A 247,480-nucleotide genomic window follows, 5' to 3' on the forward strand; every position below is an offset into this window, starting at 1 on the left:
TTTACATGAATTGAAGTGTTCATTTGGCTAAACCCTGAGAGAGTGCAAAATGGAGGAATGCTTTTGCACAACACAGCCAGTCTCTGAGTACACAAAAGAATTGAAGTTCAATGCTCCATTAGCTTATATTTTTTCAGTTAGCTTCTTTTAGATTGTTTGTTTGTTTTAGAACTGACAATAAAAGAAAAGAAAATACATAAGTGCCTCTGTAAGCAAAAATCGCAATCGTCGGAGGAGACTTGTTAAGGCATACAGAGCTAAAACATACATGAGACTGTCAGAGACGAGGGAAAGTTGTTAAATTAAAAATGATAGTGTCTTGACAGGCTGTAAGTGATGTTGTGGACGAATTTCAGGCCTCCTCTTTATAAAATCTTGATGATGGCGAATTCTGCAAATGTCACCTTGACTTTAAAAAAAAGCACAATGCTCATAGTTACATTACACTTCTGCACCTCTAAACCTTGCTAACTAATAAACAGGGTTGGGTAGGGTTACTTTAACTCGATTACTATCAATTACTTTTGGATTACTCCAATACCAAATATGCTAATAAAAGACAAAAGAAACTAAGTATGAATACAATTATGACTCACAACACGTGGTAAGCTTGCTCTCCTGGCTTTGATCTCTTTGATATCCGGCAAAACTAACATAAAATGCGACAGAAACAAAATGAAAATAAATCCAAACAGATTGCCAACATCATTTTTGCCGGTCCATGTATTCTGTTACTCCCCAAGCCTGCACAAAATTTAGTCATTTTATTCATATTTAGTTTCTTTTGTCTTTTATTAGCATATTTGGTATTGGAGTAATCCAAAAGTAATTGAAAGTAATCAAGTTAAAGTAACCCTACCCAACCCTGCTATAAAGTACAATGACCCCTTGCTAATATACGGTTCCCTTACTGCAGATTTGCCCTAATACGTTTGTGTATTTTTGTCTATAACCCATTAATTATATCCTATTTTACACAATATGGGTACGCTCAAATCCAGTATACAGTATACAATAATAAGACACAAGAAATAACAAATGCTGGCTCTATCCATCAATCTTGTATTCTGGTTTTGAGCTGTCAGGCTATAAACTACTGCTAGAGGTTCTTTGACTCTACACTTGGAAGTGTGTGCCTTTACACAATGGGTGGGGCGCTTTGGGTTTAAAACCTTTTGCAGGCCAGATCAGTTAAATAATGTCAACTCAAAATGTTTAGCTTTATTCCTGTCAAGATTGCCTAAGAAAAGTCACCTGGGGCAATCGTTTGGCGCGCTGGAGCGCACTTCCTGATTGGCTGACGTTCTCCACTTAAGCGGTCTGCGTCCAGAGATGGACGTCCGGGTATACTCTTTGTATCCCTGAGTGTTTCTCCAGACTACAAGGTACCCACGACTCCTCTTGCCTGATTCATGCCTGCCTTCCGGTTTTGACCTGTTTCCGTTCCACGTTTTGCGACCTACTCTCCCGTCCCGGGCATCGACTTACCCGCTCAGCTGTACTTTCTGTCCACCCGTCACGGAGCTGCCATTCCGCCCGAAGAGGCTGACGACCGACAAGCGTCGACGTCCCAAGCCAGCTCCAACAACTCTTTCAAATAAAAGCACTTTTGAAACTAACGCTATTGGATCCGAGATTCCATTCTGGTTCATGACAATTCCTGAGTATTATGCTTTATCATTTAGCTTACAACAGTGACATACCCTGCATATTATTATAATGGATGATCTTTTCTAAACAATGGGGAAAAGGATATTCATGTTATGCATTGAATTTGTTAACTGGTTTATTTTAACAGTTGAGTGAATGCAACTTTACTCCTTAACGAAGTGACCACGCTATACAAACTCAACACTGCCCTCTACTGCAGGGGTGTCCAAACTTTTCGGTGAATAGGCCAGATTTCTTAAGCCGACTATTCAGCCTGGCATTCTTTGAATAGTCTTAAATAAATTCACCCTCTGTGAAAGATTTGCATTGCTTGGCGATCAGCGCTGCGACTTCGCTATTCACCTTTGTAGAATTTTCATGTGACTTGCAGGGTCTCTTCAAAAAGCGCTGCTGTAGAGTTACAACAGCTTCCAGTTGCTTAACCTTTTCACAGCTTTCTATTCCAGTCAGCTCTGTTTAGTCAACATGTTTTGTCTGGCAGTGCCTCTTGATATTCTATATTTTGAAAAGAGCCAGAGTATCTTGGCAAATTAGGCAGGCGCGGCTGTTTCGGATTTCAGGGAAAAATACTTCAATTTCCACTTATCCTGGAAGTTGCCGCCCTTGCAGTCAACTTTCCTTTTTTTATTTAGTCACCTTGTTAAAAATGGGGTGGGCTAAAACTCAGACAAAGCCAATGGCAATGTGATCAAAAGACTACTGCCATTATCTGGTGAAATGGTGATTTATTTATTTTTTTCTTTGCTATAAATTTATTTCATACTGCGATTAACATTAGTGGCAGGACACATATTATCAATTTTATGACAGATGCGTGGGCCGGTCAAAATTGTGTTACCATTGTGGATTTAAAATCGAGAAATGAAAAGGTAAGTGTTGTCCCACTCTCGCCTCTCTTGAACATCTGCAACTGCCGCCTCACCTGCAAAGCCATCAGGATTGCAGATGAAATCCATCATACCCACTCATCTCACAGTCAGGGAAAAGTTTCAGAGCCAAAATCAGCAGGCTCAAGGACAGTTTTTACATCCATTTTAGCAAGATTCTTTTAACAAAATATCGTATAGTGTTTTTTTTTCAATTCAACATATTTTTCTTTAAACTGAATTTTAATCAACATCGTCCTTTTTTACATATGAGAAAATAGAAATAATAACAAAAACGAGTATAAAGAACGGGTACAATTTACCTGCAAATTAATGAGTCACTTTGATCTCTATAAGGGGAATTAGCATTTTAGCACAACATGCAACCTCCGGCAAAACTAACATAAAAGGCGACAGAAACAAAACGAAAATAAATCCAAACAGCTTGACAACATCAATCACATTACTGTGCATGTTGAGAGATTTGTCAGCTGCAGAGCACTAAAAGATCGTGTCTTACCGTTGACAGCACGCTGTTAGACTGCCAACAAACCCTGCCTTCCGGTCACAAGTCAAAAGCCAAAACCAAACCTTACCACATACCAGCAGGTGGCACTGTTCGACTCATCATTCCAGGACACTTACACAAAAACTATACAACATAATTCAGCAGGAATTTCAATAAAACAAAAGTTATTATTACATCTGTTACATATGCATACATTTTTTACCTCGATATTTGTTTTGTGTCTTCATTATTGCATTTTATTTCATTAATTGCAATACATCCGTCCTCAAATACAACCAAGGCTTGGCAGCAAACTGTTTGTATGATCCTCTTTATCAAATCAGATACGTTGAAGCAGGGAAACACAAGGGTCCCAGAACCTGCTCTATCATTATAAAAACGATTGACTGAGTGCATTCTAGTTCTCCATTGCTCCTTCTTACACACAAGTGCCCTCACATAAAAATGAGGGTAGGGAGCAGTTTTTTCCCACATGGTATGCTACTGTGTTTTCTTAGTTAAACACCGTGGGATTTTTGAACTCATCTGACTTTTTGTGGGCGTTTCTCAAACTGCTGAATTAGCTCATAAGAAGACTTTGATGTGGAGTGTTGGATAGAAAGATTAAAGCTGACTTTCACTTGATTTGCTCTCATCGTGTTAGCATTGGCTAAAACTTTAAATTACCTCAAACTTCAGGAGCATCCGGACCTAGACTATGCAGCAGCTTCCAACTTAATTTTAAGCACTTGAATTGTTATTGTATGTATTGAAAATACATTTAGAAACCTGTAACCATAACTTTTTATTACAGTTTCTAGAAATTCTTCCTATTAAACAAGTACTGATAGCACAAGCACTTTTTTGGATATTTGATAAATGAGACATATATATATATATATATATATATATATATATATATATATATATATATATATATATATATATATATATATATATATATATATATATATATATATATATATATATATATATTATACCACAGCCATATCTCCCTAGTGGGAGGTGGCTAGAGTCATTTCTGACTCTTTTTGGGAGATTGATTCAGAGGAGGGGATTCCCAACCCCCTCGCTCAAATAAATGAGACATAAATATCGCAAAGTGGCAGTTCCCTTAAAAAACACTTTTTCTTTTTACAAATTTCTATCGTTCTAATTCAAATACCTTAAAATAAAGATATGAATTGGACTGGTACTCATATATGTAAATTTACATCGATAGTAAAATCCAACTATTATAGCGTATAGTTTGGGATCCTTTCAGGAAACCCAACAAAATAATTTACCTCTCACTAAATTATTTATACAACCACAGTACCCCGATCCGATTACAAGAATGACATAGAGCAAGGAGCGATATGAAGATTACCTAGCAAAATTATTCGTGTTAATATCGATATGCTGAGTGTTTAAAGTAAATAGTAAAAAAGACAAGGATTTAAATGTCTGCACACTTAACCCCAGCAGGTTTGTGCAGGGAGGTTGAAGACCCAAAAGTAGAGCCCCCAAAATTTGTATGACAGGGAATCTAAAATTAGATGTGGCCGTAGCGATGTAATGCTAATAATTTTCATTTTATCATTGCCAAATATAACTAAACATTATACTATAACTTCAATAAAAACAGCAAATCGGTTCAATTGTGATTCTAATTCTTTTCAATGATCTTTAGTTTTTTAATGTCATGATTGCCGATTCAGTGCACCTGTGACTGCTCAATTGGCGCCAACAGCCCGGAGAGCTGATTGGCTAACGCACTCTTTTTAAACCCCTGGCTTTCAAGAGATCCCTGTCAGAGTGTTGCGTACCAATGCTCCCAGCTCAGCAAGCTCTCGCGTTCAGACACTTTTCCTGCCCTGTTTTTCTCTGACTGATACCCGTTGCCAACTTGTTTCCGGACCTGACTCTGCCCTGTTCTGTCTTCCCGATATCCGACCTGTTTTGCCCCGCTACCTGCCTGACACCTGTTGCCGACCTTGTTTCCGAACTTGATACCGCCCCTGCTCTCCCGTCCCGGCTAACGACTAGTATTCCTGCCAATCTACGACCATCCTCGCTCGACACAGAAGTGCCACTTCTGCGTTTACGACGATCCTCGGAGCTAGCCCTTCTCTCCCTCTTATCAATAAAACTGAGCAAACGGACGCTACGGGGTCCTGTCTCTGTTTCTGGCTAGTGACAAATAACAGTTATGCTCATTAGAAATATGTCAGTGTTCAGAAAGCTGTGGCAAAACCTACTCAATACATTGACTGGCTGATTGAGACAGGAAGCTTCATCGTAGCTTTCTCAGACATTTTGTACAGTTTCAGTCCTTATTTACATTTATTGATTATGTTGAGTATGTTTTGTCTATTGGTGAGCATGCAAAATCAATTGCAGCCTGGTGTTCCTGGAATAGGGATTACCTCATGTGAGACCCCTTGTCAAGATTTCTTAATTTTCCTCATGCTGGGGTCTTTTAGGTTTTTTTCACTCAATTTAGTTCCAGATAAGCGAGTGTTGTATTGTTGGCCTGTGCAGCAGTTTAAGAATCCCTCTGATAAAGGACTTTATACAAAAAAGAAGCTCACAATTTTGTTGTATGAAGTGGAGAAGTCTCGAGCTATGAATGTACAAAAAATGTGACTCAACTTAACTCAATAAGAAAGCCATGGCTTAAAAACGTAATGATCTTACTGGATCCCTGAAGTACTGTAAGTGAGTTCTGAATAATGGCAATACATCATGGCATTACACCTGTTTAGCCAACAAGACTCTTTTTTTTAATTGAGTAAAAAGTGACCCACACAAGGTGGAAATTACTTCAAATAGAAAACCAGATGGAATCACAACCAAGGTCGTACAAGAGGCTTTTGAACAGCTATACAATAACAAAACCAGTGACGGACCTGATAATTGCAGAACATCTCAAACATGCTGGCCTGAAGGTTTGGGGACCTGTTGGCCCTGTTTTAAGGCTTCATGTACCATGGGATAATACCTTAACAAGGTAGGGAAGACCATGTCTTCTAAAGAACTTAATTGCTGTGTACTAAGTCCTGTAGAAAATTGTTTTAAATTAAATATTGTTTTATTTAGATGTCACAGGCAACCAATTTACTTTTGAGGTTGGTCCCAATACTGATTTATGTATTAATGTTTTAAAGTCGGGGCACCACGGCGGCGCAGTGGTTAGCGTGTGTGCAGCACAGTTCTGAGGCCATGGGTTCAAATCCAGCTACCGGACTTCCTGTGCGGAGTTTGTATGTTCTCCCTGTGCCTGCGTGGGTGTCTTCCGGAACTCCGGTTTCCTCCCACATTCCAAAAACATGCATTTCAGGTGAATTGGCCAGTCCAAATTGTCCCTAGGGTGTGAATCAGCGAGCGAGTTGTCTGTCCCGATGTGCCCTCCGATTGGCTGGCAACCAGTTCAGGGTGTCCCCTGCCCACTGCCCGAAGATAGCTGGGATGGGCTCCAGCACCCCCGCGACTCAAGTATGCTGATGACCGGGCCTTTTTTCACCAAATAGCTGTTAAATATATGCGTCCAGTACGGTGTTCAAATTGAAATATGATGCAATGCAAAGAAAAGCAGATTTATCATTTGTAGAGAAACAGGCATCAGAAAATGTTTTCCCCACATTTCTTTTCTGCCGGGCAAAGAATTTCTGTCACCTCTAAAACTAAATATTGGTCTATTGACTGATGGTGATGGCATATGTTGTACTGACAATGTCATGATTACTCATTACACTCTCCTGTGCCCGCTCGTTTGGCGCCAGCTGCTGCTGGTTACCAGATTGGTTCCCCGTCCTACTTAAGCTAAGTCCTTTCACTTACCTGTTGTCAGTCTGTCAGCGAACCTCTGTTTTCACAAGGCAAGCATTTTTTACTCTGACTCCTTTCAGTCCCGTTTTGTCACCCGGTCTCCTCTCGTCCGTTCCTGATTTCCCCGTTTGTCTCCGGCTACGACCCGTTTTTTGACCGTGACCAAGTTTTGATCTCGCGCCCCGGCTAACGACCCGTGTTTCGACCACGACCACGTTCTGATCACCGTCTCGGCTAACGACCTGTTTTTACATCCGCTCCTGAATATCCACTTCCGCATTCGGATCACGTTCCGATCCCGCGAGGGACTTGCTTCCCGCGTCAAGTGAGCACCGGATCCCTGCCGCTGCTTTTGCTCTATATTTCAATAAACTTGTGAGGAACGTTACGCATCTGGGTCCTAGTTCTGTTCTGGTCGTGACAGACAATGTCGTATCAAATTTTTGCAACCCAACATGTTGGCCCCACAAATGGTATTGGTGCTCTGAAAATGTGGTGGTCAGGCTTTTTATGGCTTGTTCCCAATAGCGGCCTTGCAGCCATGTAAGGCGCTAACCTGCTTATTGGGGGTATTAGGGGTTCAGTGTCTTACCCAGGGACACTTCGACATGTAACACGGACGAGCCGGGATTCAAACTGGGATCCCTTGATCCCAAGACGAGCGCTCTATCTCCTGAGCTACTGCTGCCCCAGGATAGTTAAATATAAAATTATCAGTACCCAAAAGTTTAATGTTGCATATAATAAGTATTTGAGTATTTCACTCAGTAGGCCAAGGTGTTGCAGTGCAGATCAACTGTTTTGTGGAGTCTTTTAAATTTTATGCCCTCTTATGGAGTCCTATGTAACATTTCATATACTGTTTGGATGCCTGTCAGAACTGATTAGTTCAGTTATTGTCAAAGTTTTAGCGGTGGGAAATACCGCTCCTTGCAGTGGTATGATAACCTTTTTTTAGATTGAGTTCCAGTGAGCCGTGTGAGTTTCTTAACCTTTGGTGTTCCGTGAAGCTGAACTGAACTCATTTTTCGAATTAATCCTCTGCTTTTCATGTACAATTTATGGATTGTTTAAGTGCAAACTCTCTCAATAAAGTATTTTCCTAAAGCTCGTTCCAAGATCAATTCTTGTGTTCTGTTATTAAACCTTGGAATAAATTCACTGGCAAAAAGTGGAAAATATCCTCTGTTACTCATGTTATAGCCTAGTGTTTCCCTCAGCAACTAGTGCCTTTTGTCGTTTCATCAGTTTGATTGTATCTATGCTGCATTAAAGGAATGTGGCAGTCTGGAATTTTCCATCGCTGATTGACCCACTTCTGAAACCGAAACTCTCTAACTGTCACGAGGCGTGGTGGAAAAGAAAGGGGTGACCGGACCAGAACGGATGCAGGAGGCAGGAAGGGAGAACTCAATTGCGTAACGATCCAAAACCTTTTGTTCACAAAAAATAAAAGTTGTCCAAAACTCTGGGACGTGACAAAACAAACAGTTGATTCTTCCAACTCAACTAAACAGGACAAGGCATAACAGAAAGGACAAAGTTTTAAACTAAAACAGGACAAGGCATAACAGACCGGGAATGTGTAATGAGCCAGCGCCCCCCAAACCCAAAATCCAGCCTTAAATAGCAGACCAGCAATCAGCTGATCTGCTTCAGCTTGAGTTCGGGGGCGTGGCATACTGGTCGTCATGGCGACCGTGACACTAACGAATGTTGACAGAAAATACGGCCATTTCCAACAAAAATACAATAGTACTTTTTTTTAACTACAGTGGAACCTCGGTTCTCGACCATAATCCGTTCCAGAACCCTGTTTGAAAACCGATTTGTTCGATCACGGAAATCATTTTTCCTATTAAAAATAATGTAAATTGTTTTAATCCGTTCCAACACCCTGAATGTTTACCATGAATGTTTCACTTAAACATAAAGCTAACCCAGCCTAATCGTACGTTCGCGTTATCGTAATCTTCCGTACGAAAGATTACGCTAACATGAACGTGTACAAATAAAAAAATCAGGTCGTTTACAAGTCATTTAGCACCCGGGTCTCCACAACAAGTGGTGAGCGGTTCATTGGAAAGGGGGCTCCGTTCCAACACCCTGAAAGTTGGGCTCCGTTTCAACACCCACATAAAGCAACCCAGGCTAATCGTACGTTCGCGTTATCTTAATATTATGAATAGGAATTCTTACCTTTGTGGTGGTCAGCAGAAGGCGCTCGCACACCACCTTCATATTTGGCTATTATTTCCTTCTTAAATGCAATAGTTGTACGCACTACTTTTCTTTTTTCACCTGTAGCAACTTTGCTGCTTGCACTGACTTTCTTCGGAGGCATAATAAGGGGCTAAAACACCCGTACGCCGCTCAGCATCGCACCCTAGCGTGCGCACTCACGCATTACCGGCGTTCGAACTCCGTTTTTTTTGCCCGAACAGCGAAGCAAGAATTTCTCGAAATTTTTGGTCGGATTCCGATTTGTTCGAACTGAGAGGCGTTCGAAAACCGAGGTTCCACTGTATTCTTATTGCTTCAATCAAGTCGCTTTCATCAGACAGTTTTACTTTTAACACATATTTAATAAACCTTGATTATAATCGTATCATACGTTGATACACTTCTCGAGAGTTCTTCAGCAATCAGCTGACTTTCAGCAGCATTCTTAAGCTTTCAACATTCACATGCAATTTCTCTGGAATGCACCTAGTTTAGCTTGCAGTGCGGGTTACGGATATGATTGCAAATTGTGTTGTATTTCTTAAACTTATTTGAAATTACATACACTAAAGATCAAAATGAGAGAACAACTAACAAAAAATTGAATTATTTCCTAATATTCTTGGGCTGCACGGCGGCTGAGTGACTACCAGCCTTCCTCTGCAGAGTTTGCATGTTCTCCCTGTGCCTGCATGGGCTTCCCCCAGACACCTGGTTTCCCTCCACCTTCTAAAAACATGCGCAGCAAGTAGTTTTGGTCAATATTCTTTCAGCCTCCTCCACAGTTCAGTGATTGTGGTGGGTTTCTTCACCAGAACTGTCAAGAACCAGAATGGAGTCTCGGACCCAATTGCGTTCGTTTTAAAGGAATCTTAATTGGATCGAATTGACAGAGCTTGCTTAGGAAGCCGATGATTGTCGGTCGCTGGCCATCTTCTCCGTGCACAATAGCGTGCCGACTCCTCCCATGGGCGCGCCAACCAAGCCCCCTGGGCTCCACCATCTCGGAGAAGAGCGCCGCGATGTCTGGAACACTCAAAACAACACCGAGTGTTTCTACGTCATCAGGGCCTTGTTCTCAAAACAACGCCTGCCGTCCTCCGTCAGAGTCCTGTTATCAGATTTCTCTAGTCAAAATATTCTGCATTTGGAACAGTGTGACCTGTCATTGAACTAAAGCTCAGTCAGTGAATATCTTGCATCAAACTGAATAAATGTAACTTGTATTGAGTCCTATAAAATCCTTTATAGTCAAATGTATAAAATCCTTCACGCCTCATTATGACACGTTCTGTCTTAAACTCTTGCAATGTCAGTTCACAGAATTTTTTTCTGTCTATTTCCATTATCCACCAGTCATTGTTCTTCTTTGTCTACCTGCCTCTTTCTCTCTCTCTCTCTCTCTCTCTCTCTCTCTCTCTCTCTCTCTCTCTCTCTCTCTCTCTCTCTCTCTCTCTCTCTCTCTCTCTCTCTCTATCTCTCTCTCTCTTTTGAAGTAATGCACTAGATAAGTAAGTTCTGCTGCTGCGGTTTGTGGGCCAATTTTCAACCAATCAAAATGAGGGATGGCCTCAAAATGTTCTCATCAAACCCTTAACAAAATCTGTCTGTCACGAGACCGGACCAGATCGGAGGCAGGAGGCAGGAAGGGTGAACTCATTCGCGTTAACGATCAGTTAATTTTATTAAGGAAATAAAAGTCGTCCAACACTCAAAAAACAAAAACAGACTTACAGGCAAACAGGAACTCAGACTAGGAATATTCACAAAACAGGCTTTTACTCAGAACGGGCAAGTACAGGTTTCCTCAAGTCAAACAGAACAGAATAATGCAAAGTAATGCAATAAACCTGCCACCGGCAATCCCCAAAACCCGCCCTTAAGAAGCACACACGCATATTAGAAAATCTGCTACAGCCGGTGCCAAGGGGGCAGGGCCAGCCGGTCGCCACGGCGACCATGCTGGACATTACACTGTCAATGATGAAAAATTGTCGGTAACCACTGCAGACAGAAGATGTAAATATGTATACAGTCTTTTTTTAACTTTGATTTTGTTAAAAAACACAGGCTTTTGTTTGTTACCATGAATCACCTCTCCTCCACCCGATTTCTCATAAATAAGATATTGGTCTGAAAAATCAAGTTAGGTGGTTTGGGCTTGGGCTAGGTTGGGCTTCAATAAACGCACGCTGAATTTCTTTAGGCCCCCATCTCTGCTTGTGATTTATTTCCATTCATGCAAATTCTGCACTGACTGCTCCGTTTGCTTTCTTTTTCACGATCAAGCCAATTCTATATTTACTGTGTGCTTGAAGATGGCACATCTTTGTCAGCATCGGACCAACCTTCATAAATTTATCATGGAGGTATTATGTTCTTGATTTGATTGACATCTGGGGTGTCTTTCAGCATGAAGTCAATTTTATCATAGAATATTGTTTCAGATTTACAAGCCAAGACATGTTAAAAGATGTTTCTTTCTATAGCCCTTTATCACAAAGAGTCTCAAAGGGCTTCATAGACCACAGATTATTACAAACTACAGACTATTATTACACCATCCACTGATCTTAAACCAACTTTAGGGCAAAGAAAAACTCAAAAACCTCAACGTTAGGAAAATGAAGAAACCTTGAGAAGGGACTGCACATTTTCTCTCTCTTTATTTCTCTATTTATTTGTTTCCATTTCTATTTATTTCTCTGGATTTTCTCTCTGTTTTTTTCTCTTTTTCCCTGCATTCTTTCTTATTTTTTTTCTCTCTCTTCCTTTCTCATTCTCCTTTCTCTTTATTTCTTTATTTTGTCTTTCTCATGTTTGCTTCTCTTTTGCTCTTTCATGCTTTCTTCTCTCTTTTTCTCTCCCCCTTTGTAATAGTGTGCCCTCTTCCAATGGGCTTTACGATACTGTAATCCCTTGTTTATAGTGGGAGTTAGGTTCCAAAATGAAATATTTATTCTATTTTACAATTATTAAACAATGAAGTACTTTACACAGAAACAAAAAAATCTGTTAGGTCGCGAAACCGTAATATGAAATTATATTTTGTCATTTCATTTTGCTTTTAATGAAGGCCCCTCGCTAATGGGAAAAGAAGAACAACCATGGAGAACCTTTTAGCTATTTTGTTCAAAAACATGCAACTAGCAATGTTAAGTGGAGTCTTGTCATTTATCCTCCAGAGGCTTTAGACAGGTTTTGCCCATTTTTTGTGACACGGGGAGACTGTCATAGCCAAACATGCAAGCTGTGCATATTAAAGCCAAACGTACTTAACAATTAGTTGGTTGAGTGGTTGGTTGGATCCCTTAACCATTAGGGTCGTGGGGGCACCATTCCCTGTGGTGTGTCTTGGGCAAGTACAGTCTTTGAGTTATTTTGCCAACTCACTGCAATGATCGGTCGAAAATGGAATTTTAGTTTCAGTTTCGCTTCTCGTGTATTTAGCTCCGCCTCTTTCTTTCGTGCACGATGGCGTCACAACGTTAAGCGTCCGCCTCCGATATAATCAGTTTAAGAGACTGCAAGTGTAACTTGAAAAACTATTTGAATAAAACAAAGTCCTGAAAGCGTCCTGTCAATCGTCAAGAACAGATGGACGTGCCCTCCCGCCTCGTTTCGTGCAGGTAAGATCCGTGAAGTGCGTCATTGGGAAATGGCAGATGCAGTGAACAAATTAAGCGATACACGACGAATCATCTGCATTCTCAGATTTTATTTTCAACACTATACTTAAATCAAGAGCTTGTTCACAGAGATGCGACATTCGTACCCTTGGGCGTCAGCCTCGGTCACGCATTGTACTTGCCCCCTAAAATACAGCGCAAAAAATGAAAATAACTGACAATAATATCTATGGTAACACCCAGGAAAATGATTATTCTTGACTATGTTCGTTTAAATTCTCCGATCTAAAACCGGAGGCATGCCTCGCTCCAGTTGCAGTGGGCCAAGCGAAGCGCTGAAAGCTGAGGATCAGTGATAGCACCACGGAGAGCTCCAAGCCCCGCCCTCAACACTGACGTCAAAGATATATATACAAGTAATCCTCGGTTCTCGCGGTTAATGGGGACCAAAACCACCCGCAAAAAGGCAAAATCCGCGAATAGCGACGCCCTCTCAAAAATGTTTATAAAAAAAAATCAAAGTTGCTATCTATATATATATATATATATATATATATATATATATATATATATATATATATATATATATATATATATATATATATATATATATATATATATATATATATATATATATATATATGTAACCGCGCTGAACTTGTCCCACCAAAGATCCACATTCACGCTGGACTGGATGATAAGGTTTTTATTACAGTTACTGCAAATGAATGAGTCACAACATTAGCTTTTCTGCTGGCTTTGATGTCTTTGATCTCAGTAGCAGTTCCCTCTGAAAACTGCCAACAAACCCCGCTTCCCGGTCACATGTCAGAAGCCAAAACCAAACCCCACCACATACCAGCAGGTGGCACTGTTGGACTCATCCTTGCAGGACACTTACCAAAAACTATACATATATTTAAGCAGGAATTTCAATAAAACAAAAGTTATTATTACACCCGTTACATATATATATATATATATATATATATATATATATATATATATATATATATATATATATATATATTTTTTTTTTTTTTTTTTTTTTTTTAAATTATTATTTCTTAGACCCGCGAAGCTCTGAACCCGTGAACGTGGAACCGCGAAGTAGCGAGGTCCCACTGTGTATATAGATAGATAGATAGATAGATAGATAGATAGATAGATAGATAGATAGATAGAGATATATGTGGTCACCATGGCTCAGGTTATCCAATTTACTTTATTTTGATTCCTAATTTTCTATCATTTTGGATTTTGCTATTTTTTTCACTTTTAATTCAAGTTTGAAAATGTTTATATTGTTTTTCCCGAAAATAATAAAATGAATACCCGGTACTTAAAATGAACATCTTATCCGCCAGTGGGACAAAGTATTTTCTTTTTTTTTTACTACAATTCACTTTTTTAAAGGGACATTGTGTATTATTTATCGCCTCCTATAGTTGTAAAATAATTGTAAAAAAAAACAAAAAAAGCACCCGCCCTGAGACTGGGAGGTCGCTGGTTCAAGCCTCGGCATACCTAAGACTAAGACAACATTGGTACTCATTGCCTCCCTGCTTGGCGCTCTACATTAGGGGTTGGAATTGGGGGGTTTGGTCACCTAATGACTCCCAACACATCAGTTGGGTTGAGCGAGGGGGCTGGGAATCCTCTCCTCTGTATCGATTCCGCAGAAAGAGTCAGAAAAAGACTAGCCACCTCCCACAATGGGGACATGGCTCTGGTATATATATATATATATATATATAATAGTTGTATAATAGTTGTAAAATAACGTAATTATTAAAAAAATAATAATAATAATGATTTGAATATTAAGCCAAAATATATAAGTTATCATACAGTCTTGATTTTTTTTTAAAACACATGTGACATCTTTATTATTATTTTTATGATGTTAATTTTGCGAAACATAAGAGTCACCTAGAAGAAGCTGACATGATTGTCTACCCTCTCTCTGCTAAGGGTAAAAAACGTGAAAGACTGGGCAAAACCAAATAGGAGAATTGGGTGCATTTTGGCCACTTCGAATCTCCATAGTTTGTATTCTTCCTTGTGATTTGTAGCACTCGTTTTCAGGTGCATCAAAATTAAGTCCATGATTATTGTCAGATCTGGCACACCATTGCCCCCTTAGAGTGCGCAACCCTGGGGGAAATGGCTGAATAGGGCCCACCTATTCAAGGGTACTAAAAGGTTTACAAACAGTTTTTACCCGAGTGCTGTCTGAATTTTTAATAAATGTGAATTGTAATTTCTGTTTTTCGTTTTATATTCGGAATGTTGAATGTTGTTAAATTTTAAAATTCTCACTGAGCCGAGACAACGAGACAATTTCCGATGATTTTTATGTGAAGATTATTGGTTGAATAAACAAACAAACAAACAAACAAACAAACAAACACAAACATCTGCGCCTATTTGGTCTCCACTTCTTCATTATATTAGCTTTTCAAATTTGTTGGCTGGACTTTTTTACTTTATTTGATTTATTTTACTATGTCTTCCACTGCTATTTAAACAGCTCCATCAAACAAAATAATGTATTGTTATATTTCCCTGAACAACCTCATGAGCAGATTAAAAAATGGCCAATGATAAGAGAGCTAAAGAAATAAAATAGCAATCTACTGCCACCTACTTATATGTATGAATAGTGCAGTTACTCTCCTCGGCTGATCACTGCAAGAAAAGCAAACATACCGAAAAATGGTATGCTTTATTTGAAGATAAAATTGAGCAAATTACTGCAGAGTCCTGCGTAGACACTGAAATCTCTATTACCTTCCCACACATATTTTCACTGAGCTGTAGATAAACAAATGAAAGTGAGGTTGGCGATCAATTTGCTTCATTTTGTAACTCACGGGCTCAAGATTGATATATTTTTAGCAAACTCTTGAAGGGACAGTGTGGTTTAAAGGGGCAGTGTGGTATATTTAGTGCCTCCAAGTGGTACAAAAAACTTTCAGTTAAAAAAAAGCAACTTTGATTTGAATTTTAGGCAAAACTATATGAAGTGTTATACAATCGTTCGTAAGTTGAATTTGTTCGTAAGTTGCTTAAGTTCTATATTTCGTATGTTTAGGGTTTATTTAAGTATGTTTAAGGCGTGTATACGTAACACGTGTAGTTTTGCACAAAACATAAACACTTCATATGCGCTATAAAAATAAATAAAGTTAAGTTTAACTTACTTTTGGAAGATGAGCTTCAACATTTAGGCGACCTCTTCGGGGCGGCAGTAGCTCAGGAGGTAGAGCGATCGTTTTAGGATTAAGGGATCCCAGTTCGAATCCCGGCTTGTCCGTGTTACATGCCGAAGTGTCCTTGGGTAAGACACTGAAACCCCAATACCCCCAATAAGCAGGTTAGCGCCTTACATGGCTGCACAGATCACGGCCGCTATTGGGAAATGTGAAGCACAATGTAAAGCGCTTTGGGAAGTCATTGACTTGAAAAGCGCTATATAAATGCAGATCATTTCATTTCATTTCATTTCATTCCTCTGTGGTAAAAATTGACCGGAAAAAAAGAGATCCAACCATTTTTCTCAACCGCATCAAGCTTTCTTAGTCCACTTTCATTTCATTTCATTTTCATTTTTGTAACAGCAAAGTTCACATTATCCGGTAAACATTTTTAGGAGTTTGATAAATTATAGTGGAAATGAATTAAATTGTTGTTTTGCTTTAATCTGTGACGCATTTACAATTGATAAACACTTGAAATCTTAGCAGAGAAACAATATATTGAGGGGAAAAAAACCTCAATAATCATTTTATAATGAAATATGACATCCATGAATCATAATTCAATTGTGAGCTATCAAAAATGTCCCCAACCTACCAGCTAAGGCACACTTTGTATGCCAATAATTTAATATTCCAGTCACCGAATGTATTTTCTACTATGTGGCCCGCGAGCCAAAATGGGTTTAATACCCCTGTTATAATGTATGCATAGAGTATGTTCAGTCCAATCAAGTCAAGTCATGATTTAATCACAAGGAGTCTCAAAGGGCTTCACAGACCACAGATTATTTCAAACTACAGACTATTATTACACCATCCCCTGATCTAAAACCTACACAAGGGCAAGGAAAAACTCAAAAACCTCAACATGAGGAAAATGAAGAAACCTTGAGAAGGTTGTACTCCTTGGAATGGATTTCCTGAACATCCATTTGTTATTCTTGCTTTCTTATGTTGATTTATCTTTATTTTAACTATGTATATCTGGTTAAATACTTTTAAGAGCACTAGTAAACAATCTCATATGAACATTTTCACATTTGTTTTTATTCTATTAAAGTCCTGAACGTATAGATCAGGGGTGTCCAACGTGGTGCCTGCGAGCACAAGGGTGCTCCCTGAGGACAGCTTAAGTGCCCGAGGACTTGTTCTGAAAATCACTCACTAGTGCTGGGTCATAGTGATTGTCTATACAAAATATTTTTTTGTGGTTAATTGATTCTATTTAGCTCTACTTTTAACCATTAACCTGGTAAAAAGATAATAATAACATAGTAACAACATAGTAATAACATGGTAAAATTCTTATTTTAGAAATGCACTGGTTCTCTTTTGCTTTGGTCAGGGTTAAAAAGTAGCTCCCGAGGTCCAAGGTGTAGGTTGTGTAATTTAACTATTAACTGAAAAAATTGTACCAACATCAACCCCCCACACTCCTCTTGCAGTTTGTCAGACTGATGAGTGTAGCTGCTTACATCGGTTTACTGAGTTTATGAATCAGCGATAAAAGAAAATGTTGGCATCCAAAGTGAAAGCGGCTGCAGTCGTTCATTACAACAGTTTGATGATTCAGCGTACAATAAGTACAATGGTGCCATTAAAACCTCAGTTAAATTTGAAAGTGAACTCTATAAATGACAGGAAGTTTTATCAGCCTTGTATGTCTTGGAATAGAGTGTCAGTATTAGGAGGGGATACCTAAAGAAATCCGGAGATGAAAATATATAACAAATAAATTGCATATGAAAGGTTACAAACAAACAGAGAGAGGCAGAGGGAGAGGGAGAGAGAGAGAGGGAGAGAGAGAGAGAGAGAGAGAGCAAGAGAGAGACAGAGAAAAAGACAGAGACAGAGACAGAGAGTAAGACAAACAAAGACATAGACAGAAACAGAGAGACAGAGAGCAAGACAGAGAGAGAGAGACATATATATATATATATATATATATATATATATATATATATATATATATATATATAGAGAGAGAGAGAGAGAGAGAGAGAGAGAGAGAGAGAGAGAGTGAGAGAGAGAAAGAGACAGAGACAAAGACAAAGAGAGACAGAGACACAAATAAAGACAGAGAGTGAAAGAGAGAGAGAGAGAAATAGAGAGAGAGAGACAGACAGACAGACAGACAGACAGACAGAGACGGACAACGGTAGAGAGATAGAGACAGGGAGAGACAGCCAAAGACACAGAGAGAGGGAGAGACAGAGAGAGAGTCCGACAGAGACAGACAGACGGAGGCACACAGACAGACAGGGAGACAGACAGGCGGGCAGGTGGACGGACGGACGGACGGACGGAAGGACAGACAGACAGACAGACAGACAGACAGACAGACAGACAGACAGACAGACAGACAGACAGAGAGCGAGTGAGAGAAATGACCAAGGAAGAGAAACATGAGAAAATCCCTTTCCCGATTGGCAGATCATTTTGCTTTTTCATTTTCGTTTGGGATACTGTTTGAATATTTTTTTCTTGATTAACAGAAAAAAAATAGTTGAAATATAGTATAATTTAAAAATTAAAAGGTAAAATAAACTAAATTGGCTGAGAAGTGGGGCAGATTCTGAAGGGCTACCATACCTGCCAACACGACTCGTTGACGCATTAGACTAAAACTTTTCGCCCCTTAAAAAACGCCTATCGTTTTTTTTAAAGAAAATCTACTGCTTTTTTAAATTTAGACAACAACAAAAATCTTGCCTCGAGCTTGGTATTTTAGTCTAAGGTTGATGTATTTTGAAGCAAGATTAATTATTTGTGCATGAATAAACCGCTCCAACAATTGCAATGGATTTCTTTCTCGGTGCCACTTTCGGTTTGAACGAGCGCATATTAGATTTTTTTAATTAAGATTTTGGGAATGAACTGTTTTCGGGGCGTAAAAATAGAGTGATAGATCAAATCTCCCGCTTTATCATTTCAAATGTTTGTCATGTATGCAGATGTAGGTCATCAATAATTGCTTTTGAATAAAGTGTCATTTTAAAATTGAATCTCCCCATACTTTTTTCAAGTACCAGCACGTGTACGCATATAACCATTTGAAAATGACTGTAATAAACCATTGTAACATGCAAACTAATAAGATGATAATGAATACCGTAAAATCCGGACTATAGAGCGTACCTGTATATGAGCCGCATGTGCCCACATTAAAATATGTAGCAAAGTCAAATGCTTATCCCAAATTTGACCAAGTGCCGCAATTGTAACTATAAGTATAGTGTAAAATCTAGACACCACAAGCGGCAACACGAGCGGAAAATTAGAATTTAATGCAGACCTTTAAAGTCCAGGTCCCATTGAAAGTAATCCAATGAAAAAAATGTATATTTCCAAAGTTAAAATATATACCGGTATCCACTATTGTCCGCTGCAACAACAAAGAGATTTAACTCAGCTTCACCCCACTTCCCGTCAGCCCGCGTTTGCTCCGCCCCTTCTTTTTGATCCGCTCGTAGAAAACATATCACAATAAGTCTCTAAAATGATTACATTACAAAAATATACAGTTGCAAATACATAATATACATGGTTACACATATTTACAAAGAAAGACGGTACACCGAGAGAGTTTTCAAAGCTTTAATAATAATAATATAATTTTCATCCCAAACCGTGCCTGTGAAAGGTACCAACGCGCTACTAATAACACGCTCGCAATGCATCACGCGTATCTGTTAACAAAAGCCATACTAGATATGAATGGACGGAACGCTTCTCGGCTCATTGGCCAAAATTGCTCTGTGTAGTAGCCATGATCTTTGATTTTTGGAATCCGGAGATGGAGCTTGCTCTGTCCACTCCACGCATCGGCCCGGTATTGCAGTACCTCCGGGAACGGTGCATTCGCAATGATCGCAGCAAGGCTTTAGGGCTAGGACCTTGACTTGGCCTTTTGGCTGAGAGTATGTGTCCCGGCTCCTAGGCTTTGTAGCGTATTATAAACTGACCGATAACGGATAATGGATAATGAATAACGAAGATAGAACAATAACCCTTAAAAAACCCTCACGGTTAGCTGACCTCATTTTTCACCTTTATAACTGCCGCCATCAAGGGCGACTCCCTCATTGTCGGAAAGAACCTTTGTCAGACCGACAATTTGTACGCAAACAAAGATGATTCCCCTACCCCAGTGCACTTATTCCAGCGGTCTAAATCTTACCTTTTGTACTCGAGTGCCGCTGGTGGCAGTTAGAAAAATTACTTAATTTGGCCACTTCACTAAATAAGCCGCATGGCTGAACATTTGGGAAAAAGTAGCGGCTTATAGTCCGGAATCTACGGTACATGTGTCCTTCCTTTGAAAAGAACCATTTTTCTTCTGACATGAATTTTCAGTTATGAAAACTGCAAAGAGACGGCCAATTGGCTGCTGACCAGAACCAAGCAGAGGCCTTCGGTGGCTATCATTTGTGGTTCAGGCCTTGGCAATTTGGCTGACCTATTGGAGGACAAAACAGTTTTCCCTTATAAGGACATTCCAGGTTTCCCAACCAGCACTGGTATGTACTATTTATCTGTTGTTGTTTTTCCGGAATATTACTTTTCAAAAGCTACCGTGCACTCTTTAGTTGCAGGTCATGCCGGTCAACTCGTTTTCGGGAAATTGCATGGCCGCGAATGTGTCTGCATGCAGGGTCGATTCCACTTCTATGAAGGCTACAGCCTACAGATTGTAAGAATGACTGCTCTGTTTACTTTCTGTTCCACGATCAAGCCACTTCTAATTTAACTATGTGCTGAAGATGGCGTGTCTTGTCAGCATTTGACCGACCTTTGTAATGTATTATGTTTTTTTATTTTATTGCCAGCTGTGATGTCTCTCAGCATAAAGTCAATGATATCATAAAAGATGGTTTCGGATCTGCAGTAAGTGGTCTTTAAACAAGTCATGTTAGCTCTAGTAGGGCAGGGGTGGCCAACGTAGTGCCTGTGGGCATGAGGGTATCCCCCTGAAATCAGCTGAGTAGCCTGCGGACTGGTTTTGACAATGTATCAGGGTTCAGAGTGATTTTCTATTTAATTTGATTTCTAATTGGTATATTATTAATATATTTCAACCTCTAAGTCAAGTCAAGTCATTTTTATTTGTATAGCCCTTAATCACAAAGAGTCTCAAAGGGCTTCACAGGTTATTACACAGACTATTTTTTCAGACTATTATTACACCATCCCCCGATCTGGAACCAACATGAGGGCAAGGAAAAACCCGAAAACCTCAACATGAGGCAAATGATGAAACCTTGAGAAGGGACCTCACCTGGTAATGACTTAGTAATTACGTAGTAACAACATAGAAATAACATGTTATTTTATACCGAAATGCATATCAAACAGGTAGCCCTTTGTGCTAATCGGTGACAAAGGTATCTCTCAGCTTTAAAAATGTTGGTGACACTCGTAGTAGAGACTTTACACAGGTTTTGACTTTTGCCCAATTTTTGTGACATCTGGGTGCCACCGAGATAGCCAAACACACATATCTCTAATTCAATTCAATTGAATTGCCCTTATTGTCATGGATGACAATGTAGTGAAACATTGTATGCAATGAGAGTAGACATGACACTCCAGGGTACACGCTTAATAAAGACTGTCATGATAAAAAGACAAACATATCTATAACATAGTGTTTAGAGACTGTTGGATGTTTTAATTATAGTATAATAAGAAAATGGTGTATTATATCAATAGTGCAATGAAAAGTAGTTGCACTAACATTTAGCAGCAACAAGAATTCCAAAAGAAGTCGCATTTTACCTTCTTTTTCACAGTTTTACGCATTTCTTCAGGGTGGTAATGGCCCTCAGAAGAAACTAAGCCAAGCTTACTAAATAAACTGATGGTTAATTTTCTCCCACAAAACTCAGTGTATCTAATCCAAGATTACTTATTATAGCATGATTGCTCTTTTGTTTTGTAAATGCGTGTGTATTCGTGAGTGTTTGTGCTCTTCAGTTTAAATCTTCAAAATACTTCGGCCATTCAAGTGTAACCGCGGTGTACGTGTCCCACCAAAGATCCACATTCACGCTAGACTGGATGATGAGGTTTTTATTATTACAGTTTCTGCAAATGGATGAGTCACCTCATTAGCTTTTCTGCTGGCTTTGATCTCTTTGATCTCATTGCAGTTCTCTCTGGTAAGACTGCCAACAAAGCATATCAAAGGGGGTTTTGGGGTTTTTAAGGGTTATTGATCTATCTTCGTTATTCATTATCCATTATCCGTTATCGGTCAGTTCATAATACGCTACAAAGCCTAGGAGCCGGGACACTTACTCTCAGCCAAAAGGCCAAGCTAAGGTCCTAGCCCTAAAGCCTTGCTGCGATCATTGCGAATGCACCGTTCCCGGAGGTACTGCAATACCGGGCCGATGCGTGGAGTGGACAGAGCAAGCTCATATTCCATCTCCAAAATGCAAAAATCAAAGAGGCCAAGCTAAGGACCTAGCATCAAAAGGCCAAGCAAGGCCAAGAAGGCCAAGCTAAGGACCTAGCATCAAGGCCAAGCTAAGGACTTGGCATCACTTTACAGAAAATACATGTTAGAATATCACTATACATTTTTACATCTTTACATTTTAACAAGATACTTTTAACAAGAGATCGTATAGTGGATTTTTAACGTTTACAATGGATTCAACATATTTTTCTTTCGTCTGAATTTTAACCAACATCATCCTTTTTTAATGTATATGAGAAAATAGAAATAAAAACAATAATGAGTATAAAAACGGGTACAAGTTACCTGCAAATGGATGAGTCACAACATTAGCTTTTCTGCTGGCTTTGATCTCTTTGATCTCTACAAGGGGAATTCATAATTTAGTAAAACAGAAACAAAACGAAAATAAACCTAAACAGCTTGACAATATCAATCACATTACTGTGCATGTTGAGAGATTTGTCAGCTGGGGTTATAATGTTTGAAATTAACTTCTTTTGTGGAGCACCAAAAGATGTGTCTTACCATTGCAGTTCTCTCTGGTAAGACTGCCAACAAACCCCGCCTCCCGGTCACATGTCAGAAGCCAAAACCAAACCCCACCCCATACCAGCAGATGGCACTGTTGGACTCATAATTGCAAGACATTTACCAAAAACTATACACATAGTAGGTGGTGGAAGAACCAAGCATGCAAGAAAGTCTTTGGTGTTTCTGATAATGGATCGGACTTATGGGTTTTTAGGTGTGCCTTGGGCTCATTTATATGGCTCATTTATGCAAATCCGGCACTGTTTGCTTTATGTTTCAGTATGAAGCCACTTCTAATTCAAATGTGTGCTTACTAGAATTGAATAGAATAGAATACAATATGAGGGCAGCACGGCAGCGCAGTGGTTAGCGCGTGTGCGGCACAGTTCTAAGGTCTTGGGAACCTCCTGTGTGGGTTCAAATCTAGCTAGCGGACTTCCTGTGCGGAGTTTGTATGTTCTCCCCGTGCTTCCTCCGGTCACTCCGGTTTCCTCCGACATTCCAAAAACATGCATTTCAGGTGGATTGGCCGGTCCAAATTGTCCCTAGGTGTGAATGAGCGAGCGAGTTGTCTGTCCCTGTGTGCCCTGCGATTGGCTGGCAACCAGTTCAGGGTGTCCCCTGCCCACTGCCCGATGATTGCCGGGATGGGCTCCAGCACCCCCGCGACCCTACTGAGGATAAGCGGTGCAGCTGATGAGATGAGATGAGATGAGAATAGAATATGCCTTTATTGTCATTGGTACAACATGGGATATATTATAACAACAAAATTGGACGACTCCAGTTCCACAGTGAGGATAACGAAACAAAGAGATAAAGGAACAAAGATGTTTTATGTTTATGTTTTATGTGTTTTATGTTATGACACATCTGTGTCAGCATTGGACAGACCTTTGAAATGTTTTCATGGTTGTATAATTTTTTTAAATGTTATTGCCATCTGGGATTGTCACGAAGGGGAGCGGGGAACAGGAAATAAGAACTTATTTGCGTGGACTTACTCACACAATTTATTGGGGAAGGATGAGGAGGGTGCGCTCACTCGATCCGGGGATCGATGGTCGCGGAGTGGATTAGAAATCCAAACAAAAGAAAAGTTGTCCAAAACACAAACGGACCAGACCAAAAACAAAGCAGGGTCAAATGCATGAAAATTACAAACTAGGCACTTCTCAGAATAAAACAGAACTTGCAGGAATCTCACGAAAGTTTAACAGGTATAAAGGTTTAACAAACGATCTGGCAAAGCACATTTCAAAAGAGCGTGTTTAAGTACCCACAGAAGTAATCAGTCAATGCGAGTCAGCCGGTGTCAATGGGCCAGCTGGGAGCCATGGCAACCGTGCAAGACATGACAGGGATGTCATCCGACATAGTCAATTATATCTTAACAGATAGTTTCAGATTCACGCTAAGTTTCTTGCCTTTTGTAAAATAGATTTGGTGAGTTTTGAAACACTCAGATCTATTATCTGCACTGCTTATCCTTAGTAGGGTCGCGGGGGGCTGGAGCCCATCCCAGTCATCTTGGGGCAGTGGGCAGGGGATGCGAGGACAGCATTGATCCAGAGACAATGTGTCATGGTCGCCTTGGCGACCAGTCTGCCCCGCCCCCTGAGCACCAGCTGAAGCAGATCAGCTAATTGCGTGTCTGCTTTTTAAGGCTGGGTTGTGGGTTTTGCGGGTGCTGGCTCATTACACATTGTCCGTTCTGTTATGCCTTGTCCTGTTTAGTTGAGTTGGAAGAAACCTGTGTTTGCAGGTTTTTGTTAAAGCCTGTTTGTTCTGTCTTGTCCCTGAGTTTTGGACAACTTTTATTTTGGTAAATAAAAGTTTTGATCGTCACGCAATTGAGTTCTCCCTTCCTGCCTCCTGCCTCCGTTCTGGTCCGGTCTCACCTCGTGACACAATGGTATCGATCTGATCCAACTACTTGCTATATATTGATATCATTGACATTTGGATTGATCCACCCACCCTTAGTTTGCAAGATAGTTTGCCAGGATATGCAGAAAACTTATTCTGGCCCTGCCATCTTTTCACATAAGTATGTGTAAACCAGTTTAAAAAGTTAAACCTGGTTATGGCCATACCACCCGAAAACACCCGTTCTTGGGAAGCTGGGCAGGGTCGGTTCTGGATAATACAAGAGACCGTCTGGGAATACCTGGTGCTAGAAATAGGTCATTTGGCGCACGCTCTGCCTGGAAATCACTTACTGGCTCCTTATAACCTTCACCTTTTTCATAAATAATGGTTTCAAAAGAAGGTGCAAGCAGTTATTTTGTAGAAACGTCACAAAATTCTGCAAAGGAAGATCAAGATGTATACACTTTTGGCACAGGGCGATAGACAGGAGGGAATGCTTGTGCTCTTTGATTGGCTCCACCCATCCTTACTGCTCACCCGATCAAATAGCTTTTCTAAGGTTTTGGCGTATTTACAGTTGTCATGTGGACTTTCATTATAAAGGGTCTCAACAGTGAACACGGACTATTAAATGAGCGTCCATATAAAGGATTCCTTAGCGAATTACAGCCACAACAAGGTCTGTCAGGGTGACACCTTGACTGTAAACTGGACTTAAAAAGGTGCCCATCCTATACTGGACAGTACCTTCTCATGCTTCAACTTTGGTTTGGCTTTGTGTGCATTTCAATTGGCTGTTTTCATTCAAAACGAGACCAACATTTGTAAAATCTGCATAAAACATTGCTGAGAGACGGGCACTGGAAAAGCTGCGGTCAATCATGGACAATTCATTACATCCACTACACAGCATTATCTCCAGACAGAAGAGCAGCTTTAGCGACAGACTGCTGTTACAGTCTTGTACCACGGACAGACTGAGGAGATTTTTTCTTCCTCATGCCATGAGGCTCTTTAACTCCACACGGCGGAGTAAAGGCCCACATTAAACCACACCCCCCACATTGCATATTACCGTATTTTTATTGCAGCGTGTATTCTATGCAGCACCATCTAGATACTCTATATAACACGCCACATTGGGTATTAACGCGTCACATTGGGTATTTATGTATTGTATTCTTTTTGCTTTATTATTGTTTGGTTCTCCAGCGCAGGGATGCTGCTGGAAGTGTGAATTTCCCTGCAGGGATGAATAAAGTATCTATCTATCTATCTATCTATCTATCTATCTATCTATCTATCTATCTATCAATCTAGACTCAATTTTTACTCCGAGCCATAATTACTCCTCAAAAGCGCCATATATGGCTCACGAGCCATAGGTTACCACAAAACATTTCACCTACAATACATTGATTTGTAGCTTTTCCCGCGCCTCATTATAATTTTTTTCCTGCATTAATAAAATGATTGGAAATAATGAAATACTTCATACGAATGTTCATTTTTGTTGCCTCCTATTTGTGGCTGTAGGTGACATATCCTGTTCGAGTCTTCTTCCTGCTGGGTGTGAAAACCCTTATCGTGACAAATGCCGCGGGAGGACTTAATGGGAACTACAACGTGGGCGATATTATGGTCATCAAGGATCATATCAACCTGCCTGGCTTGAGTGGACAGAGCCCACTGATTGGCCAAAATGATGAACGGTACCACACAAATCTGATACAAGATAAACTTTCTAAAAATGTGCAGGCGATATGTAACATGTTGCACTTTGACATTCATATTTAACGTTGTTTAAAATCTGTACCGTATTTTCCGCACTATAAGGTGCACCGGGTTATAGGGCGCACCCCCCAAAAATAGTTTTTGGTCCTATATTTTCCATACATAAGGCGCACCGGATTATAAGGCGCTACAATGGGAACATCGACAAAACAGTCAGATAGTTCAGTCAAACTTATTACCCCCTTAACATTCCTAAAGCTTGCAAAGAAGCAAATACGTGTCTCAGACATGTACAGAAACAGTGTCTGTACGATGTCACCAATCACTCAAATGCGAATATCATTCGGAAGGTTAAAGTCTTGGGATTCAAGAACTGCCAAACATTTCTTAGTTTCCATTTTATTTTTTGCTGGCAACTGTGTGAACAGCAAAGTAAGAATTTTATTGTGCAGGGAAACGGGGTTCTTTACTGTGCATATGACAATAAACACTTTGAATTGAATTTAGTTTAAAAATAGACTCATCACAGAAACATCAAGGTCGTTCTAAAACAAGATACCGGGAAAAATATACAGCCGCATTGCTCACCTAAGTTCTCTTGCAGCCATCACGTTCAATAATGATACGTAACCATGGTCTTCTTACAACCGTGAGTGTAGTAAATCCAGGAGAATAAAATATTTACAAATACAGAATAGTAAAAAAATGTTTTCTCTATGCCGTAGTGCAACCCAACGTGTGATTCACATTCATCTTTTTCGGCCAATCGCAGGCTTTGTTTCGCCCCTTTAGCCTATGCGAGCCTGTAAATGATAAAAAGGATCCGTCCCCTTTACCTCCGAACAACTTCAGCCAATAGTGACTGATTCAAATGATGATTGACACATTGGTTAGAAAATGAAACGCCGGTATATAAATCCCAGCATACACCGGGGACAACTTCGCCTTCGGGGGACAATCTAGTCGGCGGCTGCTTGCCTTAGTTGCAACACTTTGCGACTTAATATTGATCCATATATAAGGCACACTGTGTTATAAGGCGCACTGTATTATAAGGCGCATGGTCAGCTTTTGAAAAAAATAAAGGCTTTTAGGTGCGCCTTATGGTGCGGAAAATACGGTAATCTAGATTTTTTAAAAAACTACTTTTACGAGTCTTTGTAGGCAAACATATTGATACAATTTTAGACATCTATTTTTTTTTGCCTCAAAGTGTTTCCCCCAAAAGTGGCCCGAGTCAACAACTACAATCTGCATGTGATTTACCTTTTATTGGAAGTTTGATCATGTTAATTAGGGTGCCATTGACATAATACAACTACAATATCGTTATCTTTGGGACAAACTCATGCTTATCTCATTTAATCTTATTTCTCATTCTTTTAATCTTGCTTGTTCTTATCTATATGCTCTGTTTTTTAGGTTTGGAGTGCGTTTCCCGTGCACATCAGACGCTTATGACCGTGCCCTGAGAGATTTAGCCATTCAGACAGCACATGAGCAGAATTGCGCCAGCTTTCTGCAGGACGGGGTATATTGTATGGTAGCTGGACCAACATATGAGAGCATCGCAGAATGCAAAGCCCTGCAGGCTTTAGGGGCAGATGCAGTCGGTAAGTAAGATAATAAAACTACCATAGGTGGATTGAAAGGTGGAAATATGGCCCGGAACTCACAGTCGAGGGACCCAGAAATTGGTCCCCACCAATGTTCCCTCTAAGCTGCGTGTGTGCACAATTACGCACTACCCAGAGCTTTTCCGCGAACAAGAAAATCTAGCCAGCTCACAAAAATCAGGGCTCGAAATTGCTAATTAAGTCAAAGTTACAGTGCATGAAGGTAAAAATACAAGGGTTCCCTTGACGTTGTGTTCTAAATGTGGTATTTGGAAGTCAAGGTCGAAGTAGAACGAGGTTGTGGAAAGTCAGTAGAGTTTTTCGAGAACCGGCTTCTTCGGCTCGGCTCACTAAAAGGAACCGGCTCTTTCGGGTCCTAAACGGCTCTTCAAGTTGTTTTTGCTTCTTTAATCCCAACATGACCAAATATTATGTAAAATTATGCACAAAATGACTTAAAGGAAGGGGGGATAGAACAAAAAAGAAAAAAATACCAAAATGAAAATGTAGTGAAAAGCTGAGAAAACAGAAACAAAAGGAAGAGAAAAAAGAAGGAACAATTCAGAAAAAGGCCAGAAAAAAGGCAAGAAAGAAACAATGGAAAAAAAGGAAGTAGAGAACACAAAGAAAAAAGTAACAGCTAGTAAAAAATAAACACAATGAGATTTTTTTTAAAAGGAATTTAAAAAAATAGAAAAAAACAGAGAAAAAGAAGAAAAGGTTTGTGTTGCATTCAAATAATTTCCAATTATACCAAGTCAATCTTGTTGCCAACATTGTACTTCCACAAAAAAATGTGATTCAATACAGTTGTGTATCGTGCAACCGACTAAATAAGCCCCCAAAAATATAAGTTTAAGTATTATGCGACAAAAGTTACCAGGAAAAAAAAGAAATGGAAATCTTGTGAAAGAATTTTAGAAACAAATGACCTTTGTAGGCCGTACAACCTTTGCAATAGTACGCAAACTCAGCAAAATGTAACGTGATGTCAAGTTTTGGACATGTTTGATAATGATTTAGTTGCCACACTTGGGATTGCTGTTGCTCACTCTTGTTTCAAGTGTTGCTCACCAACTTTGTGTGAACGCTCAGACCCGTGGAAAATTAGAGGGAACATTGGTCCCCACCATACTTAAATCAAATTTAAAAGATGCAGAAAGCATTTCCATTCATAAAATTGCAGAAATTCCTACAGTGTCCAGCGGCCCCTAGAGGGTGCTTTAGAACTGGTGTGGACTAGGAAAATCCGATTGTTTATTTAAGGCAATAATGTCATTTCTGCCGAGTGCTCTGAATGTCAAAGTGAAGAAATTCAATGAACGGTAAGTGTACCTATGACTCCCTTCGGCAGCCAAACATCTCGTCATCTAATTCGTGATGCGCGGGAATGGATGAACACCATTCTCACTGTCCCTATGGAGACAGATTGCAATCTTGGAAGAATCAAAGGGAAAGTGTCTAATACAGAAAAGTAATACATTGTGCCACGTTTAAGACACTTGTTTGCAGACTCTGTCCGCAGCTGTTATTCTCAATCATCGAGCGCAGCAGTCCATATTCATTACATTTGTGATACCATATACCGTAAATTCCGGACTATAAGCCGCTGCTTTTTTCCCAAACGTTCAACCCTGCGTCTTATTCAGTGATGCAGCCAATTTATGTAATTTTTCTAACGGCCGCCAGCAGCGCTCGAGTACAAAAGGTAAGATATAGACCGCTGGAATATATGCGCCGAGGAAGACCGCAACTTCTTAGTTTGTGCACAAATTAAATCAGCGTAAACCCTCATCATGCAAATTGCAAAAAGAAATACACATGACGCAGCTACATACCTAATTGGTATAATGGCGGCGCCCTCTGGCTGCGGCTGCATCGACTCGCTACAACGGGTCAGGTGTATCGAGATTTCGTTCTGTGTACATTGTTACAAAGAATGACAATACAAAGGAAATTATTATTATTATTATTATTATTATTTCAAGCTAAAATCGAACCATCCGATAAAGAAGGAATCAAAGCTATTGCACGTAATCTTTACTATGCGAGCGTGTTACTAGCGTGTGTTGGAATAAGGGAGTGTGGGATGACGGCTATATGACAAGGTTTCTTTCCAAGTTTCTTTCCGATATTGAGGGAGACGAATTTGATGGCGTCAGTTATTAGGAGGAAGATGAGAGTGGTTTACCGTGATGTTTACAAGTACGGTATATTTTTTTTATATTTAGATATGTGTAACCATGAATAACATGTATTTGCAACTGTATATTTTTGTAATGTATTTATTTTAGAGACTTATTCTGAATTGTTTTCCACGGGCGAATAAAAAAGAAGGGGCGGAGCAAACGGGTGACGGGAAGTGGGGTAAAGGTGAGACCTGATTGTGGACGCGGCAGAAAATAGTGGATATATATTTTTCCTTACCTTTGGAAATATACACTTTTTTCCTTGGGTTACTTTCAACGGGACCTGGACTCTGCAGGTCTGCATCAAACGTTAAGTACCGGTACCGGTTGTAGTTTTTGGACTGTGTTCTATATATTCAGTCAGAATCGCGGGACTTAAAGTCTGGTTTGGGTTACTTTTGTGATGGTGTTACATGTTTTAATGTGGGAACATGCGGCTTATATACAGGTGCGGCTTGTGTAAGTACAAAAACGGTTATCCTCTTAAAATGTGGTGGGTGCGGCTTATAATCAGGTGCGCTCTATAGTCCGGAATTTACGGTACTCAAAAGTGCGACAGAAACATTCTTAAAACAAAATGCAATGCATTGTACCAACAAAGATTTAGAAGGCCGTAAAATCACAACTGGCTGTACACTTTCTGTGTCATGTGACTGGTCTTAAACTATCCCATCTCTTGTGCACATGGCAACGTTATAAAGAGGAGACTAATTACCGAGGCATCAGCTGAAGATTCCTTAACCCTCTTGGTTAGTCAAGCACCACTTCTGGCTGCACTACAAAAAACAGCAACCAAAATCTAGTCGTCAAATAATGTGTGTTACTTTGAAATATTTGATTCGTAAGATATATACCAGAGGTTCCCGACATCTTCTGTACCTTGAGCCGGTTTATAGTCTGACAATACTTTCACAGCCCGAACCAAGCTTGTAGTAATAACTATTACATGAATCACAAAAGGGCAGCACGGCGGCGCAGTGGTTAGCACGTGTGCGGCACAGTTCTGAGGTCATGAGATCGAATTTCCTCTGTGGAGTTTGCATGTTCTCCCCTTGCTTGCGTGGGTTTCCTCCGGGCGCTCCTGTTTCCTCCCACATTTCAAAAACATGCATGTTAGGTTAATTGGCCGGTCCAAATTGTCCCTAGCTGTGAATCAGCAAGTAAGTTGTATGTCTCCATGGGCCCTGCGACTGGCTGGCAACCAGTTCAGGGTGTCCCCTGCCCACTGCCCGAAGATAGCTGGGATGGGCTCCAGCACCCCTGCGACCCTACTGAGGATAAGCGGTCCAGATAATGCATGGATGGATGAATAACAAAAATAATGACATTAATGACGTCTAATGAGATGGGCAACTGCGAGCCAAGTCACTGCATCTCACTCTGTCACTCCGGTAACATCTAACGCAAAATGTCGTCGAGCCGATTGCCCGGTACTCATACATATGACCTCACTAAATAAGCCAACCCATGTTGCTTATAGATCAGGGGATGGTGTAATTGTAACCTTTGCATTCCTTTGAGACAATTTGTAATTAAGGGCTATACTTTCATGATTTGTCAACTGCCCTCAACTGCGCTCACCCTTTCAGCCCCAGCTGCCACTCGTTCCCTAATTAGTTCTCCTCTTATTTAAACACATCATTCTCGTTCACTTGTGATAAGTCCGTAGTGTCACGACCGGTACAATATACGAATACAATTATATTGACCCTTAAAATGACATCCCATAAAACAATGAAAAGAAAACCACACGTTGACAACATTGTGTTTCAAGCAACATCTTCTGTTTTGTAGGTATGAGCACAGTCCCAGAGGTGGTGGTGGCACGTCACTGTGGCATGCGGGTTTTGGGATTTTCGCTGATCACCAACAAGGCGGTGACAGATTACGAGAGTGATGAAAAAGCAAACCATGAGGAGGTGCTCGCGTCCTCAAAGCTTCGTGCACAAGAACTCCAGAAGCTTGTCAGCCATCTTGTCGCCAAGTTCTAAAAGCTCGGGTACTAATCCGAAGCAAATAAGAGGGAATCGTAGCTTGAGTTGTAGTAGCATAGCAGTTGTTCAGGTGAAAAGGAATTGTCCAATTTCCAAGTCATTTCCTGATCATGTTAATGAGTATAGTGGATTTGTGATTTTCAGTTATCAAGATGACGCAGTTCCAGTTTCCTCTTACGTAATGAAATATTTTTGAAATAGTGATGCTTACTTTTTGTGTCTACATCAATATATATGATCGATAGAAGAATTGTTCAAAGTTATCTTGGGGACGGGTCTCTTCTAAGCCTTTGGCTTCAATCTGATTATTTTTAATTTGTGGTGTGATTTTTGTTGCTACATGATTGAAAAGAAAGCGAAACGAGACATTACAAATTATATCTTGAGAGGATTAATCACACTCAAATCCATTCGTTTTTAATTTTGGTGCTCCTCTTTGCTATTTTTCTGGAAATGTTATGTTAAATTACGATAAAACAAACCTCTTGTTTTACTTTGTTTGACCAAAATCATAAAAAACTGCACCTTGCTCACAATTTCGTGTTTGCAGGTAATTGCCCAAAACTTCCTATATTCCCTATGGAACAAAAAGGTTATGCTTGAGCATGTTTACCATTTAAATGTAATTGCTGAACAAACCGTGGGGTTGTAGAACATCTCAGCTCTTGATTTGTTTTTTCCCACAATTCAATTTCCTCCAAATTACTAAATTTTTTGCTGCAAACGTCAGCGTCATTTTTTTTAATCAAAATAGAAAAAATGGAAAATAGCTTAGCCTCTCCATCAGTGTTCCATCTAAGCTGCGCGCGTGCGCAATTGCACACTGCTCGCACATTCTCAGCGCACAAGAAAATCTAGCCAGCGCACAAAAATGAGGGCTCAAAATTACTAATTAAGAAGCAAATAAGTCAAAGTTACAGTGCATGAAGGTAAAAATACACGGGTTCCCCTGACGTTGTGTCCTAAATGCGTATTTTGAAGTCAATGTCGAACGAAGTTGAAAAGTAAAGTCAGTAGAGTTTGTCGAGAACCGGTTTCTTCGGCTCGGCTCATTAAAAAGAACCGGCTCTTTCGGGTCCTAAACGGCTCTTCAGGTTGTTTCTGCTTCTTCAATCCCAACATGACCAAATATTATGTAAAATTATGCACAAAATGACTTAAAGGAATGGGGGAATAGAACAAAAAAGAAAAAAAACACCAACATGAAAAAGTAGTGAAAAGCTGTGAAAAAAAGAAACAAAAGGAAGAGAAAAAAAAGAAGGAAAAATTTAGAAAAAAGCCAGAAAAAAAAGAAAAGAAAGAAATGTAGGAAAAAAAGTAAATGAAAAAGGAACAGCTCGGAAAAAATAAACACAATGAGATATTTTTAAAGGAATTTTAAAAAAAGTAGAAAAAAAACACGGAAAAAAGATGAAAAAGTTTGCGTTGCATTCAAATAATTTCCAATTATATCAAGTGAATCTTGTTGCCAATATTGTACTTCCACTAAAAAATGTGATTAAGTACAGTTCTGTATCTTACAACCGACTCAATAAGCCCCCCAAAATGTTAATATTATGCGACAAAATATATCAGGAAATAAAAAGAAATGGATATCTTGTGAAAGAATTGTAAGAACAAACGACGTTTGTAGGCCGTACATATTTTGCAATAGTACATGAGTCAATTTGTTCAAAAGAGAAAAATAATTTTGCATTGCCGGAAACTCAGCAAAATATAACTTGATGTCAAGTTTTGGACATGTTTGATAATTATCTTGCCACACTTGGGATTATGGTTGCTCACTGTTGTTTCAAGCGCTGCTCACCGACTTTGTGTGAACGCTCAGACCCGCGGAAAATTACAGGGAACATTGGTTGTCACGTGATTGTAATGTGGGGAAACATTATTTTTTGATATCTGATTGCAAAAATAAATTCTTTGACATTATTTCTGTCTATTTCAAACTGTTTTTGTGGTGTGATGATCAAGTGTTGGGCACGTTAATTAAAAAAAAAAAAAAATTGTTACTCAGTACTTCTTTCAAACAGTAACAGAGTTACTAACTGAATTACTCCATAGTAAAAGTATCTAATTACCAAGGAAATTCACTATTTCCGTTAATTTGAACAATAGTTAAAGAATTTAAATTGTTCTGAGCAAATACGAAACACAGGGTTTACTTGTAGAGATAGGAATTTCAACTATTTTAAGAGCACCGGCTCTTTCGGCTCAACTTACTAGAAAGAGCCGACTCTCTCAGGTCCCGAGTTGTTTTTGTTGTTGTAATCCCTTTTTAGTACGTAACATTATGCGCAGGATGACTTAAATAAAGAAAACTGATACAAAAAAAAAAAAAAAAAGGAAAAATCCAATAACAAAAGGAAAAAGAGATAAAAGAGGAAAAAACAAAAGGAAAAAGAGATAAAAGAGGAAAAAACAATCAACTTTACATTTGATATAAACACATTAACACTGAAAATCACAGGATATATGATTTAAATATCTATAAATCTACAAAAATTGATCAATCGTAAGACAAAAAAATGTGTCTTGGAGGTAACCAGCTGTTCACTTACAAGAGTTCACGGGGGACGCAAATCGGATACTGTCAAAACTCAGCCGTCATTCGCATTTTCTTTCGGCGGGTTAAGAAATACTATATATCGCTATCTAACTTTATGGTAGTCGCTATGAATGGTGACATGGTTTGCGGTGACACGCCTCCGTTAGCTTTATGTAGCCAAAGTAACGCATCGCTTTTGATTGTCAGTAATGATAACGCCTTTGTTTTGTTAGAATCCCTGCTGAAATATGTTTGTATAGTCTGTGTATAAGTATCCTGCAATGACGAGTCCAACAGCGCTATCTACTGGAGGCTGCTAACAATATCCCTTCTCGTCATAAAATCAGAGACCTTACTTAACCTTATCCCATACCAGCAGATGGCACTGTTGGACTCATCATTACAGGACACTTATATACAGACTATACTAACATATTTCATCAGGAATTTCAACAAAACAAAAGTTATTATTACACCCGTTACAGTTAGATTACCACGTTACTGAAAAATAGCGCGGCGTTATTTGTAACGGCATCATTACCAACTCATATTCTCTACCTCGTGTGGTCCCTTCTGTTGGGAATTAATTATCAAAATGTGCTGTTTACCTAATTGTTCGATTTGTTATCTGACTCCATTAATCAAACACAACCTACATTCACTCAACAATTCATCCGCGCTCATTTCTTGAGACAAAAATGATCAGGAAAGCCAACATTTTCACGCGGGGCGGATTTATTTTCCTAACAATTTAACTAAGTGTACTCCATCGAAGACGGCCGAAGTGAGGTTGAAGTCTGTGTGAAGCCTTTTTCTGAAGTCCTTTAGCTTTTTCTCATTGGCCTTATTCTTCCTGGATAATGGTGTGCCGGCTCCTCCCATGGGCTTGCCATGGAAGCCCAACGTGGGGCTTCAAAATCTCATGCTTCCCCAAAACAACGCGGCCTCCCCGAATCCTGTTATCAAAATTCCCTAGACAAAATATTATGCATTTCGAACAGCCTGCCCTGACCTTGTACATTGAACTGAAGCCCACTCAGTGAAAATCCTCATTGCATTATGAGTAAATCATATAAAATCCTTTATAGTAAAAATGTACAAAATGCATTTTCCTCACCCCAAGGTTTGAGTCTTTCCTTGCCCTCATGTAGGTTTTAGATCAGGGGATGGTGTTATAATAGTCCGTAGTTTGCAGTAGTCTGTATTCTGTGCAGCCTACTGAGACTTCTTGTAATTAAGGGCTATTCAAATAAACATAACTTAACTTGACTTGACTTAACTCTGGTGATGATTGGCTGCCGCTGAGGTTGTGCGAAGACATACCAGGTTGATCTTCTATTTACAAACGTGCCAACCTTTTGCCATTAAAAACACATTAAAGCTCGCAATATTAAAAATCAAAACTAAACATGAGGTTGTCTAAAACTTCAGTGTCAAACTTTTAGCCCCAAGAAAATGTCATGATCGAAGAGGGTAATTCACACACACTTAAATACAATACAACTGATTGAAAATGTTTGGACTCATAAATATAAATAGACTTACCTTTGGTATATCATATTACTCGTGAGGAAATAGAGGGGACACCTTTGCTGAGGGTGCAGGCCTCATCGTTCATAACCTTGTTGCACTCTCATCACATTCACATGCACAGTCAAGTGCCTGAGGCGATCCCGAGCTACGGTTACCCCGATTTAGGTGAAAGTCACTTTTGCAAGTGTAACCGTAAGTGACTCTCTATATCGGTTGGTGCACCCAGGCACTGTTTGCAGTCAGGAGCTGTAAAATTATTATTTTGCCTTCATGCAAGGAATCTTGTTCAGATCTTGTTCGGATCTTCCTGATTCGAGTGGCGACATCAATAGCTATTGCTGGGAATTAAATCTCAAAATGTACCATTTACATAATTGTTCGAATTAGTTATCTGACTCCATTAACCAAACACAACTTACATCCACCCAACAGTTTATGCGCACTCGTTTCTTGAGGGAACAGGAAAGCCGACATTCTCACACGAGGGCAGATTTCTTTTCCCTAAAAATTTAACTTAGTGTACTCCATCGAAAACATCCGAATTAGCGATGTTGGAGTCTCTGGGAAGCCTTTTTCTCAAGTCCTTTAGCTTTCTCCTATTGGCCATCTTCTCCCTGCATAATGGCGTGCAGACTCCTCCCATGGACGTGCCAAAGGAAGACCCCCCCTAGGCTTCACCATCTCGTAGAAGAGCGTCCCGATGTCTGGGGTACTCAAAACAACAGCAAGCGTTTCTACGTCATCAGGGCTTTTCTGCGTCAACAGCGTCTGGATATGCTGATTATCTTATCAGCCGTACGTCCCCGGACATACGGCTAATTATAGGGGTATGAATTGTCTCTCTCTTCATTATACAAAAGTACAACAAAATTGGAGGGCTTCTCTTTTTAGTGCAAGAAAGCGATTTAGAGAGCTACTGGCTAGCTGTGCGCTAGCAGCGGGTGTCCTTGGTTGAGCCATGTTGCTGGGACTATTAAAATACAACCATCCTAAATGTAGCGGATCCCTCGAGGTGTAACGCCAGGTCATCCGTTTCGTGGGTAATGAATGGGTCTAGTATTTGTGAGAAGCAGGCTCTGCAGAGGTGGCGTTACTTAGCCTAGCAGTACGCCACACTCACAGCTTTCTCAGTCTTTGCTCATTCTCTTCCCAAATCATTAATAATCCACGGAGCACCCGCTGGTGGTCACCATTTTTTTGCAGTTTTCTGACTTTCCTTAGACTCTGATTTACTTGATTTTCTTTTCAATGTAACGAGCTGCTGAAATACTAGCTGTGGCTGTAGCACAATTTCTTTTGGCTGGGGGTGGAGACATTGACTTGGGCGACTGCCCTGCTGTTTAACTGACATCATAGATTGCCCTATCACTGTCGAGCACACAGACAATCACGCCAACTCCAGACACAAAGCACTCCCTAACCTGCCTCTGTGATAGCACCTGCTGTGTGCTGACTGCTCACACAGCGCACAATACGTTGATATCAATGACAATAAAGACAATTCAATTTAATTAAAAATCCACGAAGCAGTGAACCAGCAATATCAGGAACGATAAGTAGCGAGAGGTCTCTATTCGTACAAAGTAATACAAGTATTTTTTCTTTCTACGCGGCACGGGGGTTACCGAAAACTGGTATGGTGGAACCTCGGTTCTCGACCATAATCCGATCCAGAACCCTGTTTTGAAAACCGATTTGTTCGATCACCGAAATCATTTTTCCCATTAAAAATAATGTAAATCGTTTTAATCCGTTCCAAAAGCCTGAATGTTTGCCTTGAATGTTTAACGTAAACATAAAGCTAACCCAGGCTAATCGTACGTCCGCGTCATTGTAATCTTCCGTACGAAAGATTACGCTAACATGAACGTGTAAAAATAAAAAAATCAGGTCGTTTACAAGTCATTTAGCACCCGGGTCTCCACAACAAGTGGTGAGCGGTTCGTTGGAAAGGGGGCTGCGTTCCAACACCCTGAATGTTGGGCTCTGTTCCAACACCCTGAATGTTTACCTTGAATGTTTAACGTAAACATGAAGCTAACCCAGGCTAATCGTACGTTTGCGTTATCATAATCTTCCGTATAAAAGATTACGCTAACATGAACGTGTGAAAATAAAAAATAAAGAAAATAATCATGCATAGGATTTCTTACCTTTGTGGTGGTCAGCAGAAGGCGCAGGTGGACAGTGGGGTATTCCCTAGCAAGATCAAACACTCGCACACCTCCTTCATATTTTGCTATTATTTCTTTCTTAAATGCAATAGTTGTACGCACTACTTTTCTTTTTTCACCTGTAGCAACTTTGCTGCATGCACTGACTTTCTTCGGAGGCAAAATAAGGGGCTAAAACACCCGTACGCCGCTCAACATCGCACCCTAGCGTACGCACTCACGCATTACCGGCGTTCGAACTCGGATTTCTTGACCCAACAGCGAAGCAAGAATTTCTCAAAATTTTTGGTCGGACTCCGATTTGTTCGAACTGAGAGGCGTTCGAAAACCGAGGTTCCACTGTAAAAAGTGGTTGTTTCGGTGGGTATCGCATTGTCAGGTTCACAAAGATAATTGGTCATGTATGAGCTTTGCATGCTTAATTAATTATCCGGTGGCTTTGTACAGCACACTCAATGGAAAAGTCTTTTTTCTTCTTTCCTCGAATTTACATTTATTATGTAGGCTAATCACCGCTTGCTGGAGGCAATGTGGGAAATGTGATTAGTGTGTGATCTCTAATTAATGTCTGTGAAGTGTCACGCGCATCGGCAAAGCCCTCGCAGGCACTTAAATGTACTTAGGCGCGCGTGCGCACGCGTGTACAGAGATGCACGCACACGCAGATTCTGAGAAGCAAAAAAGATAAAAAAAATCGCCCCTCAAAGAAGAAGTGATGTGACGTTTGAGAAAGAAACGGCTTTATTAGCCAGCTCTTGAAAGCGAAGATGAGCTGGCTCCCTAGAGTTTGTTGAGAATTAAATATTCAAATGTACCGTTTATCAAATGGTTCGAATTAGTTATCTGACTCCATTAACTAAACACAACCTACATTCACCCAACAACGCGCGCTCATTTCTTGATGGAAAAGATGAACAAAAAAAGCTGACATTTTCACACAGGGGCAGATTTAATTTCATTAGCAATTGAACTAAGTGAACTCCATCGAATACGGCCGAATTAGTGTCGTCGGAGTCTCTGGCAAGCCCTCTTCTCAAGCCCTCTAGCTTGTGAATTGTGAATTTCCCTGCGGGGATGAATAAAGTATCTATCCATCTATCTATCTATCTATCTATCTATCTATCTATCTATCTATCTATCTATCTATCTATCTATCTATCTATCTATCTATCTATCTATCTATCTATCTATCTATCTATCTATCTATCTCTCTATCTATCTATCTATCTATCTATCTATCTATCTAAATTTTAGTTTTCGTCACAGTGCCATGTTGGACAACGTTGTCTTCTCCTCTCGGCCCACGTCTTTCTGCAAGATGGTGTGCCGGTTCCTCCCATGGGCGTGTCAATGAAGCCCAACGTGAGCTTCACAATCTCAGAGACGAGCGTCCCGATGTCAGTGGTTTCTCAAAATAACGGAGAGCGTTTCTCAAAACAATGCCTGCTGTCCTTTGTCATCAGGGCCTTTCTGCGTCTGGATGTGCTGATTATCTTATCAGCCTTACGTCCCGTTCCCGCCATTCCTGTAAACAATATTTCCTACCAGGGTGCCCTGAACTTTTACTGCTCATTGAATAAAGGCACAGTCAGAAATAACTGCAGCATTAAACTGAATAAATGTAACTTGCATTCAATCGTATAAAATCCTTTATAGTCAAATGTTTAAAATCCTTCAATATCAAGCGCCAGTTCCCTTCGAGATGTTTTTGTTTCTTTTGCAATTGGTCAATATACATTATTACTTTATGGATTTCTTCTGTGTTGTTGACTTTGAATTGTTGAGTATCAAAAAGGTGAATGTTTTAAATTTGATCTTGTAAATATCTTAATTTAGTTTCATGTGTTTATTGAATAGCTTTTTAAAATGTAAAGATTACTCTTCTATTTCATATTTTATTAGTTAAAATGTCACTATTGTTTTAACTTACATTTTGTTGTTTTTCAGGAATTCTGTGTTGCTCGACTTTAAGGTTATACAGTATAAAAAAAGTTGAAAGGGGCTAAAAGTCAACTGTAAAATGAAATATAAATTCTTTTATAGCTTAGTCGAATAACAAATTACACTACTGTAATATATAATTCATATTGTGCACAGGCTACATTATTATTGGTAAAGGGACTCAGTAGCCTATCTATTTTTCCCATTTTCTTTTTTTCCCGTAACTTTTTTCTTCCTTTTTTTGCTATTTTTCCTCCTTTTTCCTGTTTTTGTCAAGAACCAGAACATAAGGAGGACCCAGATGCGTGACGTTTCTCACACCAGCTTTATTTTACGGGAAATGGGGCATTCATCCACGTCAACCCAAATGCCAGTGATTCGGCGATCGTTGGGCGGAAGACGTAAGGCAGCAGTCTGGCGTGGAACGACAGGAAGCCAGAGGCCGATGAAATCGATACCAATTGGACGAGCAGATATCGGACAGATGGGGTCAGTATTGGACAGGACGGGACGGACGGGGTAGATATCAGGCACTGGAGACTGGATTGCAATAACAAGCAGGACGAGATGGAAGGGAACGATACCAGATACTGGAGATCGAAATTAAACAGGAAAAGCTAGACGGGAACGCTACCAGAAACTGGAGAACCATATTAAACAGACGGGAACGATACCGGACAGGAAACACAAGCAGGAAACCGGACAGAGTCAAAACCCACGTCTTGTGGGTGCCGAGGTTCGTTGACGCACTGACAAAGGGTGAGTGAGAGCAACGGGCTTGAATAGAAGGGAAGCCAATCCGTCAACAAACCGCAGCTGGTATCACACGGGCAGGGCCAACTGGGCGTCATGGGCAACGTGACAGTGTTATTTTTTTTTTCTCTTCTTAATTTATTTCCCGCCCAGGTTTTTACTTCTATTTTCTTGCTTTATTTTTTTCTCATTTTTACTTTTATTTTTACAGTTTGTTTTCCTTGTTTTTTCTTTCTTTTTTTCTTTCCTGGCTTTCTCTTCTTTACTTTTATTCTTTTCTTTTTTTGTTTCTTTTCATCCTAGATTCTTAATTTTTGTTTTATTTTCCCCCTACCTTGTTTTCCGTGTCCCTTTTCCCTTTTTTCTTTATTTGTATCCTGTTTAAAGTCTCTTCTTACATAATGTTCAATAATGACTGGCAATATATGGGCAGAGGAGTCAGTTGGAAGCCAAAAAAGCCGGTTCTCAAAAATGAACCGGAATTTCCATCACTCTGAACAATGCGCAAAATGAGATACGGCAACAATCGAGTTCAAAATGGTGATGTGAGTTCCAGCTATTTATAGAGGACCGAATCTTTGGGCTCGGCTAACCAAAAATAGCTGTTATTTTCGGCTCCCAAACGATGTTAATAAAATGTTACTAATGATAATTAAACATTATCCACCGAATAATTTAATGTTGAAAATGTATTAAGCTACTAAGTTGTTTTAGGGTTTAAAAGCAGATGGTGGGGGAAAAATATAGAGGCACTTTGAACTCAGTTGGGGACATTTTTTACAAATACTTGATAGAGAAAAATGTGCTTTCAATTTTTTTAAGGACACCTCAAACGATGCACCCCACCTTTAATCTTTCAAATTGTTTATACTAAGCAAACAAAACAGGAATGATGCCACTTATATTAACCAGTTATGAGCGCCTTAAAGAGAGAGAGCTAGAGAGAGAGCGAGAGAGAGAGAGAGAGAGAGAGAGAGTCTGAATATTAAAGTCTCATGGAGAAAGAGAGAGGTTTACAGATAGCGTTTCAAAGGTGGCCAACTTGTTTCTCGTTTCGAAAAAGAGAGAAGAGAAAGGGAAAGAATGACAGGGTGGGAGAGAGGGTTAGGGAGTATAAGGTTGAGAGAGGAAGTGAAAAAGTGAGAGAGAGGGCGAGGAGAAAGTGGGAGAGAGATAAAGCTAGAGAGAAAAAGAGAAAGACGCAGAGATAGAACGAGGAAGGGAGTGAAAAATAAAGAAGGTTGGGAGAGAGAAGAGAGAGGATAAGAAAGAGAAGAAGTGAAAAGGTGAGATAGATGGAGAGGGGAGAAAGAAAGAGAGAGAGAGAGAGAGAGAGAGAGAGAGAGAGAGAGAAAGAGGGAGAGACAGAGAGAGAGAGAGAAAGAGACAGAGAGAGAGAGAGAGAGAGAGAGAGAGAGAGAGAGAAATACCAAAATAATTAGAGAACGACTCAGAGAGCTAGAACGACTCAGAGAGCTATAAAAAGAAAGGGAAAGATAATTAAAGATGGTAACTACAGAGACAGAGAGAAGAAAACAGAGAGAGAGAGAGAGAGAGAGAGAGAGAGAGAGAGAGAGAGAGAGAGAGAGAGAGAGAGAGAGAGAGAGAGAGAGAATAAAAAGAGCTGGGGAAAACGAGAGGGGGACAGAGATATAGCGTTTAGAAGAAAGCCGACTCCTAGACGTTCAGTCGGCTCATTGTGCCTTTTCGTCAGCGAACGACCCATCACTAGTTCAAAAGCAGCGAGCGAGAGAGAAGCGCGTCACTGCGAGTCTGACGCTCGAGTTTGACAAGAAGACGAACCCAAAAGTTTGAAGCGGACCTGAAACGAGTAGCATCTCCTTGCAGCATCTCCTTGCAGCATCTTCTCGAAGCACCATGGCCAACAAATCACAAGCTCCTCACCTGCACTTGGCTGAAGTCACCGCGTCGCAGTTCCTCGACATTTGGAAACATTTTGATGCCGATGGTGAGATGCTTCATTTCCAATTGAGTTGTGTCACCTTTTGCATTTGGCGCCTCGGTGTAGAACATATCAACAGTGTGAGGAGAAGGATCATTTTTGATCCACTTAAGGCAGGGGTGTCAAACTCATTCTAGTTTGGGGGGCCACACGGTAGAAATAAAACATTCTTACAGGGGCCAGACAAGTAAATCAATGGTATACAAAGTGTGGAGGGCTGGAGGTCTTTTTGGAAGCTCAAAACAACATCCATCTATCCATTAGCTGCGCCGCTTATCCTCAGTAGGGTCGCGGGGATGCTGGAGCCCATCCCAGCAATCATCGGGCAGGGGACACCCTGAACTGGTTGCAAGCCAGTCGCAGGGCACACAGGGACGGACAATTCGCTCGCTCATTCACACCTAGGGACAATTTGGACCGGCCAATTAACCTGACATGCATGATTTTGGAATGTGGGAGGAAACAGGAGTGTCTGGAGGAAACCCACGCAAGCACAGGGAGAACATGCAAACTCCGCACAGGAAGGCTGGTAGCTGGATTTGAACCCATGACCTCAGATCTGTGTCACGCTCCTCAAAACAACAATTGAATTATTTTCCACTGCAGTTTATGTAACTCATCAAACTCAGGCAGAATGCAAAGTGAAGAAATAGCATACAAACAATCATTTGAATGATAGATTTATTTATTTGAATTAATTTATTGATTGATTTATTGATGATCACTATGTTTTATGTACTGTTACTCAATGCTAAATCTACTCCACCATGGTCATCCTGAAGGGGTATCACCACGTGCTAGGCCTCTTCACAAGGTTACTTGTTTTCTTCATGCTGAGATATTGAGTTTTTCCTTGCCGGCATGTTGGTTTAAGATCAGGGGATGGTGTCATGGTAGCCTGTGCAGTCCTTTAAACATTTTTTGATAAATGTGATTCGACTTGATTTATTGATTTAAAAGCCTTTTGCTTTTTTTTATTTTGTATTTTTTATTAAACTGTATATGGGAACTTTGCTGTTCGATTCTATACTATAATGCAGGGGTGTAAATCTCATTTTAACTCGGGGGCCACATGATAGAACAAACATTCTATCGGGGGCTGGACTAGTAGATTAAAGAGAAAGAAAAAGAGATAAAGAAATAAGAAAAAGAGGGAGGGAAAAGGAGAGAGGGCGAGACAAAGAAAGAAAAAGAGAGGGAGGGGGTGTGAGAAACAAAAGATAAAAAGTCGTGAGGGAGGGGGAAAAGAAAGGGTGAGGAAGAAAGAAATCCAAAGGTTAAATAGAAAGACAGAAGGAGAGAAAAGAGAAATGAAAGTGTGAAGGGTATGAAGAGAGAGAGAGAAAAAAAGAAAAGGAAAAAAAGAAGTTAGAGCAAAAGAGGTTAAAAGACACAGAGGGAGAAAGAGACAAAGAGCAACAAAGGAAGAGAAAAAGAGAGACACAGGGAGTGAAAGAGACAGAGACAGAGTGGGAGAAAAGGGGTGGAAAAGAAAGAGAGAGAGAGAGAAATAAATACAAGTACAGTGTCTTTGTGAGAGACACCTGGCTTTGGCAACATCAAGTTGACATATTTCAACCTGCAGCTTGTTTTTTCTCTTGCGCTTCTCTGAGTGTTGTCTCTCGGGCCGGATTCAATCCCTTAGCGGGCCTGATCTGGCCCACGGGTCTTCTGTTTGACACCTGTGCTATAATGGATAAGAGGGAGCAAAACCTTCTTCAAACGTCTGCAGACTATTTTTTGATTCTGGCATTGTCGTATTGTCATAAACTACGCGTTCCTGACTTTTGCCTTCAGTAAAATCACATTTGGATCGGTTTCCTCAATGTTCTCTGGTTGATTAACGGCAGTCTGCAAACACTGTTGCAGTGGGTGATTTGCAATTGACGCCTGTGTTTGGAGACATCCAATAGACATATTGAAAACTGCAGGCCGTTGTGTGATGCAATGCAGCTCCTATTTCTCTTGTACTTCTCTTATAATTTTTGAGTTGGATACTTAAAATGATTCCATGCGTTTGGCACGCATGACTTAAAGGATGCGCATCACTATTATTTGTCTATACTGACGTTGCCCCTCTTAGATGGGTTCCGGATGATCGTTTGTGAGTTGAATTTGTTCGTAAGTTGCTTCAGTGCTATATTTTGTATGGAATGTATGCTTAAGGTTGATATAAGTATGTTTAAGGCTTGTATAAGTAACCTGTACTGTTTTGAAACTGAAAAATGTAAACGTTTAATAAAATAGTATGCTCTATAGCGTTGCAAAGCATGCTGAATGATAAAGCATATACTGAAAAAGTAAGTTTAACTTACTTCCGGAAGATGCGCTTTAAGAGTATCGCGACCCAGAATGGAATCTCGGACCCAATTGCGTTTGTTTTAAAGGAATCTTTATTGGATTGAGCAGACAGAGCTTGCTTTGGAAGGCGATGGTTGTCGGTCGCTAGCAGCGTTGGACGGAATGGCAGTTCCGTGACAGGAAGGCACACGCAAGACAGTATAAGTGCTAGAGGTATCTGTGGGGATAATCATGTCCTAGTGATGGCGGCATTAGCTCAGGAGGTAGAGCATTAGCTCAGGAGGTAGAACGCTCGTCTTGGAATCAGGAGATCACAGGTTCGAATCCCGGGTCGAAATATCCTTGGGCAAGACACTGAATCGGGGGGGGGGGATTGAATTTGAAAGATATGCATTCCTTTAATACTTCCTTTTTTTCTTAACTTCTTTATACAACATAATAATTCGTAATATAATGCATCAAAGCAAGTGAGCCGTTTGAGAGCCGGCTCTCATTAATGAGTTGAGCCAAAAAAGCCGGTTCTCTAAAATGAGACGGACTTCCTGTCACTACATAACTACCACAGAATAATGCATGATGGGAAATCCCTAGGCGGCAGACACATGCGCACAGTAGCATTAAACCACTCGCTTCGTTTGCAACGAAAAAAAACGATACCGAGATAGAGGCTGCCGCGGCGAACTCGTTTGACTTGATTGATTTGCCGTTTCGTGATAGTCGGTGAATACCGGATGGTACCCATAATTGCCAATTTTCCGTAGTCTGTTCCGTTCTATTCTAAGGCAAATTGGTACATCAGTGTTCTCGTTTGCCCGCGTCCCCGCGTCCTAGACGCATCATTTTTGCTGGGGACGCAAAGTCTCAAATCAACGTGCGTCCCAACCTTTTTGCCACAAAATTATCATTATTACCCGATTACTTTATTTTAAGATTTACTGCCTTCCAAACTTTTCTTCAGGCAGATCCGCCATTGTTGTTTTGGTCTCGCGGTTCGAGTTTTCGTCTACACGCCGATCTCGGCCAACGAGATCTCATTGTGTAGTGAAAGAAAGTCCGTCTTTTTTTAGAGAACCGTCTTTTTTGGCTCAACTCAATAAAAAGAGGCGGCTCTCAAACGGCTCACTTGCTTTGATGATTGATATCATGAATTATGTTGTATAAAGACGTTAAGAAAATAAGGAAGTATAAAAGGAGAAAATAAAAAAAAGACAGGTGTGTGGTTATCCCTTTAATCGGAATATTACCAACAATAATTTGATGCAGAAAACGAATTAATTTGATGATTAAAACTGAATGTATGTATAGATTTATATTATATATTTGTCGCCGATTTACGATTTCAACCTGGATAACACTGAATCTTGGGGACCCATAGATTTTTGAGCATGCGACTTCCCGGGACCCATCACTTTTCAGAGGTAAAATGAACACTGGTATATGGTTATGGATGTTTTTCGACGAGTCCGATACTTTATTTTTTAGCCCTGTCATCCATTTTGCCGGCTTAACACCCCCTTGGGTATTGATCTTTAAGTCTGTTTTTGACGACGCCTGCTCACGGGCTTAAAATTATTCCACGGAGAACAAAAGCAGGGACAAGGAACGTGAAGTTGATGGAAAAAGGTGTACTATACTGTGTTAGTTTTGGAATCTTTCTTTCTATAAGCTACTTTGCTAATCAAATAGCGCCAGCGCGTCAACACATTTGGCTGTGTGAGTTCTTCTCTCATTACTGGGAGTGTCTACTTGCTGAGCAGAAAGAAAGGAGAGCTAATTTGTTTGCCGGGATTGAGCAAACATCACAGAGTTTTGCTGCTAAAAATATATGTGAGACGAAGCATCCAGAGATGATGAAACTGCTTCTGTTCCCCTGTTGGCGCAGGATCAAATATCTTCTGGATTGAGCCTGCGTCTTGCAGCTTCTCTGTGCTGTGTCCTTCTCATCTTTCTCTGCTGTCCCGGTCAGATCTTTTTAATTCATTCTGCTCGAAGCTTAAAAAGAAAGCTACGAAGAAAAAAAAAACACCTTCTCTGGCTACTGCTAATTATAGAGCTTTAGCTGTCAACACTTGGCGTTATGAAATCTTGGATATTAAATCGAAATCCGACACACCCGGTTCAAACATTTGAAATAGCGGGTCCTTTGAACGCCATTTTGCAAACCTTTCCACTTTTCTTTGCTTAAACAGATGTATTATTTTGCACTGGAAGCACTTCATGCAACTAGAAACCATTTTGGTTAAAAACAGACCAGCCAATAGGCCCCTGAAAGGAATTCATAGAATACAACACTGGAATTAAGCTCAATTGTTTAATTTGTCATTTTGACCCCAGTGTAGCATGTTAGCCCACACGCCTCCCAGCATTAACTTGTGAACATGTTTGCCTGTCATGTCCTGCACGGTCGTCATGGCACCCAGCTGGTCCCGCCCCTTGACACCGGCTGAGACACATTGACTTGATTGCGTGTGGGATACTTAAGCGCTCCTTTTGGGACTGCCCGTGGCCAGACCATTGCTTCACCATGAGGAAAACCTGTTCATGCCTGTTTGTTCTGAGTAAATGCCTTGTTTGTAATTTTGATTGCCTTTAAGCCTGTTTTGTTATGTCTTTGGTCCGTTTGTGTTGGACAACGCTTCTTTCCTAAATTAAAGTGACAGATCGTCTACGCATTTGAGTTCACACTTCCTGCTTCCTGGCCCGTTCCCTGACATTGCATATTTATTCTGACATTTGTAAGCCATGCTTCTCTTTTAGTTCTATATTACGTGTTTATCTTGCCGACCAGCTCGGTGGCCTTGGGGGTATGGCGCCCGCCCCGAGACTGGGAGGTTGAGGTTCAAGCCTCGGCCGAGTCATACCTAAGACTTAAACATTGGTACCCGTTGCCTTCCTGCTTGGCGTTCAGCATTAGGGGTTGGAATTGGAGGGTTTGGTCACCTAATGACTCCCAACACCTCAGTTGGGTTGAGCGAGGGGGCTGGGAATCCCCTCCTCTGAATCAATCTCCCAAAAGGAGTCAGAAATGACTCTAGCCACCTCCCACTTGGGGGATATGGCTGTGGTATATATATAATATCTTGCTAAACAGGTACTGCCCTGTTTAATCTGGTTAAAAACAATGTTCACTACGTTGTTATCAATGAGAATAAAGACTATTCTATTCTGTTCTATTTTATTCTATTCTATTCTATTAAACCTCCCAAAATAGTACGTACACTTATTAAACTTGAGGATGTTTTTTGAAATGCAGTACTTCAATGGAGGTAGTTCCTCTCATCTCATCTCATTAGCTGCACCGCTTATCCTCAGTAGGGTCGCGGGGGTGCTGGAGCCCATCCCAGCAATCATCGGGCAGTGGGCAGGGGACACCCTGAACTGGTTGCCAGCCAATCACAGGGCACACAGGGACAGACAACTTGCTCGCTCATTCACACTTAGGGACAATTTGAACCGGCCAATCTACCTTTGGAATGTGGGAGGAAACTGGAGTTACCGGAGGAAACCCACGCAAGCACGGGGAGAACATACAAACTCCGCACAGTAAGTCCGGTAGCTGGATTTGAACCCACACAGGAGGTTCCCAAGACCTTAGAACTGTGCCGCACACACGCTAACCACTGTGCCGCCGTGCTGCCTGTAGGTAGTTCAATTTTAGTAAAAATAAAATAAAAATGTGCATTGCAACTTACAATCCCATCAGAGTTGGGAAATTAAAACAGATGTAAAAAGAATAAAAATAAATGAATCAAAATGAATTTTCTTTAAACCATCTGAAAAATATAGGTTTTTCCATAAGTAGTTTCCTTACACCTGACATTACATGCAGTAAAAGGCACAGTCGGTATTAATTGACCACTAGATGTCGCTGCATTGTGTCGTGAATCCGCAAAGGAGCTCTAAAAAGTTCCGTGTATAAAAAAATTGAACAAAGTTGAAATGTGCTCTTAAAGGGACGGTGTGTATTTCTTGGAGCTTCCTCGTGTTTTCGAAAAAACTTTATTGAGGAAAACAATATTGATTTGAATGATTGTCAAAAATACATGAACTATAAACGTGCATTTTCTTAAATACTCGTAGTTCAATCAATTTTCATTTATTTTACATAACCTGAAGCTCATCTAAATGAAGCTGACATGATTGTCCACCATTTTGTTCAGGGTACCCTCAAAGACCAAAGACCTTGTGAAATTTTGGTCTCAATGAGTCTTTGTAGTTTGTATTCTTCACTTGTTTTTGGTTGCATTACACAATACAGCGAAACATGCAAGTGAAATATTACACAGCGTCCCTTTAACATCATCCTGTATGATACTATTTGCTTCTGCCATTTTCAGGTTATTTGGATTAGTTTATAGTTTAGTAGACACTCAGGGGTCGGGAACCCTTTTGACCTGAACAGCCATTCATCCATCCATTATCTCCATTGCTTATCCTCAGTAGGGTTGCGGGGGTACTGGAGCCCATCCCAGCTATCTTCGGGCAGTGGGCAGTGGACACCCTGAACTGGTTGCCAGCCAGTGTCAGAGCACACAGAGACAGACCACTCACTGGTTCATTCACACCTAGGGACAATTTGGACCGGCTAATTAACCAGACATGTTTTGGGGAATGTGGGACTAGGCCCACGCAGGAACGGGGAGAACATGCAAACTCCACGTGGGTGATGCTGTGATAGCCTGACTTGAACCCTGAATCTCTGCACCTTGGAGCTAACCAGCCAGCCGCCGTGCCTCCCCCGAAAAGCCATAATAGCAATTTTTTTTTTAAAGAGTCATAGTACATATTTTAAGACAAATTTCAGCTCCACCGTCCTTGTCTCGTCCTCCAGACAAAATCACTATTTTCTGCGCACTATATTTTAATAATATTTATGACATAAGAATAACGCCGGAACCTGTGTCCGATATCAACAAGTATACCACCTTTAACCTGTCTCCCTCTTGCAATTACTAAGAATCGTTGCTGCTCATTGACTTTCATTTTTTTCTATGAACAATGGTTTAAAATCAAGGTGCAAGCAGAGTTCTTATATAAAACTGTCACAAAATTCTGCAAATGAGGATACTGACCTACTGTATTTACCTTTGGTGCATAGTGCGCTGGGCAGACGGATGTGCAAAACGTGCAAAGCCCCGCCCACTCTTACTATTCATCGAATCAAATTGCTCTATGCGCTGGGCTGGCAATACAGTTTTTCTGCGGGTTTTCATTCTTAAGAGTCTTAACAGTGAAACTAAATTTATTAATAAGCTTCCATGTAAAGCACTGGTCCAAAACACACGGCTTGGGGGCCAATTGCGGCCCCCAGGTTGATAGTTTGAGACGCTCACCTTGATATAAAAGTTAAAGGGACACTGTGTAATAATTTCCCACCTTTGCTGTATAGTGTCTTGCCACGGAGAACAAGTGCTAATAGCACAACAGTAGAAGAAACACAATGGAGACCCAAAGTGACTAAAACGCACCTTATTACTTTTGAAAAGAAGAGATAAATGAAAAGAATAGAAAAAAAGAACCAAAAAGAAGAAAAAAAAGGTAAAAAAATAAAAAAAATGGAATAAGACAGAAATTAAAATTAAATCAAAAACAAAGAGCGAAAAAATAAAAAAAAACATGGGAGAAATTGCATTTTCTTTTTGTTTTGCATTTTTTCTCTTTAAATTCAGTATCTTTTTTTCTTTCCTTTCTTTCCTTTCTTTCCTTTCTTGCCTTTCTTGCCTTTCTTGCCTTTCTTTCCTTTCTTTCCTTTCTTTCCTTTCTTTCCTTTCTTTCCTTTCTTTCCTTTCTTTCCCTTTCATGTTTTTGGGTTTTCTTTTCCCCTACTTTCTTTTTATTTGGGTTTTTTTTTTCGCCTACTTTTATATTCCTTTAAAAACAATTCCCTTCTTTTTGTCTTTCTTTGGAAAAGGCTGGGTAAAAATGGAACTGTTCTTAATACTAGTGCTTTGTTAGCTATGCAGACCATAGACTCAACTCTGTGCGTGTCATATTTGGAACGCTATAGATGAGATTTGCATGGGTACAATTCCATCTCCGAACCATATGTACTCATGAAAAGAGTCATATATGGCTCGTGAGCCATATGTTCCCGACCCCTTTCCTATGCTATCTACTTTGCTGGCATCCAATATCAAAAATAGAGTAAACTTTACCTTCTTTAAAATGTACTTACTCAAACACTGAGCATCCCTAATTTCCGGTTGCACCACACAATACGGAAAAATCTTGTGGTCAAATATTACAGTGTCTCTTTGTACATTGAAAATCCCTGGAACTATAAATATTGCTTCGGGTTCGATTTTTAAGACAGTATTTCGAAATACAGAAATACTGTTGCCTAGTACTGAAAAGAGAGCATTAAATTAAGCAATGTTCTCGTTTGCCTGCGTCCCCGCGTCCTAGAGGCATCATTTTTGCTGGGGACGCATAGTCTCAAATCAACGTGCATCCCAGGGACGCAACCTTTTTGCCACAAAATTGTCATTATTACCCGATTACTTTTTTTTAACAAAGATTTACTGCACTCCAAACTTTTCTTCAGGCAGATCCGCCATTGTTGTTTTGGTCTCGCGGTTCGAGTTTTTGTCTGCACGCCGATCTCGCCCAACGAGATCTCGAATCGAGAATCGTTGTGTAGTGAAAGGATGTCCGTCTTTTTTTAGAGAACCGGCTTTTTGGCTCGACTCATTAAAAAGAGCCGGCTCTCAAACGGCTCACTTGCTTTGATGATTGATATTACGAATTATGTTGTATAAAGAAGTGAAGAAAAAAAGGACGTATAAAAGGAGAAAATGAAAAAAGTAAGGTTTGTGGTTATCCCTTTAATCGGTATGTTACCAACAATTATCGTCGACGGCGACTTTAATCGGGCATGTTTATGGACTGTACTCCCAAATCCATTCAATATGTGGACTGAGCAATTCGGGAAAAACACTGGACTATGTGTAATGTAAGATCAAACATTCCGGTTGTATCCACCAACTCTGTTTGTCCCTCATCACCCCCCCCCCCCCCCCTTCTGAAGGAAAACAAAGCCTACTTACAACAAAGACAGTTAGTTTTTTGTTCATTTATCTCTTTGTTTCCTTATCCTCACTGTAAATGTGGAACTGGAGTCGTCCAATTTCGTTGTCACAGCATATCCCATGTTGTAACAATGACAATAAAGGCGTATTCTATTCTATTCCATTCTATTCTAAATAATTATATGCAGAAAATGAATTAATAATTTGATGATTAACACTGAATGAATATATAGATTTATATTATATATTTGTCCCCGATTTACGATTTCAACCTCGATAACACTAAATTTTGGGGACCCATAGATCTCTGTTGAGACCCATAGATTTTTAAGCATGTGAGTCTCCTGGACCCATCACTTTTCAGAGGTAAAATGAACACTGATTAAGCGATGTGAAAAAAAAGATTTGATATGAACGATCACTGCTTATTTTTCTAACCTTTTTCTAGATTATAGAGCTCAACTAAATTGAAAGTGAAGGTCGTGAAACTCAGCATAGTGTGCACAGTTTAATTAACACGCTGCATATTACACAGTGCAGTTCTTAAATGAACCAGAAACTCTTTAAAGGAAGTTTTGCTGAAAAGAACTACCTGCAAAATGCAGACTTCAACAAAAAAAAAACTATTTACCGTGATATACGGCTTTATCTTTCTTTCAATTAAACCCATGACAGCTCACTGGGGAAGCGAATGCATAAATTAATTTTTTATTGACATCTCATGCCTCTTGCCTTGTTTTAATCACAATGTACCGGCGCTAATTGTCTCAGGGGTCATTTCTCCCCTGAGAGCTAAATGTCAGTAAGACCTACAGGAGAGAAGCTTCATGGCAGGGAGGCTGTCCTACTTATGGAAGCAGCGGGAGCGTGCATTTATGAGTTGTGATAACATCACGAAGGTGCACATACAGGACACGTCCCCATAGACACGCACACATAATGTTGGTGTGCAGGACAAAAGCGCTAAATGTCAATGAACTGGAGGAGATGACAGCATGAGATTCTGGGTTTGGGCAAGATGAGCGGCTGTAGATGCCATTATATGGTTTGTAAATGTTAAATGAGGCAATGCCAGTGGTGCCTCCCGGGTTTACTGATATGTTTATTCCGTTTGTTTCCGTAGAGGAGGCTGCTAGTTTGTTATTTTGACAAATATCTCTCACTCTTACTTATTATATTAGAGTAGAATAGAATAGAATAGAATATACCTTTATTGTCATTGTTACAAAATGGGTTAACATATTGTGACAACGAAATTGGGCATGACATTCCAGTTTCACACATTCACAGTGAGGTAAAAAACCAAGAAGATAAAGGAACAGAGAACATAAGGTTATAAAACAAGGAGGATAAGGTTATAGTTATTGACTATTATGCACTGTTTACAACCTTGATTCTTAACTGGCCTTTCTTAAGGGCCCACCGTCCCAACATATTTACATGCTGCGACTCAAATCAAGAAAAAAAACTTTCCAAATGTATTGAATGAAAGGCAAATTAAACCAGAGATAGTAGAATATGCTCACATTTTTCTCAATACAAAATAATAATAATAATAATAATAATTTACTTTGTATTGTCATTCTTTGTAACAATGTACACAGAACGAAATGTCGATACACCTGACCCGTTGTAGCGAGTCGATGCAGCCGCAGCCAACAGAGGGCGCCGCCATTATACCAATTAGGTATGACTCGGCCGAGGCGCGAACCAGCGACCTCCCAGTCTCAAAGCGGGCACACTACCATCTAGGCCACTGAGCTGGTGGAAATGACCAGCAATACTAAAATGACTTCAGGAAATAATACTTCTTTCAATGCTCATTTAGCTGCATTAAAAAAAAAATCTGAAACATTCTAAATTAAATCAAAAATGTAAACATTTTTGTTGGGCCTGGTGGCTGTTCTGCTGTCCACCAAGAAGTGAACTGCACTGGAACGGCTGCGATCCATTATATTGAATGCATAATGGTGAGAAAGCAAATTTGCATCATGTGGGGCAGCTCTTTTTTTCTATTCGTTCTGCCTAAAATGAACAGCATCCACACAACCGCAATCCATTATCACCGGTCGACTATTGTTGCAAGAACGGACATGCAGAGTGCATGTTAAACAATCTTTTTCTGTTGTGTAACATAGTGGGTGTCGATTTGCATTTGCGGGGCATTCTCACCATCTACTGTTGAAGAGTGTAATTAGCCTTCATTTAATTTTATTTACTTGGCAATTTTTGACAAGGCATGTCATAACCCACCCAACTAAAAACACACCTGCAACCCACTTTTGGGTACCAATCAATGTTCCCTCTAAACCACGTGCGTGTGCAATTGCCCACTGCCCAGACCCCATCAGCGCACAAGAAAATCCATCCAGCGTGTTAAAACCAGAGCTAAAAATTGCATATTTGATTCCCTAGACTATTCTGCCAGAATTACAGTTGCTTGAGGGCAAAACAACGCAGGTTCTCTGTGCCTGTTTGAAAAGCAAAAATTTGAACTCAATATCAACACGAGATTGAGTAAAATAAAGTAAGTGCGCACATGAGCTGGAGCAGAAGAGAGGAGGGCGGGGTAATGGGACTCGACTCGGCGGGAGTAATGTAGGAATTCGTCCTCACTGTTGAAATGGTGGATGCGCCTTGTACCTTTGTACCTCGTAACTTTCAATATGTTTCTTTCTGCTTGACCATGGTTATCAAATTACTTGACATATTTTACCTCTGTTGTGTTGTCAAACGTCACAGGCGTCTGAGTGTTCACATTTACATGACAAATATTCTCTTTTTCTTCGGTTATAGGTTGCTGAAAAAATCTGTTATTACATTCAAATCATTTTGAAATAAATTTAGTCAATATTTTTATCAACACTACTACCACTAAACAAGTGTGATTATATATGGTTCTGTATTGTTCAACCAACTAAATAAATCCACAAAATGTTAGTATTATACTATTTTAAAAATGGAAAACTAGTGTGAAAGGTTTTGTAAATACAACATGCTTGTGGCTCATACGCCGGAATGGCAAAAAGTCAAGGCAAGAGTAATTGGGGTGCGACACGGAAGGCAGCCAACTAGCACAGAGCCAAGGAGACAGAGAGTTTAGAAAGTGACAAAGAATGGTCGTGCTAGGAGGGAAAACAGGACAAGTATCCGCCGCTGTGAAGAGGAAATTGAACCTGTAAGTGAGAGGAGAAAGAGAGAGAAAGGGATAGACAGATATCCTACAGACACGCAGGAACCTATGTGCAGGAACCAGTCAATGGGTTCTGATTCTAAAAAGACTTCTCTCCATTTTTCTTCTTTATCATTAGCGGAAATGGAATGTTTACAATGAAAAAAGTCAAAATAAAATTTCCCAAAAATAGAGATACCTCTTTTTTTAATAGCAGCAACAATGTGAGAACAATTGTATAAGCCTACATTATCTTGTCCTCCTGATCTGGCAGATCATTTAATCCAATGTGGCCTGTGACTCAAAAGGTATGCCAACCCCGGCCCTAGCCCCACAGGTTTTAAACAGATCACTTCCTCCCTCTCCAATGCCTTCCACTCGCTGATGACTTTGTCAATATCTCTGGAAAATGAGAAGTCACCATTGGGCTCTCATGTTAAAAATCCCATGAGCCGTTTTACGCAAATAGCTTTTCAGTATGTGAAGTCATCACTTTGCATTATGGGAAATTTAATAGCTTTATCTATTAAGCCAGAAGGGAAAAGAGTGTGTCTGCTAAAAGGCTCACGTGAAAATCGATAAGATTCACACATGAGATGAAATGGCAGATATGGTTTTATCCGCAGAGAAGGCATGAATGGAAAGTTATTGTTATGAAAAACAAACAGTTTGGTCAAAACAGCAACGGGCTTGCTCCTAAAAAACACAGATTTTGTGTGTCTTACTCTTTAATACACGAGTGTCATGATTGCCGATTCAGAGCACCTGCGACTGCTTAATTGGCGCCAACAGCCCGGGCAGCTGATTGGCTGATGTACTCCTTTCAAGACTCCGACTTCCAAGAAATCCCTGTCAGATCGTTACGCGAACTGTTGCTCCCTGCTCAGTAAGCTTTTACGTCAGACTCTGTTCCTGCCCTGTTTTTCTCTGCCTGATCCTTGTTGCTAACCTAAACAAGAAACGAGGCAAAGAGCCACAGTATATAGAAAATATGATAAGGCAAAGAGCCGCATTCATATTGGCCAAGAGCCGCGTTTTCGCCACCCCTGGACTATGACAATGAGACAAAAGGCTCTGTTGACGAGTTAACATGCCGGTATTTGTCCATACCTCGCTTCACTGCGCCTACTCGCCATATGGAGACGCCTACACACACTCATTTGCCGGCTATAGGATGTGAGCCAAGTAGCTTCCTAGATGTGTGGACAAACATCTGATCAAAACTACTCCTGCCTTCTTGTGATTTTTCATACTGAAACCATTCTCGGAGGCCTAATACTTAACAATGAACAGCACCCAACCCTTCATAACAGTTTTTCAAAATAAAACAATAAAAACGTATTTTTACATTTTGGCACTAAGGGACAATGCTTTTGCAAATGTATACAGGGATATATCATCAGTCCTGAGCGTCTGCCTTCTCTTGAAACAGTGTACTTTAAACTTTTTTTGGAATGACTGTCAAAATGTCTACTCTAGTCAATGGCTCAAAGTGAAGATTTGCCCCGTTAAACATCTTGCAGAATATTTATGTTAGAATAGAACAAAAACAAAACACTTATTTTGATTACTTTTCCCTCCACAGTCGATAAGGAATGAATGGGATGTTGATTTGCATAGAATTATGGAAAATATATATTTTTTGGAGGGTAAAACTTTCATTTTAATAGTCGCTGTTTTTTTCCAGAAGTGAGACAGGTAAATTACCCCTATGCTCTTGTTCAGTGTTTTTCAACCAGTGTGCCGGGGCACACTAGTGTGCCGTGAGACCTTGTATAGTGTGCCACAGGAAATTGCCCAATTGTATTATTTTATTAGTATTTTATTAGTATTCAAATAAAACATAGTTTTCTGCCATTGATCACCCTGCTGTAACATTCATCCATACCGGTAGGTGGCAGCATTTACTTTCTCTCTTTTTTAAAGTAATTCTGTGATCATGTCACAAGCCAGAAACGGAGACAGGACCCAATAGCGTTCGTTTAACTCTGTTTTATTAAAAAAGAGAGCAGTGCGTGCTTCCACGATCCGACGATCGTCGGACACGGGTAGCTGATGGCAGGAACGCGGAAGTGGCACTTTCGTGTCGAGCGGGGATAGTCGTGGGTGGCAGGAAAGCTGGTCGGTAGCCGGGACAGGGGAGCAAGGGCGGTAACGAGTCCAGAAAAAAGGTCGGCAACATGTATCAGGCAGGAAACAGGGCAAAACAGGTCGATGGCCGGGACGGTAGACCAGGGCAGAAACGGGTCCAGAAACAGGTCGGCAACAGGTAATCAGGCAGGAAAAAACAGAGCAGGAGATTGTCGGAGGGTACGGTGCTTGCCTAGCAAAAGCGTAGGTTCGCAGGACGGTCTGACAGCTTCCTCTTGGAAGCCGGGGGTTTCCAAGAGTCCATGAACCAATCAGCGCTCAGGGCTGTTGGCGCCAACGGGGCATTTGTAGGTGCCCCGAATGAGCAATCATGACAGAACATGAGACAGAACCGGTACACATATCTATTAACCGAAGGAAAATAATGAAATAAATGTAATAGAGTAAAAATCATAATTTAAATATCTTGATAATCCCCCAAAAAAGATTTAAAAAAAGGGTTAGAATGTATTAAATGGGGCAGCACGGCAGCGCAGTGGTTGGCGCTTGTGCGGCACAGTTCATGTCATGGGAACCTGTCGTGGGTTCAAATCCAGCTCCAGACTTCCTGTGCGGAGTTTGTATGTTCTCCCCGTGCTTGCGTGGGTTTCCTCCGGTCACTCCGGTTTCCTCCCACGTTCCAAAAACATGCATTTCAGGTGGATTGGCCGGTCCAAATTGTCCCTAATTGTGAATGAGCGAATGAGTTGTCTGTCCCTGTGTGCCCTGCGATTGGCTGGCGACCAGTTCAGGGTGTCCACTGCCCACTGCCCGGAGATGGCTGGGATGGGCTCCAGCCCCCCCGCGACCCTAATGAGGATGAGATGAGATGTATTAAATTATGTTTTGTATTCCTAGAAAATCATTTTTACTCATTTTTAGTTTGTTTTTAAAAAAGTCAAGTCCAGTCATGTTTATTTGTGACGCCCTTAATCACAAAGAGTCTCAAAGGGCTGCACAGACCACCGATTATTCCAAACCACAGACTATTATGACATCATCCCCTGATCTAAAACCTACATGAGGGCAAGGAACAAACTCAAAAACCTCAACATGAGGAAAACCGCATAAAATATAGCTAAACTTGAAAACAAATAAAACATATAATACAATGCCAAATCACAGCAAAATTATTAACCAGAATGAATAATTTGGTTTACTTCCTTACCCACGGTGACCACAAATGATGATAAAAATGTTAATGTTAACTGTACAGTACTTTATTTACACAGTCCTGTGACTCTACCAAAGTGCTTATACCTATACTTTAAACCGTCATTTTGGCAACATGATAATTTAAGAAAATAAAACAAAAAGATGAAACTGGTACTGGCAATTCATTTTCAAATATTTTCTACGGACGGTGTGCCTCAAATTTTGTCAAAAAAGGTTGAAAAACACTGCTCTGGTTCATTACTCAGTAGCCTAGATGGTAAGGCGCCCGTTTTGAGACTGGGAGGTCGCTGGTTCGCGCCTCGGCCGAGTCATACCTAAGACTTATAACATTGGTAAAAATGGCGGCGCCCTCTGTTGGCTGCGGCTGCATCGGCTCGCTACAACGGGTCAGGTGTATCGACATTTCGTTCTGTGTACATTGTTACAAAGAATGACAATACAAAGGAAATTATTATTAATTATTATTAAAGTTGTTCTCCAGCAACAGTGCTACTAGTGACAGTATCATAGAGTATCTGTGATTCCTAAATGGTTAATGGCAGATTTTCCATTCAAATTGTAAATCTTTACCCAAAGTAACATTACTCTTGTGTCTTTCATTCCCGTGTCCCTACAAGGCAACGGATATATAGAAGGGAAGGAGCTGGAGGGTTTCTTTCGGGAGCTTGAATCCGCCCGGAGAGGAGCAGGCGTGGTGAGTTACAGGAATACTGTATTACAAATTCTGTGCCTTTATTCATGTTTGGATTCCATTTTGCACTTACAGTATGGATGTTGATTTTGCAGGACCCTTCAAACCCAACATTCCGAGAAAAGATGAAGGATTTCATGCAGAAGTTTGACAAGAACAAAGATGGAAGAATTGAAATGTCCGAGGTATTGTATATCTCTGGGCAGGGTTGGGTAGGGTTACTTTAACTGGATTACTTTCAATTACTTTTGGATTACTCCAATACCAAATATGCTAATAAAAGACAAAAGAAACTAAATTTGAATAAAATGATGATTCACAACACGTGGTAAGCTATCTCTCCTGGCTTTGATCTCTTTGATCTCCGGCAAAACTAACATAAAATGCGACAGAAACGAAATGAAAATAAATCCAAACAGCTTGCCAACATCATTTTTGCCGTTCCATGTATTCCGTTACTCCCCAAGCCTGCACAAAATTTAGTAATTCTATTCATATTTAGTTTCTTTTGTCTTTTTTTAGCATATTTGGTATGGGAGTAATCCAAAAGTAATTGAAAGTAATCCAGTTAAAGTAACCTCTGGGTGACTCCTTAGCCCCTTTTGATGTTTTATTTTCTCATCAAACCCATTAACGGCCTTCACTCGATCAGAAAAGGCGTTTTGTGTGCTTGAATTGACAAAAAGAAAATCATGTACTGTTGTTCAACGTGCATTTCACAGTAAATTCTGAAAGGAGCCACCAGAAAGGAAGTCCATAGTTAGATGGCATGGTTAATTGGTAACGGATGGGTGCTTAGACCTAGCCAGAAGAACGGGACGCTTCTATACTTCAGAAGATGTGATTGAAAAAAATCGGAACAGCTTTCCAGCATAGGCCACGTAAATTGATCAAAAGGGCCAGTAGAGGACTTGGTTGTCCTACAACAACTGTTTTAAAAAGACGACTGCACATGACATCCTGGAAGCTACAGTTAGTCCAACAGTTGAAGGACCCTGGTAAACCAGCTGGTCCTGACTTTTGCATTGCAATGCAAAAGAAGATGGAAGGTGACGGATTTGACGAACGGCTTTTTTTATGCGATGAGGCGACTTTCCATATAAATGGTTAACAAGCAAAACACTTGCATATGGAGTACAGAGAACCCACATAAACTTCTTGAGCATCAGCTGTCTACAGACCATTCTTGTTTAAAAGTGCAATAGTCAATGGTGATACGTACCTTCACAAGCTGGAAAACTGGTTAATGGATAAATTGAGTGAGGAAAAAGTGGTGACCGAATTTGGATGGGGCGCCACCGCACTAGAGCCTCAGGGTTTTACAGTTTCTTAACACTCCCAGGCAAAAGCATTGGACGGTCTGTGCAAAATGATCACAATCTCTTGTACTGCCCACCCAGATCTCCAGGTCTCAGACCATGCGATTTCTATTTGTGTCATTTGTAAAAAGATTAGTGCATGTGCACCCTACTCTAAGAGATGTGGATGAGCTGAAGGTATGAATAACAGAAGCTGTTGCTATCTATCTATCTATCTATCTATCTATCTATCTATCTATCTATCTATCTATCTATCTATCTATCTATCTATCTATCTATCTATCTATCTATCTATCTATCTATCTATCTATCTATCTATCTATCTATCTATCTATCTATCTATCTATCTATCTATCTATCTATCTATCTATCTATCTATCTATCTATCTATCAAAGAAAATAAAAAAGGTAAAAAAGTAGTAACCCTCCAGATGAAACGGGACACAGGAAAGCGGCCATGTCACTCGGGTCAGGGTGACACAACACACTCTTCTGTTCAACAGCAGGGCCCGACAGCTTTCACTGGTTTACCCCTGCCGCATCAAACGGGTGCCCTGCCCATCCCTTAGAAACATCCCACTATCCTTTTACAACACCTCTCAGAGACAGAAGCTGTTGCAAACATTGAAAATGCAATGTTGGGACACGTTTGGCAAGAATTTGACTATATTCTTGATGTGTGTCATATGACCAATAGTGCTCACATTGAACACATTTGAAGATTCCATGTAAAATTTGAAATTACAAGCTTTCTCAATTTACTAAATGTGTTTTTATCTTTAAAAGTTTCTGAGATTTTCTGTGTCAAAATGTATGCCAAAACCTTTAGAACAGGGGTGTCAAACTCATTTTAACCCGGGGGCCACACGATATAACAAACATTCTGTTGGGGGCCGGACTAGTAGATTAAAGAGAAAGAAAAAGGTAGATAAATAATTAAGAGAAAGACGGAGGGTAAAGGAGAGAGGGCGGGACAAAGAAAGAAAGAGAGGGAGAGAGCGTGAGAAACAAGAGATAAAAAGTCGTGAGAGAGGGGGAAAAGAAAGGGAGAGGAAGAAAGAAATCCAAAGAGAAATAGAAAGAAAGAAGGAGAGAAAAGAGAAAAGAAAGCGCAAAGGGTAGAAAGAAAGAGAAAAGAGAGAAAAGGAAAAAAGGAAGTTAGAGCAAAAGAAGTTAAAAAGACACAGAGAGAGAAAGAGACAAAGAGCAACAATGGAAGAGAAAGAGAGAGACACAAAGAGTGAAAGAGACAGAGACAGAGAGTGGGAGAAAAGGGGTGGAAAAGAGGGAGAGAGAAAGAGAGAGAGAGAGAGAGAGAAAGAAAGAAATCCAAAGAGAAATAGAAAGACAGGAGGAGAGAAAAGAGAAAATAAAGTGAAAAAGGGTAGGAAGAGAGAAAAAGAAAAGAGAAAAGGAAAAAAGGAAGTTAGGACAAAAGAAGTTAAAAAAGACACAGAGAGAGAGAGAAAGAGACAAAGAGCAACAAAGGAAGAAAAAAAGAGAGACACAGAGAGTGAAAGAGACAGAGTGGGAGAAAAGGGGTAGAAAAGAGAGAGAGTAAAAATGGTGGAAAAGAGAGAGAGAGAGAGAGAGAGAGAGAAATACAAGCAGTGTCTCTGTGAGAGGCACCTGGCTTGGCAACATCAAGTTGACATATTTCAACCTGCAGCTTGTTTTTCTCTTGCGCTTCTCTGAGTGTTGTCTCGCGGGCCGGATTCAATCCCTTAGCGGGCCTGATCTGGCCCGCGGGCCGCCTCTTTGACACCTGTGCTTTAGAACCTCTTGTATATACTTATATTCATGAATACAGCTTATAAGGTAACGTAAGGTGATATAACTCATATGCAGTCATTTTGTATTCCAACAGTAATGCGGTTTTGGGTTATGGTAGATAATTCATGAAGGACTCATGCATTACCTATTTCACAGCCCAAAACTTTTACAGCTGCTGTCACTTTAGAGTATCGGCTATGCTATCTTTTGTTCTCATCTCTGCCATCTTTTCTTCATTCTATCTCTGTAGCTGGCCCAGATTCTCCCCACTGAAGAGAATTTTCTGCTCTGCTTCAGACAATTTGTCAGCTCCAGCACTGAGTTCATGGCGGTGAGGATGTTTGTCTTTTGATTGTTGTTATTTATGATCATCTTTTTATGATGGCACTGATAAGACACGGCCGGAAGGTCTACGTTAACTGTCGAAGCACAATGGAGCAATAAACATGCTACTGGCTCAGGTACTTTTTTTTGTGGGTTATTCGAGTTTACCATAGTAACTTGCTTAATGAAATACTTGTAGCATGAAGAAAAAAAATCTATAGAATAAGGAAAATTAGCAGTAGCCAATGTTCCCTGTAATTTTCCACGGGTCTGAGCGTTCACACAAAGTCGATGAGCAACGCTTAAAACAACAGTGAGCAACCATAATCCCAAGTGCGGCAAGATAATTGATTATCAAACATGTCCAAAACTTGACATCACGTTACATTTTGATGAGTTTCCGACAATGCAAAATTATTTTTCTCTTTTGAATGAATTGACTCTTGTACTATTGCAAAGGTTGTACGGCCTACAAACGTCGTTTGTTCTTACAATTCTTTCACAAGATATCCATTTCTTTTTATTTCCTGATATATTTTGTCGCATAATATTAACATTTTTTGGGGCTTATTTAGTCGGTTGTAAGATACAGAACTGTACTTAATCACATTTTTAGTGGAAGTACAATGTTGGCAACAAAATTCACTTGATATAATCGGAAATTATTTGAATGCAAACTTTTTCTTCTTTTTTCCGTGTTTTTTTCTACTTTTTTTTAAATTCCTTTAAAAAAATCTCATTGTGTTTATTTTTTTCGAGCTGTTACTTTTTTTCTTTTTGTTCTCTTTACTTTTTTCCTACATTTCTTTTTTTTCTTGCTTTTTTTTTCTAAATTTTTCCTTCTTTTTTTCTCTTCCTTTTGTTTCTGTTTTTCTCAGCTTTTCACTACTTTTTCATTTTGGTATTTTTTTCTTTTGTGTTCTATTCCCCCCTTCCTTTAAGTCATTTTGTGAATAATTTTACATAATATTTGGTCATGTTGGAATTACAGAAGCAAAAACAACCTGAAGAGTTGTTTAAGACACCAAAGAGCCGGTTCCTTTTAGTGAGCCGAGCCGAAGAAGCCGGTTCTCGACAAACTCTACTAACTTTACTCAACTTTGTTTTACTTCGACTCGACTTCAAAATACCGCATTTAGGACACAATGTCAGGGGAACCCGTGTATTTTTACCTTCATGCACTGTAACTTTGACTTAAGTCGCTTCTTAATTAGTATTTTTGAGCCCTCATTTTTGTGCGCTGGCTAGATTTTCTTGTGCGCTGAGAATGTGCTAGCAGTGCGCAATTGCGCACACGCGCAGCTTAGAGGGAACACTGGTAATACCATGTATCTCAATGAAAGTTACTCCTTGTGATTTTGCCCAGAATGAGACACCATGCCCATACACAGCCCACAGCCCTCAACCGTACAATAGTTTCAGTAAACTGTGTTCTGACCTTTCCGGAAGACAGGATATCTGGCTAATTAGCTTTGCATATTTATGTAAGCAAGAAAAATAATCGGTTTCTAAGCTGGCATATTGCAGCTCAGCAAAATGAATAATAAAACCTTGTTAATGTGGTGAACCCACTTCCTGGGACGTTTCAGTTTCAAATATGTAAAAGAGCAAATGCAAATGTCAAATGGACCATATTCTTCACTCGATACATGCAAAACAGTTTTGCATTGTTTTAATTGTTCAAATAACAATAATATTCTTTTGCCGGTGTTTGTGTTATATATATATATATATATATATATATATATATATATATATATATATATATATATATATATATATATATATATATATATATATATATATATATATATATATATATATATAAAAAATTATTGTGTATTATGTATTTTTCCCTAGTACTCTAATCAGTGCTTTTTTTCATTGGAAGCTTTTTTTTTTGTACCACTAAGAGGCACTTAATATTACACTTTCCCTTAAAGGTTTTAGCGCAGCTCATCAGTAAGTTTGAAGCCTCTGACAATGATTTCAGTATGAAAAATCGCCACTAGATGGAAGGACTGGCTTTGATCAGATCTTTGTCCACACATCAAGGAAGCCCCACTTATTCGTGAAGCTCCCTTTAAAATGATTGAGACTGTTTACGCAGCCCACATAGCGATTAGTCATAGAAAAGCAAAGATAACCTTATCTACAGTTAGAGTTGTCTTTGTTCGCCCTCATAAACTGAGTCAAAGATTGGGGTTTTTGACTAGAATGTGAGAAACTGTCGGGAGCAGATCCAGCCGCCGCCATAGAGGGCGCCGCCAAGCTCCAGGCCCGGACAACATTCCGGGGCGGGTACTTAGGGAGTGCGCCGATCAGCTGGCTTGTGTACTAACAGACATTTTCAACACCTCGCTAGACCAAGCCAAAGTACCATCATGCTTCAAATTTGCCAACATCATCCCAGTGCCAAAGAAACCCCAGATCTTATCATTCAACGATTACCGGCCCGTTGCACTGACTCCTATCATAATGAAGTGCTTTGAGAGACTGGTTAAAGAGCACATCACCTCCAGTCTCCCCTCCTCATTCGACCCCTTTCAGTTTGCCTACAGGACAAACCGCTCCACCAGGGATGCCATCTCCTCTGCGCTTCACCTGAGCCTGACACATTTAGAGGAGAAGAACACCCATGTGCGGATGCTGTTCCTGGACTTCAGTTCAGCATTCAACACCATCATCCCACAACATCTGGTAGACAAAATGAGACTCCTGGGTTTCAACACCCCCCTGCGGAACTGGCTGCTGGACTTCCTCTGTGACAGACCCCAATCAGTGCGGATAGGTCAGAACAGTTCAGATGTCATCTACCTCAGCACGGGCTCTCCCCAAGGCTGCGTCCTAAGCCCCTTGCTGTTCACCTTGATGACACACGGCTGCGTCCCTAGGTCCGCCACAAACCACATCGTGAAGTATGCTGACGACACAACAGTGGTGGGCCTCATCAGGGATGACAACGACCTAGCCTACAGAGAGGAGGTGGAGCAGTTGGTGGGCTGGTGCAGGGACAACAGCCTGGTCCTGAATGTTGACAAAACTAAAGAGATCATTGTCGACTTTAGGAAAAACCAGCCCAACCATGCCCCACTTTGCATCAACAACAAGGCTGTGGAGGTTGTCAGCAGTATCAAGTTCCTAGGGGTGCACATTACAAACAAACTCACCTGGTCCGTGAACACTGCATCACTGATTAAGAGGGCACAGCAGCGCCTGTACTTCCTGCGGAGGATGAGGAGAGCCCACCTGCCCCCACCCTCCCTCATCACATTCTACAGGGGCACCATAGAGAGTATCCTGACCAGCTGTATCTCTGTGTGGTGTGGAGGCTGCAGCGCTACCGACTGGGGTAGTGTGAGGAGGGTAACGAGGACAGCAGAGAAAATAATCGGGACTACACTTCCCTCCATTCAGGACATTGGCCAGAAGCGCTGCCTATCCCATGCTAAGAACATTACCGGGGACCCCTCTCACCCCCATCATGGACTGTTCACTCTGCTAGCCTCTGGGAAGAGGTTCTGCAGTGTGCGGTGCAGGACCACCAGGCTCCGCAATAGTCTAGTCCCCCTGGCCATTAGACTGTTAAATGGTCAATCTAACATATAGTTAACTTAAATCTAAACGGCTGCTAAATCTGACTTTTTGCACTACTGGCAGTTTTTTATAGCTTGCCACTCATTGCACATTGCTCTCTGCACTATGGTAATTACAGCGTTATTGTTACAGTGTTAATGTTACTGTGTACCTGACTTGTTAACCTGACTGCCCATTTTGCACATCTGGTTAGCTACTCTTCTTGCACTATCGGCACTATGGTAAAATACTATACGTAGCCAATTACAATACAACTTTATTTATATCTGTACATTCAAGGAAACTGTGGGGGTCAGATGCATCGACATTTCGTTCTGTATACACGTGTACTAGAATGACAATAAAGTAGATCTGAATCTGAATCTGAATCTGAGATTTTTTTCTTCCAAAAATAAGAAGACAATTTTCACTCGTCATCGTCGGGGCAGAGAGGGACAATGCTTTGTGCACGTTTACAGGAACACGATCGCAATGGTGACCATCATCGTGTAATCACATCACCGGAACATTGGGCACTAAAAGGTTCTTTTATAAGTTCAGTGTTCTTGCAATAAAATGTTTTGCAAGTAAAGTGCCCATGTGTTTATGGAATGCATTGTTTGGATATTTTATGTATCACAAATGCAAAAAAAAAGGAAAAAAATGGAAAGTTCTGCTTAAAATGCATACTTTCACTAAAAGATGTTTTCTCAGAGGTTTTCTTGGAAACGAGTGATTTCAAGATACTTAGCAATGTTTAACTGTTTTCAAGTCAAGTCAAATTTATTTACATAGCCCTTAATCACAAAAATGTCTCAAAGGACTGCACAGGATTACAATGACACAATTACCTGATTTTAAACCAACATGTGGGCAAGGAACAACTCAAAACCTCAGCGTGAGGAAAAAGAGAAACCCCGAGAAGGGACCTCACAAGTGGTATCCCCCTTTCAGGATGACCAGGGTGAATTACATTTAGCATTACAGTACACAAACATAGTAAACACTAGGTAACATGTTGAAAATTTGTCCGGAAAGTGCATGACAGCAGCGACGCCCCCAGCCTATAAACTAGTCCAGAAAGTCTATGACGGCCACGACGCAGCTTCCCATCTCTGCCAGCTGGTCCATGCAGGCGTTTACATGCTTCAGGTCAAACGCTGGTCCGCTGACTCATCTCCAATCGACCTTCTCCTTCGTATCACCACTAGGCAGGCAGTCGTAAAAAGACAGGACAATACAGAATATGAGGTGGGCATCAATCATAAGCTTTGGAATAGAAGTGTGTCTTAAGCCTTGATTTAAAAACTTTCATTGAGGTTGCAGATCTTATCTCCGGAGGCAGGGCATTCCATAGCACCGGGGCCCGGATGGAGAACGCTCTCAAGCCTGCAGACTTCTTAGCTCTCAGGGTCACCAGTAGACCGGCATTTTCCGAGCGCAGACTCCGTGCAGGAACATAGAGGGAACATTTTCTACTTGGTTGGTTGGTTGGTTGGTTGGATCGCTAAACCACTAGGGCAGGGGCACCATATCCTAGGGTGTGTCCTGGGCAAGCACAGCCTGGTGGTGCTCATTCCTTTCCAGGCCAAAAGCTAGAAACATACTTTTTTTCTGATGAAAGACGGGTCTCTCTTATGATACGTCCTATGGCTCCATAATTACAGAACTAAATTTTCTTTTGGCCTTCAAAAATGAGTACAAATGGCCGACACCGGCTCTCCCAATTTAAGAAAAACGTCTGGATTAGAATGAGTTAAAGAACATAAAACAATAAAGGAGGAGTAGAGTTCTTTGGCAAAGGGTCTATAGTGAAAGGAGTGAGCAGATAGATTTGAAAGGGATAGAATAAGAAAGCAGGACCTTCTATTTTCAGGGTCATGTATAATGGATAGCACCACTGCCAGCTCCTCTCTGCAGAGTCAAGCGAACGAGTTAGGGGGCTGGATAGAAAAGGGCAAGAAAGACTATCCATCTATGACAAGGAGTTCGTGTTTGGATAGAGACAGCTGTGAAATTAAAACATTCATTTAAATGTCTGTCTTCGACTTCTGGCTGGCAACCAGTTCAGGGTGTCCCCTGCCCACTCCCCAAAGATGGCTGGGATGGGCTCCAGCACCCCCGCGACCCTACTGAGATAGGCTGTGCAGATAATGGATAGATGGATGGATGCCTTGCTTGTATTTTTCTGTGAATTGCTTACTAAATAAAAGGCGAATGGAAATTTTATGTAACAGTGACGCTCAGGTTTCAACTAGGGCTGCAAATTACAATAATTTCAATAATTGATGAATCGGTCGACTATTTTTTCGATTAATCCATAAAGCGTGTTTTTGAAATACACATTTTTATTTTCCCCCTCTTAATTCAAAGTTTCAGATATATAGAAAACAGTGCTTGTGCCTTAACCGCCAGGGTTGTCGGGGCACCAATTACTTTGGTGTGGCTTGAGCAGGTACAGCGTGACGGCGCCCATCTCCAAGCCATTTTTTGGGTAGGGGTTTTCTCCCCCACATGAAACAAATAGTACTGGTTTACAAAGTTACAAGTAGCAGGGGAAGCCTCATGATCTGACTCAGATACAGCACCTTCATCTTCTGTTCACCATTGTTTTTTGTTGTAGAGAGTGATCCCACTCTTCATAGATGAGCTGGACCTCGGCAGAGACGGGCAAAAACAAAATTAAAATTGATTAATTCGTTATTCCTTACATCTTACTCAGGTAAATGAAATGAAATGATCTGCATTTATATAGCGCATTTCAAGTCAATGACTTCCCAAAGCGCTTTACAATGTGCTCCACATTTCCCAATAGCGGCCTTGCAGCCATGTAAGGCGCTAACCTGCATATTGGGGGTATTAGGGGTTCAGTGTCTTACCCAAGGACACTTCGACATCTAACAGGGAGGAGCCGGGATTCGAACTGGGATCCCTTGATCGCTCTACCTCCTGAGCCACTGCCGCCCTGCAACAGTTTACAACACTCAGCAATTATTCTGCAAATAATTCATAAGAAATGTTTCAATATTGGCAGATTCTTTGCTCATTTTTTATTATCGCTTTATTATTCTGTTACATTTGTTTTTTTCTCGTAAATATGATAAATAAAATCATTATCAATATGTTTCTTATTTACTAAATTCTTGTACTTCTCCTTTTCCTGAATTCTGTATTGTTTCTGTTTGATATGATAACACGATTCATGAGCTGTAACCTGAGTGAGTGATAAATAACAAAAAACACAGTAATCAGGAAGGTGGGAAATACATTTTCACAGCACTGTAGCTTATTAAAGGGTGACAAGGCAGCTGAAGGGTTAGCGCATCCGCGGCACAGTTCTGAGGTCACGGGATCAAATCCAGCTACCAGCTATGTGTGGAGTTTGCATGTTCTCCCAGTGCTTGCGTGGGTTTCCTCCGGGCACATTCCAAAATAATGCATGATAGGTTAATTAGCCGGTCTAAATTGTCCCTAGGAGTGAATGAGCGAGTAAATGGTTGTCTGTCTCTGTGTTCCCTGCGGCTGCTGGCAACCAGTTCAGGGTGTCCCCTGCCCACTACCCAGAGATAGCTGGGCTCCAGCACCCCGCGACCCTACTGAGGATAAGCGATGCAGATAATAGATGGATGGATCTGTTTTATTGATGTGGATTTTTAGAACCTCTGTAGACACAAGTTTGTATATCCATGAGGCCTACTAAGGGGCCGGTCACACAGCCGTTTGCGGCTGAATCACGGCTAAAATTTTGCGTTTTTTTTTTTGCCCGTGGTTGCCCGCGATGGAAAATGTGCAAAATTGGCCAACCCGCTGTTCATCGGTGGTATGCCAAAACAGACGCCGGCGACTGTTCCGCTTCCTCATCGCGTCATTTCCGCGTCATTTTCTCGTGTGGACCACGGGTATAAAAGCTCCCGAGCCGGTGTTGAGCCCAAATCCGACTCCTACGCAACACCCCTCATCCCCCCACCCCCTCGCGTGAACGCGCATTCTGCTGCGATCGCTTTTGTTGGAAGCGTGCATCGACGTTGGTGACTTTTTCATCCGCGTTAACAAACGCATTTTGTAGAATACGATCGCACTTTATTGTTTAAATAAACGCGTTATATAGACTAGGATCTCCCAATTGTTATAATTAGCTCACTTTATTGTTTTAATAAGCGTTTTATATAGAATACGACCGCTTTTGTTGGAAGCGCAGCAGAATGCGCGTTCACGCGAGGGGGGGAGGATTTTATATACGGTGTGCATTACCGTTCGATTACGTTCACAACAAAAACAAAGACGGAATGGTTTAAGTTGTATTACATTCCCAACAAATGCAAGACGAAGTGGTTTTGGTTATATGTTCGCCATTACATTCCCTAGAAGTGATATAAAAGTGAGATAAAACGAGGTAAAAGTGGTTGTAGTAGCGAGGGGATGCAAATCTCGGCAGGGATGCATTTCTCGGCATATCACCGGGCTGTAGAAATCATAACCGCTCAAGACACAGTCCCGTGAAGATCAAGATTTCAAGCTATGGCACCGAAGAAGCCAGTATGTTATTATTGTAATAGATTTTCGTTTTTATTTTATTATCTTGTTATTAAAAGAAAAGAAATGTCAAGAAGTAAAAATGGATTAAGACAAGGTCACTACGGTGACGGGGATCCATGTTCACCCCCTTGACGTCTCGAGCACAACTGACGTGTGCTCGGCAAATCGCGCTGTATATAAGCGGAGAAAGGCGTTTGACCGTCACATGCGTAACACGCTAATTTCACGTAATAACACCGCGATACAGGCGCAGAACATGCTATTACCATGCTCCACCCACGATGACCCGCTGAAATTTCCCGTCCTACACATGTGTAACCACGCCCTGGATGCGGCCAGAGCACGTCGTTCCGCGTCATTTCCGCGTCATTACCTCGTGTGCCCCCCGCGGTTAACACGTGCTCAAAGTTTTGAGCAGCTCAAAACTTTTTCGCGCGGCCAACCGCGTGTGAATTTCCGACCGCGAGTAAAGCACTGCTGTATCTCGTCTATATGGCGGTGTCAAAGCGTCCACCAGCGCCCAACAGCGTCTGCTTCACGGCCAGAAATTCCTGGCCGTGGTTCAGCCTCGATACGCCCGTGTAAGGCTGCGTACCCGCGCTCGAAAGAATTGAGCAGCGCTAAGCTTTTTCGCGCTGCCACCTGCGCGCGAATTTCCGATCGCGTGTATCTCGTCTCTATGGCGATCTCAAAGCGTCCAATAGTGTCCGCCTCACAGGCAGAAATTTCTGGCCGTGATTCAGCCGCAAACGGCTGTGTGACCGGCCCCTAAGGAAGACATTTGATATAACACAAAACAATAAAAAAATCCAAGTGTTCGTCAAATACACACAAATGTATGCTATAAACCTGCAAATATATAAGATACTTTTTTAATAAAAACCTTTTTGGATCAAAGTGGCACTACAAGCTTGTCCCCTCATCGTCACAACGAAATTCATTTAAATTTTTATTGCGTTAACGCCAATACTGCATCAATCACCTGACAACGAATCATTGACAGATTTTATTCGATTTTAAACAGTTCTTTGTTGCAGCCCAAGTTTCAACAAAGATGGTTAAACTTGTAAGAAAAAGTTTCGTCAAAATGATTCGTGTTATGTTTGTGTTTTTTCAGGCTTGGCGTCGATACGATACAGACCGCAGTGGCTACATTGAAGCCAACGAATTAAAGGTTTGAATTTGATTTCAATTGAATTACTGGTTTGGGCAGCACGGCAGCGCAGTGGTTAGCGCGTGTGCGGCACAGATCTAAGGTTGTGAGTTCGAACCTTTATGTGTGGAGTTTACATGTTCTCCCTGTGCTTGCATGGGTTTACTCCTGGCACTCCGGTTTCCTCCCACATTCCAAAATAATACATGGTAGGTTAATTAGCCGGTCCAAATTTTCCCTAGGTGTGAATGAGCGAGCGAGTTGTCTTTCCCTGTGTCCCCTGCGATTGGCTGGCAACCAGTTCGGGGTGTCCCCTGCCCACTGCCCGAAGATAACTTGGATGGACTCCAGCACCCCCACGACCCTACTGAGGATAAGCGGTGCAGTTGATGAATGAAAGAATGAATGAATTACCGGTGTTGGGCATCTTACAGGAAAATGTAAGTTACGGTTATGAGTTACTTAATTCAAAAAGTAATACAGTTACCCCTGGAATACTGACACCAAAAGTAGGGCAACATTTTGAAAGAAACTGTCTAGTTACAAACTACTGCCTTTATGATAAAGCAAACCCCTTAAAACTGCTTAAAACTGACATATACAATAAATAGAAGAAAATATGTACACCAACCTGTGGAAGAAGTAAGGCCTTTATATTTCTTGTCAAGAGAAATCTTGAAAGCTCGCAAACAAACACTTAGCCGAGACACTCTGTATCCATTTTGTCTCTGGGCTACAGACAGCTTAAATATCTCCTCCATTTCTAGGACCTGTCTTAGAGGTTTTCTCTTTTCCTCTAGACTTAGTGTGTTGCAAAAATGATTTTACTAATAAAAAGGATGAAAATTCAGCACATTTTTATAAAAAATTCTGTGTTCAAGTTTGCCTCATTGACTTCCCGTGGTTGGTTAATCCTGCTTAAACCACGCCCCTTTCCATTCAGGTACTCCATTATTTGAATACTTTCTTTTTAAGGTGTAAATTTGGCTTAGATGCAGGTGTATACAGTATGGAGGATAAGATAGGGAGGATATCTACATAAAAATAAATCCAGCTCAACAATTGTGTGTGATAAATGTTTCCCGACTTCCAATGCCAGTTAATTTTGCTCTAGTGAAATGAAATGAAAATGAAATGATCTGCATTTATATAGCGCTTTTCAAGTCAATGACTTCCCAAAGCGCTTTACAATGTGCTCCACATTTCCCAATAGCGTTCTTGCAGCCATGTAAGGCGCTAACCTGCTTATTGGGGGTATTAGGGGTTCAGTGTCTTACCCAAGGACACTTCGACATGTAACACGGACGAGCCGGGATTCGAACTGGGATCCCTTGATCCCTAGACGAGCGCTCTACCTCCTGAGCTACTGCCGCCCCAAGTAGTTTGCTTTTTTTAATATATATATATTGAAATTTTTCTTTCCAATAAAAAATACAATTTATTTCTAAAATATACAGTTATCTTATATAGCAGAAAAATATTGTGTGATACAGTATTTTGTATTATTTTATTTAAAATGGTAGTTGTTTAAAAGTTCTTTTACACAGTTGATTGCAGATAATGTTGCTCTTATTTTTACAACAATGAGGAGAAAACATATAAAAATAAAGCCTTTTTTGGTGTGCTTATTTCCGTATTTTTTACGCTATCGAAACCGATTAAATGGACTGGAGGAGAAGAAAACTGTAACCGAGTGAAGGGGAAATATCCAATTTTCGAACTGATCTCAAACGCAGCAAAAATGACAACATGAGGATTTCTTGTATTAGTTAAAAGCATTTCCTAGACTGAAACAAATTATATGACATATCAGACAATTTTGCTCCTTTTGGGGAATTGGGATTTCGAGAATTAGTTTTAAGAATAACCCTGAATGGACATTGTGTTTTTTAATTCATCTCCTTCCCGTGCTAAAGGGAATTCGTTCATTTTGAAAAATAGTGAGGGTGGGTAACTTTGAGTGTCAATAGTTTGTATTCTTCCTTATGCTTTATAGCTCTTGTGACATCTAGTGGTTAAATATTACAAAGTGTCCCTTTATAATGAGCAAAATGAGTAGTGAAAGGGTACAACTTTTATGTATCGTAATTTCAGGGGTAATCAGGCGTTAAAATTGGGTTCGGATTCATATTAAAATTTTCAAGTTGATGGTTTTTGGATGTAGCTTTATTTAGAATTAGTGGCCATACAACAGTAACTGAGAAACAATACAGTATATTTAAGCGTGGCTGATATTTTTCGGCTGACATTTCAGTAAAAAAGGGTTTCAGAAACCATTTCGTTAGATTTGTTATGCAACCTGTCCGACTGTTGAACTAAACAGGGTGACCTCACGGTTTCATGAGATGTTGTTATGAAATCATATTATCGAGGTGCAAATGTAGTTTCTTTTTCAATCCCTATAGAAAGAAAAAAATGTAAATAAGCTCAGAGGCAAGTAGCTATCACACAACATTTGAATTCTATTTTCATTGCAATTGGCTATTTTTCTTAGATAGATAGATAGATAGATAGATAGATAGATAGATAGATAGATAGATAGATAGATAGATAGATAGATACTTTATTCATCCCCGAAGGGAAATTCACATTTCACATTTCCAGCAGCATCCCTGAGCTGAGAACAGTACAATAATAAAGCCAAAAGAATACAATATACAAATACCCAGTGTGACGTGCAAATGCCCACTGTAGCGTGTTATATAGAGTAACTAAATAGTGCTACACAAAATACATATTGCAGTAAGATTCGGTAATATCAAATGTAGGTGGTGTGGTTTAATGTGGGCCTTGACTCTGCCGGGTGGAGTTAAAGAGCCTCATGGCATGAGGAAGAAAAGATCTCTTCAGTCTGTCCGTAGTACAAGACAGTGACAGCAGTCTGTCGCTGAAACTGCTCTTCTGTCTGGAGATAATGCTGTGTAGTGGATGCGATGGATTGTCCATGATTGACCTCAGCTTTTTCAGTGCTCGTCTCTCAGCTACTGTTGTTAGGCTGTCCAGCTCTTTGCCCACAACAGAGCTCGCTTTCCTAGCCAGTTTATTGCGACGAGAGACATCCTTCTTCTTGACGCTGCCTCCCCAACACGCTGCCGCATAGAAGAGGGCGCTTGCCACTACTGTCTCATAGAATATTTTCAGGAGCTTTTTGCAGATGTTGAAGGAGGCCAGCCTTCTGAGGAAGTAAAGTCGGCTTTGCCCTTTCCTACATAGAGCTTCTGTGTTGGCAGTCCAGTCCAGTTCTTCAATCTATATGCAAATTTCAACTGTGTTGCTCACTTATTTATTTCATGTTTTTATTTTACATTTTCAGACGTCATCATCATCGCTGATATCAAAACAAATACACATTAAAAATACGTGTGTCATTTTATCCACTGTCTGATACATAGTCACTCTTGGTTAACACATCCTGTTGTTTAAATCCTTGGGTCTCAACTGGTGAGACTTTAGGACCCAGCCTAATGACGACCCAAATTGAGAAAAAAGTCCACTTCTCAAATGTATCCAATGAAAGGATAGTGCAACTCAAGGCAGATATAGTAGAATACATTCACCTTTTTCTAAAGACCAGCAAAACTAAAATGACTTCAAGTACTGTGTACACGCACGTATAAGCCTGCATCACATACAGGCGACCTTCTAAAACTGCTTTGAAAGAAATACATACAAGAAAAAATGTAAAATATTCATTAAGTATGTACCTAAACATCGATGATTGTATAATTTTGTACTTAATAAAGATGATTGTACTGGGAAAAGTCTTAAAATATAACACATTTAAACCGTTCAATGTACCTTCTATTAGCGCTTCAACGGCAGACACTCACTTGAACAGCATTTTCGTATTTTGCAAATGTTTCCTACCTGGACTTGATCGTTGTATTCCACTTTTCCTTCCCCTTATCCCTCATATCTTAAATAAAACAAAACAAAAAAATCACAATAAAATACAAAATGTGTGTGTGATAACATCTACCACTTTTTAATGTCAAAAGTTTGGCTTGTATGCATCAGGGTTTGTACAGGTGCTCGAAACCCTTGAAAATGCTTGAATTTAAATGTTAGCTTTTCAAGGGTTGAAATGTTCTTGATTTTTGGGTGAAATGCTTGTACATGCAAGAAAGTGTTGCCATATTTGTCAACAAGTCTACTTAAAAACGACACCAACACTGCTCTCTGGTGGCTTCGCTTTGCCATTGCATTTATTTTCCCCTCCTGATTAACTGCAGCTGGCAATAGTTTGTATGGCATTGTCCTATGAAGCATCGTCGCCCCCTAGGGGTACCGCCCAAGAGGACGGGTCCATGCTACGCCTAAACAGGGTACCTTGAAATGTGTATTAGTTCAAGGATTACGTATCAGTTATGGACATTTATTATGGGCCATGCAAAAAATTAAGGTAGCGCATCCCAGTAGTAAATGGTAATGGGAAAAACTTCCTGCAACTGAAAATACAAGCAGGGTTGGGTAGGGTTACTTTAACTGGATTATTTTCAATTACTTTTGGATTACTCCAATACCAAACATGCTAATAAAAGACAAAAGAAACTAGATATGAATACAATTATGACTCACAACACGTGGTAAGCTTTCTTTCCTGGCTTTGATCTCTCTAATCTCCGGCAAAACTAACATAAAATGCGACAGAAACAAAATGAAAATAAATCCAAACAGCTTGCCAACATGGGGCAGCACGTCGGCGCAGTGGTTAGCGCATGTGCGGCACAGTTCTGAGGTCGTGGGAACCTCCTGCGTGGGTTCAAATCCAGCTACCGGCCTTACTGTGCGGAGTTTGTATGTTCTCCCCGTGCTTGCGTGGGTTTCCTCCGGGCACTCCGGTTTCCTCCCACATTCCAAAGACATGCATTTCAGGTCCCTAGGTGTGACTGAGCGAGTGAGTTGTCTGTCCCTGTGTTTCCTGCGATTGGCTGGCAACCAGTTCAGGGTGTCCCCTGCCCACTGCCCGATGATTGCTGGGATGGGCTCCAGCACCCCCGTGACCCTACTGAGGATAAGCGGTGCAGCTAATGAGATGAGATGAGATGAGCTTGCCAACATCATTTTTTGCCGTTCCATGTATTCTGTTACTCACCAAGCCTGCACAAAATTTAGTAATTGTATTCATATTTAGTTTCTTTTGTCTTTTATTAGAATATTTTGTATTGGAGTAATCCAAAAGTATTGAAAGTAATCCAGTTAAAGTAACCCTACCCAACCCTGAATACAAGCTACATATTACTGTAATTTTTACAGAACACCAATATGTGAAGAGATTCATGTATATTTGTGGCTCTGCAAAATACAGAAATAAACACTGTATTTCTTCTTTTAATCGTACTGGATACATTGGAAAATCGGCTTTGAACGTCTTTAAAAGTGCTTAAATTTGGCCATGGAAAAAGGTGTACAAACCCTGATGCATATTCAGCATCATGAAATATGTTTTGTGTGTGTGTTCAGGGCTTCCTGTCTGACCTCTTGAAGAAAGCCAACAGACACTATGATGAGCAGAAGCTTAACGAGTACACACAGACCATCGTAAGGAGATTCTTACATTTACCAAAAAAAAAAAAAACGAGAAAAGAAAGTAATGAAAAGTGTTTTCTCTGCATTTTACTTTGGAGGCGGCTCCATGTTTCACCCGATTGGTCCGGGCAGCTCATGTCCTGCAGGTTGTGTGTTTACAACCCAGATGTGCTAACATCTGCTATTTCTTGAAGGCCCAGAGGTGGCCTGACCTGATTTGGTGAAGCAGGTTGCTGATCACACATGGCTTAACATCAGTATAACACTTAAAGTGTTTTTTTTTTCCTTCGGGGAGTGCTGCATTTGAAAAGAGGTCGGAGAAGATATTACAGTAATCGCTTGTTTTTCGCTGGGATTGCGTTTCTAAAAGGACCCGCAATAGTCAACTTTGATTTATTTATTGAAGACTCTGTTATACCTTGAAAGAACAAACCTAATCCACTGGTTCGTGCGTTTGTTTAACAAACAAAAGTACAGTAATCCCTCGGTTATCGTACATATTAGAGTGGAAAACCTGCAAAAAGTGAAAAACCGCAAAAATGACTTGACTTGACTAGCGTCGCACCTTTGTTAAATTATTTAAGGATCAAACTTACCTTGAGGTTACGTCCATATTGACTGAGAGTATACGACTGTAACAAAATAACAACTTTTGTCATGGAACGGACCAGGAGGCAGGAAGTGTGAACTCATTTTGCATGTACGATCTGTCACTTTAATTTAGAAAATAAAAGTTGTCCAACACGCAGGGACCAAAGACAAAACAAAACAGGCTTATAGGCAATCAAAAATTAAAACTAGGTAATACTCACAAAACAGGCTTAAAGGCAATCAAAATCATAAACCAGGCATTTAAAACAAACGGGCAAGAACAGGTTTTTCCTCAAGTTAAGCAATGGTCTGCAACGGGCAGTCCCAAAAGGAGCGCTTAAGTATCCCACACGTAATCAAGCCAATGTGTCTCAGCCTGTGTCAAGTGGCGGGACCAGCTGGGTGCCATGGCGACCGTGCAGGACATGACAACTTTAATCTACAAATAAAAACACAACACTGAATTGCAATTGAATGAATGGTCTTTATTGTCATCATACAAAAGAATACGATATTGGAGGGCTTCTCCTTTCAGTCCAAGAAAGCGATTTAGAGAGCGGCTGACTAGCTGCATGCTAGCATCCGGTATTTAAGTTTAGCCAGGCCTCTGCGTTGAATAAATACAGCTGTTTCCAACAAGTTGTAGCTCCAAGACATCCGTTCCATGGGTAATGGCACTGGCGTTGGTGTGATACCGGCTCGGCAGGGGTGGCTTAAGTAAGTTGTTAGCTTAGTTGTAGCATTAGGGTGGACTTGCTTTTGCCTTTTCTACTGACACCGCCTAAGTTGCTTCCCGGATCCGATACAATTCCACGAAGCATCCGCTGACGATCACCATTTCTTTGCACTTTTCTGACTTTCTTCAGAGTCTGATCTAATCGATGAATTTCTGTAACGAGCATAGCGGGCACCATGCTTCCCAGTTTGTTTTAGGTGGAGACATTGACTAATGCGCATTGACGTTCTGTCAATCTGCTATATTTCTGATATTTTTTCTCCATATTGTGGACAGCAAAAATGCGGCATGAAAAGAAAATTCCAAACAAAAAATAAGTACTGTCCTTCTTATCCTCTGTGAGGTAATTTGCTACTATCTTGCATTATTGATTGGCTATATTAAGTACGATTATTTGACCAACATTCAGAAAATGTAGCTTACTATGTGATCCTGAATTTAGTGAAAACATTACCGTAAATTCTGGACCATAGAGCGCACCTGATTATAAGCCGCACCCACCACATTTCGGGAGGAAAAACGATTTTGTACATACACAAGCCGCACCTTTATATTAGCCGCATGCGCCCACATTGAAGAAACGCAACACAAACATGACATTTTTTTGGGGGGGTTTGAACATACCCGATACAGCTCAAAAAATCCAGCCGGCGAAATGACCGGAAAATGATACTGGTACTTAATATTTAATGCAGACCTGCAGAGTCCGGGTGCCCGTTGAAAGTAATCCAAGGATAAAAGTGTATATTTCCAAAGGTAAGGGTGGAAAAAATATCCACTATTGTCGGCCGCGTCCACAAACACGTCTCACCTTTAATCCACTTCCCGTCAGCCCGCATTTGCCCCGCCCCTTCTTTCTCATTTGCTCGTACAAAATATATCAGAATAAGTTTCTTCCTCTTAAAATTGATGTCACCAAAGTCGTCTTCCTTCAGTATGGGAAAGAGACTTTGTCATATGAACGTCGTCCCACGCTTCCTTGTTCAAAAACACGCTAGCATCACGCTCGCAAAGTAAAGTTTACGTGCGGTAGCTCTGTTTCCTTCTATATCTGACTGCTCGATTGCTGTCGCGTCATGTGCCTTTCTTTTTGCAATTTTCATGATGAGGATATGTCTACGCTAATTTAATTTGTGCACAAGCTAAGAAGTCGCAGTCTAAATCTTACCTTTTGTACTCGAGCGCCGCTGGCGGCCGTTAGAAAAATTAAATAAATTGGCCGCATCACTGAATAAGCCGCAGGGTTGAAAGTTTGGAGAAAAAGTAGCGGCTTATAGTCCGGAATTTACGGTATTTTGGGCCAAAAATTTTGCACTGAAGGGTTCGCCTGAAATCTTATGCCCGGTTCTTTTTCTTAAATGCTTGCCATGCTAGAAATAAGAAATAAGAGACTGCAAATTATCGCTTATTTTTTTACTGGTTGCCAGAAATATTGAATATAACTGTGGAGCCTTTTACAGCATAAGACAGTGCCTAGGACGTATACAGTCTTGGCCGCAGGGGGGGCAACACGACCCCTTTAATGTGCCTACGTGAGACTCAATGGTCTTAAGTGGTTCAAACTGGATAATGTGTGCAAGAGTGTTTTTTTCCAAGCAAGGTCGGTCAAAGCAACCCAGCAGATACTCCCGAGTCTTCTATCTAAAATTCGAGAGGCCCAATATAACAATTCCCCTTGTTTGAGTGGCTTACGGATCAATCAACTAAACTTGAGCTTTTAATTTAATGTTCGTAACTCCCCTGTTGATTTGGCCTATAAGGTCATTAGTGTGATGATCTAATATCATTACCGTAAATTCCGGACTATAGAGCGCACCTGATTATAAGCCGCACCCATTTTAAGGGGAAAACCGACTTAGTCCATACACAAGCCGCACCTGTATATAAGCCGCATGCACCCACATCAAACAAACACAAAATTAATCCAAGCCAAACTTCGAGTCCCGCGATTAAGGCTAAATGTCCTTTATTGAAGCACACAGTCCAAAAATCACAGCCGCCAAAATAAACGCAAAATGATATAGGTACTTAAAATTTGTTGCAGACCTGCAGATTCTGGGTGCCCGTTGATAGTAATCCAAGGAAAAAAGGTGTATATTTCCAAAGGTAAGGGTGGGAAAAATACATATCCATTATTGTCCGCCGTGTCCACAAAAACTCACCTTTACCGGTCCCCACTTTCCCATCGGCGTTGGCGTTTGCTCCGCCCCTCTTTTTTAATTTGCTTTTGCAGAATAAGTGTCTCAAATAAATACAAATAAATACATTACAAAAATATACAGTTGCAAATACATATTACACATATTTACAAAGAAAGACGGTACATCGAGAGAGTTTCCAAAGCTTTAATAATAATAATATAACTTTCATCCTAAACCGTGCCTTTGGGAGGTAGCCTCACGCTACTAACAAGACGCTCGCATACCAGCAAATTAGTCTGTTAAGGGAATAAATACCGTAATCGAATCACGGCAGACCATCCGCTTCTTCCTCCTTGGTAAAGAAATATAAGGCGTTTTTCTCAATATCGGAAAGAAATTTGATCATCATGACGTCGTTCCTCGCTCGCTTACTTCAGCACACCCCAACAATGTGCCGTTTGCATTTAATATGGTGGCTGCGTCATGAGACTTGTTTCATGCAATTTGTACGATGAGGATATGTTTACGGTCATAAATTGTAATCTTCCTCGACACATATATTCCACCGGTCTCAATCTTACCTCTCATACTCGAGCGCCACTGGCGGCTCGTTAAAAAAAATTACATAAATTGGCCGCATCTCTGAATAAGCCGCAGGGTTGAAAATTTGGGAAAAAAGTAGCCGCTTATAGTCCGGAATTTACAGTATATTGTATTTTCATTTTGGGCAGGCCCTATTAAAGATTAATTCTAAATGTTTCAAAAGTATCCACTTTGCTTCACATGGTATATTGTTGCCATCATGTGGATGTCATTGGGAAAACAAAAATGTGGTATATAAAATGCATTACTTTCCGTTAGGGTGTCGAGAGATCCAATTTCCTCTGAATTTTGTTGCTTTTTTGGGTCCATAGCGTTTTGTTGACATGATGGCTTTTAGAGAATCCCGACATTGAAAAATATTTGCACATAGGTTGTTCAAGCTGTTTTATGTACGTGTACAATTAAGACAGCAATGTTATTGACGCACAGGCAGACACAGGCAGGAAAGGGGCAGGGGTGCAATCGTTCAGCCAATTATAATGCAGAACGAAATGCACAATAAAAATGTACCGTAAATTCCGGACTATAGAGCGCACCTGATTATGAGCCGCACCCACCACATTTTAAAAGGAAAACCGAATTTGTACATACACAAGCCGCACCTGTATATAAGCCACATGCGCCTACATTTAAACATGTAACACAAACACAAAATTAACCCAAACACGACTTCAAGTCCCACGATTGAAACTAAATGTCCTTCATTAAAGTCCACAGTCTAAAAATCACAGCCGGCAAGTTGAACGGAAAATGATACCTGTACTTAAGGTTTGATGCAGATCTGCAGAGTCCGTGTCCCGTTGAAAGTGATCCAAGGAAAAAAGTGTATATTTCCAAAGATAAGGTAAAGGTAAAAATATATCAGATGAACACATTTACTCACGCAACTCCTTTTTCTTTAACCAACTTTTTACCCCCTCTTATTTCCTTGTCCGTCCCTCACCTTTAGCGGCCCCCTCTTAAACTCGGCACCCCGCGTTTGTTCCGCCCCTCCTTTTTTATTTAGCCGTGCAAAACATATCAGAATAAGTGTCTAAAATAAATACAAATAAATACATTACAAAAATCTACAGTTGCAAATACATATTATACATGGGTTACACATATTTACAAAGAAAGACAGTACACCGAGAGAGTTTTCAAAGCTTTAATAATAATAATATAGCTTTCGTCCCAAACGGTGCCTGTGACAGGGCAGTTAATGGTAGCAACACTCGAGCGCCGCGGGCGGCTGTTAGAAAAATTACATAAATTGGCTCGACACTGAATAATAAGCCGCAGGGTTAAATATAATATAGTCCGGAATTTACGGTACTAACTATCAAAACTGCGAAAAGTAAACCACAATACAGGTAGGGATTACTGTGTTCAGCTTTATTGTTGTACCATCCACCATACTTAAATTTGGGCCCCAATTCTCTCTGGTCTTCACTCCACTAACTTCAAAGGAACCGATTTATTGACCTTTTGTGCCCAGTTCTAGCTGCAAATTGAAAAAAGTTCAACTTACCTGCTATCTATTGTCCGACACCTCTACTTGAAAATCATAGCGAGTGCATTAGCCTATGAGTAAGGTGCCACCGCTTCTTTTTGTAGCTCGGGATGTTTGATTCCAACGGAGATGGAAAACTGGGCCTGTCTGAGATGGCAAGGTAATGTACAAATTCATCTTCCTTGTTCTCTTCGTTGGAAACTCATTGTCTATATTTTGATACAAACGGTAACTCATTTGATTTAATTTATCATTCCACCAGGCTTTTACCTGTCCAGGAGAATTTCTTGCTCAGATTCCAGGTGAGACATAAAAAAACATGTTGATTAGTTTAATTATTTTCATCTTGTTTTTATATTTTTAAGGGTGTCAAGCTGACCAGTGAGCAGTTCAATGCAATCTTTACATACTACGATAAGGTACTGTGGACATTTAGATTGATTTTATTTTTAGCTCGGGATATTAAAAGAGTTTAGATTTGATTGGTTTACAAGTTGACATGTGTAGCCTTGCAATTAAATTGAATGTTTTAAATATGCATTAAAAGAAAAATACAGTATCTGAAATAACCTCTGCCCGGATGCCGGGGGCGTGCATCTTTTACGTCGGGCGTTAACTTACAAAACATCTCAGCCTGGGAAAAAAAAAATACATCTTTTTTGTTTTTTTTGTTGTTTTTATCCCAAATCAAACGTAAGCTTTATTTTGATTTCAAAATCTTAGTTCGGTTTGGAAATTTCAGTTCGTTTGTCAATTTGCATACCCTGCAGCCATTCAGAAGCTTGCATTGAATAACTTTGTGCTTTCAGACTCTCCCGAGCGTAATAGGGTCGTGCATTTGCATATCTTTTTCCAAAGTAGACGCATAGAGAACACAAGAAAAAAGGAGAAGTGGTTAGGAATCAAAGCAAAACCTCTTCTCCAGATGAAGTATTCAAAAGAAGCTAACGAATTTAATGACGCTACAAAACGTAAACATACATTAAAAGCTTCGTGGAAAGAGGAGTTCACGTGGCTGGTAGCAGACGCCGCAACGCAAACATTGCATGGATGAAGATGAGTAAATACAGGTACATACTGATGGCAGACGGAAAACAGCGATGTCATATACATGCAATGAATGTTATAAGTAGATTTATAATAAACTTAATTTTAAAGTGTTGTTCTGTTGTATAGTCTGATTATCAATCCTTAATACTTTGCAACAATGTTTTTGTTATTTTTTTGCGATTAGTTGTCTTATTGTGTTTCAAGTTGGGAAAAATGAGGCATGCAACTTTATGGCTGGGCAGGCAACTTTTCAGAGTTGTCTGCCCTGCTGTCCGGCAACTTTTTGTCATGAGTTTCAGACACTGCTAATCACAATATGACCAAAATAAACCATAAAGACAAAAAAGAGCTGAAGTCATAAATATTTCAAGAAAAAGGAATATGCAGTATATAAATAAATATATACGTATTTCTAACTTCTACGCGTGTTTTCTTTTTTTTTTTTGGTAGAATTTTATTGAATGTACTTGTTCAACTTTACATAGGAAAAACTAGCTGTACCTGGGAATGAGATTGAAAAACGCAGAGTAAAACTACGTACTTAAATCCTGAAACAAGGGTACGAACAGCCCAAATACAGTATTTACGCGTCTACATATATTTTGTTGGAAAAAGATCCACCTCAAATGCAAAGAATCCAAAGAGAAAACAAAAGAAAACTAGAGCCTGGGAGTCGAAAAACAGTTGTTCTGGCTTTTGAGAGTAGAATGTTTTCTGGGAAAAATGCTAGGTCAACAAAACCAGAATTGCTAAGTCAGCTTTTTGGGGGCATTTTTCACATTTAGGGTAACCTATCTGACTGCCTGTGATAGATGGTAGTCATATCTAAACTATTTGCTGCACTATCTTAACAAGTCTCGCAGCAGGATGGCTGAATAATAGAATTAGAATAGAATAGAATTTACTTTTATTGTCATTTTTTGTAACCATGCACGCAGAACGAAATGTCGATACACCTGGCCCGTACAGTTGAACTGTAGCGAGCCGATGCAGCCGCAGCCAAACAGGGTGCCGCCATTTTAGACCCAACTGTGTTGGGAGTCATTAGGTGATCAAACCCCCCAATTCCAACCCGTAATGCCGAGCGCCAAGCAGGGAGGCAGTGAGTACCAATGTTGTAAGTCTTAGGTATGACCCGGCTGAGGCTTGAACCAACGACCTCCCAGTCTCAGAGCGGGCGCCCTACCATCTAGGCTACAGAGCTGGCTAATGTATTGAGTGGCATGTAACAATGGCCGAGTGCTCACAATGTGGCCTGAATTCTCATGACTCTATGTTATTTGAGCACAATTTGTTTTTTGAAAATATAGGTTAAGATGTCTTTGTGGTGCCTTGTTCCAGGATGAGAATGGCTACATTGACGAGCAGGAGTTGGATGCTCTTCTTCGAGACCTTTGCCTGACAAACAAGACGGTAAGACGTGATGTTTGTTGAAGACCATCACAGCAGAAAGTCCAATAGCAGGTGCCTTAATGTTGGGCCACAGTGAATAAAAACATACTCGTCTTTATTTTAGAAAGAGATATGTGCCCGTGTAACATCAGTTGAGTAGGTTATCTGGTTAGAAGAAGATTAAGATTTTCAAAAAGTAAATTCATGTGGCAGCTCAGGGAGTCCAACACAATTTTTCGGGATTTAATGACGGATTTCACAGATTTTCATCCATGGAATACAAAAGTTTGACCATCTTTATAATTCATAGTAAAAATAGATTTTTAACTTTAACTTTTAACTATCATATCAATATTATTTCCATATGATCCATATCTGGTTTTGCCATGTCTGGCTTCTAATAAGTGAGGAGTGAAGCGTTAAAATGGATTGAATTAGCTGATCTGATTTTTAAAGGGTGTGTTTGTGCGCATGAGTGTGGGTGCATATATCATTATATATCTTCATAGAACTTTGTCCCGTGCTGCATATTTTCGAATCCGAGCAGACTCATGTAGTCAGGAAACCACAAGAGTGACAGATGTCGTTGTGGATAAATTAGCATGGGTCATCTTAAACGTGGGCGTCGGCGTCGGGCTGCCGGCGGAGCTCGCTGGGTGTTTGAGATAAGCAACGTCATCGAGAAAAACACTGCGGCTTGAGGGAAAACATCTGGGGTTGCGAAATGGACAGAAAGTTGGCTGGGTCAAGACGACTTCTCCAACTATCTTCGGGGAAATGGCGTAATTTTGGAGAATCGAAAGAGGACGCACCACTCTGGGAAAAAAAACACACGTGATAATTCTGACGTGAAGTGGAGGGGATAAAAGCTGATGCCTCCAAGAGACGAATGAGAAAACGCTGTGTCAACTCTTCAGATTCAGATTCAGATTCAGATATACTTTATTGTCGTTCTAGCACACGTGTATACAGAACGAAATGTCGATACATCTGACCCGCACAGTTTCCTTGAATGTACAGATATAAATAAAATGTTGTATTGAGTTGGAGTATTAAAGTACTAATTATAGTATTATACAATAGTGCAAAGAGTGCACGAGTAGCAGCTAACCAGATAAATAAATGTTTTTCTCCCTATCTGCCATGTTCGTCTGCGTATGTTTTGGGGCGAGGCCCAAAGACGTTCTTCTCCGAAGCAGTGTAGCAGAGAAATACACCTTGACTCTATCCCCATCAACTCCGCGTTCTGAAAAGGACACAAAAGATTGGGGGCTGAGGTGGTGGTTCCAGCATGCATGAGGTCTTTCCCCTGTTTGCAAGTTCTTGTTCCTTCACCTGTGGCTTTTTTTTTTACCTAGATCAGTACTTATCTTCAAAAACTAAAAGAAGAATGAGAATTAAATTAACTGAGGCAGGGTACAGACACCAGCAACTACAACAGAATCAGGGGCGTAAAAGTCAAACGGATGGAAGGGCCAAGTAAAAATTAAGCTAGAGCACTCCCACGTTATGGAAGGTGCTGATGTTGTCGAAGAACCGATCGTGCAAGAAACCCCTAATAAAGGATGAGAAAAGCTGTTGCCAAGGACCAGAAAGGGGGCAACTCTACCAACCAACAACCCAACGCAGGGGACCTCAGACTTTCAAAAGCACCGCCCACATGGCTGACCCCCTAAAAAACCCACCGTCCGCAACTTCTTTCCTCCTACCCCGTGCCAGCCCCACCCAGGCGTGCCCTCAGCACCCAACCCGCTTGTGTTCCCTCTAAGGGCTGTGTGTAGTTCCTATGTAAATAAAAAGCATGTGAAGAAGATGAGTGATCAGCGGGGTCTCTCTTTGCTGGGCATAGGGAGGGCAACCTCCACCCCTGCCAGTCAGGCAGTTCCCCCTGTAGCTGCGCCCCCTCAGTGAACCGAGGAGAGCACCCGGCACAGCACCCTGAAGTGCGGAGGTGGTGAGGAGCCCCCGACGAGGCACCATAGGGGACAACTGGGAGATAGACCTATCATGCATTGAACCGTGCCAATGATATTTAAGGCAGAAGTTGGATTCCCAGACTGAAAAAGAACCTTATTTATACATTGCCAAAACACATGAGCAGTAATATTGAGTAAGGGCTCGTGAGCAGTCAGATTCCTGGTCCTCTATTCAATCATAATCCGAAACATGTATCCATACTAAGGTCGCCGGAAGATTCAAGTTGTCAAATTTAAATTAAGTGCTTTGATTTACATCCATCGATCAATTGTCTGCACAGATTATCTTCACTACGGTGGCGTGGGTGCCGGAGCCCATTCCAGCTATCTTCTGGCAGTGAGCAGGGGACACCCTTAACTGGTTGCCAGCCAATCGCAGGGCACACAGAGAGACAGCTCACTCGCTCATTCATACATAGGGACATTTTGAACCGGCTAATTAACCTGACATGCATGTTTTTGGAATGTGGGAGGAAACCGGAGTGCCCGGAGAAAACACACACACAAGCACGGGGAGAACATGCAAACTTCGCACCGGATAGCTGGAAGCTGGATTTGATCCCATGACCTCAGAACTATGCCGCAGACGCGCTAACCACTCAGCTGCCGTGCCGCTGTACTTTGATATACATGTACCATATTATTCTAAAATTGGCTAATTCGTTACTTATTAAGGCTGATATTTTTTCCATTGATATGTAATTTATAAAAAAATGTTATCATTTACTTATGTTCAAGGTCTATTTACTGACAAGGATTGTTTTGTTGACAGAAGCAAAGGGCTACTAAAGTTGTTTGAGTTTGTTCATGTGTTAGAAGTCAATCACCGAGTATACAAAGTAAGTTCAGAAATCCTTGAGTAGTATTCACAACTATAAAGTGTGATAATACATGAAACCGGATTTGTAAACACTGGAGATGGGCGTGAATTAGAAATCCCCTTTTCTTCACCACATTATAAGTAAAATGTATTCTATTTAGTATTTTACACCGATAAGTGGTTGTTATTGGTTTGATATTTTGAACGCATTTCCCCAAATTTGGGTCATTTTGTTCTGGGAATATGGTTAAGTCATTTCCCCATCTTGGAATTGGTAAATTGATTGACAGCTAAAGAAATTGAAAGACCTATAAGAATGCACTCTGCAAATACCAAAAGTAAAAATAATGTGATGATAGATTAAGCTCTAATGCCATTTCATTTGTCGTCCGTATCCCTGGTAGTCTAATGGTACTGTATCAGTGCTCTCACTGCTAATACATGGGTCTCATTAGTAGTTTCAATTTCATTCGCCTCATAATCTGGTGAGGAAAATACGGTATGTTTTTCTTGAAATAGGATACTTCTTCCACTTTGATGAATTGGTTTATACATGAGCTCTCATAGGTCCTGTTGTCCTGCAGGAGGCAGACTTGAAGAACCTTACTGGCTACAAGCAGAGCATCATGAGCCTTTCTGACGGAGGGAAGCTCTACCGCGGGGAGCTGGAGATTGTCCTGTGCAGGGAACCTCTTCAATGATCGCTGCTCTGTTCTTCTTGTACGTCATAGTGTCTGCTACCCTGTGCGGAGGAACAAAACTGCTAAGATAAAAACATTAATGAATTAAGAATAATAATAATTAAATATGGATATGAAAATGTACATTTTAAAATCAAAACTCATTCAGTGCCATAAGATAAACATACGTTTTCAGAAGCATTGTTCCTGGGTGCCAAAACACAAAAACGCTTTTTCTTCTTTTTTTGATCCATCCATCCATTATCTGAACCGCTTATCCTCAGTAGGGTCACGGGGGTGCTGGAGCCCATCCCAGCTTTCTTCGGGCAGTGGGAAGGGGACACCCTGATCCGGTTGCCAGACAGTCGCCGGACACAAAGAGAGAGACGATTCGCTCGCTCATTCACAATTTGGACTGGCCAATTAACCTAACATGCATGCTTTTGGAATAGGGGAAGAAACCGGAGAACTTCGGTGGAAACCCACGCAAGCACGGGGAGAACATGCAAACTCAACACAGGCGGTTCAATCTCATGACCTCAGTACCGTGCCGCACACGCGCTAAACACTGCGCCGCCGCGCTGCCCCTCCTTTTTTTTGTATTATTTAAAATAATGTTATGAAGGCTTTGGTGTTGCTAATCAGTAAGTCTCAAGCTTCTGGGAAGGATTTCAGTATGAAAAATAACTACTTCATGGCAGGAATGGGATTGATCAGATCTTCTTCAAAACACTCAGTGCCTGTATGCACCATATGGCTCACATGCCGAGTACACGCAGTCTGATGAGAAGAGTGAAAATATAAGTACAGATAGTTTACGCTTCAAAGCTTTATTCTTTTTAAAGGAGATGATTAAGTCCATTTCCTGCACGTTCGCGTTGCTATGGTAACCTAAAGCATGTGATAGCTTCACCGGAAACATGGGGAGCTGAAAAGTTCTTTCGTCTTTCATGCATTGTTCATGCATAAGTTCAGTGTTTTTGCAATAAAATGTTATTTTGCAAGCAAATAGCCATTGTGTTTATGGAAAACATTGTTTGGAAAGAGGAGGTATCTCAAATCTATAAAAATGCACCAAAGCGAAATTTCTGCTTGAAATACAACCTTTCACAAATGTCCGTTTTTATCAGAAGTTTTCATGGAAACAAATATTTTCATGAAACTTAGTAATGCTTAATCGTTGTTTACTACACAATGGTAAAGGCTAGAAGCATACTTCATTCAAATGAAAGATGAGTCTTCAAGCCTTGCTATGTCCTATGCTTATATATATAGCTATAGAGCTCAATCTCCTTCAAAAATGAATCAAAATAGCAAAATTTGGCTGGTACTGGTACTTCCCATTTGACAGAAACTTCTGGCACTGAATGAGTTAAATAAAAATAATTGAAAGAATATACAAAATTATATATAAAAAAAACTAGATAAATGAATAAATATTCGAAAGAATGCAGAAAAAAGTAGCGGCATTGAAAACATGATTAAAAAAATCAATGTGGATATAAGTACAAAAGTAACTAGATGAAGGCAATTGAATATCAATCAGTAAAATTAAACAAATACATTTATAGTTTCTCATGCTGCAGACGCGTTGAGAACAGGAAATGTTATTCGAATGAGGAGGCAGTCTTTACTCGGATTAACTATCCGCTTGTTGCTTGATTGACCTCTAAGTCCATGATTCCACCAAGTATGACTGTGTTTTTGTTCCATACTACCATGTTGTGCTCATGCTAATTAACAAGATTTAAATGGACATTAATGTATTTTTAGCGCCTCAGAGTAGTAAAAAAAACAGTACAAGCAGTGAACTCAAAAGCGTAACGTAAACATAATGCTTTATTGAGGGATCGGGGAAGTCAGGGCGAGAGGAAAAAGACAGAGATTTGGTGCTCGCTGGGCAGGAGGAGCGGAAAGCACTCGCGAACGAAGCGTGTTCGGAGATCCGAACAAGTCGGGTAGGCGGGACTGGAGAACGGAGCGTGGTCGGAGATCGGAACAAGTCAGGCAGCCGGGACGGGAGAACGGAGCGTAGTCGGAGATCGGAACAAGTCGGGTAGCCTGGACGGGAGGCGGAGCGTGGTCGGAGATCGGAACAAGTCGGGAGACGGAGTGTGGTCAGAGATCGGAACAAGTAGGGTAGCCTGGACATGAGGCGGAGCGTGGTCAGAGATCGGAACAAGTCGGGAGACGGAGTGTGGTCAGAGATCGGAACAAGTCGGGTAGCCGGACGGGGAGAACGAAGCGTGGTCGACGATTAGAACGAGTCGGGCAGGCAGGACGGGAGACAGAACGAGGTCGGAGAGGGAACCAGTCAGGTAATCGGACACGATCGGGAGGCCAGGGACAGGGGATCGATACAGGAAATAAGGGACAAAATTGAACAGGATACAGGAACAGGTCGGGAACAGAACAGGAGCCAGAGTCAAAAATGCTCGCCTTGCATGTGCGGAGGTTCGCTGACGGACTGACAAGAAGTGAACGAGAATTGCGTGCCCAAATAATAGGATGACCAATTGGGGAACGAGTGGCATCTAGGGCTGAAACAGTGAGCGCAGGTGAGGGCAGTTGACAATGAACACTAAAATAAACATGCATTTTATAAAAAGGCCTGTTGAGATATTGTATATATTTGACATGAAATGAGCCTCACCTAAATGGAGCTGACATAATTGTCGGCCATCTTGCTCCCACCGTAACCCACAAAAATCTTGTGAAGGGATGGGCAAAAAAAAATTGTAAAGAAAAATGGTGTGGTTTGGTCACTTTGAATCTCAGTAGTTTAAACTCTTCCGTTTACTACATAATAGTATCGGTAGTTTGTGGTTGCACTACACAACACAGTGACATCTAGTGGTCAAATATTACACAGTGTCCTTTTTGGTGGTGTTACGGGATGCTGCAACAAATCACTTATTCGGAAATATCCCACAAAATCAATTACTTTGAAAAGAGCTGTTTCTGGACATGATGCACACTGGAATGCTAAAATAAACTAAGAAATTATTGTATTTTGGTGGTTATTTAGCATGGAAGAAAATGAACGTTGATTACATTGAGGGCTTCTTCATTATAGAGGTCTCAACTGATTTATTTTATTATAAACGTTGGCATATTATCATATTATTATTTTGTGTATGAAAATAAAATGTAAAAAATATATTTGATAATACGTAGTGGAACTTTTTCATCAAAGTACAACGTAGCGCAATCTCACATCGAACCTACATCCATTAGTCCTCAATAAATGGAGACCACCGCTTTAGAGTGTGATTGGCATTTAGTGCAATAACGAACAAACTATAGTATTTCAAGCTTAAAGGTGTCTAACATCATTTTAGAAATTTGAAGGTTCTGGGGAACGTTTTAGCATCACATAACCTGAGTGGAACCACTGAATCTCGCACGACCGTTATCAAGCAATTGTAATTCGGCATACCTGCAAACACTACCGCTTTACGTGTCAGACTACCGCTTTTTGCCCCTTAAAACTGGAAGTGAGACTCCATGAAAAAAAAACGCTCCAACGATCGTATTAGATGTCCGTCTTGGTAAAAGTTTGGTACTTTGAGGTTCAAACAAGATCATTTATCCATGTTTTTGTGTCAAAAAGTTGGCATATTGATCCAGTATAGCCCTATACGCAATATCTACTTGAAAACTAAGATCCTTGAGAATACTTTACGTATAACTTTATTGTTTTGAGACGATTTACTGCCGCTGTGGTGGTGGACAGGGATATCAGGTAGATCTTGCACTTAAATGTGGATCAACCAATAGGCTAGTAGTTTAACTCAATTCACAGTCCCTTATTCGATTAGCAATTCCTGCTAACAGCGTCTGCATGGTGAGAACAGTTATTGTGGTAGTGGACCCTTATATTTTCTGATTGATATGTAATTGCACCAAAGTCTTTACTTTTTTTTTGTTTCTTTCAGTTATTTTTAAACTCATTATTATTTTAATTTCTGTATTTCTTTTTACGCAAAATCATTTACTTGATTGAATGCCGCATGCTCAAATTGAAGAACCAAACTCAATTTTGTCCTCGAACAAGTTGCACCGGATTTTAAGCCGCAGGCTTAATCACACATTCAAACGAGCTAATTCACGTCCATTTTGTACATTTTAAGCCTCTGGACCCCACGTGAAGGATTTGGAGTTGCCCCACACACCTGACGCTGTTTTCAGCTGTGCAGTTTTCAGTTTTGCTCCACATTTTTACAGATTCTGTGACCATTTAAAATTGCAATTACAAAGACGAGCACATATTTATCCCTGCAAAAAAAGAAAACTGTATGGCAAAAATGCGAGCCCAGTATAAACTGTGGAGAATAGTGCCAGATTGCAACACAGGCATGTTTCTTCTGTGTTGTTGTCATTGATAGTTGCCACTGGAACGGACCAAATTTCATTCGCTTGTCATTGTTCCTCGAGGGTTAAAGGGAACTTCAACAACCTGACATTGACGCTAATGATATGGAAAGAGAAGTGTAGCATTTTTAATACATAACTTCCATTGCTGTTTAATTCAGATGTATAAATTGAGGAGTTGAAATATCGTAAATATTAATGATAGTGAATATCTTGGAAACTATTAAGGATATAAAACATTCAGAAAGTTTGTTATCTCAATTTTCACATGGAATGGTAAAACATGTTCAATGCACCATTGGTTACATGAACCACACCAAACTGTGTCATTATTATATAAATAATGCTTAAAAAACATGGACTAATTTCTCTCGATGGGCATCACTAATGCGTCCAGATTTCAGCCTATTGTTTTGTACTTAGCATTGTGGAAAAGAGCAGCTCGCCGTGTTTCTCGGTGCCGCCACAAAAATAACAAAATAATATGCCACAGTCTTTAAAGTCACAGTGTTTAAAATGTAGCAAAAACATAAGTGGTTTTTAATCCGAAAGTAATGGTATTTAGTCATGTATTGTTGTTTTTATTTCATTAATTTTTAATTTAATTTAAAAATTCCTATTTATTTTGTTGTTTTTAATTTTTCAATTATTTCATTCATGTATTTATGTTTCATTTTTGGCAGTTTTAGTCTTTCATAACCTTGCTCTCACAATATAAAAAAATAAAAAAACTCCCCTGCCCACTGCCCGGAGATGGCTGGGATGGGCTCCAGCCCCCCCCGCGACCCTAATGAGGATAAGCGGTACGGCTGATGAGATGAGATGAGATGAAAAAAACTCCCTTCCTGCTGCCTGGAAACATAACATCAAGTGCATGTGCAGAACCTTTCTTCTTCTAGTGCTCCTTCTGAACGAATGACAAGTAAAGTACACTGTTAGCTCTTTATGGCATTATAACCTTATTTTTTTCAAGCTGACTTTTTGCCTCTAAGGGAATACTTTCAGCAACATGCATTGTCAGAATTTGATTGTCCCACTCAAAACCATTTCAATGCCATGATATCATTTGAATTACAATGTGTTCTTTTTTTTGGGCCAGTACTGTTAATGAAAAATGTCAATAAAATGTCTGAAACATGAATTCATTTTTCAACTTGCTTCTTATTTAACAGTCAATGTTTGTAGCCTTTTGTCTTTGTCCTATTTATGATGATTAAAGAGTTCCAATGTTTCGTTTAGGGCAGGGGTGTCAAACATTCTGCCCACGGGGCTGGATCAAGCCAGCCAACAGATTTAATCGAGACATCGCTGAGAGAAGCGAAAGAGTAAAAGAGTCGCATTGTTTGGTCAAACGATGACCTGCAGTTTTAAACATGTCCACGTGATGTCGCTAAAGCCAAGCGCTACAGTTGTGTTTGCTGACTACCATTTAAAAACCACAGAACAATCAATCATAGTATCATTTAGCGCCTCCTAGTGGTAAACAACTTAATTTATTTAAAAAAACAATGTTGATTTAATTAGTAGGTAAAAATATTCAAACTATCATGTAACCAAGCTTTTGTGGGTAGAAAAATTACCATTCAATTTACATAACATGTGTCATGTCCTGCACGGCTGTCATGGCGCCCAGCTGGCCCCGCCCCTTGACACCGGCAGACCTGCATTTCCTGATTACTCCTATGGGTGCCTTTTGGAACTGCCCTTTGCCAGATCCTTGTTTACCCTTGTTGAAAACGTGTTCATGCCTGTTTGATACCTGTTTATTCTTGTTGTGCTTGTTGGACTTTGTTGCGTTTCGGTGTAACATTCTGAGAGATTCCTGCAAGTTCCGTTTAATCCCGTTAAATGCCTAGTCTGTAGTTTTGCCTGCATTTGAGCCTGCTTTGTTTTGTTTTTGGTCCGTTTGTGTGTTGGACAACTTTTCTTTCTCAATTAAAGTGACAGATCGTCTACGCAAATGAGTTCCAACTTCCTGCTTCCCGACCTGTTTCGTGACATCATGGGCCTATCTTAAAGTGAAATGACATAATTGTCTGCCATCTTGCTGCTACAGGTACCCAAAAACCTTAATAAGGCTGGGTTCTTCTTCTATTCTTCTTCTTCTTCTAAAAAAATCATTACAAATGGTGCGTTTTGGTTACTTTGAGTTTCCGTAGTTAGCATTATTTTCTGAACTACACCATATAGCAGCATCTAGTGGTGAAATCATAAACTGATAGTATTAATACACATTGCCCACACTGCTACATTATTAATTATTATTTCATTATCATTTTACCTGGGTTTTAGCAGTTTTATATTTCTACATCTGTAAAGTAACCAAATCTAATTTTAAATGCTATCTTAATTTAAAGAATGGTACAGTAATTACTGTTAACAAGAATACAGTACAATTAAATACGAGTATAGTTAACTTGAGCCATACAAAAATACATTTTTTTCCAGTTATTATAAAACCTGCAAGCCAATTTGTCATACATTAGCTTTAGAAAAAGTGTGTACTTAAAGGGATCTTCTTCGGATGGCAGGATGTTGCATCAAATTTCTCGTAAAGCGCGTGTAATTGAGTTGACATGCTTTTAACATCTAAATTATACAGCAGGCCCAGGAGTTTCCCTCTCACAGATGGAGTCGAGGCATACCCACATCAATAAATCAAAACCTTCAAATCTTTGTGACAAACGCTACATACACTAGAAAAAATAAGTCCATCTTTGAGTTTGCAATTTCCCATCGCTCAAATTACCGTACTTACAAACATTCGAGTTACAAATAACGGTGCATACAAACATTTTTTTCGGGATGTCGAAAAATATCCGGACATTGCTGTAAATTTGATTTTGTATTGTGTGCACCTTTTTTTGAGGACAGGACGTTGCTGTAGTGCTTCGTTCCAACGCTACCGGCGTGTGGCTCACCCAGCATATACCCCGAAGGAGAAATCCACTTCCTCTCCCTAGTTCGTGTGTAAACATACTGTACTGTATCTCCAGCGCGCTAAAAACTTTGACATTTTTATTGTTTAATATCTCGTGCATCCATTTAATATGATTGGTGTAAAGTGTAAGGGTGTAGGTGAGCCGTTTCTCTTGAAATGAAAGTGGAATAAGAAAGCTTGATGCGGTTGAGAAAATGGTTGGATCGCTTTTTTTCGACCACTTTCTATCACAAAGGAGGAAGTCACCTAACTCTTGAAGGCCATCTTCCAAAAGTAAGTTAAACTTGACTTCATTTATCTTTATAGAGCATTTTATTTTATTAAATCTTTATTTTTTACTACAAAACAATACAGGTTACTTATACAAGCCTTAAACATACTTAAATAAACCTTAAACATACAAAATATAGCACTGAAGCAACGAATTCGAATTACGAACAATCGTCCGGAACTTGTTCGTAAGTAGGGCAGCTTCTGTGTTTTATTTTTTCACTTCACAATTAAATACTCACTGGTAACTCTAGAAAATAAAAACAAGGAAAAATATTTGCTGACCAATCTATTGCTAGCGCAACTACGTGACATTTTTTTCAGATCCTCGTGTATCACAAAATCATTATTAGGAAGGAGACAAACACTATAAAACAATGAAGGAACAACACAAATGGTTAAAGGTTCCAGTTTAAACCAGTTCTTGCACTACAACTTGTTATTTGAAATGTGACTGATTAACTCTCTTCATGCTATCTTCAGGAAAGATACTTGGCCTGCGGTCAAATCTGTAACTGATTCATACCGTTAGTTCTTGCCAGGGTGCAGTGGAAAACTTTTAGAGTGAGAACATTGTTATTTTGTAAACACAATATTTCAAGCAAACATATAACACACATAGATTATAGTAAAGTTGAATAACTTATTTACATTATTCTAACAGGGTATTAAAGCCTGAGCAATTATTTTGATTTGAGGGACCAAGGCCGAAGCAAAACCAAAATGAAATACCGTAAATTCCGGACTATAAGCCGCTACTTTTTCCCCAAACTTTCATCCCTGCGGCATATTCAGTGGTGCGGCCAATTTATGTAATTTTTCTAACGGCCGCCAGTGGCGCTCGAGTACAAAAGGTTATTTAGACCGGTGGAATATATGTGCCGAGGAAGACTGCAACTTCTTGGCTTGACTAGCGGCGAGAAATCTTTCACTAAAACTGGCTGCATGCGAAAGGCAACTTTTTCGTAAGCCTGCCAGTGGATCCTGACAGCGAGGGGCAGCATCAAAAAATCCACCATCACCAACGGGTTCCGAAAAGTCGGTCTGCTGCGTAACAGAGTGGAGGGCACAGAATCAGGAGTGGATGAGAGTTCCAGCGACAGTGACAGCGCGAGTGAGGTTGCGGGAGCGTGGGACGACGTCTATATGACATAGTTTCTTTCCGACACTGAGGAAGACGACTTTGATGGCTTCAGTTCTAAGGAGAAAGATGAGGACGGTTTACCGTGATTTTTACAAGTACGGTATGTTTTTTTAACAGACCTGTTTACTGTGTTGCGAACGTGTTGCTAGCGTGTTGCTACCATTACCTGCCCTGTCAGGCACCGTTTGGGATAAAAGTTATATTATTATTATTAAAGCTTTGAATACTCTCTCGGTGTACCGTCTTTCTTTGAAAATATGTGTAACCATGTATAATATGTATTTGCATATTATACTGTGTATTTTTTGAAATGTATTTATTTGTATTTATTTTGGACACTAATCTGATATGTTTTGGACGGGCTGATTAAAAAGAAGGGGCGTAACAAACGCGGGCTGACGGGAAGTGGGGACCGGTAAAGGTGAGTGTTTGTGGAAACGGCGGACAATAGTGGATATATATTTTTCCCACCCTTACCTTTGGAAATTTACACTTTTTTCCTTGGACTACTTTCAACGGGACCCGGACTCTGTAGGTCTGCATCAGACCTTAAGTACCAGTATCATTTTCCTTTCATCTTGCCGGTGTTATGCCGAGAAATGCATCCCTGCCGAGATTTGCATTGCTGTTAATAGTGTCAATAAATTGTTCAAACACCCAAAAAAAAAAAAAAATCTGCTTAGTTGCTGTTAAGATTGTCCAAAAAAATTGTTCAAACCTCGCAATGTTTATTTGCTGTTTATAGTGTCAATAAAATTGTTCGAACCAAAACCCTCGCTACTATAACCACTTTTACCTTGTTTTATCTCACTTTTACTTTTAGTTAAACCATTCCGTCTTTGTATTTGTTGTGAATGTAATCGAAAGGTAATGCACACCGTATATAAATCACTTTTGAGAACTGTTATGCACTCTACCATAAAGCTTATTATGCTGAAATAAGCTTTATGGTAGAGTGCATAACAGATTCAATATGAGCGATTTGAATAGAAAAAGGCAAAATAAACATGTTACCTGCTCAAAAATGATTTGTATACTGTGTGCATTGCTGTTCGATTACATGGGATATGATATAATGAAATTGTGTTAAAAATTTCGGAAAAAAATGTTAAAACGTCATATTGTCAGGTATAACGAAATTGTGAATATTCTTAAATGCTGTTAAAATTGTCGAGAAAAATTGTTCAACCCTCACATTGTTTATTTGCTAAAAACCAAAAAAACAAACCAAGAAGTATTTAATTGCTGTTAAAAGTGTCGATAAAAACTCATATTGTTGGGATATGATATAATGAAATTGTGTGATTAATTGCTGTAAAAAATGTCGAAAAAATGTTAAAACGTCATATTGTCAGATATAACGAAACTGTAATAGTGTCAATAAAATTGTTCAAACCCCCCAAAAAAATCAGTTACAATTGCCGGACTTAAATTCGGGTCTGGGTTAATTTCGTGTTCGTGTTACATTTTTTCAATGTGGGCGCATGCAGCTTGTATATAGGCACGGCTTGTGTAAGTACAAAATCGGTTTTCCTCTTAAAATGTGGTGGGTGCGGCTTATAATCAGGTGCGCTCTATAGTCCGGAATTTACGGTATTTTATTTGTGAGGACGCGGGAGTAGGTGCTTTATTTCTGTCTGCATTCCTCAATGCAAAAATGGGCTGAATATTCCTAAACATTTTAAATACTACGTGTTGTGATCATTGATAATATTGTTGGGAATGTATTCACCGGTCACAGTTACGGAACAAGTTCTGCGTGCCATGACAGATGTTCATAAATTGGACAGTTCTACCATGGACCAAATTAGACTCGCCAGTAAGGTAATTGCAACCCTGGGGGCCAAACAGCTGTTTGACAAAGACCACCAATCGGAAACCCAAGATGGCATTGAGAACCATTTATTAGATTTCATCAGAATTATTCATGAAACCCTCTTTTTCATAAGAACTCATCAGATTGGGAAAACCAACAATCTTACATTGCAAAAGACGTTATTTCACAACAAGCTTACCAGGAATAGATTTTTAACGGATAATAGATATCATTATTTTAGATGAATAATTATATCTATTAAGGTTAGGTCGAGGAAGGGCTTTTCCCCCAGCAAGTTTGTTGATTATGGATACCGAGAAAACAAGTTTTATAATTAGAGACTAAAAAACAATTGAGCAGTTTGTTCAAAAGTCTTATTACAGAATACATTTTCGGCATTAATGAACTAACAGACAATTCACCTTCGCGAACGCCATAGATTTTTGATAGCCATACCCATTTAACCTGGACCAAAGCTTTTAAAATTGTATATAAACAACATATGTTCATTATCAAAAATATTGAACAAACATACCGTCTGTTCATAAAGATTTAAACCAACTTGAACTATCACTAAACTGAGAATTAGAAAAGTTGCACACGCGGTTTAACACAAACAAACCAATCTTAAATATAAATAAGACTAAATACATACAGTTTGGAAGAAAATAATATAATCATGGAATTAATATCTGCTTGAACATAATTAAAATTGAAAAGGTTACTGATCCCAAAGTGGTTGGAATATTATATTTAAACCCCAGCTAAATACTGTCATGAACCGGAACAGGATCAGGGCCCAAATGCGTGACGTTTCTCACACAAGCCTTTTATTTTACGGGAGTCATGCACGTTAGGCAGCAATCTGGCGTGGAATGATAGGAAGCCAGAGGCCGACGAGATCGATACCAATTAAATATTGGACGGATGGGGTCGATACCAGACAGGACGGGACAGACAGGATTGATAATGAAACAAGATATCGAAATTAAACAGGACAAACTAGACGGGAACAAAACTGGAAACCGATATTAAACAGGACAAAATAAACGGGAACAATACCGGACTAACTGGAAACAGGACCGAGTCAAAACCCACACCTTGCGGGGCAGAGGTTCGTTGACGGACTGACTAAAGAAGAGTGAGAGCACTGAGCTTAAACAGACGGAAAGCCAATCTGTCGACAAGCCGCAGCTAGCGCCAGACGGGCGGGGTCAATTGGGTGCCATGGCAACCGTGACAAAATACAATACAAAAAAATGGCTGCTTTAAGCATTACCATACTCTGGCGTGCTTAAAAATTCTTAAACCAAAAAGCACTATGTATCATCTATTGCTCTCTTATACTACCCAGGGCCGTAGCCCAGACTAGGCGCATCAAGTGCCCAGGAGGGCACCAAAAGAAATGAGGGTCGTGAAAAAAGTGTTAACATGCGCTAATATGGCTAAACAATACAAAAGCAGCATGAGCCAAATTTCCCGGGAAAAGGGTTGAATCTGCTTGGAGCGCCGGCCTATCTCTGGTCTCATGGTGCCCCCCTTCCAGCGGTATTTTCGATTATGCCTCATTAGCAAATTGGCAAAAAGAGTCTGGAGCAGAGAAAAAAAATTAAAAGAAGAAACGAGATGAAGCTCTTGCATCGCTTGCCGGTAGTCAAAGTTTAAATACCGTATATCCACACCCATTTAACACACTGTTTTAAAGGGCGCACTCTCCTTGGTTCAAATTATTTTTTTGTCAACTTCATATGCAAATTGCCTATTGGATGTGACCCTTCCAGCGCAGTGGCCAATTAGATGCGAGTCTCACGCCTTTAATACCAAAAAAAGCACAGGGAACAAAACTAAGTTTGATCGTGCTTAAATCAAGTATTTATCACAAAGTAAAAACAGGGTTGGGTAGGATTACTTTAACTTGATTACTTTCAATTACTTTTGGATTACTCCAATACCAGATATGCTAATAAAAGACAAAATAAACTAAATATGAATAAAATAATGACTCACAAGACGTGGTAAGGTTTCTCTCCTGGCTTTGATCTCTTTGATCTCCGGCAAAACTAACATACCGTAAAATGCGACAGAAACAAAATGAAAATCAATCCAAACAGCTTGCCAACATCATTTTTGCCAATCCATGTATTCCGTTACTCCCCAAGCCTGCACAAAATTTAGTCATTTTATTCATATTTAGTTTCTTTTGTCTTTTATTAGCATATTTGGTATTGGAGTAATCCAAAAGTAATTAAAAGTAATCAAGTTAAAGTAACCCTACCTAACCCTGGGTAAAACACAACAAAATTGTAAAAAAAACAAATGATTTGTGCTTAGCACCCAAATGGCTAGCAACGGCCCTGATATTACCTCATCTAAAATATGAATAAAATTACTAAATTTTGTGCAGAATTGGGGAGTAACGGAACACATGGAACAGCAAAAATGATGTTGGCAAGCTGTTTGGATTTATTTTCATTTTGTTTCTGTCGCATTTTATGTTCGTTTTGCCGGAGATCAAAGAGATCAAAGCCAAGAGAGAAAGCTTACCACGTGTTGTGAGTCATAATCTTATTCATATTTAGTGTATTTTGTCTTTTATTAGCATATTTGGTATTGGAGTTATCCAAACATAATTGAAAGTAATCCAGTTAAAGTAACCCTACCCAACCCTGACCGAATGGAACTTGCCACTCAGGCCGCGATAAAAGTATTGCCATCCACTGATGTGCTTTTTTGCAGATACCCTGTTTAGGAATAATTTGCTTTTGAAAATTCCTCATCAAGGTCCTGTTTTTCCCGTTTACCCTGCTCCACTCAGCGAGTGCGTCATCTGACTGTAGACTCTAAGTGCTTTTAATAAAACGCTGAAAGTCGTGCTTTGGAGCTACACAGATTTCCAATGGGACACAGTGTTCATTTTACCTGTGAAAAGTGATGGGTCCCAGGGACTCGCATGCTCAAAAATCTATGGGTCCCAACAGAGATCTATGGGTCCCCAAAATTTAGTGTTATCGAGGTCGAAATTGTAATTTGGCGACAAATATATAAATAAATATATAAATTATATATATTTATTCAGTTTTAATCATCACACTTAATTGGTAATACAAAGCAGGTATCACTTCAGATTTTTCAGTTCACAAAAATATTGTACATCATACAAAATAATATTGCTGAAATATATATTCATTCGGTTTTAATCACTTCAGATTTTCCAGTTCATATATTCTTCGTGGTTTGCTGTCCCGCCACAGTTGTAATGCCTTTCAAGGTCCAATTGCAGCAACGGAATTTCCATAGCTAATTTGTGGTTTTCATTGTCGCTGTGCCGATCCAATGTGCTTTTCTGAAAGTTCGTAATGCCAAATGATTTATGCAATCTAGTTTTTTTGTCACGCTGGGTGCACGCATCACAGAACATGTAACTTCCTCCTCATAGCGTAACCAGGAATATAATTGAGTCCATTTTGGCAGAAAAATCCTTTTCTTGCTAGGAGTATTCTTTTGTTTATCTTTCGTCGAATCGTTCGCTTCAAAACACATGGTTTCCTTGCCTTCGCGGTCTTCTGAATAATTTCTCCGCCGTTTTTTAGTGCCGGAATTATTGCCGTTGTTACCACTTTCTGTATTATGTTTCGACTTATTACCGACACTGAAGAAATTACCAATTTTTTGTTGATTTGCAACTAATACCAACTGTTTTTACGGAGGCATACTTCTCTTTCACTCGACAACCACCATAGCAATGACGTCATCTCGAAGCAACGAGATCTCATTTGCCGAAATCGGCGCGAAACCAAAACAACAATGGCGGATCTGCCTGACGAAAGGTTTGGAGTGCGGTAAATCTTTGTTAAAAAAAAAAAAAGGGACAATTTGGTGTCAAAAAAGTTGCGACCCGGGACGCACGTTGATTCGACACAATGCGTCCCCAGCAAAAATGATGCGTCTAGGACGCAGGGACGCGGGCAAACGAGAACACTGGGGACATCATTCCAAAGACAACTCAAAGCGTCTTAAAAAAGCTTTTCATTTGCTTGCTTTCCTACAGCTTAAGAATTATTTTTTTAATTAAAAAACAGTGTAATAGCAGCTCAAACTAGCTTTAATTCAAGTTTGTAAGCCTGTCCTTGTAGTTAGGATAACGTTGGCAGCAATAGATTGAATTTGTATTGAAATAGGGTTGCCACTGTTTTGAAACTGATTTTGAGAACGATTAACTTCATGAATAGACATTTTTGAGACTATGAGTATAATGTAGGGCAGCACGGCGGCGCAGTGGTTAGCGCGTGTGCGGCACAGTCCTTAGGTCGTGGGAACCTCCTGAGTGGGTTCAAATCCAGCTCCCGGCCTTACTGTGCGGAGTTTGTATGTTCTCCCCGTGCTTGCGTGGGTTTCCTCCGGGCACTCTGGTTTCCTCCCACATTCCAAAAACATGCATTTCAGGTGAATTGGCCGGTCCAAATTGTCCCTAGGTGTGACTGAGCGAGTGAGTTGTCTGTCCCCGTGTGCCCTGCGATTGGCTGGCAACCAGTCCAGGGTGTCCCCTGCCCACTGCCCGATGATTGCTGGGATGGGCTCCAGCATGCCCGCGACCCTACTGAGGATAAGCGGTGCAGCTGATGAGATGAGATGAGTATAATGTAGAGAAAATTGCTTTAGATCAGGGGTGTCAAACTCATGTTAACTCGGGGGCCACACGATAGAACAAACATTCTGTCGGGGGCCGGACTAGGATATTAGAGAGAAAGAAGAGAGAGAGAGAGAGAGAGAGAGAGAGAGAGAGAGAGAGAGAGAGAGAGAGACAGACAGAGAGAGAGAAAGAGAAACAGAGACAAAAGATAAAAAGTCGTGAGAGAGGGGGAAAAGAAAGGGAGACGACGAAAGAAATCCAAAGAGAAATCGAAAGACAGAAGGAAAGAAAAGAGAGAAAAGGAAAAAAGGAAGTTAGAGTAAAAGAGGTTAAAAGACACAGAGAGAGAAAGAGACAAAGAGCAACATCTCATCTCATTAGCTGCACCGCTCATCCTCAGTAGGGTCACAGGGTTGCTGGAGCCCATCCCAGCAATCATCGGGCAGTGGGAAGGGGACACCCTGAACTGGTTGCCAGCCAATTGCAGGGCACACAGGGACAGACAACTCGCTCGCTCATTCACACCGAGGGACAATTTAGACCGGCTAATTAACCTACCATGCATTATTTTGGAATGTGGGAGGAAACCGGAGTGCCCGGAGGAAAGCCACGCAAGCACGGGGAGAACATACAAACTCCGCACAGGGAGTCCGGTAGCTGGATTTGAACCCACACAGCAGGTTCCCAAGACCTTAGAACATTTCCACATGACATTCTTTGATTTATTTCATAGGAAAAAGCCTAATTGAATAAGTTCGGTAATCAGTTTTCAAGACCTCGACTAACTTGTTTGCCCACAAATGTGTACGGAAGAAACCTGTCCTGTAATGTGCTTGTGTAAGAATGCATTTGTAGAGCTTTCAAGCAAGGGAACGTGTCTTGACTCAAGGAATCAGGAAGAAATGTCAAAATGTTCTCTGGTTTTCTACAACAACAACCATTCTTCACAATGTTTTATTCAAACAGAGTGAAGGAGCTGCATTCCTGAAAACTATCTTTGTTTTCTTGGGATCAAGTAAGTCGTAATTTGTTGTTCTTATTTTTCTTTTTTTTTATCTTTTACCAAAAAATGGAGTCATAAAGTGGAGTGCTTTATCTTTTCGGAATATTACTTGCTATGAACTGTTCTGGTGTATGCATATTTTGAAGACCTTTTGGTATAAAGGCGGGAAGTTTTAGAAGAGCATATTCTGGTCAACTTTCAGAGAGGGGTTAGATTATGAAGTGCATGTTGAAGTTCGATTTTTGAGTCAAGTGGTTGTTTTGTTTAGAAAAAAGGTTTGAGTCAATTAGTCAAGGAATTAGACTGATTATTTATTATTTTATTGTCTGTCTTTTCCTTAAAATTGAACAAGAGTATTAGAATGAGATCATCTCAAACTGATAAAATTCTTGAATCTTACTTATATTATAATGGGTTTCTATATTCCTCTTTACTGGCAGTGGCAGCCGAATATTATTTTAACTAACCAGTCAAAACATGTAAAACAAGAATTTTTTGGGTTTGAACAATTTTATTGACACTTTTAACAGCAAATAAACAATGTCAGGTTTGAACAATTTTTCTCGACACTTTTAACAGCAATTAAGCATATTGACCATTTCGTTATATAATTTTCTAACAATATGACGTTTGAACAATTTTTGTCGACATTTTTAACAGCAATTAAACACATTCACAATTTTATTATATCATATATGGGGTTTCAGCGACACTTTTAACAGCAATTAATTTTTTTGGTTTGAATAATTTTATTGACACTATTAACAGCAAATAAACAATGTGAGGTTTGAACAATTTCTCTCGACAATTTTAACAGCAATTAAGCCTATTTACAATTTCGTTATATCTGACAATATGATGTTTGAACAATTTTTTTAACAGCAATTAAACACACAATTTCATTACATCATATCCCAACAATTTGAGTTTTTATCAAAACTTTTAACAGCAATTAAATACATTCACAATTTCATTATATCATACTCTAACAATATGACGTTTTAACAATTTTTTCCGATATTTTTAACAGCAATTAAACAGACAATTTCATTTTATCATATCCCAACAATATGAGTTTTTATACAGCAATTAAATATATTCACAATTTCATTATATCATATTCTAAACTGAATTTTTTTGGTTTGAACAATTTTATTGACACTATTAACAGCACATAAACAATGTGAGGTTTGAACAATTTTTCTCGACAATTTTAACAGCAATTAAGCCTATTCAAAATTTCGTTATATCTGACAATATGACGTTTGAACTATTTTTTTTCGACATTTTTAACAGCAATTAAACACACAATTTCATTAGATCACACCCCAACAAAATGAGTTTTTATCGACACTTTTAACAGCAATTAAATACTTGGTTTGTTTTTTTTGTTTTTTAGCAAATAAACAATGTGAGGTTTGAACAATTTTTCTTAACAATCTGAACAGCAATTAAGCATATTCACAATTTCGTGACGTTTTAACAATTTTTAACAGCAATTGAACACACAATTTCATTATATCATATCCCAACAATATGGGTTTTTATCGACACTTTTAACAGCAATTAAATACATAGTAATGAAGTTTTTTTTTTTGTGGTTTGAACAAATTTATTGACACTAACAACAGAAAACAATCTTGACAATCTCAACAGCAATCAAGCACATTCACAATATTATATTTCAATATGATGTTTAACAGCAAACACAATGTGAGGTTTGAACAACCCGTCTCGAAAATCTTAATAGCAATCAAGCGTATTCACAATTTCGTTGTATAACATCTTTGTTAGTGTCAATAGATCCGTCCAGGCCAAAGTCGATTTTTTTTTGTTCTGAACAAATCCACCGACACCAACAGCAGCAAAACAAACACGACAATCTCAACAACCATCAAGCATAATCACAATTTTGTTATATCTGACAATATGACGTGACGATATTTTTTGGTTTGAACAAATTTATTGACACCAAAAACAGAAAACAATCATGACAATCTCAACAGCAATTAAGCACATTCACAATATTATATTCCAATATTACGTTTTTAACAGCAAACACAAAGTGAGGTTTGAACAAACCTTCTCGAAAATCAAACATATTCACAATTTCATTATATAACATCTTTGTTAGTGTCAATAGATCCGTCCAGGCCAAAGTCGATTGTCCTCGGTCTGAACAAATCCACTGACACCAACAGCAGCAAAACACAGCCATCAAGCATGACATTTTAACACTTTTTCCTGACATTTTCAACATCAATTAAACAATTTAACCCACAACACCATCACGATAAGGCATATAGCGAATGATGACATCATTGTCACAAGGGCATCACAACTACAACATAAGGAACAAGGCGACTGCATACCGACACAACATCATCACATGGGACAAAGTATTATTACCACAATGACTCTTCAAGTGGCACCCAACACAAGAACTGTCGGATACAACACAAAGAAGAAGTACATGTCTCTGGTTAGTCACATATATTGTCCTTATTGCTTAGACATGGCAAACCAGGATACACTTGTATAAAAGACTTAGAGGATAAGTCAAGTCAAGTCAAGTCATTTTTATTTTTATAGCCCTTAATCACAAAGAGTCTCAAAGGGCTGCACAGGTTATTGCACAGACTATTATTTCAGACGATTATTACACCATCCCCTGATCTGGAAACAACAAGAGGGCAAGGAAAAACTCAAAAACCTCAACATGAGGAAAATGAAGAAACCTTGAGAAGGGACCGCACATGTGGTATCCCCCTTTCAGGATTACCAGGCAAAGGATGTTGCAATTACGAATAATACAGAGATAGTGTCCACAAAAAGTATAGGTTATCCATATGCTATAGAGTAGAAGTGTGTTTTAAGATTAGATTTAAACATTTCCACTGAGGTTGAAGATCGGATCTCAGGGGGAAGAGCATTCCACAGCACCGGTGCCTGGATGAAGAATACTCTCTAACCTGCGGAACACTTGGCTCTTGGGATCACCAGTAGACCGGCGCTTTCAGAACGAAGGCTTCGGACCGGAACATAGAGGGAAATCAAATCTGAAAGATATGAGGGAGCAAGTCCATGTATGATTTTGTATAATACTAAGAGAACCTTAAAATCACATCTTAGGCTAACAGGGAGCCAATGCAGGTTAGCCAAAATCGGTGTGATCGGACTTTTTTGTACCAGCTGAAGACTCTTGATTCTGGACTTCGGAAGACCGGAGAGTAGTGCGTTAGAGTAATCGAGACGGGAGGTAACAAACGCGTGAATTATAATCTCCGCATCCGACTGAGACAGCATAGGACGAATTTTAGCAATGTTGCGAAGATGGAGGAAAGCGGTTCTAGTAATTTTCTTCACATGTGTTTGAAAGGACAGATCAGGGTCAAATATGACACCTACATTTTGAACTGAGTCACTGGATAAAAATAAGATGAAAAAGAATCTCAGGATAAATAGGCAAAAATAGCTAAATGGTATGTTGTAGGTGTGTCCCAAAAACGCAGGAAAAGCAGTGCAATGACATAGATTTCGAAAATAAGTCGAAAAATAAGAGGGGGGTTTTTAAGGGTTATTGTTCTATCTTCGTTATTCATTATCCATTATCCGTTATCGGTCAGTTCATAATACGCTACAAAGCCTAGGAGCCGGGACACTTACTCTCAGCCAAAAGGCCAAGCTAAGGTCCTAGCCCTAAAGCCTTGTTGCGATCATTGCGAATGCACCGTTCCCGGAGGTACTGCAGTACCGGGCCGATGCGTGGAGTGGACAGAGCAAGCTCTTATTCCATCTCCGGATTGCAAAAATCAAAGGCCAAGCTATGCACCGTTGTATATCTTCATACCGTGATAGGCAAGACATGCATTTTTCACAGTCTGTTGGGCTTATTTAGGTTTGTGATAGCCCAGAGCTAGGGTTAGAGCCTTTTAATGCATTTAGCATCTACCAGAGGACAGGAAGTCAAAAAGGTGTTGGCCGGGGTACATACCTGTCAACCTCCACGGCTCCATGGCTTCCCGTACAAAATACAAAATAATCTAACACCATGTTTTTTTTCGGAATGATGCATGATGGGAAATCCCCAGGCGGCAGACGCATGTGCACAGTAGCATCAAACCGCTAAAAAACGATACCGAGATAGAGGCTTCCGCGGCGAACTCGTTTCACTTGATTGATTCGCAGTTTCTTGATAGTCGGTGTATACCGGATGGTACCCATAATTCACAAATTTGCGTTTTTCCGTACAGAATTTCTTGTACGTCGTTCACATCTTAAAATACATAATAAACTTACTTTGTACGGCAAAAACGTACAGGTTGACAGGTATGAGGGTGAGAGGGTTCCATCAAAATGTTGTCAGGTCTGCTGAGATAGAACAAGCAATGTCATCAGGACTGGGCAGAGAACAGCCAATGATTCTCTCTAAACATATTTAATGTTGCTGTACAGATTGCCTAATGTCCTAGTTCTCCTGGTTGCACAGTAAACACATCAAATATTTAGGAGGAGGACAGTTTTTAGGCACACCTTATTGAAGTCACCAGAGACACTAAAATCTCCATCAGCTGTTGGCTTGTAAACAGCAGCAAGCTAGAGGTTAAGCATTATGTTAACGTTAGCATCCAGGAGAATGTAAACAGCCATCATAATGACCACAATTAGCTCTTTGGGTATTAGGAGGGTCGGGAACAGGTGTTAGCAGCTCTGGAGCTGCACTAGGGTTCTTTGGCGCCTACTATTGACTCCATGGCGCTTTTTCAAAAATGCTTGATAATGGAAAATGAGGGCAGCACGGCAGCGCAGTGGTTAGCGCATCTGCGGCACAGTTCATGTCTCGGGAACCTCCTGCGTGGGTTCAAATCCAGCTCCAGACTTCCTGTGCGGAGTTTGTATGTTCTCCCCGTGTTTGCGTGGGTTTCCTCCGGGCACTCTGGTTTCCTCCCACATTCCAAAGACATGCATTTCAGGTGGATTGGCCGGTCCAAATTGTCCCTAGGTGTGAATGAGCGAGTGAGTTGTCTGTGCCCGTGTGCCCTGCGATCGGCTGGCAACCAGTTCAGGGTGTCCCCTGCCCACTGCCCGATGATTGCTGGGATGGGCTCCAGCAACCCCGCGACCCTACAGAGGATAAGCGGTGTGGCCGATGAGATGAGATGGAAAATGATATGGTATCTCTAGAAGGACAAACGTGACAGTTTCCAATGAATATAGATGCAAACAATGTTTCTGTTTAGTGACTTATATTCAAATGTACCTAATTTTCAAATGGTATTTTGTTTTACTGGTCCGTAGCCCACATAGATGTCCAAAATGGTGGTACTTCCATTGGGATATTTTGCACCCGGAAGACTTCTGTCCGCGGCGGCCTTGAAGTTTCCCTTCTCGGATGCCATCAAATACACCATCTTGGGCTTGTCAACTGCTCTTCTTCTGGTGGCCCTCGGAATTTTGGTCTGGCAGGCTTATAGATACTTCAAACGCCCGTCGAGTACACCTTTACTTCAAGGTGAGCAAGGATTCAATCTATTCTGAACTTAATATCGTGTGATTTGTTTTGGATCAGGCAGATAACTGATTTTTGCCTGATCAAACTGTAGGGAATGGTGATTTGCTCTACTCAGGAGATATCGTTGAAAAAACAAGACAGTTTCAAGGGATTCCAACTATCAAGGTAAGAAGTTATGGCAAAAAGGAATCTTGTCTTAGGTGACCTATTAAGGATAATTGAATACGTTGCGAGACTGTAAAGAATGTATATCCTGTCAACAGGGTTGGGTAGGGTTACTTTAACTGGATACTTTCAATTACTTTTGGATTACTCCAATACCAAATATGCTAATAAAAGACAAAACAAACTAAATATGAATAAAATGACTAAATTTTGTGCCGGCTTGGGGAGTAACGGAATACATGGAACGGCAAAAATGATGTTGGCAAGCTGTTTGGATTTATTTTCCTTTTGTTTCTGTCGCATTTTATGTTAGTTTTTCCGGGGATCAAAAGAGATCAAAGCCAGGAGAGAAAGCTTACCACGTGTTGTGAGTCATAATTTTAGATAAAAAGAGAAGTCATGTGAGAGGGGGAAAGAAAGGGAGAGGAAGGAAGAAATCCAACGAGAAATAGAAAGACAGGAGAGAAAAGAGAAAAGAAAGCGCAAAGGGTAGAAAGAAATAAAGAGAAAAGAGAGAAAAGGGACAGGGAAATTAGAGAAAAATGAGTTATAAAGACACAGAGAGAGAAAGAGACAAAGAGCAACAAAGGAAGAGAAAAAGAGAGACAAGGAAAGCAAAAGAGACAGCGACATGGAGTGGGAGAAAAGGGGTGGAGAGAGAGAGAGAGAGAGAGAGAGAGAGAGAGAGAGAGAGAGAGAGAAAGAGAGAAATAAATAAAAGTACTGTGTCTTTGTGAGAGGCACCTGGCTTTGGCAACATCAAGTTGCCATATTTCAACCAGCAGCTTGTTTTTCTCTTGCACTTCTCTGGTTGTTGTCTTGCGGGCCGGATTCAATCCCTTAGCCGGCCTGATCTGGCCCGCGGGCCACCTGTTTGACACCTGTGGTTTAAAGGGACTACATTTTGACCACCTTGGACAGGGTAAACTGTTTTGGGACTAGATTTGGGTAAAGTTGGCTTGGCATAAGTTGGGGTATTTTGAGTTTTTTTATTTGCTCTCACGTAGGTTTGAGATCAGAGGATTGTGTTAGTATCCCTGTACTGACTCTGTTATTAAGGGCTATACAGATAAATGTGACTCGACTTGACAATGAGAAATTGTGTCGCTAAAATATGCCACAAATACTAGAAAGGTGGCAATCCATGTGGTATTTATCCATAGTCCCACATACATTGATGTATACAATGATATGTTAAATAGTTCTTTACTCAAAAATTGTAATTCAATTTGTTTACGCCAGGGGTTTCAAACTCAATTGAGTCGGGGGCCGCCGAAGCTAGGGTCCGGGTGAGGTTGGGCCAAAAGGGTTTTTCCACGAAAGCAATGCTGATAAAAAAAACATAACATAACATTCTTCTTAAAGGGACAGTGTTACATATTTATCCACTAGATCAGGGGTCGGGAACCTTTTTGACTCAAAGAGCCATAAAAGCAAAAAATATTAATTTTATTTTGGGAAAGAGCCACACCATATATTATGAGACAAATTTACTAAATTGCTAAACCGGCGCCCCAGACAAAAGCTTAGTCTTCAGCACATTTATTTTTGATGATTTGATCAAAATTATGAAAAGAGAATAATGCCAGAGCCCCTGTCCCAAATTCAACAAACAGACCACTTTAAACTTGTCTCTTTCTTGCAATTACTCAAGATCGGTTAAACTCCTTTTGACCCTTTTTTTTTCATACATATTGGTTTCAAAACCAGATGCAAGCATTTATTTTGTAAAAACGTCACAACATTCTGAGAATAGGGAGCCTTATGTGCTTACCTTTGGCGAGAGATGGGAGGGAATGCTTGTACTTTTTGCATAGCTCCACCCATCCCTCCCACTCACCCAATCAAATAACTAAGTTCTCTTCCGGTGTTTTGGCGTATTTACAGTTCTGTGGATTCATCATAAAGTATCTGAACACTGAACACAGATTATATAGTGAACTTTTAAATAAAGGATTCTTTAGCGTTGTACAGCCAAAACGAGTTTTTTCCCCCCTTTTTTTGTGTGACACCTTGACTGTAAATTGTAGTGAAAAACGTGCCCTATATATACTGCGAAGTGTTGCCTTTGAGTTTAGCTTTGGTTTGGCTTTACGTGTACCTGTATAGGATAGACAAGTCCGGTTATGAACAAGATGGAGAAATTTTGCATGCAATCAAATTGGTCTCTGAGCCACAGATATTCATAGAAAGAGCCATATATGGCTCGCGAGCCATAGGTTCCCGACCCCTGCACTAGATATTACTGTAAAGTGTAGTGCAACCAAAATTGAGTCCAAGTAAAACTATAAACTACAGAGCAAAAAAGAGCCCTTTGCTTCCAATTTTTACTCACTCTATAACAAAGAAAGACAAAATAAAGGGATATATTTTTTTAAATGAATAAGAAATGGGGAAGAAAAAATAAGAAAAGGAGAAAGAAAGGAAAACGGGAATAAAAAAGAAAGCGGGGGGAAATAAAGTAAAAAAGGAAAAGGGAGAAAACAAAGAAAAAAAGATAAAAATAAAGAAAGTAAAGAGAAAAAATGAAGACAACAAAACAATATTCTCGCTTTTTCTTTTAATTTCATTATTTTCTCTTTTTTTTCATTTTTCTTTTACTATTTTCTTGAGTTTTACTTTTTTCCTATTTGTTTTTGGTGTTTTTCCTTTGGTCCCTTTTTTAATTTATATTTTATATTTTATTTCTTTTTTTAAATTATAATTTATATTCTTATTTCACTTCACTACAAATTTAAGAAGGTGCGTTTTTGTCACTCTGAGTCTTCTTTTGTTATGCTTTTAGCACACGTTTACAGTGGCATGACAGAATACCGCCACATCTAGTGGTCAAATAATACTTTAATAATAAGGCAATTTGTTTAGAAAGGAACGTTTACAACTGTCAGTTACAATTAATGAGTAACAGAAAATACATTTTTTTTAAAATAATGCATATTTTGCAGGTGGAAGATGTGGATACGGTCATCCTGGAATCCACACAGAAACCAGAAGAGGATAAAGTTCGTTTTACTTTCTTGAACTTTTCTGTCAGTTTCATTTGGACAGACGGACATGGAGACATAGAGACATAGAGTCATACAGACATAGAGATAGAGTCATAGAGACAGACAGACAGGCAGACAGACAGACAGACAGACGGACACAGACAGACAGACAGACAGACAGACAGACAGACAGACAGACAGACAGACAGACAGACAGATAGATAGATAGATAGATAGATAGATAGATAGATAGATAGATAGATAGATAGATAGATAGATAGATAGATAGATAGATAGATAGATAGATAGATAGATAGATAGATAGATAGATAGATAGATAGATAGATAGATAGATAGATAGATAGATAGATAGATAGATAGATAGATAGATAGATAGATAGATAGATGGATGGGTGGATAGGTGGGTGGATTGGTGGGTGGATTGGTGGGTGGGTGGGGGTATTGGTGGGTTTGTAGGTAGGTAGGTAGGTAGGTAGGTAGGTAGGTAGGTAGGTAGGTAGGTAGGTAGGTAGGTAGGTAGGTAGGTAGATATTATTGTTAGGTTGTACGTTTTTTAAACATCATTCTTCCAGTCAATGAGGGTTGCTACTTGTTGTATACTCAGAAAGTGGGTAGTATATTGAGGTAACATAAAAATTTCTGATCTATATAATCATACATCTTTTAGGTTCATTTTGTAATATTTAACCACTAGGTGGCACTGTATTGTCTAGTGTGAACGAAAACCAGTGCCAAATGAACACAGCGTAGCAGCAAGATGCCAGACAAAATATGTAAAAAATACGAATGTCTTGACCCATGAATATTTATAAAAAATATTTAAAAAAAACATTGGTTTTATATTTTATATAACCTCGCTTATCATTCAAATTAATATTTGTATTCTGAATGAAGGTTTCTTTGAATCACTAGGAGGCACAAAATATTACACACTGTTCTTTTAAGCTTTGCATAAAGACGGAGAACCTGGCAACCCAACCCAATGCAACACGAGCTTTAGCAATGGCTTGGCTTGCCAGGCAACTATAGATAGATAAAGATGGATTTAAAATGATTTTTTTTTACAGCCAACCACAGTTTTAAATGATCAGTTGAAGTATGCAAGTTTTATGAAAAGCAGGACTGGCCTTATTTAACACGATATAACCATTTTTCCACAGAAGATACACGGATGGATCCACTACTCCGTCTACTATGAAGCACAACAGCGCCATCTTGTGGTCACTGTCTTGGAGGTGAAGGGCCTTCAGCAGCAAAGTCAAACCAACGGCCTTCAACTTTTTGTCCAACTAAAGCTCCTTTGGAGGGGATCTCAAAACGAAGGACCTTACATTGATGATGTGGTACAGTACACCCTTTTCTTTTAAATTGCATTTCGTTAATTTAAATTGTTGGGATCTGCAAACAGGGTTGGGTAGGGTTACTTTAACTGGATTACTTTCAATTACTTTTGGATTACTCTAATACCAAATATGCTAATAAAAGACAAAATAAACTAAATATGAATAAAATTACTAGATTTTGTACAGGCTTGGGGAGTGACAGAATACATGGAACGGCAAAAATGATGTTGGCAAGCTGTTTGGATTTATTTTCATTTTGGTTTTGTCGCATTGTATGTTAGTTTTGCCGGAGATCAAATAGATCAAAGCCAGGAGAATAGCTTACCGCGTGTTGTGAGTCATCATTTTATTCATATTTAGTTTCTTTTGTCTTTTATTAGCATATTTGGTATTGGAGTAATCCAAAAGTAATTGAAAGTAATCCAGTTAAAGCAACCCTACCCAACCCTGTCTGCAAATACATGTTTTATTAAATTGTGTGTTTTTGTTAGAAGATAAGGATAATAACAAATTAAATTCAAATTTACTTCCATTTATTTTCTTCACCAATTTACAAAACATAGATTTGTGTATTGTAGTGTTATTTGAAACAAATGAATGAATTGATGAATAAATGAATGAATCAATCAATCACTCAATAAATGAATCAATGAACTGTCAACGAAACACAATTTCTTATTAGTTGTCTAGTAAGGACAATGTGTATTATTTAATGCCTCCAAGTGGTGAAAAAAAATCATCCATTAAGAAAAAAATGATTCAAATAGGAGGCAAAAATACACAAAGTAAAATAAAAATATGTATTTTTTAAATACCTGAAGGTCAAAAAATGTGTATTTATTTCACACAACATGAGGCTCACATAAAGCAAGCTGACCTGATTGTCTGGCATCTTGCTGCTACAGGTAACCCTGAAAACCAAGAACTTTATGAGAGGCTGGGCAAAAATAATGATGGTGCAGTGTGGCCAGTAGTTTGTATTATTCTTTGTGCTTTCTAGCATTTGTTTTCTGTTGCACTACATAATAGAGTGACATCTAAATGATACACAGTGTCCTTTAAAATCCTCCTATCTGACACTATTCGCTTCCATCATGTTCAGTTCTTCAGTCTATAGTTTATTAGACTAAAAATAAGGAGAGAATACATCAATGAATATTGAACGAAACTGGAGAACAGTAGAGGACTGTTAAAGAATCCTGCACAATGCCATATTGAAAATTGGTTGTAAAAGCTCTCATCTTAGCTCGTTTAACTATATAGCATAGATCACAAAAGCAGATCTACCCTGGAGGGTGTGGTTAGAATGGCAAAGAACAGCAAAATTATTGTCTGAGAGTGCCAATGATGTAAACCAGGGGTCAGGAACCTTTTTGACCCAAAGAGCCATGAAATAAAAAATGTTTAAAAGAGAAATTGAGAGAGCCACATCATATATTTTCAGACAAAATCGAAAAAACTGCCAAATACGCTCTATAGACAAAAACCAATTCTTCAGCACATTTTATTTCACTGTGTGTGTCATTTGATGATTCAATCAAATGTGTGAAATGATGATAATGCCAAATCCTGTGTCCCACATCAATGTAAATATGCCATTTACAATTTGTCTTCCACCTTCAGTTAAGAGTGTTAAGGCCATTTTTTTTGTCCTTAATAATGGTTTCAAAACAATTTGCATGCAAAGTTCTTTTGTAAAAATGTCAAAAATTACTGCAAAAGATAAGCATATCGTCATAAAAGGAAGTGCCTTGCGCTGTATGCAGGGATCCGCCCACCTGTGTCACGGTCGCCGTGGCGACCAGTCTGCCGCGCCCCCAAACTCAAGCTGTAGCAGATCAGCTGATTGCTGGTCTGCTACTTAAGGCTGGGTTGTGGGTTTGGCGGGCGCTGGCTCATTACACATTCCCCGGTCTGTTATGCCTTGTCCTGTTTTAGTTTTAAACATTGTCCGTTCTGTTATGCCTTGTCCTGTTTAGTTGAGTTGGAAGAAACAACTGTTTGTTTTGTCATGTCCCAGAGTTTTGGACAACTTTTATTTTGGTGAATAAAAGTTTTGGATTGTTACGCAATTGAGTTCTCCCTTCCTGCCTCCTGCCTCCGTTCTGGTCCGGTCATCCACTCCACTCCGCCTCGTGACAACCTGTACTGCTCACCCAATCAAAGTCGTTTGTCAGCATTTTTTATCTATCAGTTTAAATGGTTTCTTATCGAACTTCTACATTAAGTTGCTTCGGCTTTACATGGACCAAAATCGGGATGAAATCACTTGACTTTGGAACGCCACAGAGAGATGTGCAATAGTTATATTTTATTTCGGAGCCATATGTACTCATGAAAAGAGCTATACATGGCTCCCGAGCCATAGGTTCTCTACCCCTGATGTAAACAGTGAGTATAATAGTCAAAATAACAAACTGGAATAATATGCAGGGTTGGGTAGGGTTACTTTAACTGGATTACTTTCAATTACTTTTGGATTACTCCAATACCAAATGTGCTAATAAAAGACAAAAGAAACTAAATATGAATAAAATGATGACTCACAACACGTGGTAAGCTTTTTCTCCTGGCTTTGATCTCTTTGATCTCCGGCAAAACGAACATAAAATGCGACAGAAACAAAAGGAAAATAAATCCAAACAGCTTGCCAACATCATTTTTGCCGTTTCATGTATTCCGTTACTCCCCAAGCCTGCACAAAATTTAGTCATTTTATTCATATTTAGTTTCCTTTGTCTTTTATTAGCATATTTGGTATTGGTGTAATCCAAAAGTAATTGAAAGTAATCCAGTTAAAGTAACCCTATCCAACCCCGATCATATGCAATCTCTTTTGCAGGTGTCCATTATTAAAAACAGTAAAAACTAATCTCCTTACTCTAACTCCGCACATACCTGTAATCGAGCAACATTATTCGAATCCAGCTTCCAAATCCAAACAGTCACGTCGTTTTACCGCATTATTGTCTTCTCTTTCTGCTGCGATTCACAGAGTGAAGGATCACAGATCACCCTGGGTGCGGTGCTCCAGGACTGGCGGACCCGGATTGTGAAAGGCACATGCAATCCCTTGTTTGGAGATCAGTTCACCTGTATTCTGCGCGATGAAAAGGATCTGGATCACATGGACCTCAGAATGGAGGTTCAGTCACTTAAAAACACAGTCATTTATAAAACTGTTATAACTACAGTATAAAGTACTTTTGTTCTAACATACTTATTTTATATGTTTTATTTCGGACGGTCTGTAGCAGGGGTGTCAAACTCATTTTAGCTCAGGAGCCACAGGGGCCAAACAAGTCAATTAATAGCGTAAAAGGTGTGCCCTAGCTCAAGGGCTGAGGGTCAATTTCAGAGGCTAACTATTACGTTTTTATTCAGGCATGTTAGATGTGGTTATAAAATGACTAATGAGGGGGTGGGGGTTATCTGCGTTTTTTTGTTTTTTTTTCTTTGGTTTTGTGCATTTGTCAAGAAAAAAAGCAAAACAATAATTGAAGTTGAAGTTCAAAGTTCTGAGGTAATGGGATCAAATCCAGCTAACAGCCTTCCTGTGCGGAGTTTGCATGTTCTCCCCGTGCTTGTGTGGGTTTCCTTCCACATTCCAAAAAACAAGCCTGTCAGGTTAATTGACCGATCCAAATTGTCCCTAGGTGTGAATGAGCGAGTGAGTTGTCTGTCTCTCTCTGTGGGCCCTGCGACTGGCTGGCAACCAGTTCAGGGTGTCCCCTGTTCACTGCCACAAGATAGATAGATAGATAGATAGATAGATAGATAGATAGATAGATAGATAGATAGATAGATAGATAGATGGAGGGGATGGATAGGCTCCAGCACCCCAGCGACCCTACTGAGGATACGCGGCGCAGATGGATGGATTTCTGTCAGTTTGAGATCTGATGGATGGATGGAATAATAAGTATTTCCACTTTGCTTTACTGAACTCAGTGAAACTCCTGCAGACTAAAAACTGACAGAAATAGCACACAAACACTAATTTAAATGATTGATTAAATGGTTTGAAAGTCCGCTTTTTTTAATGAAAATATTTCTCGGAATAGGGGAACTTTGCTGCTAGATTTCATATCTACTATAAAAAAGTGCTAAAGCTTTGTAAACTTTTGCAAAGAAACCCAGGTGTTATTTATTGTTTTCAATGTTTTAAATTTTTTTGTATTGCTTTAACAGCACGTCTATGATTTCAATTTTAAGTAAAATAACGTAACTATGGTTTTTCAAAATGTTTTCTGGTTGATTAATGGGAGTCAGCAAGTACAGCTACAGTGGATGTTTTGCGAGTGGCGCCTGGCTTTGGTGACATCCACTGGATATATATAAAACGGCAAGTCGTTGTTTGAGTCTGTAGTTTGCAATAGTCTTTGATCTGTGTAGCCTTTTGAGACTCTTTGTGATTTAGGGCTATGCAAATAAACATGACTTGACTTGACTTTACTTGACTTGACGCAATGTAGCTCATTTTTCTCTTGTGCTTCTCTCGGCATTGTGTCACGGGCTACATAAAAGAATGTGGCTGTGTCAGGAACAAGAATGGAATCTCGGACCCAATTGCGTTCGTTTTAAAGGAATCTTTATCGGATTGAGCTGACAGAGCTTGCTTAGGAAGCCGATGATTGTCGGTCGCTAGCAGCGTTGGACGGAATGGCAGTTCCGTGACAGGTAGGCAGAATCGATACGGCTTAGCGGGTGGGTTGATGGCCAGGGCAGGAGAGCAGGTCGTAAGCATGGGGCAGAAACAGGTCGACACCGAAGGCAGGCAGGAATCAAACTGGAAAGGTCTTTGGTACTGGAATCTGGCAAAACACACAGGGAGACACAAGTACGGTCTGACACTCTCCTCTGGGCGCTGACAGCTTAAGAGGAGAGTGCCAGCCGATCAGAGAGCGCACTCCTACGCGCCAAACGATTGCCCCAGGTGTCTTCATTTTGGCAATTATGACAGGCTGACCATATTTTTGTCCGCGGACATTGAGTTTGGCACATGAGTTCTTATATCTTCTATAAATAACAATCTAAAAATCTTTAAACAAAAATAGAAAAAGCCACATTTATGTATGACAAGTCCTACAATCCTTGAATATAAACCCCATTTTATTGTGCACCAGGTGAGAGACTTTGATAAATTCTCCAGACACAACGCCTTAGGAGAAGTAAGGATCTCTTTAGGACAGCTTGATATCTCCTACCCATTGGAGCTAAAAGGAAAGCTCAATACACCCCAAAAGGTAACAAATATACAAATAACACATTTTACCGAGAATTTTGTGTGTATCTGTGGGCTGTTCAATGAGTTGGTGTGTATGGAGGACCAATCCTGATATAAGTACAAAGAAATGTATAATTTAGCCGGTAGCCAGAAATTATTGCTTGCCTTGTCCAATCAAATGACTCTCGTTTTGCTAGGATCTTGTCGGAGAAATACTTCTGTCATTGAAGTTTCTCCCAACTTCTCAGCGGATTGAGGTTGGAGTTTTGAAGGTTCGAACAGTCAACAAGGACCTACACTTGGATGCAGGTAACATCTAAACATATTTTGATTCCAAACCACATGTGTCAAACTCGTGGCCCGCGCAACAGATTAGGCCCGTCACATCATTTCACATGGACGCCAGACAACGCTGAGAAAAGCACGAAAGAATAATTAGCGACATCGGGCCAAACTATGACTTGCAGTGTTAAATACGTCCAATAGATGTCGCTATAGCCAGGCACCACGGACGTGCTTTCAAAGGCAATACAAAATAAATAGCGGACATTTAAATAAGCTTTAGCTCCTTTCTGTAATATATATCAAATCTAGCAGTAATGTTCAGGTGAACGTTTTCATAAGAAAATAAATATATAAAATACAAAAATAAAGAAAATGTCATGATTGCTGATTCAGAGCACCTGTGACTGCCCAATTGGCACCAACAGCCCTGAGCGCTGATTGGTTCTGAGACTCTTTTTAAACCCCCAGCTTCCAAGAGGAGGCCGTCAGACCGTTTGCGAACCTATGCTCCCAACTAGGCAAGCTCATATCTCCCGACATTTTCCTGCCCTGTTTTCTCCTGCCTGATACCTGTTGCCAACCTGTTTCCGGACCTGTTTCTGCCCTGATCTGCCACCTCGACCGCCAACCTGTTTTGCCCTGTTTCCTGCCTGATACCTCTTGCCGACCTAATTTCTGAACTCGATACCGCCCTTGCTCCCCCGTCCCGGCTAGTGACCAGTATCCCTGCAGTCTAAGATTATCCTCGCTCGACACGGAAGTGCCATTTCCGCGTTACAGCCACCTGCTATCCGTGTCCGTCAATCATTGGATCGTGGAAGCAAGCCCTGCTCTCCCTCTTTATCAATAAAACTGAGTAAACAAACGCTACTGGATCCTGTCTTTGTTTCTGGCTTGTGACAGAAAACAGACTTTGAAATCTTAAATTTCTGCCACTTTACAGTCTCCATAAGTTTTCCCGTGTTTAACTGCAGTGGGAATTTATTCAAGTGTTGTTTCACTTTTTGTTTTGTTTTGTTTGTTTTTTACAAATGCACTAGTGACAATCACTACAAGAAATTAAATCTTAGTGACGGACAACAGGAGCAAGCGGGGCGGGAGTGCCACTTCCTTGTCGGACGAGGGGGAACGGAGACAGGCGGGAATAGCAAGTCGTTGGCCGGTACTGGGAACAAAAGGCGATATCGAGTTCGTAATCAAGGTCGGTAACAGGAGGCAGGAAGAACGGGGCGTAAACAGGTCAGTAACAAAGATCAGGCAGGAAAAGGTTTAGCAAAAACGGGGTCGGACGAGAAGGCTAGCTGAACAGAAGGCAACAGTTCGCAACAATCTGACAGCTCCCAAGAGGAAGCCGGGGGTTTAAAAAGGGAGTGTCCACCAATCAGCTGTCCGGGCTGTTGCCGCCAATTACGCCGCCGCAGCTGCGTTCAATCGGCAATCATGACACTTAGAGAATGAAATAAATATTGTGGAATAAAACTCTCAGTAAAAGTTTTCATTCAAATCTGACATCCTTGAATACCTGAAGACCGCGGCCCTATAGCTAAGGTTGACTTTTTATGCCATTCATATCGTTTTCCAGTCTACCTCCGTAAGCTAAAATGTGTTTGCCATTCCTGTCCTAATGAATGTCTTTGTTTACCAGCGCTCCACGTCAAGATCGCTTTGCAGTGCAACCGGTGCAAGACGAAACATCAAAAAACGTCAGCAGTACCTCGAAACGCCATGACCGTCTTCAATGAAGTTCTGATATTCTCCTTGACGGAATTTACTGTACAACAATGTAAAATCTCGGTCTCTGTTTTTGAGACTCACTCATCTAGGAAATCTCCCAAGCACCTGATTGGACAATTAACCATAAGGAAGGACAAGAATTCAGATAATGAACATTTGGGTCTTATGCTCCGTTCGGTACGACAACCCGTCGCCAAATGGCACGCTCTTCACATATGACTTGTGTCCTGACGACTTTTGTACTCTGGTTCCAAACAAAATGTAAGTCACCCCAAATACAGTGCTTACAGGTAGTGTTCCCTCTAAGCTGCACGCAGTGCAATTGCGCACTGCTTGCACATTCTCAAAAATAAGGGCTCAAAATGACTAATTAAGAAGCGACTTAAGTCAAAGTTACAGTGCATGAAGGTAAAAATACATGGGTTCCCCTGACGCTGTGTCCCAAATGTGTCAATGTCGAACGAAGTTGAAAAGTAAAGTCAGTAGAGTTTGTCGAGAACCGGCTTCTTCGGCTCGGCTCACTAAAAGGAACCGGCTCTTTCGGGTCCTAAACGGCTCTTCGGGTTGTTTTTGCTTCTTTAATCCCAACATGACCAAGTACTATGTAAAATTGTGCACAAAATGACTTAAAGGAAGGGGGAATAGAACAAAAAAGAAAAAATACCAAAAAAAGGAGTGAAAAGCTGGGAAAAAAAGAAACAAAAGGAAGAGAAAAAGAAAAAAAAAGAAAAGAAAGAAACGTCCGAAAAAAGTAAATGGACAACAAAAAAAAGTAACAGCTCGGAAAAAATAAACACAATGAGACTTTTTAAAAGGAATTTTAAAAAAAGTAGAAAAAAAACATGGAAAAAAGAAGAAAAAGTTTGTGTTGCATTCAAATAATTTCCAATTGTATCAAGTGAATCTTGTTGCCAACATTGTACTTCCACTAAAAAATTTAATAAGTACAGTTCTGTATCTTACAACCAACTAAAAAAGCCCCAAAACATGTTAATATTATGCGACAAAATATGTTAAGAAATAAAAAGAAATGGATATCTTGTGATAGAATTGTAAGAACAAACGACGTTTGTAGGCCGTACAACCTTTTCAATAGTACTTGAGTCAATTCATTCAAAAGAGAAAAATAATTTTGCATTGCCGGAAACTCAGCAAAATGTAACTTGATGTCAAGTTTTGGACATGTTTGATAATGAATTATCTTGCCACACTTGGGATTATGGTGGCTCACTGTTGTTTCAAGCGTTGCTCACCGACTTTGTGTGAACGCTCAGACCCGCGGAAAATTAGAGGGAACATTGCTTACAGGCTTTATACTCATGTACAAAACAATGTTTTCTTAGAATCAACAACATTTGAGACACAATTGTGAAAGGAAACCAAATTTATTTAACATTCCAAATTGTAAAAATGATATAAAAAGTTGAAGTACTTTGGTTCCACGTTGCGATTGTGTCTCTCAAGTTGTTGATTCTTAAGAAATATTATCAGTTTTTTAGCTTTAAGTTCAAGCCGATAATGTTCTTGGGCAGCCTAAAATTTTGCTAGGCACTGTATATTTTCTTTACGCTAATTTTTTAGATATCTGTGTCCTGGAAAAAGAGCTATATCAGAGTAAAAAAAACAAACATGTTCGGAGCCGCAAAAAATGAAAAGTCTTATTTAAGTCTTAAATAAAGGGATTCCTAAATACAAGTTATCATCTCATATTTAAAGAGGTGCCAAGCATTCAAAATCATGTACAGCGGGACCTCGGTTCTCGACCATAATCCGTTCCAGAACCCTGTTCGAAAACCGATTTGTTCGATCAGCGAAATCATTTTTCCCATTAAAAATAATGTAAATCGTATGAATCCGTTCCAATGTTTACCTTGAATGTTTAACGTAAACAAAGCTAACCCAGGCTAATCGTACGTTCGCGTTATCGTAATCTTCCGTACGAAAGATTACGCTAATATGAACGTGTAAAAATAAAAAAAGGGCTAAAACCCTTATATCAAAAGCGAAAGCAAAACGAAGCATGTCCGCACGCGATAATAGTTGGTCAGGAAAAGAGCGATCTACACCAGTACGCCGCTCAGCATCGCAGCCTAGCGTACGCACTCAGGCATTACCGGCGTTCGGACTCCGATTTTTTGACCAAACAAACTCTTCTTTCTTAGGGGTTGGCGTTTGGACTGTACATGAAAGAGTTGTTTTCTTAATATCAGCATTTTCTAGCTACACTCACAGTAATTACATGGCTGGGAAACAATAGCTAAAAGTAAAATAAAAGCAGATAGGTGCTGTGGAAATAAAAAAATAAGAAAGGCTCTTTGAATTGTTCTGACCATTGTTAACATATCTAATGGATAATATATTCTACTTGTACCTTTTTAGGACAACCCAAACAAGGCACCCCACCTTTAAAGGGTATCATTTTTAGAAGGGACATTTATAATGAGCAGTGCAACTGAAAACGGGTGCTAGAAACCACAAGGAAGAACACAGACTGCGGAAACTCGAAATGACAAAACTGCAATGTTTCCTCTTATTTTTTAGCCAAGCCTTTCGAGAAGAAATATAAGATTTAAAAAGTGGGGGGAAATTATTCAAAAAAGGGGAAAAAACAGAAAAGTAAGCCGCAGTGATCAAAACGTAAAAGTAGCTCTGCCTCAGCAAAGAGGTCAACCGTAATCATTAGTAACCTGATCCCTTGTTTTGTTATATTTTCAGTGAACAGCAAGTAGCAAAATGGCTGCCTTCAGAGAAAGAAAAAAAAAACGACTCATAAGCATCAAACACGATTAGTAAAGTTCTGTCTAGACTCTATAGACGAGAGAGAACCAACACAACATATTACTGGCATGAAATATGTCATCTTATATTGAACCCATAAGAACAATGTATGGTCTCACTGCACTTCTGCTAACAAAACCCAATGTCCCAAACGTATCTTCCTATCTTCAATGATTGATTTTTTCATTAAGTTTCCTTAAGATAGCGAAACAGCATCTGTCCATCTGTGCTTGGGTTTAAATGACATGGGTTGTTCTCAAATAGATATATCCTGATGAAATTGTTTGAGAAAAGCTGGTTTCCTTTGAAGCTAATCCTGTTTCACACGCAGTGAAAAGATCACCATTGTTCATTGTGTTTAAACTCATGATCCAGCTGTCTTTAATGGTTGATTTTATAGTGTTATCTTGCTTTGCACTCTCACAATTGTAACTGCATAAAAAGGCGGAACAAACGGTGACCAACATATATTCGGCCAGTGTCCTTCTTGCAAGAAGCAAAATAAGTCTCACTCCGATCCGAACTCAGACTTATCTCTTTTTTTATTTCACATGTAGGCTGATTGACCAAAGTAATACAGGTTTAGATCCCACAACTATATTAATTGTGTTATGTTAATCCTGGGAATGTTATTCTTATGAGAAATAGATGCAAACCTCCACTTTTTCTGATCTCCTACAGTGTATGGAATTTTAAAATGAGGCCGTGTAATGTTCATACAAATACATTGTCCGACAGGAAAGAAATACCAGTGATTTTTGTTTTTTTTTCAAAAGAGCTTTAATGTGGTGTATTTCACATCATATTATATGAGTTGAAACAAGCCACTGGGAATTCAAGCTTATTCGGCAGCTTCCTTTGCCTGCAAGAAAATAGAATATCGTTAAATTTTGCGGATACCTATACAATCAAAGCTGCATCACACTTGTCAATGTAAATAGTTTCCCCTTATTTTGTAAATTTTTGATCATTTCAAATCATGTCAGAGCAATCTCGTTTTGCCAATTTCGGCTCTAATCCGGAACGTCTTGACAGACAACAACGTCATTGTAAATAGCTGATATTGTTGTGGCACACGAGCAAATGTTAACCTCGATTAAGCATTTATTTTGGGGTTTTCTGCAACGTATAAAAAGCAACATTAAATATACCTCAAGCGGAATAAGAACTAAGAATGATGTTAAAATAATTGTTTATTTCGTTCATATTTTTTTTCACGCAATACCTTTGTTTTTATTCTACAAAGTCTGTCTTGCTGTGAGTAAAGAGGTGCCATGCTGTGTTTGTAAGGTTTGTTATCGTTTAATAAGGGGAATTGCAATCATTAAGGGGAGCCAATGGCTAATTAGACAGGTATGTAATTATCTGCTCATGAGGTAGCACAGTATATTTAATAGCTTATTTTATCTGTTGCAGCTGTTCACGATTACACTGCAAAAAATAAAGCATTTTAAAGTCAAAATTTTGTACGTTAGTTTGCTGATTTCAGTTCTTATTTTTACAAAAAAAAATTGAACTTCGTAAAGAAATTAGTTTTGTTCCACTGGCAGAAATGTTGCGCATTTTTAGTATTATTCTTGTTAATTTTCTCCAAAGACAAGAAAAAAATATATTAAAACTTGAAAAACAGGTTAGAAAAAAAGCAAAAGCCCAACTTAAATCAAATGTATTATTTAAAATGAAAAGCAAATTAGGGGACATCATTGTTTAAGATTTTAAAAACAAAAAGGAAACTGGTGTTGGGAATTACATTTTATAAATTGTGATAGATGATGTGCTTCAAGATTTCTTAATAAAAAAATGTATGCTGTAGCTCAAAAAATACTGTGGCTGATTCTATTCTATGCTTGGTATGCTATGCTATGCTATGCTATGCTATGCTATGCTATGCTATGCTATGCTATGCTATGCTATGCTATGCTATGCTATGCTATGCTATGCTATGTATTATCGCCTAATAAGGGGATTTGTATTCATTAATACGGGGATCAATTGGCTGAGGTTGACAGGGATATAATTATCTTCTCATGAGGTAGTACAGTATATTTAATAGCTTATTTTTTATGAATCCGTTTAATATTACACTGAAAAATAAAAATTAAAAATAAAGTAAAAAAAATGCATGTCAATCTGCTGATTCAATACTTATTTTTACAAAAAAAATTAACTTTACAACTTTGTGGCAGATACTTTTTGCACATTTTAAATATTAATCTTGTTATTTTCCAAGAAAAAAAACAAGAAAAATATGGTAAAACTTGAAAATCAGGTTAAGAATACAGCAAAATCCAAATTTATAGTATAATTATGAACCAAAAAAAAAACCCTTATTAAGTGCGGAGCCACGAGGACCGAAAATGTTAAGAAAAACCTCATACTGTCAATTTAGAGCACATCATAGTTTAAGCTTTGAAATAAAAAAAGGATACTGGTGCTGGGAATTCAATTTTAAGAATTTTCGATAGCCGGTGTGCCACAACATTTCTTAAAAAGTATACCCCAGCTCCAAGAATACTGTTCCTGATTTATTCTATTCTATGTATTATTGCTTTATCATTCATAAAGGGAGCAATTGGCTGAGGTTGACTGGTATGCTGCATATTTTTTTCATTACTGAAATGTATTTACTGTACCTTGCCAGAGTCCCTGGTTTTGGCTCTCATTTTGTTGACTTGAGACTCTGCGATGTCAGCACGCTCTTCAGCCTCTTCCAGCTCATGTTGGATCTTCCTGCACTTAGACAGATGAACATTGGCCTGCTCCTCCTGGAAAGAGAAGCACAATGACAGTACAAATGAATTGCCAGCGTTCTTACAAACAGTATAGAATAGGCGTGGGCAAACTTAGAGTCACAGGCCGCGTTGAGCTGAAAAAGTGGTCTCAAACATGTGGCCTAAGGGCCAGTTGTAGCTGCATCCATTTTCCTGATCAAATTATCACTAAAGGAATGTGGTGCTCCTTGAGGGTGAGATGAGTTTAATGGATCAAACTCGCCTCTTCAGGTTTATTTGTCAATGGAATATCCAAATTATTTATTAAAGATGACATGGTGGATGAGTGGTTGGAACGTCAGCCCGACAGTTCTGAGGTCACGGGTTCACATCCAGCTACTGGCCTCCCTGTGCGGGATTTGCATGTTCTCCCCATGCCTGTGTGGGTTACCTCCGGGCACTCCGGTTTCCTCCCACACACCAAATGCATGGTCAATGGTGACTCAAGATTGACCCTAGGTATAAGTGAGTATGTGAATGGTTGTCTGTCCCTGTGTGCCCTGTAACTGAACCACTTCAGGATGCTCCCTGCCCACTGCCCAAAGAGTGCTGGGATGGGCTCCAGCACCCCTGCAACCGGAGCCCAGGTTGATGACACGATTTATGGAATGCTCAGCCCACTGAGATTCAACCTGCAACCCCGGTAGAACCGATTAAATCGACCCTTAAAACACACTTCGATTATATAGCTTATGAATCACCTATATTTCACATTGACAAAATCTGTATTACTGTATTTGTTATTGCAACATGCGTTGCAGCCTGGTCATCCTGGAGTAGGGATTACCTCTTGTGCGGTCCCTTCCCAAGGTTTCTTCATTTACCTCATTTTGAGGTTTTGAGTTTTTCCTTGCCCTCATGTAGGATTTAGATCAGGGGATGGTGTAATAATAGTCTGTAGTTTGCAATAATCTGTGGTCTGTGCAGCCCTTTGAGACTCCTTGTAATAAAGGGTTCTAAAAATAAACATGACTTGACTGAGGTTAAGCGGTGCAAATATGGGGGTATTTTATTGACATCAAATAAAAAAAACTCAAAATGCAAAAGTGTTTTGCACTGCATTATATATATGTTTTAATAAATAAAAATACTTGTTTTAAAAATATAAAGTCCAAGGGTCATTGGGGACGATTTTTTTAGCATTACTTGTTAATATTGTCATATTTTACCATTTTCATTGAGCATTTATGGGCTGTATGCAGTGTGTCCCCTGGTACATATAATGAACATAGCTAATATTTTCTCATACATCCTTACCGCTTCCTCTGCTTGCCTCTTGTATGCCTTCACTTTGAGCTGCAATTTGTCAACGAGATCCTGCAGCCTCATGACATTTTTCTTGTCTTCTTCAGTCTGCAAGAGGAAGATAGAGTTTGCAAGTTTGAAAACAAATATAATTCGAGATGATTTTCCTCAACAAAAGCATGCTATATGACATTTAGTTACCTGATAAGTGAGTTCCTTCACCCGCCTCTCATATTTCCGGACACCCTTGATAGTGTCGGCCCCACGCCTCTGCTCGGACTCGAGCTCTGTCTCAAGCTCCCGCACCTGGAATCATGTTGAAATGGAGTAGGGGGAATTATAAAATAACCTGTTACAAGCAGTGTTGGGACTAACGTAACAAGACAACCTGTTCCTGGAACACAATTACTTTTCTCTGTAACATGTACGAAACCCGCTATTAATAAAAAATAACTAACTTGATGATGTGTTACTCTTCTATCTATCTATCTATCTATCTATCTATCTATCTATCTATCTATCTATCTATCTATCTATCTATCTATCTATCTATCTATCTATCTATCTATCTATCTATCTATCTATCTATCTATCTATCTATCTATCTATCTATCTATCTATCTATCTATCTATCTATCTATCTATCTATCTATCTATCTATCTTCTCCTCTCGGCCCCTGTCTTTCTGCAAGATGGTGTGCCGGTTCCTCCCATGGGCGTGTCAATGAAGCCCAACGTGAGCTTCACAATCTCAGAGACGAGCGTCCCGATGTCTGTGGTTTCTCAAAATAACGGAGAGTGTTTTTCAAAACAATGCCTGCTGTCCTCCGTCATCAGGGCCTTTCTGCGTCTGGATGTGCTGATTATTTTATCAGCCTTATGTCCCGTTCCCGCCATTCCTGTTAACAATATTCCCTACCAGGGTGCCCTGAACTTTCACTGCTCATTGAATAAAGGCACAGTCAGTAAATAACTACAGCATTAAACTGAATAAATGTAACTTGTATTCAATCGTATAAAATCCTTTATAGTCAAATGTATAAAATTCTTCAATATCAAGCGCATCTCACCCTTGTTTCAAGCTTCTGAAGCTGCTTCTTGCCACCCTTCATGGCGAGGTTCTCAGCCTCATCCAGGCGGTGCTGCAGGTCCTTGACCGCAACCTCCAGGTTTTTCTTCATCCTCTCCAGATGAGCGCTTGTATCCTGTTCCTTCTTCAGCTCCTCAGCCATCATTGCAGCCTAGAGGGGAATTTATTCCATTTACTGTGAATTAGATATTACTCATTTTCATTCTTTTGCAACATGTGTACTCGGGATACACTAGTGTGATGTGAGAATTTGTCCAATGTTGCTAAATATTATATTTGCAAAATGAACAGGCTATTGCTTAATACTGTTGCTTCGCTCCGGTGACCAGCCGAGTAACTAACATTCGTCTATTTCAGTGGACAGGCACATGGATTGTATGCACAGACAAAGGGGATTTTGGTGAGAATAACGTGTCTATATTGTTAAATGATTAAATAATAGTGTAGGGTTTGATTGATGCATTTTTCATGTGGCAAAGCCGCATTAAATGTTTTATAGCCATACAATAGTTTGGAATGATTCAGACGTAGCACTACTGAAGGCCTAGGTGTGAAATGCACGGCCATGTAAGTTTTCCTGCATTTTTTTTTAACATTTTTTGATCATTTCAAAATGTCATGATATTACTTGACTGATATCCAAAGCTTAAAATTTGTATACGATCATGAAAATACCTTAATATATTACCCACTTATTTAGCATACAGTTTTACAATTGGGAAGACAGTCGCAGCAACTCTTCGGTCACTGTAACGCTGAAGTACAAAATAATTCAGTATGGCCCAACATGATTTATTAAACTTATATCTAGAGTGAAAAGAGATCCTAACACTCTTATGTTTAAGTTCTTCCCCGGTGGCATCAGAGCGTAAGTCAACTTCATTTATGTACAGTAGCAGTTTAACAGAACTTGAAAGCAGCAACAAGGTAATTTGTTTCCAAGGTAATACTAGCACTGTCTATAATGAGTGCAATTGATAAATATGGATGCTTATAAACAAATCTAATAATTTGGTATTATAAGGCTTATATTTTGCCGTTTGTCCAAAAGCTCCATGTTCTCTAAAGTCAATTAAAGCAAGGTCCCAGCTTTAACTTCATTATTGAGCACTACTAAACCAGTTGGTCTAATTATAAAGTAAAATGTATCGTCATTTCATCCTCTGTATTTGTCAAGTATTACTATATACCAAAATATTTGATAGCTCCTATTCTCCTATTTATCTATGGTCGAATTGCATGGGGCGTGTTTCGCAGGCAAGTCCTAGACGAGCTCTTCCAACAAGATCCTTTCCTGGACAAGCTGAGAGATATTGTCTCTCGGGTATTTCCAATGTCTCCTCAATTACTTAAATCACAAGATTGTAATAGAGAAACCTTACATCAGTGATAGCTTTCTTGGCTTTGTCTTCTGCATTCCTGGCTTCCTGAACTGTGTCATCAACTTCACTCTGGATCTGGACAAGGTCAGCCTCAAGCTTTTTCTTCGTGTTCATAAGGCTTGTATTCTGAGACATGAAGATAATAATTATTCAAGGAAGCATTTGACAAATTTGTTAGATAATCATATTCATATTATTTACCTGAGAGTGCAGGAGCCCAACACGTTCGCTGGCATCCACCAATTCTTGCTCAGCAACTTTACGGCCTCTCTCGGTTTGTTCCAAGGCAGCCCGAAGTTCCTCGATTTCAGCTACCATGAGGCCGTTCCTGCGGTCCACCATAGCAGCTTGCTCTTTGAGGTCATCCTGTGCTCGGATGGCATCGTCCAGGTGCAGTTGTGCATCCTGGTGAAAATCCAGGTATCAAGTTAACTGATGCTAACAGCACAGGTCGTTTCTCTTTACATTACCATACCTTCAGCTGCGTCTGCACAATTCTCAGCTGTTTCTGAGACTCAGCAGCCTGGCGATTGGCGTGGCTCAGCTGAACTTCCATCTCGTTCAGGTCTCCCTCCATCTTCTTTTTAATTCTCAGGGCATCGTTCCTACTCCTGACTTCAGAATCCAAAGTACTCTGCATGGAATCAATCACTCTTTGGCTGTTTCTCTTAATCTGCTCCATCTCTTCATCTTTCTCTGCCAGCTTCCTGTCCACTTCTCCTTTGATCTGGTTGAGCTCCAACTGGACACGCAGGATCTTAGACTCTTCGTGTTCAAGAGTTCCCTAAACAAGCGATAATTAAACATGGTAAGTTGAACCGACATTTTAGATTTGCTCATTTTGCATTCATTGAACTCACCTCAGCCTCTTCAAGCGCTGTCTGGATTTCAGATTTCTCTGTCTCTACTTGTTTCTTTGCTTTCTCGAGTTCGTGGATACTCTTTCCAGTCTCTCCGATTTGTTCAGTCAGATCAGAAATCTCCTCTGTAAAGACACAAGTTAATACTCAGCAGTATATTGCTGGCTAGCAATAACAAGCTATCATCTCATTGATTGTTGCATTTAAAGGTGAAAAGACGGGAACCAGTTCAATCAGGAAACTATCGGAATAGTCTTATTCTAACATTTGCCAAATGGATTGGTTCTGGAGCTAAAAATATGGTTAACCTAAAGGAGAATCATATTTCTGGATCAAATTTATATCTTAAAACATGTGCTATTTTAATTTTGCAATGATACTGGAGATAAAGCACGCTATTCAATTGATAAAGGGGTTCATCCACAAGTTTTACGTAGGACCTCTCAAACCCAAAATTAGCCAAAATGAGAAATATTCCGCTATACCAATAAGCTACAGACAACAAATTAGAACTTTATCCTAGATCAGCAGGAGGTATATCTTAAGAAACATAATGACTTGGTGAAAGGCTCTTCTGGTAGTTAAACACAGGATCCTTTTCACCCTAAGCAAGAACAATACAAGCCATGAGTGAAAAGAAACAGCCCCAGTAGCGGCAGTAGCTCAGGAGGTAGAGCGCTCGTCTTGAGATCAAGGGATCCCAGTTCGAATCCCGGCTCGTCTGTGTTACATGTCGAAGTGTCCTTGGGTAAGACACTGAACCCCTAATACCCCCAATAAGCAGGTTAGCGCCTTACATGGCTGCAAGGCTGCTATTGAGAAATGTGGAGCACATTGTAAAGCGCTTTGGGAAGTCATTGACTTGAAAAGCGCTAAATGCAGATTATCATTTCATTTGTCAAATGATGGACGCTGTGACAAAAGTCAAGCTTTAATGACTTAAAAAAGTATTTGTCCAGGAGTTCAACCAGGGATGTCTTGCGACCAAAGTAAGAAGTAAGAAAATAACTCACGCTGTAGGTTCTTATTTTCTCGCTTCATGGTCTCGAGTTGATCCAAGGCTTCTTCATAAGAGTTCTTCATCTTGAACAACTCAGTACCAAGAGAACGAGCTTCCTTCTGAGCTCCCTCAAGTTCTGACTGGCCTTCTTCATACTTCTGCTTCCACTCTGCCAACACCTAGTTTGAGAATATACACAGCAAAGAACAAGAGCAATAGATGTTTAGTTATCGTGTTTCATTTCCGGGGAGTGCTTCACAGGTGAACCTTGTCAAAGTTCCTTTGCTTTTTGTCAAGGTTGGCAGCAAGCCCATTGGCCCTCTCCACATCAATCATGAGGTCTTCCACTTCACTCTGGAGTCTCTGCTTGGTCTTCTCCAGGGAGGCACACTTGGAATTCACAGCCTCAATTTGTTCCTCAGCCTCTTGGAGGCGCTGTGCCAACTTTTTCCTGTTTTGAAATGATTTTTTTTTCTTCTGTGAGCCACCCCAAGAAATCATGAAAGTGATTTAATATGAAATCCTACTCACTTGGCCTCCTCGAGCTCCTCAGTGCGCTGGATGGCATCAGTTTCATACTTAGTTCTCCACTGAGCCACCTCAGAGTTGGCCTTGGACATTCCACGCTGCAGCTCAGCTTTGGCCTCCTGCTCCTCCTCAAATTGCTCTCTGAGCAGATCACAATCATGGCGGGCAGATTGCACCGCATGGGCGAGAGCATTCTTTGCCTGGTGAACCAGAATTGTTTTAATTCGCACATTTTTAACCATCGTAAGAAAATAAGGGTGACTTTACTTACCTTGACCTCCTCTTCAATCTGTCTCTTCAGTTCCTCAACCTGCTGTGTAAAGGCTTGTTTACCTCTGGTCAGCTGCGAAACAAGAGCTTCCTTTTCCTCAATTTGGCGTCCAAATTCACCTTGTTTGAAAAACAGCAGGTAGTAACGGTGTATATTTCATGTGTCGCTACTGTTGACCTTTGACATGCGTACCATTTTCTGTCAGAAGACGGGCTTTCTGTGCACCCAGGTCATTGAGCTGACGGACGTTCTCATCGTTCTTGGTCTTCAGCTCACTAACTTGGTCCTCAAGAGTACGGCACATTTTCTCAAGATTTCCCTATTAATTTGGAAAGGATCAGTTTCATTTTTAAATTTTCATGTTCATACTGTACATGTTGCATTGTAAGGACAATTTTTGTAGGTCGCTCTGGAGTATAATTGCAGTAAAACGAAATATGCAATTTTAGAAAGGATAATCAAACATAAGTGGCACTGGCATACAACTTCTAAAACGGATATTGTGCTTTTGAGAACAGAGAAGGCAACGTTGCTTTTCACTGTCAAATATGCTAGTTTTCGGCATAGGACATGACACAAATATTGGACATGGAAAAGGACTGAGCTAGATCTACACTCAAATGAAGATGACATGTTCTGTATTTCACATGAACAGCCAGTCTATGAAATAAAAGGTTATAGTAAGGAACATATTGTGATCAACAAACGAGAGTTCATTTTAAAGCGAAACCTATTCATCTAATGTAACCCCAAATAGTTAAAGAGCAATATTTGTCCCAAAAAATTGGAGCTGCAATCTAAAATGAGCCTTATAAGGAAGACAACCATCAGGAACCATATACTATTCCACTACCAAACACTTATGAAGAAGCGCCAGGGAGCCACTTGGGAGCGCTAAAGAGCACCAGAGCCGCCTGTTGCAGAGCCCCAATCAAATAGAACATTTCACCCTAACATTTCACATGAGAACTAATTAGGCCCTCCTTTAAATACAGTTTCCGATGGTAAAATGTACACACGAAGGTAAAAGAGAGCAACATGTACTGGCCAGCATGATGTTTGCTGATAAGGTAAAGTATATGACGTCTTCACCTTTGCTTTAGCGACAGCCTCCATGTTGCTGGAGAGATCATCAATCTCCATCTTGTATTCGCTTTTTTCCTTCTCAAGCTTCTGCTTGACACGCTGGAGGTTATCAATCTGCTCGCCAAGCTCAGCCACACTGTCCGCCTGCTTTTTGCGCAGAGCGGCAGCAGTGGCTTCATGCTGCAAGGTTGACTCTTCGAGATCACGTCGCAGTTTCTGGAACTCTGCCTCGCGCTTTTTGTTCATCTCGATCTGAGCAGCAGTGGCGCCCCCGGCTTCCTCAAGCCTCTCACTGATCTCTTCAAGTTCCCTGGAGAGATCGGCCCTCTGCTTTTCAACTTTGGCGCGTGCGGCACGCTCTGCCTCAATTTCCTCCTCCAGTTCCTCAATGCGGGCCTATGAGGACATTTTATTGTTACTTGAAGTGATTCCTTAGATTTAGAACCAAATAGGGATTGAATACTTCACAAAATGTTCAAGTATTGAGGCTATTTGACCTGAAGTTCCTTGATTTTCTTCTGGAGCTGGGCACCCATTGACTGCTCATCCTCTATTTTGCTAAGAAGCTGGCTTATTTCAAAGTCCTTCCTGTAAAAATGACACATGGGAAGTAACATCTTGATTCAGTTCATTGTTATTGTCATATACATACGTGTCAAACTCACCCGCCACATTACAACAATGCTCAGATAGGCACAAAGAAAAATGAGCCAGAATGACCTACACTTTTAAATACGTCCACTGGGTGTCGCGAAAGCCAGGGGCCATTTGTAAAGCACCCACTGCAGCTGTATTTGCTGACTACGATTAATCAGAGAAAATTGAGTAAACTCATTCCCCATGTTATTTCCCTAAACTGAAAGCCATGGACACTCTTTTAAAGGTTGTACACAAAATTGAAAAAAAAAATAATAATAATTAAAAAATAACCACCTGTGTGCCTTTGCAGATGTTTAAAAAAGCTTTAGATAAGAATCCTAACAGCAAAGTTCCCATATTCAGGTAAACATTTTCATAAAAAATAAACACCAGAAAGATTTTTAAGTAAATAAATCAATTATTTGAATTAGTGTTTGGATGCTTTTTTTTTGTCAGATTTCCCTCCACATGTTTTTTCCTGAGTTAAATAAATTGTAAGGGAAATCAATTCAATTGTCGTTATCCTTTTTTATTCCCTTTTTTTACAAATCCACTGTTGATAAAAGCTTCTAAATATGGATTAATAGTAAAGGGAAACAATTATGAAAAAATACGCTCACTAATCGTTTTATAATCAAATTTTACATCCCTGAATTTAATTGTGAGCCTCCAAAAAGACCTCTTGCTCTCCAGTTTATTTACTAGTACAGCACCCGAGAGAATGATTTTCCTACCATGTGGCCCCTAAGCTAAGATGAGTTTGACAGCTTTTTCATTTAATAAAACAATGTTTACTTTTTAATTTTCTCATCAGACTGCTGTTTGTCATTCTCAAGGTCCATGATGGATTCTTGAGCCAGTTTCAGGTCACCCTCAAGTTTTCTCTTGGCCCTTTCCAGGTCCATTCGGAGCTTTTTCTCTTGTTCCAAAGAACCTTCCAGCTGTAGAGTAATTTAATTTAGATGTGATAACATTCATGTCACGTGGCTTTCTTTCTATATTAATTAATTTGCATACATCATCCACTTGCTGCTCAAGCTTGGTCTTGGCCTTGGTAAGGGTGTTGACTTTATCTTCCTCAGCCTGCAGGTCATCCAGAGTCTGCTGATGAGCTTCCTGTAGGGCTTTCTTTTCCTTCGTCAGCTTTGCAATTGTTTCATCTTGAGAAGCCATTTCCTCAGTCAAGTTCTTCACCTGAATCAAAAACACAGAAGTTTAATCATTGCAGTCAAAATGGTGAGATGTTCAGATTCGTGTGCCATACATGATGTTAGCCAACCTTGTTTTCAGTAGCATGTTTCTCTTTCTCCACCTTGGCCAACGTAAGCTCCAAATCATCAATATCCTTTTTGAGCTCTGAGCATTCATCCTCAAGTTTTCTCTTCTTTGCGGTAAGCTCAGCATTAATTTCCTCCTCGTCCTCCAGCCTCTCAGTGGTTTCCTTGAGTTTGGCTTCCAGTTGGATCTTGCTCTTGATTAGACCTTCACATCTTTCCTCAGCATCAGACAGATTCTCTGATTCCTATTTCACATTGCATACACGTAAACACACTATAAAATAATTCAACGTCCATCCGCTGTTCTTCACTCACCGATGCAACTTGCAGCTGAAGATCATTCTTTTCCTGGAGAAGTGACACCATCTTCTCCTCAAGTTCTTTTTTCTTAGCAAGAGCAGCGGCCAAATCCGTACTCATCTTTTCATAGTTTTCCTTCATCTGGGCCAGCTCTTTCTCTGTTTCAGCACTCTTCAGCAGAGGCTTAATCTTGTAGTAAACCTTCATCCAAGGCCAATGTTTGACATTCATGAAAGACCGCACATTGTATTGGATAGTAAAGATGGCCTCCCTGTAATGGAGATTTTTAATTATTCACAGAGCACCTTTTTTGACCAATTTAGAGTGTGTTTTTGCAAATAATAACGTGCCTCCTCTCCATCATCTTCACAAACTCTTTACGCATGAGGTAACCACGGCAGAGGGCCTGAGTCATGGTGACAAGAGCAGCCAGCTTCTCATCTCGCATTTCCTCAAGAGTACCCAGAAGACCTGCTTTGAAAAACACCTGAGCAAAATGGAAGAAAAATATCCCAAATTGGTATGCAATTAAAAATAAAACACATAAATTGATGACTAATAGTCTTATCCAATTGTAACCTTGGTGTGACCAAATCTGTATTGGTCATGGTCAATATCAATTGAGCCAAGGAGCTTCTCAGCAGCCTTCTTGTTGTCGATGAACTGGCCCTCAGGGATCACGCTAGCATTCAGCACCTTGTACCTTATTATAAAAAAAAAGACATTTTCTCTGATCTTTATGGGATGTATATTGCTCAATGCTCATAAAACAGTAGTGCAAATGATACCTCTGCTTGAAGTCACCATACAGGATTCTGCTAGGGAAACCTTTTCTGCAGATTCTAATACCCTCAAGCACACCGTTGCACCTAAGCTGGTGGATGACCAGGAAGTTCTCCATCAGGCCTATCGAAAGTGGTACATCACAATATGCCTGGATAGTTATTTTATCGATGAAACACAACAACTTGAAATCAGCCAGGGTTTTATGTTATGTCCAATTCCTGACAGAAAGGTTGAATGAACAGCAATAATATTTATGATACGTAACTCCCACTCCACTGAAAAAATAAAGAACTTCAAAGTTCAACCCAATCAATCATTTCTCCTTCAAACTGTAAAAAAAACTATTTTGGCAGTCATCTTACTTCTAAATTTTGGTTTCAGAAAGTACAAAAATATATCGTGAGTCAGTTGACTGATACTTTGAAACAAGGTCAAGAACGGGCCAATAGAGGGCCTTTTCATAGATTTCTACGAATAGTAGTTTCAGCATACAATACCTGGAGTCTTTGACTCATTCGGGATCAGGCAACGCACAAAATGAGGATGGGTACTCCTCAAGTTGGTCATCAGTTTGCCCAAGTTCTCCTGAGGGTTAACAAGAGCAAATGTTAATGTAATGTTAATCAATTATAATGTGAGATGAAGAACATTACCTTTTTGAAAACTACAACTTACCCTAAACTGTGAAGATACAGTCTGCATGGAACCACCCTTCTTCTTACCTCCCTTTTTTCCACCAGCTTCTACTCACCAATTTGAGGGATGTATTTAGCAACAGTTCGACATACTAAAACATTTCACATCTGTTTATTAGCATACCCTCATTAGCAGTGGGCGGATAGAGGAAAGCCAAGAGTTTGACTGGAGACTTTTGGTAGAGTTGCACTACAGACTCATTCAGTGGGTCCTTGTTCTTGTCCAGCCAACCAGTGATGTTGTAATCTACCGTGCCGGCATAATGTACCAGGGAGAAGTGGGCCTCAGCCTTGCCCTTTGCAGGCTTAGGCTTCTCAAACGCTTTGCATTTGCCCAGATGCTGATCGTATAGCTTGTTCTTGAAAGATGTGTCGGTGGCCTTAGGGAACATGCACTCCTCTTCAAGGATGGAGAAGATACCCATTGGCTTTGAAAAGGAGCATAAGTCAGGTGGGTTACTTTAGCTCATGTCAATAATCAAATCTGCCTTTGGTTTAAATGCATACCTTTTCAATCAGCTCGATGCAGGCAGCCAGATCCATGCCAAAGTCAATGAACTCCCAAATAATTCCCTCCTTCTTGTATTCTTCTTGTTCCAAGACAAACATGTGATGGTTGAAGAACTGTTGCAACTTCTCATTAGTAAAGTTGATACAGAGCTGCTCCATACTGTTGTACTGGGTGAAGACAATTTGAACATTCACTTGTTGAAATGTAAAAGTGGGTTGGCCTTTCCACACTAATGATGCTTACATCAAAGATTTCAAAGCCAGCAATATCCAAGACACCAATGAAGAACTGCCTTGGCTGTTTGGTATCCAACATCTGATTGATACGGATGACCATCCACAAGAACATCCTCTCATAGATAGACTTGGCAAGTGCTGTCACTGAGTTGAGCACCTAAAAACACACACAAATGCAAGTAATTTACAATACCTTTTTTTTTAGTTTTCAAAAGATGTATTTGTTTCTGTCCCTCCCAACCTCATTACTCATCCCCTGCCTTTGACAGATTAAAGCCAGGGAGTGAAAGAGACATCCTTATCTTGTGCTGTCAGCAATTTTCCAGTCAATTGCTACATTTCCTTACTCAGAATTCAACCATTAAATTCATGAAATTTCATGCACGCTCACAAAGACAAAATAAACTCAAATATTATTTTTTTCCCAATGCATTTGTTATTGTCCTTATGACCCCCAGCTTTGTGAAGGTCACTACTGTTGAGGACCACTCTAAAATATAAATTACAAACCCAGCTGGTGGCTCACAACCCCCGACCTACGTCTTCTACATCCTACAAGTTCAATTAGGATATTATGCTTCACAACATGTTATTTTTGTTTATTCTATCTTTTCTGAGCCTGACTTTTCCATGTGTTTCTTTTCTTATTCCAATAACTTGGGAGGCCTGGAACTGATTTTTAACATTTTTTGGACGTATCAAGCTTGTTAAAGCTGGAGTCACATCAACGTGTCTCAGGGCTCTTCTAATGGCCAATTATGGTTCAGTTGCTCTTTGAAACAGAGACACAATTGGTCGAAATGGACAAAAAGTAACAAAATGGCAGTTTCCTTGATCATCAAAAACGTGTTTGGATATTTTGCGTCTCATAGAATATATTTTAACCAAATTCCTTAGGTTGACTTCTGCTCTAAATATCCTATGTTTTCCCTTTTCTCTGGACTTGAACCATACATGAGCAATGACTATACATTCTATTGCAAATGTGAAGAATTTTGTCACAAAAGACCTAGATTAAAATAAAAATAATGTTCCTTAAGTTACCGTGACAATTATGATTGTTTTCAAAAATGTTACCTGTGGTACAGTCTGCCCTTTGGTGACGAACTCATTCCCGACTTTGACTCTGGGATAGCACAGAGCTTTCAGCATGTCAGCTGAGTTCAAACCCAACAAGTAGGCAACTTTATCAGCATCTGAAAAGTTTTGCATATATATCAGTTGTATTTTTTCAACAGCCTTGTGTCAATACCACCTCACCACATACCTTCATTGCCATCAGGCTCTGCCTGCTCCTCACGCTGCTTTTGCTTGAACTTCATGTTACCGTGGTGAAGGACAGCACCAGTCATTTTGTAGATGCTCATCTTCTCCTCGTTAGTGAAGCCTAGAATATCAATGGCGTTCTGTATACAAATAAGTCAGTTGTGGAAAGGGTGAGATAATTGTAATGTGTGACAAGATGTTGCAAGGTGATGATCGACAGGATTAAGACACTTGAAAAGTAATCCCTCACATCAGTGGCTTCCAGCTCGAGTTTGTCATCAATGCTGGCCACAGTGATTTGTCCCTGACTGCACATTGGGAAGTCATATGGGTTGGTTGTGATGAGTGACATTTCTATAAAGAAAAAAAGTGTTATCTTTTCCATTCAGTTGTATATGACTTTATGAATTCCTACCAATCAGCTCTGGTTTGTGGTTGGTCATCATCTGGTAGAAGATGTGATAGCCTCTCTCATCGGGAAGCTGGAAAGTCACTCTTGATTTTTCCAGCAAATCTGCAATTGTTTTTATTGAATCAGTCTCCTATGATTTTCTCTTACAGTCTTTTCATTTTAATTCGTGAGATGTGCACTTACATGTCTCAATATCAGCACTAGACAGTTTGCCAGACGTGCCGAAATGAATCCGAATGAATTTACCCTGTTCTCACACACACGGCATTTTTATTTCACATATTCTGTAAGTAAATATTTGTATTTTCTTCTAATAGAGATATACTTACAAAACGAGATGAGTTGTCATTCCTCACAGTTTTGGCATTACCGTAGGCTTCCAAAAGAGGATTGGCAGCAATAATCTGATCCTCAAGTGAGCCCTACAATTGCATTTAGAATAAACATTAGACAGTAAATTCAACGTACCTTCTCCATAAAATACTTTCACCTCCAAATGAACATACCTGGTACTTCCCTTGTTCCTTTTTCTTGTCTCCACCAACTGAGATGGTGGCAAAATACTGAATGACACGCTTGGTGTTCACAGTCTTTCCAGCACCAGATTCTCCACTGGGGATTACAAAAAAAACTTGGGGAAATCGGTTACTAACTGTTCTTCCTTTACGAATAAAATAATACTCACGTAATCAAGACAGACTGGTTCTCCCTGTCTGTTGAAAGAACCATGACACCAATCATGAATAACGAAACAAACATATTCAAACAGAGTCGTGTTTTTATATACCAGTAAGCATAAATTGATATGCGTTGTCAGAGACGGAGAAGATGTGGGGTGGAGCCTCCATACGCTTCTTGCCTCTGTAAGCTGACACAACTTCAGAATCGTACACTGGTAGCCACTTGTAGGGGTTGACCGTGGCACAGAACAACCCAGAGTAGGTCTGGTAGAGATATGATGTGTAAAAAAATAATTGCATTTATTTAGGTTGAACTACGCATCATTGGTCACACCAACTTACGTAAATCATCCATGCTGCATAACGCTCTTTGAGGTTATACAATACGGATGCCTCATTGAGATGGGTCATCATGGCCATGTCCTCAATTTTGTCGAACTTGGGAGGATTCATTGGACAGACGTCATCTTCTTTAACTGTCTTCTCCTAGAAGAAGACACCAGACACACAGTGAGTGCCAATCACATGCCACTGGCGCGGAACTTTAAAGGAAACACGTTTCATGCAGAACCTTCACTGAAGGTTTTATTTCCTCATCCATGCTCACAGTACATTGCTACGTACACTTAGCTTTTGTCAATAAAAACGTATTTGAACAGCGTATTTATAAGAAGTACAGACACATCAAATGTCTGAATGTAACCGAGAAAAAAATACAAACATCCTCAGCTTTTTCTTTATATATTTTAGAGTTGTGACTGCGTTTGTGTTCTTTGATTACACTGTGAGTGAAAGCACAGAATGAAATTGGTTTCTTTAGTGAACCAGGCATCATAGGGGTGAAAATTTTGACCGAAATAACGTCCAATGTGCGTCAAATCGCTACAGTGTATGGTGAAAGGGCTTAATACCATAGAATATCCTTTATGACTGGAAAAGAGAATTCTCACCTCCTCAGTGTCCAGAACTTTGACGGTGACTTTGCCACCATCTCTCTTGAGGATTGTTGCCTTCAAGTAAAGCTCCTTGGTGTCAGTCACGTAGCAAGCCGACTTGGCATCGAACGGTCTACTCTGCGCCTCGATTCTCTCCTTCTCTGGTTTACGGAGGTAGATGGCAGCTTTGCCGTACATGGCCATTTCTGCGTCGGTACTCATGGTGGTGGTTTAAGTGTCTGTGGTGAGTCAGATAACAATCAGATTCATCTACTGTTACTTTATATTTGATCAACAATGACTTTTTGTTCTTGTGGAGAAAGATGAATACACAGAGCAATTGATTTTACTCAAAGTTTGTTTGTTTTCCATACTAGTTGAATGGGATAGAATAGAATATAACACAATAGAATAGAATATACCTTTATTGTTATTGTTACAAAATGGGTAACCATATTGTGACAACGAAATTGGGCATGACACTCCAGTTTCCTAATCAGGCTCTTAGGTGCATTGGGATCTTTTCCTGCTGTTTCCAGACAAGAAGCTGGTAACGTTCTGGATTGGTGCCAGCCAATCGCATTATTCGCAGGGGTGGACAAATGCCAATATTATTGATATCAAGCAAGTACTTGGGTATGATCAATATTATTGTATTGGGATGATACTGTCTTCCCAATTGATCTAGCACTGTTATAATGTTGTTAGTGGTTCTGGAGGCTAGACATACATTATAACTTTGAAATTAGATCCAATTGACTTAACACTTTATTTGCACTGCTTTATTTTCAAAATAAATTGCTGTTGTTTTGGTTTAACTTTGACTTTTGATCGAAGACTTGTATTTGAAATATCTTTTACCTTTTTAAAGTTTGCAACGTAGTTATTTTATGTGTTTTGTGTTTATCACAATTATAATAAATTAACACAAGAGGAGGTTCAATTTTTCAATGATAATGACATTTTCAAGCAAAAATGTTGGATTGATTCTATCCTTTATATACTTAAATCGGACCAATACCAAAATTCCAAGGACCGCCCATGCTTTATTGTTTGGCACATTTGTACAACCATAAAAAAAGGAAAAAACACATTCAGCTGACAATTCAAGTCTTTCATGCAAAATTTTGGAATATGGGAGGCAAGAAGGAAACCCAAGATACTGTTTAAACTTCACATGTGATAATCCTTTTAGCCTTCAGAGCAGCGGGTCAATTATGGGTGGGTGGATTGATACAAACATTGACTTTATCGATACTAAGCAAGTACTTGGATCGAATCAATACTATTGTCCTAGGATCTATACATCTCCACGCCACCAATTTCCTCAAAGAACTGCTTCTACTGTACATGCCCTTCTTTCTCTCACCAAGCCCCCTCAGCTACTCTCTAAGTCTATGCCTGTTTGTAAAACTGATAGGAACACATTTGGCACCTGTCCCTACCTGGCCTGCTGCTGTATCCTGCCTGCCAGGCATTAGAGGAGGCCAAATCTTCACGCACACCCTTATTAGAAGTTAAATATGACAAATAGACTCGCTGGTGACAATTGTGTGGTAAAGTAGTCCGCTACTGTGGAATATTTACGTAAACACGCAAAAACAGTTTACCTTACAGAGAGCAATGAATTACATGCTACTGTTCCTGAACAAAAATCTTTAAATCCTTTGTCTCTGTGGTAAAAGAGCCAAAAGGGCTAGTTCGTTACATGACTTGTTTTTTGACTTTTGCTCTCTAACAGTTGTTATACTAGAAGTATATATATATATTTACCCTGTTAAAGGTTTTTAGATTGTATTGTTTACACTGTTTGCACGTTTTTTCCCCTTTTTTAGAAGGAATTATAGTTGTCATAGATAGATAGATAGATAGATAGATAGATAGATAGATAGATAGATAGATAGATAGATAGATAGATAGATAGATAGATACTTTATTCATCCCCAAAGGGAAATTCATGTTGTCATATTTGTATTTTCATTAAATTGTTGCTTTAATTTGGCTTGACTCTATTGACTTTTGTTCTGAAACAGTTTTAATAGAAATATTTATATCAATTTTTTATACTGTTAAGGTTTGAATTGTAGTTATATGATAAAAAATGAAACATTTTAACTGCCTAAAACCTTTGATCTGTGTTCCTATTTAAATAAAATTAACTCAAAGGGGAGGGTTCAATTATTCAAGGATCACGTCATTTCCATGTAAAAGTATTGATATTGATCGATGATACCATTCCCTTATAATTGATGTAAAAAATTCCCTACTGTCTATCAACCACATACTCACAAAGTAAAAAAAAAACTGAACAATACTGATACCTCACTCCCTCTCCTCTAAAATGTTGAACGTGCAATCCTGTTGAAATCAAATAAACATAATCAATTTGCATGTAAGTGATTGCCCTCCATCCGAGTTAGGTTTAACTTACCTCACGTCGGCGTCTACAGGCTCCACCACCACAAACTCCCTCAGCTCCCCCCCACGCTCTCCTTTTAAACCAAATGCTGTTTGCTTATATGGTAAGAGTTAAATGGGGAACACCAGCCTAAGGTTGTGTGCGTGTGAATGGCGTACTTTGAAAGTCAAGATCCGTGGAAACATGTCGCGTCACATTTTTTTTAAGTCGATGTGTTCTAGATCACTAACAGCCAATGTGTTTTTTCCCCCCACCGTTGTTCATTAAATGTAAAGCAGCGTCTTTACTTTACGTCTTTACTAAGAATTTACCATTGATTTGTATTCATTTATTTTGTGGAGTGGAGTTGATGTTCTAATTCCATTTAATGTCTTTTAATTTTTTAACATTTACTTTGCTCCTATATTCATTAAAAACTTGCTCAATTGTTAATGTTAGTTTGGAGAAAAACAATATAAATCCTAAACGTTTTTGAAAATATAATTAAACTGTTTATTTTCCCATTTTTATTTGTGATTGTTTTTACCTTCCAGTAGATCCACCATGTGCAATTTTCACCATTAACTCCCATCTTTTATAAACCTAATATTTGAATACTGGATTTTGCAATTTCCTATTTAAATTGTAAAGTCAATGTTTTTAGGGGCAGTGCGGCAGCGCAGTGTGAGGCACAGTTCTCAGGTCATGGGATCAAACCTTCCTGTGTGGAGTTTGCATGTTCTCCCCGTGTGTGGGTTTCCTCTGGGCACTCCTGTTTCCTCCCACATTCCAAAAACATGCATGTCAGGTGAATTAGCCGGTCTAAATTGTCCCTAAGTAGAATGAGCAAGTGGATTATCTGTCCCTGTGTGCCCTGTGACTGGCTGGCAACCAGTTTGGGGTGTCCCCTGCCCACTGTCCGAAGATAACTGGGATAAGCTCCAGCACCCCCGCGACCCTATTGAGGACAAGCGGTGCAGATAAAGGATGGATGGATGGATATTTTAATAAAGAGTTATTCAAAGAGTGATTGTTTTCATAAATCTGTCCATATGAAATGCTTTATGATAAGTTTGTTACTATTGGACGAGTGCTAAGGAAATTTCATAGCATGCTATTTCCTTAGTTGGACTCACTGGACTCATCATTGTCGCTATCATATCGCATTTTTTTTTCTTTTTCACACTCTCTAGGGCTGATCAGTTTTTTAAAACCTTGAAGATTTAATAGATATAGAGAGCTCGGAGGAGGGCTTCAGGAGAGGATGGAATGATTCTCATCTGAATGCTATTCTCTCGCCTCCTTAGGATTCAAATATAATTTTGAGGGTGTCCTAAAGTTAAAACTTGATACTTCAATTGAAACAAAAATCTAGAACATTTGCTTTTGGGGACAACCATATAGTTTTTCATCTTCCTTTTTCATACATTAAAGCACAGGTGTCAAACAGGCGGCCCGCATTCCAGATCAGGCCCGCTAAGGGATTGAATCCGGCCCGCGAGACAGCACTCAGAGAAGCGCAAGAGAAAAACAAGCTGCAGGTTGAAATATGTCAACTGATGTTGCCAAAGCCAGGTGCCTCTCACAAAGACACTGTACTTGTCTTTATTCCTCTCTCTCTCTCTCTCTCTCTCTCTCTCTCTCTCTCTCTCTCTCTCTCTCTCTCTCTCTCTCTCTCTCTCTCTCTCTCTCTCTCTCTCTCTCTCTCTCTCTCTCTCTCTCTCTCTCTCTCTCTCTCTCTTTCACTCTCTGTGTCTCTCTTTTTCTCTTCCCTTGTTGCTCTTTCTCTCTCTGTGTCTTTTAACCTCTTTTGCTCTAACTTCCTTTCTTTCCCTTTCTCTCTTTTCTCTTTCTCTTCATACCTTTTGGGCTTTCTTTTATCTTTTCTCTCCTTCTGTCTTACTATTTCTCTTTGGATTTATTTCTTCCTCTCCCTTTCTTTTCCCCCTCTTTAATGACTTTTTATCTTTTGTTTCCTACGCTCTCTACCTCTCTCTCTTTTTCTTTCTTTGTCCCGCCCTCTCTCCTTTTCCCTCCATTTTTCTCATATTTCTTTATCTCTTTTTCTTTCTCTTTAATCTACTAGTTCGGCCCCCGACATAATGTTTGTTCTATTGTGTGGCCCCCGAGTTAAAATAAGTTTGACACCCCTGCATTAAAGGGACAGTGTGTATTATTTAGCCCCTTCTATTGGTAAAAAATATATTTTATCTAAAAATAACATTTAAAAAACTAAGCAAAAATAAATGATTATATAAACATAATTCTCTCTAAAATGTGTGTAGTTGACATATTTGCATTTATTAAGAAGACCCTAACCTAGTGGGAAATTATGTAAATCTTGTGCCATCTTGCTCCTACCCAAAAACCTTGCTGAAGGTTGGGCAAAAAAATAAAATTTTGATCACTTTGAGTTGACCTAGTTTGTATTTTTCCTTGTGCTTTATTGCACTCATTTTCGGTTAACCTACACCAGGGGACGGTATACGGTTGCTAACCCTGTAAAAATCAGTACACAGATTTTCTGACATGCATTGTCCTTTGTGTGAACATCTTCGGAAGTAAGGGTGAACGATACTGGGAATTTTGATAACGATCCGATCCAAGTACACACAGAGTAGTACCGATCGATACCGATCCAATATTTTTTGCTTGAAAATTCCATGACGAATAATTAAGTTGAGTTATCTTATAACTATGATAAACACAACACAGAGATTTTAGAGCAGGGTGGGCAACCACTCGGGTTCAAAAAAATGAAAAAGTGAATTTTTTCAATACACATGCAGATGTCTACATGCTATATTTCTTTATATTTGTTTTAAAATTAACTAGTTTCATTACATTGGTTTTAATTAAAGCAAGATAATATGTATTGAGCAGCACGGCGGCGCAGTGGTTAGCGCTTGTGCGGCACAGTTCATGTCATGGGAACCTGTCGTGGGTTCAAATCCAGCTCCAGACTTCCTGTGCGGAGTTTGTATGTTCTCCCCGTGCTTGCGTGGGTTTCCTCCGGGCACTCCGGTTTCCTCCCACGTTCCAAAAACATGCATTTCAGGTGAATTGGCCGGTCCAAATTGTCCCTAGGTGTGAATGAGCGAATGAGTTGTCTGTCCCTGTGTGCCCTGCGATTGGCTGGCAACCAGTTCAGGGTGTCCCCTGCCCACTGCCCGGAGATGGCTGGGATGGGCTCCAGCCCCCCCGCGACCCTAATGAGGATAAACTGTACGGCTGATGAGATGAGATGAGATGAGATGAATATGTATTGAATACCTGTTTTAAGTACAAAATTGAAATTTAGTTTTGTAGTATTATTCTAATAGTAGATTTTTGTTTTAGTAGTTTCGTACTATTTCTGCGGTCCGATTGATCAAGTATTTCTGTAGTATTCTTGAAGTATTATTGTACTTTTATTTTTGTAGTATATTTGGAGAAGATTCAGGTTTTTATCAGCTGTCCTCCCCGCTGTTTTTAGCAAGTGGCCCAAAAAGAACTAGTTTTTTGCAGTAGTAGTACTTTCATAGTATTTCTGTGGGATCGTTGTAATATTCCTGTGGTATAACTATAGTACTTTTCAAGTATGACTGTAGTTGTATTTTTTGTAGTGTTTCTGTCGAAATAGCATTTTTGTAATATTTCTGTCATATTGTTTTAGTAGTAGTATTTTTGTAGATTTTCCGTAGAAGTTTTTTTGAAGTTTTCCATGGTAGTTTTATTATCGTACTTCTGTGGCAATTTTGTAGTATTTCCTTTTTCTTTGGAATTTCTTTTGTATTTTTGGAACATTACTGTAGCAGGATTTATGTTATGATATTTCTGTATTAGTCTTTTGTAGTATTACAATATTAGTGATTTATAGTGATTTTAATTATTTTATTCAGATTTAAAGTATAATAATATATTAGGTCCCTTGTCTTTAAGCACTACATTTGATATTTATTTTGTCAGTCCAATTCAAAAGTGCTACAGCATCCTAAACTTTGAGTATCATATTTCTCTCAACCTAATTCTCAAAATGGTTTAAATCAGGGGTGTCAAACTCATTTTAACTCGGGGGCCACACGATAGAACAAACATTCTGTCGGGGGCCGGACTAGTAGATTAAAGACAAAGAAAAAGAGATAAAGAAATAAGAGAAAGAGGGAGGGAAAAGGAGAGAGGGTGGGACAAAGAAAGAAAAAGAAAGAGAGGGAGAAAGCGTGAGAAACAAAAGATAAAAAGTCGTGAGAGAGGGGGGAAAAGAAAGGGAGAAGAAGAAAGAAATCCAAAGAGAAATAGAAAGACAGAAGGAGAGAAAAGAGAAAAGAAAGGGCAAAGGGTAGGAAGAGAGAAAGAGAAAAGAGAGAAAAGGAAAAAAGGAAGTTAGAGCAAAAGAGGTTAAAAGACATAGAGAGAGAAAGAGACAAAGAGCAACAAAGGAAGAGAAAAAGAGAGCCAGAGAGTGAAAGAGACAGAGTGGGAGAAAAGGAGTGAAAAAGAGAGAGAGAGAGAGAGAGAAATAAATACAAGTACAGTGCCTTTGTGAGAGGCACTTTGGCAACATCATGTCGACATATTTCAACCTGCAGCTTGTTTTTCTCTTGCGCTTCTCTGAGAGTTGTCTCGCGGGCCGGATTCAATCCCTTAGCGGGCCTGATCTGGCCCGCGGGCCGCCTGTTTGACACCTGTGGTTTAAATCATGGGTCTTCAACCATTTTCAAGCGTTTTCAAGTGTTTTTACTAATTAGCACAAAAGGCACTCAGTTCGTTATGTTTTTGTAAAATAACAACTTGTCATGCCATTGCTATATTTTACTATGTTATTACTATGTTATTAACAAGTGTATTATTGGAATAACAGTTAAATAGACTCAGCCTACTATTATTATTTTTTTTTACTAGAAATTCACAATGACCTAGCACTAGTGAGCTATTTTCAGAACAGTTTAGAGACCTCTGGTTTAAATGTAATACATTCAAGGTAGATTTATGCAAATCCTAATTTCATTTCACAACATCATTAAATTGAAATTGATTATGATCACACGTTTATGAACTCTCACAGAATGAATGGAAAAACAATGAAGAGCTTTCTTTAATGTATTGTATTTGTTTTGTTAGTTTCCAAAATAAATTCTAAGGTGTAACTATGTGTAACAGATATGTATCTGGTATTCACACATAACAGGCAATTAACACTTAAATCTGCAGACATGGCTGGATGTCCATTTTTGGCATGGTATACACACAGTTGTTGAGCAATGGCCTTCTTAAATTTCATATGTAACGCGAATCATTTTGGACTGTGAGAACACAAACACACATGATAATATCACACATTCAATGGATTTTTCAGGTCACATTTCTTTTTGGCTGGGCCAAATTCTTACTATGGGAAATATTTAAGACCCCTTATTGCTTGTGATTTTAAAATATTTTAAGATGACAACATTGGTAATGGGGCAAGACAGTGGATGAGTGGTTAGCACGTGTGCAGCACAGTTATGAGGTCATGAGAATAAACTGTCCTGTGTGGAGTTTGCATGTTCTCCCTGTGCTTGTGTGGGTTTCTTTCGGGCACTCCGGTTTCTTCTCACATTCCAAAAAACATGCATGTCAGGTTAATTGACCAATTCAATTTGCTCCTAAGTGTGAATGGGCGAGTGAGTTGTCTGTCTCTGTGTGCCCTGCGATTGGCTGGCAACCAGTTCAGGGTGTCCCTGCCCAATGCCCAAAGATAGCTGGGATGGGCTCCTGCACCCCCGCAACCCTATTGAGGATAAGCGGTGCCGATAATGGATGGTTGGAACATTGTCAATGAAATTTAGGGTTGAATTTGAATACATATACAATATATTACTTAATAATATATAATGATATGAGATATTAACAGCTTACTTAAGTATTCTCTTCCTGAAATAAATTTTACAGTGCTTCATAAAGTATATGACTATCGAAATTAGGAATAAACTCGACCAAATACTCTTAAAATATATGACTAAATTGAATTTAAAGCTGCTCAAATTGTTAGGTTTTGAAAGGAAAACCATACAGGGTGTGAGAAGGAACTAAGGCAGGGGTGCTTCCAAATATTTACTGAATAACAAAACCAGGAATAAAGTAACAAACCAACAAGGAGGCAAAAAACAGATGACATGTCTAAAAAAAATCAAAGCAAAAAAAATTTCAAAGTAAAAAATTATTAAAAATAAGCCTCAACTATAGTCTTACAACAATCTGCCAATGCAGTTTATTGTATATAAGAACCTGTTTGTGTGCGTTACTAAGAAAACGTTGAACTGTATTCATATTCCATCATTAGCTCGATATAAGGATACTGTACAATGTACATTTTACATTTTGTATTCATATTATTCTATACTGTATGCGTATTATTTCAGCAGTTAACCAATGTAACGTGTTTTTATTTTTATTTTGTACTTGTTGACATGCTATCCAATATGAATGATTCATTTCATTAGAACCATATGAACAATAGAGGTTCGACCAGATTCATTTTTGTACTTTTCACACTACTCTGACACATATATTGTAAACCACTGAAATTTTCACAAGTGTTCAGGATTTGGCGCCAACAGCCAGGACAGCTGATTGGCGCACCCTGTACATTTAAATCCCCAGGTTCCGGTAACACTTTGTCCGATTGTACTATGCGATCTGTTGCCATCTGCTCAGAAAGCCCGTACCTCCGACTCTTTGCCTGCCTCCTGTTTTTCTACCTGATCTCCGTTGCCGACCCGTGTCCGAATTTGCCTACGACCTGCCCTGCCCGCCTGACTCCTGATCTCTCTTCCGAACACAACGACGCCCTTCTTCTCCAACCCCAACCAACAACACGACGACTACGCCTGTCCACGACCATTCCCGCCAAGCCTTCACCCGCCTGTCAAGCTTCGTCAATCCGTCAAACAACGGATCGAAGATTCACGTCTTGTCATTCCTTCCTTCCAATAAAAACCAAGAAACGAGTGCAAGTGATCTCAGTTTTCCTTCTGTCCCGCCTGACAGAAATGGGAGGTTGGTTAGTATGTGCGTCACCAGTCATCATAAAAATGTAAAATACAAAATATTTTAACTGGTTGTATTCATTCATTTTCACATTTTATTGGGAATCAATACAATTAGTATGTAATACTGTGGAGAATGAGGCAGGCTACTCTCTTGCCTCAAGTTAGAGGGCGATAGAGAGACTTAAGATTCAGATATAGTGCAGACCTCAGCCCCAAACGATTAGTGATGGCATAATCAGGCTAACATAAGTCAAGCCATCCAGTAATACTCGTTGCATGGACTTTAAAAAAAAATGGATTACCCATCCATTGACGCTTTTTTTCAAAAGGAGCATCACATAGACTTTATTTGTGAGTTAAGGTAAGACAATGGGCAGCACGGTGGGGCAGTGGTTAGCGCGTGTGCGGCACAGTTCTGAGGTCATGAGATCGAACCTCCTGTCTGGAGTTTGCATGTTCTCCCCGTGCTAGCGTGGGTTTCCTCCTGGCACTCAGGTTTACTCCCACATTCCGAAAACATGCATGTCAGGTGAATTGGCCTAAGCAAATCGTCCCTAGGTGTGAATGAGCGAGCAAATTGTCTGTCCCTGTGTGCCCTGGGACTGGCTGGCAAGCAGTTCAGGGTGTCCCCTGCCCACTGCCTAAAAATAGATGGGATGGGCTCCAGCACTCCCGCGACCCTACTGAGGATAAGCGATCCAGATAATGGATGGGTGGATGGATGGATGGATTGATGGATGGATGGGTAAGACAATACAAGTGTTTCTTTCCAAGCTAAAGTTTGTTCATTGCTTTCTTGCTCTATCTATTAAAACATGAATTAGATGCAGGTTTATTTATTTCTAAATCTAACTGCCAGAAAAGAACCTTACTACATGTTACAGTTGTAAACAAGACTTACACATAATTTACAAATGGTTATCCCCCCCATATGCGTTGTATTTTTTTCTGGTAATTTATATATTTATATGTTCCAAAAAATTAATGGTTTCTACTGAACACGTGTTCCTCCTCTGTCCGCATTTATATCCATCAAATACAAAAAAAAATGCGCTGTCACTATTTCTTCAGCTTCATCAAACGGTACACTCAATGGATGCACTACGTGGACCCAAACATGCTAACCGAAATATTTTTCATGCACTGTATAGTAAAAAGCGAACCTCCTGTGTGGAGTTTGCATGTTCTCTCTGTGCTTGCGTGGGTTTCCTCCGAGCACTCCGGTTTCCTCCCACATTCCAAAGGCATGCATGTCAGGTGAATTGGCCGGTCCAAATTGTCCCTAGGTGTAAATGAGCGAGCAAATTGTCTGTCCTTGTAAGCCCTGCGATTGGCTGGCAACCAGTTCAGGGTGTCCCCTGCCCACTGCCCAAAGATCCCGCGCGACCCTACTGAGGATAAGCAATGCAAATGTTATAGTAAAAAGACATTATTTCTAAGAAATTATTGTGTTTAACATTAAATACCTTGTTTTGTTATTTATTCGTATTACAAAGGAACGTGATCCTGTAAAGCAATTTCTTTTGGATCGATACTATCCTTTATATACTTAAATCGGACCAATACCAAAATTCCAAGGACCGCCCATGCTTTATTGTTTGGCACATTTGTACAACCATAAAAAAAAGAAAAAAACACTTTCAGCTGACAATTCAAGTCTTTTATGCAAAATTTTGGTATATGGGAGGCAAGTACTCTAATGAATTATGAATCACATTTTGTCCCTATGCCGTTGTTACTACGTGGTGTATTACAGCATTGTTCTGCAACATATGCAGATAATGAATGACAGTGTACTCGGAAGAATACCCGTTCAACATTTATGTAGTGTCAGGTAGAAATCAGGTAGAAAAACAGGAGGCAGGCAAAGAGTCGGAGGTACGGGCTTTCTGAGCAGATGGCAACAGATCGCATAGTACAATCGGACAAAGTGTTACCGGAAGCTGGGGATTTAAATGTACAGGGTGCGCCAATCAGCTGTCCTGAACACAGGTGTTCCCGATCCGGGTGATTGTGACATGTAGTCACTTATGGCCCTCGAACTACAGGCATCATTCCCTGTAGGGTTGGCATGTTCATATTTACCTTCAAAGTACAACTAAATACATTTATGGCGGTGCCATCTCAAACACTGAGGATGCAGAATTTCTCCTAATGGAGATATTTTCCCTATTGTATACAGTATTCCCTTGGTTATCACAGTAACACATACTAAAATATTTACCTCAAACTCTTACTATTCAATATCCCAAACAGTGGAATACACAAAGACATGTAAGAGAGGAAAGAACATGGTAAGGCACAGATCAACCATGTGAGGAAAGGGACCGGAGGGAAGCTGATCTGCCCTGATAGGGATAATAGCTGCTAGTTGTTTAGTCTTTTAAAGTCCCGAATTCAATAATTACTTATGCATCGGACACACGTATACAGTGTACTCTGCATATTAATGATTGCAGGGGAAAAAACACCAGATGGCTGTGCTAAATGTTGTTTATCTGTTGTTAATGAGTCCAGGCAAAAAAAAAACTTTTGGAATGTCTTGGTGGTTGCTATCGTTCAAGGTAAGGTTTTTCCCTTGTGAATCCATGAAACTGCATGCTTTCATAGTCAGCAACAGTTGCATTAAAAGACCGTAATAGCACAGCTTCTATCACAGACTCAATTATTTCAACTATAAATACTGTACTGGCGGCACTTGAATTTGTGTTTGATTGTCCGTGTGAGTTTCTGTCCTTCAAAGAGAGTAACCTTTAGCCATCCCTAAAACTGGCATTTTAGAATGGAGTCGTCTCCTTTGCAATAGAAAGTGTTTAAGACCTGTCAAAAACTTTGACCAAGTTAAGACAGGAATAAACCTGCAACACATGCACCATTGCCAGTAAGCACACTGTGTTTGACCCGCCTTCATAAAAAGAAAATAGGAATGATCTGAAGATAATTCCAGACGCAGAATTGGTTTTATATTCAGATAATATTTAGTTAAAACAGTCTTTGTTGTCAATTATCTAACCGTAGTTTGTTACCTCCAACATACATGCAAATCTTTTGATATGAAAAAGCAGTATGTGTTTTAGTGCACTATTTTAATGCACAAAACTTAATCCTTCTCCAGAATATTGAAAACATTTTTTACCAAAACGGATATCTAATGTGGCAGCACGGCGACGCAGTGGTTAGCGCAGGTGCGGCACAGTTCTAAGGTCTTGGGAACCTCCTGCGTGGGTTCAAATCCAGCTCCAGGCATCCTGTGCGGAGTTTGTATGTTCTCCCGTGCTTGCGTGGGTTTCCTCCGGGCACTCCATGTTTCCTCCCACATTCCAAAAAAATCCATGCATTTCAGGTGAATTGGCCGGTCAAAATTGTCCCTAGGTGTGGGTGAGGGAGTGAGTTGTCTGTCCCCGTGTGCCCTGCGATTCGCTGGCAACCAGTTCAGGGTGTCCCCTGCCTACTGCCCGATGATTGCTGGGATGGGCTCCAACACCCCTGCGACCCTACTGAGGATAAGCGAGGTAGCTAATGAGATGAGATGAGATATCTAATGTGATTGTTGGAGTGGTTTGATTACACACAAAAAGCCCAGAGACAAAATGGATATGGGGTATCTCGGATAAGAAACATGGAGGGTTCAATGCTTTTGCAGGTTAGTGTAATAGTGTTTTTATTTCACCACAAAAAAATGAAACCATTTTAAAATGCAGCAATAAAAATGCAAAAGTAAAGCTTAGTAGAGCATAAGGGCAAGTGAGGATATACTATTTAAACGCTCAGAAGCTTGATGCGCTTTTAAGGTGATTGGAGTTAGTGGTGACAAGCTGTTGAGGAATGTACAACTGTTATCGGGGTTGGAGAACTTAACACGTTCACATTGGACAGTCTGTTTCCGAGTGCCACATGTGAACATTTGTTGTAATAGACATGAAACAAACCGATTTAAACCCGTGCTATTTATTTCGGCTGTGTAGCATTTTCAAATCCTTGTCCAAACAAATATGTTCCTAATACAACAATATATGATTAGGAATATTAAATACACGAGTGGGACGTGAGGGCCTGCGAGGCCTACTTTGCTGGGCTGAAAAATACCATGTGATATTTTTTATAATTTGTCCATGAATACCCAATAAATAATTCCAAATGATCTGTCAGCTTACTTTCATTGCTTCTCTTTGGCTGTGCAATTTAGGTGTCATATTTGACCCCGATCTGTCCTTTCAAGCACATGTGAAGAAAATTACTAGAACTGCTTTCTTCCATCTTCGCAATATTGCTAAAATTCGTCCTATGCTGTCTCAGTCGGATGCGGGGATTATAATTCACGCGTTTGTTACCTCCCGCCTCGATTACTTTAATGCACTACTCTCCGGTCTCCCGAAGTCTAGAATCCAGAGTCTTCAGCTGGTACAAAATGCTGCAGCGAGGCTTTTAACTAGGAAAAAAAGTCCGATCACATCACGCTGATTTTGGCTAACCTGCATTGGCTCCCTGTTAGCCTAAGATGTGATTTCAAGGTTCTCTTAGTATTATACAAAATCATACATGAACTTGCTCCCTCATATCTTTCAGATCAGATTTCCCCCTATGTTCCGGTCAGAAGCCTACGTTCTGAAACCGCTGGTCTACTGGTGATCCCAAGAGCCAAGAAGAGTTCCGCAGTTTCGAGAGCGTTCTCCATCCGGGCACCGGTGCTGTGGAATGCTCTTCCCCCTGAGATCCGATCTGCAACCTCAGTGGAAATGTTTAAATCTAAGCTTAAAACACACTTCTACTCCATAGCATAAGAATAACCTATACTTTTCGTGGACAATATCTCTGTATTGCGACATCCTTTGCTGTCTGGTGATCCTGAAAGGGGGATACCACATGTGCGGTGCCTTCTCAAGGTTTCGTTGTTTTTCTCAGGTTGAGGTTTTTGAGTTTTTCCTTGCCCTCCTGTTGATTCCAGATCAGGGGATGGTGTAATAATAGTCTGAAATAATAGTTTGTTCAATAACCTGTGCAGCCCTTTGGGACTCTTTGTGATTAAGGGCTATACAAATAAAAATGACTTGACTTGACTTTTTATATTTAAGTGTTTACCCAATAACGGTTCAGCCCCTAGTTGTTGCTAGGCTCAGAAATCTACCCGAGGCATTCACAAAAAGTCCTGAAGACCATATCCCGTAACATCAGTATTCGATAAACCTGTTAGTTTAGCCAATCAGATTCCGAGTTAGTGTCTGAGAGCCAGCCAGCGGGCGCAGAGAAGCGTCACTGGTTTTACAAACTATGATTAGCGTCCAAAATGATTACACCAACAACTGTTATACTTGAAGAGACGGAACTGCTCAAGAAAAGATATTGTTGTGTTGATTAAATAGGGAAAGGTCGGACAAGTTCCAAGAGAGCAAGACTTTTGCAAGCGGGGATAGTATAATATTAGTTTCTATTGCTCTGCAGATGCTGCTCATCTTTATCTGCCACAGGAAACAACCACTTTGTTAAGTTGTAAAAATATGGAGGCCTACCTTACTGAGATAAAATGATGGATGTCACTTAATTTTTTGCGCCTTAACCCAGAATAAAAAACGATAGGTTGATTGTCCAGCTCATTGTTGAGACTTTTCAAACAATGATCTGAACCTTGACAAATGTAATATGACCAATAGTGAAATCTTGGTGTTATATTTGGTCCCTATCTGTCGTTTCATTTACTTATGAAAATTATTTGAATAGCTTTCTTTCATCTCTGTAATATTGCAAAGATTTGCCCGATGCTGTCGCATTCAAATGCTGTGATTATAATTCATGCGTGTATTACTTCTCAGCTTGATTACTGTTATGTATTGCTCTCTGGTCTCCCCATGTCTGAGCTCAATTTTATTCCACACATAAAAAACATAACTAAAATTGTTTTTTATCATCGCAAGACTACTGCCAGAGTCCGCCCATTTCTCTCCGAGGCAAACATGGAGGTACTGATGCATGCTTTTATATATTCTCGTTTAGATTATTGTAATGCCCTGCTCTCTGGTCTTTCCAAAAAGAGTATTGCTAGATTGCAGCTATTGCAAAACTCAGCTGAACGGGTGCTCACGGGGACCGGAGGGAGGGATCACATTACACCAGTTGTAAAATCACTGCATTACTGTATTAGTAGGGATTTTACTGTATTGTTGTATGCTAAATGTTTTTATACAGCACTTTGAGTGGCATTTTTTGCCTGAAACATGCTTTACAAATAAATTAGATTTGATTTAATTTAACATCCAAAGTTTGCAGCTGGTTCAAAATGCGTCTGCGAGACTATTGACTGAGACATGAAAGTTTACTATAACACTCCTATATTATCTAACTTGCAATGGCTCCCAGTCTGCTTAGGATGTGAATTTACCTAGTTACATACAAAAATTTTAAATGGACTTCCATCTCTTATCAATTCTGATTCCCCCCTATGTTCCTGCACGGAGCCTCCGCTTGGAAAATACCGGTCTAATTGTGATTCCAAGAGCCAAGAAGAAATCTGTAGGCTCGGGAGCGTTCTCCATCCGGGCCCTGGTGCTGTGGAATGCTCTGCCTCCGGTGATAAGATCTGCAACCTCAGTGAAAGTTTTTAAATCTAGACTTAAGACCCACTCTTATTTAATATCTCACCATTGATGTCCACATCATACTTTTCTTTTCCCGTCTTTTCACAACTGCCTGGCTGGAGGTGAAAAGAGGGAGAAGATTGCATCGAGATGAGTCAGTGGAGCAGCGCCTGGACCTGAAGCATGTAAATGTCTGCATCGACCAGCCGGCAAAGATGGGAAGCTACGTCATTGATCTCATGGACTTTTTAGCCAAATTTACAGGCTTGGGGCATCGTTGCTTTCATTCACTTGTCACAATCACATGTATTGGGAACACCTGTGCTCAGGTTTTGGCGCCAACAGCCAGGACAGCTGATTGGCGCACCCTGTACATTTAAATCCCCATCTTCCGGTAACACTTTGGCTGATTGTACTCACGCTACCTGTTGCCTTCCGCTCAGTAAGCCCGTACCTCTGACTCTTTGCCTGCTCCCTGTTTTCTTCTGATTGATCTCCGTTGCTGACCCGTTTCTGTAATCTGCCCTGCCCGTCTGACTCCTGAACTCTTTTCCGAATACTACGACGTCCTTCTTCCGACGTTCGCGACCATTCCCGCCAAGCCTTCACCCCCCTGTCAAGTTCCGTCAATCCGCCAACCAACGGATCGAAGAATCCCACCTTGTCATTTCCTTCCTTTCAATAAAACCAAGAAACGAGCGCAAGTGATCTCAGTCTTCCTTTCGTCCTGTCTGACAGAACTTTCTGGACAAATGTTTAAATCTTGCATATATGTTCTTATTAATGTTCACTATGTTTTGTAAATTGTTTTGCAAAATCTAATGCACCTTGGTCATCGTGGAGGAGGGGGTCAGCACTTCTGAGGCCCCTTCTCAGGATTTTTTATTTTCCTCACATTGAGGTTTTAGAGTTTTTTCCTGCTTGCATGTTGGTTTTAGATCAGGATATGGTGTAATCGTAACCTGTGCAGTCTTTTCAGACAATTTGTCGCTTAAAAATCCATGCAAAGTTCATGTATCGTTCAAGCAAAAGTTAATTCTTTCTGAAAATACATCTATAGTACTGTATCTTGGATTTCTTTACAAAAGACAGGCTTTGTGTGTCACGCATGTGCCTGCGGGCCATAGCATATATTTTGGCCTGCCACCCACCCTCGCAGTCGGCGTTGCCGGCACGCTTAGCAGAACATGCCGTCGGACCCTGAGAACCGGGCCTGAGTCCTCACATAAGGAATAGGAAATTTCACTTCCTAGAGCCGGTTCGTTCGTGAACAACACATAACTAATTCAGACTAGAAGTGAAGGCGTAGGTGTAATATCCATGGCTCGCCACTGTTCTAATGTGATCAGAATAATCCTTATCAGTACGTATCAGTTCTCAAGTAATACTTTAATTGAACACAAGGCGTCAAAGAATCACATGATACCCGATAAGATGTCATTTTCAGTGCGTTGTCGGGTTATTTAAGACTTGAAAGTAAGTTGGACAGCTGTTCAATTTGGCAACTCTATTCTGTACTTGCTAAGTTTGCTCATTACTTTAGGAATTCCCTTGCTCATCCACGGTATATAACTAGAACGGATACATTGGACTGTGTTTACGTGTTGAGCGCTGTACTATATTACAATGGGTCACCGACCTTTTTGGAGCCGAGATCTTGTTCTTGGTTACTGATTAGATGGAACTATGGGGTACTATCTGGGACATCATTTCAGGACTGACCCTCACGCTTGGAACTGACAGGGTTGGGTAGGGTTACTTTAACTTGATTACTTTCAATTACTTTTGGATTACTCCAAAACCAAATATGCTAATAAAAGACAAAAGAAACTAAATATGAATCAAATGATGACTCACAACACGTGGTAAGCTTTCTCACCTGGCTTTGATCTCTTTGATCTCCGGCAAAACTAACATAAAATGCGACAGAAACAAAATGAAATTAAATCCAAACAGCTTGCCAACATCATTTTTGCCGTTCCATGTATTCCGTTACTCCCCAAGCCTGCACAAAATTTAGTAATTGTATTCATATTTAGTTTATTTTGTCTTTTATTAGCATATTTGGTGTAATCCAAAAGTAATTCAAAGTAATCAACCCTGGAACTGATATGCCTTTTAATAAGCGTCAAATGTTTTTGTTTAGATAGATAGATAGATGCTATAGATGAATAGATGGATAGATGGATAGATAGTTAGATAGATATATACTTTAATTATCCCCGTAGGGAAATTCACACTTCCAGCAGTATCCCTGTGTTGAAAATAAAACAATAATCAGTAAAGGAATATAATACATACATACCCAATGTAACGTGTTGATATGGAGTATTTAAATAGTGCTACATAAAATACACAGTGTAATAAAAATAGGGAAATATGAAATGTGGGGGTGGGGTTTAATGTGGGCTTTTACTCCCCCGGGTGGAGTTAAAGAGCCTCATGGCAAGAGGGAGAAATGATCTCCACAGTCTGTCCGTGGAACAAGACTGTGACAGCAGTCTGTCGCTGAAGCTGCTCTTCTGTTTGGAGATGATGCTGTGTAGTGGATGTGATGAATTGATCCATGATTGACCGCAGCTTTTTCAGTGCCCGTCTCTCAGCTACAGTTGTCAGGCTGTCCAGCTCTGTGCCCACAACAGAGCTCGCTTTCCTTACCAGTTGATTAAGACAAGAGGCATCCTTCTTCTTGGCGCTGCCTCCCCAACACGCTGCCGCATAGAAGAGGGCGCTTGCCACAACAGTCTGATAGAACATTTGTAGGAGCTTTTTGCAGATGTTGAAGGACACCAGCCTTCTGAGGAAGTTTACAAAGATATGTAAAATATGCTCATAAACTTTACTGAAATGCTTTCATAAAAATTGTGTGAAATGCTTCCATAAACACTAGTCAAACGTTTTGGTCTACACACAGAGATAGAACATGCTCATACACACTGGTTCGTAAAGATACGTAAAAGACACTCGCTAACAGTACTGAAATGGTCTCATAAACACATGGCAAATGCTTACATAAACATGTGTGAAATTCTTCCATACTTACTGGTCAAATACTTCCATACATACTGGTGTAAAGTGTGTGTCAGGGTTACCTCAGGATTTTTCCATTTAAATTTAAGACTTCTAAAGACCACACCCAATTAAATATAAGACCAATCTCACACCCATTCTGGCATACAGACTTGGGAAGCGAGTCATGACGGACCCCGTGCGCCTAACGCCATCCGGACGAAGGAGCTGGAAAGGGCTCAGTAAACAATAGGTGATGCTGTGACAAAGTTCCATACTTTTGTTGGTCAACTTAGTTACAATTAGCTCTATTACGCAGATAGAGCAGGACAAAAATAGGACAGTCGAATTCAAGACGTGTAGACAAAATTTGAGACATTTTCAGTGCCTTAATTTGCGGTTATCTAACTATCCTGGTTTCTGAGGTTTTACTTTTAGATTTATTTTTCAGACAGTTTTATTATTTTTTTTAACCTTTTTTTTACTTTATTGATGATCATGTTGGGCAGCACGGCGGCGCAGTGGTTAGCGCTTGTGCGGCACAGTTCATGTCATGGGAACCTGTCGTGGGTTCAAATCCAGCTCCAGACTTCCTGTGCGGAGTTTGGATGTTCTCCCCGAGCTTGCGTGGGTTTCCTCCGGGCACTCCGGTTTCCTCCCACGTTCCAAAAACATGCATTTCAGGTGAATTGGCCGGTCCAGATTGTCCCTAGGTGTGAATGAGCGAATGAGTTGTCTGTCCCTGTGTGCCCTGCGATTGGCTGGCAACCAATTCAGGGTGTCCCCTGCCCACTGCCCGGAGACGGCTGGGATGGGCTCCAGCCCCCCCGCGACCCTAATGAGGATAAGCGGTACGGCTGATGAGATGAGATGATCATGTTAATGTTAATACTTCCTGCGTTTGGGTCCATCGCAAATTACAACCGTTCAAGTATTTTAAAAAAATCCACTAATTTGGATGACCTTGACTAGATAGATGGATAGATAGATAGATAGATACTTTGTTCATCCCCGAAGGGAAATTCACATTTCCAGCAGCATCCCTGAGCTGAGAACAATCGAGAACAATCGAAAATAACACGGGAGCTGCTGGAGTGGCTGCCATTCGTGACGGCGCCGGAAGAAAAGATTCAATTTGAATCATGTACAAACAAACAAACAATTGAATCATGTACAAACAATTCATGTTTCAATAAGTGGAGTGTTAATAAAATGGGGGGAAAATAATTTCTGATACTGATATAACCAGGTAAAACTAATTTTAAGTTACCCGTCCAAATGAATGTTGTGCCATCTCACCTTTCCCACTCTTTCTCCTCTCACCTTTCCCACTCTCTCTCCTGCAGTTGACTTGCTGCTGCTCGCTCCTGAAACTAATACTTACCTCTTTGTGTATTGTGCAGTGTGCAAGCTTGTTGCAAAATATTCCTTGCACTCTGTGACTCGAGATATTTAGTCTCAAACTTGACTCGAAGATTATCAAGCAAGTAATCAAAGTGATTTTGATCCATTTAGAAAATATTTTCTATTCATCTTTTTGTAGAGAATTTCCTGACCTCATGAAAGTTGCTAAGGTCATCCCAACAAAAAAAGTGGAGCTCGTCACCAATTCTCAAATGATCAAAATATAAATACAATGACTCCCTTAGCTATCAAAAGTCCTGGAGAAGCTATTTAACAATTTTGAAACGCTTCATGGACAAACATACATGTTTCATTTTCAATATACGTTAGGAAAAAGATCTCCAGCTTTGTCATTAATACTTTTCATAAATCCATCCATCGATCCATTATCTGCACTGCTTATCCTCAGTAGGGTCACGGGGAGCTGGAGCCCATCCCAGCCATCCTCGGGCAATGGGCAGGGGACACCCTGAACTGGTTGCCAGCCAGTCACAGGGCATAGAGACAGACAACTCACTCGCTTATTCCCACCTAGGGACAATTTGGACCGGCCAATTAACCTAACATGCAATGCTTTGGAGTGTGGGAGGAAACCGGAGTGCCCGGAGGAAACAGACGCAAGCACAGGGAGAGCATGCAAACTCCACACAGGAGGTTTGATCTCATGACCTCAGAACTGTGCCGCACATGCGCTAACCACTGTGCTGCCGTTCTGCCCTAATACACTTAATTGAAAACATAAACCAGATATGTCCAAAGTCTGGCCCGGGGGCCAGTTACAGAACGTGATAAAATGTGTATTGGCCCATGGCCTCTGTCATAAAATGAATAATATGTGGCCCGCCAGTAATGTTGACCACAGTATGAAATACATTTATACCAAAAATAATTCCCTATTACACCATATGATGGCAGTACCTCTCTGGCCACAAAATTTTAGCCAACCCCATTTCCAACATGGCGACTGTAAATAGAAAAAGGAAAGTTGCTTGTGATAGCAGCCGCTTGTAGGACAAGTGGAAATTGTAGTATTTTTTTCATTGAAATTCAAAAACCCATGCATCTACCTAACTTGTGTAGGACTGTGACTGCTGTTGTAACTTACAGGAAACAAAAGCTGTGAGAAGGTGAAGCAACTGGAAGCCTTTAAACGGCGCAGCAGCACTTTTCCACGAGTCCCGGCGAGTCAAATTAAAACACTAGAAAGGCGAACTACGAGGTTGCGACGCTGAACGCCAAGCACTGAAAACCTTTCACAGAGGGTGAATTTATTGAAGAATGTTACTCATGATTACTGATGCGAGGCACCTGATTGGCTCCCTGCTATTTTTTAAACCGCCCGGTTCCCGGTTACCAGCGTCAGACTGTCTGCAAACCTTAGCTACACGCAAGGTCAGCTCTTTTGACTCCTGACTTTATCTTCCCTGTTTTCCGTCTGATTCCCATCGCCGACCTCTTTTGTGAAACCTGTTTACGTTTTTGCTCCTCCGTCCTGGCCATCGACCTGTTTTTTCCCGCTCTCGACATTGCCTTCGATCGACACGGAAGTGCCACTTTCGCGTTCCCAGCGATCTGCTACCCATGACCCACGATCACCGGATTGTGGGTGCAAGCCCTTTCCTCCTTCTAAATAAAGCGGAGTAAAACTAACGCAATTGGGTCCCATCTCCGTTCCTGGTCCGTGACGAGGCTGTATAGTCGGCCTTCGCGCATTTTCAGCTTACCAAATCTGGTCTGCTTTCTGAAAAGTTTGGGCACCCCTGGCATAAACGCTTAAAATGAAAAAATGTACTCCTTGGTATTTTATATATTTTAGAAAATGTACAACATACTACAGTGGAACCTCGCTAGTTCGCAGTTCCACTTTTGCGGGTTCAGAGATTCGCGAGTCTAAAAAATATACCTTACCTTCTCAATAAAAGCATTTAATGACTTGAGCAAGTGCGAGCTTATGTCAACTGAGGACACTGTGTGGACACTCTTATTGTGAAGGGGAGGGGGAGGCCCTGACACAATGCCTAGTCATGGTGAGTTACCGCTTTGCTCACCCCCTCCTCCTTCAACTCCTCCCACCTCACCCCCTTCTTATGTGGCGCTGTTTTTCATGGAGGAACTTGGCGACGTAAGTATATTCTCATCTCATCTCATCTCATCAGCCGTACCGCTTATCCTCATTAGGTCGCGGGGTAAGTATATTCTCTTCTGTCACATTTCATTTCAAGTTTGAATTTATTATACCAAAAGCGAGTGGTTGTTTGTACTACCTAACACGGCTAATTGTGTGTGGTTTCGTGTATTTGTTGTAAAAGCCGTTCGATGCCGCTCTTTCACTTTCATTAAAATGAACACAGACCATTTTTTAAACTGTTGTTTCCCAAAACGCTTCACAAACACTCATCAAATATCACATTTTCATTGTTTTTATTTTTTATATGTAACCGGTAGTGTTAACAAGCGAAATAAGCTGCGATGGCTGCATGTGGTTGAGAGAGTATACAATCATACTGAATGGTTTGTAGTGGTTTCGCCGCAGTCCTATTCCGTGTAAATTGATTATGTAAGACATGGCTACACTTGTGGGTCATGTTTTGGTACATTCAGTTCAAGTGTGAAGAGTTCTGGATGAGTCACCCAATAACTCCTTGCCATCATGCTAGCGATCACTTTGGTTTAATGGCAGGGGGGTATACTGTAAACCTGTATACGTTTTTTTAAGCATTTTTGAAGGGGCGCCGCTACTTTGCGGATTTTCAGTTTTCGCGGGTGGTCTCGGTCCCCACTGACCGCGATAACCGAGGGATTACTGTACTGCTAAAATCCGAGGAATCCTTGTTTAACGAATGGTAATGAAGAAAAAGGATGAAAGGAAAATGTTATGAGCAATAGCTATGGGGTATCTTAGGGGTCTGTTTGAGGACCTGCTCATCAATACTGAGGTCCGGCTCAATGGTGACCAGATGATGAAGATGCAGTATCCTAGTCAGATCAGGAGGCTTTCCTGCGACTGGTATCCATGAAAACCAGTATTATTGTTTCATGTGAGGATGAAAACCCCTACCCAAAATAAAGGGCCCAGGACACACCACAGGAAATCATATCTGAAACACTGATTTAGCTAAAAATGCAAATTCCAAATGGCAGCTGCTGGGTGGGAAAACACAAAGATCTAATGTCCAGCTGGTCAAACAGAAAGTTGAAACCATTGTATCTAGCAGTTACAAAGACATTTTTATTGTGATTCAGAAGTAGAAAGAAGGCAACTTTTTTAAACAGTAACCTTTACACTTAGAATAAACAGGTGCTGTAGAGTGTGACTTTGTGGCTTATCTGCGATAGCAGCTCTTTAACGGAGGCCTCCAGCTCCACCAGCTGTTTTGCTTTCAGCTCAAGGTCACGCTGGTTGTCTTCAAATGATTTTTCCAGCTCTGAAATGAGAAACAATACATTTATATTAAAGTACAGAATATTGCTTGATATTTTCGTCCAACCTGACTTACCGTATTTTCCGCACTATAAGGCGCACCTAAAAGTCGTAACTTTTTTCAAAAGCTGACCATGCGCCTTATAATACAGTGCGCCTTATATATGGCTCAATGGTGTGTCGCAAAGTCTTGCAACTAATGCAACAGCCGCCGACTAGATTTTCCCCCGAACGTGAAGTAGTCCGTGGTGTATGATGGAACTTATATACTGGCGTTTCATTGGCTAACCAATGTGTCAATCATCATTTGAATCGATCACTATTGGCTTAAGTTATTTGGAGGTGAAGGGGGCGGATCCTTTTTATCATTTACAGGCTCGGATAGGCTAAAGGGGTAAAAAAAAACCTGCAATTGGCCGAAAAAGATGTGTCAATCAACAGTTGAATCGATCACTATTGGCTAAAGATATTCAGAAGTAAAGGGGGCGGATCCTTTTTAATCATTTACGGGCTTGCATAGGCTAAAGGGGCAAAACAAAGCCTGCAATTGGCCGAAAAAGATGAATGTGAATAGCAAGTTTGGTTGGTTGTCTACGGCATAGAGAAAGCGTGTTTTACTATTCTGTATTTGTAAATATTTAATTCTCCTGAATTTATTACACTCACGGATATAAGAGGACCATGGTTGCACATTATTATTGAACACAACGACTTCGGTGAGCTACTCTGGCTATATATTTTCCCAGCATCGATGTTTCTGTGATGGGTCTTTTTTTAAATTAAACTCAATTTCAAGTGTTTATTGTCATATGCACAGTAAAGTTGCGAGCGAAAAAGAAAATAGAAACCAAGGAATGGTTGGCATTTCTTGAATCCCAAGACTTTAACCTTCCTAATGATATTTGGAAGGATGCATTTGAGTGACATCGTACGGACACCGCATCCGCACGTGTCTACGACACGTATTTGCTTCTTTGCAAGCTTTCGGAATGTTAAGGGGGTAATCAGTTGGACTGAATCATCTGACGGTTTTGTCGACGTTCCCATTGTAGTGCCTTATAATCCGGTGCGCCTTATCTATGGAAGATATAGGACCAAAAACTATTTTTTGGGGGTGCGCCCTATAACCCGGTGCGCCCTATAGTGCGGAAAATACGGTATATTCGAAATGATTTCCTATTTAGGTGTTCTTTATAGTTAGGCCCAAAAATGTTTTCTCAAGACCCCTCGTTTTACCAACGTCTTTCTTTTCGTGCCAGTGTTTCTTTTGGATTGATAAGGAAATAAAAGTGAATGTCTCAGTTGCATCGCGACCTCTGTGCTGGTTCCCTCTACGCCAACATCAACAACCAAAAAAACTCATCTTAGACTTCCTTATTGTGCAGGTGGCCGGTACAGCGAAGAACTGTTACATTATCATACTTGTTTCAGAAAACATTCTACTTTTAACTTTTAAAGGACTTTTTAAGTACATGATTAAAGTATTCATCAAATTATAGTTTTTTGTACCTTTCCACAACCACCCAATACATGTTCTGGTGTGCAGTGATTGGCCCCTTTTGAATCCTTCGCCGCTTTTGATTAAAGTGATCGCAAGTGGTGATAATAAACTGAGTCATGTTGCTGCAGAAGCAGGTGCGTTAAAATGGTTATGAGATGATACAATCAATGTTCTCGTTTGCCCGCGTCCCTGCGTCCTAGACACATTATTTTTGCTGGGGACGCATCGTGTCAAATCAATGTGCGTCCCCGGGACGCAACTTTTTTGACACAAAATTGTCATGATCATTTTTTAACAAAGTTTTACCGCACTCCAAACTTTTCGTCAGGCAGATCCGCCATTGTTGTTTTGGTCTTGCGGTTCGAGTTTTCGTCTGCACGCCGATCTCCAGTTCGAGTTGTGTAGTGAAAGTCCGTCTCTTTTTAAAGAACCGGCTTTTTCGGCTCAACTCATTAAAGAGCCGGCGCCCAAACGGCTCACTTGCTTTGATGATATATGTTACTAATGATTATGTTGTATAAAGAAGTTAAGAAAAAAAAGGAAGTATAAAAGGAGAAAATGAAAAAAGACAGGTTTGTGGTGATCCCTTTTAATCAGTATATCACCAACAATAATTTAATGCAGAAAATGAATTCATAATTTGAACAAGAAAATGTATTATTCTACTTAATTATATTTGCATGTATTTTTCCTTCTACGGTGAACGTCCAAGCGACTTCATTTTTGAACTTTTTTTATAATAAACCTCATTCATGTCGAGCAACTCAGTATCTCACAACAAAATGTTCATTAACAATATATATGATATAAGGAAACACATGTACAATATAACATGTTACACTACATAAATAAACTTGTTTGAAAAAAAAAAGATTTTTTTGTATTTTGTAAGGGAAAATACGACAGTTTGTAAGGGCATGGAGCACACTAAATTTTGGGGACCCATAGATCTCTGTTGGGACCCATAGATTTTTGAGCATGCGAGTCCCCATCACTTTTCAGAGGTAAAATGAACACTGTATAATATATGTTCAACAAATTCAAGAGGCAAAGATAAAATACGTTTGTGATGTCACCTTTGAGAATCTGTAGCTTGCCACTGGCTTGCAAGAGCAGCTCCTTGGCTTCTTGCTGCAACGACTCTGCCCTTTTCTTGGCGTCAGCCACTCCACTACCTTTTTGGTCAATGATTTCTTCCAACGTGGAGAATTTATCTTTAACTTCAGTGTTGATGCCCTTCATCGTGTGAAAATAAACAAAAACGTTAAAAGAATCACATCAAATATGTAACCACAAATGTGCATTTTTATGTTGTCAATGTGCGCCCTCTACTGGACCAAAAGAGTAACTTGTACCTGTCTCAAGTCTCTTATGTTAACCTATACATCCATCCATCCATTATCTGCACCGCACTGCATCCCTCTTTCTCTTCTCTCTTTTTCTTTCTCTTTAATCTACTAGTCCAGCCCCCGGCAGAATGTTTGTTCAATCGTGTGGCCCTCGAGTTAAAATTAGTTTGACACCCCTGGTTTAAGCGGTGAACAAGCAATAACATCAGATGAAACTACCAGGCTGGGCTCACTGAAGCTGAGAACACGATTCCTGCAAGCAGACCTTTTCCCTCTGTCTCTCATTGCACTCCTGCAGTTTACCTCCTGCTGTTGGCTCCTGAAACTTGGCATCTTTTTGCCTTTACAAGTGCGTCAGTATCAGTTGTCAAATCGTGAGTAGCACCACGTTTAACAATGCCATTCAAGTGTGTTTGTTAACCTTGAGCTATGCTTTGTTTTATTGTTGGTCATCACAGAATACACCTGTTTACACAGATAAGTACAGAGATCCCTCGATTTTGAAGGTTAATGGGGACGAGAACTAGCCGCAAAAAGTGAAAATCCGCGAAGAAGTGTTTCTCTTTTTTTTTTTTTTGGGGGGGGGGGGGGGTGGTTTTGGAGAGGACTTGCCGAACTACCAACTAAAAATCAAAGAGAGAGAGAGAGAGAGAGAGAGAGAGAGAGAGAGGGGTAGTTTGATATGACGAATGCGTGAGACATAAACTCAGCGAGATGTAGAGGAATACAGAGCAGGTGTCCAGTCACAGTACTGTATGAAATAATAATAATAATAATAATTTCCTTTGTATTGTCATTCTTTGTAACAATGTACACAGAACGAAATGTCGATACACCTGACCCGTTGTAGCGAGCCGATGCAGCCGCAGCCAACAGAGGGCGCCGCCATTATACCAATTAGGTATGACTCGGCCGAGGCGCGAACCAGCGACCCCCCAGTCTCAAAGCGGGCACACTACCATCTAGGCTACTGAGCTGACATCATGGCATGAATTGGCATCGAGACCTCAAGTCAAGGGATGCTGGACCATCGGTGTGAATCTTGGCTATCCCCGCAACGCCGCTGTTTCACTCTTGTACGGTCGCGAGAGCGGTGCAGTTGTGGTGGTAAGCATTTGTTTTTTTTTTTGTCGTTGTTTTTGTTGGGTTTTTTTTTTGTTGGTTTGTTTTATTGAATGACCAATTGACTAGAATCTTGACTGCCTGAAACTTTCCTTAATTAATTGTGCGGGACACATTCGTTTTTTTTCTTTTACCCACTCTTTTGTCAGCTGTTTTACAGCTTTACTGCCCTCTAGCAGTGAGAAGAAGCAATTGTGTTCTATTTACAGAGTTAGCCTGGTCATCCTGTGCGGTCCCTTCTCAAGGTTCCTTCATTTTCCTCATGTTGAGGTTTTTGAGTTTTTCCTTGCCTTCATGTAGGTTTCAGATCAGGGGATTGTGTAATAATAAAAGAGCCCTTTGAGACTCTTTGTGATTAAGGGCTATACAAATAAACATGACTTGACTAGGAATTTAGGGCAGGCTGTATTAAATCATCCAATGGGCTTTGAAATGTCTGCCATGGACCAAGCTTACAAGTATCTACAGACCCACATTCATTTAGGAATTGGCTGGGTGTACGGCAGCGTGTAATCCGTGACGAGTGTGGAATAGCAGCTCCAGTAAGACCGTGTGATAGTTATCACACATTAACTTATATCACTCAATATACCCTTATATCAGTAATTATCAGTAGTATTCTTATAACTGGGAGAGGATGTTTGCTTCTCAGTCTAATAACAAAAAACAGATGTTTACACAACATTAGCCGAGTGGGATGTGATGATTTAGTTCTTCAGATATTTGTGTATTAGCAAGAGATAAACAAGTGTGATGTGTCTTCTAGCTGTGTGCCTTTTACCCTTCCCTTATCTAGAACACACACATTGTATTTAAGGACCACCCAAGTTAAATAAAATGTTTGTGGATAAAGACACACCACAAGTGAATGAACACACTTCCATGTATGGTTGTTTCTCAGTTTCTCAGAGTTGGTAATGGATTAAATGCCTGCATGTCTTATTCCTTAGTTTGAATTACCAGTACATGAAATGTCTTATTAAACCTGCCAATCCACTCCTTCGTTATAATACAGTATATAAAAAAAATACTTTTATTGGGGTAGGGAAACTGGTTATGAACATGGCACAATTTAATGCAACAAACAAGTCATACTTGTATATTCTCGAAACTCTAAAGTAATAGATAAATAAAATATTGCCATATACAGCAGTGTTCTCGTTTTCCCGCGTCCCTGCGTCCTAGACGCATCATTTTTGCTGGGAACGCATTGTGTCAAATCAACGTGCGTCCCCGGGACGCAACTTTTTTGACACAAAATTGTCATTATTACCCGATTACTTTATTTTTTGGGGGATTTAGCGCACTCCAAACTTTTCGTCAGGCAGATCCGCCATTGTTGTTTTGGTCTCGCGCCGATCTCGGCAAACGAGATCTTGTTACTTAGAAATGACGTCATTGTTTTGGTGGTTGTCGAGTGAAAGAGAGGTATGCCTCCGTAAAAAAACAGTTGGTATTAGTTGCAAATCAACAAAAAATTGGTAATTTCTTCAGTGTCGGTAATAAGTGGAAACATAATACAGAAGGTGGTAACAACGGCAATACTTCCGTCATGAAAAAACGGCGGAGACATTTTTCAGACGACAGCGATGGCAAGGAAAACACGTGTTTTGAAGCGAACGATTCGACGAAAGACAAACAAAAGAATACTCCTAGCAAGAAAAATTGGACTAAATTACATTCCTGGTTACGCTATGAGGAGGATGATAATGGAGGGTACACGTTCTGTGATGCGTGCACCCAACGTGACAAGAAAACTGTATAAATTGCATAAATCATTTTGCAATACGAACTTTCAGAAAAGCACATTGGATCGGCACAACGACAATGAAAACCAGAAATTAGCTATGGAAATTCCGTTGCTGCAATTGGACCTTGAGAAGGCATTACAACTGTGGCGGGACGGCAAACCACAAAGAATATATGAACTGAAAAATTTGAAGTGATTAAAACTGCATGACTATATAGACTAATATTTCAGCAATATTATTTTGTATAATGTACAATATTTTTGTGCACTGAAAAATCTGAAGTGATAACTGCTTTGTATTACCAATTAAGTGTGATGATTAAAACTGAATGAATATATAGATTTATATAATTATTTATATATTTGTCGCTGATTTACAATTTCAACCTCGATAACACTAAATTTTGGGGACCCACAAAAAAATCAAGATATGAGATGTTTTTCGTGCAAAAACGTTGCCCAAGTATTTCCAGACTCTCCCACCAAAGGCCACTTCAGACAGTTAAACGCCAGATTAAGCTCCCATTATAAGAAAAATGATCCAGTGCTGTTGTGTTTGCTTTTTTGTTATCACATTGCATTTCCTTTGTGTGGCTTTTTTGGTGACCTTAACCATTAGTTCTGGAAACGGAAATTGTATGGGTTTTTTTAGATACAGAAGAGGACGAAGAGGAAAAATTAGACAAATTAGACAAAGCGTGGTGTTCGCCTGAGTGACCTGGCTAAGGAGCGAAGGCAGGTAGTAACGGAGTACTCCGTTTTATTTACTTGAGTATGTTTTAAAAAAAAATCATACTCCTAGGAGTATTTTTAAATCCCTATAATTTGAGTAAATTTGCAAATAGAACATGGTACTTTTACTCCGCTTATTTTTGGCAAAATTGAAGTCGTTACTTCGTTACTTTATAAATCACCTTCATGTATACGCGTCTGTCTGTCTCCGCTAAGGCACATTTATGTGGACGCCAGGCTCTACCATGTTTAACCAATAAAACATAACAGCCTCGTCACCGGACCCTATTTGACTTCAGCGGGGGTAAACATAGTTTACAGAGGAAACAGATCGAAAATGTTGCTTAGCAATACCGACTATGAAAACATACAAGAGGGGGAGACACTTTCAGATTGCGGCGCAGTGGTTAGCGCATGTGCGGCACAGTTCATGTCTTGGGAACCTCCTGCGTGGGTCCAAATCCAGATCCAGACTTCCTGTGCGGAGTTTGTATGTTCTACCCGTGCTTGCGTGGGTTTCCTCTGGGCACTCCGGTTTCCTCTCACATTCCAAAAACATGCATTTCAGGTGAATTGGCCGGTCCAAATTGTCCCTTGGTGTGAATGGGCGAGTGAGTTGTCTGTCCCCGTGTGCCCTGCGATTGACTGGCAACCAGTTCAGGGTGTCCCTTGCCCACTGCCCGATGATTGCTTGGATGGGCTCCAGCACCCCCGTGACCCTACTCAGGATAAGCGGTGTAGCTAATGAGATGAGACGAGATAATAATGGATGGACTTTGATAATTTGACGATCTGATTGGTTGTTTTTAATAACCAATCATAGCGTAACCAGGAATATAATTTAGTCCATTTTGGCAGAAAAGTCCTGTTCTTGCTGGAGTATTCTTTTGTCCATTTTCTTTCGTCGAATCGTTCTCTTCAACACACGTGTTTTCCTTGCCTCCGCGATCTTCCGAAGAATTCCCCCGCCGTTTTTCGTGCCGGAATTATTGCCGTTGTTATCAGTTTCTGCATTATGTTTCGACTTATTATTGACACTGAAGAAATTACCAATTTTGTGTTGATTTTCACCTAATACTAACTGTTTTTTGGGAGGCATACTTAGCCTTCACCGTCCCTCAACGACAAGCACCACAACAATGACGTAATCTCGAGGCAACGATATCTCGTTTGCTGAGATCAGCGTGCAGACAAAAACTCGAATTGCGAGACCAAAACAACAATCGCGGATCAGCCTGACGAAAAGTTTGGAGTGTGGTAAATCTTTGTTTTAAAAAAAACAAAAAACAGGTAATAATGACAATTTTGTGTCAAAAAAGTTGCGTCCCGGGGACGCACGTTGATTTGACACTATGCGTCCCCAGCAAAAATGATGCGTCTAGGACGCAGGGACGCGGGCAAACGAGAACACTGTCGTGGGCTTGAATATTCTTTCCAAATTGAGAATCAATTTTTTGACGAAATTGACCCCCCCTGTTCTAGACAGAACAATAAGTCATACTTAACTTTTGTTTTTTCACTCACCTGTTTCACCTCTTTGACAAGTTTTCTTATGCTTGCTGCATCCTGAATGGTCCGTTCACTGCTCTGTGTGGCATTCAGGGTTTTGTCTCTCAGCAAAGTCACGTCCTCGTTATACTGTCGTAGCCTCCGAGTGGCATTGTCCAGTTTGATTTCCACATCAGATGCACCGGATTTCACCTGAACATGAGTGACACAAGTGTAACTACAGTTTGGTGATTTACAAACTATCAACTATTGAAACAGGAGACATACTGAGAGGAGCAGTTTGTTGGTGTTCTGGATGTCATCCGAGGCCTGCTGCATTGCACTGCCGGCAACTGTTTGAGATTTCTGTGCCTCTTCCAAGGCGTGTTTGACCATCTCAGCAGACCTCTTGACTTCAGCTGCCTCTTCGCTGATAAATACACGAATGAAGGAAGAGAGAGTTGGGTTTATGGGTTTATGACTCAAGGACCCATGAAAGCAACCAACTTTGTTTTTTTTTAAACCCATCATATATTTTAAAATGAAAAACAAGAAAAAAAATCTGCTCCACAGACAAAATCAAATTCTTTAGCACGTTTTATTTCCCCGTGTGACATTTGATGATTTGATAATATCTATAAAAAAAAAATCACAATGCCAAAGCCTGTGTCACATATCAACAAATATACCACTTAAATTTGTTTTTCTCTCTGTCAGTTAGTTAATGTCATAGAGGCTTATTTTGACTGTCATTCTTGCCGTCAACAATGTATTTAAAAAAATTTGAGCAGAGTTCTTTTGTAAAATGTCATAAATTACTGAAAACAAGAAGGATATGGATGTGTTTAGGAGAGTGTGCTATATGTGCAGTGATCTGCCAACTCATACAGCTCACCATATTGAATTGTTCTGAATGCTTGGCTTGCGTTTTAGGGTGTTTACAGATTATTATGTGGGTTTTCATCTTAAAGTCTCTCAAAATTGAATATAGCGTGTTTATAAGCTTCAATATACTGAATTCCGTATAGACGTAAAGCCAAAACGGGGTCCGTTAGTGTAACACTGTAAGTGTAAACTGTCGTTAAAACTTTTCAATGGTGAAATTTCAACGTGACTACAAGAGAACGACTCTTTTGATATTTTTAATTGAATGCACACAAATGTCTGTCTCTAATGTGCCTCTATACCAGGGGTGTCAAACTCATTTTAACTCGGGGGCCACACGATAGAACAAACATTCTGTCAGGGGCTGGACTAGTAGATCAAAGAGAAAGAAAAAGAGAGACAGAGAAATAAGAGAAAGAGGGAGGGAAAAGGAGAGAGGGCAGGACAAAGAAAGAAAAAGAGAGAGAGGGAGAGAGTGTGAGAAACAAAAGAGATAAAGTCGTGAGAGAGGGGAAAAAAGGGAGAGGAAGAAAGAAATCCAAAGAGAAATAGAAAGACAGAAGGAGAGAAAAGAGAAAAGAAAGCGCAAAGGGTAGAAAGAGAGAAAGAAAAAAGAAGTTAGAGCAAAATAGGTTAAAAGACACAGAGAGAGAAAGAGTCAATGAGCAACAAAGGAAGAGAAAATGAGAGACGCAGAGAGTGAAAGAGACAGACAGAGTGGGAGAAAAGGGGTGAAAAAGAGAGAGAGAGAGAGAGAGAGAGAGAGAGAGAGAGAGAGAGAGAGAGAGAGAGAGAGAGAGAGAGAGAGAGAGAGAGAGAGAGAGAGAGAGAGAGAGAGAGAGAGAGAGAGAGAGAGAGAGAGAGAGAGAAAAAAAAAATACAAGTACAGTGTCTTTGTGAGAGGCACCTGGCTTTGGCAACCTCAAGTTGACGTATTTCAACCTGCAGCTTGTTTTTCTCTTGCGCTTCTCTGAGTGTTGTCTCGCGGGCCGGATTCAATCCCTTAGGGGCCTGATCTGGCCCGCGGGCCGCCTCTTTGACACCGGTACTCTATACCAAGGTTGGGCAAACTCCGGCCCACGAGACCGGCCAACGGATTTAATCTAACCTGCGGGACAAAGCTGAGAGAAGCGCAAGAGAAAAAGGAGACGTACCATGTCAAACAATGGCCTGCAGTTTTGAATATGTCCACTGGTTTTCGCCAAAGCTAAGCTACACTCCCAAAAATGTATGGGTTACCATTTATCAAACAGGGAAACAGACCAATCCAGCGTTATTTTACTTCAAATTGAAGTCATGGAGGTGCCCTTTAATGCATTACAATTGCACTCAATTGGATTACAAAAATAAAGAATTAAAAATAGCACCTGGGTGTCTTTACAGAAGTCTAAAGAAGCTTTACCTCCTTTCTGTAATATATATTAAATCTAACAGTGAAGTTCCCAAATTCAGGTAAACATTCTTGTAAAAAATCAAATATCAGAAAAAGACTTTTAAATCATTAATTTAATCATTTAATGCAGTGGTTCTCATTCGGTCTGACTTCAGGACCAACCATTCCACTGTCAAGCTGCGACCAGAATGAAGAAAGAGATTATTAAATTTAACAAATAAAAGGATTGTGGCATTAAAAGCCGAGAAAGTAAAATATTTTCACTTTTTTTTGTAAAAAACAAAATGACCAGCAAAACAAAACGACTTCAACTACCCTGTATTCTTGCATATAAGCCTACATTGCATATGAGCAACCCACTAAAACTGCTTTAAAATAGCTACATACTTAAATAAATTAGTCCCCATATTTTAATAAAAAACATATCTAAACATTGACAATCATTTAATTATATAGATATTAAAGATTGATAGACTGCTAAAAAAAACATAGAGCATTTTAATCATTTACATCAGTGCTTAAATGGCAGCACGGGTATACCATTTTTGTATTAGGCAATCACTTTGTACTCCGACTCGATCGTTATTGTCACTGTTAATGTCTTTTCTATCACTTAATCACTAACTTTCTTGGGAATCATTATTATGGGAAGAAAAAGGAAATAAAACGGACAAACTTACAATAAAACTAATGTGATTGACTAAACAGAAAGAAGAAAATAAGCAGGGCATTATCACCATCTACTGTTAAGGATTGTAATTGATCCTTTGTTTTTACTTCTTTTTAGCATTGCTTTGAAACCTGCAACCTTCCGAAAACAGATCCGCAACCCACCAGTTGAGAAACATTGATTAATCGTAAAACTAACATAATTGTTAAAAAAAAGTACTAATAATAACATTGCATTACTATTTTGGTATCATTTTTATCCTGATTATATTGACAAAATGATATCGGGTATGGATCAATAGGAAGTTAATGAAGATAAAACACACCTAGCACGATTGGACTGGTTAAGAAGACTTTCAGCTTTGAGAATATCGTCAGTGCTCTGCTGGAGGATGGTCTCCACATTGCCCAGCTCCCCCAACTTCTGACGGATCTCATCCGTGAGATTCTGAATCTGCTCTTGTGTGGTCGGCATCTGCATGGCCAGGACTTCATTTGCAACTTTTTCGATACTCTCCAAATCAGCACCGTCCTCTAGAAAAAGACATGTGTTATTATTTCCTGCACCATAAGGCGCACCTACCAAAATGTGTCATACAGTTTCCTTACACAATGCGCACCGGACAATAAGGCACATACAAGTGAACCTATTGCAGATAATAGTACACTGATTAAACAGTCGATTAATATTGTTTGAAATGAAAATCAAACCAGGATCACTGTGGTGAGAGCAACAGAATGTTACCACTAGATCAGGACAGATGACTCACAAAAAGGCAATAGAGCTTATCTCATTGATGTTGATTACCCAAGTGTTCGAAGGACAGGCATTGAAATTGTTCGAACAACTCCAACAAGAATTTGTCCTACCTAGAAATCTCATCTCATTAGCTGCACCGCTTATCCTCAGTAGGGTCGCGGGGGTGCTGGAGCCCATCTCAGCAATCATCGGGGAGTGGTGAACTGGTTGCCAGCCAATCGCAGGGCACACAGGGACAGACAACACGCTCGCTCATTCACACCTAGGGACAATTTGGACGGCCAATCCACCTGAAATGCCTGTCTTTGGAATGTGGGAGGAAACCGGAGTGCCCGTAGGAAACCCACACAAGCACGGAGAGAACATACAAACTCCGCACAGTAAATCTGGTAGCTGGATTTGAACCCACACAGGAGGTTCCCAAGACCTTAGAACTGTGCCGCACACGCGCTAACCACTGCGCCGTCGAAACTAATGTAGTGATAAAAGACGACGAATAGGAAAAAACTTTGAAAGAGGGACACAAAATAACCAGCAGTCCGACATGAAGGGAGCTTGAATGGAAAATAAAAATATGATTCTTCTATACACCCTCTATTACTCCAAAACATAAAAATACCTTAAATCTATGTTGGCGTAACTGTGGGAGGGTCGGAGATTTTACGCATATTTTCTGGAATTGCCCTGTAATATTAAATTTCGGGAGAAGTATTCAGACAGAAATAAAATCAATTATTGGTTGGGAGTTGCGGTTGGACCCAGTGACCTATGTATTAGGAATTTTGCTGGAAGAAATATTGAATGGTCAACATAAATATGTACGAAAGGTTATGCTTCTGGTAGCAAAGAAAATGATCACGGTGTCCTGGCTGAAACCACAACCTCCTGACATAAAACAATGGAGGGACAAATTAAAGCAAATGTACATTATGGAAAAAATCAATGCAACTGAAACTAGATCCATTCGAGAAAAGATTGGAAGCTTATCACACAATTTTACTTGATGTCTAAACACCTCACTTTTCAATTTATTTATTTTATTAATATTTGTGTTGTTGTTTCTTTTGTTATTTATGGGTATGTGAATTGTATTTTTTCTTCTGTGTTGCTGTATGATTTTTTGGTTTTGGTTTGAACAATTTTATTGACACCATTAACAGCAAATAAACAATGTGAGGTTTGAATAATTTTTCTCAACAATTTTAACAGCAACTAAGCATATTCACCATTTCGTTATATCTGACAATATGACGTTTTAACATTTTTTTCCGACATTTTTAACAGCAATTAAACACGCAATTTCGCGCAGTGGTTAGCGCTTGTGCGGCACAGTTCATGTCATGGGAACCTGTCGTGGGTTCAAATCCAGCTCCAGACTTCCTGTGCGGAGTTTGTATGTTCTCCCCGTGCTTGCGTGGGTTTCCTCCGGGCACTCCGGTTTCCTCCCACGTTCCAAAAACATGCATTTCAGGTGAATTGGCCGGTCCAAATTGTCCATAGGTGTGAATGAGTGAATGAGTTGTCTGTCCCTGTGTGCCCTGCGATTGGCTGGCAACCAGTTCAGGGTGTCCCCTGCCCACTGCCCGGAGATGGCTGGGATGGGCTCCAGCCCCCCCGCGACCCTAATGAGGATAAGCGGTACGGCTAATGAGATGAGATGAGATTTCATTATATCATATTCTAACAATATGAGGTTCGAACAATTTTTATCAACACTTTTAACAGCAGTTAACCAATGTGTTAAGGGCAATACCATTGTGCAAGGGCATAGCTCTGTCTTCTCAAGTGGGATGATGGAGGAATAAAACCTCTGTCAAAGTATGAGTTAGAAATAAAAAGTTATTAAAAAAAAGAGCTTATCTCATTATCACACTCATTTTACTAACAGTGCTAGAAACCCAGATTTTCATAGTGCATACTGGTAGGTTAAACAGTCTCTTAATTTCTTTGCCTGTGCATCAATGACCTCTCAGTTAAATATTTATACGTAAAAACGTAAAAACAGCTTGTATAGTATTTTTTGAAAGACCCTCGGTTTTCTGTTTCTGTCTTTCGCAACGTTATTGACTGTTTAAGAATGCCCCGGGCAAATCCTTGTTTCTGGTACATTGAGTAAAGGTTTAGGGTTTGTGTGCTATATTTGTCACTTTCAGTTTCCATGCGTTATACCGAGTTTAAAAAAACTTGAATGGAAACAATTTCAATTGTTGTTTTGCTTTTTAACAAATGTTCAGTTGTGAACCACCACAAGAGACTCGTTCTTAATGAAGGAGAAATATGAGAAAAGAAAAACCTTAATAATCATCACGCAATTGAATCTTACACCCCTGAATCATAATCTTGATTCAATTGTGAGCCTCCGAAAGATCCCGAGCTCTACATCATAGGCACTCGTTTTTAATGCCATTAATTTACTTCCCTGGTCTCAGTTACGGTCTTTTTTCACCCTGAGATAAAATTAGTTAAACTACTGCTTTCGACAAAGACATTTTAGATTTTAACAGATAAAAAAAGCAATATTCACCAGTGAGAAAGTCTCGAATCTCTCGGATAAGGGTGCGTAGCTCCTCATTGCTCTGATCAAGATTGTGTTTGGTCTGGTTTGTCTTTAAAAAAACATTCTGAGCGCTCATCTTTGCTTGATCTGCCTTTTGTTTTGCCTCTGAAACCTATTCCTCAGACAGGTGGGAACAAAATCATGTTATAAAAGACATTCTGAAAAAAACAACCATTTCGGCCTTACCATGGTAGCCAGTTTATCAACTTCCTTCATGGCGTTTAATATTTTCTGTTCAGAATCAACCGCTTTCTGCCAGCTAGAATGAACCTTTGTCACCACGCCATCGCAGTCTTCCCCTCCACACAAAGGTCCACCCTCTGCATTTAAACATCCTAGTCCCCCACATGGAGAGGAACATGAATCTTGACCAGCTGGGTTCCCACATGTCTGTGGAGAAACATAACATTGAAATTGTAATGAGGGTAATAGAAAAAACCCATCAAACCTTTATTGCATAGTATTCCAATGGTTTGTGATTTTCAGTTCTTCTAGGGATTTAATCCTAGTTCGTCACTCTGAGTGAATACGCTCTCAGGTAATTTTTGATGGTGTTTCCCTTAGTGCCAAACATGGAAGTGAAGCAGGATAGCACACTTGGTTTTGCAGGGCTTAGAGTCTACAGCTGCATTTCCATTTAACCTTTTTGCAAAAGAGAAACAACATTTACATAATTTCCAGAAAGAATAATTTGGATCTAAAGGTTGAATTGAAGTGTGATTCCCCTTCTCATCTCAAGACAATATTAATAATAACTGTAAGTTCACTGGCTGGTGAAGGACCGAGATAAATACATAGAAAGAGGCATCCCACGGATGGGGACAGTGTCAATACTTTCTTCCAAGTTGAGATATAAAAAAACACAACTGCTAGCCAAAAAAAGTAGCTAATTCCGAGCTGTCCATCTACATGCTGGGGCAGGGTTGAAGAGCAGGCAGGGGGCGGCACATTCTTCTGCCTAGCCGGGGGAGATCCCGCTGATCATTCCTCTTCCTCATTCGTTTAGGGTTGGAGGATGGGTGTGATGAGAGCTGTGAGCCAATGGGGGGCCGTGTGGGTCTGTTGGGCCCAGACTCGCAGTGCTGGCTTGGGAGCTGCTGGCCATCTTTAGAGGTTGACCTGAGATTCAGTTCTCTGGCAGGCACTTCTGCATGGGGTTGGGAGTAGGGTCTGCGGAGGCCTCAAGGATTTGGTTGGTTGGGGGGGCTGGGGCAAGTTTCGCCTTGTCTGGTCTTAGTCAACAGCTCTTCACCCTTTTGATAAGGTCTTCCACAACACCAGCACATATCAAATGTCAGGGTTGTGAAAGCCCCACGATTACTTTAAGGATAGAGGCCGCTGTCTTTGGTTATCACTCTCATTTCTCTCTCAGTTTCCGAATATATTCATGAAACTCTGCTGAAGGACTGTGGAATTCCGGACTTAGTCCTATCCAGAAATCAAACACTCTGAAGACTACAGAAGTATTTGCGCAAACAAGAATAAAAAACCTGATTTATTTGTTCAATAATTAAAACAAACACTATTTTAAAACTACGGGACACCCCACACATAAAAAAACAAGTACACAATTTTTTGGGGTAAGCTATGCAAAATATTTTGTGTTTTATGCACGCAAAAGGTTATTGAAATTTATACTAGTTTACTTTGATACCTTGTGGCTGAGCTTTGTCAGGTCCAGAGTCTGGATTTCACCCGCCAAGTCGTCCAGTCTTTGTGCATGTTCAGTGTGTTTCCTGAGGAACTCATCTTTAGCCAAGTCAATCTTACTCTCTGTTAAATTCCGTAGCTTAGCAGAGTTTTCCAAAGGGCTGTTGGCGTCAATTGTGGATGCATTTGCTCGTTCTTCAGCTCTCAGGGACTGCAGGTAATACTTAGTCACACTTTTGGCTGCCCCTATTAACAGAGTGGTTTAAAAACATGTTGAGTATAGTTGTACCCTTTCATATGGGTTTAATGCATTAATTCGGGGTGTTTGCAAGGAGGTGTGACGGAAATTGCCGGTAAACATTTATCCAAAGCAAAATGCGGAGCAGAGCAGTCGTTTGTTTACCTCTTACGTCAGAGTTCCTGATGAACTCAACCTGATCCGAAATGTCCTGAATGGTTTGGTCAAGTTTCTGAGCATCTGCTTTGAGTGAATTTAGTTCGCTCCCCTTGTTGCTATTTTCTTCTTGAGCTCTAAGTACGGTATTTTCCATATCGTTCAATGACTGGCTCAGAGATCCCATCAAGTCGCTAATGTACACACAAAGATGAAACGTTAGTTTTGACGAGTTGAATGAAAAATAAGCGATATATTTCTTTCTTACCTCGCTTCTTGTAAAAGCTGCTGGATTTCACTTAGAGGTTGTGAGGCTGGGTTTTGGCTTAGGATGTTGCGGATGTCTGTTACACTCTTCTCCATACTTTCCAAAGACTTTTTGTACGGCCCACTGACTCCACTAATTTTGATAGCGTTTACCTTGCTTGCAAGACGGTGTGTCTGGTTGGTTAAATCTCCAATGACACTATCCCACTCCACAAAACACTGGTGGCAGCGTTGGCAGTTGGGGAAGGTGCCAGAGAAGCCACGAGCACAAGTATCGCAGCGTGGGCCAGACACGCCCTCCACACAAATGCAATAACCAGTATCTTTGTTGCATTGCTGCTGGCTGCTACCATCAGGATCACAGTCACATTCTGGTGAGAGAAAAACATCAGGTTTTTTTATTTGGGGCGGCAGTGGCTCAGGAGGTAGAGCGCTCGTTTTGGGATCAAGAGATCGCAGTTTGAATCCCGGCTCCTCCGTGTTACATGTCGAAGTGTCCTTGGGTAAGACACTGAACCCCTAAGACCCCCAATAAGCAGGTTAGCGCCTTACATGGCTGCACAGCCGCTATTGGGAAATGTGAAGCACACTGTAAAGCGCTTTGGGAAGTCTTGACTTGAAAAGCGCTATAGAAATGCAGAATTTATACACAAATTTAATTTGTGTATAAGGCCCATGTATTTTTACCTTAAAAATGATTCAAAGTTGGGTGCGCATTATTCACAATGTTTGAAGGTAGTATATTACGATGCTTGATTTGATTGATCAAATATTTGGATGGATGGAACGGAAATCAAACCCAGGTCATGGTGGTGAGAACAGCATAGCCTAACCACTTGAGCACCAGTGATTTAGATCACTGGTCTGCAACCTTTTCTGTACCACGGACTGGTTTAGTGTCTTGGCTCCTTCTGGCCTGGCTGAATAATAATGAGTAAATGTTGTAGCAACAATAATACTAATTTCAATAACAACAAGCCCACATTTCCTAAGGATCTAGAATAAATTACATAGAAAAAGGCATTATACTTTCTCTCATCATCACACTATTTCTACTCATGATACCACGTTGTACAATATTATATTATGGAAAATAGTTCTGCCAAAACAACGTTGTACTAAGTAAAATTAGTTTGATCATGAGACAGAAGCTAATGCCTTTTCCTTTGTTGTCAACAATCCTAGTGGCCGCTATAATCTGCGATTGATTCTTGTTGTATCCAACATTGAGCATAAATCAGCGACATTTGTCAACGAATCAAACATTGCTCAACTACGGTAAGGCACTACCGTAACACCTGGGTATGATGTGCCCCCAAATTTTGAGCATTTTTGGGGCAAGGCAAAATATGCTTGTACATAAATATAGCAGACACAAAAAATATGGCTTTTTCCTCCCTTTCTTCACCGCCCAGTCCCGAATGACCCACAGCTCGGTACCGAAACTGGAGGGATTGGGCAATAATGGCAATTCTTGTTTGCATCACAATCATATTTTTCGTACCGCTCACCCTTAGTTTTGCAAATAACCTACCATGACATTGGACTTCTGGGTCTCCCCAGAAGAGCGCTCTACACTCTCTGCAAGTCCTGCCTCCGAAGCCGGGCATGCATGAACACTGACCACTGATCTGTAAAAAGCGCATATACACTATAAAGAAAGGATTTTAATACACCTTTTCCAAAAAAAAAAAACAACAGTTTCAGAACAGGTGTTGAAAAAAAGTCAAAATGCCATTTATGAAAATATGTTCTGTGTTGGCACCTGTTTTGGGACAAAGCATCGCAATTGCTTTCCTGGGTACTGTAACGCAACAATACATTAACGGTAATGCCTGTAATAAGAATATGTAAAACTATCAAATGATCATGTATTACAATGACCCTCAATTTCTTGATATTCCTGCATCCCTTAAGTTGTCACACACAATTCTAAATCCAACAGGAACAACATTTGAAGGGTAGCCTTGTGTTTATTTAAAAGCAAAATATAATTGAGTTCAATTATTGTGGCGCCATCTCCAGCACAGAGAATGAAAATTTTCTCGTCATTGTTCAGGGAGATATCCTCACCGCCGGATGAACTCCCATCCAAGCCGAATTTACAACTATCAAATAAAATACTCAACATGCACATATTTGGTTGTGTGTCCCCAGTGGTGAATGGTAGGCAGCGTGTGGGGAAGGAGGCATGCCTCATACAGGAAGACCGAATCAACCGAAAATCAATGAGTTAAACGTAAGCACGGAATTTACCCTAAACGTGCACAGAACTTGTTTTTGGAATACATCATACCTGGAGAAAAAATGTCTTGGACAGTACCAAGAAATTGAGAAGGACTCGTCTTGGTCACAGGATCGATTCCCGGCTCCCCCATGTATTATGTCGAAATGTCCTTGGGCAAGACACTGATTCCCTAATGCCCCAGTAAGCTGACGTCACTATCGGTATGTAAGTGTGTGTGAATGGGTTGGTGTAAAGCACATTGGAAGGTCTTCATTGACTTGAAAAGCGCTATATAAATGCAGACCATTTACTTTTGAGTGTCAGCAGTTTAAGGAGTAACAGATTTACTCTTAGTACAAAGTAACTAGTAACTGTAACTGCTCGGTGGCCTTGGGGGGTAGGGCGACTGCTCTGAGACTGGAAGGTTGCTGGTTCAAGCCTCGGCCGAGTCATACCTAAGACTTACAACATTGGTACTCATTGCCTCCCTGCTTGGCGCTCGGCATCAGGTCTTGGAATTGGGGGGTTTGGTCACCTAATGACTCCCAACACATCAGTTGGGTTGAGCGAGGGGGCTGGGAATCCCCTCCTCTGTATCAATCTCCCAAAAAGAGTCAGGAATGTGTTCATGACTCTAGCCACCTCCCACTTGGGGGATATGGCTGATTACTATTTTTCACTGATGGGCAGTGTTGTTTCAATTTTATTAGATTGCAAATGGCAGATTGAGACACAATATTGGTAAACAGTACCATCTTTCTTCATATTTCCCAAAATAGACAACTGCGTCCTCACAATTATTTTGGCTTGTTAATCGGCTGACATATTACTTTTTTACTTTACTAGCAGAAAGTCCCTCAAAAGTAATGTATTGTATAACATGTTATTTTTTCCACAAATTTCAGGTTGTCATATTGCTCACCTCGTTGCAAGAAGTGCCATCTGAATGTTTGGCGTCGCAGTCACAGGGCTGGCAGCCCTTACCGCTTGCCATGTTCCAGGTATCAGGTGCACATTGGTTACAGTGCTGACCGATAACATTTGGGAGACAATGACACTGGCCACTGCTGCGATCGCAGTGACAGTTCCCTGGTGAAGGACAGCTGTCCTCATCACTACCAAGCTGGTTGCAAACACACTCTGTGGAACAAAAAATACTTCATTAATCTGTGAATGTGATTATGATGATTTTAGATATGGCCCATCTCGCTGGCTAAAGCTTCATCCACACTAACAATGGAATGGATGTTGTAAGAACGCTGCACAGAATCCGAAAGACAAACATAACGCACTGCATTTGTCTGTGGTGTATGTTTAGAAATCTGCACTAAGAGGAAGGGAGTAATTGCACAAATATTAATCAATATTTTAGTGCAAGACATACAATAATTTCTGGACTATAAGTAGCAACTTTTGTCACACAATCCTTCCTAGGCCAGCGGAAGGACGTAGTATCTCCAGCGTGTCCTGGGTCGTCCCCAGGGACTACTGCTGGTGACACATGCCCGGAACACCTTCGAGGGAGGCTTCCAGAAGGAAACCTTATTAGATGACCGAGCCTCCTCAGGGTACTGGATACTGGAGCAAGATACTGGACAGGGCAGGACAGACGGAATGGATACCGGATACTGGAGCAAGATACAGGGCAAGGCAGGACAGACGGAATCAAAACCGGATACTGCATACACATTTGGGGGCGGCAGTAGCTCAGGAGGTAGAGCGATCGTTTTAGGATTAAGGGATCCCAGTTCGAATCCCGGCTTGTCCGTGTTACATGTCGAAGTGTCCTTGGGTAAGAAATTGAACCCCCAATTACCCCCAATAAGCAGGTTAGCGCCTTAGATGGCTGCACAGATCACGGCCGCTATTGGGAAATGTGAAGCACAATGTAAAGCGGTTTGGGAAGTCATTGACTTGAAAAGCGCTATATAAATGCAGATCATTTAATTTCATTACACGAGCAAGATACCGGACAGGGTGGGACAGACGGGATTGATACCGGATACTGGACACTGGAGCAAGATACCGGACAGGACGAGACAGACAAGATCGATACCGGATCCTTGAGACTGGAGCAAGATACCGGACAGGACGAGACAGGCGGGATCGATACTGGATACACGAGCAAGATACTGGACATGATCTTTTAAAGTCTGACTGATGTCAAGTCATGCAGTTTGCTTGTTCCACAAACGGCTTTGTGGCATTAGCTCAGGAGGTTGAGCACTCGTCTTGGGATCAAGAGGTCGCAGGTTCGATTCCTGGCTCCTCCGTGTTATAGGTCGAAGTGTCCTTGGGCAAGACACTGAATCCTGAATGCCCCCAATAAGCAGGTAGGCTTTGCATGGCTGACTCCCTATTGGTGTGTGAGTGTGTGTGTGTGAATGGGTAAGTGTGAAGGACATTTTAAAGCGCTTTTGGAGGTCTTCATTGACTTGAAAAGCGCTATATAAATGCAGACTATTTACCATTTACTTTGTTATGAAAATATGATGACAATAACTGACACCTTAACTGCGTTTTGTGAGATATATAGCTTCATAAAAGTCTGCACTTTATGTCTTGGAAAAATACTAAATTGGCGGAGTAGGACGCATCCTTGTAAGAGAAAATTAGGCACCAGTCAACTTACTTCTGCAGTCCTGAAGCTGTGCATTGCCAAAGTAACCCAGCATGCAAGTTTCACAGGCAGGTCCTTCGCTGTGATAAAGACATTGCAGGCATTCACCGGTTTGGGCATTGCAGGATTTAGGATCCAACATATCAATGTTTTTGTTGCATTGACAGGGCTGGCAGGACCCACCCACTTCATGAGGGTTTCCGTAGTACCCAGGGGAACACTCATTGCAGTGAGCACCTGGGGAAAAAACAGAATTAAATACCTCATATGAAAGCCCGGTATTGCATTTCTGTAGTGAAAATAATGGAAAATAATTTTGATAAAATAAAAAATTATCCTAGGTGCACCACCAAAAAAATAGTCTTTTGCTATATTAATATTATAGACCGAAGTCACATGGAGTTAAGACAGCAAGAACTATCGTGTGCGTTTTACTATAAGTGTTGTGCTCTTCATAAACTTACTGTATAGATTATTGCAAAGATAGATCAGTCGATAAGGCTCCTGTAAAACATTGTATGTAACGCGAATCAAACACAAGTAGTGGTGGTGACAGTGAAGAAGCTTTCACACTTGACCACCAGTGGACTATTTATGAAATGACAATAGCGCTTATCTCATTATCACAGTATTTTTACTCACAGTGCCAGAAATACTGATTTGCATAGTGCATTCCGATGATTTAACACCCTTTCCACTTCTTTACCTGTTCGTCAATAATGAAGTATTTTGATGTGTATACATAAGTGAAAGCTTATTGGGTATTTTGTTGAAAGACAGAAAGTTTTCTCCATTCCCTAACATTCATTGGTGAAGACATGGAGAGACTGCAGAATGCACTATGCAAATCAGTGTTTCTGGAATCGTGAGCAAATATAATATGTGCTAATGCAGGGGTGGCGAACAAGTTTGACACAAAGAGACAACATTTTTAACTGTTAGAGTCAAAGAGCCACACCACGCATTGACCGGCATTAGACGTAACCTACGCAGATGATTGGCACTCTGTTATGTGTCCGGAGCAGCATAAAAACAACAAATCTGCCAAATTAATATCAAAATATTATTTATTATTTGTTATTAACTCTGATGGATTCAAGTGTATTTTAAGAGGGGAAAAAAACTAGACAGGAAACAAGGCAAAGAGCCACAGTATATAGAAAATATGATGAGGCAAAGAGCCGCATTCTTATTGGCCAAGAGCCGCGTGTTCGCCACCCCTGTACTAATGCCTTATTATATGACTCTCACAGACACTTCTCGGATTTGATTCCGGATGCACACAATATTATGCGAGTTTGGTCAGCCAACAATCATTGCACGAAAACGGTAGTATACCATAAAACCTCATAGCTATAATGACTGTATGCAAAAACAATCTTATCCACCGTATTCTGTGGTATATAAGGCCCATTGGGTTTTAATTTGGGCTTATTATATGTGCCTAGAGGTAAGATCTTGGGCAAACCCAGCCCGAACCTAGCCCAGACGTCAGGCTGGAATCGGACATAAAATGTCCAAAATTAAGTCGGAGGATCGTAGAGGATCTGCACAGCCTTCACGCTGTTCGGCTCACTTACTTCTACCCAACTAATTATTAGGATGACTACTTTTCACTTCTACTTAAATAATATTATTTTACCATTAGGTGCCCCTTATGGTCCAGAAAATATGGTAATTGAGCATTTGTAAACTTTTCCTAAGTTCAGGTTTTTTATTAAAAGAAACTGGGGTAGTGTGAGGAGGGTGATGAGGACAGCAGAGAAAATCATCGGGACGTCTCTCCCTTCCATTCAGGACATTGGCCAGAAGCGCTGCCTATCCCGAGCCAAGAACATCATTAGGGACCCCTCTCACCCCCATCATGGACTGTTCACTCTGCTAGCCTCTGGGAAGAGGTACTGCAGTGTGCGGTGCCGGACCCCCAGGTTCTGCAACAGCTTTGTCCCCCTGGCCATTAGACTGTTAAATGGTCAATCACACACATAGTAAGCCTACACACCTGCTAATCTGTACATCTGTTTGTTTGTTTGTTTTTTTTGCACTACTGGTAGTTCTCTTATATCTAGCCACTCCTTTGCACATCTGTTCTCCTCGTACTCCAGTGTTATTGGTGTTGTATAGTAACTTTTTTACCTGACTGCCCATTTTGCACATCTGGGTAGCTGCTCCTCTTGCACTCTTTGCACTACTGTATAATACTATACATAGCTATAATTATTTAGTATATTATTAGTACTTCAATACTCCAACAATACAACATTTTATTCATATCCGTACATTCAAGGAAACTGTGCGGTTCGTTCTGTATACACGTGTACAAGAATGACAACAAAGTATATCTGAATCTGAATCTGAATCATACCTTTGTAGCCGGTGTTGCAGAGGCAGACAGCTTGTTGGGAATTATCACCCCGGAAACAAGTTTCTGCAAACTGCCGGTGGCTGCCTGGGCCATCAGGACACATACAAGGGCGGCAGTGGTCATCAGAGCCCAGGGTCAGATCACCATAGTACCCATCCAAGCACCTGAATATATTGGACAAATTTAATTTAATTACCGTATTTCCACGACTATAAGGCGCACCTAAAAGCCTTTCTTTTTTTCAAAAGCTGACCATGCGCCTTATAATACAGTGAGCCTTGTATATATGGATCAATATTAAGTCGCAAGGTCTCTCATCTAAGGCAAGCAGCTGCCGACTAGATTTCCCTCAGTAGGCGAAGTAGTCCGCGGTGTATGCTACGATATATATACCGGCGTTTCATTTTCTAACTTATGTGTCAGTCATCATTGGGATTGGTCACAATTGGCTAAAGTTATTCGGGGGTAAAGGAGGCCAGTCTTTTTTAGCATTTACAGGTTCGTGTAGGCTAAAGCGGGGCAAAACAAAGCCTGCAATTGGCCGAAAAAGATCTGAATCACATGTTTGGTTGCTCTACGACCAGGAGAAAACATTTTTACTCCTGTAGTCTGTATTTGTAAACGGGAATTATGGGGCTAAACAGACAGCTAGCAACAAGCAACATCCATCGATGCAGATGCTTCTCGTCTGATTTTTTCTTTTGTCGGCATTATTGCGTGTTTTGGAGTGTCTAAAAATTTTACACGGTTGGATTTACTACACTCATGGCTGTAAGAGGACCATGGTTGCGTATTATTATAGAACGTGATGGCTGCAAGACGACTTTGGTGAGCTACTTTGTATTTTCTCAGTATCTTGTTCCTGTCTGATCTTGATGTTTCTGTGATGAGTCTATTTTTAAATTCAATTCAATTCAAAGTGCTTATTGTCATATGCACAGTAAAGAACCACAATTCCCTGCACAATGAAATTCTTACTTTGCTGTCCACACAGTTGCCAGCGAAAAAGAAAATAGAGACAAAGAAATGATTGGCATTTCTTGAATCCCACCACACCAAGAGTTTACCCTTCCTAATGATATGTGGAATGAATGAATGGAAACTTTATTTCGAACATTAAAATAAAAACAGAACAAAACACGTATTTGCTTCTTTGCGAGCCGTCTGAATGTTAAGGGGTTAATATGTTTGACTGAACTATCTGACTGTTTTGTTGACGTTCCCACTGTAGCGCCTTATAGTCCGGTGCGTCTTGTGTATGGAAAATATAGGACAAAAAAATATTTTTGGGGGGTGCGCCTTATAACCCGGTGCGCCTTATAGTCGTGAAAATACGGTACTTTTATAGATTTCGCTGCCATCCCTCTATTTCTATGGACTGAGTTTAATTTTCTTTTATTTTATATATTTTTTTCTGAAAACATTTTGACACATTATGGCCTTGTATGAGTTGAATGAGTGTCTCAATACCTGTCACAGTGGTGCCCTGTGCTGTAGTCCCTGCAGTTAAGGCACTGTCCCGTTTGAGAGTCGCAGTCCTCTGAGTGGCCATTACAAGAGCAGGGACGGCACGAAGGGAAACCCCAATAGCCTGGTAGGCAGCGATTACACCGTCGTTCGTATGCTCCAGAAACACACGCACACTGGCCGGTCACTTGATTGCAAAGAGGGCTTTGTGAGCCCTGAGTATCACACTCGCATTCTGCAGATAAAAAAAAAAAAATGAGTTGTATCTTTTTACAAAAAAATGCGAACAAGTTACAGGAGTTAAATTACAGCGGTGGTAACTTTGGTTGAAGCGCAAGAATGAGCTAGAACTCTCAATGATGGGTTATCGGAGCTAAAGGCATAACTGTCAATACCAGCCAATTGCTCCCCTTGTTAGTTGCTCCCCTCATCAACCGATAACACCCCTTACAAAGACAATGCAACACCTATTTACTCACAAAAGAAAGAATCTATCTATCTACCTTGGTCATATCCCTCAAGAGGGGTGACCGACAGCAAGACAAACACATACAATAACAAAGAAAATAAAAGGGAAAAAATAGCAAAAAACACACAAACATTTTTGGACCATGGCCAACCCAATTGCCCAAACACCCAAATGATGATGCGGTAGGGGTAAACCAGTGAAAAGAAAGAATACGTCGGATAAAAATAAGATCATATGCACAAACGTTAGACCACATATACAATTTGAAATGATCAAAACATGCATAAAGTACAGGGAAAACATAAGTTGACAGGTATGTAAAGACCATTTTGACCGATTTAAGTGAGTAATTGACATTTCAAAATGGCCAAGAGTTAAAAAAAAAAGCTAAATCTACTGAAAACTCAATAACTCAAATCATTGATATCGCTTCTACTTCTAAACCCCCAAAAATAAGTTATGTCTTGTAAAGGACAATGTTTAATATTGGACCACTAGATGTTGCTTTATTGTGTAGTGCAACCAAAAACAAGTGCTACAAAGGACTGGAAGGAATACAAACCATGGAGACTCAGTGACCAAAAGGCATATATATTTTTTTCATGTTGAGCCTTTTAAATAAACTAATGGAAAAAAAAGAAGAAAGGGAAACTAATATAGACAAGAAGTGTAAAAAAGAAAGGAAAAAGAAAAAAAAATATTCGAGGCACCCATAAAAACCCTGCAAAGTAGACAGGGTGATAAACAATGTTCCCTCTAATTTTCCACGGGTCTGAGCGTTCACACAAAGTCGGTGAGCAACGCTTGAAACAACAGTGAGCAACAGCAATCCCAAGTCTGGCAACTGAGTCATTATCAAACATGTCCAAAACTTGACATCACGTTACATTTTGCTGAGTTTCCGGCAATGCAAAATTATTTTTCTCTTTTGAACGAATGGACTCATGTACTATTGCAAAGGCTGTACGGCCTACAAACGTCGCTTGTTCTTACAATTCTTTCACAAGATATCCATTTCTTTTTATTTCCTGATATATTTTGTCGCATAATATTAACATTTTTGGGGGCTTATTTAGACGGTTGTAAGATACAGAACTGTACTTAATCACATTTTTAGTGAAGGTACAATGTTGGCAACAAGATTCACTTGATATAATTGGAAATTATTTGAATGCAACACAAACTTTTTCTTCTTTTTTCCGTGTTTTTTTTCTACTTTTTTTTAAAATCCCTTTAAAAAAATCTCATTGTGTTTATTTTTTCCGAGCTGTTCCTTTTTTCTTTTTGTTCTCTATTTACTTTTTTCCTACATTTCTTTCTTTTCCTTTTTTCTAGCTTTTTTCAAAATGTTTCCTTCTTTTTTTCTCTTCCTTTTTTCTCAGCTTTTCACAACTTTTTCATTTTTGTATTTTTTTCTTTTTTGTTCTATTCCCCCCTTCCTTTAAGTCATTTTGTGCATACGTTTACATAATATTTGGTCATGTTGGGATTAAAGAAGAAAAACAACCTGAAGAGCCGTTTAGGACCCTTGTGCGCTGGCTAGATTTTCTTGTGTACTGAGAATGTGCGAGCAGTGCGCAATTGCGCCCGCGTGCAGCTTAGAGGGAACACTGGTGATAAAGCATAATACTGAAAAACAAAGCTAAAAACTTGGAGTTGACACTGTTTTACTGAACCACCCTGCGCCAGAACAGAAAGTCTAGAACTGGCCCCGGAACCAAACTGAGTTTGACACCCCTGCTTTATTGCAAAAAGAAGTTGGAGGTTATACCTTTGCAGCCACCTGGTCCAAACTGGAAAGTAGCCGGAGCGCATTTGTCACAATTTCGACCAACCACATGAGGTCGACACTGACATTGACCTCCGCTCGCATTGCAGACTGTACTCAGAGAGCCTTGAGGATCACATTTGCATTCTGGAAGGGACAAAAAAACATCTCAAGGTTTTGTTACATCCCTTAATAACACTGGATATTTGGAACACTACCTTTGGCTCCCTGATGTAGCAGAGCAGAAATGCTGAAAATTAAGTTTTGGCAAATGTCGGTCATTGGGGTCTTGATGACGCTCTGACTATTTTCCATGCAACGATAACGTTGAAAGGTTTCCCAGCCTCGGTTCTCAACGGATTCTCCTCCTTCTGGGGAGCTGAAAAGCTCCAGGTTCTTACAGTGGGGCATCAGCACAATCTAATAAGATATAGAATAGTTTTACACTTCAGGGAAAAAAGCTGCTTTGCCTGTCCACAAAATTAAAAAATACTGTATTTTTTGGACTATAAACCCCAGTTTGATTCGATTATTGATAGTCTACAGGTTCCTACTAGACCACCAGCGGTACAAATGTCCATAAACAAGACATAATAAAACTAGTTTTACTCACAACACTGCCACAACACTGATTTGCAGAGTGCATTCTGATAGGTTAAACTGTCTCTCCTCTTCTTCACCTGAGCGCCAATAACCCCTCGGTTTAAGATGTAGGTGTACATAAAAGGAGCTTGTATCGTATTTTGTTGAAATGCTTCTTCATTCTTCAACATTTATTGGTAAAGAGTTGCTAGTGCATTCTGATAGGTTAAACGGTCTCTCCAGTTCTTCACCGATAAATGATGGGGAATGAAAAATGGAAAAAACAGTCTTTTAACAAAATACTATACATGTATAACAAGAGGTTATTGACGCCTATTAGAATGCACGATAAAAAAAGAGTGTGATGATAAATTGTAATGCCTTTTTGTATGTCATCTGTATTTCTGGTGGACTAGTGGTAACACTACTTGGGTTCCCATTGGATACAATGTTATGTGAGTTTGAGGCACACTGCATTGCATAAATCTATACCTGTACTTGTAGTTGTGCATTCCGGTGTGTCTTATGTATGAAATATATATGACAAAATACTATGTTTTGGGTGTGTGCCTCTCGGTGCAGAAAATACAGTAATGTTAAGAAGAAAATAAATAAATGTATGCTTACGGAATCAATGAGTGTGTACGGTGATTGGACATCACTGAGGGCTGAATACAAAGGCAGACTCAGACGGATGGTATAGTTCAAACCAGATTCAAAACAAACTGGCTTGGGAAGGGCTACGTTCCTAAAAGAAATGTGAAACATGTGTTGAGTTGCTTTGAACTTTGTAAGACAAAATGTAAACAATGTCACATATGAGAATACATCAAATGAGTTGAAACAAAACAGAAATATCCAGTGTGAAAGAAACCAACAAAAATCAAAGTACCAAATGCTTAAAAAAAGCTACCGTATTTTCCGCACTATAAGGCGCACCTAAAAGTCTAAATTTTTTTCAAAAGCTGACCATGCGCCTTATAACACAGTGCGCCTTATATATGGCTCAATATTAAATTCGCAAGGTCTCGCACCTACGAGAAACAGCCGCCGACTCCATTTTTCGCGCTGTGCATACTGGGAAATATTAAACAACGATTCTCTTTCATACGTGCGGGGAGACAGCGCCGGGCGACATACGCCACCATCTGTCAGTGGATCGTAAATGCATGGGCTGATATATCAGTCTCAACTGAGGTCCGAGCTTTCAAGAAGACGGGAATTGTCCCCGAACAGCCAGACAACATCAGCGACACTGACTCAATTAATGACGACCTTGATGAAACGGAGCTGGACGTGTTGGATGGCCCATTCACTGAGATGGTCAATTCGAAGACTGCAGAAGAAGAATTCGAGGGATTCGTCGATGAGGAGCTTATAGAGTGATCTTTGTTTTTCTTTTGTGTGTTTACGTTTTACATTTTACAGTTATTATGTTATTACTTTATTGTTATTGTTTTGCACTTGTTGTTTTTGCACATTACGAGTGTCACTTTATTGCGATTGCACTAACGTTTCATTTAAAATAACAGTATCAGACGTTTTTTTTTTTTGCGTGTTGACCAAATGGAGGAAAAGTAACATGATATGCCTTGATGTTGTTCAAAGATGTGTCACGAAAATGCTTTACCTCAGAGAAAATAATAAAACGGCTGTTTATTTATTTTGGGAGTGAATGGAGTTGTGGAAAGCTTGTTTGTTAACAATAAAGTTTGACCATTTTGAATGTTTTGTTGACATTCCCTTTAGCGTGGCAACCTCTAGAGGTTGCATAACGTAACTACATTCTCTACTGTAGTCAAGTCAAGTCACATTTATTTACCGTAAATAGCCCTTAATCACAAAAATGTCTCGAAGGACTGCACAGGATTACAATTACAAAATTGCACAATTACCTGATCTTAAACCAGCATGCACTTATAGCGCCTTATAATGGGGTGCGTCTTATGTATGGCAAAAGTTTTAAAATATATCATTCATTGAAGGTGCGCCTTATAACACGGTGCGCCATATAGTGTGGAAAATACGGTACTTGTATTAGTATTTTTTTTCTGGTGTTATATACAGTATACGTGTTACGTTTTGGTATGACCGGGGAAGTGGATCCCGTAAAAGTCGACATTTAGGATCTAGTATTAGTACTCTCACATGCTGCGGCCCATCAATGCCGAGATCCTGCTCATCTGTGAAAAGCGAGAGGATGCTTCACAATGAAAAACAACGGTGACCGGATGGTAAAAGTGCTGTTTTTGAGTCAGATCAGGAGGCTTCTTCTGCTACTGGTAACCATATAGGGTTACTTTAACTTGATTACTTTCAATTACTTTTGGATTACTCCAATACCAAATGTGCTCATAAAAGACAAAAGAAACTAAATATGAATACAATTATGACTCAGAACACGTGGTAAGCTTTCTCTCCTGGCTTTGATCTCTTTGATCTCCGGCAAAACTAACATAAAATGCGACAGAAACAAAATGAAAATAAATCCAAACAGCTTGCCAACATCATTTTTGCCGTTCCATGTATTCCGTTACTCCCCAAGCCTGCACAAAATTTAGTCATTTTATTCATATTTAGTTTATTTTGTCTTTTATGAGCATATTTGGTATTGGAGTAATCCAAAAGTAATTGGAAGTAATCAAGTTAAAGTAACCCTACCCAACCCTGCTGGTAACCATGGAAATTAGTACTGTTTCATATGGGGGAGCAAACTCATATCCAACAAAACGGCCCTAGGGAGGAATGGGTGCCGCCAGGCTGTACTTGCTCAAGACACAACACAGGTAGTGGTGCCCAGTCGACCCTGGCAGTTAAAGCGTCCGTGAACCATGACATAAAACCGACAATGTTTCTGAACTTTCAAACATCAAAGGAGTTAAGGTTATTTCACAGTGGTGCTGCAACTCATGTCTTTAAACTTGAACATCACCTCAGAGACAGACATAACAATATATCTGTCACGGACACAAATCCTTTAACCACCTGGGTCTTTGGGGCAACACTGAGGATGCAACTCTGGACCGCTTTCTCCACTGCTGACGGTTCCTAGCCTGTTTTTGGTGAAGGCAACGTCAAGGTCAGAAGAGTTGAGGTTACATGAAGGCGGGCTCTGTGACTCATGCCTGGTTAACAATCTCTAATGCAAATGAACAAAGACAAGAACGCGAATTGTCACACAATGGGTACTAAGAAGAAGCTTGAACAACAACGAAAACGCCTTGGCGATAAGAACCCTTTGCTACCTCACCTCTGAATGCTTTTCAATGCTTTAAACCTCAACACCTCAAAGACAAACATAACAATATGCCTGTCACGGACACAAATTCCTTAGCCTCCTAGGTCACTGGGACTTACTAAGGCTGCAGCTCTGGACAGCTTTCACCACTGCTGATGGTTCCTGGCGTGTTTTTGATCAAGGCAAAGTTGGCAAACATCCATTGGGTGGTCTTCAGTGACTTGAAAAGCACTATATAAATGCAGACCACCACCACCAACACCACCACATTCCTTGATGTTGTCAGCCCAGTTGTTTTTTGGGTCCTCCTCTCCTTCTGACCCATTTGGACTGTGCCTGGGAGAATAATCATGGCCACTCTTGATTATCTTGCAGTTTGTGTTTGCGCATAGTTTTGCTCTCTTTTAAACTCCTGGCCTGCCCCCTCTGCCAATTTCTCAATGTGGCCCATGATGCTGATTTAAAAGACGATTTAACTGCGGACCACTTCCATCTTATTTGTCACATGGGCTAAGTAGCTGATGCTTAGAAGTTTCCTGTAGCGTTCCATATCCAAGGTCTTGATTTTATTTTACAGTTTTGCAGTGAGAATCCATTTCTTGTAGGCCAAGAGAAAGATGGAAAGAACCAGCATGAGTTGATCTTTGATTTCACTGCAATGTTCTTGTCTCTGTAGATGAGTTTAAGTCGGGCAAGTGGATCCGTCCTGGCCATAATTTCTGGTTCTGACTACCTTCCAGATATGATAGCTCCAAGCTATTTGAATGGTGTGTTGTTTATTATAGTGTGTTGTTCTAGTAGTAACTTCAACCATTAATTCTTATTGGTTCTGTAGATAAACATTTAAATATGAGTACGCATTACCGTGATCCAGGGTGTAGTGAAATCATTTGGTGGTCGTCGTCTGGCATAGTATTTATACAACGACTATCTGCTGTGATAGGTCCAGGTCTCATCACTGTCATTAAAACTTCCTCCCATATGTCAGGCAGCTGAAAGAACATAAAAACGTTTTGTGAAATCAAACATGACTCTCCCAATAATCACACTATGATGGTGGTGGAGGTTTTGCCTTCCACATGAAACCCAGAGCTAAACCTGTGGTAATTGGATGTGTAGTATTTAATGTCAAAATTATTCATAAACCCGCGATCCCAGTATACAACGTGCAGTACGGTTGTACCTCTTTATTTGAACACCTCTAAACCAGAGAATTTCGATATTCGAGTTTTATTTGCAAGAACAAACTCTCATGCTATACAAAGGAAAATCTAGGTCACCAGCAGTCCCAAAGGCTAACCCTAGGGGCCGCTTGTGACCGCTCACTTCTAGCATCAGCTGGTTCCGGTTTGCATTTGCAAACTACAACAAGCAAAAAACAGAAATCGTGGTGTAAAAATTATTTTGTGTGTAAATCACATTCAATTTTAAGTTTACAGTAAGTGCTTACGCTGTGTCATCTGTTGTTTGCAGATGACACAGCGCTTGTGGCTGATTCTGAGGAAACATATGAGTATGGATGTTAGGAGGGGACTGTATGAGAGTGTGATTGTGCCAACTGTGTTGTAGGTGCAGAGACTTGAAGCCTGAATGCAGATTTAAGAAGAAAATTGAATGTTTTTGAGATGAAGTGTTTGAGGAGTATGTTAGGAGTGACAAGAATGGATAGATTGACAAATGAAATTGTGAGAGACAGAACTGGAGTAGACGTGGAACTGAGCAAGCGTGTGGATAAGAGAGTACTCGGTTGGTTTGGACACGTGGAGAGGATGGATGAGGAGCGAATGTTGAAGAGGATCTACAGAGCAGAAGTAAATAAAAGGAGACCAAGAGGAAGGCCGCGATTGACGTGGATGGATGGTGTTATGAATGCTCTGCAGGAAAGAGGTCTAAATATAATGGAAGCTAGAGCTCTTGTTGGTGATAGGAAGGAGTGGAGAGGTGTTGTGAAAGGATAGTGGGATTGTGGACACGTTCTTAAGGATGGGCTGGGCACCCGTATGATGCGGCAGGGGTAAACCAGTGAAAGCTGTCGGGCCCTGCTGTTGAACAAAAGAGTGTGTTGTGTCACCCTGACCCGAGTGACATGGCCGCCTTCTGGTGTCCCGTTTCATTTGGAGGGACAAAAGCATGACCAACTTAGCTGCCGATGTGCCTAACTTGTTTGGTTTTTTTGTTCAATTGTGTTGGCCATGGTCCAAACATTTTTGTGCGTGTTTTTTTGCTTTTTTTCCCCTTTTATTTCCTTTGTTATTGTATGTGTTTGTCTTGCTGTCGGTCACCCCTCTTGAGGGATATGACCAAGGTGGATAGATAGATAGCTAGATATAGCTTACGTATCATCAAGAGTCTTTCGATCTCATACCTGTCAACCTCAGCCAATTGCCCTTAGTAAGCCATAATAAACCTTACAAACGCAACAGTGCACCTATTTACCCACAGCAAGACAGACTATGTGGAACACCACAACAGTATTAGCATTCTACGATGAAGTTGTCATTTGCTACCAGAGACCGAAATGATCCAGAAGAGATTTTTTTATTAAGATTCCCGTATGAAAAATAGTTATTTGGTGTACACAATTTCAAGGACCAAAAGATGTATAACATAAGGAAAACATATAGGTTGACAGGTATGCAATCTCAGACATTCCTCTGTTCAAGCCTTATCCTGGATAGAATTAAGCTCCTAAGACGAGGTACCACTGTCCATCTATTTTCTGCACTGCTTATCTTCAGCAGGGCTGCAGGGATGCTGGAGCCCATCCGTGCTGACTTTGGCCAGTTGGCAGGGGACACCCTAAACTGGTTGCCATCCAGTCGCAGGGCACTCGCTCATTCACACTTAGGGACAATTTGGACCGGCCAATTAACCTGACATGCATGTTTTGGAAAATGTGGGAGGGAACCGGAGTGCGCGGAAGAAACCCACACAAGCATGGGGAGAACATGCAAACTCCGCACAAGAAGGCTGCGGGAGCTGGAAATCGAATCCTTACCACTGTACATTAAATAAATCAACAGGCTACATGCCTGCAATACGGTGATAGAGGCACAAGTAAAGCACTGTCTCTTTCTCTATTTTCCTCTCTCTCCTTTCTCTTTATCTCCTACGTACTGTATTCTTCACTCTTTTTTCTTTGTTTCTTTGTTCCTTTTTTTCTTTCTTTCTTTCTTTTCTTTCCTGTTTCTCTATCTTTCTGTTTGTGTATTACCCTCTTTTCTCCCGTTCACTCTCTCTCTTTCTTATGCTCTTCTTTTTTTTTACTCTTTTTAATTCTCTCTCTTTTTCCCCATCTCTGTTTTGCTCTGTCTTTCTTTGTCTATCGCTCTTTCTGTCTCTCTGTTTCTTTCTCATTTGGTCTCTTTTTCTCTCTTTCTGTCATTCCTCCCCTCTCAGTTCCAATCTCTCTCTCCCTTTCTATCTTTTTTGGCTACTATCTTTCTCACGTTTTTCTTTCTATCTTTATCTGTAATCTGCTAGTATGGCTTTGCGAGGGTGCTTTCTCATGTGGCCCTTGTGGTCAAATGGGTTTGACACCCCAGGTCTATGTCCAAGCAGCTATTATTTGGGGCGGCAGTAACTCAGGAGGTAGAGCGCTCGTCTTGGGATCAAGGGATCCCAGTTAGAATCCCGGCTCGTCCGTGTTACATGTCGAAGTGTCCTTGGGTAAGACACTGAACCCCTAATACCCCCAATAAGCAGGTTAGCGCCTTACATGGCTGCAAGGCCGCTATTGGGAAATGTGGAGCACATTGTAAAGCGCTTTGGGAAGTCATTGACTTGAAAAGCGCTATATAAATGTAGATCATTTCATTGCATTTCATTACTAGGTTTGCAACACCAAAACGGTTCCCTTTACGCCTTGTCTCTTACCTGCGGCTCATAGCGGATGATGATGTCGTATTCCATAGAGTGAGGGATGTTGTTGACAGTGAATTCAAGGAAAGCGCCCTCGGGGACATTGACCAGGCCAATACCTGTCCAAGTGGGGGAGTGGTTCTGCGGGTGGGGCCTTGAAACCACCATCACACCCTGAAAGAAAAGAACCATTAGGCGAGCAGTTAACCAGTCTTTGAATAAACACAACATTGACGTTCTGGTGACATGGCATTGTGTGAGGATGTCCCAAATGGCCCGAGAGTTAATCACAAAACTATCCATTATCTGCACTGCTTGTCCTCAGTAGGGTCGCGGGGGCGCTGGAGCCCATCCCAGCTATCTTCGGGCAGCGGGCAGGGGACACCCTGAACTGGTTGCCAACAAGTCGCAGGGCACACAGAGACAGACAACTGACTCGCTGTGGAGAATTTGGACCGCCCAATTAACCTGACATGCTTGTTTTTGGAATGTGTGATGAAACCTGGAGTGCCTGGAGGAAACCCACGCAAGCACGAGGAGAACATGCAAACTCCGCACAGGAAGGCTAGCTGCTAGATTTGAACCCATGACCTCAGAACTTTGCCACAGAAGCGCTAACCACTCAGCCGGCCCAGTCTCTAGATCATTTATATCAAAAGTTAAGATTTTTTTTCAAATGAATGCAAACCAAATGCTCGCTCTGGCCACAAGAGGGCAGTGTTGAATGTATTGTATAAGGGATTATTGTATCAGGCTTCTATTTTTATTCCCCAAGTTATAGCTCATACCAGAAATTGACTACCTATGCAGCAAACAGATATTTTAATTTTAGTCAATTTGAATGTGAATTTCCCTAAAGTATCTATCTGTCTATCTATCCGTCCGTCCGTCCGTCCGTCCGCCCGCCCGCCCGTCCGTCCGTCCGTCCGTCCGTCCGTCCGTCCGTCCGTCCGTCCGTCTATCTATCTATCTATCTATCTATCTATCTATCTATCTATCTATCTATCTATCTATCTATCTATCTATCTATCTATCTATCTATCTATCTATCTATCTATCTACCTACCTACCTACCTACCTTTGTTCCAATTAACCGCAAATAAAAAATGATAATTGAGAATCTGTGTAGTTATTAGTGAATCAAGAAAATAATGATCCTTGTGAGCGATTCAAATATTCATCAAAATAAGAATATAGAGCACAACAGTTGATCAAGTACTTACAGGTCCTAACTTGGCATCTTCTGCCTCATATGTGTAGTGATCTAAAGCCATGAAGTAGAATCCTGACTCCACCTGATCACAGCGACGACCAAACATGTGGTCTCTGCAGACGCACTGACCAGTCACCTGATTGCACCTAAGAGAACGCAGACTTTTAATTTCTGAAATTACTTTACATTCAATGAAATCAGGTGACAACACTGAAAACTACAGTGGAACCTCGGTTTTCGAACGCCTCTCAGTTCAGACAAATCGGTGTTCGACCAAAAATTTCGAGAAATTCTTGCTTCGCTTTTCGGTCAAAAAATCGGAGTTCGAACGCCGGTACGCTAGGGTGCGATGCTGAGCGGCGTAAGGGTGTTTCAGCCCCTAATTATGCCTCAGAAGAAGGTCGGTGCAAGCAGGACAGGTGAAAAAAGACAAGTTGATCGTAAAACTATTGCCTTTAAGGGGCCGGTCACACAGCCGTTTGAGGCTGAATCACGGCCAGAAATTTCTGCCTGTGAGGGGGACGCTATTGGACGCTTTGAGATCGCCATACAGACGAGATACAGCAGTGCTTAACACGCGGTCGGAAATTCGCGCGCGGGTGGCAGTGCGATAAAGTTTTGCGCTGCTCAATTCTCTAGAGCGCGGGTACACAGCCTTTCACGGGCGTATCGAGGGTGAACCACGGCCAGAAATTTCTGGCCGTGAAGCAGACGCTGTTGGCAGCTGTTGGACGCTTTGAGACCGCCATATAGACGAGATACAGCAGTGCTTTACTCGCGGTCGGAAATTCACACGCGGTCGGCCGCGCGAAAAAGTTTTGCGCTGCTCAAAACTTTAGACCACGTGTTAACCACGGGCGGCACACGAGGTAATGACGCGGAAATGACGCGGAACGGCGTGCTCTGGCCGCGGCCAGGACGTGGTTACACATGGGTAGGACGGGAAATTTCAGCGGGTAATCGTGGGTGGAGCATGGTAATAGCATGTTCTGCGCCTGTATCGCGGTGTTATTACGTGAAATTAGTGTGTTACGCGTGTGACGATCAAACGCCTTTCTCCGCGTATATACAGCGCGATTTGCCGAGCACACGTCAGTTGTGCTCGAGACGTCAAGGGGGTGGACATGGATCCCTGTCACCGTAGTGACCTCGTCTTAATCCATGCGTTGGAGTCGGTTTTGGGCACAACACCGGCTCGGGAGGTTTTATACCCGTGGTCCACATGAGAAAATGACGCGGAAATGACGCGATGAGGAAGCGGAACAGTCGCCGGCGTCTGTTTTGCGGGCATACCACCGATGAACAGCGGGTTGGCCAATTTTGCGCATTTTCCATCGCGGGCAACCACGGGCAAAAAAAAACGCAAAATTTTAGCCGTGATTCAGCCGCAAACGGCTGTGTGACCGGCACCTAAGAAAGACATAATAGCTAAATATGAAAGAGGTGTACGAATTTCCGATCTTGCTAGTGAATACAGCATGGCTAAATCTACTATCAGTACGATAGTAAAGAATAAGGAGGCTGTGAAATCGAGTGATACGGCTAAGGAAGTTAGCGCTATAAGCAAGCAACTGACGCAAGTTTCGGAAGAGGTTGGAAAACTTTTGATGATTTTTCTCTCCCCACCGTCCACCACAAAGGTAAGAAATCCTATTCATAATCCTTTTTTTTTATTTTTTACACGTTAATGCTAACGCGAACGTACGATTAGCCTGGGTTAGCTTCATGTTTACGGTCATTGTAAACATTCAGGGTGTTGGAACGGATTAAAACGATTTTACATTACTTTTAATGGGAAAAACGATTTTCGGTGATCGAACAAATCGGTTTTCGAACAGGGTTCTGGAACCGATTATGGTCGAGAACCGAGGTTCCACTGTATTCAAGTAAGACGTGGTTACTCCTCACGGCACCTTAGTATTTTTAACCCATAGTACGCAAAGCTTGAGTATCAAACAGGACAATTCCCAGTATGTTTAATACTTTGACATTACTTTCAAAACAGAACTATTATTTTAAGTGTAACGGGTGTGATAATAGTTTTTGGTTTATTGAAATTCCTGCTGAAATATGTGTATAGTTTTTGGTAAGTGTCCTGCAATGATGAGTCCAACACGTGACAGCTGCTGGTATGGGGTAGGGTTTGTTTTGGCTTTTGACATGTGACCGGAAGGCAGGGTTTTGTTGGCAGTCTACAGAGCGAGCTGCCAACGGTAAGACACATCTTTTGGTGCTCCACAAAAAAAAAGTTAATTTTAAACATTATAACCACAGCTGACAAATCTCTCAAAATGCACAGTAATGTGATTGATGTTGTCAAGCTGTTTGGATTTATTTTCGTTTTGTTTCTGTTGTGCTAAAATGTTAATCCCCCTTGTAGAGATCAAAGAGATCAAAGCCAGAAGAGAAGCTAATAACGTGTTATGACTCATTTCATCTGCAGGTAAATTGTACCCGTTTTTATACTCATTATTGTTCTTATTTCTATTTTCTCATATATATAAAAAGGATGATGTTGGTTAAAATTCAGACTAAAGAAAAATATGTTGAATTCATTGTAAACGGTAAAAAAACACTATGCAATCTCTTGTTAAAATGGATGTAAAAATGTATTGTGATATTCTAAAATGTATTTCATGTAAATTGAAAAGAAAGCTCTTTGATATGCTTTGGGCAGTCTACAGAGCCAGCTGCCAACGAGATCAAAGAGATCAAAGCCAGCAGAGAAGCTAATGTTGTGATTCATTTCATCTGCAGAAACTGTAATAAAAACCTCATCATCCAGTCCAGCGTGAATGTGGATCTTTGGTGGGACAGGTACACCGCGGTTACATAAGGGAAGCATACTGCCGATGTTCATACAGTGGGAGGAGGCTTACATCAAGCGCACCTCTTCTCTTTATAGATGAACGAACTATTGAGTATGAACCCCTTGAGAGTGACAGGTGTTAAGCGGATGAAGTTTAAAAAAATGCTACGTGGAACAAGGATCGGACAAGAGGGGTAAGGGTAAATAGACTGACACGGCTTCAAAAGTCATATTGTGGTTATTATGGTGGTGCAACCATCGGCTGGGAGATGACTGATCTAAAAATACATTTTTCACTGTGATAGTTAAGAGGTACGTGATTAACCAAAAGTTGCCATATGTAGATACACTAATTTATTTTTATGGCTTTCTATATTGTCACAATCAGGCACTCAGGGTCCTGTTTCTCTCTATGTTTTACTCTCTATCTATTTCTCTTTTTTCTCCTCTCTCACTATCTCTTTCAATTACAAAACGTTTGAGGCTCTTGTGATGCGGTCCCCTCAATTGTCAATTGATGTAATAACTATCTATCGTGCACCTGGGCCATACACAACTTTCTTAGACGAATTTGCTGAACTTTTGTCTGAACTAGTAACCTATGCAGACAAAATTATAATTATGGGAGACTTTAACATTCATATGAACTCCCCACACAGTTCACTTACTATTGCGTTTAGTTCTCTAATTGATGCATTTGGTTTTACTCAACTGGTTGACTTGCCAACCCATAAAAATGGGAACACGCTAGACTTGATTCTGACTCGAGGAGTTTTAACCTCAAACATTATGGTTCTACCGTGTACTACTGTTATCTCTGATCATTATTTAGTGACATTTGAGGTGCTAACTAAATGTAGACTTAATAAAGCTGAGGGATTTAGCGGACGCAATATAAGCACTGGCACAGTTTCTGAGCTCTTTGAACTCCTTCCAGGAGCAGTTGCGTCCTTTCCTAAATACAATGGCTCGATTGACTCACTCATGAATGAGTTCAATACCACCCTGACTAGTGTGCTGGATTCAATAGCGCCCATAAAACTAAAATCACGTCCTAAAAGACGCACACCTTGGTTTACTGATGAAACTAGAGCCCTTAAAAAAGAATGCAGGAAATGGGAGAGAAAATGGCGCGCTACCAAGCTTGAGGTATTCCATCAAACCTGGTGTGACAGCTTGTTAAAGTATAAAGCGGCCCTTGCCTCTGCTAAATCGGCCTACCTTTCGAAGGTGATTGCGTCTCAAAAGAACAACCCCAAAGCCCTTTTTGACACTGTAGCATCGCTTACAAGGCAACAGGCTATCGCAGACAGTTCGACACACTCTGCTCAGGACTTAATGGTCTTCTTCACTAAGAAGATTCAATGCATACAGGAAGAAATTGCAAAAGATATTGTTAGTACCACACGTATTAAAGGACTGAAATTTACAGATGCACGACAGGGTGGCTGCCCTGGGAAAATGGCCGGTTTTAGTGAACTGTCACTTGATGATCTCAAACAAGTGGTGAATGCGGCCAAACCGACAACTTGCCAGTTCGACCCTCTCCCAGGTTCACTTATTAAAAGTCTTTTTAGCGTCCTTGGGCCTTCAGTTCTAAATATTATAAATACATCACTCTCCTCAGGTGTAGTTCCAGCAGCTTTTAAGTCCGCCGTTATTAAACCCACACTGAAACGACCCAACCTTGATCCAGAAATATTAAGTAATTACAGACCTGTGTCAAACCTACCTTTCCTCTCTAAAGTACTCGAAAGAGTAGTGGCACAGCAGCTGAATGCTTTCATATCGGAGAATAACCTTTTTGAATCCATGCAATCAGGATTCAGGGCTAACCACTCTACTGAGACAGCTCTGATCAAGGTAACAAATGATCTCCTAATGTCAATGGATTCTGGCGCTTCATCACTTTTGCTGCTGCTGGATCTTAGTGCTGCTTTTGACACAGTGCGCCACAATATCCTACTAGAACGGTTGGAAAAATGGATTGGTCTCTCAGGAGCCGTCCTCTCGTGGTTCAAATCTTACCTCTCAGATAGGACGCACTGTGTTAAATATGGTGAAACGACATCTGAGCCCTTTAATGTTACCTGCGGTGTTCCGCAGGGTTCAGTGCTCGGCCCCCTACTTTTCAACATTTACATGCTTCCATTAGGTGATATTATTCGCAAGTACAATATCAGCTTCCACTGCTACGCAGACGACACTCAACTATATCTTCCGTTGGAGGAATCTTCCACACTAAACTGTGGAAATTTGGAGGCCTGTCTCACTGAGATAAAAGAGTGGATGTCACTCAATTTCTTGCGTCTTAACTCTGAAAAGACCGAAATGTTAGTCATTGGTCCTTCTAAATGCCGGGACTTATTCGCAAAAACTGCTGTGAACATTGACAAATGTCACATCAAACAGAGTGACTCAGTTAAAAATTTAGGTGTCATATTTGACCCTGATCTATCCTTTGAGATGCATGTAAAGCAAATTACTAGAACTGCCTTCTTCCATCTTCGCAACATTGCTAAAATCCGTTCAATACTGTCTCAGTCTGATGCGGAAACAATAATTCATGCATTTGTTACCTCCCGTCTCGATTACTGCAATGCACTACTCTCCGGTCTCCCGAAGTCCAGAATCAAGTCTCTTCAGCTAGTACAAAATGCCGCAGCGAGGCTTTTAACTAGGACAAAAAAGTACGATCACATAACACCGATTATGGCTAACCTGCATTGGCTCCCAGTTAGCCAAAGATGTGACTTCAAAGTTCTCTTAGTATTGTACAAAATCATACATGGACTTGCTCCCTCTTATCTTTCAGATCTGATCTGCCACTATGTCCCGGTCCGAAGCCTACGATCTGAGAGTGCTGGTCTTCTGATGATCCCGAGAGCAAAGAAGTCTTCGGCTGGTTCGAGAGCGTTCTCCATCCGGGCACCGGTGCTGTGGAATGCTCTTCCCCCTGAGATTCGATCTGCAACCTCAGTGGAAATGTTTAAATCTAAACTTAAAACTCACTTCTACTCCATTGCATACGAATAACCTACTCCTCTTGTCGGTTGAAAATAGTTTGTGTAATATAGTGTAACAATCTGTGAAGCCCTTTGAGACTCTTCGTGATTTAGGGCTATACAAATAAAAATGACTTGACTTGACTTGACTTAACCTAACCTTATTCAGTCACTCACTTATAGGTTAAGTTTTCCTCCTCTCATCTGCATCACTTGTCTTTATTTTGGTAATATCACCATTTTCACGTCACTATTTAAACATTGGCTCATAGACTCTGTGCTAGTTAGTTGTCTTTCATTTCCTGTCACAAGCACACAATCACGCGGATCTGGAACACCTGTGCTCAGGATTTGGCGCCAACAGCCAGGACAGCTGATTGGCGCACCTTGTCTATTTCAATCCTCAGCTTCCGGAAACAAGCTGTCTGATTGTACTATGCTACCTGTTGCCATCTGCTCAGAAAGCCCGTACCTCCGACTCTTTGCCTGCCCCCTGTTTTTCTACTTGATCTCCGTTGCCGACCCGTTTCCGAATTTGCCTACGACCTGCCCTACCCGTCTGACTCCTGATCACTTTTCCGAACACAACGACGCCCTTCTTCTCCAGCCCCGACCAACAACACGACGATTACGCCTGTCCACGACCATTCCCGCCAAGCCTTCACCCGCCTGTCAAGCTTCGTCAATCCGTCAAACAACGTTTCGAAGAATCACGCCTTGTCATTCCTTCCTTCCAATAAAAACCAAGAAACGAGTGCAAGTGATCTCAGTTTTCCTTCCGTCCTGCCTGACAGTATCTTGTTATTTCGGTGTACCGGACTCTTGCCTGCCCTCCCAGATTATGAGTACAGCCTGGGGAACTCTTGGACTCCATGTACCAAACCCTGCCCGAATAAAACACCACGGTTTGCTGTACTAATCAGTGTTTCGGCACCTTTCTTTCGCACCACCCAATTGGGGTTTTTAACATATTGTAATTGCATGAGTCCATCAAAGAAAATCCCTACACTTTTTTATAATGACTTGTTTTAAATTTGGTTCAGGCCTAGTAAATATTGTGAAAAAACTCACTGGTTGTTGATCGCTCCCCCTAGGTCACAGTTACATGGTCTGCAGCCATCCATATCGTTGCTGAGACCCCAGTGTTCCGACTTAATGCAGAGAAAGAGAGAGAACAGATGAAAGCCCTCGTTTGACTTTTTCAAAAACATGAGAGGAAATAATTACTTTCTTTACAGTACTGTCTCACAACCAGGGTTGGGTAGGGTTACTTTAACTTGATTACTTCCAATTACTTTTGGATTACTCCAATACCAAATATGCTAATAAAAGACAAAAGAAACTAAATATGAATAAAATGACTAAATTTTGTGCAGGCTTGGGGAGAAACGGCAAAAATGATGTTGGCAAGCTGTTTGGATTCATTTTCATTTTGTTTCTGTCGCATTTTATGTTAGTTTTGCCGGAGATCAAAGAGATCAAAGCCAGGAGAGAAAGCTTACCACGTGTTGTGAGTCATCATTTTATTCATATTTAGTTTATTTTGTCTTTTATTAGCATATTTGGTATTGGAGTAATCCAAAAGTAATTCAAAGTAATAGTGTCACTGTTTGTCTTTGTGTGTGTTGGACTTGTACATGATTAACTCACCACACAATGGTCACAGTCTTTTCCAGTCACCAGTCTTTTACAGAAGCAATTTCCTGTGTCACTGTCGCAGGGACTTCCTCCAGGGATCGTTCCCAGAAAGTTGCAAGTGCAGGCTAAAATAAGGCAATTTCGCATGAATGTATCATCACAAAAAGAAAATCTAAAATCGAGGCAAACTGATGTTCACACTGGTTAGGATATCTGAATCACAGTTCGAAAGTCCTAGGTTCAATACCCGCTAACGACCTCTCTGTGTGGGGTTTGCATGTTCTCCCCGTGTTTGAGTGGGTTTTCTCTGGGCACTCTGGTTTTCAAGTACCAAAACCATGCATGGCATGTCGATTAGTGAGTCAAAATTGTCCCTAGGAATAAATGTGTAACTGAATGGTTGTCTCTGTGTGGCATGAGATAGTGAATCCTACCCACTGTCGACTGTGTTTGATTAAAACAGATGACACAAACACCAAATTTAAGTATTGACTTTCCTTTTCTACAACTATACACCTGTTTCGTTAAATCCACTTCCTGGTTGCTCAAAAAACAACTAAAGCGTCAAATCAAGAAACAAACCTGACTTGAAAATCACAATGACCCAACGGGAGACAGCGCAGACTCAATAATGGGCTGGAGTTGGTCCAGATTCTGCTCAGGTCCCTGCAGGTGAAGCATATCAGGGGTCCTTAAGGTTCTCTCTGGTACTTTTTAGGGTTGGGCCTTGTCTGTAATGTCGTATAATGTTTGTTTCTTGTTTTGACACGTTGGCATTTTTTGGACCACTTGCTTATTTGTCACATTGTATCTGTGTTTTGTTAATAAACACTATCATTTTTTGGAGCATGCCTGCCTTGCTTCCTGCTTTCCCGCATATTGGGTCTACGCCTAGTCATTTCAGCTTCAGCTTTCATCAGTCCCGTACATTTTTACTTTATAAAGTTTGGTCTTGATTTTTCTTCTGTTTATGACAGTTCCTGCTTGCAGGATTTGACACAATGCAAAGGAACACATCACACAGAACATAAATGCATGTAAGTTACTAGAACCCTAATTCTCATTTCCATGTTTTTTACTGTATTAATGGCCTTTTTTAATAAACAAAAAAATAATTTAATGATATTATGACAGTGATAGCATTCCAGTCTGGGAAATTTCAACGTATGCATAAGTAATCAATTAGTGAACCCCGGTCATACCTTTGCAGCCTTCTGATGTGTCACTGAGTCCATAATACGCCTGTTTGCAGAGGTCACAGCGTTCTCCTTTGACATTTATTTTGCAGCGGCATTGGCCAGAAATGAGTCCCAATCTATTGTCCGTCTTCCCATCACAGATACCCCCATTCAGAGAGCCCAAAGGGTCACAATTGCATGCTATGGATATACAAATTAGATATATCATATCAAAACATGGCTTCACAGAGTTAAAATATAAATATGTAACGGGTGTAATAATAACTTTTGTTTTATTGAAATTCCTGCTGAAATATGTTGTATAGTTTCTGTATAAGTGTCCTGCGACAGTGCCACTTGCTGGTATGGGGTAAGGTTTGGTTTGGCTTTAGACTTTGCGACAGGAAGGTGGGGGTTTTTGGCAGTCTACAACGAGCTGCCAATGGTAAGACACGATCTTTTGGTGCTCCGCCAAAAAAAGTTGATTTTAAACATTAAAACCACAGCTGACAAATCTCTCAACATGCACAGTAATATGATTAATGTTGTCAAGCTGTTTGGATTTATTTTCGTTTTGTTTCTGTCGCCTTTTATGTTAGTTTTGCCGGACGTAGCATGTTGTGCTAAAATGCTAATTCCCCTTAAAGAGATCAAAACCAGCAGAGAAGCTTACCACGTTTTGTGTTGTGACTCATTCATTTGCAGGTGAATTGTACCCGTTTTTATACTCATTATTGTCATTATTTAAATTTTCTCATATATATAAAAAGGATGATCTTGTCTAAAATTCAGACTAAAGAAAAATATGTTGAATTATTCGTAAACGTTAAAAAAACCCTATACGATCTCTTGTTAAAAGTATCTTGTTAAAATGGATGTAAAAATGTATTGCGATGGTTGCTATTCTAAAATATATTTTATGTAAACTGAAAACAAAGCTCTTTGATATGTTTTGGGCAGTCTACAACGAGCTGCCAACGAGATCAAAGCCAGCAGAGAAGCTTACCACGTGTTGTGTCTCATTCATTTGCAGTAACTATAATAAAAACCCCATCATCCAGTCCAGCGTGAATGTGGATCTTTGGTGGGACAGGTACACCGCGGTTACATTGGTGCCGTTACCCGTGATTTCTATCAAGCTCTCCGAACCAAGGACTGCCAAAAACCCCGCCTTCCGGTCACATGTCAAAAGCCAAACCAAACATTACCACATACCAGCAGGTGGCACTGTTGGACTCATTATTGCAGGACACTTATACAGAAACTATACAACATATTTCAGCAGGAATTTCAATAAAACAAAAGTTATTATTACACCCGTTACAACTATAAAATAAATCGGAACGCCTTTAGCTCGCAGAAAAAACATCCAACCAAAGCATTATTTTTTCTCCTGTTATCTATTATCAAGATTATTCATTACTCACGCTGGCAGATGTTTGGATCTCGAACATCTTTCTCCGGATGTTGGAAATAGAACGGTTTGCACTGCTCACAGTTGTATCCAGTTGTATTGTGTTGGCAGTCATCACACACGCCACCGCTTATATTCCCCGAAGCCTTGTAGACAGCCATGTCAAAGTGGCATAAATCAGAGTGGTGGTTGCAGTTACACTCTGAGAACGACAAGAAAATCCACATTCAAAACACATTCAAACAGTGTTGTGTTGTGATAAAAATATTATAAATAACCAGGGTTGGGTAGGGTTACTTTAACTGGATTACTTTCCATTACGTTTGGATTACTCCAATACCAAATATGCTAATAAAAGACAAAAGAAACTAAATATGAAAACAATTACTAAATTTTGTGCAGGCTTGGGGAGTAACAGAATACATGGAACGGCAAAAATGATGTTGGCAAGCTGTTTGGATTTATTTTCATTTTGTTTCTGTCGCATTTTATGTTAGTTTTGCCGGAGATCAAAGAGATCAAAGCCAGGAGACAGAGCTTACCACGAGTTGTGAGTCATAATTTTATTCATATTTAGTTTCTTTTGTCTTTTATTTGCATATTTGGTATTGGAGTAATCCAAAAGTAATTGAAAGTAATCCAGTTAAAGTCACCCTACCCAACCCTGTAAATAACACTAACTTAAACCTTTATGATTTTTTTTCTAAAGCACTATCGTGAACTTGTTGAACACAAACATTTGTTCTAATTGGACTACCAGTATGAACTGAGGTTCAACACGCTACTAACAGCTGAAAATCACGATTCATTGCAGTAGCTCAGGAGGTATAGCACTCATCTTGGGATCAAGGGATCCCAGTTCGAATCCCGGCTCGTCCGTGTTACATGTCAAAGTGTCCTTGGGTAAGACACTGAACCCCTAATACCCCCAATAAGCAGGTTAGCACCTTACATGGCTGCAAGGCCGCTATTAGGAAATGTGGAGCACATTGTAAAGCGCTTTGGGAAGTCATTGACTTGAAAAGCGCTATATAAATGCAGATCATTTCATTTCAATACATGATACAGTACATGCATTTAAATAGTTTTTCCACATTGTAAATACATAAAAGAGAACGAGTATGGATGTTAAGAGAGGACTGTATGATTGTGCCGACCGTGTTGTATGGTGCAGACACTTGGGGCCTGAACACAGATTTGAGAAGGAAATTAAATGTTTTTGAGATGAAGTGTTTGAGGAGTATGTTAAGAGTGACAATATTGGATGGATTGAGAAATGAAATTGTGAGAGACAGAACTGAAGTAGTAGTGGAACTGAGCAAGCATATGGATGAGAGAGCACTCGTTTGGTTTGGACACATGGAGAGGATGGACGAGGAGCGAATGTTGGAGAGGATCTACAGAGCTAAATGAAAGGAGAACAAGAGGAAGGACGCAATTGACGTGGATGGATGGTGTTATGAGTGCACTGCAGGAAAGAGGTCTAAATGTAGTGGTAGCTAGGGCTCTTGGTCACGGGAATGAGTGGAGAGGTATTGTAAAAAGATAGTGGGATGTTTAGACGTGTTCTAAGGGATGGGCAGGGGACCTGTATGATACAGTAGGGGTAAACCAGTGAAAGCTGTCGGGCCCTGCTGTTGAAAAGAAAAGTGTGTAGTGTCACCTTGACCCGAGAGACATGGCTGCTTTCTTGTGCCCCGCTTCATCTGGAGGGACGAAAGCATGACCGACTTGGGTGCCAAGGTGCTTAACTTGTTTGGGTGTTTTTTTGCTGGCCAGGGTCAATTTTTTGCGACTTTTTTCCTTTTTTCTTTTCTTTGTTTTTGTGTATGTGTTTGTCTTGCTGTCGGTCACCCCTCTCGAGAGATTTGACCATGGTAGGTAGGTAGGTATGTATGGAAATATTTGTATGTACATTTTCTGTTGAATCCCAACTGTTGCCAACATTTTATTGCACCACTCTCCTTTTTAAGAAATGGTCAAAAAATTAGGAGGGATTTTTCAGAAAAAATGCTTGTTACTGACAATTCACCACGTGATTATGACCAGCCCGCGCGACAAAAACGCTCCCACGAAGCTGCAACACTTGAAAACAAAGCTAGTTTACCTCAGGGTCTTAGCCATGACCATACGGACACTGAATCTTGCTTTACACCAAACCTGTCACGACCGGAACAAGCAGTGGATCTAAATGCGTAACGTTTCACACAATGCCTTATTAAGGAATTGGGGAAGTGAGGGCGAGAGGAAAAAGACAGCGATCTGGTGCTTGCTGGGCTCGAGGAGCAGGAAGCCCTCGCGGCCGGTGACAAGTGGCAAGTTGGGTAGCCGGGACATGAGAACAAAGCGTGGTGTGGATCGGAAGCAGGTCGTGTAGCCGGGACAGGCGAACAAGCATGGTCGGGATCGGAAGCGGAAGCGAGTCGGGTAGCCGGGACAGGAGAACGAAGCGTGGTCGGGGATCGGGAGCAAGTCAGGTAACCGGAGATGATCGGGAAGCCAGGGGCAGGGGATCGATACAGGAAGAAGGGGACGGAATCAGGCAGGATGCAGGAACAAGTCGGAATCAAAACGGGAGCCAGAGTCAAAAAGTGCTTGCCTTGCATGTGCTGAGGTTCGCTGACAGACTGACAAAGAGTGACCGAGAATGAAGTGCTTAAATAGAGAGAGAGGTAGTTTGGAAACAAGTGGCAGCTGGGGCTGAAAGAGTGAGCAAAGATGAGGGCAATTAAAGTGACAGAATCGTGACAAAATTTACAAATTAGAGGGGCATGAGTTGATAATCTTCAAGAACCATTACCTTTGCTAAACTGGATATTCCAAGCTAACAAACATAACTAACATGGCAACCAAACCAAAGCTTCAAGCCAAACCGTTCATGAGTCAAGACCAGGAGGCATACATTCATGCAAATAATGAGGGGTCCGGTCAAATATCACCCCTGTCTCACATAGCTCTGCAAGGAAGCTTCTAAATAACCCAAGTTCAGACAAATGTGCTGTTTTTCCTCTGTTTACGTTATTAACTTAGTGTACAGTTCTCTTTACTTATTAGCCTTACTCCCTAATGTCGTGTTTCCATTAATCCCCTTTGTAGATTATTAACGCGCACATTTTTCCAACTTGAGTGGTTGTGTGTGTCAAGTCTCTAAAGACTAATCATTAACTATTTAATTGAGCCCAATATCCGCTTGACTGGTTTGTTCTTGAAGATATCAGATAATTTGGAATATTGTTGAGCAGATGTTAGTTACAAATTGTCTTTTATTAAAAAAATGTCACTTTTTTCAGCTACTATATAAATACTTGACTTTTAATTGTTAATTAAAAATATAAAAGTATAATTGTGAAACATGGGCATTATTTGGTTGAGCAATTACACAAATGTAGTACACTGTATTGCCCAACACATGGAGTTATGTTAAAAAAAAGAATCCTTTTAGAAAAGGAAATCCAATCCGGACTCACTCTTGCAGGCGTTGGTGTTGCGTCCCTCAGCTGGTCTCCAAGGAAGGTCATGAAAGAAATCTTGGCACTTTTCACAGTTTAGTCCTTGGGTATTATGATTACACATGCAGTGACCATGTACCTGGAAACCAGAAATAAAATGATTGATAAGTTGTAGGAGGTTTCAAAAATAATTAATCATATACAATAAATCTTAAATACCGGAACGGTCTTTAATAACTGAAAGCATAATGCCAACAATTGTATAACTGCATTTCTTTACATTTCTGACTGCATAATGATTCTGATTTTTGTATAGTTATTTGTGTGTTAACCCATTTAACACACTGAACCAACGTGTTGCCCCTTTTGGTTAGATGAGTAATTATACAGGGTGTTCCAAAAGCCTTGGGCTCATTTTGACATTGAACATGTAACAGTAAATATTGAGGATATATAAACACATCTGGTGAATTCAAAAATCTTGCAATATTAATTTTACATGTAATGTTCAAAGATGGGCAGCACGGCGGCGCAGTGGTTAGCGCAGGTGCGGCACAGTTCATGTCATGGGAACCTCCTGCGCGGGTTTTAATCCAGCTCCAGACTTCCTGTGCGGAGTTTGTATGTTCTCACCGTGCATGCATGGGTTTCCTCCGGGAACTCCGGTTTCCTCCCACGTTCCAAAAACATGCATTTCAGGTGAATTGGCCGGTCCAAATTGTCCCTAGGTGTGAATAAGCGAGTGAGTTGTCTGTCCCCGTGTGCCCTGCGATTGGCTGGCAACCAGTTCCGGGTGTCCCCTGCCCACTGCCCGATGATTGCTGGGATGGGCTCCAGCACCCCCGCGACCCTACTGAGGATAAGCGGTGCAGCTGATGAGATGAGATGAGAGATGAGATGTTCAAAGATGTTCAATATGAGCATCATTGGTCACACGAAAAACATTAAGCAGATAATAAAGCACCAAAGAATTTGACTGCTACTGTATTTGCAATGTCAAAGAAAGCTGCCTGTGGACCATTTTTCTTTGAAAAACCAAAGGTCAAGGGTAAGACGTACTTCGACATGCTAGAAAACTGATCAATGGATGAATCGAGTACCCATAACTCCAGATCTCCGTCATGCGATTGCTTTTGTAGGGATTTGTAAAAGGACTGGTCTATGTGCCCCCTACTTTAGGAGACATAGATGAGCTGAATGTCCGAGTAACAGAAACTGTTACGACCATTGACAATGCAAAGACGCGTTTCGCAAGAATTTGACCATTGCTGGATGTGGGTCATGTGACCGATGGTGCTCACATTGAATACCCATCCATCCATCCATCCATCCACTCATCCATCTGCACCGCTAGGGTTGGGGAGGTGCTGGAGCCCATCCCAGCTATCTTAAAGCAGTGGGCAGGGGACACACTGAACTGGTTTCCAGCCAGTTGCAGGGCACATAGAGACACACAAACATTCACACACTCATTAAAACATAGAAACTTTTTGAAGTAATCAACCTGCCATGTCTTTGGAATGTGGGAGGAAACCAGAGTGCCCAGAAGAAACCCACGCTGTCACCGGGAGAACATGCAAACTCTGCACGGGGAAACCGGTAGCTCGACTTGAACCCTGGACCACCACACCGTGGGGCTCACTCAGCCCACTTATTGAATATTCCAAGTGAAAAATGAGATTGCATGTGATCTAAAATTTACCAAATGTGTTTTTATGTACGATACAGTTACAGAGATATTCAAAGTCAAAATGTGCATAAGACTTTCAGAACACCCTAGATTTGCCTACCCAGTGAGTTCACAATTTTCTCTCGTTTGGAAACGAGACCATGGAAAGTATTAAGTCCACGGTTTTCCATAATATTACTAAATTCATAGAAATCATGAGTTGAGTTTGTTCGGATACAACATTCAATGTTGTTTTGTTTTCATACTTACAGCGTTATTGTTACAGTGTTATTGTTACTGTTTACCTGACTTGTTTACCTGACTGCCCTTTTTGGACATCTGGTTAGCTGCTCCTCTTGCACTATTTGCGCTACTGTAAAATACTATACATAGCCATAATTATTTAGTATATTATTAGTACTCAATACTCCAACTCAATACAACATTTTATTTATATCTGTACATTCAAGGAAACTGTGCGGGTCAGATGTATCGACATTTCGTTCCGTATACACGTGTACTAGAATGACAATAAAGTAGATCTGAATCTGAATCTGAATATTTGTTTCTTTCATCCGAGTGTTTACTCATGTGGTGGCCTCCAAGCAGAAAATCAACACCAGCCTGGTATGACAAATATCGAGCCCCATTAAGTGAGCTCAGTGTCACCACTCGTCATATTAAATTAGTTTCTCTTTGTGTGCTTTTTATAGAAACCAGATTTTTTAAATAAAAATCTTTGTCGTGCAACTCAGATTTATTTGTTTTACTGAATAGACGGTTTATAACAATCCTAATATGTAAAAACTTACCATGCCTTCCCTAACATAGGCAGTTTCCCGGACCGGGGCACACTCTGACGCATGTCCATAGCAGAAACAATTTCCTCGGACCACCATATCATAAACAGCATAGTAATACTTCTCTTTAATCTCCACACGTGAGTCCAGCAAGTTATCGCCAAGTGTGTGAAGTTTGGTGAACTTCACCCTGAGATTGGTGATCTTAAGCATATCTGTAAATTAGAACGAGAATAATGAATGACAATGCACTGTAAAAATATAATTATTATACAATTTCTGGAAAATGTTGTTAACTTTAAGGTTGTTTTTTTTTCTGTTTTAAAGAAGATATATCCATTTGATTAACTTTTTGGGACTATTTGCCTTATAACAATGCCAATTGCTTGTTAAAAACACAGCCAACATTTTGCTCCAACAACCTGTCTGCCAGCTATGCTTATGGTAGTTAAACAGTAAGCATTTGTCAAATGAAACTCATGTGAAAAGTATCATTTTTCAAGGTAGTACCTTGATGTCAAACATCAGGAAACATGAACGCATACTTGTCAACTACCCATTTTTTTGATCATTTTAAATTGTGTAGGCCTAATAACAATTTTTGCACAGAAAACTTGTCTTGCCCATTTGGGCTCTTGGGCACTTGTAGCACACAACAATTTCATTGTAGATTGCAGATAAAGCTGAAGTCTGCGAAATTTTGGACTGCTATCGTTCTAACTTAAAAAGATCCTGAAATAATTGTTTGTGCTGTTTATTTAGTACATTAAATAAACTTGTTGATACAAATGATCTTTGTAGTGTGTCTTGCTGTAAGTAAATGGGTGACGCGATGTGTTTGTAAGGTCTGTAGCAGTCTTTCTGGTATGGGTGTTGTTTTGATAAGTGGTGAGAATCATGTCTCAAAAAATCTTCTGTAAGAAAATGTATCAACATTGCACCAAAGGTAAGATATAACCATTGAATGCGTATACAGCAGTATCATAGTTTACTTTCGTGGTTTTGCTACTTCACAGATTTTCATTGCGCATTGTGTTCTGCTTTCTGATTGGCTAAACAGTTGCCCAGCTCCTATTCTGCCTGTGTCTGCCCATGCGTCAATAACGTTGCGCTCTAAGATGTACACATACTTACATACAGCATGACCGACCTACATTATGTACACACAAATCTTTTTCAATTTTGAATTTCTCCAAAAGCCATCATGTCAAAAAAACACTATGGACTTACAAAAGGACTAAAACACAATGCATTCTATCGCTGACAATGTTGGACTTTTCAACATGCTAAAGAAAGTAAAACCTTTTGAGGACACTTTTTTTCCCAATAGCATCCACAAATTGGCGACAAAGTATCTTACGAGGTAAAAATGTGTATAGTGTCCTGAATCAAAAATACAATATTGCAACAAGATTATTTTAGAATTACAATTTGAGAGTGCAGAAGTTATTCACAGAAAAACCTGTATAAAGTACAGTATTTGTATTTTTTGTTCAGATCTTTGTGCCAATAAATAGGGTTTCTACTTTGGTTTTAATAGTAGAGTATTTGATGAATAAATAAAGGTTTCTACTTTGAGGCGTTTTGACTATCATGGGTCCTTTTTTTTTGAGTGCAACCCCTGCAAAAAACAAGGGTTTACTGTAGTTTAGTTTGAATTAGCTTATAATCATAGGGAATTTTCCTTTGTAATATTTTGTCTTGTTCTGGGAATTCAACAGAAAATAAATCCCCTCAAGAAAAAAAATTATTGTTGATGAAATGATATATTATTTTGCTCATTTTAAGTACCGTGTTTTACGGACTATAAGATTCACCTAAAAACATTACATTTGCCAGAAATTTGAAAGTGCGCCTGAAAATCAGATGTGTTTTGTCGACCAAGAACATAGTACATGTAAAATAGGCAGGGTTGGGTGGGGTTACTTTAACTGAATTACTTTTGGATTACTCCAATACCAAATATGCTAATAAAAGACAAAAGAAAGTAAATATGAATAAAATCACTACATTTTGTGCAGGCTTGGGGAGTAACGGAATACATGGAACGGCAAAAATGATGTTGGCAAGCTGTCTGGATTTATTATCATTTGGTTTCTGTCGCATTTTATGTTTTGCCGGAGATCAAAGAGATCAAAGCCAGGAGAGAAAGCTTACCACGTGTTGTGAGTCATCATTTTATTCATATTTAGTTTATTTTGTCTTTTATTAGCATATTTGGTATTGGAGTCATCCTAAAGTAATTGAAAGTAATCAAGTTAAAGTAACCCTACCCAGCCCTGAAAATAGGAAATGCATTATCACAATAAAATGCTGCTACATATGTTAAATATTAATGGATGAATCAAGTTAATGTAGTTGTAGAACCAGATTTCCTAATATTTATGTTCTATGAATTTTTTCACTTTTTGAAGGTTTTTGCAATCTTTGTTTTTACTGTATTTTGTTTAACTCTACTGTCACATATGCTATATACACAACATACAGCACAGATGAAATTACTTCCTCTTCCCCACGTGCAGCAGGTTGAAGTATTAAGTTTCAATGTGCCTTATAGTTTTTTGCGCCTTCTATATAAAAAACCAAAATCTCATAAAGGAATATTTTGAGGGTGTGCCTAATAACCATGTTTGCCTTATAGTCCGGAAAATATGGTATTTTTTCTAATATTGGTAGAGAAAAGTCCCTGAAATGAGCAAACGTGTACACCATTTGCTTGAAAAAACAATTTTGCTTATTCTAAGTATACATTTTCCTATTTAGCAGCGAACATAAGCCATTACTTAAAATGAGCATGATATTCTGCCAATCAGATTTTTTGGCGGGGCGGAGGAGGTAGAGCGCTCGTCTTGGGATCAAGGGATCCCAGTTCGAATCCCGGCTTGTCCGTGTTACATGTCAAAGTGTCCTTGGGTAAGACACTGAACCCCTAATATCCCCAATAAGCAGGTTAGTGTCTTACATGGCTGCAATACAAGGCCGCTATTGGGAAATGTGGAGCACATTGTAAAGCGCTTTGGGAAGTCACTGACTTGGAAAGCGCTATATAAATTCAGATCATTTCATTTCATTTCATTGGCAGTGTAGAAAATAGGTGAATAAGGGAAAATGTAGTCACATGCATACCCTGGATTCGGGAACTGTACGGGTCATGAATTGGAAAAGCTGGGTCCAAAACTCTGAAAATGACCTGAAAAGAGTCAGATGATTGGTGACCTTGTTTATTTTTTGTGAAAGAGGGTTACCAAAGAGTAACTAAATTCAGTTCATTACCTCTCCCTCGGTAGATGGTTCTATGTCGGAGTAGCGTGAGTCGCAAATGACATCATCAACCTTCTTCATGGGTCCTACAGATATGTCAGGAAAGGATGTTTCACAGTCATAGGCAAAGTAGCGAAACACTTTCCAGGTTTTCCCAAAGTCCGCCGAACGCTCAATCATCATGGCAGCAGGTCGAAATGTCTTTAGGGAGGAGAGCCGTTGGAAAACAGATTTATTGACAGAGATGGGGATATGAATTGGAACTAATAAAACGGATGCACAGTTTTCAAATTGGGATTTTATGCAAAGTGAATGTGAATTTTGTTTTTATACTGGGGTTATTTAATTACATACATAGTGTACCAGCTAAAAGGATTTAGTGTCATGTCCTGCACGGTTGTCATGGCGCCCAGCTGGCCCCGCCCCTTGACACCGGCTGACCTGCATTTTCCTGATTACTCCTATGGGTACTTAAACGTACCTTTTGGAACTGCCCTTGGCCAGATCATTGTTTACCCTTGTTGAAAACCTGTCCATGCCTGTTTGATACCTGTTTATTCTTGTTATGCTTGTTGTACTTTGTTGCACATCGGTGTAACATTCTGAGAGATTCCTGCAAGTTCTATTTAATCCCGTTAAATGCCTAGTCTTTAGTTTTGCCTGCATTTGAGCCTGCTTTGTTTTGTTTTTGGTCCGTTTGTGTGTTGGACAACTTTTCTTTCTCAATTAAAGTGACAGATCGTCTACGCAAATGAGTTCTACTGATTCCCGGTCCGTTTCACGACATTTAGTTAGTGTGTGTGTGAATGGGTAAGTGTGAAGCACATTGTAAAGCACTTTGGAAGGTCTTCATTGACTTGAAAAGCGCTATATAAATGCAGACCATTTGCCATTCCTCAGTCAGATTTTTTATCTTTGTTTATATTTGTTAATAAACTTAATTTTCTACTTTTTCTTCTAATTGTTGATCAAGATTGTTTTTTTTAGACTCTTTTGTTGGTGGCAACCACCGGACTGCGGACCGGTGCCAGGCCGTCATACGTTTGGTAGAGGGCCTCACAGAATTTTTTTTTTTTTTATCTTTTTATCATTATCCTAGTTTTTGCTGATACCGTGTTTATTAGTGTATACCCCAAAAAAATTTGGGTGTGCGTTTCACCAAAGTATTACGGTAGTATATCACCATAATTGTGCAATGATGGAATTATGGTAGTATGTCACAATAATCAAGCAATGATCAAATCTGCAAATATCGCTGACCTTGTTTCCTCAACATTGAATGCAACGGGAATCTAACCCAACATGCAGCAGCAAGATTGCTGAATCTTAAACACAAGCAACCCGGATTATGAATAACAAAGGAAAACGCATCTGATTTGATCTTGTCACCACACTATTTTTAACCCACGGTGCCATTATGGGTAGGAGTTCAGCCAAAACAACGCTGTACAACATGGTACTGTGAGCAAAAAAATGTGAAATTGAGATAAAATATATAATGCATTATTCTATGTAATTCAGATCCCTAGTGTTTCCAGTTGATTTTGTTTGTGCTAATTATCAGTATCGTTTTATTCATTATCATTAGTAGTAGTAGTAGTAGTAGTAGTAATAGTAGTAGTAGTAGTAGTAGTAGTAGTAGTAGTAGTAGTAGTCGTAAAATAAATAATAGTAGTAGTAGTAGTAGTAGTAGTAGTAAGATAAATAATAGTAGTAGTAGTAGTAATAGTAGTAGTAGTAGTAGTAGTAGTAGTAGTAGTGGTAGTAGTAGTAGAGATAGTAATAGTAGAACTATAGTAGTAGTAGTATTTTTACAATTACCAATGTTAGGGCCAGCCCGCAAGAAAATAGGCAAGGCAAGTTGATTTGTATAGCACAATTCATACACAAGGCAATTCAAAGTGCTTTACAGAAATGGCAGAGACAGGTTAAAAACACACTATTACAGTTAAAACATGGAAGAAAAGACATTGAAAATGTAAAATGTGGTTTTTAAAATGCATTAAAACCACAAATAAAACATAATAAAATCAATGAATTAAAATAAAGTTGTATATAGTCAGACATTAAACTGCTTTGTGGCACAGAAAAGGTTGTCTCGACCGCTGTTCTAAATTGCATATTGAAAAATAATAATATTGTCACTAAAATTAGAAATAAATAAGGGTAGGGTTTTTGTAAATGTAGAGCTATGTTTTTGAGCTAAAGTTTTTGATGAACAAGACTTTTGAGAATAACCCCTTTAGCGGATGGATTTTTGTATTTATTTATTTACATTTTGTCTCATTGTGTGATTGATGTTTGTTTAATTGTGTGGTTCCTAAATTAAATTAAATCCAAACAATCATCAACCAAAATCAACAACAGCAGAACGATTGAATGAACCAATATACAAATCATTTTACAACTGGGTGTTCTTTCACACCCATTTTCAATTTACCAAAAAGAGGACATTGACCTCAATTGCGATTTCCCCAAAAGTCCCAGATTTTCTCGACGCAATGAAATATATGATTTTTGTGTAAGACAACTCGACGCAATGAAATATATTCAACTAAACCAATGGATGTTCCAAGATGGCGGCGCCCCAGTTCGGCTGCGGCTACATCGGCTCGCTACAGTTTTTTACACTTCGGTCATAAAACCCAGTTTTCGACTCAGTTTTGACGGCGCACAAAGTCAACTCAAACCGCAGATTAATATACGATCGCAGTTTTTTTGCTGGATATGCGATCATCCAGAAATCAAGCGCTCGGTGCTACGACCACTCTGAGTGTTTATTTAGCCACGGACTGCAACGTCAACAAGACCCAGCGGCCTACAAAGCAGCGAAGCAGAGTGGCAAGAGAGCGGTGTGACCGGAAGAGGAAGCGAGGTTGTCGGGCCGGGCTAACCGCTAGGCTAAAGGCTAAACCCTTCAAAACGCCTCTCCCATCCATTTTCCTCTCCAACGTTCGCTCTCTGGACAATAAACTGGACCATTTACAACTGGAACTAACATCGAACCGCGAGATGACGAACTGCTGCGCTAAAATCTTGACGAAGACATGGTTAAATGTATCTATCCCGGCTGACGCTCAAGGAAACTGTGCGAGTCAGATGTATCGACATTTTGTTCTGTATACACGTGTACACGAATGACAATAAAGTATATCTGAATCTGAATCTAAACGCATCTGTCTGCAACTTCGGTTTCATTCAAGTGGGCGTCTCTGCCATCTAATGTAGTAGATGTGCAGTGCATGAGGGTCCTTACTTTGAAGGTCATGATCAGGTGAGTGAAGTGAAATTCTGCCTCTAGGTTCAACTGAATTGTGACATTTTCCATACCTGTAAGAACAGAGAATCAATAATCTTTGTTAGAGCAATAACTTTCTGAACCGTATATTAATACGCGGGAAATTAACATGGTGATCGCCCATAACATGGTTTCTCAGGTCCCTGGTAGGTGCAATTGTATCTGAAATCTGGATCATCATTCATTGGAAGCATGGACTAATCTTGTAATGTAACTTCTCCATTCACAACATTTTAGTATGAGATTGAGGAATAATTTTGCAATGCCTGCAGCAAATACTTTATTGGACGTTTCCAGATTTTTTCTTCTTTTGTAGGGCTTGTCGACGTATGTGATGCTCCGTAACGCTTCTTATGGATGTCCTGAATAATTCCATCAACTTCAAACTGTCACGAGGCGGGGTGGAGTGGAAGGGGTGACCGGACCAGAACGGAGGCAGGAGGCCGGAAGGGAGAACTCAATTGCGTGACGATCCATAAGTTTTATTTAAAAAAATAAAAGTTGTGCAAAACTCAGGGACAAGACAAACAAAAACATTCATACACTCAGAACAGAACGGTACAGAGTTCCTCCGGCACAAACTCAACAGGACAGGGCATAACAGACGGAAAATGTTTAAAACTAAAACAGGACAAGGCATAACAGACCGGGGAATGTGTAATGAGCCAGTGCCCGCCAAACCCACAACTCAGCCTTAAGTAGGAGACCAGCAATCAGCTGATCTGCTACAGCTTGAGTTCGGGGGCGCAGCAGACTGGTCGCCACGGCGACCGTGACACAAACGTATCTCTACTTCAGGGATGGTTCTTTATTAAACTCCCTTCTAAAATGTCTTTGCACTTTTACTGCATTTTCCTACTTCCAGTGTATTTTAGAATACATTTCCATTCTTCAATGTCAAGTCTGGCGGCCGTGATTCGGTTTAATGAGTTTGGTCTATAAAGATGAATGATACATTGAGTTATAAACTGCTAAAATGTGCAAACATTTTTGGGACACCCTGAAGTTGTTAACAGATATTATCATAGAGGTATTATTAAGTCGCTCCATGGGACACTTAATTATCGTTGTTGTTTTTTTTTTTTTGTTGTTTTTAAGCAAATCCCATACAAGTAGCAGGGTTCATTTTACCTCTGAAAAGTGATGGGTCCCGGGGACTCTCATGCTCAAAAATCTATGGGTCCCAACAGAGATCTATGGCTCCCCAAAATTTAGTGTTATCGGGGTTGAAATTGTAAATCGGTGAAAAATATATAATAAAGATCTATATATTCATTCAGTTTTAATCATCAAATTATTAATTCATTTTCTGCATCAAATTATTGTTGGTAATATACCAATTAAAGGGATAACCACAAACCTGTCTTTTTTTTCATTTTCTCCTTTTATACTCCCTTTTTTTCGTAACTTCTTTACACAACACAATTCGTAATATAATGCATCAAAGCAAGTGAGCCGTTTGAGAGCCGACTCTCTTTAATGAGTTGAGCCCAAAAAGCCGGTTCTCTAAAAAGAGACGGTCTTTTCACTACACAACTCGAGATCGGCGCGCAGACGAAAACTCGAACCGCGAGACCAAAACAACATCTGCCTGATCTGCCTGACGAAAAGTTTAGAGTGCGGTAAATCTAATAATGACAATTTTTTTGTCAAAAAAGTTGTGTCCCGGGGACACACGTTTATTTGAGACTATGCGTCCCCAGCAAAAATGATGTGTCTAGGACGCAGGAACGCGGGCAAACGACTGAAGTAGATTTTCCTGATGTGGCTGCATGCCTCCAGCCTGGAAACTCCGCAAATGTGGATCTATGTTGTGGATTATGTAGGCATTTGATCTGGGATTGTTTGGTTTTGTACATCCATCCATTCATTATCTGCACCGCTTGTCCTCAGTGGGATTGCGGGGGTCCTGGAGCCCGTCTCAGCTATCCACAGGCACTGGGCAGTGGACACCCTGAACTGGTTGCCAGCCAGTCGCAGGGCTTACAATCCACTTGCTCATTCACACCTAGAGACAATTTGGACCGGCCAATTACCCTAACATGCATGTTTTTTGGAATGTGGGAGGAAACCGAACTGTTCGCAGTAAACCCACGCAAGCGGGGAGAGAACATGCAAACTCTGCACAGGAAGGCTGATAGCTGGATTTGATCCCATGACTTCCGAGCTGTGCCCCGGACGAGCTTACCACTCAGCCGACGTGCCGTCTTTTGTACACATGGACTCAAACTCTTTTCACACTTTTAAGTAAGGATAGGCGAGGATCCGGCAGCACGGCAGCGCAGTGGTTAGCGCATGTGCGCCACAGTTCAAGTCATGGGAACCTCCTGCGTGGGTTCAAATCCAGCTCCAGACTTCCTGTGCGGGGTTTGTATGTTCTCCCCGCGCTTGCGTGGGTTTCCTCCGGGCACTCCGGTTTCCTCCCACATTCCGAAAAAAACATGCATTTCAGGTGAATTGGCCGGTCCAAATTGTCCCTAGGTGTGAATGAGTGAGTGAGTTGTCTGTCCCTGTGTGCCCTTCGATTGGCTGGCAACCAGTTCAAGGTGTCCCCTGCCCACTGCCCGATGATTGCTGGGATGGGCTCCAACACCCCCGCGACCCTACTGAGGATAAGCGGTGCAGCTAATGAGATGAGATGAGATGAGGCGAGGATCCATACAAGGTATTGATGTCAATACCAGAGTTTTTTGGGGCATTGTGGCTATACTCAGGCTCACTTTTAGAGGGATAGGCGCTTGGCCATTTGACAAGGAGGCAGAGTAGAACTAGTGCCTTCCTTTTTTTGCTATGATCCATCTTAGTTGGCTGAGAGATACAATTCAGATACATCAAAGGTTATTCCCTGCATAGGTTTTCTGGATGTGTTCCACCTGCAGCGGACCACAGGGATGACCCAGAAAATACGGGAGAAACTGTTTCTTGAGAAAGCTTCAGGACCTACACAACCTTTCATTTTAAAAATGTTCCCTCACCGTTCTCGGATTGCCACCAGGTCTTCAGTCTGTTTGGAGCAAATGTAGTAACGACATTCTCAATACGATGGCTTCCTGTTTGATTGGCTGGTGTCGCTGAGTCACACACAAAGCATTTTTTCTCCTCCTGAGAAAAAAGATGGGAAGCTCGGGTTAGAAAAAAGAAAAGGCAAGGGCTTTATGAAGGATACAATTCCTCTGATTCCTATCTTTACTCTTTATCGGTCGAGTGTAGCAAAGATGCATAACATGATGATCATAACCTAGATTCAAGAAAAAAACGGAACAAGATAGTTTTAAAATATAGCAAGGAGAACTTGTCAAAATAGTTGTTAGGGGTGTCCAAACTTTTCAGACAGCGGGCCGGATTTGGTAAGTTGAAAGTGTATGAGGGCCGACTATTCAACCTGGAATTCCCTGACCAATCTTTAACAAATCCACCCTCCGTGAAAGGTTTGTAGTGCTTGATGATCAGCGTTGCAACTTCTTAGCTCGCCTTTGTAACATTTTCATTTGACTTGCAAGGTCTCGTGAAAACAGTTAAAACAGCTTCCAGTTGCTTTACCTTTTCACAGCATTCGTTTCCAGTTAAACTTTTGTATGTTTCGCCTGGGAGAGCCTCTTGATATTACATTCCTTGAAAAGAGCTTCAGTCCATTGACAAACTAGGCAGATACTTTTGTTTCGGATTTTGTTTAAAAAAAAAAAATACTCCAATTTTCACTTCTCCTGGAAGCGGCAGCCCTCACAATCAACTTTCCTTTTTTTATTTACAGTCACCATGTGGGAAATGGGTTGGATAAAATTCTCAGTGTAAGCCAATGAAAAGTGGCCAAAGGGCTACTGCCAGAATATGGTAAAATATTTTTATTTTATACTGTGGTCATTATTTCAGGTGGGCCACATATTATATAGAGGGCCAGTAAAACTTTCATCAAGGGCCGTAATTGGCCCCCGGGCCGGACTTTGGACGTGCCTGCCCTAAAATGACAAATCCTTGGGTTTAACATTTCCAAACAATTTTGATTTGATAGGATTGTTTTCTCCGCAGCAGAAATAAGACCATATTGAGAAATAAATATGATTTTCATTTAACATACCATTTTTTGACGGATAGATGGACGGACGGTCAGACGGAGGGATTAAGAGACAGACAAACAGGCTTTATAGTCTTACTGGTAAATGTAAATTGACAATACTGTACATCTGTCCTGCAGTTTTCGAGAAATATAAAAATTTTAATATGTCGTAATGAGTTGGAGTATAACAAAAAAGGGATACTGTACAACAGAGCAAAAACACTACAGATAACAAGGCAGTGGGAGGATCACGTAATGTATAAAAAATACTGATGTGCAATAGTAGATAGATGATTTCAGATACATTTCCAATATGTTTAGTGAAATGATTCAATATAATTAAACATCATTTTCTTTCAGCTATTGCTTAAAAAACTGGTAAATGACGCAAAATTTTCCATGCGCAATGGTTTGTTTCCGTGATTGTTTTTAGACATTTTGGTATACATGGAGGAGTGCAAATATGGCAGAACCACCAGTAAAAACAGAGTAACACTTAGTCGATCTATATCTTGCAAAACCAGAGGAAATGAAGTGATGCGTGCCAAGAGGTGTGATAGGCGCCTTACAGTCCAGGTAAGAATATTTGAGATTAAACAAGGAACCTTGACATGCCCGTCAGCAACAACGAGACAAGGGAAGGACTTTTCAACAACTAAGTGTTAAACAAACATTTTTTTTACACTTATTTAATAAAATCCCCAATGCAAAAAAGATTGGATTTTGGTTGAAATTGCTGATAGAATTATTAACTTGATTGGATCTCCTTTAAATCTGTACCCTGTGTGGATTACAATGTCAAAAGATATAAACGACTGCTTGGTAAGTTTCTTTTTATGTTAAAGTGTTAAAGGGGTCGTCCAAAACTGGAATTTTTGCTTCTATCTGCCACCATCTCCTGGCTGAAAGGCATGATAGCAGCCTCAGTCAGCTCATTCCTCGTGTACTAATAAACTCTGTATTTCAAACAGTCCTTTTCTTACTTTAACAAAAAAACCTTAGGGACAAGCAAATAATACTTCTCCAATCTTCCTCCAACCTTTTCCCCTTTCCTGCTTCCGAATGTGTTGAGAATAGCGGTGCTGAAAGTAAGATAACCGGCTTGGTAGGGGATACAAATTCTAAAGGCTCTTTGAACTCAATTGGGCATCGTTAACTAATTCAATTGAGAAAATATTCTACTTTCAATGTGTTAAGGACAGCTCAAACGACGCATAATAATAATAATAAATAATAATTTCCTTTGTATTGTCATTCTTTGTAACAATGTACACAGAACGAAATGTCGATACACCTGACCCGTTGTAGCGAGCCGATGCAGCCGCAGCCAACAGAGGGCGCCGCCATTTTACCAATTAGGTATGACTCGCATGACACTATTAATAACAAAACAAACAGACCTTTTGTAATTCTTCTAATAGAATAGAATAGAATAGAATAGAATATACCTTTATTGTCATTGCTACAAATGGGCTAACATATTGTGACAACGAAATTGGGCATGACACTCCAGTTTTACACATTCATAGTGAGGTATGAGCAAGAAGATAAAGGAACAGAGAAGATAATGTTATAAGACAAGGGGGATAAGGCTATAGTTATAATTTACATGGTATTTACACAAGAAATGTCGGCATGTGGGATGTTACATACAGGGTTGTCGTGATAACGTTGGTATCGTAACGGTTGTGCAATATTGCATTTGGTGCAAAGTCATCATAGTGCAAAAATAGTCAGCATATGCATTGGTGCAAAATGCTTAATATCACTTTTATTTTCCACGGACACGTTTACTCATTTTTGCATCTGCACTTGTGCTTCGACTTAAATCAAAAAAGAGTCAATACGTTGACTATTTTTTTGCACTATGTTGACAATTTTTGCACCAAATGCATATCGCACAAACCCTTACGATACCAACTGTATGTAACATCCTACATGTCGTCATTTCTTTGTGTAAATATTGTATAAATTATAACTATAACCTTATCCTCCTTGTTATATAACCTTATCTTCTTTGTTCCTTATCGTCTTGGTTTCTTTACCTCACTGTGAATGTTTGAACCTGGAGGGACATGCCCAATTTCGTTGTCACAATATGTTAACTCATTTTGTAACAATGACGATAAAGGTATATTCTATTATATTCTATTCTACCTAAATGCGAGGGTATGGCCCAATTTTGTGAGAAAAAAACTAGGGGAAAAATGATATTTGAATCTCAAGTGACAAAATTTGGGAATTCTCTATTCAAATGCCCGTGCTCTTTCAAAGAGCAATGGTTTAGTCTCAGTGAGGAATCTGCGCCGCATCGTGTTCTAAAGCAGCTGGGAAAACATCTGTCTCCTGTTATATCAGCACCACCATATGGGGTCCTGGTGTGTGCGTGCATGTCTTTTTGTATTGGCAAAGGAGGTTTTGGTCAACACAGGATGTGCAGCAGACTATAGCCCCCCCTCTAAGGCGCCCCACACCAAGTAATACACAACAGGGAGTTTATTTTCTTGCAAACATTCCATTCTTTTGGTCAAAAGTGGCCCTTCGGACAAAGCAAATCCAGGAAGAGTAACACAAGATTGCTGTATGTTGTATATGGGTTTCGTACTGTATGAGTTTCAAAATGTCTCTTATTCTGTTTGAATATACAGGTAAGTTTTTTGTTATATAATCAAAGGTAATTTCATTTGAGTGGGGCTGTAAAAAAAGCTTTTAACCAAGAGCATCAGACCCTTTGTCAATTTTATTCATAAATTATTGCCTTTATTGCTGTTAAACATACTGTAACTCACGTATTAGTTCTATGAAGTAATCTAACTCGTTTGTGTGTTATTTTAAAATCTGTTTTAAAAAAGCTGTTTCAATAATGGTAAAATCCATCCATTATCTGCACCGTTTATCCTCAGTAGGGTCGCGGGTGTGCAGGAGCCCATCCCAGCCATCTTCGGGCAGTGGGCAGGGGACACCCTGAACTGGTTGCCAGCCAATCGCAGGGCACACGGGGACAGACAATTCGCTCGCTCATTCACACCTAGGGAAAATTTGGCCCGGCCAATTAACCTGACATGCATGTTTTTGGAATGTGGGAGGAAACCGCAGTGCCGGAAGGAAACCCACAAAATCACAGGGAGAACATGCAAACTCCACACAGGAGGTTTGATCTCACGACCTCAGAACCGTGTCGCACACGCGCTAACCACTGCGCTGCAGTGCTGCAATAGTAAAATCAACCAGCAAAAATTTAACTGGAGCAACAAAAGGCTTTGTTCATATCAGCCAACTTTCTCCTGCCCGTTCTCAAGCTAGCTAAACTGCTGTGTGATTGAGGATTCTGTGTTGCACTACCGAAGTTCTGTCTCGGAGTCATAGGTGTCTTACAGACTGTTAGGTATCTCGTCTAGATTTAAACCAAAAAACAACGTCTATTATTCGTCAATTTTTGGCCAAATCAGGACGACTTAAGTAAATCTATTTAATATGAAGTATTGAATATAAAATAACTAAGTTTGGGTGATTGCTTTATTTAACTTAATGTAACATATAAAGAGAATATCATTACAATATATTAAGTATTTTCTTTTCATTCATTCAGCTTCTCGTTCAGCTTAACCTTAGGAGTGTTGCAGGGGTGCCGGAAGACAATCCCAGCTTATTTAGTGCACTGGGCATGGGGACTCCCTGGCCTGGTTGCAACTAAATCGCTTGGCACACAAACACAGACAACCATCCACACATTCATTCCAAGGGACTGTAACAATGATCTATACAATGTCTGTAGGACTAAGGCTCGCAAGACTAGTGTGCCTTTCCGGCTTCTTTAATCACACATCCAAAATCTTCTGCATCTTAAAATATTCAGGCTTTTTGGGGATGGGTATTCCCCTTAATCACCCCGAGCAGCTCCCAACACAGGCAGATTAGTTCAGCATATCGGTTCCGACCTTTATTCCCATACCTCTCCCTTTTGATTGAGTAACCAACAACCATCAGCACCTGATTTCTTTATAAGTCCTTTTTCACTGGTCTTCCAATCATGCACCCTGACCTAGTCACCGTAGAAGCCTCATGAACAATCGAGATCTGGGAGAGATTTCTCTGAAGACATGCTGAGGCCACCTTGGTGTTATAGGACCCTGGTGTCTGGGCGAGCCTGTTATGACCCAAGGTGGCTCTGTGTTCCAAGCTTCTTTCTCAGCTGATTGCAGTGCCTTTTATTGAAACTGAATGCTTGCTTGTTCTTCATTTGCACATTTTTCTCTCTGAAACCCTGTAGGGTTCCTCCTAAACGTTGCGATTGCTTAGCCAGCAACTGTGGCATCATCAACCATTTTGAGAAGTTATGTGTATTCTTGGCACAGATAACACAATGTCCGGTTTTTAGCTTTATCTGATTTGACTGATGTGGCCACCATATGGATTGTTGTTCTCTAGTGACCCACTTTGTGATGCCCTGATGACCTTCATGAACTTTGTTCAGCATCTCCACTTGCAAAGAGAAAGGACTGACTGTTCAGCTTAAGCTTTGATGGTAGATCCTTATTTTAGCGAGATCTTCGCTTTTTGTGTCCTGTGCAGCTCTGATCTGAGCCAAACTCCGCTCTAATGCATTTACAAGCTCCACTACCTGGTTGACAAAGGCGCCAACATCCTTCTCCAGTTGTCTTTTTACCGGCATTAGTGACTCTCGGATTGGAGCCCTGTATAGTGTGTCTGCTAAGATCAGGTTCTTCTTAAGCACATTCTCAATCTGGTATGTGAAGCTAGGCAATTTCAGTTTTAGTCGAGATTCTATGGGGCAAGTCGTCAAGGGACATACTGCCCTGCAGGGAAATAAGGTAAGTGTGGTCAGTCTGTATGAAAAAAGTCCGTTCCTATCAGGTGACATTGGAAGCAGTAAAACACCCAGGTTGGTGCCAGTGCCTGTTTCTACCTGCACTCGGCACTTGTCATGGTGCGGGATATGAAGGCGACTTAGAACCATTCACCTGACAATTGCGTCTGAGACCTTTCAATTCTAAATGAGTAAGCGTCGCTGCAACTTTTGTCGCACGGGCTAAATTGTACTGAGCCAGGACAGTCACAGGCACGTTAGTTACGCATATTGATTATTACAAATATCCCCGAATAGACAATCATGAAATGTTAATTGACCTGCAATGCATGTTTTTGGTATGTGGAAGGAAACCGTAAGGCCCGGGGAAAAAAACACGCAGGCTCAGGGAGCACATGCAAGCTCTACATATGGACGCTGGAAGCTGCAATTAAACCTCGGACCTCCAAAATGTTAAGCGGACGTGCCAAAGTATTTTCATCTAACTTTAAATTACAACACAAATTTGCAATTGAGATCTGATCTGTAAGTCCCTAACAACCAAATCATGAATGGCAGGCAAGTTATGAAGATACAGACTTGCCAGTCTTTTTTGTTAAGCAGCAGAATTAGCCACTAGCATCTTAATTGATTTACATACCAATTGGTTCCTATGACAACTTACCAAGCCCCCATTTTACTGACATAAAGTTCAAGTAATGGACAAGTGCCAACTTTTCCACGACCAAAATGAAGGTCAGGAACCCTCAAATGTGAAGAGAGCTGCCGAGAGTTGAGTCCTCAGAGATGCTCTGAGGACCCCGTCGTTTAAGGGATCAGTGAACCATTTAAGTTACAGTTACATTCTGAAATGCACATCTCAAGAGATTCACAAATATCAGGGTGAACAGACCTACAGTTCGTTTTAAACCAATTTTATTTAATGGACCCCACATCCTTAGGGCCCGGTCACACAGAAATTTGCGGCTGAATGACGGCTAAAATTTTGGGATTTTTTTTTGCCCGTGTTTGCCCGCAATGGAAAATGCGCAAAAATGGCCAACCCGCTTTTGACCTGTGGTGTGGCCGGAAAAAAGACGCCGGCGACTGTTCCGCTCCCTCTCATCGCGTCATTTGAGCGTCATTTCCGTGTTTAGACCACGTGTATGAAAACTGCCGAGCCGGTGATGTGCCCTAACCCGACTCTTACGCAACAACCAAACCGCCCCACATCCTCACGTGACTTTTTCTTCCGTGTTAACAAACGCATTTTGTAAAATAAGATCGCAATTTTTTGTTTAAATAAACGCGTTATATAGACTAGGTTCTCCCAATTATTATAATTAGCTTGCTTTATAGTTTTAATAGGCGTTTTATATAGAATATGTTCGCTTTCGTTGGGAGCGCAGGAGAATGCGCGTTCACGCGAGGGGGGGAGGATCTACCGTCAAATTACGTTCACAACCACAACAATGACGGGACGGTTTAATCTGTATTACATTTCCAACAAATGCAAAATGAGGAGGTTTTGATTGTATATTCGCCATTACATTCCTTACTTAAATGTGAGATAGGACGATGTAAACATGGTTGAAGTAGCAGGGGAACGCTAATCTTGGAACCAGGCTGTAGAATAACATAATAGAACAAATCACAGTCTCGTGAGGAACAAGAGTTCAAGCTATGGCGTAATTTTTATTTTATCATCGTGAAAAGAAAAGTCAAGATATAAAGATGGATTAAGACGAAGTTGTTACGTTGACGGAGAGGGGGGTGGGGCTTAAGGATTTTTAGTCTATCTGCTTTACTCATTATCTATTATCGATCATAATGTGTATTAAGGCTTAATAGTTGGTATTCTTAATCTCAGCCAAAAGGCCAAATTGAGGTACTAGCTTTAAAGCCTTGCTGCGACCATTTCGGATGCACCGAATGATTTATTCGAAATGAAGAGAAACTACGCTGACGGGGATCCATGTTCACCCCTTTGACGTCACGAGCACGCTCGGCATTTGCGCTGTTTATACGCAGAGAAAGGCGTTTGACTGTCACATGCGTAATACGCTAATTTCACGTAATAACATCGTGATACAGGCACAGAACATGCTTTTACCATGCTCCACCCACGATTACCCGCTGAAATTTCCCGTCCTACCCAAGTGTAACTGCGCCCTGGCCGCGACCATAGCACTTCATTTCTGCGTCATTAACTCGTGTTGACCACGTGTGCGGCACGCGTTTTAAACACGTGCTCAAACTTTTGAGCTGCTCAAAAGTTTTGAACGCGCCCAACCACGTGAAAATTTGCGACCGCGAGTAAAGCACAGCTCTATCTCGTCTGTATTGCGGGCTCAAAATGACCGACAGCGTCCCAGCTGCATCTGCCCCACGACTAGATAAATCTGGCCGTGTTTAAGACTTACTGCGCACGTTAAAGGCTGTGTACCCGCGCTCTGAAGAATTGAGCAGGGCAAAAGCGATTCACGTTCCCACCCGCGCGCGAATTCCCGAACTCGAGTTAAGCGCAGCTTTTTAACGTTTCAATGGCGAGCTCAATACGTCCAATAGTGTCCGCCTCAAAGGCAGAAATTTCTGGCCGTCATTCAGCCGCAAGTGTCTGTGTGACCGGCCCCTTAAGAAGAAGAATAGTGTGCTATTTTAGTATGGCCCCCTTGGCTACTCAATTGACGATTGGCTGGCTAACTGAGTCCCGCAGGAACATTGTACTTTGTCATTTTTCCGCCCTCACCCCAAACCCACCTCTGTTTTCGCATTACGTACCTGCAAATGACTGACGATGCAGAAGGGTTCGGGACGATTCAATCCACAGGTGGAAGTTGACGAAAGCTGGTGTGCCCGACCTATAAGAAGATCCCCTGTTGCTGGGTAACAGCTGCCCTCAGTGCAGACATCACTGAACTCTGGTAGGTTGATTTCATTCTGGCTCTGGCCAACCACAGGCCTGATTTCTAGAGTCAAGGTGAACACCAGTAGACCTAAGGAAGCCCGAAACCCAGGTTTGAGCATTCAAGCAAAGAAGAAAGAATTTGATTGGATTGCGTGGCAGTCAAACAGTAACTATGGGCCTCAGCAGCAATATTCAGCCACTTTCATTATTGTGTTAAATTACAAGTCTGTCATATCCTGCCCGGTTGTCATGGCGCCCAGCTGGCCCCGCCGCTTGACACCGGCTTAGACGCATTGGACTGATTGCTTTTGGAGTACTTAAGCACTCCTTTTGGAACTGCCAGACCATTGCTTTAACTTGTTGAAGACCTGTTCATGCCTGTTTGATCTGAGTAATGCCTAGTTTGTAATTTTGATTGCCTTTGAACCTGTTTTGTTTTGTTTTTGGTTTGTTTGTGTGTTCGACAACTTTTCTTTCCTAATTAAAGTCACAGATCGTCTACGCATGAGTTCCCACTTCCTGCTTCCCGGTCCGTTTCGTGACAAAGTCAAGTATTAAGACAGCTTTAAATATTTCAATATCTTCATGTGCTGACATAATGATTAATAATCATAAAAGTAATAATGCAATTGCAATTTGATCATATGCACACAATTGCATGAGGTACTGTGAATCATTCAATCAACGTTATCGGTATTATAAAACTAGAACAGGCTGGATATTGTGCAAGGGTACAGTCCTTTCTTATTCTTTTTGCAAGCTCAAAAACACATTTTTGTCTTCTCTCCTTTTATGAAGCTTCTGTTAAACTATAAACTTAACAGTTAGTCCTTTGAAGACAGTCGGGACATAGAACAGCCAATGATTTTCGGTGTTATTTACTCTCTGTACCGTGACACAGTATACCATAATGTCTCCACTGTGGCTTTGTAGGACAACAGCAGCTTATATTCCAGGTTGTGCTTCCTGAGAACTCTCAGGAAGCGGAGTCTTTGCTAGGCCTTCTTAACTACCAGGAAAGGGCCGTTGAAGTTGTGCAATACCAGGATTTTAAAGGAGTGGATTCTCTCTACACACTGATGATTAATGGAGCATGGTGTTTGCTCGTCCTCCAAAAGTCAAGTATAACTTTCTTTGATTTTGTGGTGTTAAGTATTAAATTATTTTTCAAACACCACGATCTCAGCATCTCCACCTCCTTCCTTTATGCTGCCTCATCTCTATCAGGGACAAGGTCTACCAAGGTGGTGTTGTGAGAGAACTTAACGATTGTGTTAGTGTGATGGTGAACAGTCTGAGGTGTACTGAGGAAACAGTAGAGTGCTCATTACAAATCTTTGAGGGGGACCGAGTTAGGATGGAAGAGACATGGCGGCTCTGGACGGTTGGAGAGAGAGTCCATAATCCTGCGACAGAGGAGGAGGAGAGCCTCAGGTGGGATAATCTCTCCAGCAGGATCTCTGTGATGATTTTATTGAAAAACGAGCTGAAAAGTCCAGGGAGAGCATTCTGCAAAAGCTTTATAAAGAGTGGTGCTTATTGCATCATCAGTGGAGCACTTAACCCCGTAGGCTATGTAATAATGGTCCAGTGTGGGGGTTGGGAGTATTTGATGGGCTGGGACACCACATTCGAAGCCAGAGATAACGCACATCATCCGCCTCTGTACTACAAGTCAAGAGTGCTTTTCGGCAAAAAAAAAATATCTTGGATAAACAAAAAATTAAAATACTCAACCAATCATTGCAGTCAAGTCAGGCTTTACATAATTAGAATACTGGCAAGTCAGTTTCTAATAAGATTGTTGCCTGCCTGTCAACATACCCAAAGACACCAGTGTACATTCCTATGGGCATCATTTACCATATTTTCCGCACTATAAGGCGCACCAGGTTATAGGGCGCACCCCGAAAAAATAGTTTTTGGTCCTATATTTGACATACATAAGACGCACCTGATTATAAGGCTCCACAATGGGAACGTCGACAAAACAGTCTGATAGTTCAGTCAAACTTATTACCCCCTTAACATTCCGAAAGCTTGCAAAGAAGCAAATACGTATCGTAGACACGTAAGGATGCGGTGTCCATACGATGTCACTTAAATGCATCGTTCCAAATATAATTCGGAAGGTTAAAGTCTTGGGATTAGTTTCTATTTTCTTTTTCGCTCGCAACTTTACTGTGCATATGACAATAAACACTTGGAATTGAGTCTAATTTTAAAATAGACACTCAATTCCATCCATTATCTGCAACGCTCATCACACAAACATCGATTTCGGTCTGAAACAAGATACAGGGAAAATATATAGCCGGAGTAGCTCGCCGAAGTCGTTGTGTTCAATAATAATGTGCAACCATGGTCTTCTTATATGAGTGTAGTAAATCCAGGAGAGTAAAATATTTACAAATACAGTACAGAATAGTAAAATACTGTTTTCTCTATGCCGTCAACCAAACATGCTATTCACATTCATCTTTTTCGGCCAATTGCAGGCTTTGTTTTGCCCCTTTAGCCTATGCGAGCCTGTAAATGATAAAAAGGATCCGCCCCCTTTACCTCCGAATAACTTTAGCCAATAGTGATCGATTCAAATGATGATTGACACATTGGTTAGCCAATGAAACGCGGATAAATAAATCCCAGCATAGACCGTGGACTACTCCGCGTTCGGGGGGAAATCTAGTCGGCGGCTGCTGCATTAGTTGCAAGACTTTGCGACTTAATATTGATCCATAAATAAGGCGCACTGTATTATAAGGCGCATGGTCAGCTTTTGAAAAAATAAAGGCTTTTAGGTGCGCCTTATAGTGCGGAAAATACGGTACTTATTTTTATTTTACCAATACATGAAACATACCATCTTGAAAACATTTTCAGATGGTGACAAAATGTAATGGTAGCCTACGACATCACAAACAAACGGTCAAGAGCATGCAACCAAAAAAAGCTTGTTTAAAACTGTTGTGACCTGAAACTTGAGAAAAACAGATAACATCAACCCATACATAGATTTGTAATTTTAGAAGATGATTAATTGTGTGTAGAAAGTGCTGTTGCTGTCCAAGCCCCTTCCCCACCACATACATTTGTTGTTCCATTACTACATCCACCTGTGACACAACTCTTAAGCATTTTAGCTAACCTGCATTGGCTCCCTGTAAGCTTAAGGTTATGTTGGTAATACACAAAATCACACATGGACTTGTTCCCTCATATCCTCCAGATTTAATTTCCCAATATGTTCTGGTTCGGAGCCTTCGCTCTGAAAATGCTTGTCTATTAATAATCCCAAGAGCAAAGAGGAGATCCACAGGTTCGAGAGCGTTCTCCATTTGGGCCCCGGTGCTGTGGAACGCTCTTCCCCCTGAGTTTCGATTTGAAACCTCAGTGGAAATGTTTAAATCTAATCTTAAAACACACTTCTTTTCAATAGCATATGAATAACCCATATTCTATGTTGACAATATCTGTGTATTATTTGCCCTCATGTAGGTTTTAGATCAGGGGATGATGTCATAATAGTCTTTGGTCTGCAATTATCTGTAAATAAAAATAGTCCGTGTAAAAACCTCTGAAGCCCTTTGAGACTCCTAGTGACAAAGGACAATATAAATTGACATGACTTTACTTGACTTCTCCACAAAAATTACGAAAACTTCGTTTAAAACACTCGTGTCCTATTTGAATTATTAACACGAAAACCATTATGCTAACTGTTTTGCCAGGGTGGCCATGTTCCTCACATGAAGTCACAGCTCAGAAGGCTGAAGGTGGAAAGAACTTTCTCCAAAATTCATTATCCCGGAAAATAATTAGAATATTTAGATGATACATATATAAATTTTATAATTAAAACATGGAGTATTCCCGCACATTTTCCATGTTTCAGAATTCGGGAATACATTTAAAAAAACAATTGTGATAAAGTCGAGAGTGTGATTTTGTTTTTGAAAAATCGGGATTTCAGGTTTAGAGTATTTTGCTCTGGATTACTTAATATGATGTTTTAGGTGAAATTTGCTTTGATTACAGGTTTTAACTTTAATTTAGTCCAACTTTAAAGTATGTGTTCACTGACTCTGCCTTTTCTGTTGTTTTAGCAGACTGTGTTCAATAATAAGATACGGTGTGGGTGATATTCTGGTTTTCCACAAGAAAAACGCCTAAAAACTTCAAACTGTTCTCAAATCTATTTTTTTTTACATTTTATTTTACAACAGCAAAAGTTACCAAAACAAAAACAATATGAATAATGTAAAACAAATTATATTAATAAACTAAAATACAATAATGCAGCGGAGACTGGCTGGCAACCAGTTCGGGGTGTTCCCTGCCCACTGTCCGGGGATAGCTGGGATGGGCTCCAGCACTCCCGCAACCCTACTGAGGATAGGCGGTCCAGATAATGGATGGATGGATAATAATGCAGCATATAAAGACTTGTGGGACAGTGTGTATTATTTTACCTCTAGATGTCACTGTAATTTGTAGTGCAACTGAAAAATTATTACTAAAAAGCACAAGGAATAATACGCACTCGGGAGACTCAAAGTGACCATTTTTTCTTCATTTATTTTCTGCCCCAGCTTTTGCGGGTTTTTGGGGATACCCGTAGCAGCAAGATGACTTACAATTATGTCATCTCCCTCTAATTGAGACTCATTGTATGGAAAATAACCAGTATTTTAAAAAAATACACGTTTATGTGATAGTTTTTAAGTTTTTTTTCAGATTTTTATATCAATAGGTTTTTCCTCTGATGAAATTCGTTTTATTTAACACTGGGTGGCGCTAAATAACACACAATGTCCCTTTGATAAACTAAAAAATGCAAGGAGAAAAATGGAATTATCATTCAGATTCAATTGTGTGTATTTACAGTGTACAACCTTTAACAGACATACATTGAATTCAAATGAATGAATGAATCGAAATTAATGAATTAGTGCGATAAGATGATCAATGTAAATGGTTTTAAATATTTTCGTCAGAAATCGTTTGAAATGATTCTTTCACAACTCTGTTTTTCGATGCTAAAACAAGGTGAGAAACCGTTAAAAATAAAAGAGGCAATCTCATTATTTATAAACGTACCTAATGAGTTTGTGCATCGGTAAAAGCAGGCACGCATTGAACGATGGTGCTGTATGTTTCGTGCATAATTTTATAAGAAAATGGAAAGGTTTTCTCACCAAAAGTCAGCGCAAGTCCAACACTCAGCATCTTCGTCTTCTCAGTGATGAGAAAACAGAACTTCCAACTTCCGAAGTCGGTTCAGACCTGAATTCCCTTAGTGGTGTGTCGTTCGTAAACGAACGCCTCAACAAGCTGGCTCTTAGAAGTGAATGAAATAAACCGGCTCTCTTCAAAACGCTCTCTATCTCCTCTCTCTTTCTCTGTCTCTCTTTGCCTTTTCATTTGCTTTCCTTTTTTCTTTCCTTATTTAACCTCTCTCTCTTTCTCGTTCTCTGGATTTCTATTCTATTTCTATTTCTATGTATCTATTATTCTCTATCTCTTGTTTCTTTTGTACGTCTATTTTTCTCTCTTTATTACTCTCTCTTCTCTCTGTTTCCTTCTCACTCTCTTTTTCTCTCTTTCTCTTTCGTTGTCTCTCTTTCTCCCTCTTCTTCTTTCTCTTTATCTTTCGCTCTATTTATCTCTCTTTCCCGTTTTTCTCTCTTTCACTCTCTCTCTTTATCAGTATCTCTATTTTCCTATATCTATCCAACTATTTCTCTCCCTCTCTTAAGAAGGTGATATTTTCCCCTATTTAACTCTCCCTCTTTCTTTCGCTCTCTCTCTGTCTTTCTCTATCTCCCTTTTCTTTAACTCTCTTTCTCATGAAGGCGCTATTTCCCTCTCTTTTTTTTATCCCCAATCTCCCTTTCTCTCTCTCTCTCTCTCTCTCTCTCTCTCTCTCTCTCTCTCTCTCTCTCTCTCTCTCTCTCTCTCTAACTCCCTTTTCTTTCACTGTCTTTCTCATAAAGGCACTATTTCCCTGTTTAACTCTCTTTATTTATCCCCAATCTCCCTCTATCTCTCTTTCTCTCTCCCTCTCTCTCTCTCTCTCTCTCTCTCTCTCTCTCTCTCTCTCTCTCTCTCTCTCTCTCTCTCTGTCTTTCTCTATCTCCCTTTTCTTTCACTCTCTTTCTCATGAAGGCGCTATTTCCCTCTCTTTACCTTTTTTTATTTATTCCCAATCTCTCTCTCTCTCTCTCTCTCTCTCTCTCCATCTCTCTCTGTCTTTCTCTATCTCCCTTTTCTTTCACTCTCTTTCTCATGAAGGCGCTATATCCCTCTCTTTAACTCTCTTTATTTATCCCCAATCTTTCTCTCTCTCTCTCTCTCTCCCTCTCTCTCAACCTCTTTCTCATGAAGGCGCTATTTCCCTCTCTTTAACTCTCTTTATTTATCCCCAAGGTCCCTTTATCCCTCTCTCTCACCCCTCTCCTCTCTCTCTCTCTCTCTCTCTTCTCTCTCTCTCTCTCTCTCTCTCTCTCTCTGTGTCTTTCTCTATCTCCCTTTTCTTTCACTCGCTTTCTCATGAAAGCGCTTTTTCCCTCTCTTTAACTCTATTTATCCCCAATCTCTCCTCTCTCTTTCTCTCTCTCTCTCTCTCTCTCTCTCTCTCTCTCTTCTCTCTCTTTCTCTTTCTCTCTCTCTGCCCCTCTCTATACTTTGTATTGCTTTTTTGCATATAGTTGTACTGTATTAGTATATTGATATGCCATTCAAAACAAAACAAATGAATTGAAAAACCGTTTGGGAGCCAAAAGAGCTGGCTCTTTTCAATTGAACGAGCCGAAAAGGCCCGTCCTTTAAAAAAAGCCGGAATTCCCAAAACTACTCACAAAGCTTTGAAAAAGGTAACCCTACACTGGCCAGATAATCCTGCATCCGGTTAAGATTTCAAAATAAATGTGTCGCTCCTGTACTACGCGCAAATCTTAAACACGTTGCCCCATAATGGTTCTGAATCTTGTTTCAAATTTGAGAATGCCGATGTATTTTGTATCCAAGAGTGGTTCAACAGTTTTGACCTCATCAGGATCACGTTTTTATTTTGTGCTAGAGGTGTTTAGTTTTACAACTGAGTTGAGAACCCCCCACATTCCTCAATGGCTCGACTCCCTTCCCCACAGTAAAAACTCAGTAATCTCACCTGCGAGAACAAAGGAGGAGTGAGTGTCTGTCTGTGTGGGGGATGTTTGAGAATGTGACCCCCTACCTGAACATCTGAAGGCAAGACTCTGTCAGTACCCGCCGTCTTGCTTGTAGTGGGTAATTATCATGATTATCAACTTGTAGTGACCTGTGGAGGTCTACTTGTTTTATTTTTTTTAGAAACAGAGACATCACCAGTTAATAAAGTTGTTAGTCTGAAAAATGTTCCTCAATGGCAGGGATGTCAAGTCAAGTCATTTTTATTTGTATAGCCCTTAATCACAAAGAGTCTCAAAGGGCTTCACAGACTTTTTTTTCAGACTATTATTACACCATTCACTGATCTGGAACCAACATGAGGGCAAGGAAAAACTCAAAAACCTCAACATGAGGAAAATGAAGAAACCTTGAGAAGGGACCGCACATGTGGCATCCCCCTTTCAAGATTCAGTTTGGCTCTGAGGCCAGATTCAGACTTTCTGTCGTCAGGCTGGCCAGTTAAGTAAAAGAATCTCATCTTAAAAGGTTTACGTTACTTTAGTCATTCAGTATTAATGCTTTACCATCCATCTTACTTTGGTAGCTTACACTACATACATAAAAGACAAAAGAAACTAAATATGAATAAAATGATGACTCACAACACATGGTAAGCTTTCTCTCCTGGCTTTGAATTCATAATAATAATGGTCTTATATAATATTCTTTGCTCTATTGTAAACCACAGACTATTATTACACCATCCCCTGATCTGTTACTTACATGAGGGCATGGGAAAACTCAAAAAACTCAACATGAGGAAAAGAAGAAACCTTGAGAAGGGACCGCACATGAGACTCCTCTGATTAGGGCCTATACAAATAAACATGACTTGACTTAATGGGGAGGGAATTTTCCATTACGATCTAATGGAATCAGGAGGATAGATTCAGATTCAGATTCAGAGATTCAGATTCAGATCTACTTTATTGTCATTCTAGTACACGTGTATACAGAACGAAATGTCGATGGATCTGACTCCCACAGTTTCCTTCAGTGTACAGATATAAATAAAGCTGTATTGTGTTATGGCTTCGTATAGTAGTTTACCATAATGCCGATAGTGCAAGAAGAGTAGCTAACCAAATGTGCAAGATGGGCAGTCAGGTTAACAAGTCAGGTACACAGTAACATTAACACTGTAACAATAACACTGTAAGTACAATAGTGCAGAGAGCAAATGTGCAAGGAGTGGCAAGCTATAAAAAAAAGCTGTTTGGATTTCTTTTCATTTTGTTTCTGTCGCATTTTATGTTAGTTTTGCCGAAGATCAAAGAGATCAAAGCCAGGAGAGAAAGCTTACCACGTGTTGTGAGTCATCATTTTATTCCTATTTAGTTTCTTTTGTCTTTTATTAGCATATTTGGTATTGGAGTAATCCAAAAGTAATTGAAAGTAATCAAGTTAAAGTAACTCTACCCAAACCTGCATATTGCCATGAACAAAGACTTCAATTTTAAATCACATAAAATCTGAATGTTCATTATCACAAATATCTCTGTTTGCGAAATAGTAATCAGCATGTGTACAGTGGAAATAAAACCTGCAGGTCATTGTTTGAGTAGAAGCAGCTTATATTTTTTATGCTTCTCTCAGTATCATCTCACTGGCCTGATTAAATATGTTGGTGGTCCTGACACGGCCCGCGGGCCGTAGTTTGGTGCACCCTGGTCCAAAGATATGCTTTTGGATATCCAAAACATACCAATCTTTTCCTACATTTATTTTTGATATTCATGAAACCGAATTATTATTTTTTTAGATCATCGGCAAAAATTGAGATATCACTACTTTGAATGACCTCGGGTCGGTCGTTCACAAAAAAACAGGAATAATAATGGTCCTAGTACTGAGCCCTGCGGTACCCCACTACAAACTTCCGACCACGCTGAAAAAACATCGTCAATTTTTACGCGTTGTTTACGATTTGACGAGTATGCAGTTATCCATTCAAGCAGTTTTCCACTAATACCATAACATTTCAGTTTTTGTAAAAGCTTGACATGTGACACTTTATCAAGTAAACAACATGACAAGCCATATTGCGAACGAAAAACCTACCCTTAATATTATTCAAATGAGCTATCAAGCTAGTCATAGTAGAATATCCGGACCTAAACCCATGTTGCTTAAACGTAAAAAGATTGTG

General features: G+C 40.3%; 5 protein-coding genes, 1 long non-coding RNA gene and 3 pseudogenes across 10 annotated transcripts; 5 read left to right on the forward strand and 4 right to left on the reverse strand.

Moving 5' to 3' along the window:
* Positions 1-1,266: 1,266 nt before the first annotated feature.
* On the forward strand, positions 1,267-1,619 carry LOC148362260 (uncharacterized). Its single transcript, XR_015851003.1, has 2 exons — positions 1,267-1,385; positions 1,497-1,619. It is a non-coding gene; the product is annotated as an uncharacterized LOC148362260 (long non-coding RNA).
* Positions 1,620-12,581: 10,962 nt separating this feature from the next.
* pnp6 (purine nucleoside phosphorylase 6) lies at positions 12,582-32,819 on the forward strand. The gene is made up of 6 exons (XM_088339189.1): positions 12,582-12,728; positions 20,348-20,511; positions 20,581-20,684; positions 26,397-26,572; positions 28,017-28,207; positions 32,194-32,819. The coding sequence occupies exons 1-6, from the start codon at positions 12,697-12,699 to the stop codon at positions 32,388-32,390; spliced, it is 864 nt and encodes a 287-aa protein (XP_088195315.1). The 5' UTR covers positions 12,582-12,696; the 3' UTR covers positions 32,391-32,819.
* On the forward strand, positions 19,717-19,857 carry LOC148362262 (U2 spliceosomal RNA; annotated as a pseudogene).
* LOC148362263 (U2 spliceosomal RNA) lies at positions 22,346-22,505 on the reverse strand (annotated as a pseudogene).
* A 10,283-nt stretch (positions 32,820-43,102) lies between the features above and the next one.
* On the forward strand, positions 43,103-90,500 carry calb2a (calbindin 2a). The gene is made up of 11 exons (XM_088339674.1): positions 43,103-43,308; positions 59,727-59,803; positions 59,896-59,985; positions 63,143-63,223; positions 72,446-72,502; positions 77,945-78,022; positions 83,678-83,733; positions 83,836-83,875; positions 83,939-83,992; positions 85,965-86,036; positions 89,396-90,500. The coding sequence occupies exons 1-11, from the start codon at positions 43,218-43,220 to the stop codon at positions 89,510-89,512; spliced, it is 813 nt and encodes a 270-aa protein (XP_088195800.1). The 5' UTR covers positions 43,103-43,217; the 3' UTR covers positions 89,513-90,500.
* Positions 54,297-123,385, forward strand: syt19 (synaptotagmin XIX). Of its 5 annotated transcripts, none has more exons than XM_088339671.1 (9): positions 54,297-54,318; positions 110,968-111,181; positions 111,273-111,346; positions 114,292-114,348; positions 115,515-115,697; positions 118,693-118,842; positions 120,824-120,943; positions 121,122-121,233; positions 122,855-123,385. In XM_088339671.1, the coding sequence occupies exons 2-9, from the start codon at positions 110,977-110,979 to the stop codon at positions 123,160-123,162; spliced, it is 1,209 nt and encodes a 402-aa protein (XP_088195797.1). In that variant the 5' UTR covers positions 54,297-54,318; positions 110,968-110,976; the 3' UTR covers positions 123,163-123,385. The 5 variants fall into 5 exon arrangements, with proteins under 5 accessions (XP_088195797.1, XP_088195795.1, XP_088195794.1 ...); XM_088339669.1 differs by lacking the exon at positions 54,297-54,318 and adding an exon at positions 105,527-105,681; XM_088339668.1 differs by lacking the exon at positions 54,297-54,318 and adding an exon at positions 108,077-108,151.
* LOC148362266 (U2 spliceosomal RNA) lies at positions 109,390-109,540 on the reverse strand (annotated as a pseudogene).
* A 3,091-nt stretch (positions 123,386-126,476) lies between the features above and the next one.
* On the reverse strand, positions 126,477-146,161 carry LOC148362267 (myosin heavy chain, fast skeletal muscle-like). Its single transcript, XM_088339675.1, has 41 exons — positions 146,123-146,161; positions 146,013-146,049; positions 143,707-143,930; positions 143,099-143,242; positions 142,864-143,020; positions 142,762-142,789; positions 142,583-142,688; positions 142,406-142,498; positions 142,260-142,323; positions 142,080-142,178; positions 141,915-142,018; positions 141,666-141,804; positions 141,476-141,594; positions 140,406-140,555; positions 140,159-140,329; positions 139,776-140,079; positions 139,632-139,699; positions 139,454-139,541; positions 138,959-139,076; positions 138,750-138,873; positions 138,521-138,657; positions 138,186-138,441; positions 137,873-138,115; positions 137,611-137,787; positions 137,389-137,534; positions 136,452-136,542; positions 135,961-136,350; positions 135,061-135,187; positions 134,869-134,987; positions 134,601-134,797; positions 134,337-134,520; positions 134,083-134,248; positions 133,070-133,194; positions 132,685-132,993; positions 132,411-132,614; positions 132,210-132,335; positions 130,808-130,978; positions 129,939-130,043; positions 129,750-129,845; positions 128,355-128,486; positions 126,477-126,583 (listed from the first exon to the last, which is right to left on the reverse strand). The coding sequence occupies exons 3-41, from the start codon at positions 143,911-143,913 to the stop codon at positions 126,563-126,565; spliced, it is 5,805 nt and encodes a 1,934-aa protein (XP_088195801.1). The 5' UTR covers positions 143,914-143,930; positions 146,013-146,049; positions 146,123-146,161; the 3' UTR covers positions 126,477-126,562.
* A 21,135-nt stretch (positions 146,162-167,296) lies between these two features.
* LOC148362268 (laminin subunit beta-1-like) lies at positions 167,297-243,416 on the reverse strand. The gene is made up of 33 exons (XM_088339676.1): positions 243,318-243,416; positions 237,993-238,207; positions 229,326-229,452; positions 226,309-226,382; positions 223,065-223,253; positions 222,918-222,981; positions 219,804-220,006; positions 217,341-217,461; positions 213,887-214,075; positions 212,484-212,660; positions 211,294-211,406; positions 210,715-210,794; positions 203,840-203,975; positions 202,632-202,790; positions 199,620-199,747; positions 196,145-196,265; positions 195,154-195,355; positions 194,939-195,082; positions 192,702-192,933; positions 191,232-191,395; positions 188,879-189,103; positions 187,169-187,386; positions 185,554-185,650; positions 184,021-184,390; positions 183,762-183,946; positions 183,363-183,604; positions 181,895-182,098; positions 181,676-181,820; positions 178,718-178,925; positions 175,733-175,874; positions 175,481-175,657; positions 170,080-170,239; positions 167,297-167,506 (listed from the first exon to the last, which is right to left on the reverse strand). The coding sequence occupies exons 1-33, from the start codon at positions 243,346-243,348 to the stop codon at positions 167,367-167,369; spliced, it is 5,382 nt and encodes a 1,793-aa protein (XP_088195802.1). The 5' UTR covers positions 243,349-243,416; the 3' UTR covers positions 167,297-167,366.
* Between the last annotated feature and the right edge of the window lie 4,064 nt (positions 243,417-247,480).

This window comes from Urocampus carinirostris, chromosome 7 (genome assembly GCF_059441175.1).
Source record: "Urocampus carinirostris isolate Australia breed hairy pipefish chromosome 7, RoL_Ucar_1.0, whole genome shotgun sequence".
NCBI lineage: Eukaryota > Metazoa > Chordata > Actinopteri > Syngnathiformes > Syngnathidae > Urocampus > Urocampus carinirostris.

Coding starts and splice junctions, on each gene's coding strand:
- pnp6 (XM_088339189.1), top strand. CDS start 12,697: ATGGACGTGCCCTCCCGCCTCGTTTCGTGCAG. Junction 20,685..26,396: donor AAGGCTACAGCCTACAGATT/GTAAGAATGACT, acceptor TTGTGGCTGTAG/GTGACATATCCTGTTCGAGT. Junction 28,208..32,193: donor TTTAGGGGCAGATGCAGTCG/GTAAGTAAGATA, acceptor TCTGTTTTGTAG/GTATGAGCACAGTCCCAGAG.
- calb2a (XM_088339674.1), top strand. CDS start 43,218: ATGGCCAACAAATCACAAGCTCCTCACCTGCACTTGGCTGAAGTCACC. Junction 59,986..63,142: donor GAAGAATTGAAATGTCCGAG/GTATTGTATATC, acceptor CTATCTCTGTAG/CTGGCCCAGATTCTCCCCAC. Junction 72,503..77,944: donor TTGAAGCCAACGAATTAAAG/GTTTGAATTTGA, acceptor GTGTGTGTTCAG/GGCTTCCTGTCTGACCTCTT.
- syt19 (XM_088339671.1), top strand. CDS start 110,977: ATGTCCAAAATGGTGGTACTTCCATTGGGATATTTTGCACCCGGAAGA. Junction 118,843..120,823: donor ACATGGACCTCAGAATGGAG/GTTCAGTCACTT, acceptor ATTGTGCACCAG/GTGAGAGACTTTGATAAATT. Junction 120,944..121,121: donor AGCTCAATACACCCCAAAAG/GTAACAAATATA, acceptor TCGTTTTGCTAG/GATCTTGTCGGAGAAATACT.
- LOC148362267 (XM_088339675.1), bottom strand. CDS start 143,913: ATGAGTACCGACGCAGAAATGGCCATGTACGGCAAAGCTGCCATCTAC. Junction 142,499..142,582: donor AGGAACAAGGGAAGTACCAG/GTATGTTCATTT, acceptor ATGCAATTGTAG/GGCTCACTTGAGGATCAGAT. Junction 138,658..138,749: donor ACAGATTTGGTCACACCAAG/GTTACAATTGGA, acceptor CATTTTGCTCAG/GTGTTTTTCAAAGCAGGTCT.
- LOC148362268 (XM_088339676.1), bottom strand. CDS start 243,348: ATGCTGAGTGTTGGACTTGCGCTGACTTTTG. Junction 226,383..229,325: donor CTGGTGGCAATCCGAGAACG/GTGAGGGAACAT, acceptor CTGTTCTTACAG/GTATGGAAAATGTCACAATT. Junction 184,391..185,553: donor CCCAGAAGTCCAATGTCATG/GTAGGTTATTTG, acceptor TTCTCTCACCAG/AATGTGACTGTGATCCTGAT.